Genomic DNA, 282,514 nt, shown 5'->3' with positions numbered 1-282,514 from the left:
TTTTCTATTAAGGTTGCAGTTCATATTTGGCCAAACCATTTATTTTACATAATGTAATTTAATTCTTGAACTAATCAATTCAGAGAATGCTGAGAATTTCTGTTTGATCTTTACCTGTTGGCGCAACAAGTAATTTAAGAATATGTATTTGGCCTTTGATTGGCGACTCAGAATTTTCAATTATTTTTAACATTTTATACTACATATGGTTAATTCGATTATTCAAGACTATTCATTTTACTTTTACTTACAATAAAATGCTGTACTGCAAAGTTTCCAAGAGTTTGTAAAGTTGAATTCCAGATGGATGTACTATAAATATAGATTTTTATAAAGTTATCAAAGCTGTCTATTAGACTGACTCCCAATGGGAACGATTTTGAAATGTTTTGACATTACCTCCATCTACAGTAAAATCCCTCTGCACCCCTGTGGTGTTGACAGGTGGAGTTTACACAAGCATATCAAACATAAAGCTCCTCCACCTGCAAACCAACAGCCAGATGTCCTGAAAGACTTAGAGATTAGCTGGCTCATTTTGTATTTAAAAACATAAACTTCTGATCAGTTAATTAAGCACTTACCAATCAGAGACATTATAATGCAGCCACAAACCACTCTAAAAGAATACTAAATAGAAATATTTGGAAAAGTAACGTAACACTCCCACCACTTCCCTAAAAAAGCCAGTCACTTGCTTAATAATGGTTCAACCAGTAAACATCAAGCCAATCCAGTTGTTGCACTGACACCATAGTTTAGGTTGGCGATAGTTTGATCCTTGTGTTGGCAGGAGCAGACAAACTTTGAACAGTAAGCTTACATTCTGGTCTTAATAGACTTTACCGTATCCACATGGTGAATTAACGTGGCATTTGTTCAAGTGATCTGGTGGAATGAGGTTTTGGTCATGGTCAATCTGGACTGAACCGTAAAAGTTGCACCCTTACCCTTCAGGACACTGTAACATACTGCAGCTTCTAAACCTCTAATAGGTCGTAGTGGATAAATGATTCGTCTGACATGTCGCTCTCATTGGCATAAACGCTCAGGAAACCCTATTTCAATATTATACCCAATATGTCACAGAGGAGGCTGGATGACTATGGGCAGCTTGAGAAGATTTTGCCTTTTTGGTCCAGTTGGCAGTCAGAGTTGAATACCCAGGTGGTGTTTGGTTAGGTTGGTGCCAAAGAACCACAAACCTGTACAAGAGCTCTGCTGTTGAACGTAGACAACATTCAGTTTTGAATTATTAACCTTTTCGACCAACTTCAGCAGTTCTAACAGTTGTTATTATGCAGAGAACTAACTAGGACATGAATACAGAATCAGATCTTGTCCAATCTCATCAGCATGATCTAATCAACATTTCAATGAGTCCAGATTAAAATGTATCATGGGGTTCTTCACAGTTCTTCTCACAACCTAAATTGTGCCATCTTTCGTTGCATTTGTGATTAATTAGCATATTGTTTTGAAAGGAGTTTGAAGGGACTACACAGCTTTAACCCACTTTTACTTAAGACAAGAATTGCCTGCACAGGGCTATTAAACTGATACCATGAGGGATAACTACACGATAAATTACAGTAATTTACCACAGACACACTAATAGTTCCTGTAGGAGTATGACTGCTGTTTTTCATTAAGAACCCTGTGAAACAAAATGAAAAATTATTAAACTGATTGTAACGTGATCGCTCCATTTAACAACAATTTCCAGCAAAAAAATGTAAAATTACTTTGCTGCAAGGGTTACAACAGATCATAGTCACACATAGCCACTGCACTCAGGAGCACATACTACCATGGAGATGAATGAACACTTTCCTTATGTAGTTCTAACAAAAAGAGACGATAATAAGCTTTTTAATCATACTGAAGCATGGACTGAAACAGCATGATACTGCATAATACCTTCACATCAAGATATAAATGGCTTATACGGTAGAATGAGAAGATAAATCAGCTACTGTTTCTTAATTGCATATTTCGATAGAAGAATATGAAATACAGAAAAGCCAAACATACAATATGTTTGAAGTCGATTAGAAACAATGTTCATCTACCAGATGACAACTCTGTGCATATCCAACAGGAATACTGATTATTATCCAGTTTTTAAAACTCTCAATCACTGGCACCAGTACACCACTCTCAAAGATTCAGCACTGGCAAATATTAATGTCAGTACTACAGTAATATTGTATTATTCGAACTCTGAGTCTGACAACGGGAGTTTTTGAAATAAATCCTGGGAAGTCATCTATGGAAGAGCGCCAGAGGGTGCTGGTGGTGCAGCTGCACCCGCACCCTGAACCCCAAGGGGCCCACATGGGCCCTCTACAGATGCTCTGTGTACAGATGAGCTCCACACATATAAGCTGTGCACGTGTGGGCGTGATTGGAGAGGAGAGAGGTGTGCCAGCGTTTGCACCCGGGTATCGGGCATAACCAAGTTCTGCCAAGCAAAGCTACATTTAATACTGCTGTGTGTGCAGCATCCAGAGCTACGCTTTGTTGAGTCCACTGTGAGAGAACTGCCCAAAGGTAATAAATGCAAATTAATTGTGAGGTGTGCCTCTTAGGCACGTAAAAATCTCTGGTCGCAAAGCCTGAATTAAAACACATCAATATCAATTTAACCAGTGTTGATTACCAGTCACTATGCCTCTAGGAACCTTGTAGTCGACTTCCTGATGTTAGCCTGTATGTCTGCTCTGACAGAAGGACCAGCTTCTTCTCTACATCACTTCCAAGTGTGAGAAACCTTTCTCCTTCATTCCCTCAAAAGACTGAAATCCACCTATTCTTCATCTAAAGGGCCCCGAGACTGGCTGCATGTAGGCGGCCCCTGAGCTCCAACAGTCTGCAGGGCTTTGTGTGTGTGTGTGTGTGTGTGTGTGTGTGTGTTTGAGAGTGTGTGTGTGAGAAAGAGAGAGAGTGCACCTGTCACTCTAATGCGCGGTGAGTTGTCTGTAATTGCTGGACCATGGCGACCTGCTGAACCCCTGTAACAGAGCTCAGAGAGCCGCTGTAAAGAGCACCCCGCCACACGCGCGCGCGCGCGCACGCACGCACCCACGCGCGCGCATAGAAAACAACACTGCGCGCAGCCTCGGCGCGGAATGAAGAAGAAGAGGAGGAGGAGGAGGATAGAGCGTGCGCTGGAGGCGACACCTGTCAAGCCTTTACTAAACACAGTTGGTTTGTTTAGAAAGACTGAGGCGCCCTGAAGACTTGGGGCATAAACCGAGGTGGAAATAGAGATTAGTCGCACCTATTGCCGGCGTTTTGCGCTCAGGGAGAGACAGGGAGCCCTCCGAGGAGGAGAGAGGAAAGCCGTGTGTAGCATTAACGACGCTGCTGTGTGTGCAGCCGTTTTGGAGTTGAAGTAGCGAAGTTGACGTAGGTTATAGATGTCGGCAGAGTGGAGCTCACTGACAGCAAGAACCCGGAGCAAAAAGAAGCCGGAGAGGGAAAAAAACGGGACTTTATCCGAGGTTAGCGCGCTCTCTCTCTTTCTCTCTCTCTCTCTCTCACACTCTCTCTCATTCACACACACACACACACCGTCTCCAAACACATTAACCCTCAGTAGAGCCTAGAGTGAAACAACAGGGTGGGAGATAACTGGTGCGCAACGCGGAGCTTCGGTGCGGACAGACGGAAATCCTCTGCGTCCCCGCGCGCCGCCTTCACCCGGACTTAACGGACCCACAGAAATATCTGTTAACTTGAGAGGATGATATGACAAGGATGTCCTGAGGGAGCGAGCAGGAGAGAGGCGGGAAAAAAAAGATAAGAAAGGTATGATCTGGTTGTGTTGATGACTGTGCATTCGCAGGGAAACGGGTAAACGCTTCACTCGGGTTAGACTAATAATGGTTACATGGTGATGCCAACAAGCGTTTGTTGAAAAATGTGTGTGCATGTTTACATGGATGCGTGTCCATTCGTGCAGCTACCTGCTGAACCAGCCTCTGCACAGTAACGGGGAAGGAAAAAAAAAGTCCGATTTAAACAGCAGGGCTTCAGAGAGTTACAAGCAGAGGGAGATTAAAGTGAGAGATTATACTTTGTAAAGAGAAAGAATTCCCACTTGCATGTTATCTCTCATCTCTCCTAGCTGAGGCTCATTTCCGTCTCCCTCCCTCCTCCTTATGTGAGCAGTAGCGTGTGCGTGCGTTTCCCATATGTGTGCAACTGCGCGCAGTCTTTCTCTACATGTGTGTGTTTGGATGCATCAGAAAGCCCAAGTCTCCCAACAGGCTTGCCCTTCTTACATGACAATGTGTGCGCCCCCTCCCCAACCTCTCACACACATAGTGCACAGATAAGGGCCAGTGGGGTTTGATGCTTTGTTGTGCAGGACACCAACCAGACTAAAAAGACACAAACAAAATGTTGCATCATGCTCACTCATTTCAGCATAAACATACACTTGTGCACGTATATATATATATATATATGTACAAGCACAGGATTAGCAGTCATACAAGGCCATATTGAAACCGCAGATTAGAATGAGATTCTCAGGGCCAAAGCAGTACAGAACATGGGATTAAAGAAGAAAGGCAGGGTAGGATGGATGGGTGGATGGATGGAGGGATGCACGGAGAACAAGGGAAGAGTGTGGGAGGCAAAGAGGCCAAAAGAGGGGCAAGAGGGAAAAAGAGAGAGAGCAGCACAGAACATGAGATTAAAGTGTAATGTCCTAGAGAGGCAGAGAGCAAGAGAATCCAGGGCAAGTCATGCAGTTAGAGGGGAACTGCATTGGCAGAATGTGGCGAGAATAAAGACGAGGAGAAGGCAGCAGACACTCGTTCTCTATCGCCTCTCTTTTGATCTCCTCTTATTCACCCATCCAACAGCAAGAGGGGAGAGATGCTTATATAACTCTCCATTTGAAACACAATGAGCCGAAGATGGGTTGGAAAAAAAAAAAAAAAAAGCAACACAACAGGCATCTTGCAGATTGTGAAATTGCTGAAGAAAAAAAAATCTAATCAAATCTGGGAGCAGAGGTGCATGTTCCCAGGTTCATTTCCTGAAATGAAAGGAGCCTGGCTTACACCTCTGAGGCGAACTTGGCTGTTTAAAATCCTCCAGCTTAGCCGAGCCCGTGTTGCGTTTTTAACGGCACACGTGTTAAAGGATATGTTAATGCAGATGTGTTCAGCTCAGCATGCGTCCGCCGCTCACACTTTTGTAGGCACTAATTGAACTCAAAAGAATTAGTCAAGACAGATTAACCACTCCTTTCTTAGCAGACTTTGATCTTGTATTGTTGACTTAGCCGTGCATTCAGGGTGCTGTTGCCAGTGAAAGGCAAATAAAATACAATATTAAAATGTGACAAAACATATTAGATGTTCTTCGCAACGATTGTAACGGATATATTTTAGATTCTCCGGGGACATCCTCTTCTTGACAATGAAAAGAAGTGAAAAAGGAGGAAACTGATGAGATTTACTGATGATTTCTGGTCACATAGGTGCAATGCAACAAGTTGGAAACACTAAACCTGACATGTTTGATAAATATTTTAATATACAGATGCATCATAAACAACCAGCAGATGAAGAATTAGCATCCATTTGGTTTCGGGCCAGTATTAAATCTCCCTCTAGCTGCATTTCAATCCAAACAAAAGGGGAATATCTGTTTAATTCTCCAATATTTTCAACAGTAAAAGAAATACTTTTACAGTCTGCTGCATGGAGCTGATCATGGAGCATACAGGAGCTTTATTCAGAGCCAAAACAAGGGTCTGAAAGAAGCTAAAATGTTTCATAGTGCTGAGTGGAACTGCAGCATTGTACAATCTTTGGCGTTATTCTGCAACTAGCCCCAGTTTTCATCAGTAGCAAGGGCATTTTCCCTGATGGTGGTTTGTTCAGTTTACCAGTGAGTGATTGCATGTTCATGTTCAAGGCACTGGGTCAGTTCCCTTTGGCAAAACTGTGCTTCATGTATCTAAGTAATATGTCTGCTGTCCAGAGGCTGCTTCTTATCTATCACGCCCACGTGAATGATTTCTGACTCAGTCCAGCTATTGATTTATTATTTTACTAAATCTGACCTCCATCATCTTTACAGCTTCATACTGTAGCTTAAGTCTATTAAAAGCAGGGATGGATTCACGTCACTTTCAAAGACTGTCCACCTCTTTGTTCTCGCTCCTATAGTCATGACATTCAGCAGGAACGTCTCACTGCAAAATGTTAATAATCAAGCAGTATGAAACAAGGGCCGGGCTGCTACCAAGCGTCAATGCCTGTCGACTTTCACATGCTGTTAACATTTTGTTTTATTAATGATTCAGTATTGGAACTGGTACGCCGTCCAAATCAATACAAGACTGGAACAAATGTAAGATGTGCATGGCTGTCCTTGAATGGCTGGTGGCCTTTCATGGCTTTTTATTTTATCTAAAAAAAAAATCTTCAAGTGTCTCAAGATGGGAAATGTCTACTGGTCAACCAGATGAAGCGAACTTGATTAAATGGTGCTTTATTGAATAGCAAGAGAGGAAACGGCCTTGGCTTGGAACACAAAATAAAATACATGTACTATAGCAGAGCACAGTAATTGACGAATATACAATATATAGAAGTCTATGTAACGGTGGTTCTGTGACTCGTCTCTTAAAAGTAGAACAAACCAACATAAGAGGCGAAGTTTGGGAACTGTCTGCTATATATGGCTCTCCACATATACCTGCGCATTAGTGTTTCCAAGCACCCCGCCCTGTTAAAGCCCGTGTGTGGGAAATACTGCACTTGTAGCCAGATTTAGAGTTCATCCCGCCCCCGAAACAATGATTTCATAACCATGCCCTGAACAGCTTTACAGAGACTCAGACTCAGACAGCTACCAGGAAAATTTACTAAGGATTAGGGCATACTTTCTCTTCTTTGACATCAGGATGTGAGCACAAAGCTTTAGATGACAACACTCAAGCTGACAGTGATTGATTCTATAATAAGGCAACAACTCCCGTCTGAACTTGTCCTTTGTACATGTCAAGTCATCTAAGCTTATTTTCAGAATCATGCCAGAAACAACATGTTTGTAGATAGTCCCAGGCTGTAGGAAAAAAACTATGTTGATATTAAAATGCAGCTCTACAGTTGATGACAGTGGCCCATTTACACCCGGTCTTAATATGTGATCTGATTTGGTTTAATTATCCAATTTATTAGTCTTTGCATTTACACTTGGTAGGGGTGTAATACACACATCACCTTGGGATCCAAACAATCACTGGCAGAAAACTCTGATTATGTTGACATACTCGTGTTTATGCTCGCAGAACAGATGTTCTAGAGAGCAACATCCACTTGGAAAGTTTTGGCAGTGCATCAGTTGTTGTCAGCTACAGCATGGGGGTAGGGTTCCCCTTTAACACAGTGCATCTTTTATTAATATTATATGTGTTAACTCAAGCTGAACAGAAGCACGGAGGCTGCAGCTGGTTTTATTCAGAGACAATTCCAATAAAGTTTATAAAAACAAGATGCCTGTGTCCTCAGTATTGACAAAAAGAGAAAAAGGAAGTTTGTACTTTGTGTAGCACTGATGCCTCACAGCAAGAAGGTTCCGGGTTTGAATCCATCGGCCGACTGGGGCCTTTCTGTGTGGAGTTTGCATGTTCTCCCTGTGTCTGTGTGGGTTCTCTCTCCGGGTACTCCGGCTTTCTCCCACTGTCCAAAGACATGCTCATTAGCTGTGCATGTGAGTGTGAATGGTTGTCTGTCTCTCTGTGTTAGCCCTGCGATAGACTGGAGACCTGTCCAGAGTGTACCCCGCCTCTCGCCCAATGAGAGCTGGGATAGGCTCCAGTTACTTTATAACTTTATGTAGTTATAAGGCTGGAATCATACTACTTGCTTTTTTGATGGATAATTTAATAATGAACATGTTGCACTTGTTTTCATGGACATTACATCTGTTAAATACTCAGAGAAAATAGTCCAGTGTCTTACAATAGAGAATTACTGACATTTGTGTTGTGTATATTGACATTTGCTCAGTGGAGTGCATTCATTAACAGTTCCAGTAAAAATTATGGTCAGTGATTTTATGCATTTCTTTTTTCTTCTTTCAAAACATACTGAACTGTGCTCCCAAAACGAGGGTTCACACTGAGCTGTTAATTTGTGGACGTTCCAGGGTCTGGTTCCCCGGGTACCCTCTTGTTTAACACCATAAATATGCACAAAACCAGCTGAACATAAAATATTGCCAGTGTATGGACGGAGTTAATGGTCCTTGCTGTCACTGGTCTGTACAACATACTGCCAACAATGCCGCTCCGTCTGGGTTCACTATCAGCGCTCAAAGTCCGCTATCAGAATTTTGTGGTGGGAACCAAAGTCTTGGACGATGTTTCCCAGCAGTAAATCTACGGTGAGCTTTATATTTGCATCATATGTCAACTGCATCAGTCGCTCCTATTGGCCATGGCTCCAATCATGTAGCTTCAGAGTTGATATTGGTAACGCCCCACTTTCCATGTCAAAGTTTTATGTTTTTGCATGTCACAGCTACAGCTTGTTTCTTTTCATTAATATTTCTCAGTCTCTTGTCACCACATCGCTGCTAGTCACTTCTTGTTTTCTTGGTGTTGATCTGAATGCTCGTTGTCTTGGCCACATTCAGACTGAATCTAAATTTGCAAGTACTAAGGAAAGGAATGGTTTGACGGTATAAATCTCCAGCTACCGCTAAGTAATACTGGCACTTGATGGTTGATTAGTTTTTTTCTTCCCAGTAAACTTATTTTATCAATCATCCTACTGTGAGGAGCTATTTTTATCTCAGCTTTCTTTAAAACTTTTTAAAATGGACTCTGTGAGGTCACATAATTTGGCGCACCAATAACGATTTGGCAAGATTTGAATCAAACTCTGCTGATCAGACATCATCCATCACATAGGACCTAACCACACCCATAGAGTCCTGATGAAGAAGTGTTTTACTTTTATTTAATCACACATTTTTAAAGCTGGGGAGAAACACTTCAACTTCAAAGCCAAGTTTTGATATCCCAATTTAGAACATATGTTTATCTAACTGGGGTAACGCAGTCTATGGATAGACTAAAAATATCTAGACTTTGAGAAGAAATCCTTTTCCCTGTTTTGCTTTCCCTCTTTGTTTGACAGCGACCACTTTTACCACTCACTCCGTACAATAAGAAAACCAGAGAATAAACACCATCAAGCAAAATGGTGTCATAGGTCTCGCTATTCTCCTAGTATATTCCTTTTGCAAGCTATAGTAGGATGACGTATGGCACTGGAACAAATTGTGCTTTCAAATAATTGCGGTTGTGCCATGTTTCGGCTGAGACAGTCTCAAAAACACATGATAAATACAATCCGTAGAAAACCTGATAAATATATCCCAAAGTAGATGGCAGATAAGAGTGTTAGAGAGATGCACTACACAAGGGAATGTTTTAACAATTTGGGATGCTTTCAGACGCGGAGATATGAATACACGCACAAAACAAGTACAGCAGCCTTGCATTAGGCTGCGTTATATTGCATTACGGCTTTGAGTCTGAGTATGAGCGTGTCTGAGTGTGTGTGCCAGTCCATTTGCTGGGGGAGAGGGATAGTGTGGGAGATGCAGGCGGGTCAGAGAGTGGAGGAGTCACACAGAGTGAAGTTCATAGATGAGCTTTTGTTAGAGCAGCGGGGATGACTTGAGAGCATCTGTACTTTTCCCCTCACCTAGAGCTCTGGAGCAGCCTCCAGAAATACTGGCACCTCTGATTAAACACTAGAACGTGCTGAACAACTTGAGAAAAACAAAGTTACATTTGGTTTCATTAAATTTGTGAACATATTCATGAAGAGACTCTGAACAGACTTGGCAGGAATACAAAAATAAAACCCTGCTTGTTTGGGAAAAAAAAAGAAAAAAAAAAAGAAAAACATTCAATGAAGTTTTATTTAAGAAATTATGGACGACAGAGAGGAACTGTTCAGAGACTTGACTTTTGTAATCAGAGTTCCCAGACGTGCAGACTGAAGTATCCAAATACAAACCTCTGACACAGGAGCAGTTAGGTTTTTGGTTTTTTTTTGCAATCAACCAGGGTTTTTTTTTTTTTTCTCCTGAAAATGTATTTGTTTTACAAGCTTATAAATCCTTTATATTATACTAGTATGACATCTAACGGATCAAAATCCTGGGACATTTAGTCAACTATCATATATAACAAAAAGTGAATTATTAAATCTCAGAAGCTAGAGACAGAAATTGTTTGGTAATGTAGTTTGAAATATGACTAAAGCTATTGTCACAATAGTTGCCAATAATCTCGTGTGGAAATAAAATGAGCAATAGCCAAGTAACAATTTAACCTCTAAAAAGGACGTGACACACAAAGCTGACGTTTTTCCATTGGGTCCCGCACCGCTGGTTCTAGTTGGAGCCCTGATGGCAGCTTTCTGTCAGATTAAACATATTGAGTTGGTGGCAGAGTGGTTAGGTGGGAGACCACCCCTGAGTGGCTGTTCAGCTGTTCTATAGCTCCCAGCTAATAGTAGCTCCTCTAGTCTCTCTGTTGGATGACAAATACGGACTACAGCCACCCGCTGTTTCCTGTCACGCAATAGCAGAATGTATGTGCCGGCTGGTTTTATAGTTTTTGCGATGTGTCCAAGTGCAACTTTTTAATCCAAACACAGGCAACATGAGGCGACGTCGCAGTCGGGCCTTCGTTGCCAGTAGTTCTTTGATGTCGGTTTTGTGTGTCCGTATTTACAACTCAACTGTTACCCACGTTAAACACCTCTGAGACAGAGTTAGCAGCAGAGGCACAAACAAACAGAACTTCGCTGCAAATTAATTACGGATGATAACAAAAATCAGATGGTATTATTGGTAGCCCAAATTTCTGACTTTTTTTTCCACACCAAACTTGGGGTTGGCATTGTGCCAAAAATGGTTGTGAAAAGAAGATGTTTGTCGAGAAAATAAACCCAGAGGTAAAAGAAAAGCAAAGACCAAAGATGTAATCATCTGGATGAGGAGTTGAACTGATACAAAGAGGGATTTCTTTTGATCCTTCGTGGATGAAAGGCTCAGAAAGCTAATGGACAAGGACAGGTATGAATGTACTAATGAATAAACCAAGAACGTATTGCTAGGGTTTACTGATTACTTGGGGAATAAAGAGACATCATCATCATTTCATTTCTGAATGTGGATTTGTTATAGTGTTATATTTGTCTTTTGCTCTCAGTATATTTGTGTCCTAATTACCCAAAACATAAAAAAAGATTAAGACTTAAAACATTTCATGTTTTCCCCGTCGAGAAGAATTCAGGATTAGAGAAATGGATTTGATAATCAGAGTTAAACAGAACACCAGATAAGTCAGAATTAATTAAGAACAAATGCCCAAGTCTCTTGTATTAGAAAAAAAAATGTAGCACGATTGTATTGGCGTCAATGAACCAAAAACTCTAGATTGTCTGTTTTCCAATTTCATATCAGTTGCACCAGAGTTCACATCTGTTGCAGCAGCAGAGCGGGTCGCCCTCAGCAAAAATTAATGCTGCAATGACATGTGGTGCATGTAATTCGTTTGGGACTTGTATTTTAAAAAGCTTAATTTTAGATTTTGATGCTGGTACCTACTGTGTGCCTTGGCTGGCAGTGGTTTTCTGACATAGCCCGCTGCTTAATGACAGCAGGTGTTTGTATTTAATGTGTCTGGTAAAAAGCAAATGTGTGAGATAGTGTCAGGAAGAGCTTTCATCATATACCATTAAACGTTGACTTCAGATAGGAGAGACATCTTTGAGATTTTCTAACACTATTTTTGTTGTTGCCTGCACTTTCTGGTGTGTTGAAACATCTTTAGAGCCAGTGGAACCCAAATGGCAAGAAAACTGAAAAATATGGAAAACAGCATATCCCAACACCAACAATACAACAGCAATTAAATGTAATAACACAACTGTTGCTTGAAGCTACAACCTACACAAGAGCTGAAATCTCTAAATTTGGACCAAAGCAAGTGGAACTAAATGCCAAATTACCACCAACTGCCATGGCAACAAACGGTGGCAAACAAACACTGCCACGCAATCTGACACATGTGCACAAGTCAATTACAGAGGCATGTTCAGAAAGTGCTGTGCTCCTGCATGAATGCGAGGGTGACCAGCAGGAATTTATATTTGACCCGATCCATTGAATTCCAATAGATCTCTCAAGTATGCAAGGCTTGTCCTTGACTGTGAGCTTGAATAAGCTTTGCTAATTACCCTATAGCTTTTCTGGAGTGTGCTCGTCGTCTCTTTATAACGGGGAACAAAGGTAAACACGGCACAAACAGGACGAGCGTCTGACTGGCAGCGCTTTTACCTCAACCTTCACTTAACTCAGCGGCAGCCCATTTTACACAGAAGTTTCTCTTTTGAAAAACTTTAGCTCCAGAGGAATCGTTTTAAGTTCTCGAGATAACACTGAAATAGAGAGTGACAGGAAAGAATAGAAACAGATATAAAGAGTCGGGGGGTGAAACGTAAGAAAGCCTGTCAGCCGGATTTGAGCTTTCGCCTGTCACCGGGAGGCCACATGTACTTCATATCTTATTGGATTTAAAATGACTTGTTTTGTCTGTCGTGACACACACAGGGCTCCAGGGATTCTTTTACAAAGGCATAAGTGCCGAGTTCAACCTAGGAAGAGTTATAGTGACCTATCTAAGAGTGCCTTCTGGTGGACCGGTGTGTGTGTGTGTGTGTATGTGAAGGTGTCTGTAAATTACCCGTGTGTAGGTAGTTTCTGTGCATACTTCATTCTGAGCGAGAGACACAGAGAACGAGACGGAGAGAGAGCCGGAGAAACCTTCAATCATATTTAATGGGATTATTTATCCACATACTGTCATGAGGCGATGTGTATGCATGCTGGGCTGCGTGTAGAAATGTGGGTGTTTCTGAGAGAAGGGGTATATCATAGCTTCTCCTGGCACATAATATTTGAAGGCAGATGGGTGTGTAGTGTTTTTTTAGCAGATAAATTTGATGCATTCCTCGCGCACCGATAGAGAAGAGTGTTAGGCTGATATAACAGGCCGATATTAAAGCTGCTTATGCTTCTTTCAGACATTGGCCAGGTCACATCATCCACAGCTGATGTGACGGAGGCTCCACTCAGCTACTGAATATGTGTTTTTTTTTTATAAATATTATGGCTCTATCGCATATGGCTGAGTAGAGAAATCATTCCAGCAGTGGTGTGGGAGGATTTTACTCACAGCTTCAGGGGTGTCAGTCTGTAAAACCTGTAATGAAACCTGCCTCACCCTGCCTTAAGGAGCTGCCAACCCACCTAAAAGCTTTCATCTGTGAGGCTTTCACTGGTTTCTCTGTGTCCTGTGGTCTAATTGCCGTCGTGGAAGGTTTTTCAGTCCTGACAAGAATGAAATGCTGGGAGAAACGGTGAATCGTTTTGAAACCGTGATCCTGTTTTGCCATTTAAATAGTTGGATTTTAATTTGGGATTTTGCGGGCAGCAGCAGCAGCAGCAGATCCAGTCAGAAAATAGGGATACTCATCATTAGGCCTGAATATTTGTCTAACCCTAATTGGAGATGAAGCAAGTGGGTGAAGCAGCTTGAGTCAAGCTCACCGCGCTGAATATATTGTCAGCACCCAAGGCTGCAGCCCTCAGAGAGCCCCTGGAGAGATAATACAGTTTATTTACCGCTTATGCATAAAAAAATCTGTATGCTGTCTCTGTAGCCCACAGTGTGAGGTCTGACTGTTTTAATTATTAGCTGCTGTGTTTAAAACGAAGCCGCCAGCATTTTCATTATTTGCGCCGAATTTATGCAAAACACCTTCACTCGGATGTCGAGTTGGTGATTCTGAATGTGTGTTCGGTTGGCCATCTCTGCTCGATCTACCTTTGTTTCTCCTCATGACTACCTCTTTCTCTCATCACCACTACTGTCGTCTCTTTGCACCTCCTCTCCTCCACTCTTTAGTCCATCCCGACCTTTCTTCCTCCTCCTGTTCTCCTCTCCCCTCTCCAGCAGCGCTCTCTCTCAAAGTCTCGTTTACTCCCTCCTCTGCTGCTCATTCCCTCTTTGGAAACCGGCTTCCTCCGGGGCAAAAAACTCTATAGCTCACTTTGTCTCCCTGTCTGCCTCCATCTATGCTCCCCTCCTTCCATCTTTCCTCTTTATCCTCATTCTTTCGCTCCTTTTTCATCTTCTCTCTCCCTCTGACAATAGGTTTCGGGACCTATCTATTGAAATTACCCATTTGCACTGCTTGCCTCTCAGTGGCTTATCACCGCTGGAGTTTTGTCCTGTTCAGAAAAAGAGGGGGCGGTTATGGAGGGAAGGAAAGAAAACACAGCAAGAAACCCTCACACCACACACACACACACACACACACAGGTAGTAAGAAAGGATTTAATATGAAACATTTATCTTTGATTTTCATGCTTTGGCAACTAAAGCTACAGTGAAATAAATTGAACTTGAATGTAAAAGTTAATTTGGGTCATATAAATGAGTCGCATCCTGCAATGAATGCTACATCTAATGAAACAGTCACAACAACCTTAAACGTAAAGAGCTACTGTAGATTAATGAGGTAATAAGACAATAGCTGAAGCTAATGTTACTTGTCAGTCGCACACAAAACATACAACTGATGTATATTATTCACCGGCAGCATAAATAAATAGCATCAAAATAACCTGAACTCCTGCAAAAAAAATGTTTTGTCATTAATAGACAGATTAACAGAGAGGGACAGGAAGTTATGGGCGAGAGAGAGGGGATGACATGCAGGAGATGACACTTCATCTCAAGATGCAATGAGGTCTGTAGCCTCAGTTTGTGCAGCGCCCACTAAACCAGATGAGCTACATCTCTTAGTGTTTGCAGCTAATCTGGACGTTTCCAGATTTGAATCTACTACGGAAATTTAGGGAGCTGAGCATTTCTAATACTGACCTAATTCATAAAAATAAACGTCAGCCAGCGTTAAAAAATAAATACGAGAGAATCTGTAAAAGAAAGAAGAAAGAGAACTAGAAGAAGGAGGGCCGACAAAAAATAAAAATAAAAAATGGTACGGGGAAAAAAAAAAAACGTCCAAGATCCAAATGGAAAAAGAAGAATAGCAATCATGAAGAGACGGCGTTGAAGGCAGACAAAAAAAAGTTTTTGAGAAAAAAATAATTTACAGATGCTACTTAACACCTTCTGAAGGAGGCGGTCGACTGTATAAGCGAATTCAGAGTTAATTGACCTCAACACGATCGTGAGTGAGAGTAGGGAGATGGAGGGAAGCAGGGAGAGATTTCATGGTGTGAACTGCCATAGAGAGTAAGTGGGAGGCAGTGTTGCCACAGTGCATAATGGTGTTGCTATCATTATCGCTGGCTTGAAGAACAAAGAACAGAAGAGGCTGTTGTGTTTGTGTGTCAGCGAGAGAGAGAGAGACAGAGAGAGAGAGAGAGAGAGCAGAGAGACAGAGTGCAGAGAGAGAAACTTCAGTGCAAGGTCACAGGTCAAAAGAGCAAGAAAATGTGCGTGAGGATGTAAGAGAGAGTGTGATTGTGAGTCTTTTTATTTCTGGAAGTGTGAAACAGGTCTGGAGAACTTTCTGGGCGTACGTATTTGCGTTTCAGAGGCGTCCATTTTAGGGGAACAGCTGCTGATCAAGGCTGCCGGCGCACGCAGCGCCCAGGCACTGACAATACTAAAACGTTACTGTGTTAAACACATTTGACATGACATTCATCAGCGCCGCGATGCTTTCTCCTCTCCGTGAGCGCAACAACATAAACACAGGAATTTCAACAGCACTACCTCGCACTGCAGTCATATATTAAGGGATTCGGGGATTATCTTCAAATGGCATCACACAAAACTATATTGCAGCATAGAAATGCATCAAATATGGGCTAAAGGTGAGAGGAACATTAGTGCGTCGCTGTCACATAGAAGCTAGTGTACCACTGGGCTAAAGCACTGCACTTGAATCTCACAAACACATTTGTTCCATTTCTGAGTGACAGGGATAAAGTCACGGGCGGATTAATGCTCGACTTACTAGAGGGATGTTGTAAGGCTTGTTGTGCATCTTTTTTTTATTTATTTTTTTTTTTTGGGGGGGAGATATTATTTTCTGCTCCAAATCTGGATGATGCACTAAGCAGCTCCCGGTTCAGGCAATAGCGAGTCCACGTTTCATTTTATCAGATTGGACAGAATTTGATATGCATGGAGCCTTCAGCAGGGCTTCAATATTAGCAGAGGAAGTATTTGCCGAGCCGATGGGAGATAGATTAAAAGCATTGCAGTGTCAATAGTTTAAGGCGTCGCGTTTTTTTTTTTTTTGTCATTCCGAGACAAGAGGTACATGGAAGGAAACCAAGTACTGCTGAGGGTTGAGGTCCAGTCACAGCAAGAGAATATACATACATGTTTAAATCTAACACAATGTAGCACAATGATGTGGTTGACTATATTCTGTATTGTTAGTTACTGTCAATAGATCCCATTAAAAGACCAATGTTGTAAAAAAGTGAATTTGGACTCTGTAGAAGAAACTAATAGGTTTTAGTTTCCCCACATACACCACCCACCAGCACCCCTCTCTCCCTCTCTCTCTCTCTCTCTCTCTCACTATCAAGTTAAGGAGGTCAGGAACAACACAGAAGCAGAAGGACACATCATTGGATTTCTTTTTCTTTTCTAAAGCACCTGCTTGAACCACTTGCCCCGTTGCTAACTGCAACTAATCGATGTCCGAGTAGAAATTAGCAGCCCAAATAAAGCTAACCCCAGGTGTGCACATTACAACTGAGTGTCAAAGTGACACTAGATCAGAAAAAGACACACCGTATTGAGCCCTTCCCTCCCTCTAGATCTTTGCTGATTATCGCTGCTTTGTCGCTTCTCTCTCTCTCTCTCTCTCTCCTCCTCTGCCCCTCCCTCTCACGCTAAATGGATGCTGTGTGCTGCCGTGTTAGAAAGCTAGTCACATCCCTCTCGCTCTTCTTTTTAGCCCCTCTTAAGAGTGTCTCTCTCTCTTTTTCATTTCCCACCTCTACCTTTCTTTCTCTCCCCATCTATCCTTGACACGCTCTTTCTGTCTTTTTCTCTCCCGCTCTGCTCCCTCCAGCCTTCGCCGCGTCCACGCCGACACCCTCGACTGATTCTGCCGGAGCCATGGCCTTCAGAGCCTGACAAGAATTCAGTGCCCATGTGTGTGGAAGAGTGTGTGTGTGTGTGTGTGTGTATGTGCGTGCGTCTTCAAGCAGAGATGAAATATGAGCTGTTAAATATGAATGCGGGGTTATGTTCTGATGCCATGTAGTCACGTCACTCATGCATGGAGGAGCAGTAAAAATGTGCCCGCACGTACACACTCTGTGTATGACAAGTATCTGCAGAGCTTCTGTGGTATTATTCAGAATCGCATTTGCTATCCATTTGTCTGGGATACCATACAAACACACACAGAGAGGCAGGCCCTGGATTCAGGCTTCACTGACTTTAAACCTTGCTCAGGCTGACAGTAATTTCTGCCTCCAAATTACATTCCAATGGCTTCATAAATCTGCTGCCTCCTCCTCTGCCTCTTTCGGTTTCCCCCGTCCTTCCCCTGCTTCTCCATCTTCCCCTCTTCCCTGCCGACCCTCCTCTCCTCCGCTCTCCCGCCTGCTCCGGCCTCACTTCATTTTTCCTGTATAAACCTCTACCCTCCTCCCTCGCTCTCCCTCCCCGCCTCTATTTCACCGTCTCTCTCTTTCTCCTTCCCCCACTATCACTTGTTTTCTCGTTTCCCCACACTCCTTCTCTCTGGCGCTGGCTCGGTAAATGAGAAACAGGGAGGCAGAGATGGGGAGGTTACGTGTGCGGGGTAGTTAAACAGTCACACTCGCACACATAAATCTATACAGATGCGCGTGTACACACGCACACACACACACACACACACACACACTAGTACCCAAACACAGACATACACACTCAAAGATGTGCTCGCATACGCAGCGAAATGAGTAAGTGCGCGCAGTCAAACATCATAAACAGCACATTACTCTTTGATTGAAAGACAAGCGTTTGTGTTGCCATATATTTGCCGAGCCTCTAAATTGACTTGTGCAGGCGTACATGTGCACACACATTTTAAATGCACGCACATGGGCGTTTTAATGAGAGTGTTCATTTTACAGATAGTGCCTCTAGGTGAAATAATTGCCAATGTTGGGCCCGGATGGCAGGTCCAAGTGCTCTCTGGCCAGTTGTCTTTATGGGCCATGCCGGGCCTCGAACACACCCCTCATCTCCCTCAATGCCGCTTTAACTGCTGCTCTGCTGCAGCCGACACGCACATGCAATGAATACATGGGAATAATATGCATAAGCACACAATGTAGACACCAAGTTACGCATTAATACTAAACACACACATGCGCACACACCGAGAGCAGAGGCCAGCAGAGAACAATAGGCCGTCTGACAATGGGGCTCAGAGGAATTCTCTCCTCCATATTAATATTCAGCAGAGTGGATGTAGAGAGAGTGTGTGTGTCAGCAGGGACGCATGCTCATCAACCTCGCTAACACTGGGGTTAGGCAGCCACATGATTACAAAGTACTCAGACTTTGGTCCCCAGCCCCGTAACTATTAATCCCTAGCTCCTGCTCCCTCACTTCCTATGTCCTAGCTCCCTACAGCGCACAGAGCGACTACACTGCCAAGTATCGCAGCTGTCACTTTTCTTTGCTTTCCATTTTCCAAACTATTCTGATCAGCCTGATGAAGCAGAGGGCGAGTAGAAATGATTGGAGCAAGTCAATTTCCTGCCTTACCTCTCAACAGTGTGTGAAATTTTTGATAATTCTGCTACAAGTTCATCCGGAGGTGAAATCTGAAAACAAAATATTTCATTATTCCCGGTAATTTAAAAAATGAAAAAAGATGGTCTTTGCCACGATCCCATCATTTCCTCTTGCAGAAACTAATGCACGCCAGTAAACACACCTGTAATGCCACGCTTTATAGTTACCATCTGTACATTTTATAAAGTGATGCATATTAATTCTCCAGCCATATTTCTGTACATATGTTACTGTCGTCTGTAACTCTGCAAGGACATGAATCGCTTACGACTCACATTTGCATATCGGCACTTTTCTTGAACAGATTTGCTGCATAAAAACACAGCCAGCATGATTCTGTAGTCCTGATCTCAGATGTGTTGTGTACACGTTCATATTCATTTATTTATTATGATATGCTCAGTTTATTCAGTTCTTACTACCCTTCTTTATCCATCTACACATCAGTCAAAGAGAAATAACATGCTAATATCTGGTCACAGCTGAACAAAAGGAGGAGAAATAAAAAAAAAAACTAAAAAAAAACAGCGAGGGCATGTGAACGGCGGAGAAGCCACAGTGAAAGTCACATACTGTTGCGAGCCTGAAGGCTACACAGTTGTCATTGGCTGGCTCACAAGAGCAGAGTGATTTCTGTCCCCCGGAGGAATGCAACGTTCTCTGTCGTCTCTGTTATGTATTAAAAAAAAATAAAAAGTAATACAGAAAAGACGCACAGCGGATGGTCGGTCAGAAATGTTCACTGCATGGGTCACTGGTGCAAAGCATGGGAACCGCTCTCTTGATTACTGCTTTACTAGTGGTGCAGGGGGTCGTAAAAGAAGAAATCATATAACGGCATCCTTTTTTTTTTAATTCCCTCTTTTCAGGAGAGACCAGGCAGTAGTTTTATTTTGTGAAAAACGTCCTATTATTACACTGATATAGATGGCTGTGAAAAAAACTAAGAATTATGTGTGTGAGATTTAACTGGTTATAGAGATAAATGCGGTAGTGTGCATCGACACTTGGAAATCTTTATTTTTGTTTGGGAAACAGTACTCTGTTATGCCTTATTTATCAATCGTGTCTCATTATTATTAAAATTAAATTAATTTGGTTCAATCACTAGTCCAAACTCAAAGAAACTTAATTTACTATCTTGGAATAGTGAATAATGAACGATGAGTCAAATGAATGAATGAAAGGGATCACTCAGAGCTCTTTGTGATCCAGTGAAAGGCAGCTGCCTCCATGTCAAGGTGGATCCATTCACCTTTGACAGGTCCTGTGTAATCTCTTCCTTGGATGTTAACCACATGAACGCTGGCTATTAATCTGCGACATATTCCCTCTGAAAAGTGCTACAACTGCTACGTTGTTCTGAAATGGTTATGACTGAAAGCTCTGACCTTCCTCAAACTCCGACAAACACTGTTTTTATACAACCATCTCTCCTAAATCAGTAGTGGCTCTTTGCTATGATGTATGCTCCCCATTTCCACCGTCTCCTCCTCGCTCGGCCTGCTTCTGAAAATCCATCACAAAAAGTTTTGAGGACAGCCTCGACATTAAACAGCTTCACGTACTGATGTCTAATGTGCGGTGGCAGTGAGCTGTGGAGATGCTGCTGATGTTCAATAGTCGCTTCTTGTCCCGACGCCGGCGGGCAGTTTGTGTGCAGAAGGCAAAGATCTTAGGTCTTAGGTTGTTGGACCAGACCGTTGCAACCAAATACGAGGAAAATCCCTGTTATTAAAAGTGACATCTGCTGTTGATACGTGACTGATGACATCCCGTTAAAGGTCTTCATTCAAAATGTTGCATTTCAATGTGTAAATTATTAACACAAGAAGATTTTATGTGAAAGACAATCAATGGAGTTACAAAGGACTGGAACAATAATAAGGAGAAAACCAAACATAAAAGTATAAATCTACATTGTCCTTGAAAAGACTATTGTCTTGTGTCTCCTTAAACGCCAATCACACAGTCTGTTTAACATTCACTCCTACATCGAGCAGTTTTCATTACGTGCGTTAGCCTCACTCCACACATATAAATCACTTTATAGCTACAAACTGGACATCAGTCTGGAGCGGTTTTATTAAAAAGGACAATTTATCTCAGCGCACGCTGGCCAACTTCATCCCACACCGACCACTAACTACCGCACTGAACTACAGTTAAACGCATTCCTTTCCATCTGTGGAAACGGTTACATTAAAAAAAAAAAGAGTACACACACTGTGAGTCTAGGCAGTATGCTGCACAGTTTAGACCTTGAGCCCGTTGACCAAGTTCTTCTCAGCTACAGCATATGTCCTTTGAAAAAGAAAATGAGGACAGCTTTATTTGTCTCTATTTGTGTTTAAGCAAACTGCATGATAATTTCCCAGTTGGCTCTGTAGTCTACTTTACTCTGGGATGGAGTGAACAGGCGAATGTGAGCAGCAGAGCAGTTAATGGCCTTGATGAATCTGTCTCTGTACGCTCAGTGTGCCTGATGAAAACCTTATATTTCTAAAGCCAGTGTTCACTGGGGGGTTTGATTCTGCACGTAAGATACAGGCACTTAGCGCGTGGTGGTTAATGAAAGCTCCCAAGCTTTGTGTGAAGAAGAAAAAAAAAACAGACATAAAACATGGAGTTACCTTAATGGGAGGTTTGTGTCCGCTGGGAGCTTAGTGTTGCGCATATGCAGCGTTGACCTTCAGGAAGTATTTTCATGAGGTACTTAATTTTAAAAGGTATAACCGTTCTGATGGGGATAATTATTTAGCCTGTACTTTTTAGTATTCCATATTGTGCCAACGCTGAATCCCAATATTACATCTTGGCACCATTTAGAAAAAGTTTTAAAAATGATAGAACTGAAGGCATTTCATTTACATCACATTAAGGCCTTTTCTTTTTTTTATTTTAGTGATAATGACATGCAAGCTCCTGTGTAAATATTTGAATATTTTTGCCGTAAAACATACGAGCTGTTAGGTCATCATCGTGAAAGATCTGTGAGATAACCGAGATGTTTATTTTATTAGCAAATCTTACATTTCTTTCTGCTAAGTCCTAAAACTAAACTACACGTTGAGTTGAGTCTGATCTTAAACAGAAAAGGGTCTTTACATATTGTGCATGGATGTGCAAATAAGAGCCAGCTTACAAATGTTCACAGCATTAAATATTAATTATGCAGCAGAATGTACAGGCTGTAGTCCAGGTAAAAAAGCATTAATGGAACGCGAAGACAGAAGCTGACATCAAAATTATTTTGCTCAGCTTGTAAAATAAGAAATTACTTAATTTATTGAGATATTTAAAGGAAAGCTCTTCCTTAAACTTTAGTCAAGACCCAGCAATGGACAATTTTAATGCATCGTCACTGTGCGAAACACAAAGACATGCAGGCAGCACTTTCAGTCACTTAAAGAAACTCTTAAAGAGACACTTTTATGAGAAAATAAAAAAACAGCACCAGTCAACCAAAGCTTTTCAATCAGAATTTCAATACAACCCACAAGGTGTTTCCAGTTCCAACAAACTACTGTATACAGTCACACAAAAAACAAAAAAGTTTCATTGCCGTGTTCCAAATAGCACATTACATAAGAAGGATTTTCCACTCGAAAAAAATACCTTGTTACCCCAATTCACCCAAAATGAAAATTCTAAAACTATCCTTTCCTGCCGTCTTTTTTCAGGTTGGGGCTCACTAACACTCGGTCGGCTGTCCTGCTGAAGTCCAACGCCTGGATACGAGAAGGCTGTCCATTTCTACCAACCTGTGGGCGAACTGTTCACACTGAGCCACGTGACAGGCCACTGCAGTGCTGCACAGAGCGGACTACATACAGAACACACTGTCATCTGCTTTGGAGCCTCTGAAGACGATCTGTGTGAACTGGAAAGGAAGTGATCAAACATTTAACAGAGGAGAGTGCGGCTGAAACTGAGAGGAGAAAGAAACTCTTCTCTTGAATCCGGCTCATCCAGCTTGTACTCTCTCTAATGCCCCTCTGTCCATCAGAGCCTCCAAACGTGCTCATTACCATCACCGAACTGTGAAGTTTATGCTGTAATAATTGTTATTGTACAACCAGATCAAATTTGCCATACAGACACTTTGTTGGATTTTTCTGAGCCGTGGAAATTTCTCTCCTCAGCAATTAAAGCAGCCACCTGCCCATTCAAAGCAAGTGTGGCACGGCACAGTACTATATTTGCACGAGCCACTGAGTATCCAGGATTGCTTTTGACTTCGAAAGAGGACCCTTGAGCCCTCAACCATCTTCTGATTGTTTGCCCAACTGTAGAATTTGGGTGCAGAGGGGTGGTTTCAGAATTAGGCCTCTGGACACTTGCTGAAGATGACTTGAGTTGGCAGGCCTAAAAACCCCTTATCCATAGAGACGGAGAGAGAGAGACCGAACTTGGCAGCGGGACACACACACAACACACAAATGTGGGTGCCGAAGCAGCTTTGAGCCATGCTGGTGTTGCTACTCGTGGGTCCCTGGAGTACAGGCTATCATCATCCCTATCATCATTCACCCAAGCTGAGGAAGATTCAACGGCCTGAAGGAAAGAGGCTACACTTCTGAACGATTCAAAGAAGACTCTGAAGCGGCTGCAGCACGCAGAGATCCAGTCCACAGGAAGATACTCAACAGCACATACGACTCGCTAATACTCCTCTCAACAAATCCTTGATACAGGAAAAACAAAGCTTCAGCGGACGTGTAACACACCGAGACCGAGCAGGTTAGCAAGCCTTCCACAATCACACCCTGGGTCAATCAGACCTTTTTGCTGAAACACACACCTTTGAAATGAAGAGCTCTTCGCTCACATCTTGCTTCCAGCTGCATGAGAGGAACAAAATGACACGCACACATGGCTATGTGCTTTGACAAAGACTCATTTCAGAGCATGATTAAAAGAACATGATTAAACATGTGGAGGTGAGAAATCTGAGGGCATGAGGGAGTGAGAAAGAGGAGGGGGGGGGGGGGGGGTCGCTGCAGAATTGAAATGAAAAAGACAAACAAAGTTGACATGAAGGAGAGGAGAGGAGAAAAAGACTAAACCAAAGCTGATTGATCCAATCTCAGTGTGTAGGAATCAACGGACGACTGGAGAGGAAACGATAAAAGAGGATTAGAAAGAAATAGAGACAGGGGAGGAGAGGAGGAGGATCACTGCATGGACACTTTTGTAAACAAACCTGAAAGTGGATATAATGAAAGATTATGAAGGAGAGGTGGGCGGATAGGAGAGGTAGATGGTGTGAAAGATAAAGATGCAGAGAGAAGGGAGCCAGGGAGGGGAGAAGACAGAAGATCTGATGATCATTAAAAGGACGTGTCAATAGGAAATCTTGGCGTGTAGGCAAGACACACATACAAGCTTGTGCCAAGAGGATATTTATGAAAGGGAAGCATGTATAGTGTGGCACTGAGACATATGCTAGTTGATATTCATAGAGCATCCCAATATGGTCTCAGCTCCTACCTTGACACTACCTCTTGTGCGCCTGTGTTCTCTCCTATTTTCTCTGTCTCTAAAATGCTGTGAATGTCAGGAAGTAGTCAGATCCAAGCTAAAAATACTATTAAGAAGAGAGAAAAATCCAAGTCTGGGTCCACAATGAATTGTGTGGCGTACACTCTTTTTCACCCTGACATACGAAGTATTTCTTGTGTCATGCTGAGACAGAAGCTGGTTGTTGTTGATATAGATCTCATTCACATATATACACAGAGAGATGCTCACACAAGCATGTACAGGTACACAAATGAGGCTATATTTGCACCCATCTCAGACAGAAAATAACAACCAACCAATGCTTGGAACCATTTTTCTTTTTGCAGCAAACTCAGCTGATACCGACTTCAGTCTTCACTGCCAGGAACTCATTTCCCTTTTCCCTCTCTGACTGACTGGATGGAGGCGAGGGGACTCCATCTGTCTCCTCGCCTCCACCCCTTCCTCTCTTCCACCACCCTCCCCTCCATCCATCTCTTCTATTGTTGCCATCTCTTGTTTGCTTTGCATGGATTTTGACTGCAGCCAAGGGGCAATTTTGCATGTAGCACAGACACACACATACATGCACAGAAGGGGAGAAAAAAAAAAAATACTTGCCTTCAGAGGATTTGTTTATCAAATGTGCTGTCAAATCATGTCAGGCATTTCATGTCAGGGCACATTTTACTGCCTCAGGCTACCCAAAAGAAAGGATTCAAACTAGAGTGCGCCACAGTGTCATTTCCGCAACTTTCACCACTGTACATTATTCACATTCTATAAATAAAGTCCTGTGAATGTGAGTGTACAGAGATCATTTTATCTGAATTGTAAATTCACGTTATTGATGTTGGTGTAAGGGATTTGCTAGGAGACAAGTCATAAAACATCGACCAAGGAACATATTAATGTTGCAGAAAAATGCTTCTCTGTAAAACATCTCACTAAAACATTTCTGGGGATTTCAGAACCACTATCCTGAATAATTTATAGAAATTTCACGAACAATAACAACGGAGAGAAAATATGCATTATACATGTCAGCTTGTACTGAGAATGTTCTGTATGTGAATGCTTGGTGCTTGGTATGTTTATTTATTTGATAGAGCATTTCTCTATGTGTGTTCTGGTCATAACCTCCAACCGATTCCTTGTGTTTGTGAGAATCCAGCCACAAACTTGTGAAATTCTGCTTTTCTTTAGTATTTTCTTCATAGATTTATTTCAGAGTCAGATATAGTGCAGTCACACAAGTCCAGTGCTTCTCTTGTCTTCAAAACTTAAAGCTGCACTGTCGGCAATTAATCTGATTTGCTTCTCCCAGATCTCTCTCCCATTTTCATGTCACTCACTTCATTTCAGTTAATCTCACTGGGGAAAAAAAATCCTCTTCACTTATTTTCTTTCACTTCAACTGTCACTGTCCAATTTTCCCCATCTCTGTCGTCGTTTTGCTTTCTCCCCATTCTTGTAATTTCCTCGTCCAGTCACTCCACCCCCTCATTGCCCTCACTGTCTCTAAATGTCCATTTGTCTTTTGCTTGGTCGCTCTGACCTATATAATATTGGGCAGCTTCTTTTAAGTGAATCTGACGATCCAATCGCCAAATCTTCTCCGCTTAGGAGAATTTTTGCCAGCCAGTAGAAAATACATAACTTTTGTCAAGCAATTTTAGAGAAAGACGTTAATTGCTGCTCTGTCCTGTTTTTATTATGAGCAACTCGTTCTATTGTTTCATTTGAATGTAACAAGCGACTCTCTCTTTGATTTTTAAATCAGTGAATTATAGTATTTGTACTGTTTTAATCCAATTTCCTATTTTCTTTCTTTCAATCAGGAGCTGTGCACCAACATGGCAACTGAGAGTCTTGCTGAGCTCCGTGATTGGCTCTTTCTGCTCCTCCTGTGCCTCACCTTATTGGCTGAGGTGCTCGAACTGGCAGCAGCGGCAATTGCCATGGAGACGGGCGAGGGAGATGAGGGCATTGTTTGCCCCTCGGTGTGCCGCTGTGATGAAGGGTTTGTCTACTGCAACGACCGTGGCCTCAGCCTAATTCCTCCACTACCACTAACAGCTGCCATCCTCTACTTGCAGAGCAACCGGTTGAGTAACGCCGGGCTGCCTCCGTCACTGGAACGCAGCACTTCCATACGAGTGATTTACCTGTATGCCAATCAGTTGGATGAATTTCCTATACACCTCCCGCCTTCATTACGGGAGCTCCATTTGCAGGATAATAATATACGAACGTTACCGCGATCAGCTCTGGCCAAGTTACCATTACTAGAACGTTTACACCTGGATGATAACTCTATATCCACAGTTAGCATCCAGGAGCGAGCTTTTTCTGGGACTCCACGGCTTCGACTGCTATTTCTTTCTCGGAACCATCTGTCAAGCATCCCTGCGGGCTTGCCAGCATCCTTGGAAGAACTGCGACTCGACGACAACAGAATAAGCACCATCCCCACACATGCCTTCCGTGGGCTCTCCTCCCTGCGACGCTTGGTCCTGGATGGAAACCTGCTGGCCAACACACGCATTGCGGATGACACCTTTTCCCGTCTCTCTAACTTGACTGAGCTGTCACTGGTCAGGAATGCTTTGCAGTCTCCACCTGTCAACCTGCCTTCAACACACCTCGTGCGACTCCATTTGCAAGACAACGGAATGACCCACATACCAAGAGGGGCACTGGATGGGATGCGGCGGCTACAGAAGCTGGACCTTTCAGGAAACAATTTAACCAGTCTCCCTCGAGGACTTCTGAAAGACACAGAAAGCCTGGAGCTGCTACTGGTTCGAGGAAATCCCTGGTACTGCGGCTGCAACCTTCGCTGGCTTCATGCCTGGCTGCATGGACGGGGGGCAGCAGTGACAGTCAGGGGTCTGACCTGTCAAGCGCCTGAGTCTGTAAGGGGCCAGACCCTCAGGGACCTGACTTCTCTGATGGAGCAGTGTGAAGGCCCTCCTGCTGGTCCCAGTACTGGAGTAGGAGTAAACCCAGCAGAAAAAGAGGGAGGAGGTGAAGATGGTGTTGGAGGGGACCCAGCAGTGGCGTCAGTCCCCCATGGAAGCACCACCACAACCTCTTTGTTGGTCCCAACACAAGGTTCCCTCTTTACCCTGCGAGCCAAGCGGCCAGGCCTAGTTATGCCTCTGCCTCCAGGTGAAGGGGGACATGTATCTGCAGAGGCCCTAGAACTGAGTGTAAAACCTCTGTCTTCGGACAGTGTACTGGTGAGTTGGTTGTGCCCAGAACCAGCACCCTCCTTCCGCCTGTCGTGGCTAAGGCTGGGTAGCAGCGCAGCTCTTGGTTCCATCACAGAGACTTTGGTTCCTGGAGAGAGGAGACAGTATCTCCTTACCCAGCTCACCCCACGCTCCCATTACCTCATCTGCCTGCTTCCACTACGACAAGAGCCTTCTTTTGGGGGCTCAAGCATGGGTTCATCTCGAGTTGGCACCATGGACACGGACAGTAAAGACTCAGCCCCGGCCTGTGCTCAGATAGAGACTGGAGAGGCGCTGGTTAACTCCGGTGGGGAGGGGTCAGATAAGGAGGGACAGGACTCAGAGCTAACAGCCCTGCCATTGGCTGGGATTATAGGGGGTGCCACAGCGTTGGTAAGCCTGCTGTTAATCTTTGGTATCTTCTGCTGGTATGGACAGAGAGCAGGTTACATGTCTGGGGACTCAGGCTCATACAGAGGGGGCAGAGGTGGAAAACATTATGATGACTATGTAGAGTCAGGCACCAAGAAAGACACTTCTATCTTAGAGATCAGGGCGCCTCCTGCCGGGTTTCAGATGACAGCTATGGCCCACCAGCCCCTGCAGCCTAAGTTGGAGGATGTCACCTACATCCACACCATTTTCCCCTCCTCCTCCTCTTCCTCCCAGGCTAACGGGACCTACCGGAGCAGCCATGGAACTGGCAGCCTCAATGGCACCATCCTCAGCCAAACCAGCCACCATCACGTCACTTATGGCACCAACCGTGGCTACAGAGAGGGTGGCATCCCCGACATAGATTATGCCTACACGTGATGATACAGGGACACACTCCCTGAGCCACAAAAGCTCACTAGGCTGGTGACCATTTTGTCCTTGGTTTCCAAAGTACCCTCTGTGCCTCTTCTGGTTCAATTCTGATTGGTTTGCTAAGTAGAAAAGACTGATTTCAGCTAGTTGATTGGACATTGCTACAGAAGTAACAGTCCTACTATACTCTACTACTGTATACTACATTATACAGTAGGCCCTTCTTTGAGCGCTACATATAGTTATAAATGGTTACGTTTTCTCTTTTGAATATCTCAGTGTCTTTCAAACCTACTGTTCTTCTCAGCTCATAATAATACACAGTAACTTATTTGAGGTTGATATACTAGGCTTAGCTGATTTAGCTGGAGATATATTTATAATATGAGGAAGAGGCACTTGATGTGTATAGAGATAGCTCTCATATCTTGCTACCAACTGTAAGCTCTGTGCTGTATAGATAAAAGGAATGACAGAGGGAGAAATCAATGGTTGTTATAACCCACAGATGACAATGCATCATGGTTGACATGAAAAGATGTGTTCCTAGCCCCCTCCTTTCCTCTGGTTTACTCCCCTCCTCCTTTTAATTTTTCCTCCTTTCCACCTCTTTTTTTTTTTTGGCTGAGGCTCTTTCCTTTTATTTCTCTCGTGTCTTTTGTGGTGCTGTGAGCAGAGGATGACTTTGTTCTCGCCAAGGGAGCTGACAGCAGTGATAACAGTTCTGACAGAGACGGGAGACTCAAACCACAGCATGGGTAAACTAATGAGAGGGAGAGAGGGAGGGAGAGAGAGAGAGAGAGAGAGAGAGAGTATGTGGAGGGGTGAATAGATGGATGGATGGAAGGAGGGAACATAAAAGAAGACAAGGCGAGAGAGAGAGAAAGGGGGGTGCCGTTTTGGGGATCTAGACACCGAGAGATGTGTGTTGGCTTGAGGCAGACAACAGCGACAAAAAGAAGAGAAAAAACAGGAGCTAAGTGGAAAAAAAGGGCGTGAGACAAATGCATCAACGGGAGGTAGAAAAGCTGACAAAAGGAAAACAAGACGGGGTGTGGTTATGCTCACAATTGAAATGATGTGACATCATCATCTAAAAGGCGATGAAGTTTTGACATTTACCAACTGCACTCAGCAGATACCTGAGTGATAACAGACTGCATGCTTCCTTCAAGGACTGATGTTTGTAGTAGCCTGCGATCAAGTCAAAGATTCATCAGAAACATCAGTAGAACAAAAAGAAGGAAGAGAAGCATGGGAAGACAATCAGAGTGAAAATGTAAATGTAAAATAATTGCTAAGAACATCTATGAAAAACTTCATGTCAGAATTTTACAAAAAGAACTGCATGACTCCAGTTTTTATTGTGGTCTGGTCTCATTGATTATCTTCGCAAATGAAGTGAAAGAAACCTAATCATACATCCTATAATAATAACCCATTATCTTCTTAAGGTTATCTAAACCTTCGTAATTGGACATAAGTTTTAGCAGCTGATAACATTTTGGTGAAGAGTCTCGTTCATTACTCTTTGCAAATTTTTTCTCATGACAACATTTCTGTTCAACTAAATTTTAAAAAAAGTTGGTTGTTCCTGTTTTCATTGGTATTTAAAGAAAACTAAGAGGAGAAAGATCTGAATATGAGACTCATCTATCATGGTAAATGTCATTCTATATTGTGATATTTTTATGTATTGTAAAATACTGATTGGGAAAATGATTATAGTCAGAAATGCCTGCTTTTGGATAACCCAAGAAATAAAGCACCTGACAAATTGTAATATTTCATCACACTAATGACCAGAAATCATAAGAAAATCCACAATTTCATGTAATTTTGGAAACTAATGCTGTTCATACGGCACTGCTGGGCTCAGACTACAGGATTTTTCAGCTGATTTATCACAGATTCACCCGTTCAGTCAAAAGTCATTAATGTGAATGTTTACAGAGGCAGTCTTGAACTTTTCGAACCGCTTGCTGACTCATCAGCCCTGATAATGTCTAACATGTTTGATATTTAGGGGTTAAAAGGAGTTAAAATCTCAACGATTACAGTTTGGAGGAGACACAAATCCCAAAGCAGCTGAGTGTGTTGCCAAGCAACTGTAAACTTTATAGCCCTTGGGGCTAACGTTAGCTAGCATACTGTTGTTGACAGATATTAAAACCGACAGTTAAAATCTCACTTCCATTAAAAAATAGACAGGAGTGTTGACTGATTCCCCTTCACTATTTTCTCTGTTTCCCAACTATGAACTAATAATAGTCAACTCTTTCGGCATCCCCTCTGGATCACACAAGGTCACGTTTTGCTCCCTTCTGGCACATTAATCTTAACATCCTACCTGATTTCAAACCAGATCAGCAATTTAAATCTCTTGTAGTCTGTAGACCAACCAGAGATAACTTCCACATTACATCAGTGAAGTTGTTTTATGAGCAAAAATGCCAAATATGTCCTCATTTCAGCCTCCCATGTGTGAGCACTTGCTGTTTTTCTTACTCTTATGTGACAGGAAAATTAAAATCTTTATCTTTTTTTTACTGTGAGTTGAATGAAACGAGCAAATCAAAAATACTGCCTTTGGCTTTAGGCTTTAGGAATCTGTGATAGACATTTTTCAATATGATTTTATAGACCAAACAATTAATTAGTTAACTGAAATTGAGTTGCTGCCTCACAAAACTGTCTTGTCTCACAGTCTCTGTCATCATACTGCCCCCATCAAAGAAAGCTTTTAGCAAAAGGTCAAACTAAAATGTCAAATTTGATCTGATGCACTCTGGGCAGTAACGTTGACTCAGGTCGTCCATTTTTATAGGCCTTAGCTCAGCATAGACACAGTCCTGTTAACAGGGATCGCAGCCTGACCGCTACACTGTGCATTTCATCACAAACACGGCCACAGGGAAGCGGCACCTGCTTTCTGACTGCCTCTCACTGACCCCACTAAAATACTTAAAGGAAGGAGGAACCGCAAAAAAATATGTTGACAAACAGCCAGAGAATTAAAAAAAAAAAAAGGTAGAGAGCGAAAAATAAAGAGTGAGGATGGAGAGGGGTGATTTAGATAGAGCCTGTAAGTGTTGAAACCTGTTCTTACTCTCAGTAGCTCTCTTTCTCTTTTCCAGCCTGTGTTACTGTGTACCAGTAATATTGGAAGAGCTCCGGTGTGGGTTTTTTGTTTTTTTATGTCCGCATTTGTTTTTGTTTTTTTCTTTTTATAAGTAGAAATCCTTTTCCTTTAAAAATGTCACCCTCAGATGTGTTAATGAAAACACTCTCATGTATAAACATAAAAATGGGTGCAAAATACTATTCCATTTATTGGTCTGTCATCTTTTTTTCTACGCAGATGAATAAAGACTTCTAAAAGGAAAAACAGTTTCATGGGTTCTCTTTGTGTGTGTGTGTGTGAGAGTGTGTGTGCGTGTGGAGTTCATCAAATCGGAAACAAAGGCTGGAGACATCAAATAATGCACTGTGGTGCCTTGGAAAAAAAAACTAAAAATCAATGGGAAGCTCAGATTATTAATATGATTTATGACGAGATGGAGCAGACCTCGTTAAATCACACACAGTGGATGAATACATCAGCCCCTACGCGCTCCGATTCAATCTGAAAGAATCAGCCGACCCAAAGTATACACACATACCCTGAGAAGTTTGTGTTTCAGAAAGCGACATGAGAAAGCGTATGTGTGTATTTGTACGGACTTGTTTGAGCTCCTGCGTTGGGGTGAAGACATGCCTTTCATTCTAAGTGAGTGCTAATGCTTGTGTAAGAATGGATCAATATAACGAACGGGGAGTGTATAAGTGTCCGTCTTCGAGTAACTGCTTGTGATGGGTGTTTGTGAAGGAGGGCGTTCAAAAGAAATATACTGTGTGCAGCTAGAAATGGTTTGTTGCTTGAGATGAAGACAGAGAAGTGACTTCATAAGATTATCTGAAGGATGTGTGATTACACCGATCAGGCATAACATTATGACCACTGACAGGAGAAGTAAATAACATTGAGCGTCTTGTGACAATTCAATGTTCTGCTGGAAAACTTTTGGACTCGGCATTCATGTGGATGTTACTTAGACATGTACCACCCACCTAGACCAGACCAGACACCCCCACCCCATAGCAATGACACTCCTTGATGGCAGCAGCCATCCCCAACAGGATGCAGCCTGACACAGACACACACACAAAAACGGTTTAGGAACAACTCAAAAAACATGAAGAACAGCACAAGGTGTTGACCTGGCCTCCAAATTCACTAGATCCCAAACTGATCAAGTATCTGTGGGATGATCCACAGAGGCCCCTCCCCTCAACCCATAGGACCCAAAGACTCCCACTAACAACATTCTGTTGCCAGATACCACAGGACACCCTCAGAAGGCCCATGTCCATTCTCTGATGAGTCACAACTGTTTTGGAGGCACAAGGGAGACCAACACAATATTAGGCAGGTGTTCATAATGTTATGCCTGATCAGTGTCTATTTGTGAGTGTGTGGCAATGCACACTATAAATGTAATGAAACTGCATCTCCACGTTTCTGCTCTTAACAACAATGCCCTGAGTTCTTATGAGTCATTACAGGGGCCTTGCACTGCCGCAGTCCATCATCATGCGTCATTCCCTGCAGCTTAATTATTCAAACTCACATTACACCCAACCAAAAGATGTATGCTCAGAGACTATGGTACATATCTGTTGAGTCTGAAAACGTATTCTTACGCGGCAACAAATGGAATGAAAGTGGAGGCTTCCATTATGTTACATCTCCTACTATGTCATCAGTGCGAAATCATTACTCTGGGAGAGTTGTGCTTAAATTATTAAACACGTTAGAGATATCAAACTCATTTATGGTTTGCGCATGCAAGAACAACAGTAGTGCGTCGAGTTTCAGTGCCTTCCATTTTAATTCAGTTCGTTTCTAAATGCGTGGCCTCTATTTCTTTAACAAATGAGCTCAACCCACTGATGTGCAATAAAATGGTCGGTTGCATTTTAAAGTCCGTGCTCAGTATTTTCTTCACCACAGTGCTGTTAAGAATGATTTAAAGCTGCATCGCAAGGTAAAAGTGTCTGCCGGTGTTTGCATGCATTATAAGCTTATTTAGTAAAAGGTCAGTGTATTCCTCTTAATGCGCACCTTTTGGGGAAATGAATGTATGCGTGCACAGTCAACCCAATCTATTCCGCACCATAATCTTCTTGCACAGTTAGTTTGGGTACAAATGTCCCTACAAATTGTAGGTATTATTTACAGAAGTGAAAATTAAATACAAAGGCATGTAAGGATTGGTTGAGACTTCGGATAAACCGGATTTGGTTCTCAAATCAGGGTTTTAGGACAGTTTATTTGCAAGCGATCAGATTTAGGTGTCCAGAGATCACAAACTGACCTACATGGGTTGCCTGATAATGACACTGGCATTGCTATCTATGTACCTACACTGGTGACACTGCTTTAAATTGAACAGGAGCCTCCCCTCAAAGTGCCATCAGATTTTTATTTTGGCGTCTTTCCACAGACTGTTTTCCGTATTGTAGTAACAGGTTGGATTGTGTTTAGCGCTTCCATCACTATTGTTTATTGAATGTCATGTTGAGATGAAAAGATGTTTTCAGTTCCGATTTAAGTCTAGACCACGACTGGAATCACATTTCAAGCCACGTCCAAATCTGGCTTGGATATGATTAGCAAAAATTGAATTTGACATGGTTTTTGGTGTCTGGCTGATCTAAAATCAATGTGGATACAGTCTGGACATGCCAAATAAACAGATTTGGTTGCTGATTGAGTTTTCAGTCAACAGCGTAGCACAGAAACACAAACAGATGCAGCATATGAACATGACAGAGGCAGGACTCACAAAAAGAAGGTATACTCTACATCAGGAATCATGTGTGTGTGTGTATATATATATATATATATATATATATACACATACACATACACACACACATTATTATCCAATGGCACACGATCTACCCGTACAATCTTCGCCATCTACCGGTCAATCGCAATCAACATATTGGGCACCCCTGCTCTACATGAACATCCACACACTTGTCTTATAATAACACAAATCAAAACCATTTGAGTTTAATTCCTGCAAAAAAAAAAAAACAAAAAAAAAAAAAAAAAACACGTTGATGTCATGTTATTTGAACGGCTTTTGATTGTTGCCTTTTCCTTGCAGTCGCTGCAGCCCTGGACTCCAAATACCACCTTTCTTCTTACTATTTTTACTTTTTGACACTCTACTTCAGCTGAACTTGAAACTATTTTTCACAGACTTGTATAGATAAACCTAAAACCTCACCCCAGCTGTGGAACCACCTCAAGATGCACGTATGAATTTTCACTCAGTTTTTAGAGGCTGTTATGGTTGGACAACACTTGTATACCTTTGAATGACAGGGGAATGACGATCTCGAAGGACCACAGCCGAGTCGGATAACAAACACTGAAATGTCTGTTCTTATACAGACACACTGCAAGAAACCAATGAAATACCTCAGAGGAATAAAGTGATATAACAGCAACAACAAAACATTAAGCTCCGGTTGTCTGGGTTCTTTTGTTGTAGTGGATGGAGAGGACATCAGTGGAATAAACAAGGCAGAGAGCAAACTAAGGCAGCCTCAGGGGGATTATGACGACACCAACTGTATGAATTAAGCTGTCTATCAGAGAGAGACACTTTGGTGTCACTGCAAAACCCTTCTAGCGGGAAGAAAAAAAAATATTCCCAGAAAAGTTCTGCCATAGCCACGCTGAAAGCATGCACAAAGATAACCAAATTGCTCTCGTACTGCAATTGTCCTATTCAATTTCTCAGTCTTGTGTTTTTTTTTATCTTTTGGTTTCGCTTAATTATGAGCCTGTATACTGCTGGATTTTTCATAACTTTGCTGTTAGAAAAAAAGAGCAACTGAAATTGAAGAGAATTAAAGGCATTTATAACTTTAAGTAGTCTTTGTGTTATGCAGCTCATTATCTGTCCAAGACTGACATTAAGTGAATAATTAATGGATGTCTACTCCTCACATGATAAACCATCAGGCATTCAGTTTCATCTCCAGCCGACATGAGCAAACTGTGAAGAGAAACAACTCTGGCTGTGAAGCGCTCCAGGCGGCCGTCTCCTCCTGGATGCGGTCTTGCAGAGCTCTCAGCCGCCACTCTCGGTCGGCTTAATGCCCACCTCTCCGGGGCTACACCCCGGACCACACAAAGACCTCAGCACTTGTAGTTATGGCAACTTGTGATTTCTCTGGAGCACTGACTCTCAACCTTTCTTCCGCAGCTAGGCAGACACATCTCTCTCTCAAAAAAAAAAAAAAAAGAATTCCAAGAGCACTGTAAATTATTCATTACCTGGTTGAAAATGCCACAGAGTGGATTGCAATCATACCAGAGGTGTAGCACGCACAATCTGCTGCTGAGCTTTACATTCATTTTAAGGTAACTGTCAGGTGCCAGGCTGTGCAATACAAATCCTTTAAAACAGACGTTAAGAAAAACATCAACAGATATTTTGAAAAATAGCGGAATAACAACCATTAACCAGAACTGTTAATCTATCATAAACTAGGGATAATAAGGCATTATAATATGATATTTTAATATTACTCCTTTGGTCAACTATCAGATTAATCAAAGAAATAATCCACATATTAATCGATAACTGAAATAAAAATTTGGTTGCAGCCCCCCTCTGCCAAATAAAAATGATCATAATCCTCCATCTATAAAACAACCCAGGTAATAAAAGCATAAAATGCTTCATGAAAAGAAAATATGCAAACAAACACAATCTGTTGGCTGACGCTAGGTTATTGCAGACATACAGAGTTTCATCGCCGCAGTAAGGAGGTAAGGAGATGAGCTAACAAAGTGGTGGCTTTTCATTGGATTCATAAGCACAAGCAGAATACAATAATGCGCAAAGATTAATAACACGTCCTGCGTGCATGCAGGTAAAAGGTTCGCTCATAAATGTGCAGACCACAAACCCATCACATGATGTTGATCTTCAGAAGACGCCACAAGAAGACGGTGTAATAAATCTTTTCACTGCTTGGCGTTACCATGATTGAGGTGTCCTCTGTTTCCCAATACATCACAGCGTCCTTGATTTTTTTTTTTTTTCTTTTTGAAAAGCAAATTCACCCACGGTTAGCTTTCTGATTACCTGACGTCAGGAACCAAACATGAAATTTAGTTTTACGGATAAACATTCTTTATTTTCAATCATGATGATGATCAAAAAAAAAAATATATGTGTTAAAAGCAAACTGACCAAATAAATATCTGTAGATAGATAGATAGATACTTTATTAATCCCGAGGGAAATTCAAGCATGTACTCATGCACTAAAATTGGGGACAGGGGCTTTACAAAACAAAATGTTAGAACAATTCAAATAAATTAGAACAGTTCAAATAAAATGGTTCAAGATGAAGCTCATTTTATGTGTAGCTTGGATGATATAAGTCTGGTAACGTTTTGATGTGAAAAGTAGTAAATACGCATTTAAAAGCAAGATTTAAGAAATGTTCATGAGCAAAGTCATAAAAGTCAGTACTTAGTATTTCCCCTCTGGCACATATCACATTTTGTAGCAGCTTCTTTTCTTGATTTAGGAATTTTCATCCACTCTTCCTTGCAGAAATCTTCAAGCCCAGAGATATTTTTAGATGGACTTGCACACACAGCATTTTCAAGATCTCCCCACAGATTTTCTGTAATGTTTAGGTCAGGCTCCGCGAGGGCCCCCATCGAAAGCTTTAGCTTGTGTTTCTTTTAAGCGGTTCACAGTGGATTTTGAGGTCTGCTTCAGATCAGTGTCCTGTTATAGAAACCACCCTCTTTCCAATTTAACTTTCTTGACTGACTGCATGACATTTGCACCCAGAGTCTACTAATATTTACTGGCATCTGTCCTATCCTTCTGTGCATGCCATTCTGCCTCCCAAAAAGCTCAAAGAATAAACTGTCCACCCCCGCAGTTAACAGTTAAATGCTGCTCCTTGGTGATTGCAGCCCAATTTTAACTTCATCTGTTCACAGGAGGTTTGCCTTTCTGAGCAGCAGAGGAGCAGTTTTTTTATTGGAAAGTTTCTTGGTGTGCCAGATATTGTCTTGACTTCCGCAGCTCCCCTCAGCTGCCATTTCTTAATTGCATATCAGACAGTAGAATTGCAAGTTTGGATATCTGTGGACTTAACCTGCTCAGTTGACATTAATTGGCTCCATTCTACATTTATCATTCAGTTGCTCAGCAGAGCCAATGGTTATTAAGTGGCAACACTTTTTTCATGGTTTGAAGAGTGAGAGAAGCCCTTATAATTAAATTGCTGCTATCAGCATGGTGAATTTGGTAGTGGGAACCAAAGTCCAAAGACGGTGACTCGTTGCAGTAAGAGTTTGGGGATCTTTATGCTTCTGACATATGTCAATCAACTGTATCAACAAGTCCCATTGGCTGTCACCTCAAAGTTGAGATTATTTTACCTTGGTACCCACCCAGTTCATGCCACTAAAGAGTGTTTAGCATGTCATCCCTACATTCATTCATTCATTCATTCATCTTCTGTAACCGCTTATTCCTGTTAAGGGTCGCTGGGTCTGCTGGAGCCAAAGTTCAAAACCTTTGGCCACAACTGTCCTGCACTAAATGATTGATCAACGTGTCTCTCAGTCCAGCTCTGACCATGTCTGATTGTTCCACCCATGGACAATGGCAACAACAGGATAAGTGGATAAATAGCTCCTATAAATAGTCTTGTCATTTCCTAAGCTCTGATAATGCAGCAGGGCTGACAGCATGTACATCAGGCACCACTTCACAACAACGCCTGATAGATCGCAATTACAAGACAGTAATTGTGTGCGGTGTGTGCCGTGTCTACTCTCTGTACTTTCCACATGTGCGTGTGTAATTATGTGACAAAAGCAGCAGCATCGATGAGGACGTGTGAGCAGACAATGATCCTCCTTATATCTGCTGGTGGAGGGAAAGAGGACTTAGGGTTACTTTAAAGTCCATTTTGGAGGTTACAATGATACATCCTTTGTACTTTGTTCACTAAGCAATAATTACAAAGATGAGAGAAAATAGAGGCTTATTGCAGGGCTGCATTATACTTTATTATTCAAATAACACTGCCTACAATGAGGATAATCTTCCCCCAATGTGTTTTTAATTTCCATATCTAATTTTTCTCATTCACTCTTGTGTGTCTCAGTTTTACTGAGAAGTATTTGCACCGACGGTTCGGTGAAACAGTCCAGAATTCTAATCCAAAAGTATAAATAAAAAACATCAATCATTAAAGGTTGATAAACTCAACAACTTAGGTATTCATCAGGTGATCGGGGCCATAATTGGGTGCATTTTTTAAATTTATTTATTATTTTTTTTTAGAACTGCTCAAGCATTTCGGCTCGAGCAGCCAAGGAGCCAAGAACTCTGGACGCACAGCCAGAGTCTCAATGTCAGCCTGATTACTTGTCTGGCACTAATGCCAATCTTTAAAAAGTCAACACGATTATTGTCATAAAGAGCAGCGAATGCACACAGTTATGGTGTTATGGGAGTGCATTAAGCGAGACAGCACAGAACTCACACAGAGAGACTAACAAGTTTCTCTTGCAAACTAATCGATAGCCCTGCACATATTCAGTTGTCTATTTTGAATGTCAAATAGCCTTCAAATGAGGCGCTCCCTGGATCGCACACAAGCATCTTGAATCCCTTGATTTAAAGACTGACGCAGCATTGACTGACAGCGGTTTGAATCTCTTCTCTATTGATCGTCTCTATTTCACATCTTCTGATCAATTACGCCCGCACTTTTCCACATTTCCAGCCAAGGTTCGAATCGAGCCTTTATCGTTCCCACACTATGGAATAGCTCACCCCTCACTTTCAGGTCTCACTCATCTATCAACCCTTTCTATACTTCCATTTCCTGAGTGGCAGACACTGGATGGATGAAGCCTGACTGGTCATTTATTGTCTGATGGGCTGTTTGAGGGGTCATGATGCCTGCTTAATCGCGTCAGACAATCCCTTTCTTGTAGTTCGAGAAACTCTACAGTCCATTTACCCACATGGATGCTGTCCAAAGATCCATAATAACATGTTGTGAGGTTACCAAGCAAGTATTTCAAATGTTGTAGCGAAAAGTCTTTTCTGAGATATAAACTTACCTCAGAAGTCCATATTAATCATTTTTCTTCTACATTGTTTAATGCTGCATTTCTCCATTTTTCTAAACACTGTTGTGAATAAACAAAACCGAACATGATCAAGGATGTCAGTCCTCGCCGTACAGAAAGTCTAATTAAAACTACTTGAATATGTCATTGTGAAATCTATTGTTTCTCATATGAGATCTGTCATTAAATTGTGGATTATTTGCTGATTTTGTAACTTCATTTTAATTAAACCAAATCTAAACTAATAAAACACACACATATAGTATGTTTTTCTGTTTGTCTGTGGCTTATTTAGTCAACTATTTTATAGTTAAAGAAAAACAATAAAACTATTTATTTTAGCTTTCATTATGTAATTCTAGTTCATACTTCTTTAAAGCGTTATTGTTATTATTCATAAACTGCTGTAACGTGTGGTTGTGGAAGAGGCCTTTGTGTGTCCTTCCCCTGCTTGGGTTGGTTTTGTCCAGATGCTCTGCAAAGTACACCGAACCCTTTATCTCTCAACCACCCTTAAGAAAAAGGTTAAATTCCTGGTGAGCTTTGACACTCACAATTTATCTTTACCGCAGAGAGATCCAGCTGCATTAACAGCTTCCCATTCAGCGCAGGTACCATCTGCACATCAGCCCTGGGCCTACTAGGAGTCAAAACTTCACAGAACAAACAAGACATTTGAACGCAGCACTTGCCTTGATGACAAAAGCTCTGATGGGCCAAGTGCTGATGATCAAGCTGACTCCTTTTCTCTTTTACTCCCTCATACACTCCATCTCCCACATTGGCCCAATCAGGCTAATGAGGCTCGCACTTCCTCCATCCCTTCCTGCTTGCTAAAGTGGCGATTGATTGGAGGGGAGGGAAGGCTTTTAACAAGGGAGGGGTGGGAGAGAAATAATTAGCAGGAATGAGCTTTTCTGCAAACTCTTTCAATTTGGCTTTTCTTTTGCTGTTTATTTACTGACCCGGACAACATTAGGGATTAACTCTCCAAGGGTATGTTAACGTCTCATTGTCAGGGTGCAAATCAATCTGAGGCTGTAAACTGAGGCTCGTTCGTCTCGCTCCTCTCGGGTCACAGCCCTGTGATGGTGTCCAAGTGGAAGCAAGAGATGAGGGGGAGGGAGTAGATGGAAGAAAAAAAAACAAAAAACAGAAAACACAGCAGTGAAGCATTTCTTCCATCTTCTCGCTCAAATTGAGACACAAACTGGACAATGGAGCATCCCGCGGAAACTCGACGCACTGAACCTTGAAAGCTAAAAATTTTCTCTACACAGAGAGCATTAATATCGCTGCTCAAATGACCAGTAAAGTGGTCTTTCTGACAGTTGTACCGTAATTAACTTGGACAGATCTGGACTGGAAAAAGTAGAGCAGCACCGCTGTCTAAATTCACGCTGCAGCCAATTCACAGAGCCACTGAAGCCTCCTAACTTCACCCATGGCAAAGACACAGACACATGAGGACAGAGTGGACATAACAACACAAGACTTAAGTTAGGACAAGACAAGGATTGGGGGTGCGCATGTTAAAAAACGTCAAAAAAAAAGCACGGAGACTAGAAAAGAATAGCAAATATGTCAGTCACAATCACTGTTCTGAAGCTACTTTTAAAAATGAATCTGAATCATACAGAGCCTGATTACTCACAGGGATAAAGCTCAGATCTTTTAAAGCCTAAAGATATCAAACACGCCCACATCCTTTCATTTATTTTACCATAAAAAATGAGCCACTTCAAGAAGGCGTGTAATAGTAATTTTCTATTCATTTGATATGTCTTTTAATCACATGGAGGACTTAGAGAAAATCCTCAAAACAAATACCCGGAGCTTAGATATTAGCTTCCTCCAGAAGGAATATTACTGAACAGGGAGCAGGGTAATTATAGCATGCATCTCTCCTTAGCGACAGGCTACTATGCAAACATTAAAGATTTAAGTTTAGATTAACACAAGTACGTCTATAAAGAAACTTTCTAATATACAGAGCGTCCATAACATCCAGCCTGCAGCCACAGAAGACAAATATATATTAAAGGACATGCATGATTTAGACTGTAGTTGTGAACACACATTAAAGTGTGTAATTTCAGTGTCTTCAGATGTGTTCGTCACTGCTCTCTGTATGATTGTGAATCAAAGATGACACCCAGTGGCTCCGCAGCAGTGCTTTAATGCATCCTAAAGCATTTGCAAGCATCAAAATGTTCCACTCTACCAAACAGACGGTATGATTTGTACCGCTGGCCAGAGCCTGCAGAGCATGTATCAGTCGATTAAACTAAATAATTAATCAGCAAGGATTTTTAATTTACTGAATCAGTTAATCAGTGAAAAAAATCCAACAGTGTACTAGGCCCCGGCTCTAAAACGGAAAGTATTCCTAGCTTTTCTTTGTCTGACATGATTATAAACTCAATATCTTTGGGGTTTGAACTGCTGAGTGGATTAAACAAACATTTTCTTTCTGCCGCAGCATCAACTAATATCCTGCTATCTGTTTCATTACCTTGATCATTTTGCCTTTTTGTCCACCTCTAAACCGCCATCCCTTTGCATCTAAGCAGGTCCTCCATTCTTCGCGTCATTCCCAGACACTTGATCTTTGTCTGGTCCCCTGCTCAGCTCACTCTGGGAATTTATTGGGCTTTAGAGTCCAGATTACCGGTTAATTACTGTTGGTTTCAACTGCTTTAAATTCATCTGAGAACTCGTGTTTCTCTATAAACATGATTTCACCTAAAATATAATTACCTTAAAAAAAGACAAAATAATATATACATTTGTTGTTAAGATAAGTTTCACCTCACTAAGCTCATCATTAGTAGAAGCATAAATCTATTTTTAGATTTTTATTTGATTAATTTATCTGGGAAAGTACTAATCCTTTTTATAATGGCAGCCAGCAAAAGGTTTGCTCCACATTAAAATAACACCATCATAGGGGTCACTCTGCGGTCCTGTTACTTTTTATATTTAAAATACATGTTGCTAGTGCTTTTAGTAGATTAGTCAATAGTGGAAATATCTGTGATTTTTAAGCTGATGAAAAGGTTAACCAAAGTCAATTTGACAGTAATCAAAATCAACATAAACAGAGGATCCATGAGAGGGAAAAAAAAACACAGTAAAATGCAAATGTGCTTGTACGCAATGAAAAGTAGTATTAAAAGTAAACTTTGATATTGTGGTGCACCAGAAGTACTCTGCCCTCCCTTTGACCCTGCCTATCCCATCCCACTGCTTCCTGTTGACCTCGCTGATTAAAATCCATACAGCTCAGTCTTACTCTCATGGATATTCGCTGTGCACTATTTTATTGGCTTTAGCACAGCAAATCCTCTTTACACTAAATAAACTGGTTGTGTCTCCTTTTAGCAGACTCTGCACAACACTCACCACCGTCACTTTGGCCCGGTTTAGTAGCTGGTAGAGGGGAGAGGTGGTCATGGCACCTCTACCACTCTAGTTTGAACAGCACATCATATTTACTCAGAATTTGAAGCTGTATCAGCAATGCCAATTTGCCTGTGTAAGTGCTTGTGTATACAGACAGTTGACAGGCGTATTGTGAGAACGTGTCCATTAGTGCTGCTTCACAAAACACCAAGTCAGCAGCGCAGTGGGGATACTGCTATAGGAACTAGAGCTAAGAAAGTACAGTTACTACGGCAGGGAGAACCAGCGCAGTTCACGAGGGATCAGTACCCTGTTCTGCTCCAGAGGACCAGAATATGAAGCCATTTTCAAGTAAACAATACAACTCTGACTTAATTAATTTTTACACATGCGGAAAGGCCAGCTGAGAGCGAGGGGAAAATTTTGACTGAATATTGTTTTCATCTGAGCACCCTCATGCATCAGAACACACACAATGCATTTATACTTTCATAGCAGCTGTTTTGGGTCTTTCTTAGAGCTCACACATGGAAAGTGTTTGTCTGCAATGGCAAACTTGGTGTGACATTTTGCATCTTGTAACATGAGCTTGTCCTAAGAGGAGCTGACAAGCGCTCTAGGGTAGATGTATGGTAACTGCAGCAAACAGAGAGATAGAGAACATACACTGTGGGGCCTGCAAGCAGCACGAGGAGTCTCTGTTCTGGGATTTCCATCACCTCCTCAGACCCCTGTTACTACCAGAGAGGCTGGGAGGATCACAACAAGCTGCCTCCCCTGATTAAAACCTTAGATCGGTGACTTGGTGACTAACTGGCAGTCAGCTACAGATGAAATACAGTCTTGAAAACATGAACTGCTCAGGCGGCAAAAGTACTACAGCTGGCAACAACTTGATTATCCTTTAATAACAGCTACATAATGTACACGCCTAAAACAAACAGACTATCAAGAGATTAAGTACAAGAAGCTAAACCAGATACGGTGGAATTCGGAGTAGATCTGTGAAAAAAAATCACTTAATCCTTGGCTTGGTGCTAGAAAATCCTTTATGAAGTGTTTAAGCATGCAAAGATTCCCAATCTATATCGTCTAACGCACCAGTCAAATGAGGAAAATGCAGCTCAGGTGAAATCTGAGAAATAATTGTAGATGCTCCGAAGCAATTTAGAACAACAAGTCAGGCCTGACAATCTCCCATACACACTCCAGCAGCGTGGCAAAAGCAGGGACGTCTGCCAGGCTGATTTTGGCGCTAAGCACAGCGCTAAGCCCCATTGACAAAGCCAGCTAAGAATCAGTGAAGCCTTGCAGAAGGAGTGTGACGCTGTGCCACTGTAGGGCAATGCTCTTGTAAGGGGCTCCACCTGCAGAGCCGAGTTTTATCCTCTTAAAATCACCAAACAGGACGCCGAGCATTTCCCTCTCACCTTTCTCCTCCAGCTGTTCTAGTCGACGTCCCGCTGCCTGCCTGTCTGAGTCCACTCATCTGTGACTTCCCAACACCCCACCCGCTACATCATCCACAATCTCCCTCCCAAGCCCCGCAACCAGCCCCACTGCAGCAATCGGCCATCATCATGCAGGGGACTTCTCCGGAATCAATAAAAAATGCTCTGCCGCTGGCTTGATTTTTAATGCTTCACCTGATGGACGCACCCAAGCTCAAAATACACTGATGTTGAATTATTAATACACATCTCATACATACACCCTCAAACAGAGCACTGTGACAATGAAAAGTTTAGTTGATGCAGTTATGTGCTGATATTTTTAGATTTTCCAGATTTGTCTGTCTCTACATTATACACTGTGGGCAGACACCAGAGCTCTGATTACAACATCAGGTCATCCCACAGTGCTGCACAGCAGAGGACCATCTAAGCTAATAGCGTAAAAAAAAAAAAAAAATTAATTAATAAATAAAAAATTAATAAATCTGCAGTAAAATCAGTAAAAAAAAAAATCCTGTCAAAATGCCACAGTTTTTCTCGTTTTGTCCAGAATCAAAATAAATAAATGATTAGTAAAGCTTCACACATAAAAGCTGGAACCAGAGAAAAAAAATACCGGAGCGATTAATGGATTATTAAACTAGTTGCTGATTAATATTCTGGTGGACGTCTAGCGCTAAAATAAGCAACACACTTTTAAGAAATAAAGCAGTTAACCCTCTGGGGAAACGAGCAGATGTAGTATTTCACAGAGCGAGATGCTTTCCGGGAGAAAATTTGCATAATGGCCTGAATAACAATATATATTTTAAAATAACAATCAATTAGTTAATCGGCAGCTATTTTGATCATTTGAGGCATGTTTCCTGAAGATTCTCCCATGTGAGGATTTGTTTTATACTGGTGATAACATGTACGTGTCGATATTATTGTCCTATTATTCTCCACTGAAACAACTTGCTGGGTCTGATTTGTATTTGTGAGAACTGTCTTTTGACTTTGAGCTGAGTCTCCTTGTGACCTGAGCATCGACTGCACATCTAAACTTTTATTATTATTCCTGATGAGTCAAGCTGCAGGTTCGATCAGCATCTCAAGTTAATTCTTTGAATAACACACAGCATGTCAAGTCATAGTGGACTTGTTTTTGCAGCTTATCTGAAGACATCGTCGTCCTTCTTGCCAACCAGGTCGCTTTCTAAAAATAATAATGTTGCTCTGTTGGTAAATGTGGCGTTGCTGCCCTTCACCTGCCTTGTGACTTTCCGACCTTTTCTCCCTCCTTGTCCGTCAACGCGCTGCCCCAGCTGTCCATCACTTTATCCGTGCATCAGTCAGCTTTCTCTCTAGGTTTCTTATCTGTGAAGAGGTTACAGTACAATCTACAAACTCTCTCTCTCCCTGTCTGTCACCTGCAGGCCAGGAAAACTATTGGCTCCAATCTTGTATCTCTCAGCTGTTGCCACAGTGAGCGAGTTACCAGCGCCAACCAACAGCGTTATCTCTGACGAGCAGAGGAAAACCTGGGAGACCCTATCTCATGAACTCACACCTGCACACAAGTGTACACCCCTCATGCACTACCCCGCCAGACGTCACCTCGCACACACATGTCTACAGAGCCAGGTCCATGTGTGCCGTGTGTTTCTGGCACAAGCAGGTGCTGCTGTGCACAGGTGTGCACACACAGACTTACATGTATGTAATCTTCTCTATGCATCTAAACGCATGTGCAAAGGCGTGACACACACAGACTCTCAGCGAGCGGAAACTGTGACGTTCGGCTCTAAAGGCTGAGATAGGACCAGAATATTCTTTATCACTTGACGGTGCATGGCTTAATTTTAGGGACAGTTTTTTATAGTCTTGCCTGAAAGATTTATCAGCCAACCCTGCTGCTGCATTTACTTTAACACACCGAGTTAGCTCCTATGAAAAAAAGGACATTACAGAAAAGTACTGAGAGAACTTATCAGTGAAGTTTTTAAATCTTTTTCAATTTAACATCAGTTCGATGAGAAGAAAAGGAAAGTTAAAAATAGATGACATTTCATGTCAAACACAGTAAACACTACAGCGAGTAAAAGTAAGTGCAGAAATGGAAATGAGGAATAAAACGTTGAATGCGAGTGAAAATTCAGCTCAGTAGAGCTAAGGAAATTTACATTTAATCAGTTTGAAAAAAGGTTTTAATGCAAAGCTAGTTGCAGAGACGTCGTACCCTCGCACACGCGCTTTGCACAAATACCCACACTCTAAGAACTCATCATTCCAACGACATTTCATTGCGCAATCCATCTTAATCAGCTAGCCCATCAGAGACAATATATCCTCCCCTCCATCTCCCTATCCTTCTCCGGACGGAGTGATTGAGGGGTGTAAAGAGGAGGATGTTTCTGCCCACCGTCTCCTCCCCCCCCGTACGCCCCACCACCAGGACGGCTCTTAAGTGCTTGTGGGTTTTTATGTTTGTAGTGTTTTATAGGAGTGGGCAGGAGCCAGGGGCTGTAAAAGTGAGGATGGAGGGGGAGGCGGAGGAAAGCAGGAGGAGGAGAAGGAGGAGTGGAGAGTTACTGTAAATCCAATCTTTATTGAGAGAGACACAAACGACAAACAGCGGCCGTCCAACCTCCCGGCTCACCTGATCAATGAGTGCTGACTGAGGAAAGGAGGAAAGGGAAGGAGGAAGGAAGGAGGAAACAGAATGGAGCAGCATGGATCTCATTTCCCACCTGTTCGTTTACACGTCTTTGGTGCCCTTTTGTTTGAATTTAAATGCATCCATATATACATAAATATTGCTTGTCTTTGTACATACACAAGTGTGAGTGTCTGTAATCAATTGCTCACCGCCAGCCAGGCCTGGAAGCCCCCCCGCTCCCTCACCCCCTCCCAACCGACCTACCAGTCTGTCAGTATAGCGCATAATTGGCCACAGTTGGCTTCAATTGAATGTTTGCTGCCTTAGGGGCTAAATGATGCTTCAAGGCCTTTCAGAGCAGGCAAAGAAAATCCACAACACTCCGCTCTGCATGTCAAAAACCACAGGCTCTAGTTTGTCTGCTTTCTGACGCCGCAGCTTTGCTGTTAGACCCACAACGGGAGTGTATCTAACGGACTGGATGTCTGCTCGCTGCTCTCTTTTATTTTAATGTCATATCTCTTTAACTGCGACTGACATCACTCAAAGCTTCTTAGTCAATCAGTTAGTCATCTAGTGAAAAGGTCAGCCGCTTAGTCAACAAAATGACCGCGGAGACAGCCAGCTGGTCAGCCAGTCAGTCAGACAGAAAAGGATGATCGGACTCTGCTGCCCAAAGCTTCTTTGAGGGTACCCTGTACCTGCTTGTTGCCATGGCAATGCAGTCCGAGATTTAAATACTAGCCTGTGTCCTCTGCCTGCCTCTCTTTTATCTTCTTCTTTTCACTCCTCCAGACTCTTACTTTGTGTCAGTCGGCGTGCTGACTCTCTCTCACTCTCTGTCTCTCAGTCATGTTTCCTCTGGCAGCGTTGAGTTTCTCAGCCTCTCTCCCTCACCTTGCCTCGTCCTCTCTGCTAAATAACACTTTACTGGCCGTTTCCTCTTGTTAATCCCATGCTACTTTGCATCCTGCGACTCTGTAAAAGCCCTAGTAAAACACGCACCCCAACACAAAGTCGCCTCTCCAGACACCCAGAGACAGTTACTCGCTGTATATACACACATAATTACTTCAGCGTTTGCAGGCAGAAGCACAGATGAACGTTTGCGGGCGCGCAAACAAAAGCTGTAAAGCTGTAAACGAGAGTCGGCGATCAACATATTTGCTGGATGTTGGCACAGCACACACCTGCTGACAGTCAGCTGCCAATGAAAATCTATCATTTTCTGCTAAAGCCCCATCATCAAGCATCATTTAGGCGCGCTGGCCTACCTCACTCCACCCTGATGCTCTGCCCGTGCCAAGACGCCGATTAAATTTCCCCCTACAGCCCAGACAGCCTTGTGGGAGACAGTTTTGGATCAATGAACTGGCTTCTGGCTCCATCTAATGGTCACTGTACAGACTCTGATCCTACTGGTTGGAAAGTTAAAAACTGATGGAGGAAAATTAATAATGAGGGTACAACATTGATGTAAAAGCAGGGTTTTAAAAAAAGACAATTTTCATTAAGGTTGTATGAAAATATATTAGAAATAGCCAAATCATTAGTTTTATCTAGAATTGTTATTTACAGCTATGTTGGTTAAAATTACAGTTTATTTAATGTCATCTGGAACTGGTCACACAGCATTAGTCTATAAAAAAGCTGTTTAATAGCACGTTAGCAAAGGGGCTCAATTAACCAGCAAAAATTGATGCATACAATAATAACAGTTGGCTCTGGCTTGGCTCCAGCTTAGGGCATTTGTCGTGTTTCCGTATTTTGTAACTGAATATGTTCAGTGTTTGGAGAAAAACAAGAAGAAACTAGCAGCGGTTCATCAAGTGTGTGGAAATACTTCACTAAAGATGAAGTCCATCCATTCTACCGTGACATGCAAAATATGTAAGTCCTGAAATACAACACATGAACTACAGCAATGCACACTCATCTGATAAGGCATCCGCTAACGTTAACAGAGGAACGGTCCAAATCCTCTCAACAGCAGTCAGTTAACAACTTCACCAAACGTCCTGTGGTAACAGAGAGAAGGAGGCTCCACATCAACAGTTTGTTGGTGAATTTCATTGTCTAAAGTCATTAAACCTTTAGCTGCTATTATCCTATCTTACAACACTGCTGACGGTGCCGATTTATATAGACAATACATATCTGCAGCACTCATGTGTCATGTGGTTGTAGAGCACAGGTGTCAAACTGATCCATGAAAGGGCCGCTGTGGCTGCAGGTTTTCATTCCAACCATGCAGCAGCACACCTGACTTGGCTCAATGAATCAACTGAACTGCCTTCATACAGTCATTTCAGGTGTCCTCTTGCTTGATTGGAACAAAAACTTGCCAGCCACACCCACTGCATGGGTGCTGCATGGTTGGAATGAAAACCTGCAGCCACAGCGGCCCTTTCACGGATCAGTTTGACACCCCTATTGTAGAGCATATTTTTTATATTACAAGTGTCAGACTGATGGTGTTTATGGTATCGGTGTGAGCTACGGCCGACAGTAGTCCCTTTTCAACTTGAATTACCTTGCAGAAAAGCCTCCGTAGTTTCTTTCGTGCGAGACACTACAATATTTATTCAGGTCAAGGATATAGATTACTTTCTACTGTGTTTTGATGTGTGACGTCATTGACTTGTCGACGTTGACTCGACTTCATCACATATTAGTCGACTTTAAAAAAAAATCCGAAGTCATTCTACCCCTACTGCCCACAAATTTTTTATGGTAAAATTTCGGTCTGGGGAAGCACCGTTCAAAATTATTTTATTATGTCTACTGAAGAACTGCCGGGCCAATCAAATAATTTGGGCAAGCGTTAAGACGTTAATGGCCACATACACATCACGCAGCACAGCTGAGCTGATTTTCTTTACAACAAAATGGCTGCTGTCAGAGAAGCAAGACGTTTAGATTCTGCCATCAGGTCTGTTGTAAAAGATATGACAGCGAAATAACTATTAAGGATGAAACAACAGCGATTAAGGCATTTGTCAGGAGGCATATGTCACATAATTAAATACTCTGATTGGTTGTAGGCCTGTCCAGTTGCTCACAGTGGCATTTTTTCTCTGTATCCATTGAAACTCGCCCCATAATGAAATCCAAATGGCGTTACCAGACTCATATTCCCATAAGAATTGAGTCTGCCTACCACATGCTGAAATACGTAACAGACTAAATAATAACCTGAATCATTGAAAAAAAGAATCGACAGGCGAACACATATTGAAAATTATCTATAGATGCAGCAGAAGTCAGTTAATGCAAGAACTGTAAACAATAACAGATGTTTTGTTGCCGAACAAAACGGCTGGGGGATACTACAAAACCAAGACATAAACCCGTATGCAATAACCCGTAACAACGCTAAGTACACACACGGCATTAACAAACCATTTATTTTGTGGTGCCTATATAATGTTGTAAACTACACTTGATGTGGCACCTAATTAAAACTGTGATTAGCTGTCTTGACTGGCAGCTGATTTACTCTAAGGAGTAGGTGGGCTTTTTAAAAGTCACAGGAGTTATTTCACAAAGGTTTTTTTCAAAGAAGTCTTTCCATAACTGCTCAGTACTGAGACCTCACATAAATGCTAGCTCTGCTTTTGTGGGCTTTTGAAGTTTCCAGGGAGCTACTCAGCAGTCCTTCTGATTCTCATCCTTTTATTCTTTTGTACTATACTGGATTAAAGAAAGTTTCACAGCATGTTGGTAACAACATAAAAGCCTGTAGCTGTCCCTCCCACACACTGAGGAAACATAATACCCATAATCACAGCACAAACTTTTCACAGGTGTTGCGTGGTAGATTTATGTGCACGCGCATCGGTGCAGAGACGGGCTGGAGGCCGCTCTCAGTTTAGCACCAAGCTTTTAAATACATAATCCTTTCTCATGTTTCCTTCCGGGTGGCTTTTCTTCATATCGTTCTTGTGCATGCATTTCTTTTATTCTCCACTTTACTTCTGATGCAAATACGTGAAATGACATAACAAAATAAAAGCATGCTTTATCTAATTTTTCATTTTATTTTATCATGTGTAATATCGAAATAATTAGTGACCATGCTGGATGACTGGTCCAGTTTCTCCTGGATGAAATACACACCGGCGCAGCTAAAAACACACGCACACATACCTGCATTGACAATTGCGTCAATCTCCAGCTTGGTGATGTCGCCACTGTAGAGGGAAATCTTCTGGTCCAACTTCTCATTCCTCTGGTAATGACTCGGCTCAGAACCACCTGATAATGAGACACAGACACAGGGCATTAAATCTCAGGGTCGGTTTTATTCACCATGTAAGTCTGCACAAGGAATCTCTGTTGGTAATTATTGAACATTTAATACCACAGTAAATTTCAATTTCAATTACGGTGGAAGAGGGATCTAGTCAGAATGGACAAAGGAAGCTAAACAGCATTTCAAAAAAAGCTGCCATAGTAGTAATATTATTGTGCATTTCTGCTGTAGTCTATTTTGACCTGCAGAGAAAAAATTTTCCCCCCTGAGAAGAGCCTGCTCTACTCTATAGATTCTGGTTCAAAACCAAGATATACATTTACTGAGGTAAAGACAAACCATACTGAATAACTACCAGCAACAAAGGCTGACTGTAACATCACCTCACGTCGTCTGTGTCTGGGCCAAAAAGGTGCACTCGTTGGCTGCAATGGTGGCAGTAGTCATGCTGATCAGTTGTTCCTTAGTGTATTTGTTCTACGTCATCATGCCGTGAAACATTTGTGAACATGAATGTTAAGAGGACATGAAGATTAAAAACAAGAAGAGCCTTCCACAATTATGGAATGATTTACCTCTATACATCAGACAGGCCTGTTCTCTGTCTGTTTCTAAGGGTCACTTCATAAAACCCATCTCTTGTCCTTGGCCTTTGACAGATGTGTACTTTATTTTATTTTGCTATTGTCTTTTTACCCATATATTTTAAGCGCTATAAATAAAGTCGGATTGGATTCTTTGTTTCCATCGTCGTTTTGTTTACTTTTGTCATTTCTGTGTGATCTCTCTAACTGATTTAACGTTCTGAACAGCTGCTGACTCCAGTATAAGAGAGTAAACAATATGTAGTAGATGGAGTCAACTAAATTGTCATAATTGCAATTAATGGACAATGAAAACATTTTAAACTAGTATCCAGCCCTTTGATATGTGCAAAAAGCCCAAAATATTCTTGTTTCCTCACAGTCCTATGTCAAATAAAGGAAAAAGCACCACTGCCACTGAAGATTGAACAAACTGGACAGTGACTGTGACTGATGTTGGGTGTCCGACCTGCAGTGGGAGTCCACACGGGGATGTCATCCAGAGGCACAGAGTTAGTAGTCCTGTAGTACGGACGCCTGTCCTTCACAGACAGAGACAGCAAGAAGTCTGAGGGAGAAGTTGGAGGAAGAGATAAGTTGTTAGCTAGACATAAAAGAAACTTTTTGTTAAATATTTAATGGTTAAGGGACAGGGATTCATACTTCTGGTTGAAGAAAAGATTAATGAATAGATCAAAATAGGTCACATCACGTGGCTTAAATGGTAAATGGTTTGCAGTTACAGCACTTTTCTAATGAAAGCTTTACGAATGTTTACTCATTTAGACTTCAGCATGGATGTTTCTGATGTTTAAAATATAATTTATGGGCCTTTTTATGAACACAGCAGTAGGCTACTATGTGAACATCTCACAGACACACACAAACAGAATATAAGAACAGAACTGATTTGAGGGCTGCAGCACTAAGACAGTTGATAATGATTCAAATTCTGATTATACAGAAGGTTTGACATTTAACTAAGCAACTACTTGATAATTAAAATGATCATCTGGCGGACAAAGTTTATGTTTGTATGTCTAAAAATGACTTATATTGTGTTGTTTATAGGGTTTATAGTAAATAAAACTCTATTTAAATATCACATAAGACAAAATAAATGTTATTTTTATGTTTAGTTTTAACAGTATAGAGGCTTCAGTTTTAAGTCTGACAGCTGGACAGGTGTTGAGGTCACGTGACACCACACATGTTGCTCTTTAGTTTGGTGTCTTAGAAACATCCAGCAGGCTTCAAAGAAAGTTCAGATCTCCTCGGTTTTGGCTGATCATTCTCACCTTTGGTCTCCTTCCAGTCTCCGTCAGCGGAGTTCAGGTTAACTTTGAGGGCCATGGCCGTGAAAGTTCCTGTGTGGAGAGACTGGACCAGCGCGGCTGTGCTCACTCCGAGGGCGGCACCGAGGGCGAATTTGCCCAGCCAGGATCTCCCTCCCTGGGGTAAGAAGGAACCTTTGCCGTGCCTGGATTTCCAAAGCGCCGCTGTCGTTGTTGTAGTTGAGAACTTGTCAGCTCGGAGGGCAGCATTAATATGGCCGCGGACAGGACTTGTCGCTGGCTTTGGTCCCAGCTGGCGGCTCTCAGGAGTTAAAATGTGTTTGAACTTGACACCGGCTGTCTGGAAGTCAGCAGCTCGTACACGGGACAGTCGGCCAGTGGTGCACGGCAGGGTTCTGATATACGAAACCCAAGCTGACATTAGCAGTGCCATGCCTGAGTGACAACGAGGGGCTAGCTGCTCTACAACGACTTAGCAGAGATCTGAAATGGGCCACACCGTCGCTAGGTTTCGGTTTTGACACGGACACTCACTTCCCATGTGCCATTTTTGTTTTGGAAGTTAACATGCGGAATGTACCATCTACAAGGGGTGAAAGCCCAATGTCGCTAAATGACTAACTGCCAGCAGTTTCAAGCGAAATCATAAATGCTGTGCCCGGTGTCGGTATTATATTTTTATCAGTGCTGCTAGTCAATGTAATCTGCTACAACGAGACCAGTATTGATATATTTTTAATTTCACAATGACTCCACACCCTGACTCAGGTGACATGGTAGAGCCGGGACCAACGACTGCTAGTTTAAGCCTCCTTCACGACTGTCGTAATTATTAGTATTAAATGATGAGTGTGTACCGAAAAGGGGGAGGGGGGTCCTAGAATTTCTAGAATTTGTATAAAAAAACATTTTTTTAAAAAACGTGTATGTGGACCTTAAATACTTGCTAAATAAAGGCTTCTCATAACAAATAAATTAAACAAAGCCATCAATTAGCTGTAGTAAAAAAAAAAAAAAAAAGGTATATGTTTTGTGTAAAATAAATTAGACCCTACAAGGCATTTGGTCTCTCTCTGGCCATAATAAACACAGTTGTGGTTCAAGGAAGATTGGATCTTTATTTGACGATATCCATTACTTGAAGATACAATTCATTTTCACAGTTTCACTCGTCCAACCAGGATGACAGCCAGCAGATTTGTATGTTTTGTTTTAAATTAGTCTTATTATTGTTAGTAGTAAAGCATAAAACCAACCCGTCATTGTCTTATTGTGTGACTTTGCTTATAACGCTTCAGCGAAAGCTGTAGTGTTGGACTCATAACCCACACTTTAAAATAGCCAATGGCTGATTTTGCAATAACACAAAATATGACGCTATTCCATTTCTGCATGTGCATTTAAGATCCCATAAAAAGAAAAGAAGAGGAGTGTTAATGTGTGTTTTCTGTCCATTTAACTTCTACTGTCTTCCAGACACACATACATTGCCTAATATGTATCGCTCACACAGCCTGTCAGTCAAAGCTTGAGCCCTTTTCACATTTCCGCCTGGCGGAAACTGACAAAAAAAAAGGAACAAGCCTTCCTTGATAGAAGTGACACAAGCAGCACAGACGCAGCTCCACAGACCACAACCCGCCCAACCCAAGAGAGACGAAACTGCTGCGCATTCTCACACAGTACCTGGGAAACTTCTTCAAAGAGCTGACAACGACACTGGGGTACCCCACTTTCCACTTCTCAAAGCCTTGGACAGAGGAGACTGACGGTACTGTCTTTTAAAGTGTGTGTCTGAAAGTGTGATAGAAAGCAAAGGACAGAGAGAGTGTAACGCAGCGCATGCATATATGTGTGTGTGTATATATATAAATGACACTCCTATATTAATAATATAGCTCTGGGGTAAAGGATACGTCACTCTGTGAAATACAGTGTAAAATATGAACTGGTCACATATTCGAATTTATACTTAGAAACATTTGAATTAAAAGAGTTTCGGCCTCTTTAGGAGCTACAGCGGTGTGTAGGATGTCATCTATGCATTGTCATACCACCGTCTGTGTTTAATAATACAGATATGTGAGACAAACGTACACTTTAATCCTTTCATTTAATATCTTTAGTATTACACTGCATTACGTTGTCACATTAAAGATGGGACTGTATTAGTAATGGATGAACATCTTGCCTTGGGCGGGTCAGAAAGCGGAAGTGTGCGTCCATGGTGATAGTTCATGTTAGAAACAGGAAGTGCTCATCAAACTGGATGTACTATGTGTGTGTGCGTGCTGGTATTGCTCAGTATCATGTGATATCAATCCATGGGTTCATTTTTTTTTCTCACAGCTGATTTGCTGAAGTGTGATTGACAGGTCATGTATTATCTCTTTGTTTCATTTAATGTGAGTACTCAGAAACTGAAGTGGTAAAATCCAGTCTCATATTAAAAATCAAGTGGGTTTTCATCAATTACATTAATTCTACTTTCACAGCAGTTTCATCCTTCTTGAAAATGAATTATAAATGCATGTTTTCATCATTTTAATGCACTCATGTGAAATTAATATACAAAACATGAATATGTAGCAGTAGTGCAATTATCTCTCATATTTTAGGCTGTAATGTTGCTCTGAGATGTGACGCTCTTGTTTCTGAGAGTTTTAAATGTATTTTTTAGACACATTAACAATTTATTCATGTATCAGTGTGTATAATTGCTCACTTGTGACATAAAATAATAATCACCAACATCTGTGCATACAACACACAGACCTGACGAGCTTGGGTTTGTACTTTGTGGAAAAACATATTAAAGAGTAGTCTGAGCTAAGTGATCAGGTTTAAGTTTTGTTCACCTTTTTCTTGTCTTTTTACAAGTTGTCACATAAAAAAGACATTTTTCACACATAATAGAGCTGGTTACTAACGCTGTCACTGTTTCTCTCCGTGTTTCTCTCCTGCTTTCTTGTCGTCTCTTCTCTGTCAGACCTGTCTCCTGCATTTCTCCACCACTCTCTCCTCCTCTCTTCTTCCCAGTATGGCGTCGTGGGATCTGTCAGTCATCGTGGAGGACCTGGGGCCAGATGCCCCACCTGTCACCCTGAGTGTGGCCTCTGAACTCCACGTCGGAGGAGTTATTCTCAAGCTGGTGGAAAAGACACGTGGGTCATTCTACCTGTTTTCATCTGGTGTTGTGTCAGTCACACTGCCCAGACTGAATCAGGGTCACATATAATACAGAGTTGACACGTTCTAGTGCAACGTTATCACAAAGAATATGCTTAACTAAAGCTCGACTTATGATGATTTAATGCATTAATCAGTGCACTATCTGAATTCATTTTATTCCCCCCATTTCTAAGTACTCAGAAACTACCTCTAACAGTAACGTCTATATCCAGTTTGTCACCTGTTAGATGATTTAGGTTCTCATAAAAGCTTGTGATAAAATAAACTAAAAACATATATTTCAGAACAAGTTCAATAGCTCAAAAACAACAGACTTGCTTTCAGAAAGAATAAATATACACTCACAAATGTGTTCTAAAATAATAGTCCTGCCCTAAATCTTAGCATCATGAAGCTTAATATTGTTCAGTTTATGTTGAAACAGAATCAGAAAGGTGTTAATTCAACTGGATTATCATTTCAGGGGATGTAGTTTCTGGTGCTGTTAAATTGGACTGAATTAAACACAAAGGTGTGTCTGTTATTAAGCCTAGTCATAAATGATTCATCATTTAAACACTTCTTTGCTGAGGCACTCGAATAAAGCAGAGTCACTGTTAATATTATCCTCAGCATTTGAGCTGTTCCTACTGTGACAAGTCAAAATATCTGTTTCCAGTGTAACATACTGTACAGACTCCATTCTGCATGGTCAATGTTTCCACTCGGTGGCTCATGGTAGGCAATTTCACCTGACTCTGTGGCGCAACGGTAGCGCGTCTGACTCCAGATCAGAAGGTTGCGTGTTCAAATCACGTCAGGGTCAATTTCTTTATTTTAGTTATGAGGAACATTAGTTAGTAGGTGGCAGTTTCGTCAGAGGGTTAGTGGACCAAATGTAAAATACTTTATGAACAGGAGTTTCACTAGGTCTTATGAAAAAGTTTTCACAAGTTTAGTGTCTTTAATTATCTTCTTTCAAGCTGTGATTTTACCTTAGTATCAAGCAGTAATTAGAGTAAACTGCGAACGTCTTGGCCTCGTCTTATTTTTTGCACACTTAGAATAGAAATTCAGTCTTGTAATGTACAACACAAGCAAATGCATCACACAAATCTACATTTTTAAAAATTACTTACCAAGTAAGTACAGAGTATACATGTGCACATATATCAAACTGTGTCCTGTAGCTAATGCATTTAATCAAGACAAACTGTATTGAGGGGTGAGATGAATAAGGTACAGCTCCTTGATTTTTTTAGCCATCGGGAGCCTAAATCTCGCAACCTTCTGATCAAGGGAACGCAAAAGTTATCGCAAGGTAATACAAAAGTAGTAGCCCTCAAAATAATGATGCTCTTTTGGGACTCTAATGGTTACCACAAATAATTCACTTCCTCCATTGGTCAGTGTCTCCAGACTAGCTGGTGTCATGAAGTTGCATTGAAGTCAAAAGGTCCAGTTCTCAAAAAATCTGACCTTGGTCACGCTGGACTCTGTGGCGCAACGGTAGCGCGTCTGACTCCAGATCAGAAGGTTGTGTGTTCAAATCACGTCAGGGTCAAGTTGTTTGTTAATTTATCAAGAAAAACACCTTTGTCTTTTGCTGTTAGCAGGTGGAAATGTAACACAGTTATAAATGAACTAAATGTTTAGTTCTTCAGGTCGTCATATATCCAAAAACAACAAACTGAAACAAGCAAAGATCAGCAAAAATCATCCTATTCTTCTCTCTTAGGCACAAGTGAAAAGGAGGATTTAGCTGTTGTATTGTGGATTTAATTGCATTTACTGTAAATGCCTGTATTGTATTTGTGAAATCAGAAAACATGTGAGATGTAGACCTTCAAAGCATTGGTAAGACCTGGGCCTGTTACAGAAGCTGTGAACTCATGTCAGGGTCGGTTTGTTTATTCAGCCGTGAGAACCCTCAGTGTGTTCAGCTCTGTGCCGTCAGGATATTATGTTCAAGTGAGAAGGTGGATACTGTTCATTGTTGTTGATACAAGTGAGTCTGATTCCTCCTGTTCAGACACACTAAATACAAGTAAAGCTTGTCACCCTGACGTGAATGGAGCACCCAACCTTCTGATCTGGAGTCAGATGCACCACAGAGTGACAGAACTCTGTAAAAAGATATGTTGTTTCATGCTGGAAAAACATGTGTGACACAGACACTAAACCTGTGAAAACTTTTTCATGAGACCTAGTGAAACTCCTGTTCATAAAGTATTTTACATTTGGTCCACTAATCCACTGACTAAACTGCCACCTACTAACTAATGTTCCTCATAACTAAATAAAGAAACTGACCCTGACGTGATTTGAACACGCAACCTTCTGATCTGGAGTCAGACGCGCTACCGTTGCGCCACAGAGTCAAGTGAAAATGTCTACCATGAGCCCCCGAGTGGAAACATTGACCACTGGTGTGGGTGAATTCACTGCCGTCACCCCCAGAGTCACCAAAGGGCAGAATGTTTTTTTTGCACAGCCTCACTGTATGTTTCACGTTCATTCTGATTCATGTGAACAGTTATGATATGGGTGCATTAGCAGTGTAAGTGAAACCCCTTATTAAGGCACATTATGTGTTAAATAATTAGCATGTTTATGTAATGCCATATGAATAGTTAATTATCAAACAGTAGCTAAGTGAGGTTAGCCCATCTCAGAGTTCCACATTCACTTAACAAAAACAAGACAATATAGTTTAACTGCTTCGGATAGAAATATCAGTTAATTAAATGACTTCCTGAAATTTCAAGAGGTAAATTAAAGGATTCGTTTCATAGCATTCTCACATTGACATTATAAAGAAGACACATCAGTACTTGCAGCTACTGGATGTCCTGCTGACAGATGTTTTGTGTTCTGTGCAGAGATCAAGCGCGATTGGTCGGACCATGCACTGTGGTGGGAGCAGAAGCAGCGGTGGCTGCTGCGCACAACCTGGACTCTGGAGAAATATGGCATCCACGCCGACGCCCGGCTGCTCTTCATGCCCCAACACAAGCCCCTGAAGCTGGGTCTGCCCAACGGCATTACCCTGAGGCTCCGGGCCTGCTTCTCCAGTCCTGCCTTCCAGACCGTGATGGGCATCTGCAGAATGCTCAGTGAGTTTTTTTCTATTCTTCCATTCTTTCTTTTGTTCTTAAAACAACCTATCAGTGTGCAAGCCGATTGTAAGTTCTCATACTGTAATATAGCTTTTCGCAAAACACATGGGTGTGTAAAAGTGTGTCAATAATATATTGGAGTGTAACTGGCTGTAACAACACTCCAAACACCATTGCCAGGAAACAAGACGTTCACCATCTGCTTCATGCTTTCATTTAGTCTAATTTTGGCACTTCTTGGTCTCAATTCCTCACCAGAAATCCCCAGGAGGTGACAGCAGACTGGAAATGTTTTGAAAAGCAGCGGGCAGGGGAAGAATAAAGAGATCAGTGAAATAGTGGCTTAGAGTGTGCAAAGATGCAAATTAAGAGAGCTCACAAACAAGAACATAACTATCTTAACAAAGGATTTACATGCCATGTATTCCTGGAATTTCTCTACCCTAGAATGAGGAAGCCCTTTACTTGCAGCCTCAGCCTTATGCTTATTTTGTGATCCTGCATGCACCACTGTGTAAGACTCCTGTAAAAATAACCAAGTTAATTTGGTCCGTACACAGATAATAATATAGTTTAAACACTGAAGAAAACATCTATAAATCAGGCAGGTACAAAACTAGTACTGATGTTCAAAGCACAGCTGTGTTTGGTTTATTTGACATCTGCTTAGCATACAGTGGCAGCCATTTATGCTGTGCTGGTAGCCTACTCAACATAAGCTCCCTTCTAGTAACAAACAAATTGACCCTGACGTGATTTGAACACGCAACCTTCTGATCTGGAGTCAGACGCGCTACCGTTGCGCCACAGAGTCCTCTGGAAGTTTGGGAAACCGAGAAATTGTCAGTGAGAATTGCACTAATCCAAGTAGAACTTGACAGCAGTGATACTCAGACTTTGGGACCAAGAGTTTGATTGTATGGCTGAAGAACACGCAGTCTTTGATCCTGATGTAGCACGTATTCTACCACTGAGAACCCAGTGAGTGAGCTTTGAGTGGGACGTCACAAAAACAGTGTGGACATTTACAATTCACCTACTAACAAGGTGTTCAGGTCAGGTGTCCATTTAAAGTGGTATAGTTTCCTTTCAGAAACCGGCGTGATATCATGTCAAACTCATTTTAGTTCAGGGGCCACATACAGCTCGATGTGATATGAAATATTATAGTACAATAATCTAAAAATAACGACAACTCCAAATGTTTCCCTTTGTTTTAGTGCAGAGAAGCCATTCCATTACAACACAAGACTATGGTGCGTTCAGGAACCATATTGAACATAGGACATATTTAATGAACCTTCCCAAATACTAGTAGTCTTCTATGCTATTTCCCCGTTTTGCACTTGGCAAATTCATGCCGTATGTTTGACACCACTGCACTAGAGGGTATGGATTAGTTTGTTGATGGTGCAGTAGGACAAAGCTGTATGGAGCAAGAAACTAAAACAACTGACCCTGACGTGATTTGAACACGCAACCTTCTGATCTGGAGTCAGACGCGCTACCGTTGCGCCACAGAGTCTGACGATCCACTCTCCCCCTCTCCGGACTAGTTCTCGGGTGGCTGGGAAATACTGACCACTGGTGGTGGGCAACGTATTTGAACGCTGAATTTTCTGCTTGTGCAAATAAGATGCTAAAAAATAAATTAATAAACAAATAAATAAATATAGAATTCAAGGAAGTACAAGTAAATTTCTGCAGTGCGCACACACAAAAAAGTGACTTCTTCCTGCAACATTTATAGGAAGTATAACAAGCCTTATGGTCTATTAAAAGAACTGTCACAGCATTTTAACTCCACTAAGTAGTTCACATTTGGTTCATTCATCCATTGGTGATATGTATGCTGCCAACTACTGAGTAAATGTGAGACGTACACAGCGAGGCCTCTTGTGACTCTGACGTGATTGGAACATGATACATTATGACCAGGAGTCTGACACCCTAACATTGCACCACGGAGTCACATCCCTATCAAAAGTTTCATGTTGAAAAATAGATAACACAGACACTAAACTCGTGAGAACTGAACAGGAGCCACATTTTCACGACGCCTATTAAAACTCCTGTTCATGACGTTTCAGAGTCTTGCAGAAGCCCGAGCTAAAAAAATGACACCTTCACCACACATAACATAAATGTTAGTGTTGTATTATTGCTGAGGCACACTTTGTTTAATAAAGCTAATTAATTTTACATCCATTCTCTCTCTCTCTCTCTGTCTCTTTCTGTTACCTCCACAGACATCCGTCACCCTGAGGAGCTGTCCCTCCTTCGGCCTGTGGAGGAGAAGAAGAAAAAGAAAGATAAAGATATGGCAGTGGAGATCTATGACCTGACCGAGGTGCCCCTTTCCGCGGGTACACTCATCACATTTTATTTGCACTGCAGGCATGACATGCTCAAGTGATGGCTGATGTGTTTAATATTAATTTGCTTGAAACTGAAATACATTTTAATCAGTTCATAGCACCAGCATCAGTTTACTATGTGTAGTGATAAGAGTCTCCATAATGATTACTGAGTCTAGTCTCAGTGATGATGAGGCCTGAGCAGAGGAGAAGAATTGTTCAAACTGAGCCATCTGTTAGAGATTACAACATTTTCGCAAAGTCTACAGCCTTTTCTCCTTGGAAAATGTAACTGTAACACTCATACTCCCACTTCCTTTACAGTGTCCCGGCCCTGTCTGTATAACGGCATGCCGGCTCACTTTGCTGACTCGGCTCAAATGGAGGAAATCTACAAGATGCTGTCCGTCACTCAGCCTCCCCCCGCCCCCGAGGTCATAGCCAAGCAGTACCGCCCAGCGAGCGTGGTGGACAAGGCTCACATCAACGGCAGGTACGCTGACACACATATTACTACAACAAAGACTCACGAAGATGCTCCCGTTATAATCGCTTATCAAGAAACAGGCTGGATAATGAAACTTAAAGGTGATTTAACACAACTTTCTCCTAAACTAGCCACTATGTGGAGTTAAAGTAATCAGATTTATCTTCAATAAAGTGTGATTCAGATGTTAAAGTAAGCTGGGCCCTAGCTGAGAGGTCAGCAGTTCAAACCTACTTATCTTATGTGGATGTTGGCTGAAAGATACTACTAACACTGCCTATAATTACATTTGAAGTTGTTTGAAGGTCTTTTATGCTCTGTGATGTGCACTGAAGAGCTGTCATTTCAGATAAGGCGAGCACACTCAGATGATCTTAACACAAATTGTTTTTTGATTTTCTTTATTTTTTATTTCTTTGCCTTTCTCTTTCAGCTCAAGTTCAAAGCTACTTTAAACTTGGAGTAGCTAATAACCAGTAGCCACTGTTGCAAAAGCAAACATAAAAAACATCTCCAATAAATAATAATAAAAAAAAAGACATGAAAAGTCAAAACTTACATATAACAAAATAAACCATTGGCCTAAGTACAGTCCATGTCCTCTCAAGGGCAGTCAGTTAACACCTTCACCAAACGTCCTGCAGCTAAACATGCTCACAGTATTGATAAGCTCATGTGTTTATGTTCAGTTCTTATGTGACTTTCACCACATATAAGTTGACTTCAGCCCCTAGTAGTGCATACATGTTATATACAGTTATAAACACAAACATATCTGTTTTCTTTCTCTCTCAGGTGGTTGGACTCATCTCGGTGTCTCATGCAGCAGGGCGTCCAAGAAAATGACCGACTCTGGTTGCGCTTCAAATACTTTACCTTCTACGATATGGACCCCAAGGTGTGTGTGTGTGTTGTTTTTATATATTTTCCATATATTTTTGTGTGTATTTAGCATTACATCCCTTCTCTGATCCCATCCTCCTCATTCCTCCCGCCATACGGCTCTGCAGTACGATGTTGTGCGTCTGACCCAGCTGTATGAGCAGGCACGCTGGGCCATCCTGCTGGAGGACATCGACTGCACCGAGGAGGAGATGATGCTGTTTGGAGCGCTGCAGGTAGGAAATACTGCTGCTGAAGGGGATATATGCGTATGCCATTTACATGTTCTTTTCATTTACATGTTTTTATTTTTTTCTTTTAACACATTTTACGAAGTTTGAAATGTGTCTCTCTCACTTTCACACTCACGCAGTATCATATCAGTAAAGTGTCTCAGTCGGAGCCCCAGACGGTGACCTCGAACGCAGCCATGGACGACCTGGAGTCCGCCTTACAGTCTCTGGAGGTCAAGATGGAGGGAGAGAGCAGCACCGCATCTGAGTTGCTGGTCAGACTTTTGATATGAATTCAAGTTAAAACCTCAACTACAAAGATCATTTTTATGCTGCCAGGAGGACCGAACTGTGAAAGGACTGAAGATGTTCCCTGTGTTACCATTTGAAACATAATGTTGTAGAGGATATTTCCCAATTCAATGAGAATTGTCAATTATGCAACTGAAAAATAAATTCTTTCATCCAGGAAAATATGACGGCACCAGAGCTCAATGACTATCTGAAGATTTTCAGGTGAGATTTATTTTCCAAACACAGTCAAAATGGACAGAACAAAACAGAAATAGTTGATGCATTTCTAATTTTAACTCTTGTGGAAGGGGGAAATGCTGAAAAGAGTGTTTTGTTGAACCGTTTCAGGCCCAAGAGGCTGACTCTGAAGGGATACAAGCAGTACTGGTTCAAGTTCCAGGATACCTCCATCTCTTATTTCAAGAGCAAAGAGGAAAGCATTGGAGAGCCCATTCAACAGATTAACCTCAAAGGTACTGAATTGTATGTTTCAGTTTTGTATTGTCCTGCTTTGTTGGGAGTAATGCATTTGATAACAGTGGGAATAAAAAGTCCATAGACCCTTAAACGTTTGTACCTTTATTTTAAAAATAACAATGTGTATAATGCCACTGAAAACCAATGTGACACATTTCTGAGAAAAAAGATAAAAAATCAAATACTGAGAACACTTGCATACATGGGTATGTGGCTATGTTCAGAATCAAATCTCATCAAGATCATGGTAAGTTCATGGAAATGCTACACACTTGTCTTTATTTGAAGTGAATGTTTTCTAATGGATGCCATATCCAAGCCCAGCTGCAAAAACATAGATCCTGTCACCCAAAATGACTGGATGAATAGAATGAACTTTTGCCCAACATTATAACAAGGTATGTTTGGCATAAATCAGCACATCAGCAAAGGAACATCATAGCCATGATGAAGCATGGGGGTCACAGCATTATGTTTTGGGCTGATTTTCTTTAACTGGGGCTGGGTCTTTAGTGAAGGTACTATGATACTATGAACAATTTCATACTTTTGAATTGAAATGAATTGACTCAGCAGGCTCTGTTGTAGACCATGTCCTCATGGTGTGATTGAAAGTCCAACTCAGTCTTTACCATGTAAGTCTATGTTTTTCATACATTCCCTATAGCTAATTTCAGTACAAAATGCTGCTGTGCTTTTTGTCCTGCATGCAGGATGTGAAGTGGCTCCAGACGTTAATGTGGCAGCACAGAAGTTCCTTATCAGACTCCTGATACCAGCACCTGAAGGCATGAATGAGGTCTATCTGCGCTGTGAGAACGTGAGGCCCCTGTCTTTTCCACCACCTCTATTTCAACACCTCTATCTTTGTCTCCCCATCTCGACTCTGCCCACAGTCACACCTGTCTCTCTCTTTGCTCTGTGTCTTGTGCCCTCCAGGAGCAGCAGTACGCTCAGTGGATGGCTGCATGTCGGCTGGCCTCCAAAGGCAAGAGCCTCGCAGACAGCAGTTTCCAGAGTGAAATCCAGAGCATCCGCTCCTTCCTGGCTATGCAAAGGACCACCTCTGGTTCCCATGGCAATGGACCTGCCAGCGATGAAAGCATCAACACTCACAGTCTGGTATCACCACGCTACCATAAGAAGTACAAACCCAAACAGGTACAGGAAGATGTGGAACTTTTACAAAGAGCCAAAAACATAGCAGATTTGATGTCCTATCAATTCAGTAGGCAGCTACAGCAGCGCATTTATTGATCCTATATACTGAGTATGACATTTAGCAGTGGCCTTAATTACAAACTGAAATGAAAATAATAATTTTTCTGGACAGCAGTACAGGAAAATAATTATTTTTCTGGACAGTACAGTAATTTAGTGCAGCTGAGTTAATGGAACACTTCTGCAACTTGAAACTAGCCGTGGTTTCTGCTCAAGGCAGCAAAAATATAATTACATCTGATCTTTCACTCTGTGTGCCTGCTCTTCTAGCTGACCCCTCGGATCCTGGACGCCTACCAGAACGTGGCTCAGCTCTCACTGACAGATGCAGTGATGCGCTTCCTGCAGATCTGGCAGGCCTTGCCTGACTTTGGGCTCTCATACGTTGTTGTCAGGTTGGGTTTAAATTTTAATTTAAAGAATTTAAGAACTGATCAAGTGCCAGTGAACATATTAAAGACAAAATTCAGTGTAGCTGTGATAATATAAAGCACTGATATTTACTCTTACCCTACTTTTTTTTAAAGTAAATAAATGTCGAAGTTGTAAGTCTTTAATACACTGACATTGACCATCTTGTGACAATCCATTGTTCTGCTGGGAAACGTTTGGACCAGGCATTCATGTGGATGTTACTTAGACATGTACCACCCACCTAGACCAGACCAGGCACCCCCACCCCATAGCAATGACAACTCAAAAAACATGAAGAACAACACAAGGTGTTGACCTGGCCTCCAAATTCACTAGATCCCAAACTGATCAAGTATCACAAGGGAGACCTACACAATATTAGTCATAATGTTATGCTTGATCGATGTATACTGTATAAATCAGCGTAAAAAAACAAAGCATAACTAGTACTTCAGGAAAATACACAATTACAGTGACGCTGAACTGCATTCAGTACCAACATAATAAAGCAACAATCCAGGCAGGAATTAAGATATTTTTACATTCTACAAACAAATGGTAACTGTGCCTGTCACAAGTTACAAGTCATTCACAGGGATAAATCTTACTTAGAAAACCGTAAATTTTTTACCCTTCCCTTACAAATATGACAACGTATTTCGAGCTTGCCTGCTTTTCACATCAAGCACAGTGTTTCAGAAATCTTCCCAAACTTGAATTCATCCCTCAGAATTGACTCTAGCCTCATAGATGACTTGACAATACTAAGGAAGCTAAAAGATATCTTTGCCAAACAGGTTCAAAGGCAGTCGCAAAGACGAGGTGCTGGGCATTGCCCCCAACCGTCTGATCCGCATCGACCTGGGAGTTGGTGATGTGGTCAAAACCTGGCGCTATAACAACATGAAGCAGTGGAATGTCAACTGGGACATACGACAGGTAAGACCATGATCAGGCTTCGCAACAGTTTGCATGATTTCAGACTTTGTGTTTAGACGTATGCAGGTGTTAAGCTACAAACTATAACTCCACCCTGCATACTTGTAGTGTTAATATTTGGCATCCCCAAATTAAGCTGCTTTTCTTAAATCTCTTCTTGCAGGTGGCCATTGAGTTTGAAGGGAACGTGAACATTGCCTTCAGCTGTGTGACAGCTGACTGCAAAATTGTTCATGAGTTTATCGGAGGCTACATTTTCATGTCGACACGCAGCCGTGAAAAGGGCGACACGCTCAATGAGGAGCTCTTCCACAAGCTGACCGGTGGCCACGAAGCTCTCTAAGACTGAAGCACACAGACATTAAAGAAATGGATCCTTGACAGTACATCAGATCACCTGTGTGTCTCTATGGTGGAAAATCAAATAGGATTTTACATTCGGAGGATAAGAACTGTACAAGAAAGGATCAAAATAAGATATTCTGTTAATTGCAAATGTGTTAAAGCCCAGCTTATCTCTCCATCCAAGAACGGACCTAGCGTTTGCTCTCCACACACGAACAGAGTTATTTGTAAGCTGCATCAGTGCATGGCAGACTCATGTTCAGACAGTTCAAGACTTCACTGGTCCTCATGCTGACTTCTCCCTCCCTTCAGGGTGGACTGCTGCTGGGTTAAACCCGGTCTCGGATCAGCGGGATCAACAATCAAACTCACAGAAATGTAAAATCAACATCTGAATCAGCCAGCTGCAGCTTTTCCTTTTCAACTCACTATATCAAGAATATTAATCAGCTCTAGACTAAGTCATGCTTTGTCCAGACCTGCAGACACAAAGTCACTTAGACTTTTATAGTAAATGAATGTCACTTTAGAGCATTCACATTATTACCGCTAAGATATGCAAATAAATGTCAATATGAAATGTTTACCAAAAAAAACATATGAATAGGAAAGCATTTACTAAAATAAATGTAGTGTTTCACTTGTCATTTTTTTCTTGTCTTCACTCCTTATGGTCCTGACATATGGTGTTTGTTTCTGTTGTTTGTTACACAGGAAGCGTCTAACCAATTATCTCCCCTAACATGCTGTGTGTGAGTGTGTCCATATCTTACAAGAAACTGTTAAGACAGTCCGTTAAACCACACTGTCTGCATCCCCTGCTTTCTCATGCTGCTTACTCACGTGACTAACCACGCATACAAGGCGGTTTCAAAAGATCCTTTATTTAAAGGCCTGGCTGGTTTAAGTGCTTTGGTAGGCAATGTGACAGTTTATTTAACACTGAATGCAATGCAGAAAATAACACCTCTATACTAATGAATCAAAAGTGATGTTTGTCAGCATACAGCGGTTGAAGTGTAATAAAAATAAACCATGCTTTTTACGTAGTTCCTTCTCAATAATGAAACAAAAATAGTTTCATTTAGAATGATTCCTCAATGTCAGAATCAAAATCACCTCATTAGGATGCTGTCGTCAAACAAATGTTACCAAGGGAACTAAGATGAGCATCACACCAGTCATGGGACGCTAACATGTTCGGGTTACTCAGTATCCTCTGCTGCTAGTGCAGTGGCAGGGAGCACTCTGAAAAAGAGGACAAAAATTACCTGAATGGTCAAGTAAACGCCGCCCCTCTATTCATATTATACAAGAAATAACTTTTACGGCTGTATGATAGTGTTTCTTACTTGTAGGTCTCAGTCTCAGGGCTCGGCTGAAGTATTTAGGGAGAAGTTTACCCTCAGCATCACCTGCCGTCAGCAACACACCATTCTCTGACCAGAAGAACTCGATACCGTCTGTACAGTCAGATAAACACGTGAAACATGAGTAAGACATTGATTTCTACACAAAAGGTGGATGTAGAAAACTGGACGGCAGCCATCAGTGGTTAATCTTACCAGCAAGGGCTTTTGGGATATCAATAAACACAGCTAGATCACAGTCTTTCCTCATGCCTGATGGGAAAAGAAATAAGACTGTCAGTCAGATTTAACTAAATGTTCAGCAGACAAGCCTCTCTCCGTCAGACTCACACAGAGCATACCGCTGATGACGCCATCGTCCTCCGGCAGGCCGGGAGCCAGATGGATGTGTGTCCTCTTCATGCGGCTCAGGCCCTGCTGCTGGATAGAGCTCCAGTTGCGGAGGTAGGAGCCATGAACAGCCTCAGCAGGGCAGTCTGGAGAACCAGCCATGACCTGTTTCAGCTCCAAATCCGTAACCTGATCACATAAACGCAGACAGGGACAAAGTCTGTCTGATGAGATTAAGGTTTATAGAGGCTTATGAGAGTGAAAATGGTTTTGTTTTGTTACTTCGTTTCAGTGATCAGTCGTGAACATCTGATCAAATCAGTGGAAAATAAAACAAAAAAAAAAAACTAAATCCAAGGTAGGTGAGGGTTTTCATACATCTTATGTTCGGCTGACATGTCAGTCTTTGCAACAAATAGTCCAAATTAGAAAAAAAAAATAACATTCTCAGATATCTTTACCTAACACCAATCACACACAAAGTATTATCATTTTAGACTGACTACAAAAAGACAATAACCTCATCTATTATATTGGTATCTATTATATAACGGAATCAGGCTGGGATTCTGACAACAACATCATCTGCATTTTCTTGCGGTTTGGTGTGAACCTCTCAAAAAACATCTAGATCACATATACTCTTGTTACAGTTTGCAGGTGTCCACATCTGTAACGACACACTGCACTGCTCTTCTTGTACCTGTACTGAATGGCCCTGATTGGCTCGAATCTGCAGCCGCCCGTCCTCTGGGTGGGAACGGAGCTTAAAGCGCTGCTTGTCATTTGTGGCCACGACTCTCTCAACGTCTTCCTGCGAGTATGAGCGAAACTGCTGGTGAGCCAGGAGTTCCTCCACAAACAGGAAGCCATCTAAGGGGGGTGAGAGCTGTTACAGTTATGGTCACGTTTCCACAATGGATGCTGGATTTTTTTGGCTGCCTTCAATCAATAATTCACTGCAAACATTTCAAGCTGTTGTGTGAAGGCACAGAATAACATAATCTGTTTAAATACAGAGGATAAGTACTAAAATATACAATAACTATCACATTTTATTGTTATTTCTATCAGAACTTCATGGAAAGAGAAAATAGCTCCAAAACAGAGATGATCAAAAGATAGGATCTGTTGAATTTCTTTTTTCTACATGAACATGTAAAAATAAATCTACGGACTCTACTTGCTATTAAAGTCGTGTGAGAAGCAATGACAGTGTCAGTAAATGGATAATTGTGTTACCAGGACCAGATTGTGAGCAGCTCACCTGTACCCATTTGAAGACCCATCCGGCTTGCTCCATGGCGCAGTGCGTAAGACATGGATTTAGACAGACAGACATCTCTGTCCTGGTAGTGGAGAAGGCATCACTTAACACACTCAAATCCAGCTCTAATTATAGCTCTGTTTAAATATAGGACCTGGACTCTACCCTAGCAAATTTACAGTCTGAAAGCCCATTCAGTTTTATCTTTATGAGACAGAAAAGTGTAACTAGACTGATAAAGAGAGAACACTATGAATTGCTAATGTTCTTCACAGGGCTGTAACCTCTCACCTCTCCACCACGACTTCCTCTCCCACCTCCTCTTCTTCTTTTACCTCCTCTTCCTGCTCTGGTAGTGTCCATTACATACAGGCCACTCGGTCATTCAGACGGCTGTACATGTTTGTGTCACACAAATTGATTTCATTTCTACGAAACTCTATCTATACTTGTGGTCACTAAACTGTCAACAAACGTGCGGTCTGCTCCCACTTCCTGTCTGTTCCAGTTATCCGCTTGAGGGGGCACTGTGGCAGGCGGTGCCGAGGTAACTTGGCACCACAGAGGAAAAGCTGCATTTTTTTTTTTGTCCTGGAGGTGGAAAACATCACTCAGACAACTGCTGCCTGAGTCGGTGCAGGTAAGAAAATATATCATATTCTTGAAAAAATCTGAGGCAGCATCAGAGCGAGTGGTTGCTGCTTCTCTGCAGTCCACAAGCCTTCCCGACAGAACCTCCACACTGTGGCTGCTGAAGCTCCCGCTGCTGGAATTCAACACACAAGCGGAGCTAACTTGGCTAACAGGTGTTAGCATGTTTGTGTTGGGGATACCTGCTTTTCTTTCTGGAGAACATCGCATTTAAGACATTTGGGGGTTTCTTTCATATGTGCAATGTCGTTTGCCTCCTTTATTTCTCACCTATATGCCCTGTCTTGTTAAAAAAATCATCTCCTGTACGCAGACCCTGCCATTAGACCGAAGATTTCAGACTGGTCACCATGGAAACGTAAGAGACGTTAAAGCATGGTGGCAGTTTGAAGACTCTGGGCTGTCAGTTAACACACCTTCAACAGCGGAAGAGGCGTACTGTCCGTGAGTATTTTATTCTACTATTTCATTTTGTTAAATGATTTAATAACTCATGAAATGTTTTTACAGCTTCTGTTGAAATCTCATTTTAATTTTTTTAGTATTAGTATTAGCATTTCAACCTCAAAACTCACTGAGGTATAATTCAAAAATAAAGATAAATAAAGAAAGCGTTACTATTTTAATCGTAATCTGTTGTGTTGTACAATTTGTTCGTACTTCTATGGTTTTCATCTGTGCTATGCAAACATTTAGCTTTTATATGCAGTAAACAAACAGGCACTAAATGGTTTGTATCACACTTTGTTATATTTGTGGTTATAAGGACATTTTTTAAGCATTTATTTATATGCAGTCGCCTGTTTTTTTACCAGGTATAATGCCTACAGTGAAGACATATTCTGTATTATTACGAATGTTTTTTACTCTATTCTCATACATTGTGTGTTTCTATATATATATCCACACTCAGGTGATGGAGTTTCCCCAGCATTCCCAGCAGCTGCTGTCAGCTCTGCGGTCCCAGCGCCAGCGGGGCTTCCTCTGTGACTGCACCGTCCTGGTGGGATCATCCCGTTTCCTGGCTCACAGGGCTGTTTTGGCCTCCTGTTCTCCTTTCTTCCACATGTTCTACTCTGACTCTCCTGGAGGAAATGGCTCCAGCAGCTCTGTCACACTCGACAGTGACATTGTCACATCTGCTGCCTTTGGCTTGCTCTTGGACTTTGTCTATGAAGGTGTGCTGCAGCTGGAGGAGTCTCCTCCAGTGGAGGACATACTGGCAGCTGCAAGCTTTCTTCACATGAACGAGGTGGTGAGAGTATGCAAGAGGCGACTGCAGAGACGAGGGCCTCTGGCTGAGGCAGACAGCACTCGCTGTGAAGACAGTGCCGGTTTGAAGAAGGCAGCAGAGACAAGGAGGGAAGGTGGCGATGACAATGGAACTGATCTTATGATGGCCTTGGCAGCAGGTCACTCAAATCCAGTCACGATAGCAGCGCCTCTGTTATCACTATCCATAGTGACTGAAAGGGCTCAGTTGGAGTCAGTAAAGTCTGAGCAAAGGACAGGTGCAGGGTCATCAGAGACACGAGTTCAAACTCCTTTGAGCCCTGACCTCGCTGACACCACCCAGCCAGGCATCGACATCCCTCCTCTCCCACCAGGCCGGGAGCAGGTCCACGGTCTCATTACAGGTCAGTCTGCTCCTGCTTCTGGAGGTCACATCAGGTTGGGGACTGGGGGTCATGGAGAGGGATCTACACTCTGCAGTCCTTGTAGCACCACTGAGACTTACAGGTAAGCGTCTGTTTCTGATTTCTACACATTTTTAACCATAGAAAAATAACCAACATTCCATTCACGAAACAATTTACTCTGTACAAAAATTATTTCATAGTACACAGATTTGTGATAATTTTTATTTAAAGCCAGTTGGAAGCCTGAAATATTTAGTCTGATTCAAGAAGAGAACAGCAAGAAGAGAAATGAAATCACTTTGGAGCTCAAAGCTGAGTTTAAGCCAAAGGAGCACTGATGATCAGAATCAGAAGCTTTGTTACAGGGATTTGTTTTGGTACAGGTTTCATTGAAATATAAAACATGAAGATTGCTGCAGGTTAATAGATGAAATCTTGTCAGTAGGAAAATAACATTGTGTCTGTGGATATTTTCAGATAAAACCCAGAAAATACATCATAAATGCGCTCTACATTTTCATTTATTTTATATCTAAGTTCTAAGCTTTATTTTTTTACTTACTGTAATTATAAAATATTTATTTATTTACACTGAGGATCACAATACATGAATTAACAACACGAGACAGTTAATAAGTGAAATGTCCTTAAGGCTGGTTTCTGAAACACTAGAGAACTACTCATGCTTCATTCTTAAACTTGACATGTGATTTCCAAACTTGACCATATTATCATCATGTACACTAATATTAGATGTAATATAATATTACATATTATAAAAGAATGATAGCTATTTTTTTTCCCTTGACTTTTAAGTGAATTCTGTTCTACGACATGTACTGATGAACATTGGTTTTATTTGTTGTTACTAAAATATTCTTTATATCTTTCTCCAGCCACAGCAGCAGCCAGCAGCCCTCTTCCTCGTCTTCCTCATCCCGGGTCCCAGTGAGCCAGGCTGGTGGTCGGTCAGTGGTTGCTATTCCTCAGACAGAATCCCGCGCCTCCCCCAGTGCACATCCTGATCACCACCAACTGTCCCATGAGGAACTCTTGGAGACTGACCACAGAAGTACGTTAGGCAGTGGACAACAGATGGTCATGTTGATCCAAACATCAGCTCTAACGTCGCATTTACAAACAAACCATACACACTCAGCATCCCGCCGTGCGCCTCCCCAAATCCAAATTCAGAGTGCTGTATCCCTCCAACACCAACACAGCACTGGAGCTTCACCCACACTGAGAAATAAGAGATCCCACCCCCTTGTGGGTAGCGCGAGGACATGCAATGATGGAGACAATATGAAGGTCAAAGTGGAGGCCATTGTTATATCTGATGAGGAGCTAGAGGAGGAGACAGAGGAAAGCAGAGAGGAAGAACCAGTGATGGAGGTGGACAATGAGTTTGAAGATGATATCCAGGAAGACGAGTTGAACAGTCCTCAGTTCCTTTCTTCCCATCAACAGGGCCTCTTACAAAGCTCTCACTCAAATGACTACTCCTTCCCTTTGTCTCCCTCCTCCTCGTCCTCCGGTGCTGGACCTTCCTCCCAGGAAACGTCCTCTTACACAGCCTCCCTTATGCCTCCGTCCACATCCCGGCAGAATTCAGACCATCCTGCTTATTTCCAGGACCTACAGGACTCTATGGGGAACTTTGTAGAGGATGTCCCGACGTGTGGGGTCTGCGGAAAGACTTTCTCATGCACATACACTCTAAGGCGCCACGCCATCGTGCATACACGTGAGCGTCCCTATGAATGTCGCTACTGCTATCGGAGCTACACACAATCAGGCGACCTTTACCGGCACATCCGCAAAGCTCACGACCACACCCTGCCCGCCAAACGCAGCAAGGCGGACACTGAGCCCTCCCTGCCGCCACAACCACCACCACCTCTTAGCTAACACACAAAGGGACACTCTTATCACTTATACAGTACATACGCTTTCTGCCGTAACTCTACACCTACACAAGTCCTAAGGGTCCAGCATAATGTTCTCTTTTATAAAATATGTCCAGGGTTATCTACAGGTCTTTAAAACATTTCATTTTCTGAAACTGAATTTTAGAAATATCAAACCTCAATGGATGGTCTTGATTTCTGGCATTTCTAGAGATTTTATTTTATACATTCAGTTACTGAATTTAACACCAAACCAAACCAACCTAACCTTTGCTTAACCTTGCTCCAGGTTCTGTGGCGCTTCTTTAGACTATTGGGATTGTTATTTACACTATATAAATAATATCAAATTGGTATTATCTCAATAGTTGCATACTTAAATTCATATTTTATGTTTACAGACAATACAAGAACCCACACACAGTAAACACCAGCGTTGTGGCGATATTGGCCGTCGTCCATCAAACTAACTTAGTGTTGATCCATGACCGTTGTCTTCTAGAAACCTAAAACTGATCTGATAGCTGTGCTATTGTGTTACTGTTTGAGACATTCTACAGCTTAGGTTTGTAATTTTTAAATATCTTTGTTATTTTTAATACAGGTGGATGGGTGTAATAATGGTCATAAATAGGGATGACTGAAAATGGAACTGATTCGGGAAATGTGAAAGAATCAAATGACATCCTATCCAAAGTATTTGTTGTATTAACTTGAAACATTGATAGAGGAAGACTATTGTGTTTATATATTTTTTTAGGTTATATTCAGTGTAATTTTTATGACCGTGTGACTCTGTGCCAGGCAAATGTTACTGATTGTTATTGTTGTAGCTTTGTATCGTCTCGTGTTTTTTAGGATGAAACCAACAGAGCCGCTCACTTACTTGCACATTATGACATTTATAGTCATGTGGTGCCATTTTATAATTTGAAGTATGAGCTTTTCCTTCCATCACTTTTGATGAAGTCACTTTATCAGTAGCGGATTATCCGAGTACAGTATATTTGATTAGGAAGGAACTCAACTTTGCTAAATAGACTGCCTTGTTTCTTCACATATCTTAATTTCTTCCTTTTATCTCCAGTAAAAGTCTCAGAAGAAAGTAATTGACTATTCTAAATTAAAACATGTTTCACTCAGGCGGCACGAGGTGGTTAGCACTGATGCCTCACAGCGAGGTCGCGGGTTCGAATCCATGGACCGACTGGGCCTTTCTGTGTGGAGTTTGCATGTTCTCCCTGTGTCTGCGTGGGTTCTCTCCGGGTACTCCAACTTCCTCCCACCGTCCAAAGACATGCTCATTAGGTTAATTGGTGATTTTAAATTGGCCTCAGGTGTGAATGTGAGTGTGAATGGTTGTCTGTCTCTCTGTGTTAGCCCTGAGATAGACTGGAGACCTGTCCAGGGTGTACCCCGCCTCTCGCTGGGATAGGCTGCAGCAGACCCCACGACCCTTAACAGGAACAAGCGGTTACAGACGATGAATGAATGAATGAATGAATGAATGACAATCTCTTACCATTAAATTACTGCTAACCAAACAAATCTTTACTTCCAGTGGTCTGAACAAGTATCTTACTTTAAGTGAAGTTGTATTCGTTTATCTTGTCCTAACTTGTGATTTTGCCACATATTTTTTAGACTTTGCTCAACATCCACAGTTCTCAGTTAAAAGTTGCTAGAGGTTGAAACTTGTTTTAATGTTAAACTCGTCCTCATCCTTGGCAGAAGAGCAGATGGAACAAGGAGAGCGTATCAGAACAATATGAGCACACTTCAACACATGCAGTTTTCTCTTTAAGTGTCTGAATTTAAACTTTAAATGTGCCTGAAAGACTGTTTGAAACTTTTTTTGTTCTGCACTATTTCCATGTTCTGGCACACTTTCTGTATAATGACAAATCCGGATAAGCGGGAGAAGGCGAGATGAGACGAGACAAATGATGTTGGTATTTTAAACAAGGGACAGTGAAGTCAGTAATTATTTAGAGGGTGTCATAGAAGGCAGTGTGAACAATCTAAATGTGATTTTTGTGAATAAACACTGTCCCGTTGAAACAATCTGTAATTTTTCAGCGAATCTCACAGTGCACACTTGATCAATGAAATATTTTTATTTATTTCACTACAAAAGAACAGATTATACAAAAATATGCATATTAACTGTGTTGCTCTGCAACTGTAACACTCACTGAACAGGTAGTGTTTTCATTGTTCAGTAACCAGAAAACTGTACATTTCACTGATAACACGCTGAAGAGACACCTTTTATCAGGAGGTTCTGTCAGTCTTCTACTGGTCCATGGATCTGTGAAGAGACAAAATATCAGTATCCATCAGCAAATCTCTCTGCCTTTGTGTCTTGGAATTTGTTGTCTAATTAAATATTGTCAAGTATTTGTTAAGCTAAACAGAAATAAAACAGACAGTGCTACAATAAATGTGCACCCATGATCATTTTTTAAATTAACCTTACTGTATCTGTAATTCAGTACAGGTAATAACACATGGACTCAGCTGTAACTGAAAGACACTGGCTAATTCAAAAGGTTGTCAGACTGTGGAATTAACTTAGCCATGCTTGTGTAAGCACTTATTTTTGAGGTCCCAAGAATAAGACACTGGGGGACTTCTGTAGACATTTCATCAAAACAGTTTCAAGCATGAACCAAAGGACTTCTGGGAAAGGAGAAGAGATTTTGTAGCAGTGCATAGTTGTCAAACAGAATCCTGAGATGACACTCACCGCCTCAGCTACCTCAGGCCAATCCATTGCCATCACAATTGTGTCATCTGAATTTGGAGCCGTCTCCACGTTCCAGTAGGTCAGCTTGTCAAACACAGAGGTTACCCTCACTGTCCTGTCCTGCACAGATACACACACACACATATGATCTAGCAGTCAGACTGGTGTTCAGCATAGACAGTTCTGTGATTACTTCTGGGGTGTGTACCTCTTGGTCAGAGCCAGGCTTGTTGGTCTCTTTCAGCACCAGACCAGTGAATCCCTGTGGACAGCTGAGCTCCTGCCCCTTCAACTCACGCCCTCTGAATGACACAGTCTTCTCTGCAATGAAAAACAAGCACCAAGGATTGTTGTTAGAAAGGATAAATGTCAAATACAACTTGGTGTAGCTTTTTGAAGTGGCTTAATCATAATGATCGTGGTGGAGCACACACCTTTTCTAAACTAAAGAACAAGTCATTATTTTTGCTCCACTGAAGCATTGACATAGATTAGTTTAGTTTGTTTAGGACCAGTTTTCATTATATAAAGCATAAAAAAATTATCAAAACCATGTTGGCCATGCTAACAATTTATCACCACATCTGGTGAACATTTGTGTATAAATATTTGTTCTGGGTTTTATTTCCACCACTGTTTTCTTACAGCTGTAATCTTGTCCAGTAACAGCTTGTTCTCCTGATAGAGAAGCTTTAAAACATGCAGGTCTAAACTATATTCAGTGTACCTGCCTTGTTTGCGGTCTTTAATAGTAGCATCCAAGTATTGTGAGACCTGGGCCGGCCCGTTGTGTTCAATCTCGCAGGGCATTAGGTGGACTGGGGCTCGCTGTGCCTGACCCACGGATGACACATGAAGACAGGTAACACTAGTGTTACAGGACATCCTGCAGCCAGAAGACAGGAGAGGACAGAACAAATTTCTTTTAATAAATGCAGTCACTTTATTCTGTTTCTCCAAATACAGTTATTTTAATAACAGAAGTTTGTGTAATAGTTTTCTCTTCTCTGTGCAACGAAGTGAGGCTCTTGGAAGTTCATATACATTGATCAGCCACAACATTATCACGGGAGAAGTACATAACATTGACCATCTTGTGACAATGCAACGTCCTACTGGAAAACTTTTGGTCCTGGCATTCATGTGGATGCTACACGTATCACTGACCTAGACCAGACCAGGCAATCCACAGGACACCCTTTTGAGGGTGTCCTGTGGATTTTTTATTTGCAAAAGCGAGTTCTGGGAGCAACTAATGCAGAGTTTCCCTGAAATAAAGAGAATGCATCGTCTGTTAAAGATTATGTACAACGTGTTACTAAAAGGCTAATGTGGATATTTAAGAGAAAGTAACTCCAACATTACCTACAAGCAGTTTTCCAAACACAACAGTGAACTGAAATGTAGTATTGGACCTTTTCCGGTTAGCGCCAGACGCAGCCTGTGATTGGACGAAAGCTTCTTCTTCTACACTGAAAGATGTTTTGGCGGTTTTTTTCTTTCCTCCCGGGAGATGTCTCCCCCTCTCGGTGAGGGATTACCTTTTCACTTTGCTTTTTCCTCCTCTCTTGTTGCAACCATTGACTGTACAAAGATTATATTATGTTTGGAACCTCTGTCCCCTTCATTTTTTGTTTTTCCTGAATCGTGTACAAGTTTTGGAGTGGTGTGTGATTTAGGCGCGTTTCATTCAACTTTATTTTGACTTTTTAAAAATCACTTATGCTGCATAATTTAAAGGAAAGCTGTAGGTTAACACAACAATCCTGTGAACAAATCCTTCTGTCAGAGAGGATTTAATGATCAGGGGTTTTGGAGGGTGTAGATTGTGGTTCTGTTGAGCTGTATTGTGATGTTTGTTAGATTTTTTTTTAATATACCTTTAATGATATTAAAAGTGAATAAATAAAAACATTTGTATCTGTGTTTCCTTTCATCTCTTTTGTCTGTGATTCATTAATCCTGATCATGGTCATAAAAATTTCTACGGTTTTAAAGAGAAGTTGTGTGTTTTTTTAATTTATTATCTGTCTAAAGGTTCTTTCCTGAAGAACAGTATGAATTTTAAAATACCATCAATTAACAGGAGATTTTGTGTCGTGTAATGCAGTACCATGACTAACGGGGTGTCAGATATGCAGATCCAGATGTTTTCTATGCGATTACACGTCTTGCAATCGTGCATTTTTTCTTGGTGAGTAAAACATTGCAAGGTCAAGTTAAACACCCACAATAATTCTAATTCTGATGTAAAACATGTGAACTGAGCACTAACCGGTGAATCTTAAGTTAATCTTGAGTTTAAAACATGACTAAACATTTCTGAGCCATAAGCAACATAAGACAGAGAAATCAGGAGCAATATAAAGGGTGGGGAAAATTCAGCCCATTTTGCAGCAAAGGGGTGAACAAGGATCCACATGTATTAACAAACAACACACACAAAAGAGTATTTGAAACTGTAATGAGCCATGACTAATTAGACTTTATATCCAATAATGTTACTAATAGATTCCTATGGCTCACAGTGCAATTTGATATACTTCTGTTTTCAGTGTCACATTCAACTCCAAGAACTCTGTTACAGTTGGCAGCAGCCAACTCTTTATGTGGGACGGACTAAACCTCCTCCAACAGCAGCTTTTGAGGCAACAAGATACTGGTGGGAGTTCTGTCCACATTTCATCAGGACGGTGTCAAGAGCGGACCAAGCAACTTCAGGGAAAGGAGAAGTGATTTCCTAACCGCGCATAGTTGGCCAACAGAAATCAGAGGTAAGTTTTTAGCGCAAGACAGAAGACTGAACTGGAGCAGATATTTTAATTAGACATTTTTTCTTTCAGTTTGGATTTTGAGTTAAAAATACTTCCCGTACTATAATTTCAATGTCAACTTAGTCCTAATTCTGCACTTCAGAATTCATTCACATGTCGAAGTTACAACTTCCTTCCTCTTTTGAAGATTCAATATTAAACTTTATTAATGCAAAATGAAAAAAAATAATCAGCTTAATTTTACTGACACTGAGGACTAGAAATATAATTAATTAAACAGTGTTATTACACAATAAACACATTGTCAAAACCAACAAGTTCTCAGTTTCCTATTAGTTAGAAGGCACATATAGAGTCAGACTGGCAGCTGACTTTTGACACAGTTTGGAGTCATCTGATATGAAAGGATGGTGCTTGTGACTGTGATTGGACTCTGTGGTTTTGCAGATCTCAGTTGTATGAATGTGAACGACTGTGTCTTGCCTTCATAACATCATTGGCCACGCAAAGTTTATTGGACTCTAAACAATCCTAAGTGTGTCCTTATTTTAAGAAAATGTGGGCCAGATAACTTTTCAGACAGGAGCCAACACATTTCAATCAGTTTGTTCCTTTCAGAAATTTTAATTAATTTATCTTTCCACCATTTTTCAAATTGTTTCATTACCTTCATTGTTCACTGGACTTTTAGGTTTCATGGCTCAAGATACTCACCTGCGTTCAGGAGGTGATGATGAAACACCTGTCCTCATTGGTCAGATGCTGCTGAGGCTGCAGGTTGTTGTCTTCATGGCGATGTCACAGCTCCGTCAGAGAGTTGTACAGGGCTTCACTGTCTTCTCTTTTGTCTTTCTTCTCCTCTGGCTCGCCGCCTTTTTATACGGGAGTTTTTACTACTCATTCATGCCCAAGGCGGCCTTTTCTGCATCCGTGCACTATTACTACAGGTGTGTGTGTCAAATTCTGTCCAGCTGCACGAGAAACAACTGTCAGTTCTGTGTGTTTTGCTTTTTCTATGATATATTTATCTTGATTTCTCTGCAGGACAGACTGTGAATCTCCCACCTCTTTTTCATGCTCTTATCCGGTGGCCAACATCTCTCTGATGAGAAATAGGAAACATGTATGTAGGCCTATGTTTATTGTATATATTTATGAACATGTTGCAGACATTAATTAATTCATGCATTCATCTTTGTAAAGTAATATTTTAATATATGTTCAGGTGCTGACATTCGGTCAGGCTTATCAGATATCTTTGCAGCTGGAGATGCCTGATTCCCCAACCAATCAGGAGATGGGGATGTTTATGATCAAGACAACCTGTTTCTCCCAGGATGGAGGGCAAGTTGCCTCCTCTGCTCGCTTTGTAAGACGCGCTAACATTTGTTCAGCACCGTGGTGGCCATGAAAACACATGCAGTCAAATAATGGTTCATAACTATTGCAGAGGCTCACCGACTAACTGATGCTGTGTGTTTCTCAGGCAAGACAACTGCTGTCCGCCTCCAGCTCTCGCTTTGTGAGTACAGCACTGACGCATAATAACCCTTTAATCACACAACCTGGTCAGAGCCAGATTAGAGCTGCTTATGCTTGTGCAGAGCTCAACTGCAGCAGAAGGTGATCTCAGTGCTCAGTAATTGAGATGACAAGACAAATGTGTAAAATAATGACTAATAAAGAGTTATGAGCAAATCAAAGGCGGAATGGAAAGTGTCAATGAGTTCAGTTATTTAAATGCTAAAATGCAAAACCACCCTGGTACTGAAATGCAAGTCCTCTAATAAATAAACCTTTTAAAGTCTGTATACCACGCATAGAAGGGTATCATTTAAATTCCTTTTAAGGTTGTGTTTTGTGTTTCTTTTGTATGGAACTGCATTGAATTGGAATATTTTTACATAGCCACATACACTACATACAGTATATGTCAAGATAATAGCCTATTTGAATTTCAGTCAAATCTACAGATACAAAGAACGGCATCAACGCTGTTTTGGCCAAATGTCCACTGAGATCAGCTTTTGTTAGCGCTGATTAAAAATGTGCACATAACCCAATCAGATTTCTGATAAAGGTACTATAAGAGTTCATTATCAGTCATCTTTTCCTAACTGTTCATCGTGCCATCACATCCTCCGGGGACACAGTGCCATACATTTGTGAGGAAAGGCCAGATCAAATATTCTCCAGGGGTGAACTGTGTAAATGAGACTGTGTTGTTGTGTTGTGGCCAGAGCATGCTGCGATACCGTTCAGACCTGCTGAGGACCCTGGGAACGCTGCTGTTCCTCCCGGCCTTTCTGAGTGGAGCAGCCGAGCAGAAACAGGTGTTGGACGTGGAGCTCTTCTCAGACTACACAGACGACCCTGTGAGTCATGGGTAGATACTAGATATACACCGATCAGCCACAAAATTAAAACCACTGACAGGAGAAGGGAATAACACTGACCTTCTTGTGACAATTCATTGTTCTGCTGGGAAACCTTTGGACCTGGCATTCATGTGGATGTTACTTAGACATGTACCACCCACCTAGATCAGACCAGACACCCCCACCCCATATGACAACTCAAAAAACATGAAGAACAACACAAGGTGTTGACCTGGCCTCCAAATTCACTAGATCCCAAACTGATCAAGTATCTGTGGGATGATCCACAGAGGTCCCTCCCCTCAACCCATAGGACCCACTAGCAACATCCTGTCGCCAGACAGCACAGGACACCCTCAGAAGACCCATATCCATTCTCTGATAAGTCACAACTGTTTTGGAGGCACAAGGGAGACCTACACAAAATGAGGACAACAATGTTATGTCTGATCTGTGTGGTTAGTTCAAATTCAGAAAAGGCGGAGACACATTTAAATAGAATAGAAATAGTGAGAAAATATTTCACTGAAGCCTACATAACAGGTTTTTCTCCCTGTTCAGTATTCCCCTTCGGTCACAGCTGTCATTGAGATCCTGTCCAACAAGGTACAGATCTACTCGTCTCAGCTTTACGTTCACGCTCATTTCACAGGCATAAGGTGAGAGTTATTTACATTTCTCAGCAGTAATTCCTCATCATACCTGGATCAAACAATTTTGCCTTGTTTTTCTCTGTGTCCCCTCTTTAGATATTTTCTGTTCTACTTCCCTGTCTTATCCGCACTGGTGGGAGTGTCCAGTAACTTCATCTTCCTCAGCGTCCTCTTCATCCTGAGCTACGTGAGGCTGCTCTTGAGGAAGAGTTTGGTACCGAAGCGGGTGAGAGAGAACAGCCTTATGTGTAGCCGCGGGCCTGAACGCGTTTTGAGTTTAACTGAGTTTATTAGCCATTCCCCTCCAGGTGACGTAGCTCAGACTCATCCATGTTTGTTGCTCACAGCTCAGAAGAACTGGACAGCTGCAAGAGATGAGGGAGAACATGAACAACCAGCAAGAGGATGACAAAGATGTTGCAGCGGGTACAGAGACTAAGACACGCTAGCACAGGCGCAGTGAATTTTATGTAATGTTATTTGAGGTATTTGCATCAGTCACTACTACTGACAATGTGCTGTAGTGTGTTTGACCATAGAAACAAATTCTTTAACAGGTACCGCAGAGCAGCCGGGTCCCCTCCAGACAAACCCCCCATGTCTGAGCCAGAAGGAGCAACCTTTGCAATTTGGCAGCTGCACAGAGCCGCAGAACATAAATACACTTAGTCGGGATGAAATAAATGAATGAGAGGCAGCCTGAGGAAATTAATAAAGAAGAGGATGAAAGTGCTGGGAGTGATCCTGATAGTAAGGATAAAGATTTAAGACTGATATATGCCTGAAAATGACTGGTGTACTGTGTCCTGTCTCATGTGGTGTCTTAACTTTGACCTTAGGACCGTATCTTCACTGAATAAAGCATTGTGTTAAATGTAATGAAACTGATCATTAATATGATATACAGCACTATAACTAGGAGAAATAAAAAAACAACAAATAAATTCTGTTATAATGAAGAGCAGCAGGGTGAAATAGCTTTTCTTGGAAATATTATATATATATATATTTAACATGATATCATATGAATATTTATGTTATTTATGCAACACTTTGATTCTCAATAAACATCATAATGCTAATTACTGACTGTGTTCCTGTCTTCTTTCAGCTATAGATTTTTGGAGCTGTTTCTTTTGCAAGTTAAAATGTTTTTTGAGCATCCGAGACAAGGTGTGCACCTTATTTATACTACAAAAGTGTCTGAAAGAGTTTTGGTGTGCATTCAGTTTAACGGGTGCAATAAAACATTTTGAAACACGTTTATTATTGGAGGGAGGACACTTTATTCCTCGTTGTTTGACGCCATCATTCCTGGATGTCCTCTTTGCCTGTGGCACTGTTGGCCACGCTCCAGCGGCCAGCCCTGGATGAAGCTTTGGAAACTCAGTAACGTCACTGCATGCAAAAATTTGGCATTTGGAGTGTGAGGTAGCTCACTGATAGGCAAAGACTTCGTATCACTGAATACTAAGAGGTGGAGGACAAAGGTAAGGTAAGTTAAATACACTTGGTCATTTGTCATTATATTTTTCTATTTGTGTCGTTTTAAGACAGGTCAGTAACGTTGTTGATGATTAGAGTGCCGTTTAGACTTGTAAATGCATTTCCTGAAACATATTCAAAACTGTGCATCTCTTGTAAACATTTCCCTGTTGTAGAGGCACATGTTGGGCTCATGGAGCATATTCACCATCTCAGCTCCGCACCGGACACAAAGATGGACACCACAGATGAAAACCACATGGGTGGGATGCAGATGGAGATAGAGATCAAGCAAAGTGTGGAGAATGATTCTCACGTTAGACTATCAGATGAGGCGCACGAGCATCTGTCGGTCAGCGAAGGGCCGTCCAGCAGCTGTCATGATGAGAGACTGAGATCCAGACCCAGACTCCAGTCGACAAAAAGCTTCCCCCCTTACAGTCAGTGTATAGGCGGGCTAGGAGAGGACGACGAGTGGGACAGCGAGCTCAGTTCAGAGCCGATCACCACTTCCCAGCTGAATACAAAGGAAGTCAGGCCGCAAGAAATTCAAGGTGTGGAAAAAAAAGAAGACATAGACCTGACTGCAAGATGTGCAAGAGATGCAATGAAGGCCAAATGGAGGTTGAGGAGGAAGGAGAGGTCAGGGGGAAGCTATGATGCCAACATAGATGGCTGGGAGAGAGGACGATGGAGTGGGAAAAGAAGAGTGGAGGAGACTGGAAAAGAAGGTAAGCATGACGATGAGGGAAGAGAAGGGGGCTCAAACAGTCAGTGGAAACACTGGAGAGGTAGAAACTCCAGTTTTGAGAAAGGGAGAAAAGAAGACGAGGAAGAGGAGAGGAAGTTATCACCTATTACAGCTGTAGAGACAGAGAATAATAGCAGTGGGGAGACAACCCCAGAGGGTAAGGATGAAGACATTGATGAACTGCCCGGGACAACACTTCAGTGGTCCTCCTCACATCCAATCCTCTCCAAGCTTTTGCACTCGTCCTCCACGTCCTCATGTTCCTCCATCAACCTCTCTTCAGCCGAGAGTGACGAGGTCTTCAGTGAAGGAGAGGATGTTGCGTCAAAAAGGAAGACATTTAGAAAGGTGAGTCACAAACACAGGATAGACGGGTACACTTTGAAACTACATTCTCACCCCTGTGTGTCTGGCTGCTCTGGTTTTCCATGGAAGAGAGGTTAAACCATATTTTTCAACTGTTCTTTGCACCTGTGGTCTTGGTGATTTGCATGGGCTTCAAAGAGGACTTTGACAAGGTCAGATTTGAATGCCGTTTGCATGCCTAGCTGCTGCCTCTGTAGATATGAGAGCAGTGGGGAGCTGACAGCGGCGGGAGGACTAGGGAGTACATGTTCATTTTCTAAATAATGTTGTTTGCATTCTCAGACACTGGGTGATAGACAGGTATATTAGTAGGAATAAAGAGGGTTTTACACAAAACATCGAAAACATAACATCTGTTACGAAATAGTGACAAATATTTAAATCTTACATAAGTCAGACATATTCTTCAAAAGGCAAACTAGACATTTAGCGATAGTGTGTCTACTGAGCATGCTCAGCTCTACTCCAGCTCCTCTTGTTTTTAGATTTTTCATCTGGTGGCAGCTGTTTTGTGTATATACAAAGTAGATCATAACTGTTGAGGTACGTTCTGTTGACAACAACTGTGCAGACTCTTCACATTTTTGGTGTACACAGAAGACATGAAGAGGTTTATGCTACCTTTAATGCACATGTTCATAAGATGGTGAGACAGCATGACAAAAACTGATCAGGTGACTCAAAGAGAGAAATCCGAGTCACAATATGTCACTGAATCAAAGACAAATGCTGCCTTTGGCTTTTCACAGGAGATGGTTGAAATAATAATAGAATTAATATTTAAATAATAAAATAAGTTGTGGTTGGATATCGTTGAACCGCTCCAATTTCAAAGACCCAGCATGTCTTACTGGGATGCTTGAATTGTTGCATTGCATTGTTAATGTTAGTAGTAACATTTGTGTTGTTTTCTGCTGTGATGAGAAAGGCATTTTAAAGAGGGCTTAAGAATATAATTTTTTAACTAGAAAAAACACATAAGACTCGCTAAATATGGCCCTTTGCTGTTATTTATATTTCTTTCAGAAATTAAGAAAAATTAGGAGGTGTAATAAACGTACATGTTAAATTCTGCAAAATGATTCAGCACAGTTGCTCGACCCCTCACATTAACAAGGTCCTGGTTGAATCCTGCATGAAGTCTTTTGCACTCACATGCATGAAGATAGTCAGGTTTGGGTCAACTGAACTGGACATGTTTGTCTATATGCTTCACACCTTGTCAGAGAAGTAACTTGCAGGCTCCAAATCCTGAGCTCAATAGGCCATAGAGAAAAATGGATGATGGGTATTATAACTATTATATTATTGGTATACTTTAGACCATCCTGTAGCAGACAGGCACATTATAAAATCTTAATTCACATCCCCTTCTGTTCTTTCTCAGTGTTCTCCTTCCATAAAAACAACAACATGATCTGCTCTTCTCTTATGCCTCAGTGTCGCTCCTGGAAAACCTACCTGACCATGATGCACTGGTCTCTGGGGCGGCAGAGCTCCTGGGTCCAGCTGGCTGGACATCAAGGCACGTGTGTTACAGTTCATCCAAAATAGACCCAGACAGGCAGTCAGATATGTGAAAGATGTAGATGTCAGTCTATTTATTACGCTACACTACACTCTGCAAGTGAACGTAAATGTTACAGCTGCTCTGTTAAATCACTTCATCAACAGAACATCAGCTGTTTGGAAGACAGGAAAAGTCTGATTGTGAAGTTAAAACTGAGAAGACAATTTGAGTTTACACAACCTGTATTGGAGCAATAGAGATCAAGAGTAGAGTCAAGTACAGGATTGTCATCAAACATTGGATTTAAATATGTAGATCGTTACAACTGAACATACAACTGCACAATAAATATCCTCAGTCAGGATTCAGTTGACTTTTGCTCAGTTTAAACACATGAAAAACCTCATCAGTGCCTCATATAGTTTGGTAAATGGAAGTGTAGTGTTCCAGAAACCAGATGCTACCCTCATTCTGCTTTCTTGTTCCACTGAAAAGCATAATAATTTGACTCTTTGTCCCTCCCTGGTGGTTGCTGGTGTCACCAGGTAACTTCCAGCTGAGTAAAGGAGGGGAGGTGCTGAAACGCTTCAGCGAAGTGGAGGCTAAGTGCCTGGAGTGTCTGATGAGGGACCCTCTGAGGCCCTTTGTGCCGCAGTACCACGGCCTGGTAACCAGAGGGGAGCACTGCTACATCCGTCTGGAGGATCTGCTGAGTGGCCTGAGGAGGCCTGTTATCATGGACTGCAAGATGGGCGTCAGGTAGGCTTTCCTCGAGTGCCCAGCATCTCCTGATTGGAGTAACTTTTTAACTAACTGAAATGTTGGATCTGAAAACTTCAGGACTTCTAACTCCAGGCAATATGCTGGGAAATCAGGAGAGTATGTGTTTATTCCGGACTATTTCTATGTAGCTAACAGACTTTTGCTGATAGTTGTTTCATTTATTTTTTGGAACAGAAGTGAGTTTTTTTCCACTTCACTTTTGTCCTCCACTGGAAGATTTTCTACCCTCCACCTGATAATGTGTAGTTTGGAAAGTAGGGACTAGTGTCTATTCCTACATTTATGTACAGTTTTCTTCTTTCTGTTCTACCAAACATATACCTCTTCTTCTTCTGACAGTTCCTAAATAAGTCACAAAACTATTTAACATCAAGCGTTATTTAGCAGCTGGAGCTTTTGATCATACAAAGATCTAAACATGAGACAGTCTTCTCTGTTGCATTGATTACACACTTGTTCTCAAGTTTCAGTCATGATGCTAAATTATGTATTTCACATCGCTACCACATTATTTGTGGTTAAAAAAAAAATGGGTATGGAAAATGATATTGTTTCGATGTATTTCTGATGTACAGTTTGTGGTCTCCTTGTCAGGACGTACCAGGAGGAGGAACTGATCAAAGCTCGTACTAAACCAACCCTCCGTAGCGACATGTACCAGAAGATGATGAAACTAGACCCATCAGCTCCTTCAGCAGAGGAACACGCACAGAAAGGGGTGACCAAATGGCGCTACCTTCAGTGGAGGGATACAACCAGCTCTACAGCCACGCTGGGGTTCAGGATAGAAGGCATCATGGTAGGAGTGACGGCCTCTCATGTCGCTGCACAACTCATGTATAATTCCCTAAATATCTGTTGTGTTTTGGTCTCTGTGAGTCAGATGGAGGACGGCAGTGTTGAGCGGGACTTCAGGAACATTCTGACACTAGCTCAGGTCACGGAGGCGATGCTTTACTTCACCAGGAAACAGCTGGATACTCTGGTCAGCTTTGTCTTTCTAGAAATAATTTACATTTCCTTAGAGAACATTTCCACAATTATATCATGCAAAAAGCAAAATAACTTCTGACTGAACCTAAAGAAAACTGACTAATATAACTGGAACTGATCAGATCACATTTAGCATTTAAAACATGATTAGAGAAGTGATGTCTAATGTGCATATCTAAAGACATACAACAAACAACACAAAAGTTCTTTGTCATTGTGCCAGTTTTCCTCCTTCATGTTTCTCCTCCTGATGTTATTTGCTGCTGCTAAACCACTGCTCTACCCGCTATGTGTCCTCAGAAAGCGTACCACTCCAGACTCCTGGCCCTGAGTGACGCACTGAAGAATTCCACGTTTTTCAGAACCCATGAGGTTAGTTTACATGTAGATAACATTGACCGAAAGAGAAACAAGACAGAATCACGATAGCAGCTGCGGATGCAGTTTATATTTGTGTTTATGCTCATACGCATCCTATATTCTTACAATGAATTTACATACATTTACGTTTTTCACCTGCTCAGGTGATTGGCAGCTCGCTTCTCTTCGTCCACGACCACAGCAAGGCCAGTGTGTGGATGATCGACTTCGGAAAGACGATCCCTCTGCCAGACTCGAGGGAGCTGTGTCACAGCGTCCCGTGGAATGAAGGCAGCAGGGAGGATGGCTACCTCATCGGCCTGACCTCCCTCATCACTTCTCTGAGCCAGGCCATCAGTGTGGCCTCCTGGCAGCAGGGGGACAGCTGTGAGGAGGAAAAGAGTGGTACATAATGCACTCAGGCTGATGTGGACAGAAATGGCTGCTGTTACATTTAAACGGGACAACAGGGAAGGATTTGTTTATGGGGAACCTATCTTCAGAGGAGGAGGAAGAGGAACTTCAGTTTAGCTAAAATCCATAGAAATGTTAAGTGATTGTCTCACAGTTGTACATCTGGCATGTACATACAGTGGAGACAGAGTTTTTGTTACATTCTTTTTCTGCCAATACTAAAGACTTTTTTTCCATTTGGCTGGTCGGAAACACACGATAAGCTAATTTGTTTTGTTTACACCAGCAAAGTTCTCTCATTGTGAATAATACACACAAACGCACATTTGGTTGAACAGCCTCATGTTCAACCTGATTTAAGTCAGTATGGTGTTAAAACGTCTCATAATACTTAGAAAAAGAGACTTTAAAATACGGGTGAAGATATATTGATGAAAGAGATGCAATGTTTTTATCAAACATTTGAATTATTTACACATGATGCAGCTAAAATTTTGTTTTTCCTATTCACACATAAGATGGACCAAGCAAAGTGAAATAAACAATGAATACTTGTGTCTGCTGAATTTATACTTTAACTTAACAAATGTGACTGGTTGGTCATTCGGGGGACATTCTATGTCGGCTAAGTTCATTATTAATTCATCTTCTGTACCCGCTTATTCCTGTTAAGGGTCGCGGGGGTCTGCTGGAGCCTATCCCAGCTGTCATCGGGCGAGAGGCGGGGTACACCCTGGACAGGTCGCCAGTCTATCGCAGGGCCTCATTATTAATTCACTTAGCAAAATATATACTCATTTTTGGTTTGCTTTCCTCTGTTTCATTTTAAGGCAACTTAAGCGTTAAATTTGTTATTTTGAATGATATCACTGGACTCTGCTTTTACCACTAAATAAGGGACTTGTGGAATGAAGCACCACTGACAAAATTATTCACAAAATAACCAACCCTCATTTGAAAGTTGTTAGAGAATAATTTCACTTCCCTATAGATAGTTTGTGTAGTTAATAGTCAATCCATCTGTGTCATAGTGACGTTCTGTTAGATTACTGCTGGGGTCAGTTATCTGCCCTATTTTCTCTCTGAGGAACATGCCAAGGCCATGGTCTCTCTTTGGTGTCTTCAATCTCACTCTCTGGCTGTATACAGACACAGCTGTAGAGTTAGATGATAACGCCCTCCGTCACCGGATGACACTTTATATTTCCTAGCTGGTGTGAATCCTTATCTTCATGTTTATGTACTATAGCCAATTGGATGTTAACACATCTCCCCTTTGCTGCCTCGGCCCACCTTTCTAGTATAAGAATCTGAGCTTTACTGTTTGACCCTTAGAATTGAGGTGGACTCATGCACTTATGTTGTGATGACGAATCTTCTGTTCTCCTCGATCGAGCCTAAATAAACTCCTTCAGCATAAGACATACAGGACTCTGGTACTTCTTCTTTTTCATCGGCATCACCACAAATTCCTCACTAACAAAAGTACATCAAGATAAAATCCCAGAGTAAAGTCCTAGAATAAATACCACATTTGTTACATTACTCCATTTTGGCCCAGTGACAATATTCCACTGTTGAATATGAAAGAATAATTGCATAAGCAGCATTTTACTGCTGTGGCTCGTGGCTAGTTAAGGTGAAACTGCTTTTAATTATTAATTAAGAGAGGAAAGAGGGGAGAAAATAAGATTTCTCCTCAAGTTTGTACTGGTTAAAGGGCTCTTCAAAGAGCCTCAGCTACACTGATCAGACATAACATTATGACCACCTTCCTAATGTTGTGTAGGTCTCCCTTGTGCCTCCAAAACAGTTAGGACTCATCAGAGAATGGACATGGGCCTTCTGAGGGTGTCCTGTGGTGTCTGGCCTTTGAGTCCTATGGGTTGGGGAGGGGGGCCTCTGTGGATCATACCACAGATACTTGATCAGTTTGGGATTTAGTGAATTTGGAGGCCAGGTTAACACCTTGTGCTGTTTTTTATGTTTTGTTGAGTTGTGCCAAAAGCATTCTTGTGTGTGTGTCTGTGTCAGGCTGCATCCTGCTGGGGATGGCAGCTGCCATCTAGGAGTGTCATTGCTATGGGGTGGGGGTGCCTGGTCTGGTCTAGGTGGGTGGTACATGTCTAAGTGAGAGGTGACTGTTACACTACATTTAAAAAGACCACTTTTGGCCAATCAGCATTTTCATATCAAGCAACTAGAAAATGGAACTCAATCCCACTCCATATCAGAGACTCTTCAAGTTTTAAAAGTTTTAAAAAGTTTTTGAAGACATGGCTGAAAGACAATCAAGCTTGTGATCATTGATCTTTGTTTTTCTTTTTGTTTTTCCTTTTAGTTTTTCTTATACTTGTAATGTTAATCCTGTTGTCTTTTCATCTTGTCTGTGTCTGTGTTTTTACTGCGCTTGATCATCCTGCCCAGGGACTACAGGTGTAAATTAGCTATTTAGCTAACCCTGGTATAGAAGCTATTCTATGCATGGTCCCTGTCAAACAAAACCAATAAACTAAACTAAACTAAAGTAACATCCACACTAATGCCAGGTCCAAAGGTTTCCCAGCAAAACATTGTATTGTCACAAGATGGTCAATGTTATTTACTTCTCCTGTCAGTGGTTTTAATGTTGTGGCTGCTCAGTGTACAGTGATTTTATGCAGCAAAATTTTATATAAATTTAAAAAAGTCTTTTAAATGAAGTGAATGTAGAAGTATACTATAAAAATGTAAATATTCTAATAAAATTCAGGTACTCCAAAACAAACATCCTCGCAGACACATAATAATGTAACAGTGTGCAGCGTTGAGGATGTTGGATGTTGGTTGTTCCACCAGGTGGCGCCATATTAACGTTCCTGTTGAAGAGGTGAGCGGGACTGGTTGCCGTCGGTTCGGACAGCAGGCAGGAGTCAAAGTTTCCGCAATATAACAAGAAAATATAACTACGGTAAAGGAAAATATTCGGTAAAATGTGTCTAATTTTCGCTATCAGCGCAGTATTACGCCTTGGAGGATGTTCCGCCGTGCTAATGCTAGCTAGCTAAAACTAACGTCACCGCCACGACTCACATAAATTTCAAATAAAAATAAGTTGAGGCGGTTAAAATAAAAAAAACACTTTTGATTTTGAAGTTTTTATTTTATTTTATTTTTTTAAATCAAGTATACAGCAAGCTGTGGATGCTTCCCTATAGGTTTAAGAAGTGCTGCAGGATGGATCGTGCCGTTTCGTTTCGGGAAAGCTACCCCAACCTATCTGTGACACGTGTGGTCAACGACGGTAAGCTTGACTGATTCATCTTATCCATGTTATTAGCTGATCCAGATTTGACTTATTTAGGAATAACTTCTTATACAGATGCATGTTAAGATACAGAAGGGAAATAGAGTTTAAAGCATAGAGTTTAGAGCATAATTGACTTGATCACTGTGGGGTGCGGCACCTAGCTGCTGATCAGTGGTTGAGCTGCTCTTAACTCGTTGGAGAGAAAATCTTTAGACAAAATCTCGCCTGAATGAAAAAGTACTAATAATGTGAAAGAGAAAACACTTGCATTTGGATCCTGGTTGTGTCAAACTTAATTGTCCTACTGAATATCAATATATTGATCAAAATTAACTTCTACTCTCTTCATAGCACAGGATCAGTAGACAGCACTGCAGACATTTTGGCATGGAAAATTAGTGCCTGCCATTGTTCTTGCTGTTTCAGTGTCACTTCATTAATGTTATTAGTGACACCTGTGCCTCACCTGCCTGGAAAAAAAATGTCTAGGCATGCACTGCAGTTGTGCAGCAGGTTAGGGGGAAGTTAAGAGTAACTGGAGGATTCACATCACCTGGTCACATACAAAAAGGGACATGCTCAACTATCTATTAACAGGAAACGTTTGTATCCAAACTATTTTTCTAGCACTATATGAAACCTCTATAACTACTCGCTTTTTCCTTTTGATTAACATTGTAGGCAGCCGTTAATATGTTACTTAGATTTAGGGGTCTCTTGTCAGTTGATTATGTACACTAATGAAAACAAATGTATAATAGTATAACAGCCCTGCACTAAACCCCCCCTTTGTGACTGTTACAAGGTATTGTTTATGTTGAAACAGCGTCAGAAAGGTGGCAGTTCAATGTATGATCATTCTGGAGGATGTAGTGTACGGTGCCGTTAAACTGGATTTAATTCAACTCAAAAGTGTCTCTGTTATTTAGTCTAGCCCACTGAATAAAATGGGGTTGTCAAAATAATAGAAACATGTGTCAGTGCATAAAAAAAACAAAACTGAAACAGTTCATTAATACAAGGGCAACCTGATTTGTAGAGGTTTTTTTTCGTCACTCTTCCAAGTAGAATAAGATCTCTTAGACAACACAATACAATTCAATAGTACTATAAACTGTAGTCTCCAAAATGAAAACACAGTTGAATCAGCAGTTCTGTGATTTTAAACAAATGCAGAATACCATAACCTTCATGAAGATCAGATTTAGAGCGATATTGTTTTATTAGAATCCCTTTGTTTACACGACTATGTACACTCTGGTATACATGTCTAATTTCAATGTACACTGAGTTTCAGTTCGATTAGGTGACGGGGATAAATTTAATGCAGTTCAACAAACAATCAAGCAATAAATTCTCTCCTCTTGAATAGTTATGTTGTTGTTTTTTTAATTATTAAATGTACATACAAAACGCATCCTCAAAAATAATCATACAGTTGAATTACATTTCTTACACTGTTTCTACATAAATTGAACAACGTCATGAGGGGGATTTTGTTCATGTTATTTGTTTTCACTAGTGTAATAGTGTAGTGTAGGGTAGCGCTCTTCTGTGAAAGTCTAGATGCCTGAAACAGCCTTCTCAAATATAATCAGAGCAGACAAAATAATCACAACACCCATGACCACCAATTTCAATGGTGTTTTTTTTTTTTTTGTGAAACATTTTGCGTGCTTGTTCAGATTAGATGAAAATTTGCCCAGCAGCGTTTTTGTGTTTTAATATGACTTTATCTTTATTTGCACTTCGTAACACCTACAGACAAGTCATTTGGTACATTTTGAGATAACTGTTTTCCTCTCGACCGTGCCTATGTAGACGAGCGTTATTAATGTGAAGCATATTCTTCTGGCTTGGCTGTCGATGTTATGATTGTCCATGGTATAGAAAACCTCCTGGTAGCCTAAGCTAGCACATGCTAACTTTAGCTAACAACTATATGAGCGAACATTAGCAAAACATTCGGGTGTCTTTTTATTTTATTATGTGACGGTTCCTCTTCTTATATTGTATTATTCGAGCACGGGCACAGATTATCTTTTGTTTTTGTATTTAAATACCCGCCTCTTTTTCTTGCCCAGGAAGTGTTAAGTGTGTAAAGGTTAACTTCCGTCGTCTTCTCGTCAACGCGCATTAGGAGGACCAAGCTAAGCTAAAAGCTAGCTATAGAGCTGCTTGCTAGCACGTCGTGGTCGTCTTTGTGTTTCCTCTGGGCCGCTTGGGATGTTGGAGTTTCTTCCACGGCCACGACTTTGTGTTTCGTGAAAGACATAGGAGAAGCCCCCACTCGTACTACTTTTCGTCCAGGGCTGTGTTCTTTTTAACCGACGCTGTTTAAGAAATATGGCGGACGGCGGGCACTACTACAACGGTAAGGAACCATGTTCGCTACTGTATTGATCTCACCATCTGCTCTGCAATTTCCCCACGTTTCTATAGACCACGGGGACGTTATTGTGAAGAGAGTGGTCGTAAGCACTGATCCCGTTGACCAAGGAGGTAAAATTATGTCAGCTCCCTGGAGATACAACCACACTGGACAAGAGTCTTTACTTAATACCCAGTTATGACCATTTCAGTGTTCTTTGTATCGTAAATAAATACACTTGTAGGTTACATTAACTAATGTCAAGGAAGTTCCTTTTTTTTAAAAAAAAAAAAAAAAACCTTATTGGTTAAGAAGTAATAGGAAACGCCCTTGTGGTTAATTCTTTTCAAATGGGTCACCATGAGTGCTGATTTATAAATGGATAGTTTAATATCTGTGTGGATCAAACGTGTTATATTTGGTGTAAGTCATGACCTACCTTTCACCTTCTCTCACAGAGCACGATGATCGAACCGCACCACAGTTTCGCAACCGTAAAGGCAGAGGCTCCCACAAGGGTCGGTCGTACGACAGATCACGCAGAGACCGTCAAAGGGGAAGCCACTCGGGAGGGTTTGGAGGCCCTGGACCACGGTCTAGGCTCGAAGACACAGATGGGGACGTCGCTATGAGTGACAGCTCTCAGGACAACAGCTCTCAGAACAGATAGTAAGTGTTCAAAATTAAGTGCTGATCCTGATATGCTGATTTTATTATGTGCATTTGTGTTTATTTCAAGTGCAATAATGACGACTTCAAAATAACCACAGTTTTGAGTAGTGCATGCAGCAAAGCCTTTTGATGTGCATCTGATGCAAGCATCTGAAGGCGGGAGGCGCAGAAAGTTTACCCTAAACTATAGTTAGCTGCAGGAAGAGAAGGCAGAAAATCTCTGACTCTGAGTTGGTATGCTGAGTATGAAAACCTGTTAATCATCCACCCACACAAGATGTATCTTAGGAAAACCAGACAAAAGTAAAACTGGTAAAGTGAAATTGAATTCAGCATTGTTTGAGCGTACTGTTGACCTGCGCTATACGTAACGGATACAATAAGATAATGCTTTACGGATTAAGCAGAGGTGGCAAAAGTATTCACATTCTGTACTTAAGTAAAAGTATGGATACTTGTGTAAAAGTACTGATTCATCTCCTTTACTCAAGTAAAAGTAAGAAAGTACAGGCTCTGAAATGTACTTAAGTTAAAAGTAAAAATGATTTTGCCATTAATGAAACAATTCATCCGTTGATAATTTTGCAAAATGAAAAAGGTTCCAGCAGAAAAATCTATACTGAACTGACCAGAGGTCCTGCATGAGCATCTGGATCATTTTTAATAATAAATTAAGGGTTATTGGGTTGTTGTTGTTTTGAACCCGAGAGCTAGCTAGCGTTAGCTATATACTATCAAAACGATGTGTTCCCATAGCATTGCTAATGTTCCAGAAAAACGTCAAAAAGCTGATGATAGCAACAGAAACCACACCATAGCAGAATTTGTTCTTTTTTCAGATTAGACCAGTACTTCTCAAATAGTGGGCTCGGGTGGGCATGAGCAGCGACGTTCAGTATTAGTGTCTTTATTGATACTTGAACGATAAACAAGCCTCCAGTCACTAGATGGCAGCAGAGCTCAAACTAATCAACAGGCTGCCTGTTCAACCCAGTAGAAAAAGTACACAGGAACACCGTGTATTTTTCTTTATAACTGTGGGCATGTGCATAAAACCCCTTTTTTTTTTTTCCAAATATGACGCAACTGGTCTAAATCTAGGCTCAGTTTGTTAGTTTGTCAGTCCCCTGTGAATTTCCATCGATTGATAACGGGCACCTTCAGCATCAGGTCAACAGGCATTGCCAGCAGGCCGGTCAATTTACATCTTCAACTTTCCCTCTCTAGTCCGATGCTCTAGTCATGTCCGATCATGTCACGTCTTTTACGTCTTGTCATCCGTGGAGGTAAAAAAAGTAACGAGCCTGTTTTTCCAATGTAAGGAGTAGAAAGTACAGATATTTGTGTGCAAATGTAGGGAGTAAAGGTAAAAAGTTATCAGAAAAAGAAATACTCAAGTAAAGTACAGATACCTGAAAAATCTACTTAAGTACAGTAACAAAGTATTTGTACTTTGTTACTTCCCACCTCAGGGATTAAGTGGAATAAATAACACTGACCAGTTTGTCACAGTTCAATGTTCTGCCAGGAAACATTTGGACCTGGCATTCGTGAGGATGTTACTTAGACATGTACCACCCACTTAGACGAGACGAGGCACCCCCACCCCGTAGCAATGACACTCCTTGATGGCAGCAGCCATCCCCAGCAGGATGCAGCCTGAAGGTTGAATTATGCTTCCGCGTAGTGGTCACGCAATGGTCACGCAATGGCCACGCAGTTGCTTGGACGCAGTGTGAGACCGTGATGGTTCTGCGTGGGGTTTACGTGTCGAAATGCATGCCACACCGGTAGAGGGCGCTATGGTTTTTTGTGACCGACCGACCGACACTCTTGTGACTATCTCGCCTCGTTATTTACCTTCCGGCTTTTGCCGTAGTCACAGTGAACGATGGACACCGAGACAGAGAGACTGGCGTTGGAGCTCCAAATTATTCAAGCAGAGGAAGAAATACTTCTATTGCAAATTAGGGCACGACAAAGGAGACAATTATGTTTATGAGTGGAAACCGGAAAAGCGGTCTCCAGCGGATGTAGTTAGCGGACCAATCACAGCCAATGCCGCTGCGTTGCTGCTGCGTTGCTGTTGCGTCGCCTCGACGCGCGTCGAGGATTTTTGGGAGGTGCGCGTCTGGCCCTTGCGTAGGACGCACGGGGGTCCGCAAGGACGCAATAGGTCCGTAATAGGTCCGTACGCACGGACGCGCTGTGTCAACGCGGAAGCATAATTTCGGCTTGACACAGACACACACACACACACACACACACACACACACACACACACGGTTTAGGAACAACTAAAAAAAAAAACATGAAGAACAGCACAAGGTGTTGACCTGGCCTCCAAATTCCCCAGATCCCAAATTGATCAAGTATCTGTGGTATGCACTGGTACAACCCTCATCCACAGAGGCCCCTCTGCTTTTAGTAGGGGTGTCAAATTTTACTTGAATCTGTCCTTTAACAATTCAGTTTTGTTTCTATCAAAGGAAACACTTGTTTCTGTAGTTTCTTTGACACAATTACACTTTTCTGGATCGAGCACTGGCCGATGAACTTTGTTTAAGTTTCCGCTCCTCTGGAAACATCAAGGAAGTTCCAGAGTTGGTGAATAGGACCTACAATTACTGGAGAATGTCTCAGTATATTGCCTTGTTGTGTCTTCTCAAGCACCCCATATGGAAGACCTTTTCGGAAAGGAGATGGACGGTTTGACAGAGACAGGCGACAGGGCAAAGGGGGAGGCGGTAGAGGCGGTGGAGGAGGAGGAGGTGGCTTCAGAGGAGGAGACCGGGGTGGAGGAGGCGGCTTTGGAGGAGGAGGGAAAAACCGATCAGGCTGGTACAAAGTGACGGTGTGTATCATGACAGTCCCCAAGACATCAATACATCAACCTTCTGTCTTATCAAAGGAACTCACAATTTGGTTTCTTGTCTGTTTGACAGATACCACACGGAAGAAAGTATGAGAAAAAATGGTTATTGACAGCTCTCCAAAACATCTGTACAGTTCCCTACACACCTGTGCAGGTGAGTTTCAGTCTTATGATTACAAATATATAGATATTAGACTATTTTTCTCAAAATAATATAATTGACGAAAAAAGCTTCTGGGCTTTTAGCTGTATTAGTATCATGTGTGGTGCTTTTTAAATGCTTACAAGGTGCTGATGATTCTGCAAAAAAATTAGTTGCTCTTTATTTTTTAACCTAAATCCATTTCCCAGAGGCAAATTAGGAAACAAATTTTAAATAAATTCTAATGTTCTATGTTTCTTTATCCCTGTCTATCCAGTACCATGTTGACCATAACAGGGTCCATTTTTATGTGGATGATTCGTCTGCTGCCAGTGCTTTGCACAAATGTTCTCACAAGATCACAGACACAGACGGTTATAAGGTATGTTGGGGATAAAAATGGAAAACTCACTAACTTGTCCTTGTTTACCTTTACAATTAGATAATTTTACCACGCAGAACTGTTGGTTTCAGCTCAGATAATTGCTACGCTGCACAACGTTTTTTATGTTGTCTTTGAATAATTTTGCAACAACTGCCTTCCTGTAGTGAATAAATCACACTTAATCTAAAATTGAATTATGTGTGGAATATATCAAGGTGTCAATCTGTCTTTTGTTTCTTTAAGGTGGAAGTGCACGTCAACAACAGTGCTCCACCAGCCTTCCTCCAGTCTGACCTGAAGCCTGAACACTTGGTGCACTTGAAGGTATGCTAGAGAAAGCAAGAAGCCATCTAAATCACATACATTTTAAAACAGTGGTTTAAGTGTCAGAAATAATGTAATTCCAGATTAATTTAATGTGACTGATTATACACTGCACATTGACAAGTTAATTTGCAAATGAAATGGTGTGGGCTTTCCTTTCTGAGGTCCTTGATTTAGCAGAAGTGAAGAGAGGAATTGTAAATGTATTAATACAATAAGAATGAAGAGTTCATTAATGAGTTAGGAGGAAATTTCTCTCTCTTGGAAGTTTTGCTGTTCTGATGATGTTTCTCATATTGAATGGATCTCTTTCACAGCAATGCATGGTAAGCCGTTTTGACGCTTCCCAGCAAGCACTGAATTTGGCCGACATCCGAACAGACCCAGGTATTTATGTTTTCATACGTTTTTATTGTTCTAAATATGTGGCTGTGAATTATTTTCCTGTGTGGTATATGTGTGTATTTTATTTATGATTTATCTTATGTGACAGTCCTGGCGTCCCAAAACATTGAACTGATCTTGAATAGGAAGACAAACATGGAAGCTGTCATCAAGATCATTGGAGAAAACATTCCTGAGGTAATATTAATACTTTGATTAATACAGCTGGATTATCTTGAAATAAGCACAGATAATGAACTATAGGGGTGTGAGTGTGATCAGTCTTCTGTCCTTTTACCAGCTTACCTGCTTAAATCTGAGTAACAACCGTATTCACAAACTGGATGAACTCACTGAATTGGTTACCAAGGTGCCTAATCTGAAGGCTCTCAACCTTTCCGGCAATGAGGTGAGTCTGGCTGCTTTCTTGTCAAACATTTTTTTCCCACTCCAATTAGTGTGTATAATTTTTAAATGTTCCTCACACAATCTCGTTCTGTTCTCTACAGCTGAAGTCAGACCGGGAGCTGGACAAGGTGAAAGGCCTGAAGCTGGTGGAGCTGTGGCTGAATGGGAACCCTCTGTCTGACCTCTTCAAGGACCAGGCCTCATACATCAGGTCAGTCAGCAATTCTAGGGGGGTGAGAAGTAAACTTTTTTATGGTGAAAATTCAGTGGTGTGACTGTTTGTATGAGTGTCCAGAAGCCTCTACTGTATAACAGAAGCATGCAGTAGCCTGCTACAAACGAAGATCACACCTACCTTTGTGTTTTCTATGTAAAATGGCTCTGCAATAACTGAAACCATTTCCCCAGTATGATGAACATTGAACCAGTTGACCTTCACTAACAACTTGAGTCCAGGTGTGTGTTTGTGAGAGACAGACGGTGGTGAAAAACACTTTTTGTTGTTAATATTAAGTTATTATTTATTTGGAACTGTGAAAATCACTGATGGATGTATAACCAAAACCATCCCAGCTACCCCATCATCGCACATAAGCTTGAAGATGAAGGAAAAAAATAACCATAATAACATGCATATATTTATACCTACCTGCATACTGATTTAAGTCTGCATATAGTCATGCATGTACAGTGTACTTCAAGTAACCTACACGTGCACTTGCGCACATGTATACTGTACAGTTATGCATTAAGCATCTGGACATTTTAAAAGAACAATTATTTGTTTTTCACATTGCTTCTGTCTTGATGATTAACGTTTCCTTTTCACACTGGAAACTAAACATTTCTTACTTCCAAATGTTGCTGAGAGGACATCCACCTGCAATACAGAACAGTGTTTTCTTTTCAGCTTGCTAAACCCCCTTCCATCTTCTCTGCCAGTTCCAGCTTCTTGTGGGACGTCCTTTTGAGCTTTGGTCTCCTCTTGGTTTCATGGTTCTTGGTGACGCTCTACCCAGCACTCCCCTGCTGACATCCTGATTAGTTGTCCCATAAACCAGTGTGAAACACTGTCACACTGCACATAATTATAAATGAGAAGAAACACTTTTTAAAAAAAGATTTTACAAAGAATATATTTTGCATAACAACTCTAATATACCATGTAATGATTTCAGTAGTATGAATCCAGAATAATCTTGAGCAGTGCTGTGAAGCAGTGTAGGTTCTGTATTGGAGAGAGGGCCATCCATTTTCATCTTCACAGATGTTTGGATGAAACCAAGAGAATCCACAGCCAATGATTCCCCTCACCTCATAGCACCCATGCCCACTCGGCCCCCTGTAACAGGCGAGTATGGAAGGCTGGATAGCCCATGACGGGTAAGATCCCACCTCGAAACCCCGGGACAACCTAAGGCAGGCACAGTCACGATTACTCGGCCTTAGTCCCTGTGAGTTCATACTCATTGAGAGCGTGCTGAAGGAACTGAGAAGACGGGACTCCACAGGTGAAGCCGTTGGGCTGAGGTGGAGGGGGTTTTGTGTCATTATCAATGACCAATCATGAGCCATGGAGAAAAAACACTTGTCTCTTCCACCAAGTCTGATCTTGTTCGCCTAAAACAGGCCCCTGCTGTTCAGTGAATGAAGTGGAGAGTTTGGCAAATACTAACCTCTGAGGGCAATACGTTCTGAACTGGAGATTGACAGTTCAGTTTTGCCTGAAAATGTCAAATGAATAAAAAGGTGAAAACATTTCCTCTTCCAGTTTCTGATGGCTGTGACCAGTACAGAGAAGCTCGGTGAATAATCTCAGTAAGCAGAGAGGATAATTATCAATCTAGTTGAATGTATAATGGTTTTCAAGTCCCTCTGTAACCAGAAGCTTGGACACAAATTAGTCAGGAAAATGAAATACCCATAGTAACTTTAGTGATGCTGGTTTAGGAAGAGATGGGACAATCTCTTCGAGGTGAGATACTTAACATGTAACTACTTTGTTTGTGCATCAAGGGAGACTATGGGATGAGTGGTGGGACTGCTGGGTCCAGCTCACTTTGAGGCCTGCTGTCCTGTTTGTTCAACTCTGTTCTCAGGTTCTTTCTTTGGTGATAATCAAGGGTGAGGACAAAGGCGGAATCGCTCAAACGATGATTAATGATTGGCATGTCATCTAAATATTAGGCTACTTGTGCCATTGTATCTGTGAAGATTGCGTTTTGCCCCCCAGACCTTGTGTTTGGTGACATCAACTCCTCTGTTCCCCAACATCTTGGCCAGTGTGTGGGAGGGAAGTTAACCCAAGACTGGCGGTAACCACCTCTCTCCCAGAAAAGCATAACCTTTTTATTTTTCCTAACTCAAGATGGATGTGCTTGCTGGTTTCCAGTACAGTCTGGTAGATCGTGGAACTCTGCATGTTGGTGTGTGTGTGTGTGTTCCTAGAAAAGTGTGGTTGTTTTTCTTCTCCATGTCAGATCTGTGTATATCAACATATTGGGGGAGAGGGTGAGTATACCTGCTGGTAAGTACACTCTGGGTGGGAGAAGTCAAAAGGCACCGCATGAAACTAAGAGCGTTTATGTCAATTTGTGGATTTGCGTGTATACAGAGAACATTAAATCCCTTGTGGCCATGGTTGTAGTTACTTTTTCGCCCACCTGTACATGCATATATTCTCCCAAATGTTTTTCAAAGTATAGCAGCTTAAAATCTCAACTGAAAGGCATAAAGCGATGCTAAATGGATCAACTGGTATGACTGACAGTCATAATAAGTCTTATTTATTTGTGTGTGGGGGGGTTGGTTTCTTGTGCTAACTTTGCTGTTCTTGGTTTTTGTTCCCGTACCAGTGCCGTGCGGGAGAGGTTTCCCCGGCTTCTCAAACTGGTAAGTTCACATGTTTTAATTGTAAATTTTCTTTGGTCTTGAATTTAGTATTCACCATCTGTACAGTGAAGCAAAGACTACAAAGTGATAGAAAGGACCACCAGTGTTTATTTATCTCTCATTTATCTTTCTTCGTGTGTGATTTCCTTCAGGATGGTCATGATCTCCCTCCACCCATTGGATTCGATGTGGACACGCCTACTACTATCCCTCCATGCAAGGTGAGTGTATTAATGGTGTAATTTACCTTCAGGTGTGTACCAGATGTTCAGTATACCCACTCCATTAATGTTAATTTCAATAATAATGCTTTAAACTACTTTGTACTCCTACTGGTTAAAAGCCTCAATACAATCCTTGTCTCCTTCATGTGCCTGACAAAAGCTTCTTGTTTGATAATTCAGGGTAGCTGCTTTGGCTCTGATGAAATCAAGGCTCACATCCTTCGGTTCTTGCAACAGTAAGTTTCTACTTCTTTATATAGAAAATTGTCTCGCAACAGTCAAAGATAATGGCGATAATAACGAAGCAAACGTAAGGAAACTAACTGTACGACTGTGTTGCAGGTACTACAGTATATACGACTCTGGGGACAGACAGCCACTCCTGGATGCTTACCATGATGGAGCCTCTTTTTCCCTCACGACACCGTACTCCACCCAGAACCCCTCCAGGTAAGAACATACACTATATAGCACTGTATTTGATCCTGAATATTATTGAGAATCGGCCAAGTAGTAGTAGTATTTTTGCCTTTTGGCAAAAATGGCCTTCTGTTGATTAAATAAAATCTTTTCTCTTACTTGTTGTCTTCCAGAATTCTGCAATGCATTACAAAAAATACCCTTCTCCAAACTATTACTACTACTTTTCATTTTATTTTACCACACTAGTACCTTCTTCATTGAGCAAAATACATGACACCAAAGAACCTATTTGGCTCTTATCATGCAACATTTGGATATGAATGATTTTAACAAAATAACCAGCTAACAAATTTAATTTGTTAGTTTAACAGTCACAACAAATGCTAAATCATAGTTCTACTTAGACCAGCATTATAAAACTATGCAATGTACAACAGAAATCTTTCCTCCTTAACATTGAATTCTTCTCCTTACTTCCTCAAAGTAGACGTTCACATTCTTTAACATTTGGATTTTGTACACAGCAGTTGTAAAACAAATGCGAAAGATCAGGCTTAGCTTGGTCTGCCCTGATGCCAATCAGGACATCCAGTGCCTTTATTAGATCATTTTCAGTAAAGTTCAACCCATCACTGGCTGCCTTTAGCCCTGAACTCTCTCCTGCGCTGTAGTTACATTGATTGTCCCTCTCCTGGTGTTTAGGAGCAGTCTGGGAGAGTATCACAAAGACAGTCGAAACTTGAAGAGGCTCAAAGACTCAAGTGAGTTTCTGTGTTGAGCTGTTCACCCGTCGTGTCTCTGTTGTACAGACTGAATATATTTGTGATTCTTCCTAACATTTCTCTCTCTGAATCCTGTGTCCTTCAGCAATGCGGTTTCGACTGCTGAAGCACACACGGCTGAACGTGGTGGCTTTCCTCAATGAGCTGCCAAAGACTCAGCACGACATCGCCTCCTTTACGATTGACGTAAACACTTGGACGGTGAGTTGATGTTTATCTTTTGACCACCTCCTTCTTCTCTCACTATGAATTATTTCCCTGTTCTAACTCCGCTAAATGGTTTCTGTTCACAGAGCACACTACTGTCATTCACAGTGAGCGGAGTCTTTAAAGAAGGTGAGTGGTTTAGTCACAAGGATCTAAGATTCTTATTTCTTATCCAGTACAATATAAAAAGTGTTGATTTTGTTGCTTATGTATCGTTTGTGTGTTTTTCAGTTGTTGTTGATGGTAAATCCCGAGAATCCACAATGGCCTTCTCTCGAGTCTTTGTTACAGTCCCAGCAGGAACTTCTGGGTAAGTTTACATGGCTCCCAGTGGTTTGTATCATCTTCCTGTTGTCTTTCATATTATGCCTGAAGAAAATTATTGCCTTCATGTTACTAAGTTAAGAACAATGATGACAATACGGTTAACTAGATAAAACAAACGTCTCAGTCCTGTCTTCTGTAAAAAGAAATTAACTAAATTATTAGACAAATAGACATTTTAACACCAGTCATTGGACTTGTTATGTCATGTTAAGCTCAGATGCAATGAATTTCATCAAACCCTGGAACCATGTTGGCTAAATGGACTGTACTTTTCTTCAACATATGAGGTGCCAAAATGTGCAAAGAAAGTATTGACCCTGACTGAAAATACGTAGCAAACGTTGAAGAAGAGGAAGTTGATCATCTCCTGATATAAGCAAAATGTTCACACCTCATCTTTCTGTGTTCCTCCTGTGACAGTTTGTGCATCGTCAACGACCAGCTTTTTATCCGAATGGCCACAACAGAAGAGATCCGCCGAGCTTTTGTGGCTCCTGCCCCAACTCCATCTTCCAGTCCCGTCCCGACCCTCACAGCACCACAGCAAGAGATGCTCACAGCCTTCTCACTGGAGTCAGGCATGAACCTGGAATGGTCCCAAAAGTAGGTCTAGGTTTTTGTTCATGTGGTGTTGATGGTGCAAGATGATGGTGTTGCAAGATATCATGTATTAAATTAATTTAAGTGGTCTAATCGCTCATTTGCTGCAGGTGCCTGCAAGATAATGAGTGGGACTTCAACAGAGCAGCACAGATCTTCACTCAGTTAAAGGTAAAATGATTCTATTGTCATCATCTCTTTATTTTTACCACATTAGGGACATAATTGTTGTTGTGCCAAGGCCCTAATATGCCTCTTATTCCTTTTCAGTCTGAAGGCAAGATCCCTGATGTTGCGTTCATAAAATGAAGAGCTGAATCAAAATTTGAAATAAAATCTTAAGTAATTTTATTTTTGCCTTTTTGTTTTATTTTTATTCTTTTTTGTTTAGAATAAAAACGATATAGATGAGTTATGTTAACTGTTTTAACAGCCAGACTTCTGATGTTATGATGCTGTTTTTGGTCTCGTTGTAACCTGAGTTTTTGGTCATTTGTATAGAAATCACTACACATTTATATAATAAAGAAACTCGACCAGTGATGTTCATCTTGAGTTGTTTTGCTTTCAACAATAAAATATATTTTGTCACACAACTGAAACATTTCACTTCAGTATAAAACTTGAATATAAAGTTGCTGTCTGGAGCTTTCAGTCACTTCTCAAGGTCAGTTGGAAATGTATGAGGTTGGACACATGTCCTCATGATGACTGTGCAAACCCCAGCTGCTGAGGAAGACTGACATGATTGTAAGCGGACAACTGAACAACAAAAAATATCTCTATCCTGTAAACTACGCAGGTGCCTTAGCATTATTTGGATTTCATCAGGTAAATGAAAACCGTACAAGTGTATAGCTTTTTCCTGTTATAGTACACAAATCTAGTGGGGTTTGTGTTAAGTATTTAAATGTGTATATTTTTATGGACATTATTTGCTCTTGTGGATATTTTCATTGATTTTATGTGGATCAATGAAATCTGCCTTGAGTATGATACCAAAAGTCTAATTAACTAGTTTTCATAATGCAGAAGTATGAGATTTCTGATTTAGATAAACATTTCTAATTACACAGTAGCAGAAAGTTATTAAATGGATACAGCAGAAAACAACTGAAATTCTCAATAGAGTGTTTTGAACATGGCACTGAACTATTAGGACATATTTAAAAAAAAAAAAAAAAAAAAACTGGTTCTAGTTTATGGCATGTACATATTCATTGAAAATTGTAAGAAAAAGACCTGGTTGCTTTGAGAGTGCTAAATTTCTTGTTATTACATGGTGATATATATATATATATATATAAAGTAAGAAAATAGTCATCTTCAGAAAAGTGTCTAGTCACATTTTTCTTTACATTTTTTGAAATGAGCAAATTAAGGCATGTCGAACATTCATCAAGAATAAATGGATTGCAATCACATAACAATGTCTGGAAACGTTTTAAAATTTAAGAATTGCTTAAAACTAAATAAAACTGAGTGAATATACAACTTAAAACGTTACACTAGAGAAATAAACTATTATAAAGACTGGTACATTCAATAAAAGACTCTTCAAGCAGATTGTGCGAATTTGTAATCTGATTTTATCACTCACTTATATGTTATTATTCTACAGTATGGTAAATAAAATTCTTCAAGAACAGTGCCAGTAATCTGTCTTAAATGCTCAAGACTTTCATGTGACTATAACATATAAGTCCAGTTTATTTTCACTTTTTTCTTGTCATTGTTCATCCTATGTATATATATGTTCAAATGTAAATTTTTAATATGAATTCTAGATATTTATAATTTTAATATACATGTGTATACTTGATATTATTTCTCTACATTTTTTTATAATTAGTCATTTTCATTATTGGTTAAAAAAAAACCAAAACATTTTGACCTTATTAAGATGGCGGCTGGATAGGCCCGTCCCTTTTCCGGGTTTTGAATACGTTGCAGTGACGCGTTACGCACGTACGTTCACCATACCATCAGTTGGCGTATGATAACAATAAACAACCCTGAAACAAGAGATACGCACCAAGAGGACCTGTCGCTCCGATTCGACACAAACGCACCGAAAATATGAGCCGAGACAGCCGCAGTTAGTCGGAGTAACGTCTCGTCAAGTAGCGTAGGAGTCTCTTCGGTCCTGACACAAAGGATTTTCTAGTTTTGTGTCAATCCAAGGGGAGAACTAGAGTTACGGTTTACCCCTTCCTTAGCCCCCTGTAGCTAGCTGTGGCTCATTCCTTGTTTTTGCACACTTTGTTTTAGTCTGTTATGCAGTTGCCAGAGGACTGTACTCTTACTCGTTCTCCTCCGCCACCTCTTCGCTCCCTCTCCCCGCTCTCTCTGGCCCTATGTCTCGCTGGCTTTTCCCCTGGTCTGGCTCAATCAAGAAGCGGGCCTGTCGGTACCTCTTACAGCACTACCTCGGTCACTTTTTACAGGAGCGGCTGAGCCTGGACCAGCTGGGCTTGGACCTGTACAACGGCAGCGGTGTCATCAAGGAGATCAACCTCGATGTGTGGGTGAGTTTGTTAAAAGACAGGAGATGGTGGCTGTCAACTTTGCAGCACCGCAGCAGCCATCGTGTGTTTTCGTTGAACTCATGCACCCTCACAGTTTCGCAACTGCACTCGACTTCAACAACAATCTCCAACGTCATGCTCTCAGCCTGGCTCGCATTTCTTCGAGGAAATGTATTTATGAGAAACACATCACCACCCCATCAGATTTGGTGTATCTCTTACTAGAGTAAAAACACCCTGGATAGATAGATTTACCCCTGCCATGCCAACTCAGCTCTTCCTTTACTCAGAGTGATGAGACAAATATGAAAGCAAACATTTCTTTCACTTTTTATTTCCTTCACGCTTTATACTGACTGCTTGCTCTTTTCTTCAGGCGGTCAATGAGCTTTTGGAGTCCCTCGGGGCTCCTCTGGAGATAGTGGATGGCTTCGTGAGCACCATAACGGTGACCATCCCCTGGCAGGCTCTCCTGACCGATCACTGCACCTTAGAGGTGACCGGTCTTCAGATAACATGTCGACCCAAGTACCGGACCAGTGAGTTCATTTCATTTGCTCTCCTCTCCTTTCCTCTCCTTTCTCTGGTTTTATTTCTCTACCTGACTGGCCTCAAGCAGATGGGCTTGAGGCCTACACTGATCAGGCATAACATTATGACAGGGTAAGTGAATAACATTGTATGACCATCTTGTGACAATACAATGTTCTGCAGAGAAACTTTTGGACCTGGCATTCATGTGGATGTCACTTAGACATGTACCACCCACCTAGACCAGACCAGGCACCCCCACCCATAGCAATTACACTCCTTGATGTTAGAAGCCGTCCCCAGCAGGATGCAGCCTGACACAGGCACATATACAAAAACGGTTTAGGCACAACTCAAAAAACATGAAAAACAGCACAAAGTGTTGACCCGGCCTCCAAATTCACTAGATCCCAAACTGATCAAGTATTTGTGGGATGCACTGGTACAAGCCTGATCCACAGAGGCCCCTCCCCTCAACCCACAGGACCCAAAAGCTCCCACTACCAACATTCTCATATCAGACACAACAGGACACCCTCAGAAGGCCCATGTCCATTCTCTGATGAATCACAACTGTTTTGGAGGCACAAGGGAGACCTACACAATATTAGGAAGGTGGTCATAATGTTATGCCTGATGGTGTGTATATGAGCTGGGTTCTCCTCAAGGTTTCTATCTGTTAAATAGAACAGCCACTGTCACCTTAATGCTATGAGGGTTTCTAGCTCTGGGTTCTGTAAAGAGTCTTGAGACAATCTGATTTGTAATTAACACTGTCTGTATAAATCAAATTCCACTTGGGACATGCATCAGTCACACTGTGTTTATGAGATTTATCCCAGTGCGGTCCAAAATCACGATGACCATAAAGGCACATTTGTAACCAATTTATCACACTTAAGATTTATTATTTACTTGCATTAAAAGATGGTGTATATCTTAGGGTGTATAAAAGGATGTCAGTGTCATATCATGCAGCCAAGATCCTTTTTCATTTAAGAAAACATTTCGGTGCTTTTTAAGTCAAAACACTGGTCTAGAACTGCAACCATTCACTTCATCGGCCATTTGCTTTCTCAATGAGCTCATTATGTCTTAGGCTGACATGTTCAAAGTAACTACTTTGTCAGAAAAACAGTCTAAACACCACAAAATTAAATCAGCTGCATCTTCTCGTGTTTGAGTAACGAGAATAGAGGTTTTTGGTTTTTTTTCTTATAAAACTTATACTATTTCGAAACCGATTAAGTGGGGTTATCAACTCTACATTGGTCTACAGAAAGGTCCAGTTGTGCAGTCCAAATATGTAAATTGTTAATTTGATGTTCCACACTAAGAAGTTCACCCAGAATTACAGAAATCACTGAATCCAATGTGGTTTTGTTTGTCCCCAGGTGGGGGTTGGGACTCCCAAGGCTGGTCATCCAGCATGACCTCCAGTATGCAGCTGGCTCAGGAGTGCCTGAAGGACCCCCCAGAGGCGTCCGAGGAGCCGCCTGCCCCACTGGAGGGACTTGAGATGTTTGCACAGACTATTGAGACGGGTGAGTCAAAGCACTTTGTAAACAGGTGACAGTGTTGACATACAGGCAGTAGACTTTCCTACAGTAATAATGTGTACTCAGTATGGTGTTACATCGCTGCTGCACAAGGCTTTGCACTGTCTTAAATTAAATTAAATTTAAAACTGAACAATGGACAAATTCAAGAGTGTGTTTCCTGTTTCATTGTAATGTTTCGCCAGGTCAGAGTTCACTTTTATTCAGCTTTGACTCGACTGACATCTTGATCAAAATTATTTCTTAATGTAGTTATTACCTTAGCTTACCACTAACATTATTCCTCTGGCCGACAACACATTGAACTGTAACAATTTTTATTTGTTATTTATCTGAGCTGTATGACTTCACATCCTGTTTAAAAGCCAAGTGGGTGCAGTGAGCAGTCAGTGGCAATGAACTTTTTCATGTCTCTCATCTGTGTTTGCAGTCCTCCGTCGCATTAAAGTCACCTTTCTAGACACTATCGTCCGCATCGAGCACCAGCCCCTCGACCTGGAAACAGGCGTTGCCTTAGAAGTGCACATCAAACGGTAGGTCAGAGCCTCCTTTTCAAGATTCACTGCAGAGTGGAAAATAGGGCTGATTGTTTCCTATTGAGCACAATTATTTTGTATTTTTACAGTTATCTCTGTTAAATGAAGGGTGTATTTTAAAATACTAATGAGGAAACACCCTTGGAAAGTAAACGCACTAGTTTTAGTTGCTGAATTATGCAGGTACATTGCACTTTTAGAATAGGAACTTTTAAAAAGGTCACTTTTACAGTTCACTTGACAATAATATATTTTTAGAGAATCTTACTTGAGTTGGCTTTTAATTAATTACACTCCTCTAGAAATATAAGGAGAATCAGCACAGAAGACATTTGTTCTACAAAGCTTGTAGTTAATGCAAAGCTACTAAACACGTACACAGCCACAATATCTTTATTATAACATAAAATATACTTTCTTTTACATTTTATTTTTTTGTAGGTATTTTACACTACTCTGAAATGCTGCAAGTGTTTGTGTTTCTGCGTCTTTGATTCTCACTTCGCAAAATGTGCACAAACAGATGCTTGTTTCACTGCTCCTGCAAGTGGGTGACACAATAATGCCAAAGTACATATGTGAACAAACGAGCCGCAGTCATAAAAACATGAATGTACTCTGCAGTCCTTGTTATTGGGTGACACTGAAAGACTAACTGGATGTGAAGCACCGTATTTCACTTTTTATCACTCACACCACAGAGTGTGCAGAAATTTGACTTCTTATGAACTTTAATACCGTAACACTCCCACATCAGCACTTTCTGTCGGGGTAGAAGGAAAGCATAATGGAATCCAATAATTAGGTTTCGTCTCTCTCTGTTATGAACTTGGCCTTGTTTTGACAGACAACCTCACTGTGGAGCTCGTTTTAAACGGGGTCAGTATTGATGAGTTCGCTCTCCTGAGCAGGTTTTCATCAGTGGCTGCAGGCTACTCTTAAGGTGTTGTCAGTGTGGGTGTGTGTGACCATGACTGTAGTGACTGTGGACGGCACAACAGAGAGAAAGAGATTATTGTTTTTAATGATTGGATGTTAACTGCACTTTTCACAACATCTGTGTCCAGCTATAGCGGTCAAATAAAATGTACTAATTATTAATGACACTAAATTAGCAGAGTGAAGGCTTAAAAATGTAGAGTTATTGTTGTTCCAAAAAGACACTTAAACCCCATCAGAGTAAAGAAAGGTGTGCCCCTGTAGCTAACCCGGTTTAGCCAGGGCCTCATAGCCAGCGTCCTTTGCTGCACGTTGTCCCTGCTTTCCTCTCCTCTGATGCATTTCTTATCAAGGCATAAAAAGGCCAAAAAAAAGAATTAAGCCCAGTATTTGTTCAAGTAAACACAGTGCCTACTCAACATTATACATCTGTAAAGAAATGAATCCTAGGTAGGGTCATAACACAATAGCAACTTCTTTTCTTCATTTCTCTCCACACATTTATGAAACCGGACCTGTAGTATTTGTATGTCCCACGTGTGCCATGACTCTGCTGGCATTTCACTGTGACTCGGTTGAACTCTTTCTGTTTTCCTGGCTTATTGACAAAGCTGTAAAGGTTGGCTGTGTTGATCTGTGGTCAGTGACCAGACGGCCTCTCGGCAGCATGATTTTAGCAGGACTAATTCAGTGAGACACGTTACAGATGTAGCGTTTATTAAGCAGAAAGCTTCTGCTCCAGTAGTCGGATCATCTCTCCTCATGACATCAAGGCCTTGACTGTATTTCAGTGATACAGTCCTTGACCAGTGAGAGTAAACTGTCTAAACAATAGGTGCCACATGTACTAAAGGAGGAGTCTCTTTCCAATTAAGCTGGTTTTCTTACTGTTGCAAAGCAGGTAGACTATTTCTTTAATTTTTTTCTTTTATGTAGTGAATTCAGTTTTGTCATTCCACTAAATAATGTGTGTATTTTTGTGTGGTGTCGCTCCAGGCTGGAGTATTTTGATGAGGCAGTACGAGATCCAGCCAGCCAGACTGCCGTGCCTGTCGACATCCACCAGCCGCCTGCCTTCCTGCACAAGATCCTCCAGCTGAGTGCTGTTCAGCTGTTCTATGACAGCACTGGGATAGTACAGGTGATACGCTCCACGCTGTCTCCATAAGAATATGTAACCTTTATATCCAGTTTAGTTTATTGTGTGTTTTAATATGTATAAATAGCAACTAAGACAGTTAAGGTCTGTCTTTAGTCTCTGTTCTATTTACTTTGTTATTCTATTTATTTGGTTATTTAACATATTTAGATGTTGCATATAATTTGGCTTTGGTTATATTACCTGCCTCATTGTTGATTTATTTGAAGTGGCTGCTGTAACACTGAAAGGTTGCAGAAAACAAACAACACAGACCCTATTTAGTGTCTGAATTAAGACTAATTATCCCACAGAGTCACGTCACCTGACTGGTGGAAGTCACTGGCAAGCCATACTTTTATTTTCTTAATCCTACAGTGATGGTCAGACAAGATGATTTGTTGCCTTTCATATTAATTAATGTCACTGCAAAGTTTAAATTAAATTTCTAATTTGTGCCTGCAATTCCTTTTTTTTTTTCAATGTGGCAACTGAGATTATATAAAAAATCAATTCAGAGCTTGATTTTAATTTCATTGGCATGTATCTGGAAAAATGTGCAGGACATATAATTTTTACAAATACTATTAGAAGGTAGGAAAAAGCAATAGCCAGGAAATGGAAAAGGAAACGAGTAAAACAAGTAAACTCCCAAATTTTTGAGTGGATATAAATAACTTAAATAACCCTTTCTTTCCTGATAGAATCCTGTGTCTGTGTAAATCAAAGTCATGAGGACACTTACAAATCATACAGTGTATTTTCCCTTTTTCTGTTTTCCAATATGACAGTAGTTTCAGTTTAGATATGACTGCTTATTCTGGTGTCTGTTGGCCTACTTGACTGCTTCGTTATATAAAAACACTAATATGTTATGTCTTTGGAGAATCAAATTAACCTACTCTTTGGGTGCGGACATTTATTTTTGTACAGATGTAAACTGGCAGCAAATGGCACCTTGTAAAGGAGGAAATGTGTCACGCTAACAAAAGTGCTCAAAGATTTGTCTTTGTTTTTCAGGATCCTCCTGAGGAGGAACACCCAGATTCACCCACAGCTAGTGAAGGAGACGATGAAGATGAAGATGAAGATGAAGATGAAGATGAAGAAGAGGAGGAGATGGAGGAAAAGGCTAAGCCACTGTCAGCAACTCCCTGTCCTCCATCTCAGCCATTGCTCATAGGAAGCTGCTCCGGTTTCATTGAAACCACCGTCAAGATCAAACAGAATGACATGCTGCCCGGACCAAAGGTGTGTGGAGCTCTCTCACTTCAACTGGGTGACAATAAAATACAATTTCTCTCTCATAATATAATTCTCTCTTCTCTCTGAACATCAGTTGGAGTTGGATGGGAAGGTGGGCTGTGTCCACATGCTGCTGTCTCCAGATCAAATCACCCATTTGACAGACCTGCTGGCAGCACTCTGCATAGACACTGGTACAGCCAAACAGAGAGCTTGATGAACTTACAACAACACCTGTTGACTTTTGAACGGTCCAGATATGAACACGGTTTAATATTTGAATGAGAAGTTAAATCTGTGGTTGCCTCTGTTTCTTTTGATCCAAAGTAATACATCATGATGACTGTGTCATAATTTAAAATAGTTTACATACCATATTTGTTCAGCTGATGGTTTGTTTCTCTTCCACGCTCAAACTGATCCATTTTTCTGTCCTGACTCCTACAGAGCCAGAGTCTAAGTGTGGTGGAGTTCATAGTCGTCCGTTAGACTCAGACGACCTGCGTATGATTGAGGAGGACCTCAGTAAGCAGCTGGGCTCCAGTCCCAGAGACAGGGACTGGGAAATGGAGTCTGACTTGGAGCCCTATGTCACCACCCTGGAGAACGGAGGTACACATATCAGCCACTAAATAATCTGTCTGCCTGACATGCAGCATAACCTGCATGCTTCTACCGGCATGTAGTTTGTAACCATGTCAGACTCACATTCTTTGTCCTTTTGAAGTCATTGGCTTGGGTTTATTAATAGCATTAACGATTTTAAAAAATACTCTTGGAAGAAACATTTTTACAAGTTGGTAAAAACTTTAATGGCTAAACTGAATCTTTATAGTCTGAGTCTTGGATGAACAAAATAAATACAGTATACACCAACTTACTGACAGAGTTACATTTAGTATTCTCACTTACACAAGGTGCAGGACATCAGTCAGTTGGTTGCCTGTGCAGACATAATAATAATTTCTATGGAAAACCTTCCTGGAGTTGTGAAGAAGCTCCTGCTGCTCCTTTTCTTACAGAAGTGTGTCATGATGAGGTGTTTATGTGTTCATTGTTGTATTTAACTTGTCTATTTATGTGTGTGTGTGTTCATTCCTGAAGAAATGTTTTACTCCATGGGTCCTGCTGGGATGAACAGTAGTGTAACATCTGTCCGGTCTGGCAGTGAGATGTCAGACAGTGACATGGAGTCGTCCACACACAGTCTAGCTGGCTTCACGCAGCCAGCCGCACTGTCTGGACAGGTATAGACTATGTTTGTGTGTTCACGCTTTATATTTTTATGATATTTATCTGTTGTATGGCAAAAAAAGAAAAGAAAATGCTATTAGTCAATTCCATGTTCTCTTGTATTTCTATGTACCTTCCTTTACTTGAACTGGAACTTGTAAATATTCATATCAAATCACAAGCAACCTTTGATTTTCCTTGACAGGGCATGATGAACTGTCCTAGGAGATATCCTGTAGCTGGCTGCCTGTCGAGTCTCCCACAGAGCAGCAGCCGGACTAGAGGTATAAACTGCAGTTTGCAGTGCTGAGCGAAGGCTTTACGTTTGTGAAGGTCTAACCTGTCAAGTGGTGGTTAATTCTCTTTGAACTTCATCCTGTCCTTTGCCAGGGCGTTCGCACAGCGGCCAGGCGGAGCAGCTGAAGCCCGACGCGTTGCTGCGACTGACCATTGGTGGACTTACTCTAACCCTGCTGCAGGAGGACCCGCCCACGGGGGCAGACAGAGCCTTGTCATTGGCTCAGGTGTCTCAGGTGTTCTTCCGGGAGCTGGTCTTCTTCAAGGACAGCATGTTTAGCGAGAGAGACTTCCAACATTTGAGAGGTGGCTTCGCCAAGGCCTGCCCACACTCCCATCTCAGGTAGATAAACACACACACACTTTGTCTTTGGTGAGTTATAATTTATGTGTTCAGAGCTTTTTTTTAATAAATTCATAAATTCCCTTTCTCAAATATTACAAATTGTGGTATAGTTGTTCATAAATATAAAAAGAGGCTGATGTAAACTTCACAAAGGTGATAAGTTTCTTTAATGACAAGATGCTGCCTAGTGAGCAAATGACATGAGGCTATTCTTCAAGTACTACCAACCGTAATCAAGCTGTATAGTCCGTAGATATCGAGGAATGTTTTAAAAATTTGCATCTTTTTTTGCATTATGTAAACTACAGTGCACCATATAGCAAATGTGTTACTCCTTCCTTCTGGCTTTTCATTTATCGGGCTTCCACCCTGGCAATTAATGACATCGGTACACGTTAACACGTGCACACATTGTTGTTGAGGCCTTCCACAAACTTATACAACTGAGTCTGACTGACTGACTGACTGTCTTCCTCGTGTTATGTTTCGTCTTCTCTCCCAGACTGACAGGAGCAGCAGTGCAGGTTGCTTGTGAGATGCGGAGTGGGAGGCGACACTGTCGGGCCGTGACCTCTGACCTTTCCTTCAGCAGACTGGAACTGTTAGAGTGCCTCTGGGAGGACGGAAAGCCTCAGTACTGTGAGGTAGAAAATCTCTTTGTCTGTGTTTGGCTGTGCTCCAACTGTAACAAATTTTTGATAAGGGTGTCACATAAGATCAATACTGTGGCCAGTTTTTATTGCAAAGACAACGGTAAACAATCGCACATGATTATTAAAAGATTCCTCAGCGTGTGTGAACAACTCTGCTAGAGATCTTCATCTTTCATTTGTTATTACTGTCTTTTAGTTTTATGATGCACGAAATAACAGTTTAGTCTGAAAACCCAATGAAATGTGACTCAAATCAGAGCAAAAATGTTACATTTAAGGTAACCTTTACCTGTTGTCTGAAGGCTTTATGTTTGTCATTCTCTATCTGAGCTCATAAGGAACCGTTTGAGAGTACACTGTTTCTCTCTCTCTGTGTCTCTTTCCAGTTGCTTCAGTTCCACAAAGCTGGTCTGTTCACTGTTGGAGCTGCAGCCAGACCCTGCGCCCAGCTACACTACAGCCTCACCGAAAGACACCTGCGTAAGGTACGAGATGAGCATTTATACTCACAAATCCTGACTTAATATCTGAAAAAGCGTTCTTATCTCAAAAAATGCCTGTTAGTTTTCACGTTCAGTTTGTTATTGCATTGTAAATGGGGTTTTATTGTTAACTGTTCAGGACACATAATGGATGTCCCTGAGGTCTAACAAGTGTAATGAATGCATTCTCTGCTTAAAAAAAAAAAAAAAAGCAAGTCACTGAGGAAAAAATACTTAAATTAAACACACTGAATGGAAGTTATCTAGGTTATTATTATAGTTATATTATTATTATCTAAGTTATTTGAAGTTATCATTGTTTATGTCATGTTTAATGAAAACCCTGCTGTGATGAAGTTTCCTTATATGTTGATTTGATCATTTGCACGTGAAAATATAATTAAAATTTTTTCATAACCTTCAAAAACAACTGTAATGCAAATGTGATTCTGCTCTGTGACAGTAATCGTAAAACAAGGAGATCCATTAGAAAGGTTTGCCACTGAAAGGCTATTGATTAGTTAACCAAAAACATACACCGTAATCAGTCAAGCTGAATCATACTGAAGGACAACACTGACTGAAGACAGGATAACATATGAGTTCATCCATTAATATTTTGTATGAATATATTTATGCGTCTGTTGTCTGTTGACAGGGTAAGCAGCGGGTGGTGCGGCGGGACAGCGTAGTGCGGGTGGAGCTGGCAGAGCTTAGCGCCGAGCTGGACCTGGACATCCTCAGCCGACTGGGGAACCTTAGCAAAGCCTTCAGCCACTGTCCCACACAGACTGCTGGATCAGGACCCATGCAGGTTTGAAACCCTCATGCATCGTTCCATAAAAGAGGCAGAGAGGCATGAGGCATGGGAGCTTTTATCAAATCTAATAAAAAGATACAGATTACGTCACAGAGAAAATGGAGTTCATTGAAAAACCAGCGTACATGAATGCACCTAATACAAATATACAACAAATATATAGTCATATGCACCAGAAGAGACGATATCTGATGTCAGTAAATTTTGGATAACAATCAGTTATAGTTTTGATGATAGCTTTGAGCATTTTTCTGCACACCAGCCCTTCTTTATTATAAACCAGACGGCCACCATGGTCGTGCACAGTCATTCACTTTTACATCAGCACCACAATGAAACCACAAATAGCCAAAGCTTTTTGGAAAAGGCTTTAAGAGATAGTCCTAACTTGTCTAAGGGGTCATATTTCTGCGGGCATAAGCATGAACATAATTGCCAGGTGTAAGATTAAATAAACACGTCTCCAGTTTCCAGGTTGCAGTTAAGCAGCCCAGCTCTCTAATACAGCGTTACAGCGGTCAACACTAAATGCAGGGGTGATTCTCTGTAACTCTTAAGATTGAAACACTTCCTACAATCCATGTTGAGCTGATGTTTTTGGGTGGATATGTAAACTAAAAACGTTCTTCTTTTCTTTCACAGACACAGAGCAGCGAGCTTTACTCCTCTTTCAGCCTCCTCTCCCCACACGCCGTCCTCAGGCTTCGTTTCCCCATACCCGACTTGCGCCCTCTCCCTAAGCGTCGACCGCCGACCCAGAGGGCTGTGCGGCAGGAGACCTTGGTGTTGGAGCTGACCGAGCTAGAGCTCAAGCACCAGGAGGCCCCGGACCTCCAGAGCGAGCAGGCCACCTCAGGACAGCCATGGGCGGCTTGCCTCACCCAGTTACTGGAGGCCTCCTTCACCGACCTGCACGGTGGGAGCACATACAAACCAGTGCAGTAGATGTTGGTACCCATGAAAGGAGTAACCATCATTTATAATTATGTAACTGGACAAAATGTGTGTGTCTGGTTGTGGCTCTGTTAGTCTTTGCTGATTCATGGTTTCCTGTATTGCTTTATTAGAACAATTAATTTATGTGTCATCTCATCAGGGTCATATGAGGGCTGGGAGGGAGGCTCCTTCCCCTGTATCAGAGTGAGGAAGAACCGTGACTCTCTGCCCAGGTCAGTCCTTGTTTGAGATCAATTGTTCTAATTGCATGAACATAGGGTGACGCATAGGTTTATCTCAGATGCAAGAAGATTTTCTCTTGTGAAAGTGAAATAGAGTAAAACCTAAAACCAGTCACAGATTCAGTGTCAGACTCATAAAGCTGTTACGAGGCATTTTCTCTTTCAGTTTTCACGAGACACTATGAATTTGTTTTTCCAAAACTCAGCTAAAGAACCTCTTCTGGGCCTGAATGACTCTAAAAAACCTCTCAACACATGGACACAAAACACTCACTAACCCATAATGCATAATACTCTCTGTTAGGATGTCGTGGAGATGTAATCATTTACATCCATTCCCACTTTTTCAAACACAATTTCCATAAAAATATCATCAGGCCAGTGTGGAAGCTACATAATTCCTCCAGTTGTGCTGTTGAGGTACGTGCTGTAATCTGTTTCTGTGAACAGGATATCAGTGCGTGTGCGTGGAGCTGAGGCTCAGGGCCCGGCAGCAGGTCTGAGTGGGATGAACATGGGCCTCATCAGGGATCTGGGGGCTGCCTTCTTTGAAAGTCACTGTGAATTCAACGACAAAACCAGCTCCCCGTTTTCTTCCAACCGCACCATGTTTGAGACTGAGGAGGTGTGCCGGCGCAGAAATCAAATTACCTATCTCAGCTTATCAGCCGTCTTATCAGGATTACAGGCTTAACTCGTCCTCCTCACCTCTCCTCCTTTCTGCTTGTTTTAGATGGTGATTCCAGCCGACCCAGAGGAGATGCGTCAGTTTCAGGACCAGTGTGTCGCTCAGTGTCAGTGTGCTGTGGACATCAGCCTGCCACTGGCCTACATCCTCCTCCCCAGCAAACAAGCCTTCCAGAGCATCTACAACAGGCATGTCAAGATTATTTTTGTCCTCTCCCAAAGAATCTTTCTCTTTGCAAGATTTTACTTTACTACAAATTCAGTTTAGAGACCTACATTTTTCTCCACTTCTTGTATTACTGGTGTTTTTAAGTTATTAATAGCATCCTCTCCCAATCTTGTTTCTATTTTTGGTCTTTTTATTGGTCTTAAATCCTGCCTCTGAAATAACTGTAATTTTCCCTCACCCACCCATTTGTCTAAAAGGATCAATAATGATCTTTTGATGTGGGAGCCACCTCCCCCTCCTCCCTCTTCAGCCCGCAGCCCCGACCACAGCCGCCATCACCGCGACGAGTTCCAGCTCTGCAAGTCTGCCTTTAGACTGGGTGGGTTTCACTGCTTTGATGGAAAGGTTTAAAAGGTTTCCTATTAATTCCTCATAGAAACACTCAACTAACCTGCCAAACTAAATATCTTATATCAGACTTTGCATTTTATTTGAATCAACCATCGATGCATTTAATTAAACGGATGAAGTATGTTTTCCTCCGTCGTCTCTTGTTGTCACAGACTCTGATTCAGAAGAGGACGAGCCTCACTTCTACTTGGCCAGTGAATCGGATGGAAAATCTCATCAGTCAGCTCCTCAGGCCAACCACAACCTCAGCCTCCTCTCCCTCACTGTGATTATCGGGAAGGGTCGCCTCCAAGCCAGAACAGACAGGAAGGTGAGCCAGCTGGCTGCTAACTACTCATTTAATGAGTTTAACTGAATCAGATATTTAAAATGAAAGCATATTGTGATCTTTATGTAAATGTACACAATATTTTTACTCTCCCCACTTAGGACTGGTTTACATAAATGTGATTAATGTTTAAATGGGACTATATTGTAGTGGTAAGAACTTAAAATGTTCTTATAGCTGCTTTCAAGTACACTCAAGTGTGTTTATCTTAAAGTATGTTTCTTACCGTGTTTGTTAAATCATGTATTGATTTGCTTCAACTATTTAACTTTTTAAATTGACATGTTTGTATCCATTAATCTGTCAAGTAATTCATGTGTTTCATAACTACATCAACTATGCATTATTGATTCAGGAGGACCAGAGTCATGGGGAGCTTGTCCTTGATCTGGAAGGGGGGAAGATGTTCAGTGTGGCGCAACATCAAAATGACCCCAATCTCAATTTCCTGTGTCTGGAGAGCAAACGAGTGGAGCTCTACCATCGAGGTGCACATAGTGTTTTTTTTTAATTTTTTTTTTTAAATTAAGGTTTTCCTCGTTCAAATATGTAATAAAGTAGAAATGTCAAAATAAAATCTGATTTATCTCTTTTTTTCATCCCACACCGACGTAGCTGTGGTGAAAGACACCCCCATCCCGCAGCGGTTGGAAATGCCCAGCTTCACTCCCCCGAAGCACTTGGACCCTACCATCTACCCCACAGAGGTGGGAGTGAGCAGTGTGAGCGGCAGGGAGCTGGAGCCCCAGATGTTATCCACAGCCATCAAAATCACACTGGACCTCCAGAGGAATGTCAAGGTTTGTCCTGTTCACACACCTGATTCATCGGGTCGTGCAAGTTTGATGCTAAACATAGTTTGTTCCTGTGTTTGTTTGTAGGAGTTTCTTGTTGCCCTTCGACTTCAAGGTGCCACTATGCGACATTACATGACGCAGACCAACCAGAGCTGGCATGAGCAGGTGAGAAGCTAAATCAATCGAGGCCTCTTTTTTTGTCAAATAGTCGCCTCATTTGTGTAAAGTTCGTGAAAGGGCAGGTCCCGCCACTACATTTTATTTCCATGTAGTTTGTTGGCATTTTGAGGTGTTTTTCTTTCATGCTTGACTTGCCCCTTGGAATAAAACATGAGGAGAAACTATTCTCAGATGTCTTATTTAATGTTATGGCTTCTTCTTCCTTCTGTAGACCAACATTTTTGACATTCCACATTCCATCTGAAATAGAAATGTATGAATGTCAAGTAGAAGAGATGCCAGTTTCTCTGGCAGCAGTGAACCTCGCTGAATTCACTGAGGAAGAGTTGCAGCTGTTGCTTTTCCAAACGAAACTCACTTTTCATTTTCCTGTTGCTTTAAGATGTTATCTCTTATTCTAAGTTAAACTTCCCAAACTTCATATTACCGGCAGCTGCTTCCTTCGGGTGCTTACTTCTGGGGAGTCGAAGCTGATTTGTGTAGAGATAGAAATCACAGATGTACAGTAGATGTGTCTTAAGTGCAGTTAGACATTACAAATTGATTTTACAGACAATGCGGTTCTGAGAGTCTTTCCATACAAAGAATCTAAGACATAACAGAAAAAGCCAGACAGCTGACACACAAATGATCATTGGCTTGTGTTATTAGCGTCTCCTCTCGGTGCTCCTCAGAGCTAAAAAAAACATCCCTGGCAAACACAACGTCCCTGCCCCTCAGATAACAAGTATACACTATTACATTGTATCTGGTTAAGTATGACTTAGTATGACAAAATGCTTAAACGGATATATTGTTTCCCTGTGTTGTACAAATTGTGTTGATTCATACATTTGTATTGTGTATAAAAAATGAAACCGCACTCAAATCAGATTAAGTAATTTGATTTTGCTGTCTGCCAGCTGAGTCTGTTTGAAATTGTTTGTTACAGCTGGTTGACTTCCTGGATGTCATTGACGATCCCATTCTGGGATACACTGCACCGGCCGTCATCACTGTCCTTCACACGCACCTCGCTACCTGTGCTGTTGACTACAGGTATATGCCTACCTTCAAATGTACTCCTTCCGATATTATTCTCCCTCTTCTGTGTTTTCATCTCCAGTTTTTCTGTTTTCCAGACCCCTGTATCTGCCCCTGCGAGTGTTGTTCACAGCGGAGTCCTTCTCTCTGTCCAGTAATATCATCGTAGACACTGCCACCTTCCACCTCAGGTAAAGTTCACCACAGACTGAACATGAAGCTTGTACATAAATTCCCCTGCATCAAAATATTTCAGGTCTTTGGAGTAAAGGTCAACTTTAAACATTGCTGCTTTTTGTGACATTACATGGACATTACATATTTGTGTAACTTTATATGTTCTATTGTGGTCAGATTCATCCTGGATGACTCTGCTCTCTACCTCTCTGACAAATGTGAGTCCGACACCGTGGACTTGAGGAGAGGTAAGACACACAGTACACCTCACAGAAGAGTTGGACTTTCTTTTTACTTGTAGTAGGAGACCTTTTTGCCCTGATGTTTCTCATTTAAAGGCTTTCTTTATGTCTATTTACACTCACTTGCCGGTTCAATAGGTACACTAGTGGGGAAAAAAGCTGCATTCTATTGTAATAGTCCTCCACTAAATCTTTCCTTCATGAAGGTTGTGGTATTTGGTTTTTGTTAAAAACAGCAGAGAGAACTGTTGATTCAACAGTGTTTTGATTTTGGAGCCTGTGGTTTGTAGTAGTATTGATTGTGTTGTACCGACACATGTTTCTAGTATTTTGACAACCCCAGTTTAGTCAGTGGCGTAGGCTAAATAACAATATATAGTTTGACAGCACCACAAACCATGTCCTCCAAAATGATCATCCAGTTGAATTGCCACCGTTCTGATGCAGTTTTAACATGAACTGAACATTATAACATCATCATCGGTCATGAGGGAGGACTTAGTGCAAGACTATTAAATTAAAATACATTCGCTTTCACTAGTGTACCTAATAAACTGTCTAGTGAGTGTATGTTGAGAGTTACTCAGCACTAAAAATGCTTAGAAAGTCCAGTAAGGACTTATAATGTTCTGTCACGAATAAACTGCTCAGGAGTGAAAAGGAGGCAGCGTAATCCACAGGACACCATCTTGCCTGTCGAACTGCCAAAAATCAGATTGAGCTGTCCATTGTTTTGGTGGTCTTTTGAGTTTAAGTAGAAGAGTGCAATCCCCTAGTTGTTGCTGATACTCTTTAAACTGAAACAGAAATGACAAAAATCTCCTTCTCGTCCAAAGCCAGTTGATAGCTCATCAGGCCAAACATTAACGTCATAACATGACATAAACAGGAGTCGGTGTCAACATGACCTCTCAAAACAAGTTGTGCTCTAACAAAAACCAACACGTGTGTTTGCGTCCCACAGATTACGTGTGTGTACTGGACATTGACCTGCTGGAGCTCGCCATCACCACATGGAAGGGCAGTGATACGGGAAAGCTGGTGAGAGCTGGCCATCTGGTTTTAAACATTCTGCAGCAAACAAAAACATAATTTAGTTCAGTTTTTCTTGTGAAAAACCCCTAACAAGTTCAGGGTTTGTGTTTCTAAATATTTTCTTTAGAAACACAAGGAAATAGTAAACATGTCGTCCCTGTGATTTGGCTTTCCAGCCAAATGTCTCTTTCAGTGTTTTTTTGGCGTAATCAATTCTTAACTTGACATTGACTTGATTCATTCCATGTGGATTTTTATTCCAGTGTTGTTTTGTTTCTGACCTTTGAGTGTTTAAATAGTACACATATTTTTAAATTCTAAAGCACTGAAGCTTTAAATCTGATTTAACATTTAAAATGTAAAATTGTGTGAAAGATGCATAAAGGTGTGTGTCGGGGGAAACGCTGCAGCTTTGAGACTGAATGCTCCACAGCATAAGGGGTTTATTGATGACGCCTGTTGCATCGTTACCTTCTTCTTGCTCCTTGTACCACCTTTACTGATTCTTATTTCAATAACTTGAATGTTTCCTCTGTCTCCTCTCTTTGTTCTGCAGTCCCAGCCTCTCTTTGAGCTCCGTTGCTCCAACAACGTGGTCCACCTCCATACCTGTGCAGATTCCTGCGCCGCCCTCGTCAATCTGCTGCAGTACCTGGTCTCCCAGGGTGACCTGCACCCCCCGCCACGACACACCTCACCCACTGAAATCGCTGGCCAAAAATTACTGGTAAGATCTGTGTATTCACTGGAAACTACAAGTTATTTGTTAATATCACTTAAATAGTCATTTTGCATGTGTATTGACAAAGTTATAGTCAGTTTATCTCATCCTTAGAGCTTCTCTTTGGGTAAATAAAAAAACTGTAGAAAGCAATAGATGAGGAGGTTATAAAATGCATTGTAACACATTAAGCTATAGATATATTCAGATTCTATGCATGTAGCTATACCAGACTAACTTTATGAAAAGGATGTTATGTGTTGATTTTTTCGACTCAAAGTGGTCCCGTAAATCTTAAGAAGTGGTATAAAGATGGGATAATACTGTCTAATGTATAATATTCTTTCCTGTCAGCTGTCAGAAAGTCCAGCGTCTCTGCCCCCCTGCCCTCCAGCTGAAACTGCTGAGATCAATCAGTATGATCTGGCTGATGCCTTAATAGACACGGAGAAGAGCCATCGAGATGAGGGTTTAGACCCAGGTACCGCAGAGTTTATTTCCTAACAGGATATGGTTTGGCAGAATTCAACAGTGAGCTGTGTGTCCTTGTGTTTAGAAGACGATTATTTATACATGATTCACATATTAACCAATCAGTCTTATATTACACACTGTATCTTAAGGTGTTTTAAATATTCCCTTTAATACCTTATTGTACCAAAGTCTGTACCCTTTACATATATGGTCAATTTTGCCTGGTGGACATGTGCTCAGGTGGATTTTAGTTGCCATCTTAAGGGTGGAGGGTTAATAGTAGGACTGAATCTAAACGTCTTGTTTTTTTCTTGGCGTTTGTCCAGGTTCACCGTCTGTACCGAGGGGCTCTCCCGTCTCCGTCTACTTGTTCCCTGGTGAAGCCTCAAAGCAAGGCCCCTCTGTTATGCAGCGGGAGGACTCTGATCTTGACGGACTTGTTGCCACGGCAACAGAGGCACAGGCAGACATGCTGTCAGACGATGGCTCAGAGGGCTCCACCGACAATGACGACTTCTGCATCCTGGAGGCTCCGGGCATGGGCATTCCTGTGAGTCCACGTCCTTGATTTATGCTCCAGCTTTTTCTTTTCCTGGCAACATGAGTCCTCTCCAGAATCTGTATGCACACGCACAAAATATCCACACATGGATTTGTTTTAGCCCAGGGACGGGGAGCCCGTGGTGACGGTGCTGTCTCAGGGGCCCATCAAGGTGAAGGACAGTCACTTCTCCAGGCCACGAGGCAGCTCAGACCTGCTCCGAGCCCCGAGTCGCTTCCCAGTGCCTCAAAGCAGGGTGGTGCTGCGGGAGATCTCTGTGGTCTGGCATCTCTACGGAGGCAAGGACTTCGGTGGCAAACCTATGTCAATTCATGCCCAAAACACCAACAGGTAATACCGATTCCCCAGTGCACAGAGGTTTGATTTATCATACAACATGTTCATAAAAAGACGCTCAGAGTGTGTGTGTGTTTTTTTTTTGTCAAATTGATCTCCCTCTCTGCTTCCTTGCAGGGGTCGATCAGTCCCTGCCGGGGTTCGTGGGTCACCGTCTCGTTCCGTCGGTTCCTCTCGTCCCCAGAACTCCTGGCGCTGGGCAGGAGGCAGTGGCCGTCAGCACACCTTACTGATGGAGATCCAGCTCACCAAGGTACACCGCTGCACTGTAACTAAGTACATTTACTTAGGTAGTAGACTTATTGTAAGTTACATTTGACTTCTATTCCACTTTTTAACTTTTATGTAACAGCTGCTTCCCCGACACATTCTTCCTATTTTGTCCTCCAGGTGTCCTTCCAGCACGAGTCCTACTCTGTGCCAGTACCAGGCCAGGATGGGGATGGGTCAGTGGCGGTCGGGGTGGGTCCCGGTGGCGAGCAGCCCCTCTCCAGGCAGGTGTTCATCGTCCAAGAGTTGGAGGTCCGAGACCGACTGGCCTCTTCACAAATCAACAAATTCCTCTACCTCTACACCAGCGAGAGCATGCCCCGCCGAGCCCACTCCAACATGGTGAGACATTTTAATTTATTAACTAATGGTAGTGCAATCGCTGTTTGGCACAGCTATAATACAGTCCAGATCATGTTCAGTGAGGCAGGAAGAATTAGGTAGAGATGTATGAGAGACATTCTTGACAAAATGTTGACCGGGTGTGTCCATGTTGTAGCTGACTGTGAAGGCGCTGCAAGTGTGTCCAGAGTCTGGCCTGGGTGGTCCAGAGTGCTGTCTTCGAATCAGCCTGCTGCCACTACGACTTAACATCGACCAGGTAACACCTACATCTGAGTACTGTGAATTACCACTCTCATTGCAAGCACCTAATAACAAACACTGCAGTGTCGTCAGATCTGCAGTAAAATGTAGTGTTGCTCACTGTGTAGGTAATAAAAAAAAATATGTATGTGTTTTGAGTTTTAGGTTTTAGTCAAAGCTGTTCTGTGAATGCTTTATGAGAAACATAAAAAGCCAGACAAAATACATGTTGATAGTTTGTACTGCTCCTGTGAACTCTCCACGTCTAATCAGCCTTTTTTTCCGTTTCCTCATCAGGACGCATTGTTTTTCCTGAAGGATTTCTTTAGTAATCTAGCATCCTTTGTTAACCCTTACTTGCCTGTGGACCCGGCAGCTGAAGGTGAGAGATGATGTTTTTTGTATTATTTTCTGCATCAGTTAATGTTGAGGGATGTTAATACTTTAAACCAGATCCACCATGCAGTCATCTTGTATTTACCAAGTTGCTTTTTGCAGAGTTATGTCTATGGATGGTATCAACACTGTGGCGTCATTAGTTTTACTGCTGCAGGCTGCAAATCATTTAGATTATGAATTAAATCGTTTATTTATCTCTATTTATTTTCAGTGAAGGCAGATGCCTCTCAGAAGGTGTCTGAGGAGCTGGAGGCAGCTGCTGGTCTGGGACCTGATCTCTCAGCTTCTGTGGAAACTACCTACAGCGAGCAGAGCTCCTCCTCAGCCGGCTCCAACTCCTCCTCTGAACAGCCAATCTACTTCCGGTACGTCGACATCAGTTCACCGTTAGGGTTCATGGGTTTCAAAAGAGAAAGAGGTTTTTCTGTTTTATGAACACATCTGTTTTTAAGAGAGATGGCAGAACAGCTTAAAGAGAGAGTTTAAATGATACGTTTTCCCTCTTTCCTGATCAGGGAGTTTCGTTTCACCTCTGAAGTGCCTATCTGGCTGGACTATCATGGCAAACATGTCGTTATTGAACAGGTGAGAAGTAATTTAAACTTTCTCCTGGCCTGAACAAAAGTTCATAATAAAAACATCTGTAGGATTTCAGTGTGTTTGAAATTATTTTGTATTTTCTCACTCTGTCCTGGTCTTTGTGTCTCAGGGGACATTTGCAGGGATTCTGATCGGTCTGGCCCAGTTAAACTGTTCTGAGCTGAAGCTGAAGAGGCTGTGCTGCCGACATGGGTAGAAACACACAACACTCAGAAAAAACAAACATCAGTTATTGCATGAAACATTTTTTCTCTTTAATTTGTCAGTTGACCAAAATATCTTGTTAGTATTTTGTGATATTCTGACAGTAGATATGAAGCCGGTCAAGTTTTCTTGAGTATTTCTTCTGCGATGCTTTCCAGTCTCCTTGGTGTCGACAAAGTGATCCAGTACGCCGTCACTGAGTGGCTGACAGACATCAGGAAGAATCAGTTACCAGGCATCCTGGGAGGTGTCGGTCCGATGCACTCTGTCGTCCAGTTGTGTATGTTACCTGTGCCTGCTCCAAACAACCTGCGGTTCACAGGGTCATCTATCCATTTGCATGTTCTTTATTCTGTTTTATTCATTTTCTTTTCCACCTCTGTGCCCATGTCCAGTCCACGGAGTGAGGGATCTGTTCTGGTTGCCCATAGAGCAGTACAGGAAGGATGGACGCATTATTCGAGGTCTCCAGCGGGGGGCAGCATCCTTTGGCACCTCCACAGCATCCGCAGCTCTGGAGCTTAGCAACAGGCTGGTGCAGGCCATTCAGGTACTCTGTCTTTGAGTGCAGCAGAATAAACACGGTCTCAGATATTTTATGCATATTGCTTTACTGTATATCTCTGTTACAGGCTACAGCAGAGACTGTGTACGACATCTTGTCTCCAACACCCCCCCTAAATCGCTTTGCCATCACTGAAGGCCGGGCTCCCACCAGTCGACCTCGCAGAGCCGCTCAGCCTGCAGACCTCCGAGAGGGAGTCGCCAAGGCCTACGACACCGTCAGAGAGGTGCTTTCCCAAACTTACCCCCTAACCTTATCATGAGAGCAGCCAGTCCAGAATAAGTAGTCACAGGCCTTTCACCTCAAATTGTATTTTGCGTACTTTTAATTATACTGAAACAATAAATAAGTTGATCATCTCTCTCTTTGCTCTCCAGGGAGTGATTGACACGGCCCAGACCTTGTGTGATGTAGCATCCCGTGGCCATGAACAGAAGGGTCTCCCTGGTGCGGTGGGAGGCGTCCTGCGGCAGATCCCACCCACCGTCGTCCGCCCCTTAATTGTGGCCTCTGAAGCCACCTCCAATCTGCTCGGTGGCATGCGGAACCAGATCAAACCGGACGCCCGGAAAGAAGACTTCCTCAAGTGGCGCACAGAGGACACCCAAGAATGAGGACGACTATTTGTGTCTGTGTGAGAGAGAGAATGAGTGTGTGTGCGTGTGTGTGGTTATAATGTGGGAAGGTCTCAACTGTGGGAATCCAGGGATTGAATGTCCATTTGCGCGTGTGTGTGTGGGTGGGTGGGTGTTAGTGTGTGTGTGTGTGTGTGTGTGTGTGTGTGTGGACTAATAAGAGTCAGTGCGCGCTCTGATGCAAAAACAAAGCAACAGCTAACTACTACTGCAGTCTCTGACACCCAGTGTTTAATGTGGCTCTGTCACGCTTGGATGTCCCAGATTTCATTTTTGTGTTTTTCATTCAACAAGAGCTCTCCTCATATTCGTCTCCTCAGTAATACACTAGTCTGCGGATTCTCCTAACGGTCTGTGCAAACACATTGCCGTCACTCTCATCTAGCTTTGTTTTCAGTCCATCTAGGCACAGGTAGGAGCTTCACTCTCGAGGTTTCCTTGCTCACAGGGGAGAGGCAGGTGGGCACTTCATCTACTTTTAATTGTGCTATTTCAAACTGTTTGTAGCGGTGGTTCCTTTATTAAATTGTTCTGAATCTTGGAAGTAGGTGAACTTATGCCATGACAAGCCTCATCAGAAAGTCTGCAGCAGATGAATGAAGAAATTTGTTTGTTGGGGATCATGTGTGACCAGTGAACGAACTTTGGTCTTCTTCCAAACAATTTAATGAAGAGTCTTTTTACAAACGCAGATGTGGGCAGATGTTTTTATCCCAGCTTCACAACACAACGCCGTGTGACTGGTTTCATTTTATGGCCCCACTATGCACCTGCTTCCTTCAGTGCTGTTATTTGTGCCATAAACCTTGCAGAGTGTTTGTGTTGCCTTCCTCTAACATGTTCCCCCTCTACTAACACATTCTGGCTCATACTAATACATGACTGAATAGATTTAACAGATCACATGAAGCCTCTAAGTCCTGTAGCGTATTGCTGAAGCTTCACAAAGTTAAATGTTTTGCAAATGGATGTCAGTTCAACTCATCTCTGCTTCTGTTTCCATGGAGAGTTAAAAGATCCTTGGATCTGAATTAACCTGCTTTCTCTTCAAATTTACATGCCCCCATCTTTAGTTGCCTTCCTGCATTTTTTTATGTTTCTTTATTTGTTTTAGTTTTTTTTTTTAATTCTGTTAAAGCATAAGTATTGTCATACTCATTTTCAAATTAAGAGTTGGGAGGATGTGAATCTGGTGAAAATGGAGGATGGAAAGTTAGGGGTTTTGTGGTTTTAAAAATGTTTTACATTTGTATCTTTTTTTTGTTTAAAATGTGTAAGGGATAGGTTTCCCTCTGTGTGTGTGTATGCGTGAATGAACGTGCGTGTGTTTGTGTGTGCGCATGATGCATGTCTGTGAAGTCGCAAGGTTGATGCTTGTTACACCACTCGTGTGTAATTACTATTTACTATATCATAAACTGTATGAATGACCTGTATAATACAAAGACAAGGAATAAACAAAATTAATACAAAAATAAAAATTTGAATACAAAAACTGAACACATGTCGTGACTTTTGCTGTTGATTTAAATCTCAATCAGTACTATCTAGTAGTGGTTAGTCTATTAACTGGTGTATTTAATTCGTGTGTTGTGTCACTTCAGACTTCCACTTTATTATATTATGAAGTTATATTATAGAGGCAAATATTGTACTTTCTACTTTACAACCTAAAAAGACATCCTTACTAAAATATCAACAAGTTTGCAAAGTTTGATCAAAGACCAAGATAAAATCGATTAATATATGATATTTACAAACTTTGAACCTAAAGTTACCTTACTCAGAGAAAAGTCGTGTTTTATAAGTCATTTTTGAATGCAGGATTTTACTTTTATTTCAATGCTTTTAATTTGACATTCCTAATGTATTTCCGCTACATATTATTGTAAATATTAAAAAAGAAAAAGCTCTTACTGTCTAACCGATTGCCGTTCAATAGATGGGATGCACTAAATAGATTATTTATTTTGAAACGATTTTTTAGAAAAATTATAAAATAAGACAGAGACCCGGAAATAACAAGTGGAGTAAAATGTTCGGGGGCCTTTTAAGCGTTGCACCAGTGACATTTCCGGTCCACATGTAAACGTTGCAGCGTGTTGCATGTAGATGACAGACTAACGTGCTGTTTATCGTTGAAGCACTGGCCGTTATTTGTTGACATCTCAACGTCTGTTTGTAAACATGAAGCTGCTGACGCACAACATGTTGACGTCTCACGTGAAGGGAGTCGTCAAAGGATACCCGCTGCTCATCAAGGTAAACGGTCAACACCTGGTTAGCAGTGTGGCTAATGCTAACTCCGGTTTAAATCATCTCGTAGTCCGAATTTCCTGTGTTTTATTTAAGGACTCTAAGAAGGCGAACAAGTACTTCCATGTCGATGTGTAGGTTCGTCTAAGAAAAATAAATTAAGCTTTCAAGTGTCTGTCATGTGTTTACAAAGCTAATGTTTACAGATTAGCTAGCATTAGCTTAACATTTCCTCAAGTTTGACTGCAGCAGTGACACTTAATAGTTGTATATATGGAATATTTTTACAGCTCGTGACAGCATGTTGGTTTCTGATACGTAAATATAATGTGGTGTAACGTTCAATAGTGTTATATTGTATCTTGAATCTTTAAGGTCATGGTAATGGTTTTGCACTGGACTGTATTATATTACGCTGTCTCCCTAATTGTCCAGTCTAGCCCAACAGCACATTGAAATAAAAAAAAAAAACAACTAAATGTATATATGGTTGTTTTTTTTTACAGATCTTCAGTAATGTCACAACAAGTAACTAGGAGTACACATTGACAATAAACTTGACTGGTCAAAGAACACTGAGGCGCTCTATAGAAGGGGCCAGAGTCGACTCTACTTTCTAAGGAGACTAAGGTCCTACAACATCTGCCAGGCAATGTTGAGGATGTTCTCTAAGTCTGTGGTGGCCAGTGCGCTCCTGTACACGAGTGTTGGTCACTCTTAACATTTCAGACTCTTTTTAATTTATTTGTAACCACTTACCTCTGTATATTGGGAATACTGCAATATTTGTTTTCTTTGTGCATCTTACTTTTATTTGTTTATATGTTTTTATATTACTTTTTATTCTATTTGAATTTGACTCTGTCACGTTGCAACTGTCGCTTTATGGGAGCAACAGCAACAAAACAATTTCCTTGAATGATTAATAAAGTGTTCTGATTCTGATTCTGACCACACAACATTAGGAATTTCACAAAGAAAAAGTTGTTGTATTGATTAAGTAACTAATTTTGTTCCACCTCATGTACCAACATGTGTGTAATGACAATAAAACTCCTTGAATGAGCATGAACACTACACTAAAGACTTTACAAACATCCTAAAATGTGTCACTTGAAATTTATATGACACTGTATTTGGGATGAGTGGCAGAAGAGGTTATATTAAACACAGTCGTAATTTCCGGGCAAATAAAAACTTCCTGTTGATGAGGCACCTTCATTGTTTGCACTAATAAGTTGTGTCGCTAATGTTGTCTTTGTTCAGGCAACTGAGGTGAAGGTGAATGAGGTGGAATTCAACCCTCAGTTCGTCAGCCGGATGATCCCCAAGCTGGAGTGGAGCGCTCTGGTCCAGGCTGCAGACGGGGTGAGTCAGAAGATATAACTCCCTTTATAAGACTGAATACCGTTCCAGAAATGCATAGACAGCATTAGAAAATGTGAGATACGATCTCTTTTCCCTCTACAGCTGGGTCATCGACAAGACCTGCCAAGTGAGCTGGTGCCAGAGTACGAGAAAAACGAAGACTTCCTGAAAAAAGTGCACCGAGCACTACTAGAGGTAAAGAGTTCACAGATCTTTCTGTCAGTCCTGACACCAGCAGTACTTATTACTATAATATGAAACTGTATTTCTGTTAATAATGTGAATGCAGTTGAATTTGTTCTGAAAATAACAATTTATCTACTAAACCGCTCAATTGATTGATTACTCTGATATTTAAAATCTGAAAACATTTTGTTTTGTTTGACCAACCGTCTAAAACCCAGAGATATTTAGGTTATCTTTGGAAGGAATAAAGCTGTGAAACATCCTTTTGGAAACTTGTTTTTTGTCTAAAAATGACTTTAATCTTTAAATTGGTGATCAAGTATCTAAACAATCAAAGGACTAATCAGTTAACTAATAAACTAATAGATGCAGCTCTGGTACCTTTCCTCAGGCTTGTATACGTTTTGTTCTGGGGATGTTTCTAATTTAATATGGCTTATCTTAGCTCTTTGCTTTTTTTTTTCAATCAGACACATCTTAAAAGAAGAAATGTCTCTGTGCTTTTTTACACTTACTTGGACTCTTTATAAACAGAGCTGTAGGATCTTAATTATCATGTGGATCACTGCAGAGTTTTCTGTTTTTGTTTCACTTAATGGAGCAAACTGCCCTGATTGTCAGATGTGTGTGTATGAGAGAAACCTTTTGTGTATATTCACTCTCTGTCACATACAAAGGTACAGCTTGTACTTGGCATCCCGTTTCTATTACTGGCAACAGCAATTAGCTGCAATGCTCTCATGTGGTTGTTTTCCTACTCAGTGTTTTTGTTTTTCATGACTGCAGCCATTTATGTAGGGATCAAACACAGGGACTGAAATACTCGTCATGAACGCTGCATGGGCAGAAGTATGTCAACTACCAAACGTTAGACACAGATGTGCAAACCTTTCACAAGCTGCAGATTTAGACTTTTTTCTGTACTGCAGGTTGCTGTGCTCTGAAAGGTTTTGAATGTTGAAGTGATTTTATGTAGAGCTTTACTTCTTTTCTAAAGACTGTGATATTCTTCTGGCAGCATGTCACTGAACATCTGATGTGCTGAACATCTGATTCCAAACCAGTGCTGCTTATAGCATCCTCCACAAGGTGGAAGATAACCACAAGGAAGCAGAGTTTGCTCCCAAAATGGTGAAGACAAAGTTGGAGGCATTTTTTTCCCAGGCCTTTATTTTGCACCGCAGACAGTTTTTATATTGACAAAGCCTTTCCAGGCTGGCCTAGAAGCCGAGAAGGAACGTAACCGAGACAAAGAAAAGAACAAAAACCAGAAAGTATTTGAGTAGAAAAATGCAGCTAAACAGACATTTAATGGCCGTTTTCTTGTAAACAAAGAAAGGTTGTGTTTTTTTATACTATAATGTGTTGTGTCCTTGAGGTTTAACACATTTGTTAAATCCATTTTCTTTCTCATAAACAATTCACCAAACCAAGGTTTGAGAACATAATCAGTGTTTACTGTTTAGTAGTTTTCTCCTTTGTTGTCTAGCACAGTGTTACATTTCTTGGCTGCTTAGTTTTCCACCTGCAGGTCACCGAAGAGTTTGAAGTTATTGGCTTTAATGCTTTAGATTCTGACCCTCTGATAAGATTATTAAATATGTATATTACATATTTTAAGGTCACTGCTCTGTTTATAAGATTTGAAAGCTTAAGGCCATTACACTCCATTTACCGTCAGTCGTGAGCCCCCCTACGAGTCGGTCAGAGAGATTTCTCTGATTGATTGTTCAGCGTAGCAATTAGAAGAGGAATGAAAGTGTTACAAGTAAACAAAATAACGTTTTTAGTCCGTATCTAGCCTGGGATCAGCATGGTTCAGGAGCTTCCCAGCTAATAGTGGCTGGTTTCCCCTTTTGAATATTACAGACTACTGCCACCTGCTGGTATGAAGAGTTATTTCCTGTCACGCAGGTGCAGAGTGTATGTGCCAGCTGGCCGATGGCCGTTGTTGTATTCTAGCGCAGCTTTTTGACTCAGAGACAGACAACGTGAGGTGAAGTCACAGTATTCCACTTCTGTTGTCTGTGGTTCTTTAATGCTGGTTTAGTGTGTGTACCTTTGGAAAAGGCTGTAATTTATGTTTTCCCTGCTGCTCTGTTCAGCTCCTGAACTCATCCAGTCTCTGACTTTTCTTATCTTTAAACACAAAACTGTGATAATTCTCCAGACACAGTGGGGCATCCATCTTTACATGTGGTCTGGTCTAAAATATCTTTGGATGCTGCAGAGTTAAGGTTTTCCTGAACTGGACCTCTGAAGCTTAGGGCAAAGTGACAATGCTTTTACTTTCACATAATCACACTTTTTGTCATCTTGCTGTTGTTGCAGGTTGAGGTGATCGAGGGCTGCCTGCAGTGCCCTGAATCAGGACGAGAGTTCCCGATCTCCAAAGGAATCCCCAACATGCTGCTGAGCGAAGACGAGGTGTAGACCTCAAATGGGACTGTGCGTTTTCAGAGAGAAGCTGGACGCTGGTTTGAGTTGGTGCCATGAGAGGATAGGCCACGCTGTTTGTAGTTATGATGTCTAAGTGGCTGATGCTTCCAGCAGAGGGAAAAGATTTGAAGGATAACAGATGGAAATGTTCCCCCAGTTTAACCCCCAGTGGTTTTATCTGTATTTATTTTTGTAACTGTTTGGGCTCTTTATTTCTTTTTTTTTTTTTCAATAAAACTGTCCAGATTTTCATGAACAGAGAAAATCATTAGGTTTTTGTGGAAAATATGTATTCTTTTCTATTACAGACATGCTGAAGTATAACCCCATCTCGCCCTCTCTCAGGGTTTCAGAAAGTGCTGAGGGCCAGATGACGTGGCAGTGGCTTGTCTATATTTGGCTTTGAGGAAAAAGGAGGCAGAAAAAGCTGGCCGGCTAGAAGTTGTTTTTGTGGAAGTCTTTTTTTTTTTTTTTTTCTTCTTAAAGTTGCACATTACAGCTCATACACAAAACACTCCACCTGGGCGGGCTCTTGTGAGCTGAGATGCCCAACAGTATGCCTGATGCTGTTACACTAACAAAAAGAAAGATTTGAGGTCCACATAGATAAGTGTCTTTCAGTCGTTTCAGGCTGTCTGAGATGAAGCAGGAGCTGACAAGTTGGAGCAGGAACCTGTTTGTTCGCAGGCTGTTATCATTTTTATAGAAACCTCTCCAGAACAGACGATGAAGGGTGGGTTGCCCTGACCAGAAGCCTAAAGGCAGCCTGAGTCTCTCCTACCTTTTCCTTCTACTTACAGCAATTACAGGCCTCCACCCGCAACTGTAATAACGGTATAATGGGATGGCAGCAGAGCAGCAATAAAAGCCACCCCTGACAGATTAACAGTCCTCTCCAAGTACTGAGCTGTAATTAACAATGAGACCGAAGAGGAATAGAGAGAAAAGAAAGGAGTTGGATTGAAAGCATGAAAAGATAAAGACAAAAAAAAGGGATGGGCTGTCTTTTGAGTGATTTATTAAAATGAGGATAAGCCTTTCCAAAGATGGAGATCCACGCTAAAGCTGCACTTTGAAATCTCTGGGACAGATTAATACTTCTCTCTCTAGCAGCTTCCCTTTAATCATTTTGTTCCTGTGTAAATATTTTAATAGAGTTTCAGGTGATTAAGCCTTTTGGCAGAGATTGATAACGCTCGTCTGTGCGTCTGTTAGAGCGGATAGATCAGTCTAGTCGCTGATCAAACAAAAATCCAGACACAAACAGTTTTCAGTTTTACTGGGGATAATGCATCAGACTGTATCTTGACTGGGACCAGTAGCTTCCTGCAGTCTGGGCTGGACTGCCAAGAAAATATCTGGTATTAAGCAATATTCTGTGACCGCAACATTTACTGTAATAGTTCATCATTTTTGCTCAGTGTCAATGAGCAGTAGGGTGTCTCGTCTCTTTAAGTGACAGAATAACACCAGAAATACCTATTAGAGAGCAAAATAAATCACGATTTCAGACACAGGGATTAAGTAACTGACTTACTGCGTCTTAACGTTGAACATCAATGTGCTGCATCTAAATCAAGTCAGGTGTTTATCCTCTGTTTGACCTGTGAGTACAGAAGAGGCCCCTGTGGTCACAGGTTATGTTGGTCACAGACTATAGTGTGTAACAATGGGGCACATAACTCCCCTTAAGTGGCAAATTAACCCCCAAACTCCAAAGTGCTCCTTTCAGCCTGCTGGGCCCCCTGGGAGATGTTTACCTGCAGAGAGAGGGCGGTGAGGGCATTTTTGTGGAGAAAATAATTGCAAAATGCGCAGCTGTGTGTGTGCCTCGTCTGGTGAGACGAAGATGGCTTTTGCCTACATAATCACACACTCCCTTCACTCTGGTGGCATCCCGCCCCAGCACCACCACACAGGGCCGCCCCTGGCCAAACTGGGGCCCTAAGCAGAAATGTCTTTTGGGGCCCCCCCACCAGACACGCGCACACACACGCGCACACACACACACGTGTAAAGAAATGACGAGCACAAAATGCCATTTAGGTTTACAACCTTCATTTGGGGTAACAAAACAAAGAATTTTCAACTATGTACATGTATTTACAAGCATTTACAAGTTAACCCGTCTGCATTTTTTTGAAGCAAAGTCATCAATGAGGTCATCGTATGACAGCTGCTGTGCCAGTTCAGAGTTTATGCTTATCACAGACTCTTTATGGTACTCACGGTTGCCAGATTGGGCGGTTTTTCCACAAAATTGGGCTACTTGGTTTATGTCCGGCGGGGGAGTGTGACAGGTTTCCATAGGTGGCAACTTCGTGGTTTGGGCTGTTTTTATTGGATTGGGAGGACCAGCGGAGCGCTCGCGCTGGTCTCTCCGCCGCCGGAGCGCTGCGCGTCCTTTGCGCATTTTTAGAAAATGCGTCATCTTGTGCGACATGGGGCCCCCCATGGATCGCGGGGCCCCACGCGCTGCGCGTGTTCTGCGTATAGGGCGGGGCGGCTCTGCCACCACATCTCCACCTCCTCCCTCCATCCCTCCCACCCTCCCACCCAGACTCTCTCTCTCTCTCCTCTCTCTCTCTCTGTGTGTGTCTGGAGCGCTTCTCTCAGAGGATCTGCAGAATAATGGAGGCGCATCATGCAGCAGGTCTCCGTGTTTGCTGCAGAGCTTTCAGCCCAGCCCACACCAAGCTGGAGCTCATTTAAACCAGGGATCTGTTACTCACTGTAAAGTTTCTTCTGCGTGAAAATCCGCAGCACAAGGACTTCTTTCATATATTTCCTGCGTCATGTCGTTTTACGTCGTCTGACTTTTTCCGTGTTTTGATGTTTATATGAGGGGGACTACCAGGCCCACCATGGTTTTTCCAACATAAATCATTTTTTCCCTACGTTTCAGTGCAGCCTGCTTTCTGTTTACCTATAACGGGGAATGGGAGGACCTCATTTGTTTTTTTTTGTTTTTTGAAAAGCTGTAGCTAGATTTTCTGGAAGCGGCCATGGGCCAGTTTTTTGCTCCACAGATGGGTCCCTCGGAGGTGAAATCATGGGAGCCGTGCTGTCTTGGATGAAGTGCGCCGCTCAGGTTTTTGTTTGGAGGATTTGCGACATGGGCTGAGCTCCTGTGATGACTCTTTTCTCCTGAGAGATGTTATCTGAAGATGGACGACGGGAATCAGAGACGGATTAAGCTTTAACTTTTCGGTCAGACTGTCGCTGAATATCACGGGAGACCCGAGATCTGTGCGCATCAAATTTCCAGTCACTTAATTTGAGGGGCTTTGAAGAAGAGTTTGGTAATTGGCTAGTATATAATATAATATTTTTCTCGTAGGCTTTCAAGTTTTAATAGCTTTTTTTTTTAGATTTAGTCATTTTAATGTAAAGTAAAGCGTAAATGACAATGCGTCACTGTGTGTCTAGGGTTAAAACAGACGATAACAAGTATGAAAATGTAATAAATCCACTATAGTGGAGGCGAGAAGTCAGCAGATGTGGTTTTCTTTTTCCTCATAACAGGGGTTTGACCTAAATAACCGCAGATTTGGGTTTTGAAGTAGGACCTTTTTACGCACGACTTTTTTTTTTTTGCTCTTTTGGAGACGCAACTTTAGTTAAGAGTGAAACACAGTGACTTTGCGTCGGCTGGATTTCTCCGTCCCTCCTCACCGGACAATGTGGCTCCCCCGCCTCGCGCTGCTGCTGCTGCTCCGGTTCTCCGGTGTGTTCCTGGTGGAGGGGTTCAACACGTGTCAGTCCATCAACCTGGACGCGCAGAAGTCCCGGCGCATCGAGGCGGTCCGCGGCCAGATTCTCAGCAAGCTCCGCATCCGCAGCCCGCCGGACGACGACGACGAGGAGACTTCGCAAGGCTCGGTGCCTCCGGAGGTCATGCTGCTCTACAACAGCACGCGGGAGCTGATGAAGGAGCGCGCGCGTCTGGCCGACTCCGCGTGCGAGCGCGAAAGCAGCGAGGAGGACTACTATGCCAAAGAGGTGCAGAGGATTGACATGCTGACCCCCCGCACCGACACCAGTGAGTCCATGTGTATGGCGGGGTCTCAGTGTGTCCTCAGGGGACACTTAGGAGAGAAGGTCCTGGACAAAATGAGCCAAATTATATAATACTTCCTAAAGTTTCTGGTCTTTAAACATCTGTGAGCAACTAAACTCTGTAGTTCCAACATTTTATTTTACACTGAGAGGGTTAAAGTAATCAGTTAATAATTAACAAGAAAATAGCAGCAGCTTTCAATTTTCTATAGCCTGCTTTAACTTTGCTTTATTGTTCTTCCTGTGTAGTTTGCTAGATCATAGTCTTGGCCGCTAGCTGTCCTACTTTCTTACTTTTCATACTCTGCTGATAATATGTAAACATCCCTCCTAATGGTCATCTATACAACAATACATGAAGCTGCACTGACCTGTCCAATAGTTCTAACTCTGTCTGTCCAAATCTACTGTAAATAATAAGTCACACATTTAGCATTTAGTTTATACAATTATAAAATGTTAAATACAATTCTAACTTTCACTCTATTGGAGCTGTAAGCAGCAAGAATTACATTCAGGAAATAAGCGCAAAAGTGTGTAACTGTGATTTACCCTAACCCACGACTGGAATGGTGTTGCCAAAATAATTGAAACATGTACAGATACAGTACAATTCAATAGTACAACAAACAACAGCCTCCAAAATGAGAACACAGTTGAATCAACAGCTCTAAACAAATGCTAAATACCAAAGACTTCATTGAAGCTAAGCTTTAATACGGGACTGTATACAAATGCATCCATTTCCACTAGTGTATGAACTGGCACGTGAGTGTAATTTGACATTTACAATTTATAATAATAATTTTCACATACATAGTTGTAGTTTGTTGTAGTTTGTCATAATTATATCTGTATTCTACTGTGTTATAATTTAACCACCAACATCCAGTGAAGAGTGTCCACTATATACACCTGTAATATGATCATAATAAAATTCTTCATGTTTAGTTTTTATTCAGTAGTGGAACTTATATTGAGACCATTTCAGATGCTATAAATAGAGCGAAAATAGAATATTTCTCTCAGAAGTGGAAAATCTTCGCAAACAACAAAGGCCTACTTTTCTTCCCTAACTACAGCATTAGTTATTTGATCCAGGAAGAGTGTGAGCTACTGTTCATAAAACTGTAAAAACTACAGTAGATCTACACCTGGCCAAGGCTCTCACTTCTCAGAGTCCTTCATAGCAGCTTTATAGAGTCAGACTTCCAGCTGTGGTTGGCAGCTGTCACGTTAAGAGACATTAATCCTAAAAGGTCCATCAACACCAGGTTTTGATGCTGGATGCTACATGGTGTATAATTACACATCTGTCTGGGCGGTAGGTGAAGTTTTATCCAGTAAAACCCACGTACACAACAATATATTAAACATGAGACTAACACATTTAGTCACTTTGTACCAACCTATAATTTAGTTTCAAGACACTCATCAGCAGTAATTATGTCCGAGACAATGCATCAGTCCCACAGCACTGTTTTAACCAATAGTATAAATACAACATTGTCTAAAGCCACTGGATGTCGTCGGAGCGTTAGTCATCCTTTGTTTTCTTCCATCCAGATGCGTTGCAGCCCGTCACACCCAATCCCCATTACAGAGTCGTCCACTTCGACGTCAGCGGAGTCGATCTGACCAACAGCACCTTGGTCAAGGCTGAGTTCAGGATCTTCAGAGCTCCCAACCCGCAGGCCCGGGCCTCGGAGCAGAGGGTGGAGATTTATCAGGTAACTTCCAGAGAGACACGACTAGAAGAGAGAGCACATTTCACAGTTTATCGCTTTGACTGCAGCGCAATCATACATGCATGTAGTTGAACTACATTATTAATGGAGACGCTGAAATCTCTTAAAAATCACTTTAGAATAGTTTCCTGGCTTTTTGGGCCTCATGCCAACAACACCATTATGACACTGAAGCTTCACCCAGAGCCATTTATATGTTGGCTCGGGGACGATTCTTTATGCCTTACAGAAAATTCTAGCTGCAGGACACATCATAATTTACAATCGTGCTGACAGATTATTATCTATTATTCAAGCTTCATCTTTACGAGTGAAAAAGTAAACATATATCTTCACTTTATTGTCCTGCTTCTGTTGTGTCAGTTGCTACGGCCAGAGGAAGAGAGCACCTCCACTCAACGTTATATCGACTCCCGCACCGTTCAGCCGAGGGCCAAGGGAGCCTGGATCTCTGTGGAGGTCACTGAAACCATAAAAGACTGGGTGTCAGATCCAGGTCAGCTTCTGCACCAGCAACCCATTTCCCTTCCATACCACAGTGTTTGTGTAGTTCATCCCAACATATTCTGCTTCCTATTCCAGAGAATAATCTTGGCTTGAAGTTGGGCGTCCACTGTCCCTGCTGCACCTTTGTCCCGTCCACCAACAACATTGTTCCCAACAAGAGTGAGGAGCTGGAGGCCCTGTTTGCTGGTTTGTTGCAGTTGTTTTTGTTTTCACTGTATACCATCGTAGCCAAGTCTGTGCAAAGTACACAACAATCAACTCCAAACCAACTGTTTTACGTTGTAACCTTTTATCAAAAGACAGAGATTACAAATTCTCAGAGGCCTGATTATGCTGATTTTAGACTTTTGTGAGGACTGCGGCCACATAATGTAAATGCTGGCTTTTTAAAATAAATAAACATGACAACCAGTGTTTCAGAGATTTGACCGATTTAAACAGCAGAGGCAGTTTTTTCCCTGTGGCCATAGAGGTGAAAAATGTAGATTTAACAGACTGGAAGATTTATTGGCACAGAAAAGATCCCGCAGGTCACAAAATGTGAACATAAAAGCAGAGTGTCTTCTGCATGGCGCCTCCAAAGTGATTCATTAATCACTTTCGCACCGTTGTACAGGAATAATGGAGAAGCTGTGATACTGCTGAATACCAGACTGTCTGCGTTACTTCATCTAGGCCCCAAATTGTGGCACTTTAATCACAAGTCACTCTCAGCTGAGCCAAGTCTTTTTTTCCTTCGCACTTTCAAGAGAAAATTTGAACTTAAGATACTAATGTAAGACAAGCAGGGGCTTGTTTTGAGCTCTTGTGCTCCTGTTGCTCAGAAAGAGCCAAAAAAATATGAAATCAGACAGTGAGGCCATCAATCCTGGTCTGGGAAACATCTGTATCAGATATTATTGCTGCCATATTTGTTCATTCAAAACACTTGGAACAGAACTAGTTCTACTGCCGTCTGAGGAAAACTCAGTCTTTGTAATTACAACATGCATGAACAGACTTTGTGGTTATTACTGTTTATGAACTACTGCAGTTTTCAACTTCAGATTGCGCAAACTGTAGAAAATTAAAGGTATTAGTTCAACAGCTGTCGATTTTGGCCAGCGCCTCTTTAAAACGAAGCCGAGATTGCACAAATGTTGTTGTTGTGAGCAATTCCCATCACAGACTTTTCATGTGAATCATTTTTACGAGTCTGAAGAGGGAAACTATCCTGTGTTTCACAATAAAAGCAGAAAACTTAAACAGAATTCGTGTCACACAGTTTGTCTTATTTACTTCCTTGGTCCTTGGACCCCGAGACTGAAAAGCAACTGTGTCGCTGCTTTCTGTAGGTTTGGATGACGAGCAGCTTCGTCAGATGAGAAAGCCCGGTCAGGTTAAAGGTCAGGCGGACTTCAGCACCAAGACGCCGCACCTCATCCTCACGCTGCTGCCCAGCGACAGAGTGGACAACCCGGCCAAGAAGCACCGCAAGAAGAGGGCGGCTGCCACAGACACCACAACCTGCTCCCGGTAGGCCACCAACCATCCGCCCTTATGTGGTTTTGTGTGACTGAATGACAGCGCTGACAGGATTTGCAGTTTCATAATTCTGAAATCTAGTCGTGGTGGGCACAAGAATTAATTTTTTCCCTCTTGACCCACTTTGCGACTATTGTGTGGCAAAACTAATAGTAGTGACGCTGTGTTTAGACTGCAGGCCAAAAGGCGTGCAGTGTCTTATTTAGACTACCTTACGCAGCAAGGGAAAACTCTGGGAAAACTTGCATACTCATTAGTTTGTGATGGCTGGTTCTTCTGTTAATGTTCCCATGACCCAGCATTGACCATTAAGAGCAGGATGGGATCTGAAATGCCTATGGCATATGTCTGTCCTTGTGTGTCTCAGTGGTTCAGACCAGGGCTGCTGCCTGCGCTCGCTCTACATCGACTTCAGGCGTGACCTCAACTGGAAGTGGATCCATGAGCCAAAAGGTTACAAAGCCAACTTCTGTGCCGGCAACTGCCCGTACCTCTGGAGTGCCAACAACCACTACAACATGGTGAGCTTCAGGGGTCATCTATTTCTGTAAGATGACACATCACCATAGCTGGCTGCTGAACCTTAATACTGAATAGTGAAGGCTGTGCATCGAGGGCCTTGTTAAATAACTGTTTGATCAGAAAGTTCCTGATGTAAATCAACATTTTGGAACAAAAGAAATTGAGGGTTTAAAGAAATATTTTTATGTTTGTTAAAGAAAGGTGTCATTCTGGTGTGGTTACCAGTGCACTGACACTAGTATCAAAAAATACCACGTTTCCTTCAGATGAGCTGTTCACTTTGTACCTTCTGACATCTCATCTAAGCTCATAAGATCACAACACAGACTAATAACTTAAACTGCCCTCTCAAGTAAAGTCGGACTAAGACTAATGCGTCCTTTTTTTCCAAATTGTATTTTGCTCCAATCTGGAGATTCATGACCTTTTGTGCTGAATAATTTTACTGGAAACAGTGACAGACTTCCCAGTGCAGGGACACCGCCAAATTAAACAGAAAACATCTGTGATTGTCAGAAAACTCCAAGGAGCTCCTCTGCCTTTCTGGTAAAACTCTCTGGTTTCCAATCAACTTTCAGCCTGTCTTAAATGCGCTGAAGGTTTGACACTCAGGCGACACTTTCCCTTAAATGAGCTTAAAGTGTATTGTTTGTGGCGACTAAACACCACGGTTAGCTGAGATTGGTTAACCCCAGCGTCATAAATGGGCTGTCACCTCACAAGAAGCCTGTGAATGAACATATAGGCTTATGCAACACAGCGTGTCTGTCCCATTCAGCTTATGGCTTGGCCTGAACCTCAACTACTCCTACACCCATCACTCTAATAAACACGTGGAAGACTTTCATCTTTATTTGACACCTAAATCAGCTACAATGAGACATTTCGCTGCTGTCAAAATGTGATTTTAGTTCAACAGAGTTTGGCGAGTTTTGTTGTTCACGCTGATGTATTTGACAGAGGAGACATTGTGACAGACAGGAGAAATGTGATATAGTGCCCGTGGTTAAACTTGATTTTACAGTAATTGATCAAATCAAACAATGTTCATGTGAAAGCCACAAAGAAACTAAATAGTTATGTCTAAATAGTTGAGAATTGTTTTTTTAGGTAATTCTGTCCGTGTGGGTGTAATTTAGGTCAGATTTGATTAAAGAAATAAACGTTTTTAAAATTTCTTGGATAAGAAAATCAACTCATGCACTTATGACTGCATGTAACACAGGAAGAAACTGCTTAATGAAAACAATAAAGGTGACAGTTTGGTGATTAACCACTCAGTGAACAGCTTTTGTTATCTTTGACCAGAGCCACGCTACCGGCTAGTACTTGTTTCCAGTCTTTATGTTAAGCTAAGCTAACAGGCAGCTTGATATTTACAGTGCAGACGTGGCATCAAATTTCTTACATAACTCTTAATAACTCTGTGGGAAACCCTATTTCCCACAACATCAAACTATTATATAACAAGTATCTGGCAATGTTAAGACTATTCCTCATGTGAAATCAGCTAAAACCCAGGAAAAGAGGTGGAAATGTCAATTTTATCAGGCAAAAAAAAAGTATTTTTTCTTGCTAAAGTTTATTTCCACAGGGTTTGAATGAGGATTTCTCAGCTAAGAGTTTCAAATAGGATCTTCTGCTTATACAAAGTCTTACTTTTAAATATAGTTTTGTTGTTTTTATGATGTGTCTTGTTTTTGCCCAAGTCCTTTGCTGAACATTGCCCCTCATCCTTTTTTTAGGTGCCTCTTTGCTGGTATGTATGTGTGGGTGTACATGATGGGTATGAAGCCCAGGCAACAGAAACATGTCAGTCTAATAAATGTGTTGCTTGTACTATAAGTGTTTGTGCAGTTTTGATCACTTAATATTTATTCCTCTTTCCCTTGCACCTTGAGGATAGATTAAACACAGCTACACTTCTACAAAAACAGTTTTAATCCATCATGGTATAATTCTCAATGACAAACCAGTTGATAAAGTTTATTATCAAGTTCTTTAACTTCTGTTTATTTCTGGTCCCGGCTCAGATCCTGCCCCTCTACAACAAGCTGAACCCTGAGGCCTCTGCGTCACCATGCTGTGTTCCCCAGGACCTGGAGCCCCTCACCATCATGTACTTCATAGGCCGCACACCACGTGTTGAGCAACTCTCCAACATGGTCGTCAAATCTTGCAAGTGTCGCTGAAGGAAGCGAGTTCAGACGAAGAGGTGAGGGAAGAAGGCGGAGAGGAAAAGAATGATTACAGGACCAAAACTACGAACAGTTTCTTTCATGGCAGAATAAAGTCGTGAGGACACATGGATCCTTTGTTCATTAAGCTTCGCTGTCTGATTACCTTTAGCAGACTTTTGAGATGTTATTTTTTTACACCACCTGATTCAAACATCAGGGTTTTGCTTTCATTCTTCCAGGCATGAAAACTTCCCAGATCCTTTTTCTTTATTCTCTGGAACTTTCTGTTTGATGTAGGACACTGTAAATACGATCACGTTGCTCTATTAAACCTGTATATTAAAGTTAAAAAGGGGGTGTTGTGTGATTTGGCCACGTTTGGTCTGCCTGCTCCAGAAAAAGGATTCTTTTTATCAGGATCTTGATTCCACCTCCGTCGTATTCCTGCGGCTGTGGGCAGCACAGCGAGTCAGAGGTGTGCCTGTTTGCTTTAGGTTTGAAGGTGTTGATAGGAAGGGGGCGGTGTGGAAAGGTTTGCAGACGCAGATCTTTAGGACGAAGGAGGCAGGGAACACATAGAAAAGAGAGAGAGAGCGAGAGAGAGAGAGAGAGAGAGAGAGAGAGAGAGAGAGAGAGAGAGAGAGAGAGAGAGAGAGGAGCTGTGTCCAGGCAGAGGCCCTGCCAGCTCTTTGCGGTCCCGGGCTGAAATCTGCCCGGCGTAAACAGGATGTGAAAGATTTCCAGACACCGACCCGACCACTCACGGAACGCCAGATTTAAATGCTCCCCTCATCTTCTCTGTCTCTCTGTCTCTCTCTCTCTCTCTCTCTCTGTTGCTCGAGGTTCTGGGATTTGTGGTGGGAGGAGAGAGGGAGAAAAGAGAGGCTTTGAAAATGAGACGTGGGATGATAGGGCTGTGTTTGGAACGGCTACAAGTTTGGAAGGTGGTATTTTGCAGCCTTAGCAAATTTGTAACTATTTGGGTCGGGCTCAAACATTCCATAATCAGACTCTCGTGCCCATTTTCTCAAAGTACAATCATTATCTAATTGTAAAAAAGCTGTTGACTCATCGCTCATCCTGTGACGTTGTTTGACTTTGTCATACCTATGTTTACCATCAGCCTCACTGATTGACTCAGTCTCTCTCTACACCCAAGTATCCACATTGACCACTTTTGATAGAACGTCTAAAAGCTGAAAATAAAAAACATCCCCAGGGCTCATTTTAAATATAGGCTCTCTGGTATGCCAGTGGTTTGTGTGTGAGAGGGAGACAGAGAGTGGCTGGGTGTGTGTGTGTGTGTGCAGCATGTGTGTGTGTGCAGCATGTGTGTGTGTGGCTGGTGAGGTCATGCGTGATAACACAAAAATAATTCCTTGGCATCATTGTGAATTTTATTGTGACTAAATATGAAAAACATCTGCAGCAGATGTTTTCTTTGTGACCCCGCTAAAATTGAGATGTGTGTGTGTGTGTGTGTGTGTGTGTGTTTTGAAAACCCGACTGACAATAAAGTTTTAGTTGAATAGGAAGCGGTCCAGTCCAACAAATACAAGGCTGTCACAACAACTTCCAGTTATAGATGTATTAAGCGAGCCAGTGGTTTTCATGAATTTATATACCAGTTATGCCATGACCACAGGAAATATTCATTTTGAATTGGCTGGCAATAAAATTGTGTAACTGGATCCCTCAGACATTATTCTGGTCGACACTTTATGTAACGGCTGTTTTAAAAGAGTGTGGAGGACAGATTAAAAGGTTCAGCTAAATAAATTAAAAAAAAGTTTTTTAAATTACCTTAAGTGATTTCTAGACACATTGTCTCAGCTTTTAGAGTCAGTTCAGATGAATTAAACTTGTGTTTTTTGTCTAAATGCTGTTTCCTCTCACTGCTCTTTATGTAGTCATATTTCAGGATAGTCATTTTTTTTTTTGTCATTTTACTTTAATTTTCATTCCAATAAAAATGTTGAGCAAGTGAGCATCAGTCAACAATTTCAACTAAAATATCAGAACACACCTTTAAAAGTCCAGCATGTGTCATAATCATCTTTTAGACACGACATAATCTCCTCTCATATCATTAAATCAACACGGATTGCCTCAAAAAATGATTTACTACATCAGACATAACTTTCATGTCATCAGTGACAGACATGGGCCTGTTCAGAGCACATCTGTCAACCAGCAGTGGAAGAAGCACACAGTTATATTAAAAGTCAAAGTGCCAATAGCCCTATAAACTATATATAGTTTATGAAGTCAATTTCCTGCATTCAAAATTTACTAAAGGTAAAGTATGAACTCCCAGCTCAACTCACACAAACACTTAATGATGTCAGAAATTAAGGGCTAGCTCCTACCAAACAATAGTATAATTAAATAATACAAATTAAATTCCTCTCACAATTAACTCTGGCAACACATTTCACTTTGTCCAAAAATAATAACATTGCAGCTATTCTCAGCCTTCTGTTAAACTGTGTTTAGAACTAATTAGTATGTGTGTTAATTAGCATTTGTTTGCATGCATTAGTAAATGTTACCATGTTAGCAGTAGTGGTTAGTGTTAGCAGTTAGAAAGATGTTTTGTTTTTTTCGATGTTTTGATGTTAGGAGGTTTGTAGCCTTTTTTAAGGATGCTGTTATCACACAGTAGCGTGTTAGCTTGTTCATGAGAGGTCCATACAAACAGAGCCCTTTTGTGATATTTACGACGTTGTAAATAAAATTCATGTAGCATAATCCCAAGTTTAGCAGACAGTTATGTTTGAACCCACAGAAGACGAAATGTAAGGAAAGGCAAAGGTACTGCGAAAAGAAAGGGTTTTGGAAATATCATTTTCTCAGACATATGACACAAGTATGAAGAAAAACTTAACAAAACTAAATTAAAATACTTTAACTTATCATCTACAAGAAAAATGTACTACCATGGCCCCTGTCACTTCTGAAATATGTCACATCTTGTGTTAAATTTTCCACTTCCAAGATCGTAAACACAGTAAGCTGGCTCTGGGGGATTTCATGCGGACTGTTCTCATGAACACGTGCTGCCTTGTGGAACTTGGGAAGTACCTGAATACAAAATGTTTTGGGCTCAACTCAGTTCTCTGTGTCTTGAATCCACAAGGCTAACAGTTTAGCAAGCTAACGACAAAGTAACTTAATGTAGAAAATTTAAAGGGTTAATGAAAGGATAACTTGTCTCTTGTTGTGACGTTTTCAGAAATGACAAGTTTATAAATGTAATTTAGTTGTGTAGAGGTTCCTTTGTAGTTTTATATCATTTCCATTATTCCCTTACATTTCCTACAGTTGTTAGCTCGCTAGCTGTTAGCCTCGGTGCCAACAGTTGCCTAGCAGCGGTGTTATGACTTATTGATGACGTTTCCAATTAAATGTCAAATATTTTGTGTACATGACTTTCCATATTGTAACTACAAGTTTCATTTGAAGGCAGCTTTAGTCTTTTGTAAATATCGTTTTTAAAGCTTCAAGCACCACAAACAAACTTCTGTTGAGCTCCAATCTAAACTATCTGCTTGGTTAGATACTGCAACACAGAATGTTTTTTATTCATAATTTTGTTTCAATAATGTTCTTTAATATTCTAAAGTTAAATTCAATATGTTTGTCCTTACTGAAAGGAGCCAAGTTTGCATCCAAGCTGCCTCTGCTGTTAAAATAGCTTAAAAAGATACAAAGTGTTCTGCAGCCGTCGCAGTAAAATTGTTTTTCTAAGCGGCACTGAGAATGCAGCCTCGCTGTTTGTGTGCTGGGGTGTCAGTGCTCGAGCTGTGGTGAGGCTCCCTCCCCCTGAGTAAACTAGCCCCAGCATCTGTTAGTCTTTTCCACTTAACTACCCCTTGCTATATCCAACCTGTACTTATCCCACGGTAAAGCGCCTTGCTCCATCTCACACTGGGTCCCTCTGTCCTTGGGATGGAGGGAGGGACGTGGATATGGACCCCTGCTCTGTCTCACACACAAACGTCTTTCTTCAGAAACCATGTCTGCGCCTTTGACCTCGAGATGGCGTGCGTTGACCCTCAGGGCATCGACAGCACACCCATACACACATATATCAAGCTTGTTTAGCCCCCATATATGATTCATGGCTCTGCTTCTGGACACGCTCACCCACCCCTCCCCACGCTGACTGAAAATGTAAAGAGAGCCTTTGATAAAATCTGTAAAATGTTTCCAAGGATAACAGAAGGCGAGTCGCTCTCTCACATGCACCTTGTGCTTTCAGGTCAGACTTTAGGCTGAAGTCATTGCTTTTTATTTCTGGCAGTTAAATTAAAACACAGCTCTCAGGCCAACAGGAGTCCATAAACACAAAATATAAAGTTATACAAGCAGCAGATCGGCAATAAGACACATGAGTAAATAGGAGATACCGATGTGTGGCCTCAGCATTATTGAAGCCATATTCTTTGAGCAGTCAGACTTGGAGACCAGAGCTGTACTTGAGGCCCTACTGGGACAAAACAGCTGGGAGGCCAAACCCACAGAGGACCGGCTGTTCCCTTTTTAAACAGATGAGGGCGTCATTTCTGTGTTTTCGGACAGGCTGATTCAGTTTGAGGTAAGGCTTGAGGTTTGGGTGCGTTTATTGATAGTTGTCAATCTGTGGGTGACAGTGAAAGTTATGCATTATCATTTATCAAGTGAAATTTGTTCAGATTAGATTAGCCATAATTAGCAATAACACTAAAACTTAAAAAGTTAAACATTTTAGAACGTTTAAAGTGACATTTGGGAACTTCTTCATTTATTTTCTTGTAAAACACAATTTGTAAACCGGTAATTGATTATGAAACATTGAACTTTACGAGGGAAAAAGAAAACACATTACGCACATTTTCCTCGTCATACAGCATAAAAACCCGTTGAGATCCGAGGCTCCATTTAGTAAACTGTTATTTAGAGCGAAGGTGCAGATTTACTATTAACATTTAAATGTAATACATCTAAAAAATCTAAAAAAAAAAAGACAAAACGCATTTAGTGATGTTTTTCATGAGTCAGTAGATCTTGAAATCTTGTAAAATAATAACCTATAATAAATTTCCGAGTCTGTTAATTTGAGCATGTTACACTTCACCACCTGTGTCCCATATCATGAAGTAAAACAGAAACTTAAATTTCAGTTTAAGGCCACGTACTGAGTCTTGAACAGAAAATATTCTGGCACTCTGTTGTACATAAAGAAGGAAAAGAAATTGCCCTTCATTGGTCAGGACTCATATTGACAGTATTGCTGATGGATCATGGGCAGCAAACCACCATGAGCCGTCTGCTTCTCCTTCCAGACTTCTGTCAACAAGTGACAAAATATGTGGGAGCTTGAATCTATGTGGATTCAGTCAGTTACTTATTTTGGCCCTGGTGGAGGGCACGATGCCACAATAGCCTCGTGTAGTATTTCCTGATTCTGAGTAATGCATTTATCCCACAGGAGCCGAGTTCACTCAGGACTTTCAGGGTTCAGGTCACATTTACTGCTCTACAGTGGCTTTGTACTGTAGAAAACAGGTACTGTAAGCTACATACTTAATACCCTTTATGAGGAACTCTAAAGCACTGCTATTTTGGTTATTTACTATTTGTTTTGTTGAGCTGTTTTGCCAAAGTTAAATGTTTTTGCAGGATTTTTACTATTTAAAGGCACAGTGTAAAGCTTTCCTCTTTTCACTATCAGACACCAAATTAGATTCTATGTATGTCTGAGGTCTAACAAATGTGCTGAATGCACGTTCTTTTCCCTCATAACATTTGAAAAGTTTGAGACCTACATTGCTTAAGTCTGTGTTTACCAGCCTTCTGTCTTCTTCACTGCCCTTGTGTTTCCTGGCACATCGCTGCCACCTGTTGATCAGTGGGTTAGTGTGAAACCACTGGCTGGAATAATATGTTTGCCCCAGTGTATGTCCTGATAACAAGCAAGACGTTAAATGAACCCTTTAAGAAAACGTCCACAGTTATATAAAAACAATATATCAAATGACTGTGTGAGTTAAGCGAGGTCAGATAACCATCACTTTAATGGATAACTTTAAGGCGTTATGGGACATGTAACAGAGATCAACTGAGTACAGGTTGCACACAAAAGGAGTGCAAACGGATTTAAAAAATTGCGCAATTATTTAGTAAAAATAATAAAAAATTTAAAAAACTTTCAGCCAAGAGGAAAAGTGCCTACAAGCAGAATCAAGCCAAAGGTGACTTAAGGTTAAGGACACTTGATAGTATAGTTGGTACACACTTCAAACTTAAGAATAAGCTTTAAGAACTTTTTTTTATCCATTTGTACTAAAGACAAAAGTACAAAGATGTTCGACAGATAAAAACCCTTTGTAACCTTTGAAAATATTTAAGAGCAGTTTAATGAGCTAGCGGATGAAAGAACCAGGAAGTAGCAGTCACCTCCTTTCATCCCTCAAACAACTGGATGACTTCAGTCTTGAAGGTTTCCCGTTGTCGGGCCCTGTATGACGACATTACATGGAAGACCGTCACTGGTCCTACAGTGAGTTATGGCCCTGTCGTGCTTTGAAGCTGATGTTCTGTTGTTGTGGTTCAGCTTCTCCACCCACTGCTGGGTTTTCCCCGGGGAATTTTATTTTAGCCAAGGTGGTAAGCCACCCAGATCTTGACAGAAAGCCATCTTGTGATTAATTTAGTTAGTTCATAACAACCTCAACATACTTTAATACATATCATTTACTCCTTCCTTGTTGTTCCTCCCTTTTAATGTCATATTTTGTAAAAGTGCATTAGTTCTTATGTTAGCGGAAGTGGTCTTGTTTCAAGCGAGGTGGCCGACTCCTGCTGTGAAGTGCTGTGGGAAACCCTGCACTGAATTTAAAGCTCATAGTCAGTCCCCAAAGGCTTCACAAAGTCAAATTCAATTTGAGATTTAGTGTTTAGTCTGCTGACAATTTACTAAGATCAGCGGCTGAAAGCAAGTAATTATGTGTAATGATATCTGGATAATGATGTGACTCATCGCCTCCTCAAACCTGTGACTAGCTGTTTACTTCAGGTGTGGTCCATTTTAAAGTTAAGGCAGATTTATCTCTTCTGTGTTTTGAGAACAATGCATGAACAATAATTCCAAACCAGAAGATACAGTTTTAGTCACACCAGCAGTGAATGCGAAAGTCAGTAAGTAACAGTGCAACATTTGTGAGACTTACCATAAATACTAAACCATCCTGGACAACTGATACATTCATCATGGTGAGATTTTCACAAGGTGTGTGTCTTCTAAATGCTACAATTGTCAGGTCTGCTGTAAACCCACAGCTTTGATTCTGATGTTCTGTCACATCTGGACTTTGGCACCATGCTGTGAGTGTGGTGGTCGTCAGAGAGCACAGGCTGAATCTGTCTGGTCGTCTGATTGAGTCAGGTCTGACGGAGAGGCGTCTGGAGGTGGTGTTGGGGGATTCGATGGCGGCTGCATGTCGCAGCTGAGCTTCCTCACCTGCAGGGGACTCCACCTGTGTGGCAGCTGCCTCCTCATGCTCCTCCTCTTGGGCTTTCGTGGCCGCTTCTTCTTCTCCTCGGGGGCTGCAGACTGGGTGCGGTCGCTCAGCGTGTCTGAGGACTCATCGATGTACGCCAGGTTCTCTCCAAAGAAATCCAGCAGCTGGCAGCCTGGTGAGGGGGCTGTGTCGGCGTGAGGGGAGGGAGGTGAGGGAGGGGATGTAGGCAAGGGAGGCGGGGGAGGGAGGACTGGGCGGAAGGAAAGGTGATGCGAGGAAGAGTGAGAGGGAAATCTAGGGGATGCAGGTTTGTGGCTATTGTTTGTGGCTATTGTTTCCCAGTTTTCTGCTGGACTCCGTTTGCCTTTCCCTTGTGTTGCCTTGTTGTCCGTGGGCCTCACTTCTCCCTCCTTCACGTTGCTGACGATGTGGCGGGGCTGGAACTTGTGGAGTGCCGAAAATGACGAGGAGACAGAAGAGCCGTCTGATCTGGACTCAAACGGGGATTCTGATCCAGAGAGGGATTCTTCCTGCATGGCTGCACCTGCTGAGTCCAGCTCTGAGGTGGAGTGAGCCACGGGGAGGGAAAATGAGCGGGCCAGCAGGTGATGAAACGACTGGCCCTGTCCCTGCAGAACCACAGCAGGGTCAACCCTCAATCCCACCACAGCTCTTGGCACTGTTCCCCCTGCAACAGCACTAGCCCGTGGCCTGGGTTTGGCGACCCCGGCCCTCTCTAGTGACGGATGGGCCTCCAGCTGACTCAAAGAGCTGGAGAGACCAACCCAGCTGTTCGGCAGGTGTCCGTTCTCAGATCCCCCTCGAACCCAGTATCCCAGAGTGCCCTGGGCTCCTCGGCGAATGCGACGCCGCTCGCTACGTTTCCAGCGCCGGCGCTGCAGGAGGAAAGGGTCGTTGAATTCCAGAGGGTTTGGGATGCGGAAGTCCATGGACATGTTCTGTGTCCAGTCTGTAGCGTGGGCCCTCAACTCCTCCATCTGAGTGGGAGAGAGGGAAACATTAGTTTTCCAACAGAGGAGATACTGTATTTAACAAGTCTAAGTGCAGCTCTTCATCTCATTGTTTACATTTTTACCACTGTAAATCTCTCACCTCAGCACGGGTCCTCTTAGACAGCACCCTCAGCCAGTTGCCTATCATGGTGAGGATGGAGGCAAAATAGGCGAGACCAAACACTATCCACAGCAACACCAGAATCTTGAAGAACTTGCGGTCCTCATGGCCACCGCCTGGACGCAGAGAAAGTGGATTTTACTATGCTGTGATGTTTAGGCGATCCTAACAGGCACACAGTATTTTTATTTTATTACACAGACAGTCCTGGACCAGGCTGGGAGCTCATTTCTTAATCAATTAAACCTTAGCAGGGACAAGGCTGCAGATGTGACTCCCAACCTTTTGTACTCAAGAGACTTGTTCACATCATTGGAAACAGTTTTTGCTCATCCTCCTGCAAATATTATTTTCATTGTGGAAAATTCTGCAGATTATTTTTGGATTAAAAGCCCTAGGGCACAAGTTGATGACGTCAAATCATTTGCTTTGTCTGACCAACAAACCTCAACAACCCAAATATAGTCACTATTTGCAAGAAATAGGAAATTTTGCAGTATTTTTGCGTGGAGACTGAACAGTTAATCAATTATTACCAAGCTGATTAATCAACTAATGGTTCCATGCTTCCTTCATCAACATCTGAAAGTTGAAGTTGAACTTAGATCACAGACTGTTGCAATTAATTATGTGTAATGATATCTGGATAATGATGTGACTCATCGCCTCCTCAAACCTGTGACTAGCTGTTTACTCCAGGTGTGGTCCATTTTAAAGTTAAGGCAGATTTATCTCTTCTGTCTCATCTGAAAGTTGAAGTTGAACTTAGATCACAGACTGTTGCAATTAAAGATGAATTTTTGCAGATCCAGCTGTAATTAACTCAGACACAGTAACATAAATAAAAGTTGATGAAATATTAGCCTTCAGCTTCTTGGTTTGGCTGTTTGTTTTCCCCTCTGATGTGAGAACAGCTTAAAAATCTTTTCCCAGTCTTTACTAGCAACCTCTCATCCCAGAGCGAGATGGTATGAGCTATTAAATTGATGAGTAATTTTAAGTTTTGACAACGTTTAATATGAATGCATTTTAAAAGGCCCCAAAAGACAAAGTCATACTTAATTTCTACAATTCATCGAAGCAGAATTTAGACTTTCTTATCTTATACCCTGTCAATTATCATAAGCCTGATGTCCTAGCAGAGTGAAAAGAGACAGCGAGACATAACCTGGTACAAAGTCTCCGAAGCCCACTGTGGTGAGGGTGATGACCACAAAGTAGAGGGACTGCAGAAAGGACCACTCCTCCACTTCCTGAAACACGACAGTCGGCACGGCGAGGAAGATCAGGCAGCCAATCAGGATGGAGAGAACGGCAGAGATCACACGCACGGTCGTGGGCCTGACCTTACGTTTCTACGTGAGAATAACAGCAGAAGATGAGGAAGGAGAATCCATCACGATCAGTGGGTGGTTAAACATTGCAAAACACAAGTGAACAACATGAATTTTAATTACATGAAACAAGGTTAAAAATCTTTAGGATTCAATCTAAATGTTTAGATTTATGAGTTCATGCTGACATCCACATCACACGTCTGCATTTCATCCTTTAAATAAGAAATCCAGGGTGAGGTGTAATGTTTTTTCATTATATTCAAGTCAATAGGTGGACGATCTCACAATAGGGAATTACATTTGTGACCTTGAAGATAATATTTTGAATTTAAATATGTCCTCTTACTCAGCTGCAGTTACCAGTCATCATTACCAGCTTGTTCCACTGACCAGTTACAGTGACCACAGGCCCAGGCCTCCTTTTCTCAAAGCTGTGATTCAGTCAGGTGCTAATCTAATGGAGGTTTTGTTTCTTGGTCAGGACAGGCCATTCTCACCAGAAAGAGGGTCTCAATCTTGGCCACGGCTCTCCGCAGCACCGTGCCCATGTGGTCGCCCACTCCAGCGAGCAGTATGCCGAACATAGGGATGCCCACCAGGGCGTAGCACACGCAGAACAACTGGCCGTACCATGTCCGCGGCGACAGATTCCCAAAACCTGTACAAAAAAAAAATCTGAATATTTATACACAATAAACACAAGCTGTGCCCCTATAGGGAACAGATAAGTATCATCAGTCAATGGAGACCCAAAATAGATTGGGAGAAATGAAAACAACAAAACAGCTGACACTGAAATATGATGGATAAAAGTGCAAACTTCTTATTTAAAAACTTTAACATTAAAATTTTAACTATCACGTGTATGTAGTTTGTTTTCAGATCAGCATTAAACATCTGTGTAACTACAGTCTGCAGTTTCATTTCAAAAGCACATGACTTTGTCTCCAGAGGACTTGAGACAGCATTTTAAAGGATCTCCAGCGTTTCCCCTGCAGGTGTAGTGCTGCCACCTACCTATGGTGGTGATGATGGTACCACAGAAGAATAAGGCGGAGGCCATGTCCCAGCGAGTGGTTAGGTTGGCAGGAAGGCTGTTCACGTCCAGGCCAGCCTCGACTGCAGACACCACTTCCTGCAGGTGTGGGATGTACTTTAACTGTAAATCCATGCTTTAACACCCATCTGTGTTTGTGGCGTTACAAAAATTTGGATTTTTAGAGACTTCTGTTCTGTTGAGTTTAAGTACCAATACAACAAAGAAAGTTACTCCATTACTCCACGACAAGGAAAAGTTAAACATTTGAAATCTTTCTCAAGTAAAAGCCTTCATGACTCTAAATAAGCGTACCTCTGATGTGAAGATATAACACAAACTACATTATTATGTTGTTAATACTACATTAGTACAAGAAGAGTCATTACTGTTTTTACTAGTTTGAAGATGTCCATTAGCTTTCTCTATGTTTTAGTTACATATTTTAGAATTTGGACCTTCTTTGCACCTCAAGCACTAAAAACATCTCATGGGAATAAACTCTCAGTGGAGCTGCTTGTCTTAAACTTGTGACTGAGAGCCTCAACAAGACACTGCTTTTTTGTACAGGGATATTGGCCAAGAAATACCACTTTCATCCTTATTTACGCATGTAAAATGTGTATTTGGAAAATTGTGACCGTAAACTACCAACATAAATTAACTAAATGCTAATATTATGCCTCTGAAAACAGTGTACTCTGGTGTATACAGTGGCAGAAAATGGAAATCTTCAAGTAAAGTACAAGTATGTGCAGTAGATTAGAACTAGTAAATGTACATATTTATCTGCTACATAGTAACTCCATATGCAGAAATTAAATGGTGGTCTTGATTTTTATATAGATCTTTTTTGTCTGTTCACATAGCTGACATTCAAAGAAAACAAATACTGAAATACTTAGGTGGCAATAAAGCTTACGGGATTGTCTGGCAGACTGACTGACTGATTATAACACTGGTTCAGTCTGAGGGGAGACTAAAGTCTCTAAAACTAAGCTGAGCAGAACTGGGCTAGTCTGGAGGAATACGTTCCTATGGTAAACGAGGTCTCATTTATTTAAACATCCTATTCATTTTATTTATATTTTACAATAAATTAGTTAAATTTAACAAAGTAAGTCTAAAAGCATTTGCTTACTTGTAGATTAAACAGATTTTATTATGTGTCAAAGTTAGATATGAACTTTAGCCATTCTGATACTTCTAAATATTTACTAATGTCAAAGAGATATTGGACCAAAAGTTTATGTTCCTGTCTGCTGTATATTCCAAACGTCTGCTCTGCACCATGTCAGAGTTAAGAATCACATGATGCAGTACATACAGTATGTGTGTTGTGACCTCTGTAAAGTTAAATCAGTAATATATCTGTGGGAAAATACATACAGGATAAATAAATGATTATAAAATAATAAACAATAATAAATAAAATAATGTCTAGTATGTCCAGCGGTACCTTTACTAGGTTGCGAAAGTCCAACTCTGTGACACAGGAGTTATTGATGAGGAAGTTATCCCTGGTTTTAAGCACTTTTTCATGTGTCGAGATCTCATCAGGGGACTCCAGGGTCATGAAAACAAGCGCTCCCATTGCCAGGTACAACATGACCCCCGCCAGTAGGGTGGTGAGGGTGGCGCACCGCATTTTCTCCCGGTCGACCCCCCACGCCCCTCCAGGTTTAGGGATCGACGCTCAGAGGCCTGGGTCCTCCGGTCGGGCTCTCAGTCAGGATACACTGGGACACAGCTGGTCATAAACAGGAAGTTCCTTTAGAGACACACTGCATGTATGAGCACGGAAACGTACAGACCGGAGACAAAAGTGTTCTTGGAAGTCTTTAACAGAGTAAATGCATCAGCGGAAGCGAAGACAGTCACTGGCATGTTGTGAAATAACAACACTTTGACGTCCATTTAGTGACACCTGTAATTGTTATTCTGCTAATCTGGTGTGATATCTACAGTGGCCAAGCATTAGAGATGATAGATTTAAATCAAATTAGGTCATAACATGTTTACATAGGCAAGTATAAATTAGCTTGAGAGCTCCTGTTATGGTATTATGCACTACAGGATCAAATGTACAATATATGTACACCGAAAGAAGAACCATATGGAACCATGTAGACAGCCTTCAACATGCCGCCGGCAGGTTAACAGCTGGACAAACAGGCATTTATGGTCTTTGACTTGGTTGACCACCAACAATATTCTTATGTTGAGAATTTGCACACAACATGTTGCGGACCAGCAGAGATTTGGGATACTTTGTCTTCATCAGCACTAATTTGAGACCACAGGTTGAGCAGGATGGTTCGTGACGATTCAGCTAAAAGTGATACGTAAAAATCTGCCCCTTTAAGTTTCCAGGTAAACAAATCTGTCTGTGCAGATAAAGATTGTTTCCTCTGTGTCACACTGACGCAAGTTAGGCTCCATTTAACTTGGAGTGTGCCAGGAAGTTTTCTGCAAACAAACCATATCAAAAAGTTAACGCTGTGCTTCTTCCAGCTGGGAAAGAAGTGCAAGTCTGTCAAGAAATGAGGCAATACTTTAACACTGAAGGGAACCATTCTTCACTTCCACATGCTTTCTTTCATCATTCTTCTGTAGTGTTTTGTAACAGAAAATAATAAAGAGAGTACCTTCAGTCACTGATGTCAGGAGCTCATCCCATGTTAAAATTCCACAAATCAGGTGACAGAGAAATACTAGACTCCTTTTCTGTTTGCTCTCTGATCGACTGTATCTTTATGCTTCAGGAGTGGAGGATTGTGGGTCCATTTCGTTCCCCTTCTGGACCACTTTTAGGCACAAGAAAGTACAATTAGCTTAAAAACGAGCAGGCATTATCATGTATGTATATGTATTAGACCAGCTCTAAGCTGGCACATTTCCTCTTTTCTCGCTCTGTGTTTCAGCAGGGTACAAGCGGCATTAAATAAGTGTTCACATTGCAGGGAGTTTGTCATAATAACCTGGGTAAAGCTGACACACACCAGGCCACCCTGCCAGTGGTCTCACAAATGATTAGACTCTGCCAAACTCCAAACATACATCTTGACATTAATCGAAAACGTGTTTATCGCTTATCTTCATTTGGCTTCTAATGTTTTCTTTGAACCGTGTTTACCTTTGAGGCAGACACCAGACAAACAGGACTGGGATTTAGGAGCTTCTTGCTCTGGGTCGCCTGGCCCTGGTCGTCTCCGCATGGACCTTGACAGTGTTCTGAGATTTCCCAGAGTCTGGCCAGTCTGTTAGCATTCTGCGCTAATGGACTGCTGGCTTTGGTTTGCGTGGACAGGTCCGCTCTCTGCCCTTGGCTTCGACACTAACAGATATTATTAGTTATCACTGTCTAAACCTACGCTGGCATATTTTGATATTTTGCTAAGATATTGAGAGAAGGGATGTGTCTGACAGACTGTGATCTAATCTTAAATTAAACAGTGGGGCAGGTGGGGTAATAAATCATGAGGTGAGCTGTTTGGAAAGAAGCACGGGGCAAGGACAAGATGTATACTGGCTATTCTGAGGTTCACATTTAAGGCAGGTGTGTGAGACAAATCCAACCAACCTGAGATAGGCTGCAAAAACTTGAAAGGCTAAAACCTGCTGCAAACTTATCTCTACACGTCAATCAGTTCAGACTGTGTTCCTGCAGCAAAAGCCGTCCTCAGAGTCGTCCTTTATTGTCGCTTCTTGTTACTGAACTTGGATGTCTGAGCTTCACCGTGTGTCCAAGGCGATTTAAAACCAGAGGACTGTTTACATCTTATCTCACACGTGTGAATGCGAGCAGGATTTTGTGATGTGCTTGGAGTCCGATCAAAACCTCCAGAGACGACTGTGTTTAATAGTTAAACTTTAAAAATGAATGATGTTCTACACTTTATTAAAGAGCTAAAAAAAAAAAATCACTTTCATTTTTTCATACTTTTTATTTTGCCTTATTCTATTTTAAAACAAACTGGTGCAATCTTAAACATGATTTTATCACTTATTAATCCATCAGCTGATTTAACTACAATCAATTTAAATAAACTTTAGATTGCTCATGCGACTACCACTGACAGTATTTTTCCACACAGCACTACTAATCCCAAAATAAGTCTGTTTGGATTTCTGTTATTAAAGTTTGTTCACATGGAGTCAGACCGCTTTGGGGTCTAAGATACAAAACATTAATAACATCACTTTGTAGAAGAACATACTGTACTTCTCTTTGTCTGAATAGTTTTTGGCAAACAAGAGGAATTTGTCTATGCACAGCCTGTACGACATAAAACATGAATTACTTCTTTATCTTAACGTTGTCATTGATGTCGTCCGTGCCAAAGGGTTCCCACTTACAAAGCAAACAAAACAACTGATTTTAGTGACTGTGACCAAATGAGGCCTATTTGAGAATGCGCCTGAAACAAATAATTTCTCCCACCACAAACCTCCAGAGATGAACATGAAGACCGACTCAACAATTCACAGCAAAGGGTGAGAAAATAAAACTCCTTTAAATGCAGTTACCCCCCTAAAGTATTTGGCTCTTTATCAGAGAGCCCACACTGACGTCAGAAGGAGATCACAGGTTACGACTCTGGATCTCTGGTTTCATGCTCTGGGAAAATATTATGCTCTAAAATAATGACGGGACTGTTTAAGGCCAGAGAAGTAGCGTAGAGAACGGTTCGCCTCGAGGCTACAAAACCAAAAAACAGTTTTCAATGAAACGGTCAAACGCAGCAGCTGCACTAGCAGGAATGCAATCAAATAAATCTTGAAAATTAAGTTTCGGAGCGAGTTCTTTCTAAACCTCGGCCTTTACAGATCCGACGCTGACAGAACTCATATGGGCAGGAATGTTAAGAGTCCACAGAGCATCCCTTTGTAAGTCAGGGTGACACTCTGCTACTGTACTTGGTAACTTCTAATTAAAAAAGGGTAAAGACTGACTGATTAGAGAAAAGGCCTCAGAGCGACACGTGCATCCAAATCCGAGCAGCATGCAAGATAAAAAAAAATAAAAAAATATTTCTGCTTATCTGGAGACATTAAAACAACAGATCTCCTCAAAAGTAGCCTTTCAGCTCCTCGAAAGACCTTCGTCTTACCTTCCGTTTGGAGAAATCCTGCCGTCCACCTCCTGCAGCATGTGCCGTTCTCTCACTATTCAGCACTGAAGCAGCTTTGTGTGTGTGTTGTAAGAGTGCAAGTGTGCTTTCTCCTTGGAAGGTGTTTCCCCATTCTCGTGACCCTACATCACTATGACAGAGGAGAGCAGATCCTCTGAGGAGGAGGAGATGAAGAAAGGGACGAGGCAGAGGCGTGCGAGTACATGTGAAGTCCATTACAGCACTGTGAGTGTGATTAAGTGCCGTCACTGCAGAGGAAGAGCAGAGGACCCGGAGTTTCCTGAGCAGGACATGGGGGGGCTTAGCTCTCTAAATCCTTCGTCTTTCAAACCTCTGTCTTTTTGGGAAGTAAAAAGAGACACTTGTTTCTTCAAAGTCAAGAGTTATGGTCCACACAATTTTTCTAGCACTTAAGAGAATTGCATCGTGAAATAAAACAGGCTCTAAAGTTGGAAAGCCAAACTCTTCCATTGACTCTTTCATTTCTTTGATCTAGATCTGCCCCTTGAAAGCTTTCGGCACCTTCTCAACAATGTGTTTGTGACTGAGAGGCAAAGGGAGAGGACTCTGCGTAATTGCGGAAATAGTTCTGTGATTTAACCAAGATATTCCACCTAAAAACACTTTGAGGCTCTCTTCATTGGACCATGCAGCTCATTTGGACTTAATTGCACGCCAGCAGTAAAAGAAACAAATCACAAATTCACGGCCTGACTTTTCAGACACAACAGTTAAATTAAGAGCAAGCCTTTTATTCTAGCCGCAAACACAACACAGATACATTCACATAAAAGTGTCCAAAAGAAGGCAAAAAAATAATTACACAGTGACTTTCCCTCCTCGGGTTTAGACTGCCCAAAGACTACAGATCCCAGAGATATGAAGGCAGCTGAGAGGGAGGTGAGGCGTGTGTTTGTTTGTGTCTGTGCAGAAGATGAATGGCATCGGCACTGATTCAGAGCAGCAACAGTCCTCTGTGTCCTGACTGAGTCAACAAGCCACAATCTGGAGACGACTTCTAATAATATAAATAAAATGTACACACAAAAAAAAAAACCAAATCACTCCAATCTGAACACGAATACGTTTCAAATCTTCAGCACAAGTTTCTGAAGGAAAGATTCACATTGTTTTCAAGAAGGACACAAATAATGCTCACACGCATTATTTATTAATATTAAAAAAAGTTGATGGTCAGTTTAATCATTCCCCTGTTAATTCAGGCTGAAAATAACTTTTCTAAAACAGTGTAACTTTTGTGTTTTTAGAGCTGTGACTTCGGAAGATTGGTCTCATTTGATTTGGCTGAAGGGCTGGTCACACCATCGTTAATGTGTTCACTTTATTCCAGTGGAATCACAGCAGTGGTTTTGCTCCCAGGCTTTGTAAATAAACATAAAATTCCATCTTAAGTCAATTTTGACGCCAAATCAAGACATCTTAACAGCACTGACATTTTAAGGATGCAGAATGCAGTGTAGCTTATTAACTGTGTTGCACTATTCCCTTTTTTATTTAACCTCTTCTATCAGAGCATAGACAGCATTTAAATATCATTACATACCGTCTACGTGTCAGTGCTAACTGACTCTCCAAGTGTTGCTGACAACGTCATTAATAACTCTGCGAGTATGTTTAAGTTCCCAGAGGACATATTTCACAGAGACAGAGATTAAGTTTGCTGTTCCACCTTCTGGTGTGACCGTGTTCAAATGTCAAATTAGCTTTGGTTTTTGCAGATTTTGAGATTAACTCCCAGTAACTCTTTCCATGAACATGAGTAAATGTGAACATACACTCACTTGCCAGTTCATTAGGTACACCAGTTAAAACAAATTTGTTCTTATATAACAGTCCTGCACTGAATCTTATCCTGATAAAGGTTATGGCATTTAGAATTTGTTTAAAAACAGAGAGAGCGGTTGATTTAACTGTTTGTTCTACTATTGAACTGCATTGTGTTGTACTGAAACATGTTTCTATTACTTTGACAACCCCATTTTAGTCAGTGCTCTAAATACCAGAAACACTTCAGTGTTTAATTCAGTCCAGTTTAACTGCACCACAAACACCGTCCTCTAAAATGATCATACGGTGAATTACCACTTTTCATGCACCGTTTCAGCATAAACTGAACAATATCACTTATGAAGCTTAGATTTAGTGCAGGACTGTTATATTAGAATACAATCATTTTAACTAGTGCACCTAATGGAAGTGGCAATTGAGTGTAGTTTTAGTAGACTTGAAAAATGTGAACTTATCCTGTGAACTAATCTTGCAAATGGTACGACTTTTAACTGGACATCAAATCCAAACTCATCTACTAAATTTACAGTGTACATACACATAAGAGAGTGTCGTCTGTGGAGCAGGAAGAAAATGAGCAAGACAAAACTCTTACATCAATCAAATAAATTACATCCCATCCTTTATAAGACACCACCTCAGTTTATCTGTATTCTAACAAAATAAAGCTTCACGGGTTTTTGGTAAATTCATTGTTACACCAACACCGACTGCTTGTTAATGTAGGACAGAGAAGCAGAGCTGGAGGAGAGAGGGAGCTCAGTGCGTATCACCATACATGGATTGGAAACCAATGGAGGTTAGACTGAGTCATAGACATGTCCTCACCACACTCCCTCCCACACACACACACACACATATACAAACAGTAACATCAGGATGAGGACACACATGTTCATATTCACAGCTAACGTGTCACACACACTATATGCTTTCACACATTTGTTGTAAACACCTGCCGTTTACTGAAACACATTCAAGTGTCCATAAATAAGCCACCTCAAGAAGAAAATATACATCGTGTTTTCACAACAGGCCTCTCTTGGCTTCGCCCTTTTGAAAAACAAGTCAAACTTATCTTGACAAGTGCTTGTTTAGAAAAACACCAAGTAGGCACTGTTTCATTCAAAGTAAGCCGAGGCTTGGCTCGTAGGTTCGTTCTGAGTTACTAAAAACTAAACAATCCCTTTGGAAAAGTGAAGAAACATCAACAAGCATCACTTAATCACCACTTCTCTAACTAAATATACAGGTGGGCGTACAGTGAAGGCAGTGTGATGAACAGATACGTCTCCACATAGCAATTTGAGGATGAACTAGTGACCATCAAAAGACTGCTGGTGTTTATTATGTCAGTGCAGGCCCAGTTACCTGCACTCACATGTACAGAGGTCCATGGCTGATTGCAGCTTTTTCAAACCGGTCCCTTTATTTGGTCTGAAGGTCCTGAGGTGCGTCGAGTTGTTGGGCCGTCCGTCTCTGAGCAGCTGCTTTCGTCCATCACTCAGAGGTCACGTCTTTCCACCACATCTGTAAACAAGGCAGAGCGTGCAAATAAAAGAACGTCTTTTAGACTCGGACAGAATCAAAATCTTAATCAAAAGACCAAAATTAAATTAATATGATTACATAACTGTTATACAACTTATTTTCATTCACTAATATGTTGAAAAGCGATCTCTTCTTTGGAGGTTTCAGTCCAAAATTCAAAGATATGTTATTTATGATGCTAAGAAAATGCAGCAAATCTCACTCTGTAGAAACTGTGACTGAATGATGAACATTTGTTTTTGCATTAAAAATCACTGTACAGTGCACAAATGATCATTGCATTTGTCTTCTTTACCAGCAATGCTACATCTATGAAACGTTAGCTCATTGTTTTTTATTTTCCTGCTGTCGTGTTGTCCAATCATCTTCAGTTATTTGAAGGTTGGTGTTGAAAACAAACCCCACATAGGAGTCCCCACGCATTTACTTCAAGATGGAAAAGAAAAGTACATTTTATGAGGTACAATTTATATTTATTTTATATTTATAAAAGTTCTAACTACTCCTCTATAACCCACTGTTTATTCATATTAGGCTTATCCCTATCCTAGCCCTAGCCCTATCATGAACTCTCCATTCGTCAATAATGATGAACCTACATATTAATTAAACTCAGGCTAACGTATCCTTGATATTATTTTATGATATCTTTGAATTACTGGGGACATGAATATCTAAACCGGTGTTTCTTAGTGTTTATGTTACAGTCTCCGGAAGTTACCTGATGCTGTGTTTTAATCAGTCTCCTCCTCCTCCTCCACCTTGTTTGTGTTTTTCTGAGAGACGGGAACAACTGTTGTCCCCAGCAAACCTCTTCTCACAATGTAGGGACATGAGGGACCACTGGGGATGTCAGCAAAGCCTGAGTGATGGAAAGACAGGGAGACAGAAGAATAAATATGAGGATTAGTAGAAAGCAGATAAAGGACAGAGAGTGAAAGCACATATAAAGAGAACATAAACAGAGGTGCCTGCAAAAAGGGATTTCCTTGGCATACTGAAGATAGTTACTTATCTTATCACCTTGTTTTTATAATGCTGCAACTCCAGAGAAACATAATGTAATGTCTACTATGCTCTCTCTTTTAGCTCCATTTTTGGGCTCTGCCGACTCCTGGAGGGAACATCTGGCTTATTTTTATAACTAATATTATTCAACACCCAAACCTACGGCTAACAAAGTCACCTTTCATGACGACTTCCGGCAGACCATAGGGTTCATACTCTGTGTCGTCAAAGGCGGCTGACAGCTGCGTCCTGTTGCGGCGGATTCTTTCAGCCAGGCGGGCCGGGTCAGCCGGGATGGGGAAAGTACCTGAAAGTAACAATTTATCTCCAGACTTCGCCACCTCAGATAGTGGGATGGGGGAGACCGGAGGAGAATCCACCACCTCTTCTTCATCTTCCTCCTCCTCCTCCTCCACAGTCTGTGTGTTCACACATACTGTTGGAACGGCACGAGGATACAGGCTGTCCTCTGTTTGACTGCTGACACTTTTCATTTCTATCCTGACATCTGAGGTTGTGTTTAATTCGCCGGTGGCTCTGGAGGAGTTTGGTTTGGCCTCAAGTTTCTCTGCGTGACACTGATTTGATTTCTGAGGATCTTTGGCTGCGTGTAGTGGCGCCGTTTTCTCCGGTGACATTTGGATGAGCTCAGTGTCTGTCTTCATTTTGTATTGTGTTGGACAAGTGTCTGACCATCGTATGAAGTTAATCCCCTGGTTTTCTTTTTCAGATTCCTGAGTCAAGAGAAATAAAAAACACAGTCATTAAAGGTTTAATGTTTAATTCTGATATGAAAAATAACTGCATATTTTTACAGGTGTTCAACATCTATGAAAACAATAAGTACTGTTTGGTTTAGTACGAAAATAGCTTCATATAAACCTTTATTCCACATATATGTTGAACTGTATCCTTCCCCAGAAACAGATTTCGGCTTGTTCGTATTTTGGCTGTACACTGATATTTTCTGGATAGCACTGATTTGGAGTTATTTAATTTGAAAACAACAAATTCCAACCATTCTTCTCTTTGCTTTTCCTGTTATTTTCACTTTATCACATACGCCACATCTTCCTCGAAGATTCTCTGGAAACTGACCCGTAAGCATCACGGAAAAATGCATTGTTATCATTCTTTCTAAATGTGTTTCACTGACTTAGCACAAAGGGATTTTTTGCTGAAATATTCCTAAAACAAGAACATTTGGTGTAGAAGCGAATGATGGTTTGAATAAAATCACCTGGTCAATCATGGCGGTGTCCTGATTATAATCCTGAAGTGCGGTCATCTTTTTAGAGGGATGGACGGTCTTTGGTTCAGGATGGATGCTGTTCTGGAGTCTTGTGGCAAAACAAGAAAAAATATTAATTCTAGTAGTCACACATAAAACTCTGTTAAATATATATGTGTGTAATCAACTTAGATATACATGTTTAACTCAATAATGACTGATCAAATGCACTACCACCCTGTCACCACTATATTTACACATGTATTGAGCCTTGTTGTGAGTTACCTTGAAAACAACAAGCGACCTTGCAGCTTGCTGGAGGAGCAGTTAAGGAATAACTCATCTTCTCTGATGATTGTGATGTTATCCTGGCACTTCTGAGGATCCAGACTGTGTGCCTGAACCTGAGCCTCAACAGTTAGAGGCTGGCTCTGGACGAGCTCATCTGTCTGCTGCTGGTTTGGACTGATAGCAGAGATCTGATCGTCTGCGCTGGCACTGAACTGGTCAAACGCTGGGGGTGGTTGGGAGGACAGTCTCCACATGGCAAGCTCCTCGGTCTGCTGCTGGGTCTCCACAGAGAGTGCCCGAATCTTCATCTGCAGCGCCTCCACCTGGACAGGAGGGAAATATTAAATTCACTGAAGAAAAGTACGAGAATAATGAGTTTTCAGATAACTTGTGCAACTGTGTTAATGTAAGAGAAGGACTTGAAGTCAGTTTCCTTGTGGAGATTACCAACGTCTCCACTGTAAACCTGTTTATATGTTTAATTTTCCATCTTTTGTTAATAAAACAGAGATTTACATCAGTCACATCCTTGTGTGAGATAATTCACGGTCATTACCTGTTGCTGTAGCTGGTCAATGCAGACCTCAGACACTTCATTACTCTCTTCTTCAGCTCTTGTGGTTCCCGTATCGTCCATTTCTAAATCTTGTCCTTCATCTTCAATCCGCTTCACATTCTTTAGTAGCGACTCAGGTCCCTCAATCATGATTTGTGCACTACGTGTAGTCGGCTCTGGCGAGCAGGACACTTTCATGGTGCTTTGGCCTTGTTTGACTTGGTCTTCTTGGTTTTCACTGTCAGACTGTAATGTTGGGTTTGTGGTTTCTGAGACAGTCCAGCCCTCTGGTCTTTGTTTCAGCTGCTGATTTTCCCGTTGGAGAGCGAGCAGTTCTGTGACCATGTCTGCTGTTCCTTCCTGTTGACTGCATTGATCCTCTGCCATCACACAAGCAGAGTCATGGTGATTCTGAGGCTTGTTTGAGTCTACGGAGCCTGGATTTTCTCCTGGCCACATCGCTTCATCATCTTTACTGCCACGAGATGAAGGCTTTACAGTAGCCAATGTCCCCATCTTTGGTTGACTTGCATCTTTTGGTGCAGTGAAGTCATGTGCCGGTGAATTTGGAGAGTGAAACGTGACAGTACTTTCCCTCTCCTGACTCAGCTGCTTTGAGACCTCCGCCAACTTTTCATCTCGTCGTTCCCCTCTTTCTCCCCCTTCACCCGACTCTTTGACTGTCAACGTCACCTCTTCCTCTTCATTATTCTTGAGGCCGTCCAGCTCTTGCTTGCATCGAACCAGTTCCTCTCCTTGGCTGAGGAGGGCGCTCTCCTTCTCTTGTAGCTCAGAAAGAAGACCTGAGATGTGCAGAGTCTGCTTCTCAAAGGCCATTGTTAGCTGCTGGGTCTGACGTGTCACCTGAGAACAAAATCAGATTGCAGGAGAAAGAGGAACGGAGAAAATGTTTGAACAGAAAAATGTAATAAGCCGCTTCAGTTTGTGCAGCCTGTGTTTCATAACAGTTTACAGTGCACATTTTAAAAAGGTCAAAGGTTATTCTACTGCACAGTGTACTTCAGTCAGCTCAAACATTTGCATTTATCTGCAAACTAGGTACCTACAGGCTGAAAGGGTGAGTACACGCAGTGAAGTTAGTGAGGTAAATGTAAATGATCTTAACCACTTGTAAATGAGGAACACAGAGAGAGCTCGGATCATCTTACTGGACACACAGAGTCTAATACATAATTTGCATCAGTACCGAGGTTTTGCCTCCTGTTACCAGATTTATGGTTCTGTGTCAAATCTAGCTCAGTGCCCTACACCGTGCCCTGACGTGCACCTCTGTAGAAACCTAACAACACGACACAAACAGAACAGAACAGCTGTGATTGGTCTGATCTGCTGTTCCTCATTCACGTCACTCAGCGACCGGACAAGTACAGAAAATCCTGTCTACTTCTGCCTCCTAAACACTGTCTAATGAGACGTCTTCTGTCTGTGGTGAGGAGCAGGCATTTCAGTAAATGCAGCTGTTCAACATTTATTAAGTTCAACTCCAGTACGAGCATCTTTGTTTCATTTTGACTCATGAGTGCTAACTGGACACAGATGACAAGCCGCAGACGAGCCATTTACAGCGTAATCACAGAGCAATGCCGACACACCAGCACACAAATATGAATATTCACAACAGTGTATAAACCAAGCTTTAGATCAGGCACCCAACAGATACAGAGGTCTATGATTGAACCTGCTGTGGGAGTTATAGTTTCGGTGATAATTACAGAAACATCTTTCATCTTTCAGTAGCTGCTCTTTGTAAGAACATTAGGTACATTAAAACTTTACTTGTTAGCAGATTTTAGTAGTCAACTTCAGTTATATTGTTCCTAACTATTCTTCCATCTATCCGCAATTATTTACCTGGCTTTGCAGGGCCTCCAGTTTAACCTGGTACTGGTTAGCACGTGCCTTCTCCGTTGCATACTCCTTTCGAAGGCGCTCCACCTCTTTTGCCAAATCTGAGGCAACAAGCTCACCGCCTCCGATTGGTCTGGTGTCTTCCAGGTCAGTGACCACTTTACCTGTTTGAACATCACCTGACGGAGGTAAGGGCTCAGGATCTATCACGTTTTGGTCTTCCTGAATCAGGTCTGCCTGAGACACATGCATGTTGCGTTGGTTGGTGGACTGGCAGAAACGGTGGTGCTGCTCTGGTGAAGGGAGGAGTTTGTTGTCGCAGAAGACAATGTTGGAGTTGAGCTCGTCATCATGGAGAGTCAGGTACGTCAGAGGGCTGTTGGCAACTGAGTGTTTCTCCTCTTCTTGTGAGTTTTCTTTTAATACGTTTCTTAGTTCTTCCACTTCAGCTGTAAGTTCTGCCACTTTTGTGCTCAGCTCCTTCTTTTCATCAGCGTCTGAGTTTGATATTTGGTTCCTCTCCTCACGTTCTAAAGCCAGCTGTGCTTTCACCTCCGCTAGCTGCTTCTTCAGCTGGATATTAAGCTCTATCATTTCACTCTCCCTGTCTTCTTGTTCTTTAGTTTTCTCCTCGTTCTGCTCCTCTCCCCCCTCCTGGTCTCTTTCATCACTTCTTCTCTTTATCTCGACCTCCAAAGCAGACACGGCCTTCCTCAGTCTTTCTGTCTCAGCCCTTTCACTCTCGAGTTGTGTCTTCCATTCCTTGTCTTTCTCCTCCCTCTCCACAGCCTGGCTGGCTTGTTTGCGGCTGAGCTGTTTCAGACGAGCTCTGGCTTCTGCCTCGGCACGTCGCTGGGATTCAAGGTCTTCTAGTCGTTTCTGGAGCTCGTCACGTACGTCGTGAAGCTCAGAACGCAACACGGCATTCTCCCTCTTGAGGTCTTCAGGAGGGGTGGTCTGCTTGGATGTGAGAGAAGGTGTCTTTTCAGCAGTTTGCGACAGGGTGTGGTCGGGATCTGTCACTCGATCACCATCTTTAGAGGGTTTGATGGGGAAATCGGCAGCAGAGTAAGAGGAACCACTGTTGTTTGGACCAGAGATGTCACTTTTTATCATCTTATTATTACTGTTGTTCTCCTCCTCATTACTCTTTCTTCTGTGCCCTGTGCTTTGTAAACACTCTGTGTCTGGGGAGATAATGACACTGATGTGTTCAGAGTCTATTCCTTCTCCTGGCTCTCTGTCAGGAGGGTATGGTGTCGTAACCTCTGCTCTTCTTTCATCTTTATCTTCTTCTTCTCTCTTCTGGTCAGTTCGTGTGGCAGCAGGCCTCTTGGTTTGGGCTGACAGTCGAGGTGGTTGAGAAAATGAAGACTGCGGTGAAAAACTTTGTACAACAGGGCAAAACTGGCCGGGCTGTGGAGGAGGTGGTGGGGCAGATTTTTGTTCTGGATTGAAAAGGAAAGAGAAACAAATAAAAGAATAAAAAAACATATATTTTTAATCTACAGATCCCACATGCACTAAAAAGAGGGTATTTGTTTGAATGTTAAGTGTATTTTAATGAGAATGACAGATTGACCAGCAGGGGGCAGCACTGGGATAACAGTCTTTCAGAGTTCAGGGAAATTATGATGACATGCTCTGAAAGGCACATTAAAGCCAAACAGTCATCATTTTAACTTTAAAACATGACAATTAACCCAGAGAGCAACGAGTCCCTCAGATGAAACACACTAAACCCCAAGATAATCACTTGTCTCTGGTTTAGTGTCTATAATCAGACACCACATGCCTTCTAATTCCTCACCTTTGACCTTCTCTCTACAAGAATTCCAGTTTAATAACATATCATATGGTTCATATGTTATAATATACGGTATCTTATGGATTCGTCCTCCCACACACAGCAGCCTCCTCACCTTGCAGTTCTTTGAGGAGACGCAGGGCGTCGGCTCGCTCTTCCACCAGCCTCCTCCCCTCCTCCTCCAGAGCTCGCTCCCTCTTCCTGCTCTGCTCCAGATTCACTGCCACACCCTCCGCCTCACGCACCGCTTCCTAATGTGAGGGGGAAAAAAAAAATCAAATTAGGTGGATTAGACCCAGTCAAATCTAATTGAGCTGTGGATCCCACAGCAGTAAGAACTGATTGCATTTAGCTAATTAAATGCTAAATCCAACCTCAGCTTCATTGGAGTCAGCATTTATCAACAAAGCTCTGTTTAAAGAGAAATCTGTTTAAATCTAAGTCAGTAATAACTTTAAGGAGGGAAGCATTTTGTCATTTTTACATGAAATGTTTGTGTTTGTGCAAATCCAACATATTGAGAGCTACATATAAAGAGACATACATACAGATTCGGTATTTTATAAAAATAAAAATTACACAAGTATTTTTTAGCTTTATGAAATTCTTTCTGTTGCTATGAATGATTGAAGACGCCACAATTCATTTATTATTTATTTAAATATCACACATTATCAAAATATTTGGCTAACATATGGCACATTAAGATGTTTAAAAATTCATGGAGCCCATTTTCCACCTGCTGCTCATCTACTGAATAATTGACGAATGTAGACTCTGTGTCTGTGTGTACGTGTGTGCATTACCGCCAGTTTGGCTTGTGTCTGAGTCTCTTTCTTCTGGCTTTCCTTCAGCTGTCCCTCCGTCCACTTCAGTTTCTCTTTCAGAGCGTCCAGCTCTTTGTCCAACGCTTGCTTCTGTAGAGACAGCTGAGGAAATTATTACTCGTTAGCTGCTGGATAACAGAGGCAGTGGATTTAAAGAAGGTTGGAGGGAAAGGATTAAAGAAAGAAATGAGGGGAAGAGGTAAGAACAACAAAGCAGAAACGAATGGCTGTTGTTCCAAGTACAGGAATTGGGACAGGAAGCAGGACAGCAACCAGTGATCAATAGAGAGCCTTGGCGTTGTGTAATAGATTGTCTACCACTGAAGGAAAACTAACAAAGACTCAAGCTGATCGGCTTCCCACCAGTTCTGCACATTATTAAATTATTGTAAACACAATCAGTCCGGAAATGATCATTTTTCCTGTTGAGATAATTTATAAAATGCAAATTCCACAAAAGCTTGTATAAACTGCTCACTGTTCAAAGTTCAATGTCCAATGTCACTGACTTTGTGTGAAACTGTGCCTCTATTGTGCGACTCTCTTGAGCCTTATCAGATAAAACAAGATAAAAATCTGTGTGGTTTACAAAAAGCCTGCAGGAAAATTATAGGGGACACTGAATATAATAAACAGACCTTGTGAGCAAGTTTTACACCATGTCGAGAGGCACAGGAATTAAGATTGAAGATATATTATTTTTTTGGACGAGAGATTAACTTTTGTTCTGCTGATAAACAGCATTCTTTCGTGTTAAAACAAAACACGTCATGCAACATGCCTCAAACACATTAAACAAATCTTCACCCTCATCCTGCAGCCATTCCTTCACGCTTCTCTTTCTGACTTTTTCTCACACACAAGTTACACTTTATAAGTTTGTTTCATGCTCCTATAGCCAAAGCACTCAGCAACATCAAACTCACTCACACCGTCTTTACCTTTACTGCTCAACCTTTCCACTGGGGAGAAACCGAGAGGAGGAGAGGAGGACGGAGCAGAAAGGAGAGCAGGTGGGGGAGGAGAGAAAACAGAAACACAGAGAGCAAGAGAGTGAAACAGAGAGAGAGAGAACAACAAGGGCAAGAAGCAAGTATGGGAGAAAATGTGAGATAAGTTTATTGATCTTTGGTACACATGAGAAAAATAGTCCCAGGAGAAAGAGAGATGGGAAAGCAGGAAATAGAAATAGGAAACAGCTGAGAAAACAGGACAGACGTATCAACCGAAGCGTAAAAAATATTTATCACAGTTTCCAGAGTTGATACAGACCATATCTTGAGAAATGCAGTATGCATATTAGAAGACCTGTTGGCCTACTTGTGTGTACCTTGTCAGCCTGGGCCTGCAGGGCATTGTGCAGCGTCCTGGCCTGCTGGAGCTCCTGGTTGACCTTATTCACCTCCTGCTGATGCTGCTTCTCCAGACTCTGCCGCTCCCTCTGGAGCTCTGTCAAATCCTGGAAACAACAAAACATCATCTTCAGCTGTTAATGTGGAGGAGAGAGAATAAAATAAAAGCAAACCCAGATCTGAATCTTTTCTGTTGTTTCTGTGTCTGTCTCACCCTCTGATGTTGTTTCTCCAGCTCCTTGGTGCGTTGTAGGTGCTGCAGTCGGCTGCTCTCTGCATTTTGCCTCTGACACTTCAGCTCCTCTTGTAGCTGCTTCAGCTTCTGCTCAGCTCCTGATGCCTGCAGCGTAAGAACACACATGTGCTCTTAAACCGTTTTTACTTTAAATTACTTCCTTAATGTTACATAATACAGAACAAACGGTCTCCCTACACAGAGAGCACGGGTTTATGTTTTCACCAATCATTTTTCCTGCTAACTTTGACTTTTTATGCACAGAAACTACTTAATTCAGTTGTTTGCCATTTGAACATATGATTTAATCAGTACAATATCACACCAGTCCAATCACAGACGGTCTCCAACAACAGGCACAAAGAAAAATTTGACTTTTACTCCCACTTCACAACTCCATAACAACAGAATACCTTTAAGTCTATATAACATCATGGGTTTTGAATGTGTCACACCCATATTGTTATGTTTTGACAAAAAAACAAAAACAATAATATGTTTGCTGTGCATTTGAACACACATTTGTTGTCTTGTTTTAATCATTTAATGCTGACTAATGACATTCTAACATCAGGAAAGCGTTAATTAATGGGAGATTTGTCAGTCTATCGTTTGTGTTACACATGCATGCCAGATGGTTGTGTTGTTTTACAGCACTAAGGGGGAAAAAATGACGCTGATTTTTCTGGTTTAGGTTTTGAAAGTTCCAGATATTTTCTCAGGGAAGAGAAATATTGTGATAAATGAGGACAACACCCATTGTGTGTTAAAAAAAAACACAGCAGGGCTTCAAAGAAATATTTGTTTTCAGCAGTAGCACCACCACCAGTCGTACCATTAGTATCAGCAGCAGTGTGAGTTTTTACCCGTTCACTGTCCTGTGCCATGCGTGTGCGCGCCAGACTAAGCTCGTCTCGGGCTCTCTGCAGGTTGAGCTCCTTGGCATCGAGCTCCTTCTTGCTCTGCGTCATTTCATTTTGAAAGGCCTTCAACGTTCCCGTCTTCTTCGTCAGCTCCTCCTCCAGAGCAGAGATACAACTCCGCATTTCTGATAAGGATCCTGGTGGATGGACAGAAGCACAAAGACACAGTTCCATCATAGACAGTTACAGTTTTGAAAAAAATAACTAATTGAAGAAATATAAAAATAACATCTGGAAACCATAACAGGAAGTGCATGTAAACGATGCTTGGAACCATACTGCAACTCACTTTTTTTTTATATCTATGCTGTATTAATCTGGTATCGTAGACATGTATCTGAAAATATTACTCTAATAACATAATTTTCATATTTTTTCAGGACTTATTTACAAAAAATCCCTGTTTGCTGACAGATAACGGTTATTGAGTAAGTAGAGGGTGAGTTTTTACATGATCAGCAGCAATACCTTGATGTCTGACAACTGACCACCAACAGCCAACAGCACAGTGGACAACACACGGCTAGAGTCGACGCAAATGGGTCAATCCATAGAGACTGGATCAATGACCACCACAGCTGTTGTCACTTCCTGTCATAAACTCTGACCAACCCCATGATTTCTAAAGCCAGAGTGAAAGTCAACACTTTGCCTACCCCTAATTACACGATCTTGTCAGTTTATTAGGTAGACTAGTGAAATTATAACCGTCCTGCATTTTGTTTTTCTGTGACTGACACAAATTAGAATAAAATCCTGGCAGGTGTATGTGATTTACATAGTTACAGTGAACAGGAGTATAATAAAATACACAGCAGCAAAAACACAGTATGGCCAAAGTGAACAATGCAGCGCCCCTCCCCTCCAGTGTCCCTAAAGCTTAAAGTCAACATTTATTGTTTCACATTGACCAGTCCTCGGCGTCCTCTGAACAAAAAACAAACATCTGTTGTAGAGCAGAGGGAAAGAGAAGTGCTACGTCAGAATGATAAAATGCAGTAAGAGATATTCCTGTAGCTGGAATGGGAGCAGCCAGACGAATCTCCAACTGAGCCAGTGATTTCTACACAACCTCTTATGTAACAGCGGTGGCTGAGGTTATACAGTGCATGACGACTGAATTTCTTCACTAATGCTCAGTTTGCTAGGTTATCATCAGTGGCAAAAACTAGGGTGACCAGATGTCCCGCTTTGTGCGGGACAGTCATGCATTTTCATTACTTTTCACACGTCCCGCAAATTGAGACGTTGTCCCGCATTGTTATTGACAGTCAGACTCCAGTTTCGAAATGCATGTTTTACAATCTGGCATTTATCAAATAGCTGTTTGGAGAAAGCAGTGAGGGCTGTCATCAGGGGTCGGGGCGGGCTGTTTGATCATGTCAATCAAACTGGGACGCGGACGCAGGTTAACGGCGCGCCCACCAACAACAAACAATGCGAATCAGATCAGAACGGCATGCAGCGCGAGACATGGAGGGAAGCACAACCCGTACGACTGAGAAGAGGAAATGCAGCTATAATAAAGACTGGGAAACTATCTATCCAATGCAAGGCGAGTCTGGTAAAGTTTGCTGTGAAGTTTGCTTGAGTCATTTTTCCGTTTCACACGGAGGTGAATACGACGTGAAACGACACAGACAATGCGAGACAAAACGTGTTGCTCACCTTGTGAACTTGGGAAATTTGCATTTAAGCAAGTTTTTATATATATTTATATTGTAAAATATATTTGTTAAGTTTTTATTTGCAGGCTGTTATGTGCTACTGAATCAATCAGATGGCAAAGTAATGCCGTAAGCAAAGGGGCAGAATAGAAATGTTTATTTTTTCTCATAGTTCTTTTAGACTACCTTGATGCATTGGTATCTCACATTGTCCCACATTGTCCCACACAAACGTAGTCTTTGTCCCACGTCTGGCGAATTGGGATCTGGTCACCCTAGGTAAAACTCATTTGGCTTTATTGCTCAGACAAAGGTAAAAATAACTACAGCTCCAGTGAAGTGGGTCAAATAAATTTTAAACTAACTATGTATGGGTACAGTGTTGGCAGCTGATTCTGAATTAGTTTTAGACTTTTCACATTATGTTTTAATCCAAATGTTAGCACTTTGATTTGTTATTAAAAAAAATTGAAACATTTGTCTAGTTTTCATTAATCATTTTAGTGTTTTTATTTCTTCTCAGCTCTTTAGGGCTACAGTGGTTGCCATCTTTGCGTACAGTTAAAATGGTTGCAGGTGTGATGTGTAAGTCCCTCTGCTCTGCAGTGATACAACAGGCTCTTCTCAATTAATCTAGTCAACGTTATCATTTCCATGGCTGTTTGAACAGACCCACTCTCTCTGTCAGACCTGCTCACCTAAAATAGCTTTACCGAGTGGAGAGTCGCTACAGAGCAGCAACATCTCATAAAAATACTAAACACTAACACTTCTTTTCACTGATTGATAAATATACTGTACAGATACATCAGCATGGGACCTTTTACTAATCAGGAACACCAACATGTCCATAAATAGTTGTTTTTTTTTTAAACATAATTGTTACTTTTTACTTTTCACAATTTATATTTGCAGTCTATTTTTAAGTCTCATTATTTTTGAAGGTACACTAATGATCTATAGTCTGCAGCAACCTATTCTGACCAGAGTCTGCTGGTCTCCGATTTCTGTTGACATTATCTGTTGACATTAAGGTGGTTAATGTTGACTATTGTGAGTACCACCTTGAAATGTATTTGCGCTGCTGTTAAGAGTTTCACTGATCATTTTAGAAGCTTGTCTCAGTTAAATGGATGCCAGCATGTCCATTGGCTTGTTCTTTAGGATAAAACTTGCTGGGCTGAGTTGCATGTGTGTATGTTTTCAAACTGGAAGCTTCATGTTACCAGGGTGACCAACGAACATCCCCACTCACTTTCTGTATCCGCCTTTTGCTCCTTGCCCTTCCCACAAACCCCTTGCTCTGGTAGGGCTTGATTTGTGCCATCAGTGCAGGGCGTCTGGGGAGAGGGCGGCTGTCGCCTCCTGGCTGCTGGCCGCGAGTCATCCCGTTCCCATGGAAACGCTGCCAAGGGAGTGGAGAAGACATCCGATTGGTCGGAAGGGTGGCGGTGTGGAGTGGTCTTTTGCTGTTGTGGCAACGGAGCTGTGGGCTTGTCCGAGAACTGGAGCCGCTGCTGAAGGGAGGAGAGATAAAAAAAAGACACAAGCTGAGCTGAGCAGGAACAGGACGTGAAACTAGAAAGAACATTTAGCAGAGTTTTTAGACGACAGTGCTCTAGGGTTTGAGCTCCTTCAGTATAAAATAAACAAGATTTGACTAATTATGACTCACTGCTCTTCATGAAACTTCTTAAGTACATATTTCACTCTGTACAACATCTCCTGCATATTTATGATTATGACAAACACTGAGGAAAGAGTGGGGAAGCTGAGAGAAAAGTCAACACATTATTTTTTGATCTGTAAATAAATGTCCCACATGATGAGGAACTTAAGCAAAGAGTAGAAAGTAGCACAAGAGACCAAGTCTGGTGATATTTTAGCTTTCTCTCATTGTAAAAATGAAAGACTAAAACCAGCAACAATAACCAGCAGTATATATGGATAACATATTCCTCCGTTAGTTTCCATGTCTAAAAACATTTCAAATCAATATGTCACATCACTGCTTTGGTCATACATGTTCAATCATGGGCAGTGTAGTTTAGATGTAAAACTCTTTACTTAGTCCCAAACAAACAATTCACTCACGTTTGGTTAACTCTATCTAAAAACTGTTGTTTCCAATTATTTTAGTAAAAAACTTAAAGTTTTTTTAAACTAAAGTTAGAGCTCGGTCTGGATTTTCATAAAAATTTTGAACAATAATGCCAGCCTTATCATTTTTAACCTGACTGCACTTTGCTTTTAAAAAGGGAGCCATGATAACAATACAGTTGTTAAACTCTGTGAGCTTTTCTGCAAATATGCACACCTCGTCACATGAGCTCTAGTGTAAGGATAAAGTTAACAACCTTGGCTATTGAGTTTTGAAACATAAAAAGTCTCCCTGTCCCCATCACTAAGCCAGGTTGAAAACATTTACATAAAGTAGAACAATTGTCACATCTATCTCAACCACATTTTAAACAACAGCATAAATAACACCATGATAAAATTGAGACGGTCTCTTCGTTTTAGCTATTTAGAGATTTTGCTTAGAAAGCCTTCTCAGTCTTCTCGTCTGTAGAGGGTCATCGTTTTAATTAACAGATTTGCCCACCCCAACTACTTAGAGTTTTTAAGCCGTTAAGACTGTTAGTAGAAGACAGAAAAAAATAAAGATACAAAGTGAGACAAATCCTCCAAGCAGGGAACAACAGCTTTGAGATAAAATCCCCATCATCTTGGATTAGCCTACACATACCTCTGTAATAACAAACATGCTGGTACTTACCCGAATGTGAAGCGCCCGGGTCTGTCCTTCATCTTGCTGCCCTGTCCTCTCTTGTCTGCTCCCTACAGGACAAAAACACAGCATCTGGACTGAACGTAGCACCTACAACCAATCACCAGAGTTGAACAGGAATTGTGGACAGCCAAGTGGTTTGTTGACAAAAGAGGAAAGACAAACTCAACAATCCCCAGAGAGTGAAGGGCTGGGAAAGTATAAGGACTGAGGGAGGTTATTTATTACCTCCCTTCTCTTTTGGGAATGGTTTTTCCATTCAATTTTTCAAACTATATAGCAGGGGTCTTCAACGTTTTCCAGGCCAAGGACCCCCAAACTGATGGAGAGACGGAGCGAAGACCCCCTACTTATGTATATTTGTACTTAAAGACATTTTTAAAAAATTGCGGGGGGAATATAAAAAAAAAGTCTAATCAACCAAAACTTTCGCAACCCCCCTGCAGTACCTCCGCGGACCCCATAGGGCTCTATATAGTGCACTAATGAAAAAACTGAAGAAACTGCCACAGAGAATAAACAGAAGAGTCATAAATGTATAAAATTGTACCATTGTTTTCCCAGGGCGGGGTTGTATTCCAGCACGGTGTAGAAAACAGAGTTGTATCTGCTGGCCTGCTGTTTTGAAGCTTCTCCAACTCGGCCTCCAGTCTGCCACAAAGAAAGGGACGAAGGAGAAACAAGTCAGCGTGGACAGGCAAACAGAGGAAGCTTAGACGGCAGCACTGTTAAGAAGTTAATTTAATTTTAATATTAATTTTTCCCTTTTTATTGCACCCTCATGAAGAAATTCTTTCTCTGTATTTAATCCAATTGTTCACATAGGAGGGTGTACACTCGAAGCAGTGAGCTGCCCAGAGAGGCAACCAAGCCATAGACGTAGGGTGATGTGATGTTTGGTCCCAAAGCTGCTTCTTTAACGACTACTCTGGTCTTGATGGCACCATTATGTTGTGACACATCAACCAATCATATGTGTTTGTTTAACTTTTAACTTCTTTAACTTTTAAAAGGATGACGCCATTGACAATACCAATGAATGCTTATGCAACACTTCAACAGCAATGACATCATCTGGGTTTTGGTGTAGTTTTAAGAATCAGTTTTCAAACGTCCACTGTTCATAACAATACAATACAGCATACAATCCAACATACAAACTGTCGAAACAAAACCAATAATAAAAGAGCCAGCTGTCCCTGATGATTTCTTCTTGCACTGACCTTTTCACTTCCTGGGTCAGCTTGTTGTTGAGGCTACGAGCAGAATCCAGCTGGCCCTCCAAAGAGCATACTTGGGCCTGCTTGGTCTGAAGATCCTGGGTCAGTCGCTCCCTGCTGGTCACGGCCGCCTTGGCCTCCTCCCGAACACTCTGGAGCTCTCTCTGGACAGACTGCAGCTCCCCACGCACCTCCTCATACTTATGAGGCAGAGGGAAAGAAACATGTTTACGAATATTAATAGTGTTGTAGTAAGACTGTATACACTATACTTATTTAATGGAAGAACGTAACCTTTTAATAGGCAGCAGAATCAAGTCCAACTCTGACCAAACTACGTGCTCGATATCAGCAGTACCAATTATGATATTGCTAATAGTATGCTTCGCAGTCATATGTCATATGGAATAATAGCACATAAAAGATAGATATTAATTTATTTGGCTGCTCATACCTTCACAGTTTGTTTTTCAAGGCTGGTATGGATGTTGTCCAGCTGCAGCTGCTTCTGCTTGTTCTCTCTGGACAGCCGCTCCTGATGGATCTGCAGCTCCTTCACCTTCTGCAGGACTCGTCCAGAGAGCCCCACCGTCCAGTCGTCCTCAGCCCAGCTCATCTCTATCTGCCTGGGCCTGAACAGGATAAAGGAATAAGATTAGAACAAGCACTCTAATACAAGTTAATGTTTACTTCTGGATTCGTTCACAAGCGTTCCCTATCTATTCAAAATAGAGAGAGGACTTCTGAGAAATCAAGGTGACTTATTGTGTTTGGCATCCATGATATAATCTGCAGATAACCTGTCCTACGTCTACTTGGCAGATCCAGGAACCAAAGAGTTCCTGGAGGCATGGGATTCACCAGTAGGACTGAAACTCTCACAGTCTGAACCAAGAAGGAAGTACAGGCCTCTTGAGTAAGGTCTCAGTAGCGCTACGTCTGCTTGTGTAGTTAAATAGGATCCAATCCATAACACATGTATCTAAACATGCCATCTAAACATCGACCGTCCCTCCGGCTCTGTCATGTCTTGAATATATTATGTTGCTAAGGCTTTTATCCTCTCAGGGAGACGTCGGTTGTCACTGTTGGGCAGCTGTGACTCAGTGTTTTCCAACACAGCCCGACTGCAATGTTCCACCAGCACTCCATGCTCAAAATAAAACTATTCCATCTCAAACATCTGCAAGAGCACATGTTTTGCACCACGTACAGTCAAATCTATAAACACTGCTTTTACTGGGATTTTTTTTTTATGGGTAAACTTTGCATACAAACACACTTTTAAGCCGCATGAAAAGTAAGGAATGAAGAAAAGCCCGATTGAAAATGATGACCTGGCCAAACCTGTAGAGTTTTCACATGCTTTACAGCCCCAAAGCTGTCACTGCATGGCTTTAAACAAATAGTTTCACACATAGCACACGCGTTGTGTCATTTGTTTTCCTGCTTTCCCGCACTGTACAGTGACTTGAGTTTGCATTCAGCTTAATCAAGATGACACTTTCATCCATGCATTAATAAGAACAAGTGTCTGGTTAACAAGTTCAGAGTAGAAGAAATATACTGACTCATCCATTAAATATTAAAAATAATTCCAAAGTGAAGTTGTCAATAGCAGTCCATAACATAGGTAACAAGATATAATCAAGAGAAAAGCAGAAAATGTTTACAAAACCATGGCTAGAGAATTAATCTTCTGTTATCAACACTAATCTAGTTTAAGGATAGCATTTTAATGTACTGATAATCATAGTTATGGTGCTATGATAAACTTTATCATAGCACCTGTCAGTGGGTGGGATATATTGGGCAGAAAGTAAAAATATTGTCCTCAGAGCTTATGTTTTAAAAGCAGAAAAAATGGGAAAACACTGATCTCCAAAACTATAACTCTTGCGTGGCGTTCATGGTCTGCAGCGGTCTAGTGAAGTGAAGGTTGACCTGTGTAGTCTGATCCAAAAGTTCTTGCGGGTTCTGATTGAAAAAGGTCAGAACACAGCGCATCACTTTGTTTTGTATAAGGCTGTGTGGCTGCAAACCAGTTGGGGTGTCCATCCTGCCTAGTCTGATGCATCACCTTTTCTTTTACATCGATGGCCGGATTCATGTGCATGACTTATCTGGGGAATGCCAGGACCCAGGTTTCAGCAGAGAACTTCACATGATCAGTGTTATTTACTTCACTGGTGGTTTTAATGTTGTGGCTGGCTGGTGTGAATATAATGAATGAAGCAAACACTCAAAATATAATCCCTATAAGAAAGCAGCTTTATGTTGTCAAGAAAGCAGACACCAGTGGATTAAAATATAAAAAAGTGGTAATATAAGAACTGAATTTAGGTGCACTTGCCCGCTTCATAAATAAATAAAGAAACTTATTTTTTTTAAAAATGACACCAACAAAGAAAAAGTAATTATGCCCCATCTTAGTCTTGGATCTATAAGTCTCTGTGACTCTGTTTGCTTAAGTTGAGGCAAACAAAATGAGTAAAGTGGTCATGACGTGGAAACAGGTTTGTTAGGATGTGGACGGAGGAGGCAGAGATCCAGAAGCTGGACCCTGGCCTGTTCTGATCACGAGGTTCAAACAGATCAAGACACAACTTCAAAAAACGAAAGCCTGGATGACAGTTCAAATTCAATCACAAACAGCCCAAAAGATCCGCACAGTGACCAGACGTGACACATCCTTGTACCTGTTGTTAGTGTTTGGTCCATTAGCGGTCAGTAACTGACAACTAACCTAGCAGTGATGCTACAAGCTAACCACACAGCAGAGCTACTTACCATTCACTTCACAGGGTTACAAAGGGCGCCAGTCGCCGGGGAGCCTCACACAGCTGTGACGGTCCTCTGACACCGCTGTTTAAAGTACCCCCAATCTGTAGTTCTTCCGTATTCAGAAGGTCAAACGGGTTTTTAAATAGAATCGACGCTAACTGCTAACTGACAGCTTTAATATCTGAGACAAGATGCCGCGCGTCTCGTGCAGCTGACAAGCCAACAGAAACAGACTCGTTGAGGCACGAGGCGGGCGGGGAGGGGGTTAGTGACGTAGCGAGGGTACTGTTTGGGAAAACTCCTCGCGGTGATGTGAACCTCTGATGACCTCTAGCGACGCTCAGTGTCAATGTAACGTGTCAGCAAACACTTACACTAATACAAAAAATATATTAGATAAGATGAGACAAATAAAATCTTATCTAATATTTTTTAATTATTATTATTTTGTTTGTTTGAACATAAAAAAAAACCCATTATTAGGTATAGGATGTGTTCACTTACTACATATTAACCTACACATAAACAGTACATGCAAATGTGCATAAATACAAAATAATTACGCAAAGTAACCAAACATCGTTGCAAATTACTTTTCATACTAACATTTTACACATCATTATTTAATAAATGTATTAAATTCAACAAATTAGTATAGATTACTGTAGTAATCAGCTTATATGAATCAGTGCCCAAGGCCACAATTAGTAGTTATACAACGCCAGCCAAAAAAAGTAAACACTGGAGCAGTCACAGCCATTACATTTGTAGAATGAGTTCTTTGACTTTTGACAATTAAGTGCATTTTACTAATAATAAAAATAATAATTAAAAAAAGTCGAATTTTGAATGCACAACTTTTACTTATTTCAAAAGAGCTGGATTTATTTATTTTTGGTGCCAAAACCTATAATGTCATTGGAGAAAATTATAAATTCTGAAAATAACATTTCACACTTATTTTCTCATTAGGACCATAACATTCCTCCTATTATTTCACTGCATCTCACTACTCAAACAAAGACTCAAACTTTGCAGGACAGCATCATTCATGACTGGCTAATGAATAATTATTTTTTAAATAATTATATTAATCTGCTCCACCTCTATTAACTTCCACAGACACTTGATACTGTATCAGAGTGGCCCAAGCTACCTGTCAATCCACTGAATCATACTGCATGGAGATAGTGAAAAGATTTCTGTTTGATAGAAGCACTTCTGAAGTTTGTCTTGGTTGGATGCACACACTCAGAAATGAGAGATGTCACACTGCGTAGTTACATTATTATGATGACATTACAGGCTTACCTCTGTGTGATTAATTTACTGTAAACTATTAGTATAGATATTAATTGTGCAGTCTGGAAATGAGAAAGCATACAGTCCAGCTGGAAGCCATGTAGTAGAAACTGATGCGAACAGAATTATGTGAATTTACAACTACTGGATTGATATCCCACATGGTAGTGTTTCAGGTCCTCTGCTCTTTGTAATGTACAGTATGTGCACTGTATATGATTTTCTACTGATATTTTCCCACATGATTGTGTTTTTGTGTCTCATGGTGAAATAAGTCAAGTCTTACGGTTTTACAGTGGGGCCCTTTAAGATTTGAATATATATATTTAATGTACACATATGTATATATATAGTTACATTTCAAATGGAAATAAAGCAACAATTCACTCCTGTTGTAAAAGGAACCTCAGACAGATGTTAGAGTTTACTTCAAAGCCTAGACATCTAGGCAACCAATACTTCCGTCAATTTCTGTGAGGTTAATCAGTCCTTTCTATGATGAACACAGGGGTTATGTTTTTATTTTTTATTTAAAGACGGCATTCTTAAAAAGGTCAACTGTATACCAAGGTATTTTATTTTAAAAGTACTAATACCACAGTGTAGAAATACTGTACACAGGTAAAGTCAGTGTACAATATTGTTATAGTTAGTATACTTACTTTCTAAAGTACTAAAGTATTAAAATTAAAGTTAGGTTTATCCCTAATTAATCCCTATTTCTAATATATATGGATGTATATATGGATGAATAAATGGACCAACCTTGGACGTCCCATGAGTGACCGATTGAAATGACCTGATAGATGTTTTCTCTGTATTATGTTTGAAACATATAACCTTCCACTATATGATTGCGTTATGGTTTAATGCTTTTTGATACATATTGAGGCAGCAATAGAAGTAAACTTTTAAACTGTGTTGTGTTTTAATAGTATTTTTAAATTTAATTTACCAACATTTATCCATGACATGTTCCCTTTTAGTTACAACAACAACGGCGTCGAGGTAGATAACTGTAATTAGATTATAATGGGCGTTGCAACTGCTCATTCTTCCAGGTAGGCTCTGGATTTGAATGTAATCTGGGATTTGGTGGCTCAGTGCTGAGTGGTGTGGAAACCTAGCAACGGGCCTGCAGTTAAATTACATACATTGCCGTGTTCTGTCTGGTGGGGCAGACATGCTTTCACCTGAGAGTTAATAGGTGTAAAACAGAGGGATTGTGTGAGTAGTTACGTATTCTTAGCGTAATACTGGGAAATAACAGGCTGGTAATTACAGGTGTGCTTGAAAGATTATTGTGTGCCCAGTAGGAGACCATTTCTCAGAGGTCTTGTATGTTATTTCAAGGACTGTGTTGGATGTAATGGAATGCCTAGCAGTTTGAAACCACAAAGTATGCTAGTTAAAATTTCATGACTGCCAGGAATAACTCTGTCAGACAAAATGGTTGGAAGAACATTTGAGAAAATCCACTGCAATGTATGAGCCGAAACCTTCAACTGTACATAAAAGGGGAGCTAAAAGTCCTTTGCAAAAGAAAAGTTGTTAAAATGAAATATAAATAGCTTAATTAACCAACAGTCTGAAACTGTTGTGTAATTCTAAACACAGTGCTGTCCCGGACTGACACTCATGTCATGGGGTAAGCTCATCTTGTCACTCATTCTTTATTAATACAGGATTACATTTATTCTCAATCCCAAACTCACACGCTCCTCGTATAAGTACACACACGGTCTGCCAGGGGCCGCTAAAGGTAGCAAAGCAGGCAGGGGTAGCTGTGTGGAGCCACAGGAGATACATCCACTCTGATGGAGGCCTGCTGCACACTGGGCTGCTGACAGAGGCTTCACTAAACAACAGGAGGATTTCTGTCAGATGAGAATACGCTGCAACTTGGTAACGCAAGAAGGTAAGACTAAAAACCTCTGATAACAACCAAAAGAATACACACATACATTTGCATTCACACATACAATATTATACCTATTAGGAGTAACATTATATATACACACAATGAAATATAGTTTTACAGTATTTCAAATGTGACTGTCTGAGGATTTTAAAGTCATTTGCATCCAAAATGTTTAAAAATCTAGCACTCATTGACAGTTGAGGTGATTTCTAATTGTCTCTTTTGCTTCATACACTAAACGCTAAATATGAATGTGCTTAAAGTTAGATGTGACTCGTGTTATATCTACTGTTTAGTTGCATTACTCTGAATCAACCCTGTCCTTCTTTACCAGATGTTTCCTTGGTCTGCTGTTTTTACCCTTGAGCCCAAAGTGCCGGGCCATCGCACTGCAGATGAGCTGGTAACCAACACTCTCATGCTGGAGCTGGGGGCCATGGTGAAGCGCACTGAGCGCATCCGCTTGGAGAGGGCCACAGAGGGTCGGCGCCGCCGTCGCAGCTCTTCCTCCGCAGCCGACTACAGCTGGCTGGCCAATCCGCCGGCGCCACAGCCCTACGAGCTCACTCCCAATGACCTCCTGGAGCTACAGGACCTCTGTGCCAAGATCCCTCCTGCACAGTGTGGCCCAGTCATCGTCAGGTAAGAAAGATATGGAGACACAGGGAGAAATCATGTAGATGGAAACTGGTAGGACTTGGAGGAAAAGGGCTGAAATGTAACTGAAACAGAAAGTATGATTCAGACAAAAAGAGAGTGAGAACTAGAGCCAGGGAGACAGGATGCAGACAGTAAAAAAGAGAAAGAGATAAAGCCAGTTGTGAGAGGAACCTGAAATGGAGGGAGAGCGTAGAATTTAGAGAAGAAACGAAAGAAGTGAGAGCTTGGGATTCAGTCAAACCCATAACAGATTACCACAAGTTTAATTCTGCATTACAGAAGGCTAAAGCTAAACGGATCTGCTGGTGAATCAATTAGTTGAACTGTTCAACTTCAATTTTGACAACTTTTATCAAAGTTTATAACAAAAAGTGACTAAATAAAATGAACAAGAACCAGTTCTTCAGTGTGACTATTTGCTGTTTTTGTCATTTCTCGGGTTAAAAATATCATGGGTAATTACTGAAGTTCCACCAATCACAGTCACATCTGCAGAAATGTTATTAAATAATGTGTTTTAAAGGCTATTCAACTTCTAGCATACTGCGTAATCAGGGTTTTTACTTTAGCAGGGGTGTAGAAAGGGACTCTGGACCCCCTTAAACAGACTGCACTGCCCCTTTGGTGATAGTGGCACCTCACCCTTTATTTTTACCTGTCTACCTTTGCCTTCTTTGTTACTTTGTCTTTCTCTTGACTGTAAAAACCCTTGATCCGAGTCCACCCAGGTCACACTTATTCCTCTCACTGTAGATTCAGGAAGATGGTGTCGCAGATGGTGCCAGAGGTCCACGAGGTTCCCCGGCTATTTCGCTCTGTGCTGCGCGACTGCGTAGAAGAGATAAATGGAAACGAAGACATTCAGATGCAGGACGCGGTGCTGGGGAAGCAGCAGCGCAGCAAGAGCCTCTCCTTCGTTACCTTCCGCTCAAAGTTCCGCACGGGGCAGTTCTTCAAGAGCAGCGGCATGAGAGGCTCCAGGGGGAATCTGCAGCAGCAGGTGGATTGGTCCGACGAGGAGGAGGATGGAGAAGGGGAGGAGGAAGCCATCAAGGCCAGGGCGAGGAAGGGAAGGAGCAGGAGCATGCCAGAAATCACCCCAATGGAGCAGAGCGCTCAGGGGTGAGAGAAAGGAGGGAATTTGAGGAGAGGAGCTGGAACAAGGGAAGGGAAGAGGACCTGTAGAGGAGTTTGGCAATGGGGGGAAAAAGTCACTGAGCGGAGTAAGCTAGGGAGGGTGAGGCTAAATTATAGAGGGTAGGAATAAATTTAGGGAGGAAAGAGGGAAGGCAGCAATTAGGGGAAACGAGGGATATAGATTTGAACATTTTCTTTCATAACTATTTGGATGGAAAAAAGAGAGGACTTAATTGTTTTTTTGCTGATGAACATGAAGTTTTTTGGGAAAGAATTGTTGTTGTGGTTTTAGGATATCTGAAGCATTTTGTTGTTCCGATGGCTCCTCTTTGACACTGTTAACGTCATGCTAACAATGACAAGATTAACACGCAGATGTTTAGTAGATGCAATTTTTTTTCACCACCGTCACCACCCTAGATGTAAATAACAGGATCACGACAGTATTGGACAAACTTACTCTTATGTGCTAAATGAAACGCTTGTGCATCAACAGAGTTAGTACAATTTATCCTGAGGGAAAACAATATTTGAATTAAATTTAGCTTCTGTGCAGCAGGAAGTCCATCCAATAACTATTTCAGTCGGTCACAAATTGATGGAGGCACCTATGGACAGTGTCCTCCTTAGTCATGCCGCTAGTTCAGATAAAAATTGTGTCATTTTGTTGAGTAAAAAGCTTCAGGCATTGCTAAAATAATGTTCTCTGAGCTCTTGATAAATCATACCATCTCTCATTAAGTGTTTCTTTAAAATCATGTTGTTATGCAACAGTTGTAGAAAGCTAAGTTCAGCTCAAACAGCCACAGTTTGGCTCCATATCACCAGCCCCGTCAGTGGTGCTCTCCCATCAAGAAAATCCTTTCAAGCCAGAACAAAGTAGAATCATGTCTAATGTTATTTTTTTTTTTATTTACTGTGGAAATAACATGTACTTAAGGGAATAAATATACAGTATGCTGATTTCTTCCGTGATTAAAACATTGCTTTTTTTACAAACATGTCCTGGTTTTGTTTCAAATATAGCTGAGACTAAATGTGAGTGGTATCTGTGGTTATTCTGTAGGTCTGGCACCCTTTCTTTAAAAGGCTGTCTGTTTTTCTTTCATTTGTCGTAATGCAGACGGCAAAGACATACGTCTTTAGAATGAGAATAGAAACTGCTCTGCATAACCTGTCAGGGCTAATTATATCCCTGCTCACTAATCCTCTTATCCAGAGAAAATCTCACGACACGAATGCCAGCACCCCATTATTATTTTATTAATGCGCACTTTCTTATCAATACATCCTTATAACTATTTGCACTTTTTACACTGAAGTCAAGGCATTTGGCTAAAAAATGGGAAAAATAGGAACAATGTTTTCTGTCTCCTTAAAAAGCTGTGGTCATTTAAATAACATCCTGTACATTAGATAAAGTGGGGGAGCACAGACTGAATGTCACCAGACACTTCCAGGGAATCTGGATGATTGAGTCACTTCATTAGTGGACCTTCACAGCCAGCGTTACCCCTTCATAAGCACTGATCCTCTCTGCAGCACTGAATGAGTGAGGTTTACATCCTTTCCAACCTTAAACCTCTCATTTAAAACAGTGCTGTCACACAACTCAACAATATTTCGTGCAGTTTGTGCATCAATAACACTTCAAACATCCCTTCAGTTGGCTGTAACTGACTTCTTGAGTGTCTGCATGTTGTGTCACAGTTCAATAAGAGTACCCATTTGGCAAATAAACTTTGAAAACAGAATATTACTGAATAAAAAAATATTTCACATCATATCTGAATGGTGCTGGGTAAAGAATTACTGATAAATGAGATATGGTCATGCTTTTTCACTAAAACGTAGATGAACTAGGAAGCAGAAACATCAGTGGATAAACTATTGTTTTGGCTTTGAAATAATAAAGAATGGCTAAAGAGGGAAAACAAGAAAAAAAATCTTAATCATACGACAGTTTGCAGAATCAAACCATTAAATTATAGCCATCTGGATTAAATGTTCATGAACAGTTGGTCAATTATAATACAGAGCAGTTTTCTGCTCTCTCTCTATACAAAGTGGGGATTTTAGACAATTTATTCATTTTATTTGGACAGAGTTCAACATCCTCATTCTTCACTGAATTGTTGAACTTAGATCAGGAGTCTGTGGCTTGAGAATAACCGTAAAGTCTGTATTTGAGTCAATCCCAAGCCTCCATGAAACCGCGACAACCTTGTCCTCCATATACGTCATCTGGACACGTCATCTTGGTCCAGATTTAGCTTCACTTACTCTCATCTGATGTGCTCTTGCCCCTCCCCTCGGCCGCTCCTCTTTCCGTTAAGCAAAGAAGACGACAAAGACGATGAAGAAGACGATGAGAACGAGAAAGATCTTGATCATCAGCCATCGGTTGGAGGAGACCGACTGGAAGTACTTGAGGATCTCTGTGTGGGCGCCCTCCACGTTCAGCTGGGTGTCCTCCACGTTAGCGTCGATCCTAGGAGAAGGGCACAACAAGCAGAGTAGCCATGGATCGTTATTACCTTTCATTATCTCACTGTCAATGTTATGTTTCGACATTTTAGAGACGAAGTCACAAGTGGAAGCCTGGGATTTCATTCTGTTTTAACTGATGCAGACAAAATAATAACCTCTGCACGCAAGTGGATACAAACAAACAGAGTCATTTTGCTGTGAATAAAATCAACCCAAAGGCACCCAATGGAGGAATGTATTGCTTTGAGCACTAATCTTATTACTGTCAAGGCAGGTGTCATCATTGCAGCTCTAAATAATTTATGTAATGTTTTCGTTTTATTTTGAAAGGGTCCGTTTGACTTCCTGTCTTGTTATTCACGGCAGTTGTTTTCATGTTTCGACAGAAGCACACAACCCATTGGTAAGCTGCATTTAGCTAAAAATAGATTGATTATAATGTATGTCTTATTAGTATAATGTGTTGCACTGTTGAAACATCTTCAAAGCGTGATGTTAAAATGTGTGTGAGCACTCATAATTAGCGCTAGCTCGCGGTTAGCGCTAGCTCGCGTTAGCATCGCCGCTAGCTCCCATTAGCATACTTGGTTAATTTCATTAGCTTTGGGAGGCTAGCGCTGGGATAGGCCTTGCTTGTGTGTAGCTGTTGTGAGTTGCTGTGTTTGCTGCAATTTATCACTTTAAATTCATAAGAAAACTTCAATATGTTTAAAAGAGTTAATGTTTATTTATTGTGAAAAAGATAATAGTTATTTTATAATTCACAATTTTATTAATAGTTTTGTAAGTAACCTATTATATTTGGTTTACTCGTTTCAGGTTTATGACCTGTGGTCACCTGTGGTCATTTAATATAAAAGAAAATAAAAAGAAGACCAAGGATAAACACGAGTCATTGCTTCAGTGTGTTTCCTGTTAAGCCTTTTCGGAGGGCTGAATTTAAAAATCCGAACAGTCATAAACCAAGGTTCCAGCTCTACAGAAAAATAGACTGGATAACCTTGAAGCACGGACAAAGAACCAAGACCAGAAGAAAGTGAAAGACTGTTGAACCAATCTGATTGTAAGCTAATAGCCCTTCATAATACTGTCTGCTCATCTGCTAACTTGCTAGCCGAGAAACTAAATAAGCTAAAGCCAGAAGGAAGGGAAAACGTCTACAAGTCCAGGAAAACCAAGAGACTACTTAAGCCCAAGAGGCATAAAAGCTTTCTGTCAACGCTAGAAAAGTTGGTAACATGGCAGCATCGAAGGAAGAACTCGAGAGGCTTAAGCAAAGGCGTTCAGCAGCTCAAGCCGCTTTCACCAGAAGAGCCAACCATCTCACTTCCAGGGTAAATGCACTGGGAGAAAGTGAAATGATAAGTGAGTGGAGAAGCTTTAAATCGGAGCACTCAAAAGTAAGAGATGCAGGTTTTGAGTATGCGACAGCTCTGAGAGAAGCAGATGAACACGGCGAAGAGGTGGCGGAGCACATCGACGCAAAAACGGAAGAGTGCAGCCACAAGTTTGATGAAACTGAACAAATCGTCCTAAAGAGCTTCTGGACCAGGTTTGCTGAGGAGGCAATCACCACCATTGCCACCGAGGCTGCATCAGCCATGGACCAGGGTGAGACAACCGATTATCATAAGATAACTGGGAAACAACGCGACCTGATGAATAGAAACCTGGAGCGGGAGATCTTCGAACTTGAAAAAGAGGTTAATAAATGGATGAATTTGATTCCTAGACCCAGGGTAACAGAGTCAAAAGAATGTATTAGAAAGCTAAAGAAACGTCGTGAAAAACTTTGGGATGAGTGGACGTGGCAAGGTAACACTCAAGACTGGGTCCTACCTGGTATTGAAGAGAAAGAGCCAGGTGAAGCAAAAGAACAAAACCAAGAAAGACAGCAAAGCAAGCCTGGTCAGCAAGCAACGTCTCTTGGTGCTCAACCCAGCCCTGACCTATTCAACCCTGGGAACATTCAACTTCCTGTAGGGGGCATCCAGCCTAGCTTACTGAGCGCTTTCCCAAATATCAGCTATGGTTCATTTCCAGATGCTGCAAGCATGCAAGATGGAATGTTCAGAGCACCGCAAAGTGGTTCTGGCATGATCCCAGGACCTTACAATGTCAAGCCTCTGATTAGCCTGGAGAGGGCACGCTTGCCTACATTTTCCGGCGACATGAGGGATTATTACCGTTGGAAAGCTGAATGGGAAGACTTGCAAAGGCTAGGAAACCCACATGGATTGGAGAATGTGAGGAAATTCCACCTTTTAGGCAGTTTAGACGACAAAGTCAAAAGGGACCTTGTGTTGTCCAGTTGTGCATCCACCGCCGACGTATTCAGAGTCCTGGACAATAAATATGGAAACAAGCCAAAAATAGTGCTGCTGATCTCAAAGGAAGTGCAAGAGCTCCCCCCAATAAGGGGAAACCAGCCCAGAAAGACAATTGAACTGATTCAGGCTGTGGAGAGAGCACTTCATGACCTTCAGATCCTGGGGGAGGAAGATGCTGTAAAAAATCGGATAGTAGCTCAGTCGATTGAGAGCAAGTTGCCCGATTCCCTGAAAGAAAAGTGGCTAACACACAAAAACGACCCTGCAAGCGGATTTTCATCACGCAATCACTTTGACTGTTTACTGCAGTACCTGAAAAGGCAAGAAGGCATTCTTGAAGAACTAGATCAGCTGCAGTCACAGCCCAGCCCAGTGAACAAACCTGAGCGGTTTAGAGAAAAGAAAGCATTCACTAAGGCTACATCGGGAAACTCTCAAAAGACCTCTCCATCAGATTTATGTGTCGTGTGTGGAGATGATGTGCATGCAGGCAGACTGTTTGCTTGCAAAGTCTTCAAAAGGCTCAATTTGCCTAGTAAAAAGACTTACCTGAAGAAAATAGGAGCATGCTTCAAGTGCTTGCGCCATCATGGGGAAGATGGCAATTGCACCCTGAAGTATCTTTGCTCAAAAGAAGACTGCCGAGGAGAAGGGTCCTCAGATCACAACTACCTGCTCTGTCCGAAGCCACCAATCAAGAAAAGGGATAAAACAAGGGGAGAGCAGAGTGGTCTAAAAGTGGAAAAAAGAGGATTCGGCCTAACTGACAAACAAGAGGAGCTTCTTGCTAAACTCTCCCCAGAGCTGAAAGAAGAGTTTAAGGAAGCTTTCTCAAACAAAGTTTCAACGACAGTATGCGCCAGCAGCAATGATAAACCGAAAGAGTACCCAGTCATAATGATGCTACTGGAAGTGACTACAAACTCAGGCCACCTGGTTGGCACTTTAATCGATCTTGCATCAGATACAAATTACATTTCAATTGAAGCTGCTGAGCGTCTCAAGTTAAACGGCGAGAACATCAAAATGATTGTCCAAGGAGTTGGAGGAATGGAAAAGACAGTCACTTCTAAAAGGTATACTTTGAGGCTTAGAATAAGAAGCCCCAAGGGTACAGTGACAGAGCACAAACTCCTCTGCTACGGCTTGAAGAACATTGCAAAAGTAAATCAAGCAGTCACGCCGAAGCAACTACAAAAATTCTTCCCTGATGTTGCAGCAAAGGATTTAATCCGACCTGAAAAGATTGATCTTTTGATAAGTCATAGGGAAGGTCGTCTGGTCCCACAGCCAATCAAAGTGGTGGGAGACCTTGTCCTTTGGGATGGGCCCCTGGGCAAGACTGTTGGTGGAACTCACCCTGAGCTTTTTGAAGAAGTGGACCTCGCAGTGCACAGGTCTGACACACACTTTGCGAGGTCAATGAGAACAGCTTCAAGGGTGTACAGAGAGATCCTTGTGGACCCAGCAGGATCTGGCGAAGCTCAGGTGGAGAAAGAAGAAACAATCATCCGGAGTGCTGCTGCTACAAACAAAGACATTTTTGAGTGGTTCAAATGGGACAGTGTTGGTGCTGCCTGTAATCCCCAATGTGGTGGCTGCAAATGTGGGAGATGTCCCCCTGGAGGTAAAGAAATGACGCTAGGGGAGGAAAGGGATCTAGAGAAAATCAAAGAGTGCCTCACCTATGTGCAAGCGGACAAGCATTGTGAAACCCCTCATTGGGATGCTGCTTACCCATGGAAAGGAGACCCCTCGACACTTCCCGACAACCGACGTGCAGTGGAGGCAACCTTTCTAAATACGGAGAAACGCCTTGAAAGGGAGCCAAAATGGAAAGCTGCCTATAGAGAGCAAATCCATGAGATGGTTTCAAGAGAAGCTGCCACTAAACTCACTAAAGGCGAAATTGATAGATGGAAAGGACCGACGTGGTACATCAGTCATCTAGTCGCTCCAAATCCTCACTCAACCACTACTCCTGTAAGAATTGTTTGGAACAGCAGCCAAGAGTTCTTGGGGGTAAGTTTGAACGACCTCCTTCACAAGGGTCCAGATGTACTCAATCCAATCAGAGGAGTTCTTCTGAGGTTCAGGAGTCGATTGCATGCCGCCCTTGGCGATGTAAAGAAAATGTACAACTCTGTTTGGCTAAAGGACAAAGAAGTGCACCTTCACCGTTTCCTCTGGAGAGACTGCCCGGAAGATGATATAGGGGTCTTTGCCGTCGTCAGGGTCAACATCGGTGACAAACCCGCAGGCTGCATAGCTCAAGTTGCTATGAGGGAAACGGCAAACCTGCCCCAGTTCACTGCTATGGTTGAGGAACGCCGAGTTTTGGTAGAAGACAGTTATGTCGATGACATTTTGACATCCCACGATGACATCAAGAAGCTGGAACAAATTACCAAAGGGGTAGAAAAGATCTTAATGGCTGGAGGCTTCTCCCTTAAACCATGGATATTCTCTGGCCAAAGTGGGAGGTCAGGAGCCGCTGCCAACTCCAGCAAAGATAAGGCAGCTATTTCTGCAACTAACACTCTGGTATTGCCTAACCAAATGCAGGATGAAGAAAGCAAGGCGTTAGGAGTCGGTTACGAACCAGAGACCGACAAACTTCGCATTATGACTTCCATTAACTTCTCGAAGAAGCGGGGCAAAATGAGGACGGGACTCGACCTGCGTGAGGATGAAGTCAGAAGTAACACTCCAAATCCCTTGACACGCCGAGTGTTGTTAAGTCAGATTGCTGCGCTCTACGATCCCATTGGCCTAGCCACACCAGCTAAGCAGAGAGGGGTGATACTTGTGAGAGAATCTTATCAAGAAGCTGGGAAGGACAACATAACCAAAGATACTTGGGATGATCCTCTCTCTGCAAGACTCCGGGAGGCGTCTATAAGACTCTTTGAGGAGTATGTGAGACTTGGTCACGTCAGGTTCGAGAGAAGCCTTACACCACCAGGAGCCATAGGCCGCCCAGTGGGGGTCACGTTTTCAGATGGAAGTGAGGCCTCCTACGGTGCGGTCCTTTACCTCCGGTGGGAAACACAGAACGGAGTCATCGTAAGATTGGTTGAGTCAAAGGCCAAGCTTACCCCCCTTAACCAGAAAGGGGATGTGATTAAGGCTGAGTTATGTGGAGCTGTCTTCGCAAGCCGTCTTAGAAGGTACTTCGAAAAACACTGCCGCATCGAGGTTGCACACTGGATTCACTTTGTAGACAGCCAAACAATCCTGGGAGCGATCCAGAAGGATAGTTACGGCTATCAAACCTTCTTTGCGAATCGCATTGGGGAAATCCAGAAGGTAGGACCAGTAGAAGACTGGAGGTGGGTTGAGGGCAGTCTCAACATATCGGACATCATGACAAGGGGAGCATCTCCTGAGGAGCTTGATGAAGAGTCAGAGTGGCAAAAGGGTCCTGAGTTCCTAAGACGGCCAGAAACTGAGTGGCCAGTGAAGACAGCCAGCGAGGTGGTGACCACCGTTGCTGATGACGTTAAGAAGCTTAAGAGAAAAGCTTTCTCAGCTGCAGTAACCAGGGCTCAGTCAAAGAAAATATCTGACCCCAGCGAAGCTGATATTAGCGTAAACTTGGAAGACTCATCAAATAAAAGTCAGGGTCCATTTCCAGCAGCAGAGAAACCAAAGAGAAAACCCTGGGGTATAGATCTTGTGCGCCTTGTGGAACCCAAGCGCTTTAGTACCCTGTCAAAGCTGTGTGGTACTGTTGCCTGGACTCGACGAGCTGCAGAATCCTGGTTATGGAAGAAATGGCAGATCTCAGATCCAGCAAAGTGGGAGGCAGAGTTTTCAAGGCTGTCTGCAGAAGAAAGAGTAACAGCCTTTCAAGACCTGGTCCTCGCAGCCCAGGATGGTGTGGAATTTCATGACACGACTCTAAACCGCCTGGTTGTGTTCAAGGATGTCAATACAGGACTATTACTGTGCGGTGGGAGAGTCCAGTCTTGGAACGAAGACGGATCAGCAATACCGTTGATCCCTTTCCATTCGTGGCTGGGGACTTTGCTGGCAAGAGAAGCTCATGAGTCAAATCATGAAGGTGTTGCTGCCACACTTCTGCGTACAAGAAGAAAAGCTTGGATAGTGCAAGGTCGGAGAACAGTCAAGAAGGTGATCAATGAGTGTCTCACTTGTAAGAAGCAGAGAGCTAGATTGTGTCAGCAAGTGATGAGTGACCTCCCCCTGGAACGAACCAGCAGAGCAAACCCATTTGAGTACACCACACTGGACCTCTTTGGCCCCTTTGAGGTGAGAGATGCTGTAAAGAAGAGAGTCAAGAAAAAGGTCTGGGGAGTAGTGTACTGTTGCATGGCTTCTAGAGCCGTCCATGCCGATCTTGTCGATGACCAGTCTTCTGAAAGCTTTCTTCAGGCTTACTCTCGATTTGCTGCTCTAAGGGGGCATCCAAAGAAACTATGGTCGGACAGAGGCTCAAACTTCGTGGGTGCTAGGCCTGCACTGAGAGAGCTACACAGACATCTCGCCTGTTTGCAGAAGGCATCTGTTGAGGATATGGTTGCCAAAAATGGCACACAATGGCAGTGGGACTTCCATCCTGCGGACGCCCCTCATAGAAATGGAGCAGCTGAGGCAGCAGTTAAGCTTATTAAGAGAGCTCTTCACAGCCTTTGTGGATCAACCAGCTACTACACCTGGGGAGAGTTCCAAACCCTTCTTTACTCAGCAGCTAACTTGACAAACGATCGTCCCATTGATGCCAAAGCACAGGAGCAAGAAGACGCAGTGGAGTATTTGACTCCTAACTCCCTTATCCTGGGACGCACTGGACTGGGAGGAGATATGCATGGAATCAACATGGAAATTCACCCTTGGCGGAGGCTGAAGGCGGTCCAGACTGGAATAGACAAATTCTGGTCAAAGTGGAGTGAGCTGGCAGGTCCAAACCTGTTCATTCGGCACAAGTGGCACAGAGTGGAGAGGTGCGTCAAGGTTGGAGATATTGTCTGGTTAGCAGACCAAAATGCTTTGAGAGGACAGTTCCGGCTTGGTCGAGTCGTCGCTACACATCCTGATAAGAAAGGGATCGTCCGGGACGTGGACTTGAAGATCTGCATGGGATTTCCCAGCCCCCATGTATCCAGGGTTCGGAGAGAAAACTCTAATTTGCCTACGACCATCGTCCTTCGCAGGGATGTGCGGAGGCTGGTGATCCTGATTCCAGCTGAGAGCCAACAAAAGTAAGATAAGTCCTTGCTAAGGGTTACCTGAGAGACTTTATTGTTTAGTTAATAGGTAACCTTGGAAGGCAACTGAGTGATTAGAGGGCAAACCTACACTCAGTAGGAGGAAAGGTGGTGGTGCCTCCCTCCTTAGTTAGCTTTGTGTTCGCATTAATCTATGAGGAGCTCCAATCTACGAGATACCTACTGAGGGACTCTAATGACTGTTAACTGTGGCCTTTTTGGATCTTTGATCAATCGGCCAAGTGGGAGGTGTCAAGGCAGGTGTCATCATTGCAGCTCTAAATAATTTATGTAATGTTTTCGTTTTATTTTGAAAGGGTCCGTTTGACTTCCTGTCTTGTTATTCACGGCAGTTGTTTTCATGTTTCGACAGAAGCACACAACCCATTGGTAAGCTGCATTTAGCTAAAAATAGATTGATTATAATGTATGTCTTATTAGTATAATGTGTTGCACTGTTGAAACATCTTCAAAGCGTGATGTTAAAATGTGTGTGAGCACTCATAATTAGCGCTAGCTCGCGGTTAGCGCTAGCTCGCGTTAGCATCGCCGCTAGCTCCCATTAGCATACTTGGTTAATTTCATTAGCTTTGGGAGGCTAGCGCTGGGATAGGCCTTGCTTGTGTGTAGCTGTTGTGAGTTGCTGTGTTTGCTGCAATTTATCACTTTAAATTCATAAGAAAACTTCAATATGTTTAAAAGAGTTAATGTTTATTTATTGTGAAAAAGATAATAGTTATTTTATAATTCACAATTTTATTAATAGTTTTGTAAGTAACCTATTATATTTGGTTTACTCGTTTCAGGTTTATGACCTGTGGTCACCTGTGGTCATTTAATATAAAAGAAAATAAAAAGAAGACCAAGGATAAACACGAGTCATTGCTTCAGTGTGTTTCCTGTTAAGCCTTTTCGGAGGGCTGAATTTAAAAATCCGAACAATTACTGTGTGCTTTTACTTATATTTCCCACAAGTTTTCTAATACTGGAAAATATCCTCACTATTAATATGATGTTTTCAAACAAATCAGTGATTTCAGTCTCCGTCTCACCTCTGGATAGTCTCCTCTTGCTCCTTGACCATGTGAGCCAGCTGCTGGAATATAGAGCCCAGTTCCACGATGGTGCTCTCAATGTTCTGCATGGTGTCTGCACGGCTCTGGATGTATGAGTCCTGTAACCAGAAAGAGTTAAAAAAGGGGACACAACAGAATGTTTTAGTGCAATATTTTCATAAATTTAACAGACTTAAAAACGACTAATTTCTATTTGTGTGATTTTGATACCATACAACAACATCCCACCTGTTCATCAATAAGCTGGAGTTGCAGGGGATTGTTCTGAGAGTCCATATCGATGGCCACATCCCCCATGCTCCTGGACTCATCCTGCATCAGGACCGAGCTCTCTGAAAGGAGACAACAAGCAAAAACAAATACAACGTGATCAGACAGAAATCCTCAGTGGTAGAGGGGAAAAGCAGAAAGAACAGCGGGCACATACAGTAGCTAGTTATACCCGCTGGGAGAGTCAAACGTTCCAGGGAAATACCTTTTAAATTTGCGGTTGTATAGCCCTGGTAGTCATTGCGCGGCTCGCGACCTGCATGCGGCTCCTGGGCCCCTTTTTTGCGGCTCCCTAAAATATTTTTTAATGATAATCATTCACAAGGACTTTGTGCAGTTCCCTATTACAACAGCTGCTGTTTTGAAAGGTACACCGGCGGTCAAAACTTCACAACCTGGGCCATTTTTGAAAAAAACTCTTCAAGCAACATGCTCAATGTAAAGACCCTAAAATAAGAAAATATAAAGGTACGGGTACAAGTGCATTAATATGCACATATATACACATATAGTGGCAATTATCATTCTCATGTGTAGATATTTGGCTATCTATTATACTATTCAATACTTTTTGCTGACCATCAATTGGAAAGGGATGATAACGGGGCAATTATTACACTATTTAAAATAAGATTAAGTAAATGGGTCAAGAAAGATAAGTTTTCACATTTCTACCATTACCTGTCAAGGGAAAGAAAATTTAAGTGCCTATTAACAGACATTACAATCAAACCAGTAATGTCCAGTTAGATTAATTGTTACAAACACTCTTTACTTCCCATCTTATCCTCGTCCAAAGGTTTTTACAATGAGCACTTTGCTTGAGATTCAGACAGAAATCCTGAAATGCATGCTGTTCATCCATGTTTTACTGGCAGTGTGTTTGCATGCACAGGAAGCATCTGATCTCCCTGCACTCATTAGAGGGTCTTTGGTAAGAGGCCTGCGTAGCAAACCGTTTAGCTGATTGTTTGGTAAAATGATGAAGTGAGCAGGAGCCAGACATGTCGCATATTGCCTTTAAGCCAGTCCAAAGAAACTATAAAGGTGTGTTCACTCTGTTACACTCACTGAAAGAGCCGGCAAAATTTTGGATGAGAATGTTATATTCTAGGATTGATTTCGTCATACTAAAGGAATGCAGTTGGTCGAGCATACAAAGGTACACGGGTCAAAATGAAACCAGAATAAAACTTAATTTTTCCCCGTAACATTTTAGCCTCGTCTGCTATTAAGGGTTTCGGGGTTTGGTTTTGATTTTAGTGCATAACTGCTGCTTGTTTGTACTGACGAAGTTAAAACTTTACCCTCAAACGATGTCAGTGTAGAGTGAACACGCCATTATACAGCTACAAAAACATGCTTTGTTTACCTTTTGCTGCCATTACTTTAACATGAGACCCTTGCAAAGAAAACAACAGTTAAGATGTGGATAGACTTACTGAAGTTGTTGGCCATCATAGGAGAAGACGACACAGGAGGCTGGGAGAACTGCTCTCTCCTGCTGCGCTGCTGCTTCAGGTTCTACAGAAGAAGAATCAAAAGATCAAGAGTTAAACTGAAGAAAGCTCTGTCCGATTGAAAACTAGTTTTAAGTATTTCCTGTCTTTAAATAACACAGTATACAAAATGCTTCTCACCTCTGTTCTGACCTCGAGGACTGATTTGAAGTCATTGGACATTGAAGCCAGTTTGGACTGAAGACAACAATGAGAAAAACAAAGGGTGACTTCATTTAATTGCGTAGTTTCATCTACGCTCTACAAACATATTCTGAAGACATCATTTGGACAAAATATTACAATATTACAATTTTACACATTTTTAATTTTCCTCTATTTTACTAAATAAATGAATTAGGCCTTCATTAATATACCTGTAATGACACCACTATAGTGTTAGAGTGGGTTTGGATGTGTCGTCCACCAGGAGCTCCACGGGATCTCACCAAGTCCTGCAGCTGTGCTATCTGTTTGTTTAGACTGTTTATGTCCTAAAAATATAAAGCACAGGAGACGGACAAATCAGTATTTAAAGTTCGAACTAATATTTAGAGGACCACCACAATTCATGGGACGTTACACAACTCACTTGTTTAATGATGTACGTTAGCTCCTCGATCTCCACTGCCTTGTCGTCAAATAGAGATTTTCTTTTAGCCACTAAAGACACCAAAACGACACAATGTACAATCAGCACTTTGGATAATATCAAACATTTTAAATAATACTGGAATAAAATTAAATTAACACTTACAAATTGTGAGCTTTTCCAGTTTGGCAAATGTATTGCTCAAGTCTTTCCCAATTCTCCTGCAAGGACACAAACAAAAAGATATGTAACATCTTTGTCATGAACATACTTCAACTTTTTGCTTGTTTACGTTCTTAACACAAGTTAAATAAGAACATCTGCTGCCTTTAAGGTAGTCCTATTTACTGTGTCCATGAGAAAAGTCCATATGGACAGCTCCCTCGTGTGGTTTTTAAAACATTGTACTTGTAACTGGAAATTTTTAGCAAGTACCAAGTTCACAAGTTGAAAAGGTGATCAAATCATTAATTGTGATATTTGTGATCTTTTAAGTGGAAATTTTCACTTCAAAGTTCACGAGTAGCGCCGCGTTTGTTGACATTTTCAGAAATGGCAGGAAGATGACAAGTTAATATATATTAATTTAGTTGTATGGAGTTTTTTTGTTGGTAATGTTTGAGAAAAATGGTCACGTTCAGCCTCATCTGTTCATTATGGCTTTACCTTTTGTTCATTAATTTACCCAGACATTAGCTAGCTAAGCTGTTAGCTTATGTGGCTAGTAGATGCTAACAGTTCCCTACAGCTGACGTTTCTGCATGAGCTCCAAGAATTTTATTTACACAGCACCGCATGTGGTATCCCTGAGCTCACAAGTTTCATTTTACGACAGGAATTACAATTAAAAATCCATATCTATACACTTATTTAACTCATAGTAAAACGATTTACATATTGGGCACAACTCAAGAGCAGTGTTTACGAGCTGTTAAAACGCATAAGACAACAGACCGTGAGGGACTTACTTGGCCATAACTGTAAAGTCACTGCGCTGCCTGAGAGCGCTAAGAGCTGGTTTACTGGGCTGGACGCCATTCTGCCAGGAGAGAAACAAAGTAGAGAGTGTGAGACAGTGTGATGAAATAAAGCTAAAGAATGACTCTAGATGTGACGAGAGCTTCTCAAAACAACTTAGAAATAATCAACAGGTCATATGGGAATGTATTGATTCCAGTTTGGCTATACAGTGTCTCCAAACTATTTCAAACCTATCTATGAATTTCTGTCCAGCAGTTATTACATCAGTCAACATGAACACTGATACCATTATCTCAGTGATACGGACATGGGACACTTGATAGACATAGCCAAGTTGGCACTTTATCAGTATTTGTGAGAAGAGAAATCATACTTCATCACTAGAGGGGGATTTATGTTAAATAAGAGTTTGCCATGGTTGTCGTAGATGTTTTTTGTTTTCACGGCTTGAGTACAATGCCACCGAGACAGAGAATAAAAGAAGGAAGCAAAACCAAAAGTAACCAAGAGCTACCAAAAGTACCCAGAAAACACATCCGTGTGCTTGAGCTGTAAATGTTGAAGACGTGTTCAACAATTTTACATAAGCTGACCCCATTATTATTGATGTGGTGACTGGTGTTTATACCCATCATACCTGTCTGCCCTGGAGAGATTTACAGGCTGACTGGAACTCGAGGGTCCGGTCACGGCACGTCATCTTGCCGCCGATAAAAGGTCAGCAGCCCGTTGTTGCCAGAAACCACCTGAGACTCCCGGGTCCTCCTCCGTTGGTCCGTTTGATGAGTGTGGGCAAAATCACATCCAAGGTGGGATATCCTTCATGGACATATGTACAAATATGTCTGCGGTAACAAGGGTGAAGACAAGCGTTAGCCTCACAGGATGACATCTTAAAATTTAAGAGACAGAACAAATATTTCATCAGGCAATAACAAGACACTCGGTAGCGTTAGCATCAACAGCACGACCAAGAGATTAAACCCTGACAACGTGGCAGTAAATCGAAAATAAACAGAGTAGATAAATCTACAGGTGAGCTAAATATACATATCATTAGGTAACATCTGATAATCTGAAGTCTGGACCGTATGTCTGTCTGAGTGAAGGCCGCCCATAACGACACACAGCTGATCACGGCCTGACCGGCTAACCACACAGGCTAACGTTAGCTACACGGAGCTAGTCGGGCTTAATGTAGGCTCCCTCCCGTTTTACCTTGGTAAAATCCAACCTAAACCAACCGTGTGAGATTTGTTCGTTTTTTGTCGCCTCGGAGACAAAAAAAAAATCGACTGTTTCCAGCTTACCTGAATTGATATCACATCATTTTCGGGAGCCCTCGACGGTTTCTGTTCAAAAAAACTAATCAACCCAGGAGTTAAAGTTCCGATCCGGGTCATTTCCGGCATCGACGTCACTGCCACGTCTACTTTACTGGGGCCGGAAAATCCTTGCAGGTCCAAAGATTCACCACCAGGGGTCGACATGTCCCCTGTTTAAAGCGCCCCAGAGGAAGAGACATTAACATAGACATGGTTCAGTTTGTTAATAAGAGGAGTAATGTCTAAAAGTCTACAAAGGTCTTCATCAAGATGATCACTCCATCTCAAGTCCAGCAGTAAAACATAAGGACGTACTTCAAACATCTCACGAACCTTCATTTGTTTTTCATTAAAGTTGGGATAGTGGCTTTTTATAAAACGTGCAAAAGTACTGTCAATAAAATGCACTGGAGTGTTAATCTGGGAGGTCTCAGGGCAAATTTGAGCAGCTGGCATCAGTTATGTTGTCATAAGATTGATCCCCACTAAAGTTAATTCATCACAAGTCAAATCACACCCACTAAATGTTTGTACAGTGAATACTTTGAGGCCATTATCAGTCTCCCGTGCATCATGCGTCACCTAGTATCACATACTCTTTTTTGTGTCATGTATATATACTGCATATAAATTATATCTAGATGAATGAATTTATCTGCTTCTCTCTCTCTTCCTCCTCCTATTTTGTCTCTCTGTCCTGTTGACCTCAAGCAGATGGATGCCCCATATGAGCTGGGTTCTGCTCATGGTTTCTTCCTGTTCAAAGTTTTCCCTTGCCATCATCACCTTAGTGCTAGCTCTGGTGGTTTTAGGCTTTGGGTTCTGTAAAGCTTCTTGAAACAATTACGATTGTTATTGACACTATTTTAAAAAAAAATGTAATAGATTTTTCTCTGCTGCTGTTGTGTGGATGAGAATTCACATAATGAACGTTTGTTACTTGTCACTAAAAACATGGATGTGAAGTATTAGAAGTAGGACAAATAGCTGCCTCTTTCATGGTATGACATTAGAAGTACTCTATTACAATAGGGTTTTCTCAAAAATCGTAACATATTTCAAATAGTTACAATGGCTGTGTTTAACAATAGTGTTATAAGGGATTCTGAACCTTGTATTATTTGGTATACAGAACATGTCGATAGTGTCAATGTAAAATTGGCTGGGTTATATTATGGTGGCCAATTTTACGATTCATTTTACTCAGATGATGCATTTAAGTTTCACATAAAACAGGGTACTTTTGAGCGTGTACTGTATGAGACTTGTTACAGAAGAGAAGAGAAGAAGAATATGTTGAGGCATTTTTTAAGAAGACACAATCTCTGATATACATACCAACACAAACAGGATGTCCTATGACTGACATTTTACCCTAAAAGGAAAAATTAACCTTTAACATCCTGCACAGAGGGCAGCAGACAGACAGAAATGATTGGCTGCTGTCTCAGGTGAGTCGACCTGCAGGTATGGTATGGAGAGAGCGAGATAACATCCAGCAGCCTCTCTGATCTCCTCTCACTCCTACTGGTACCCGCATCCTTCGCCTGACAGGATCAAGCATGCCCAGACCACAACTATGTCCTCACCCATTTACCTGTTAGACCCTCAACCGCAGAAAAAAAAAAAAAAGCCCCAGCCCTGATCCCTACCACCACCCCTCATGTACTTCAGCTACACTCCCTTCACCTTTTTGTACCTCACTTTAATCCACCAAACCTATCTCTCCGTCTGAAACACCACCTTTGTGCTTTCAAACATTATTTGATGTTTTAATCTCTTTTGCTGAACAAAACAACCCATACCAGGACAAAAAAAGAGAAGAGTTTCTTCTTCAAATGCCCCCTTGTCTTTGTGGTTTGATCTCTTTTCTACCATTCAAATTCTAAATTATATTTCATTTCATAATATATATTTTTATTTATGTTTGTGGGTTTAACTTTGGTCCTGATTGAATATCAAATATCTTTGGCTGGAGGTGTGAGAGATTATTTCTGCCTTCAGATTGGATTGGGTTTATTGTGTTCACAAGAAAAGTCCTTATGAATGGCCACCCCTTGTGTTATTCACCAATTTATTTGGTAAGGTCAGAATTCATGTGTTCAAAAAAGGTGGAGGTGGATGTTAAGTTTAAATGGGCCTATTGTAATTTATCTTTATCCTTTCAGTATGCCTTTGCATTTTGTATATTAAGCTTGTTAAGCTGTTTGCCTCTGTGGCTTCTAGCCAACAGTTGTCTGGTCGGGGTGTCCTCATCACTTTCAGCTGATGTTATCGCTTGAACGACAACCATTTTGTGCCGGTGACTTCACATGTCGTAACCGCAGGCTGACAAGTTCGATTTGAAGGCAGCATTTGCACAGATGTTCATGATACCCAGAAGATGAACCTTTTAGGTGCTCTTCTGACATTTCAGGTTGTCATTTGTAGTTTTGAATCAAACACCTCATGTTGGAAGGATTGCTGGGACATTTTCTTTCCACATTCATGTTACGCTCATGATGAATTGTAATAGCCTCAGTTTAACCTCAGACTGATTTCTCTAATAAAACTAAAGACCTTCGCATCACGTCAAGCTGTACTTTGTGTTTTGTGCTAAAGAGCCAATTAGCAAATATTAGCATGTTGACAGGTTTGACTGTTAACATTAGCTGCATGAATGCTAACATGTTTGCATTTTGGCCTTTTGGATGGCTGGAATCTAATTAGCTTGAAAACATGTAGCATAATGTGTGTAAGTGTAGTAATATTTATTTTCCCACTTTACTACATTATGAATATTACAGTTATATTGCTGACATGCTCAGTTAAAATGAATTACACTTATTACGTATGAATTACGCTTTCATCTTCACGTTGAAGTCTAAACCTGTTGACCGAGCACATACTGTTTCCCATGTAGTAACAAGAACCATAAATCTTTTATCAAGGTTGATGTCCTCCAGTGGAGTGAGACAGACAAGGTCTGTGGATCCATGTTTCTGTTGAAGATAACGCAGTTTGTTTGTTCTCTAAAATGAAATAAATGTTCTTTGTGTTCATGAGAGACTTTAAAAAAACACTCACTTTCCTGCAGGTTTAACAGAAACCAGCGATGAATCTTCTATACGCTGCAAAACACGCTCTTTCTCTCTCTCATTCTTTTTTATCTGTGTTTCTCTCACACACACAGGAGCGGCGATACCATCTAACAACACACAGCTCGCAGGACAGATAGCGTCCAGTACCTGCTTCAACACAGCTGCTGCTACAAAAGCAGGGAGGAAACCGTGGCTGGAGCTATTAGAAAAACAGTGACTCTGAATACGGAGAAAAGCAAGGTGGAAAAATACAGGAAGTCCCGATACAAGTGCAAAGACTGAGAGAGACAATGAACAATGATGTGAGGTGTGCAGAGGCCGACAGGGTGGTAGACATGGTAGAAGACATATAGGAAGTCAAATGAATGTATAAAATCTTTGAGAACTAACAGAGAAACAGTATTTTTGCTTTCTCCAGTATATTCTGTAGCATTTTGGGGTGGTGGTGTCTGGTTCTGAGGAAGCAGAGCTTTAAAAAGCAGATTTTGGGGGAAAGGCATCTTTTCTGCATCGAGATATATGACTCACTCTGTCCTGTTCTCTCTCTGTCTCCCTAATCTTGCAGCTATATTTAGTACTGGCATGATGCCCTTCGACAGACAGGTTGGCAGCAGCACTTCGCTTCTCGGTTCTACTCTCCTCTCCAGCATTTCTTATCCAAATCCTTCGTCTGACTTTCCTTTCCTCTTCCTTGAAAGAAACACTCAAAGATCCAGCTGTCACTCACACAGTACTGAAGCTACAGCCCATCGATCATCACTAATAAGTCTGTCAAAGGTTTACAGCCAGTCACTGTGATTCAAATGCCATTAACATCATCATCTGCTCTCTAATATTAAATGCTAATGAGGACTGAACATCATTTTGCAGGCAGCTTTCATTAACGTTATCATTAATGGCAGTGGAATAGAAGTGATGCTGTAGACAGGTACGTACGCAGAAAAATAAAATTCATCCCTCACACTTGTGCAACAACAAATCTTTTATGCCCACAAGTAAACAGACTCAACTAAGAAGCTTCATAAAATGGATATACTCAAGTCCTCAGGTGTACATGAGTAAATCCACCCTGATTATCCACACACACACATATATATACAGTGTGGAGCTTTACACATTTGTACTTGACCAGTTTCTGACTCAGCAGTACAAACGAGAGGAGGAGAGGGAACAATATTATGTCTGATAACACCACATCACATCACATACGCACTGTGCCCAACTCCCAGGGTGGCACCGTAATCAAAAATGCGTGTTTACCTTTCATTACCGTCAAATGAGAGATTTAAACAAACAAAACGTGGAGGGGCAGAGAGGTCAAAGCAGAGGGACGTCAGCCGGGGACAGGGACAAAAAAGGAGAGGTTTGTACGAAAAATAAGACATTTCCTTTAATAACATCTGTAACATCACGGTTGTATCCTGGTATCAGTTTGAGTATATTTGACGATGCAGTATACACTTTGATGTGGACATCGAATTGATTAATTGGCATGTACTTTATATACTAATACAACAACAAAAAAACTGCATTTGTTTTCTACAATGACATCATAAAAGGGCACAAATGGTGTAGCAGCAAAAAAAGAGTGTCAGTTTTCTCTACACATAGGCTACAGTAGTACAGTGTGTTTGCAGAGAGAGAGAGAGAGAGATTTGTTGGCAAGGTACAGCTAAAATGAATACAAATACATTTCTTAAGTATGCACTACGTCATACACAAAGTCATGACAGGATATTAGAGATTATAAAATGTTATATAGTTTAGTAAGTGGTATCTATAGGCTACTAAGACACTGGAGGCTAGAACAGGGCTACCTTAACAGTACAATGTAGACTGTGCAGATACAAAGCACACTGATGTTTGATGCTCACACAGGATTGGCTATTTGACTAGAATATCAGTATTGTTTACATCTTTAAGAGCTGTGAAGTGGGAATGACTCAAGGTGCTTTCATTGATCAGAATTGGTGCTTTGAAATAATTTGGTCACATTAAGTAACAATGAGGCAGCCAAAAACCTATCGCAGCACCACAACTCTATTAGGTGGAATGTCACTGATACACGTCTGTATGAGTGGAGTCCTCTTGCTCCTTCAGCTCTGCATTTTTTTTTTTTTCCCCCCCAGTAGACTGATCTGCAGTATGTGCAATCTCAAACACAAGGGTACTTAGGTTCAGGGACTTGTTGGTTTCCCAAAACATTTGCTTGTTTGCTCAAAAGAAATGATTTGTTCCCTATTATTAATAAATGATGTCAATTCATGCAAATACTAAACACATGAACAGAAATAGCTGCATGTGAGTAAAAAACTTGTCGGAATAGTTAAAAAAATTGGGAAGTTTGCTTTTTTTGCCAAGAGACAGTCAATACCACCTCCATGTCTGTAGAGTATATATGAAGCCAGCCCATCACTCAGGTGGATTGGCTTAGTATAAAAACGAAAAACAAAGACTAAACTGCTAGCATAGCTCTGTCCAAAAGCAACAAACTCTGCCTACAGACTCATTTGAAGCTGGCACAGCTCTCTAAATGCCAGAGTTTGTTGTTTCTGCATGTATTTAGTCACCTACTGACAGAACTACATCAGCTGTTCCCCTTTATTTACAGTCTTTATGCTAAGCTAAGCTAACCAACAGGTTCATATTTACCACACAGATATCAGAGTGGCATCTTTCTTCTAATCTAAATGCGTTCCCAATGTGTAAAACTACACCTATAAAGCTAAGAATGTACATCAATAGTCTGAAGCTACAAACTCTTTGGGAAACCATCTCCTGTTCCACATTATCACACAGTGTCTGGTCAGTACTCAGAGGACCAGCTCAGCTCTCCTCTCATTAAAAGCGCTTCCCTTCAGAAACGTCCTATAGGTTCCTCTAAACCAGTGATGATCACTACAGATGAGACTGTGCTTATTGCTAAACGTGTCATTATCTAAAAAGAGGTCTGAAATAACACAGAGAAAGTAACAAATATGCTCTAATACTTGGTCATTAATATATCATGATATAGAGGTAGTGATTGAAGCATTGATTGACAGTAATAAACACTGAACGACAAGCATGGAAAACTTAATCTCATCTCAGGAGAGTATAAATACAGAGCTTATCACAGCAGCCACTGAAACAAAGTTCTGTTGCTCCAAGGCTGGCACATAAATAATTCAGACTGCACGCTGTTTCTGGGAGACTATTCTTCAATCAGCAGGTTCATATGAATTCAGGGGAGGAGTACGGACTCGAACCATGGTGTTTCAAAGCTACCGTTTCCCTTGGAGCCAAGACATCACTGTTAAAATGTTCTCAGTGACATTTAGCAGAGGCTCAGCGTGAGTGTCAGAAAAGGTTTTAAACTCCACAACCTGCCGCTTTGGGTCCTTCGAGCTCCGGCTTTAGCTCGTCACACTGACTGACAAGCTGCTCAAGACCTCATCCTTTCTGAAACAGCCACAGTTCAAATCCCCGTTCCCACCCAGCAGCCAAGCAGTCATGAACCAACATGGAGTTAAACCGTGAGATTCAGTCAGAATATAAACAAGTTATGTTCCGAGTGAATAAAACTATTTCCGTCCTGGGTCTAGCATGCAACAACAGCAGCCGTGTTTTCCTTTCACTGCGCTGGGGACGGCTGTTTGCTTGGTCTCTGTGTGCTGCTGACAACACTGCCCCACTGATTGTTTGAATTACACATTATGATGTATAGAGTCTCCCGTTTGTGGCCCATGTGAGCCGTCTCTGTTTAAATTCAATACATTAGGGTCACATCGGTTTAGCCGGCCACCCAGCGCGACTCTTTATGCAGACGGATTACAGATGAACAAAAAAAACAAAAAACAAAGACACAATATAGAATATCTTTCCAATCATCTTGACAGAATTATAATAAAATATAAAACAGAGGCATGTTATACAATACTTAATGAAGACTTTGCAGTAAATTGCAAATAAACAACAACTGACATATATCTGCACACTCGGTGTGGCACAAACAAAAGCTTATGGCTACCTGCATTCGTTTCACATTGTGTGTGTAAATATGGATGTATGTGTGGCCGAGTGTGTCTGGCTGCATTTGTAGTGTCGTCTGTGTTCCTGGTATTATGTGAAGTGTGAATGTTTGTGTGTGAAGCAGTGGACAGCCGCCAGGCCTCATTATTGTCATTCTCCTCACTGCCTGAAAGAGAGGCAAAGAGAGGCAAAGCGGCTCCTTTCAAACGAGGAGCCGAGGAAAGATGGAGACAAAAGGCCCAAATTAAACTAATGCTGGAAAGCGGCTTGGAGAGCCAGCCCGTGGTCATATGCTTTGAATAAGAGAGAACGGCTGCAGGGATAACCCATCTGGGTCTTTCAGTGGGGAGACCACACAGATACACTCCATCCCAGCATTCAGCTCAACTATAGGTCCACACACACTGGGGTGCCAGTTCATGTGCATGTCCTATGTTCTCCTGGTATGTCTCAGTGTGCAATAATCTGATGTCTCTCAAATCCTCTGCACAAAGATTGGTCTCAGTTTAACCCTGGAATCTGTCTCCATGTGCAGTTTCCCTTGAGCAAATGATCCACCGAGGCGCCAGACAGGACACCTGTGATTGGTCCTCTTCATCCACATTGTTCATTATGATTACAGGTGAAAGGATCTTCTTGTAGTCAGAAACCTCTGTCTACCTGCTGGCTCATGACCACCAAGAAAGATTTTGTCTGTTTATTCCCATGTCCCTCAAAGTTGCCATTTTTCCACCACTGCCATCCTCCACCCATCGGATGTGTTCTGTGACGCTACGTGTCTGCACGCATGTGCATGAAAGCAAGAAGGTAGACGCATGTTTGCACCCACATGTAGATCTACTGTATATTTAGGCTGTAATGATGCATGTGTTGCTTTGCTGCTGCAGGGTCTTGTGTGTGCTTACACTAATATTTCCTTCAGTTTGAGAAAACTAGATGTCCAAGCGTCTGTATGGTCCATGGCACTGATACTGAGAGTGGGCGATGAATCGACAGGAATTTGGTGGTGAGAGGGAGGTGAGAAGAAGGTGGGCATACACATCAAGTCCTCATGGCCTCACACCTGGAAAAATGAACAATAAAGAGAGGAAGATTTAGCATGAAAGCTTTTTGTTAAGGGACTTATTCTCGCACACGTTGAATTCAACACTTGTGCACACTATGAATCTGGTAATAAAACATCTACAGTATATATATCATTTCATGGGCTGATGCTCTTGTTCAAGGAAAGATTTTAACTTGAAAATATATCCACATCAGGAGCTAATAGTCACTCCATTGGTATAACAGGAGAATAATGGGAGCATGCTCTAGATTAAGAATTTACGGCTTTGATACACACTAAAGAAAATCTGCACTATCCATGCATTGTGCTTAAGTTGCACACTTGTCTGTTCCAAATGAAATAAAAACAAGTTCAAGCAGCACAGATGTGTTTTCAGACTGACTTGCAGCGACGAGGGTTGAGTCTCCGGCCCTTCTGGCTGCAGCTCTCAGCTCTGACGGTGCAGTGGCACTGACACGACGTCGCATCCAGGGTCCACTTCCTCCCTCTGCAGGGGCGGCAGCGAGGCGTCGGGGAGGTCGAGTTAAAGGCAGAGGGTGAGGGAGGGGAAGAGGGTGAGGGAAGGAGGCTGGTGGGAGGACGTGATGGAGGAGGAGGACGAGGAGAGGACGTGGCAGAAAGAGTTGGGGGAGCCAGGGTTCTGGATGGAAGAACAGAGTTGTTAGCTGCAGAAGTTTGTCTGTTTGATGGGAATGTTTTTATTTTTGCTTTTTGGTTTGACCTGATGGAGGAACTAGATTAAAATGAAAGAAATCATTTAAGTATTTAACTGATCACAGCAGGTACTCATCACACAATTATTAAGGTTTCATTTGAAAACCACAAACGTCCTCTACACATACAACAGGACACATCAGGGATCCTCAAACATCAGTGGGCTTTAACCTCTGGCATCATAACTGTCTGTACAAGACGTGATGGCAATCCATCTAACAGTTTAGCTATTTTAGGTTTTTTAAATATTAAGTCTGGACCCACTGGCTAAAAATGAAATGCAAGGCTTGTTTGAACACGTACAGTCTGAAACAAACCCACACAATGTAGTGAGTAGGCGACGTGTGACTAATGTGGGATACCGCTTCCTAAGCTGCTGACAAACTTTCTCCTCTTTCTGTCCATCTGTCTCTCTCTCTGTTACCAAGGCTTTGTTCAAATACTTCCTATGACGCCTTCATTTTCTGCTCTAGACGCCCTGCACTTCCCTTCTCTGAGCTCTGAGTCTGAGAAAGCTGTCTGCATCAGTTGGTCCATTAAACGGAGCTGGTTCTGCCCCAGTCTTCCCGGGAGGACGGCGTCTTTAATGAAGTTACTTAATGAGGCAAAGAGGGGCCATCTTTGTTCATGTCCCGATGACCACGCCTGCCGCTGGCATGGACGGAGATGGTGGCATTTGGGAGCAGATTACACAGATTTCACCCCTGCCAGAGTCTGAATAAAGCCTGTTGTGAGTGATGGATGGGTGCTGAGGGACGTCACACCCAAACTGAGCCACCTCTGGCCCCCAGGGGCCCGGAAATGACTGACAGCAAACAGAAGGGGAAGCAGATGAAAAAGACTAAAGAGGAAAAGAGTGCTAATTCTTTTATCCGCCACTGCTCAGGACTCACAGAGATCGTGGTACATGTAGCTCCATGTTTTTATTGTCCTTGAATATTTATAGTGAGATTATATAATACAGCATGTCACACCTCTAATGACAGTAAATAATAATTAACTACTAGTTAAATACTGTTTTGATTACTGAGATATGGAGTTTGCCACTGCGTGTGTAGGTGTGTGGGTGTGTGTGTGTGGGTGTGTGTGTGTGTGTGTGTGTGTCTGTGAGAGACCTTGACTCATGCAGCTGTAAAACAAACTGTCCTTCAGTAATAATGTAGACTAGATAACCCAGCTTTCCCCTAATCCAAACATTCACATTGAGGCTGAAATATGTGGGCTGGAAAATACTGACTAACACAAGCATCACCGTCATCTTAAGGGTTGGAACTGATTTTTTAAAAAAATGCAATGTGTGAACTGAATATTAAACATACACGGCTCTGGCGTCTCCAGTTGTCTTCAGTCTGGGCTTCGCCCTCTCCTTTTTCTTGCCTTTTCTCGCTGGCTTCAGATAGGGCCTGAGAATATCCAACAGATAAAATGTTATACTCTTTAAACGCTCAAGAGTTCATGCCAAAGAAGCTGGAACAGCAAACACTAAACACACTAAAATCAGTTTACTTTCAACTACAGTCTGTCTTTAATTTAAGATTCAAGAGGATTGGCTTCTTTTAATCAAATAAAAAGGGAGTTGTGTACTGGAGCTGAAACATTTCAAATCAATCTCCAATACACTCTTACTTACCAGTTCATTAGGTACACTAGTGAAACAGTTCAACACTAAATCTTATCTTCAAAGTTATGGTATCAAGCATTTGTTAACATAACTGAGAGAGCTGTTAGCTGAACTGTGATTTCATTTTGGAGGCAGTGATTTGTTTTGCCATTGAATTGTATTGTGATGGACCAACACATGTTTTTGTTATTTTGGAAATCCCATTTAAGTCTAGGTTGGCTAGACTAAATAACCGACACACTCTAGAGTTTAATTCAACCCAGTTTAACAGCACCACAAAGTACATCCTCCAAAATGATCATACACCTGATTTATCACCTTTCTGACACGGTTTCAACACAAACTAAACTTTATAACACTCATGAAGTTAACCTATTACTGTACCTATGTTCACTTCATAGTTTGACATACTGTACGTCATCTTATATCTAATTTCTTACGTCACCATCAGAAATACTGCAGATCATTGTATTTCATTTTGTAGATTAATTCACCTTTATTTTTCATGACTTATATGTTTATGTAAAATTTTGTTATATTAGCGGTGGAAATTTAATATTATATACATTTATTCAAGGAAATGATGCAAAACAAACTTATTTACTTCTACTGCATTTCAGAGGGAAATATTTTACTTTTCACTCCACCAGATTTATCTGACGGCTTGAGTTAGTTACTTTCCATCCTGACACTAACACTGAAGGGCACCAGCACAATGATCCAGTGATATAATGTAAAGCATTATAAGCCTGGCAGGGAACATGCTATTTCATAATACTTCACTTCAGTACAGTTTTGATAGTGTTATTACTTAACTCAGGTAAAAGAAAACTAGAGGAAGCAAGTACAGATATCTCCATAGGACACTCGATAATGATTGACTATTTAGTAAATTTCAGGAACAAAATGGAAACACAGATATACAGTGGGTGCAGACTATGAGGCTCCCCTGAGTCAGACAAAACATGGAACTGTTTGAAGAATAATAGACCTTTTTTGCTTTGACTTTTAGGGCCTTTGTTTTTTTAAGCTCTTTTGGTGATAACTGTTGTCTGTCTCAATTTGAGTGCCAGCCTTCACTGATCTGTTTAACTTTAACATGTGCCGTGCCCTCAGCAGCAAAGTGCACACCCAGCTCTGGTTTTATTTTTTCAGCTTTAATTGTCCTTCTCCGTTCTGATCCCATCTGCTGTATTAAACTATATCCAATTACGGGGACAGTGTTTACCAGTGAAGCCCTGACGTTATTAACAGATTGCTGTACTGCTGCTGCTGCTGTTGTTTTTGGAGCTCTAATTTACTATTAGGGATGCGTGACTCTGCTCCGTCAGTCTGGGAGAGAGCACATGGCAGGGGAGATAAAAATCATCACTATGGTGACAACAGGATGCGGGCTGTCCCACGGGATGATGGGAGAGAGTCACACAGATGCTAACTCGCTGAGGCACAAACACACTCACACAGAAACAAACTTGCACACACACGAAAACTCTCATTTGTATTAACACAAAATGTAAGCCAAGAAAAAAAACGTTAGAAAGCCACATGCAGCCATAAAGATCCACAGCATTTAACTGAAGGTAGATAAGTGTATACAGACGCATACATTGGAATCCTTTATTTATGTCCACATCCTAACAGGAAGCATGGGGACATAAACATTAAAGATGCAATCATATGATTGGGACACACAAACAAACACCAGGGACCCGACAGAAAGGTTCCTTTCACAGAGTTCAGCTGTCAGTCCCAGATGACGCTCTCTAAAACATGAACAGAAGGTTTTCTTCATGCTGAACACAATGGCTTCTTTTGCATTTACATGTTCACCTAGGAACATTTTTCTCTTACGTTTCCGTCCACTGTGAACAAATCTTTTTTTAGAACCATAGCTATAACCTTATGGAGAGCCATCCTAGTGATCCATACGCATACAATGTAGCCACAACATTATCTGTCTGTGTAGACAACATTACAGACTTTACAGCCATTAAACATTTCAAATAACTCACTGAAAATAAGTTTTGTTTGTTGAAAGAGAACTCAACAAGGCAGCTGTTTTTAATTGCGGCAGTTAGGGCACAACACCAAGCTGACAGTCGTCCATTTTCCAGTGACTCAGCATGTTCAAGCAGAGAGGAGCAGGTCAGTGAGAGCGTATACTCTGATTGGCTTACAAAAACAAGTGCACGAGGAGATAAACTAAAACGAAGCGACCAAGTTTAATGAGCACAGAGAAGGCTCTTCACGTTGGACAGCTTCATCTGACTGTACAAAAGAACTGACCAGCATGATACAGGAGAGGTCAGCTCTGTACGACAGTTTGGAGCTCTTCCTAGCTTCCCAGCTAATAGTAGCTATTCTCGTTTCCCCCTTTTAATGATGAACACATCATATTAAAATTGCCTGCTGCTGGTTCACCTGCTTCACACAGGTTCAGATCACACAGGTTCAACTTCTTGTTGTCGGTAGCTATTTCATATCTGTTTGGTTTGTCCATACCTTTAAACAGACGTGAGTATGCAGTGTCTTCTCTATATTTAATTGTAAGTGTGCCTGGAAAGCATACACTGATGTGATTTATTGCTGGACATGACACTGATGATGTCCATTTGGTCACTTGTTGAATCATAAAACTACATTTTTGCCAAAGACGTTGGGCTTTGTCCTTTATAGAGAGTTTTCAAATAAACCCAAATAACAAACTCAAAGCTCATTGTTGGACTCATAGGTGACTAATAAGTGTAACTTCTTTTAAATACTATTAATCCACATAAGTGTACTTGGGTTTTATCATTAAAAAACTATAAGAGTACTAGAAGTTTGAACATGAGATGATAAAGAGGGTTTGATGACGCCATTAGAAAATGGTTGAAAAGAAGCACACACCAACAGTATCAGGAAACAGAAAACCCAGAAATACAGAAAGAAAGGGAACGATGAGTGTTTTACCTTGTAGTAGGTATTGGCTGGAACTGTTCTTTTAATCTGCACACAGATAAAGCAGAGGGTGTTTGTTGTACACATGACGTCAAAGAAGAACAGGTACACCATGAATCTCTACCTCTATGCACAGACATAGGAGTGTGTTTTTATTACCTGCACTCACACTGGCTGTGCTCGATGAAGGGCAGCTCGATGAGCTCGTGTTTCATGAAGGACGTTCTCATCAGCTGCACACGGATTAAAAAAAAATCATTTAACATTTATCATCTCCTGTAGCAGACAGGATTGTGCATCTGAGTGCGTACCTCCATGGTGAGTGTATTCGTGAGTGTGGGCACACACTCCAAGGCCTCGTCAGCACAGCAGCCGCCACATCGCCTCACTGACACGCAGGACGGGACGAAGAGATGGTGCGTCTCCTCCGGCAACTCCCGCCAAACCTCCACCAGAGTGTCCCGAGGCTCGCAGCCGCTCCGGGAATAAACCTCCAACCACCGTCGCACTGGCAGAGAGGCAAAGGCAAATAATGTGTTAAATTTTTTCTCTTTCAGGTCCTCAAAGAAATAGGAACAAGAAGCGTACCTTCTCTGGCTTCCCTGGATTTGGGGGAGTCTGATGGCCGCCAGTGAGCAAGCTGGAAATTATAAAAAAATAGTGATTAGCATTGAATTTTGGAGCCATGATGCAAAAAACAAAAAACAAAAAACAAACACATAAAACAATAAGAGATTCAGATTAACTGCGGATGCTAAAGATGATTAGCTCCCCTATGTATATTTTGTTCATATATACAAAGTCAACACAGATAATACAACATTCATCAATTCACTCTTACTGAGTAATAATCAGCATTTATTTCTGCAACAGGCCATTATATGCCTCTAATTACTTCTCAACTATTGCCTTCAACTTCCTGTGTGACACTGCTGCCCCAGCAGATCTGCAGAGTAAAGTATTTCCTGTTAATGAACACCACAATATTTCACACCTGGCTCAATAAAGCTTGGTGGTAAATGACAGGAAGAAAAGGAAAACTCTGAACTTTGACACTGCTGCCGAGGCCAAAATAAAGCCTATAGCGTGACAGATAAATTAAACAGGCCCGCTTTGTTATGAAACATTTCCTGCACAGATGAGGTCCATTTGAGTAAAAATGTCAAAAATGTCCACGATCACATTTCAACCACATCTTCACCTCCACGACAGCCTGAGGAGGGAGCTGATGTATCTTTGAATGTGTTGTACCTGCTACCTTTGCCCTGAACCCTCTCAACTGATTATGGAAAACTTTCAGGAGAGTGAGAGCGTCTGATACTGGATTTCTTTCTTTTTAAGAAAACGATTAGTCTAAATGTTTGTTTGACAAATATATTGATCCAGTATTTCACTATTTTTTATCATTTCTTACTGTTTCACCTTATTTCTTATAAAACACACATTTATTTGAGTGTTTCTGATCTCTTATACTACACTCGGGGAGGCAGGTAATTACTTTTCAAATTAGAATTTTTTATTCAAAAACATATGACATCGTTATAAAATACCATGCATTATTAAACATTACACTAGAGCTCCCTGAACTGTTTGACCAAAATGAGCAGTTCCATCAATTCCCCCTTTAAAGATCTCACACAGTTCACATCCTTCACAAATAACAACAAACCATATCTCAACCTCTAAGATTCATCTCATGACCTTTTTAAGGAGCCCAGTGTCTTGGTTGGGAACCACTGTATGGAGCAGCTACAACAGCATAATGGTCCCTTACACATATTCATAACCTACTAATGTTATATATGATAATATATTGCATTTTTTTCATTACGTAAAGGATATGAATTTGGTAATGAAAAACACACAGAAAGAGAAACTGAATTTTATTGCCCTCTGTTTGGGCCTATGTGTGTGTGAAGACCAAGGCCACTTGTAAGGGAATGTAGACTTTGTCCAGTTGCCCCCTTTTAACTGCTCCACCCCCTGCTACACACACACACACACTGGTTTGGCCCACATTGATTCAACAATATTCAGTTAAGCTGAGACTGAGGCCATTTTGTGACTGCAATGAGCTGAAGTAAGAATCTGTATCAGTCTCTGAGACAAGTCTAAGATTAACTTCTTTTGGCAGCCATATTTGAGCTGGCACACACACACACACACACAGATACACACAGATACACACTCCTGAGTACCAGCCCAAAGCCATCTGCACTGCCATGACTGTCTGTCTAAGCAACCTAACTCAATGCAACTCCCAGAGCACACTGTACAGATGGGCCATGTATGTGTGTGTTAGCTACAGACCGTCTCTCCCAAACCAAGATTTATCTTTACAGACAGAGAAGGATGACCCCTTTTTTGAAAAAAAAATAAGCTGTCAGAGAAGCAGACAGCATGAAAGCAGAGACTCAGACATGAGGCCAGCTGTGAGCAGGTGAAGAGGCTTTCTGGTGCACGCTGCTGTGCGCCATGTAGTGTCTAGGATGATGAATCACTAAAACCTACAGTATACAGCAGCACAGAGTCAGAGCTGCATCCTACACCACTTCTGAGCACTGCTTGTTCCTGATAGGAGCCTCCAGACATAAATAAAGAAGAAGCACATGCAGGTCTCTCCAAATATCTGTGTGGAGCATGAGCCTATATGTCATATCAAGGACAATGTCAGCACAATCAATATTCAACACTTATTGTGAAAGATAACTAAAATGACCCCACTGTAAATTACAGATCCATCTATCTATCTATCTATCTATCTATCTATCTATCTATCTATCTATCTATCTATCTAAATGACGAATAATAGTAGAATTGAACCCACCTATTAATCAAAATAATAATACATTACATTCACAATAATTTTTAACACATAATGAAAATAACGTTTAGATTCTTCTGTAAACAGCTGTATTATGGTTTTACTAATGCTTTATATATTATAATGTATTCATAACAATTTTGGGGCTATCCAGCTTGCTATCTCTAGGATATACTAAATGGATTGATAGTACATGTGAAAGACTACTTGATATTTTGGTTAGAAATGTGTTTATTTACTTTCTTACTCATAGCTGGATGAGAAAATCGATACCACCACCTTAATGTCAGTAGCCTATGTAAATATGAAGATAGCTTGTTAGCTAGCAAAGACTGGAAACAACCGCTTGGGCTTTGATAAACCATAGAAATTTCAGCAACCAGCAACCTAATTAATTATTAAATGTTACTATTTATAATAAGTTAAATCTGTAATAAATAATAAAAAATACTTCCCTATGTATGTGTCAGACTATTGACTGGACTAACTGCTAGGTAATTAGCAGAGATATCAGAAAGTTAATGGCCCTAGTCAGAAACAATATGGGATCAAATAAGTTAATTAGCTAACTTTGATAACTTAGATTAAGTCAGCCTAATTTAGCTGTGCACTCTGTTCCCAGTCTTCAATCTAAGATTATTCAGCTAAAGTAAGCTAATTAAGCTAAACCAAACAACATAAGAACAATGACTAAACCAAGCAAGTGTATCTAAACTAAAGTAATAACAGGAAAGAAGCAAATATCAAAACAAGTATGATACACTGATAATAAACGTTTTTCTGGTCCACATGCACTGCTAAAAAAGTAAGGAGCCTGACAGTTAATTTAACTAAACTAAGGTAGTTTAGCATAAAGCTGCTTAAATGCTAACCTAAGGTGACCAGAGTTGTAGCTATTTTCTCACCTAAACCTCACTAAAACACATTGAGAAGCAAATATCCAACTAAATGGGTTTCTAGTCATGTAGTGAAAAGGGTAGAGAGAAGAACAACTGACTTAGCTGATTGAGCTGGGTTAGCATATAGCAGCCTTAATGCTAGCCTTGGGTAATCTGAGTAGTATCTTCTCATTTAAACCCCAGAAGCATATATACATAAAGCATACAACAAAGATAAATCCAACAATTCCTAACATCATTAATGCATGTTTTTCTAATACTAACAAATTGCAAAAAGGTGAAAAGTCTGACAGCTAATTTGGGTAAACTAAGTTAATGTCCCTTATCCTTTCCCTCCAAAAAGGTATGTTTGGTAAACAATGAGCTAGCTAAAAGAGATAAAGTGCCATGAAGGAGGAATTTACACAGCCAGCTAAATACAACTCAATACTTGTTCTGCTAAATTGGTTTTATAATAGCTACCTTATATATATCTAAATATGCCTACTGAATTATAGGGGTGAGAGATGCCAATAAACCATAATGCAACCGCTGCAGGGTTATGGTTGTGTTTTTCTGTCACAGAGTTGACAGGTGTCATTGACCTGGAGGATACCCTGCACAAAGCTATAACTTTCCTTCTGAATGAATTCATACCCAAGGGTTCTTACCCTAGTTTATCCTACTAAGGCCACCGTTCAAATAAGATGGAGACTGGTCTGGACTAGTCTCCAGGCTGGTGGCAGTCTGACCACCCCAGACATGCAGTCTTTTGAGGTCAAATGGTCTATACATACCTTGGCATGGGACGTCGGTATTCTGGTGAGCAGCAGGAATTGAAACATTCCTAGAATAACTTGAAGCATAATCCCCATTGTGTGTAGGAGTCCAAGGGGCACGCAAAAAATATTTTTGGACCAATCCAAAAAAGAAAAAGAAAAAGGAGGGGACTTGTCCTCCTGCCTTCGCCTCTGTGTCCGATTAGAGACGCAGATATCCCGCTTTCATTCTCCAGTCTCCCTTCCTTGAAAGGACCCCCAGGGTGGCATCCTCATTGCTGCAACTTTATTCGGTTGCATTTGATCAATTTATGATAAAAAATTATATCAGATCCCAACGTAAACTATGGACTCTGAAAGATTTGTTCGCTTATTAATGGGTGTGCTATTTAAATGACCCTCCCTACTTTAAGATATATAAAAATCTTAGGCTAATTTATTGACTGTAAAACCACAGCCTGGATAAATCCTGGTCTTTTCCCTGAAACTTATCTTAACTTTAAAGTGAAGCCTCCTTGTATTTATTTTGGGTACCGTCAGTCTGTGGGTCCTGATCCCGTGAAACCGGTCTCCGTGGGGTCCTGGGTGGCGTGACAAGGGGAGCAGCGCTAAAACGTGGTTCGCTCATTAAATCCTCCGTGTGGATGGGGATAAAAAAATATATGAAAAAATAAATCACGCCATCCCAGCTATAGGACGCTTATCCGGTAGAGATCCAACGCTTTGGTGCGACGTGCAGAGGGACCAGTGCCGCATATTCCTCTCCCCCGGCTCGGTCACAGTCTCTCCACTCTGCCGCTCTCTCTGAAAATGTGACGTTACTCCTCCAGGCGCATCTCCTCGGTTTTATTTATTTATTTTATTTATTATCCCCTTATGAATAAACCTAGAATAACGTCCTCCGCTGACATGGAGGTGTAGCTACAGCAGAGCAGTCCGCACTCAGACACACAGAGAGGTCTGGAAAGGTAGGAGTCTTCATTTGTTGTTGTGATCGGTTTCCTCATTTCCTTTTTGCCCTTGAGACGCACGCAGCGTAACCATTGCGCTGCCAACTTTTTCCAAACGGGACAGGCGCACTGGATTACAGGTGCAGCATGTCTATTGGTCCCGCAGTGGGGGGTCAGGAGAGCCCCCACGGGTCCCTTGCTTGCAGGGAGCTTGGCTACACCTCCAATTGAGGACATCCAGATCATGTCACCGGTGTATTTCTTTAAATTTGTCCGGTTTTAGTTACAGAAAATTGCATTTAAATATGAATTTAAATATGATACGGAAACAATAACTGGATTCAATGAATAGTTATTAGTAACTACTCTGACCAATGACTCTAGATACATTTGGATTGGCTGTAGATGTTTTACATGGACAAAACAATCAAAGTGAACATGTCTACTTGAAAACTGAGATAGAGGTTCTTCTGTTTTATGCAACAATGAGCAGATTAATCAACAAAGAAGATACTAACAGTCCTGTAATTGGGAACACATGAGTTATTTTAGCTGAATAAATAGTTTTTAGCCTTTTAAACAGCGGACGTACATTGGGACATACAACTGGAGTTAAAACTTATTAATTGCACTACATCATTAGACGATCATTTCCTGTCAGTTTCAGGTAATTATAGGAAACATATAGAGTTGAGTCGGCAGACTTTGAAACAATGAATGATAATTGTCTTTTACTTGGTGCAAGGTATGTCTGCATCAAAAAGCTGAAAGAAAAATAAAATCTTCCTGTAATGAATTGGTGATGAATTCAGTTTAAACTGAGTAATCATTTAAAAGAGATTCTTCTGTGGTTATAACAACATACTGATTATGAAAGGAGTCACTAACATTATTATGGGTCTGTTTTGTTAATCTGTCACAGTAGGTCATGACAGAGTGGCCAATAAAGTGGATTCAGTCATGATTAATTTTATTGGTGACATCTTTTCTGCATAAATATGTATTGTGAAGAAGGATCTTGACCTCAGGAAACTTCCAAATTAATAGATCCTTGAAAGAAAACAGGAAATATATTTGGGAAGCAAAGAAATTGAATAATGAAAACATTAATCTTTAGATTCCAGTCGGTGGGCTGTTGTCATTATTGTGGCGTCTTTCTAACATCCTGGCTACACACTAGGATCTGATTTATATTAATTGCTTTATTCTTCGACATTTTTAAGGTGAACACATCCAGGTTGTGTAGGTAGGACTGTTTCACTGCCTCCTATCAAGAATTAAAATGCGTTTTCTTTTTGGGACATTTTCAAGTCAAGTACAGCAGTATTGTGTAAAAGTCTAAGGGTCAATTTGTCACTGGACAAGTCAATGATTTATTTTTATTTTCCATATTACTTTCAATTGTTTTTAAAGTAATACATCAGAGAACATGCGTGTCAGAGTGCTATTTCAGAGCAGTGATTTGACACAGTTTCCCCCCACAGCTCATTAAACTGAAGATAAAAGTCAATTAAAACTGTATTCATAGCTGGTTTTCCTGTGTAGCAGTTAACTCTCCCATGAGCCTCATCTTCCATCAGTGTGTGTGTGCGTAAGCACGCCGACACCAGAATATCAGTCATTATGCTGTGTTTGGGTTATGACAGGGCACTCACACGCCACATGAGGGTGAGGGTGTCTGTGAGCTATGCGGGGACACAGTTTGTTATCTCCCGCTGATGTCTCAGGGCAGGGGCCACTGGTGACAAGACGACAGAGAGGGAAAGGGGTAATATCATATTCACACGTTAGTTCTGCCACTCCCCCCCCCCCCCCCCCCCCACACTTGTGCAATATTATTTTAAACCAAGTCTCTATTATCGCAGGAAAACAGTTGTTGTGTATCCTGGAGGATCTTTAGAAACGTTTCATAACCAAAACTCACAGCAAACATGTGACAGTGCTACAACTGTAGAAACAGATTTAAAAGCTCAGATTCTGACCACTGACATAATGGAAAGTAAAGGTCTGAATTCTGAAGCAAAGAAGATAAATAATTATCCAATTACAACAATACTGACTCCTCTGTGCGGTTGCTCATTAAAATGCAGACCGACGTCTCCGCCAATAAGAGCATAACGATTTCAGTCTGGGAAGGCATCTCTGAAATGGTTACTAAGTCAGATAGGTCTTAAAATCAAAACGAAAACATTCACAGTGTGAATGAGAGACAAAGCAAACAGGAAGTAATGATTGATAAGACAGATGATCTTTTAATCGTTCCTCTCCGGGGAAAAGATAAGGCAGCCAGAAAACACATGAGCAACAATCCCTAATATCTAAAAACTGGGAGGCAGAATGATAAATGTTGGCTGTGGAGGTTGAAGTAACAACTGGTAGTATACTCTTCTGTGCTGGAGCTTTCAGTTAAATTTATACATTTTTACTGTCTCAAGATTATCACATTAGTTTGACCATAAATAAATTATTCCTCCTAAAATCATTTTCAAGTCTTTACATTGAGAATTCATAGGTTCTGTTTTAAACAGATGCTTTAAAAAGTGGTGGGACATGCAGGGTATTTCTACACGGGGGGCTGAAAACTAAATTAGAGATCTGGGCTAGACGCATCTTTCAACCACTTTACCTTTAAAGTGTTACACTGCAGTCTCCTCCAAACAGCATGAGGCTCACCAAGGCTACGAGGACACTATGGAGTCTTGTGCAACCCAAGACATGAATAAAGAAAATGAGGCTGAGGAAATAAACAAAATGTTCCCGTGTGTTAATTAGTGGCAGTAATACAGTCCTCATCATGGTTCCCGGGGACAAAATAGTAGAGAGGATGGATGTCCTATTGGTGGTCACATCACTTCATATGAAGCACCAGCTTTAAGTGGTTCAACACACAAGTCCATTGATGTATAACTCAGCGTGGTCGTGTGGAAACATCTCTTTGAAACCCTCCCTCATCACACCCATGCTCTGCAGTTTTCAGAAAAAACATTTAAGGAAAAATAAGGTGCAGAAACATGTTTTAAACCTGTCAGAGAATAATTTTACTAAAACTAATCCAGCCTTCCACCTGCTGGCAGTTCAAACACCATAATCACAGAGCACAGCTGGAGACTCTCCTACTTGTCCGCTCCGCCAGTAGGGATTTTGTATTTCTCCACATACTCAGCATGTTTCTGCCGTAGGATTTCCGTCTGCTTCTTAAAACCGTTGACCCTGAGGAACAGCAAACAAAATGCCATCAGACTCAAATAAAATAAATTTACCATTGCCATGCTGTCAAAGAAAAGGAATAAACTAGTGCGAAGGAGCTCTTGCACTCACCTCGCCCTCTCTTTGGCTTCATTGTAAATTTCCGTGATTACTCTATCTTTCTCATCCATGAAGTTGTTGTGGACTTCTTCCAGTTTCCTGTAAGAGTTGGAGAAACACTTGAGTCAGGACGCCATTTAGAGTCTTTGCTTAACCTAAAAACTCCACACTCAGCTGGCTCTCTGTGTGCTCAGGAGTATTTATGAGTTTGTACAGCTGTTATGGCAGCTCCTCAGATCACAAAGAAGTGAATCTCAGCAAACACAAGTGGCACTGAGTCAGCGTGTGAAAACAGTTACAAGGCCACAAGTCGTGAGGTTGCGCCAAAACACACGACACGGAGACGTGTCCACAAATACCTCATTCATCTGGATGTGAATGAGCAGGAAGGAAAACTTGTGAGTCTAACAAGAGAATTAAGGAAACATGGACACTAGCAGATTGAAAAGTTTACCACGTTCATACTTCTTTGTGAGTAGATTTTTTTTTTTATCTTTCTAAAGCCATAATTGCACGGGATTAGTTTTACCTGGGGACACCATGTGATTTAGAAATTACCACCCCTCCCCCCCCCCATCTGTGTTTTGTGTGGCGCATTTGCAAGGGATAAACTGTGTTTTACTCAGATTTACTATCCATCCTGTCTGCTTCACCCCACTAAATGTCAGAGGTAATATCATACAATTTCTCAATACTTTTTGACAGCTTAAGTTACTGGAGATGAACACTCATGTGTAGAGTTTACCTGAAGAAGACGGCGTGGGCGCCAACGCTGAGCATCATAGTGATGACACAGTAGGCCACCAGGCGGAAGTTCCTCCTTCTCCTCTTCTGCTGCTCTTCTGCCGTTGTCTCCTGAGCATGAGACTGACGAAACTGCTCCCAGTAGCGATTGCTGTCCTGAGTCTCCGTACTGATGGAAAAATGTTCAAAGATGGATAACAATGGGAGACATTAGTCAGTCAGAAAATACAGACTGAATGAACCGTAATTAGAGTCTGGGGATGTGATAGATCAAATCCATGTCCAGAAGTAAATCTTAATAAAATTGTGATGGATGAGAAAGTAATCTGTAATTGTGAGAAGTTTCAACAACAACTATGTAAAAAAAAAGAAAAAAGGCTCATACATTCATTGTAGCCCTTTTAACTAATTGGTGAGGGCTGCATTCCACTTTAGGGAGATTCTGCATTGGTCATGGTTTACTGGGACACTTAATGGAACTAAATCATCATCATCTTTCTCTACTACACAAAGCAATCTCGTGTGCACAATGCTGAGTGAAACCTCAAACATCTGAAAGATTAAATAAAAAATTCCAAAAACAGGACAATAAATTGCCGGAGCTGTTTTCCTTCTTTGTGAAAGGACAGAGATGAATTCTTCGTTCAGCATTACAGCAGCACTTGAGGTTTAACTTGTTTAGGCGTCACAAGCATGATAGCATGACTGTTACAGCACACAAACACTGTACCCCAAGGCCAGAGATTTTAATTTGTCCTTTTGCTGCATGAGAACAGCAGACAGTTGTCATTTCACCCACGCTAACCATGTTAAAGAGGAAGGTCAGGTTATGTAAAACGAATAATCACACATTACATACAAGTGTATGTTGCACATTGAGCATACACGTTCATTTGTGTGAATAATCACACACAAATTAGCAGATTGTGTGAACCGTCACCTGGCTCTGTATATGGTACTGGAGGTAGATCTGAAGGCGTGACCTCCGCTGTATGGGTGTTGGATTTTGAAGTCGTACTCCTTCCTGCTCAGCTCTTTGCTCAGCACTCGGTAGGCCTCATTCAGCTCCACGAACCTGGTATGCAGCTCTGGGTTTGATGGATCGCTGTCTGGGTGAAGCTGCATGATGAGTGGACCAGAGTCAGTAATATAGTCTGGAGACCAAAGCAGCCAATGAAGCAATAGATATTCTGGTGCAAGCATGTAAATATCTGGACATGTGTAGTTTCATCAACAACACAAAAAATATTCTCAATATACTAAACAAATTCTTGCATATGTATGGTTTGCACTTATTACCATTCTGTAAAGGGTGAGTGTCCCACTTCTCATTTATGTCTAGAACCACATTGTAAATACACATGTCCATCCTTATTAACACTGGGGACCACAACATAAGAACAGTCAGGAAGTCCACTGTGGGAACAGTTAGCAAGAACAAACTAGGTTGTGAAAGGCTGCCCCCGTGTGGCCAGACATTTTCAAAACACAATAATACCTTTTTAGATTTGTCAAAAAACGCATTTTTTATTTCATCCACCGAGGCATCAGATTTGACTCCCAGGAGGTCGTAGTAGTTCACAGCTTTCCTGTGGTGAGAAAGAAAAGAATTCAAAACAAGGCAGGCACAGAACACATGAATAAGTTGTTTTCAACAATACTGACTGAACTCAACACACAAAGTCTACCTATGTGCATAGCTCTGGGAGAGCAGCCGCAGTCCATTCTTGCAGCACCACAGACAACTCTGACATAGACGCAGCTGAGCCTCCAACTGCATGATGGGAAAATAAAAAGGCTGCACAAGGAGGGCCAGTGCAGGGACGACAAATGTTAACATCAGCAATGCTACAAAGACGGACGGACTGTTACAGACAGAGCAGATGGATGTCTAAAACTGAAATATTCCAGACACAAATGAAGCAACAATTTAAATGTATAAAAGTGTTAAAGTGTATGTTGCACACTGAGTGTACACATGTTACAGATCTATTAGTAGTGAAAGAACATAATGTTTTTCTAATGGCTTGATATTTCTTTATTCATTTCTACTTGTTTATCAACTTGATCGGAAATTGCCAATGACTTTTTTCAGTTATTTTTTAAAGACCGTCCTTTAGTCATATTATAGTTGGGTAAAATCCAGGATTATTGTACTTTATGAATGCTTCTGAACATGGAAAACAGCTGCAGGTTGATCCCAGAGCTACTGATGACTGGTCTGTAATTGTCTATGAAATAAATGATGTGGACTGTTTGATTTAAGACTATCATATGAGCAGCTGGTTTCAGCTGATCGCCTGGAAATAATACAGCGTTTGTTAAACTAATGTATAAATGCAGTCTTTACCTTTCACTGCGTTTCCACTGAAAAAGCTGGTGTCAGCAAAGGTCCCCCATCTGTGGACATGCAAATGAGGACCACAACAAAGGACGGGGTGAATGAAATATTTTGGAGGGACTAACCAAAACACAAATACCAGCTGGTCAATCATCTGCTGAATCTTTTAACACAGGCTGTAATTCACTCTGACTCCATCTAGCTTTGTTTTTGGGGGGTCTGTTTGACCCATTGTGATTTCTTTTGGTTATTTTGTCATGTGTTGAATTTACGTGAATTGCTTTCAGACTTTGCATGTAACATGTGTGAAATAAATGAAATAAATACATCTGTCCAATAAAAACATGCAGACCTCGTGAGTTTCCATTGGGGGAACACTTTGTTTTGTTGTCTGAGCACAGAAGCTAATGCTAGCAGGGGCTAGCTTTAAGAGTCAAACAACGTCCCCTGCTAACGTTTTCTTTCTAAAATGGTTACATTTAGTTGGTAGCGTTTGGTCGGTTACATACCATATATGAGAACATATTTTAAAATTGTAACACGTTTAAAACCTGGGCTTAAGTAAAGGAAGGTGACATACCACAGGAACTCTGTTTCGTAAGTCAGTAGCTGTACAGAGAGTCGCGCTAGCTAGACCTAAACCGGAAACAGATACATTTTACTTTCAAAATAAAAGATGTTTCAGCTCTACTAGCCGCATGTGTGGTATTTCTAAAGCAGGAGGAATATGTCTACCAGACACTCATAAAATGATATTATTTCTTCTGCTGTTTAAAATAGAATTATTATGTGTGTGTTGACATTTCTTTTGTCTCAGTCTTACAGATGAAGACAAGGATCAAGCCCATCACATAAAACCTCTGAAGTTTCATCCTCTGTGGGTTGGAATGGTTTGAAGGAAGAAAGTGGCAAACCCTCTGTCCTGGTTTGGCAGTGTAGTGCAGATGTCTTTGGGTGGTCACCTGTGGAGGTGTAGATACAAGGTCTGCCTGGAGAGGCCCGCAGAAGTCACCACTCTTTTGCTGAAACTCAACACTTGTTTTTTTGTGATCACCAGCCCTTACTCTGTTCAGTAACAGGATGAAATGTAATAGTTCCTTGTGCAAACATGTCCTCTCCATTTTCTGTTATCCACAAACAGATGAAGGACACTTTCATCAGAAAGGAAACTGTGTTCAACTTCTTTATGTTGTGAGTACAACAATGCCAAGTCCATTAAACACCTCAGAGACTGTGCATGTATCTTCAAATTGAGGCACTGTGTGACAAGACTGTACAGAATCTGACATATATATGCTTGAGATATGTTTTTATGAAACAAGCATGTAACATAATGCATTTATGTACTGTACAGACTATATGTCAGACAAATCTATTCCAAATATATACCAAGGTTAATAAAAGCTCTGGCAGTGACCTAATGTTTGTGGCTTGAAGTTGAAGGGACCGGCTATATGGCTCGTCCTGTGTGTGTCACCATCTTGGATCATTATTTTGTCATGTTGAGTCAAGTGACCGAAAACTATGACGTGAAGTTGTCAGTGATACTTGGCAGCTTGACAACACGCCTCCAAGTGTGTTTTTACCGGATATGATCACGAGACTGTACCAAAACTTACCAATGACTTCCTGCACAGACACATAGTCAGTTTAAATATAGTCAGTAGTTTAAATATTCAGTTCTCCAGCTGTCAGTAAAATATTTCAGACAATACGGGTTTGTATTGCCTGCAGTTCGGATCTTTGACCACTTGTTGGTGATAGTGAGCTCATTTTGCCACCGGTAAAAAAAGGAGGAAGAAACTACTTAGTTGTTTTCATTCGCGATTCCACGTTCATGCTTTCACATCTGAAAGGTAAGATAAACACAGCATGTACAAGTTTAGACTTTCAGACTTAATAGATTATTGTCCAGGCCGTGTTAGCTAAAAAAAATAAAATAAAAAATAAAATACAGCAAAACGGGGACCGTGTGTTATTTTATCAGGGCATTTGAGACCAGTTCTCAGTTCTGGTTCATTGAAAGTAGTTAGTTATTTTAACACACTTACAACATGTATGCCAGTTAAAGTCAATTGAGAATATCTTAAATTGTATAACGTATTTCATCCTGGGCTAAACATATTGACAGGTGTCTCTCATTTGATGTTTCTTTTTTCTTTTGATTCATGCACTTTCCATAGGAAGTGATTCAAGCCTCTGTTTTAATACCTAACTTTTTCAGTATTTATAAGATGTTTAAAAGGTAAATCCACACTAAACCACACAGGATTTAAGACAGTTGCTCCACGTGTCAAAACTTACGAGAACAAGAAGTTGTTTTGGTCACACCTCAGTCGGTGATGACATTGCAGATGTTTTCCATATGTTACGATTAAAGACGACATATTCTTATTTACAGTCTAGATGTAAAGCCTCCGCCATGATATCTCAGATTAGGATGTGGCCAGAAGCAACTTTCTATAAAAATTTAACCGATGCAGTTATGAGTTCAGCTGCAGTTTTCTGAGTGGGTGTCAGTTTATTTTTATGTTACCTGATTTCAACAACACAAGTGATTCACCACAGGAGATTTTACGGTGTTGTTCAGCATATAAGACCCTTGGTCAAATGAGATGAAAAAAACATCATCTAGAACCATTTTTAACAGAGGATGGCTCCCTTTACTTGAACAGACAGGCATGCAGAAGAATAGATAAATATTAGAGTATGAACAACAAAGATGACAAAATTATAGGTATATTTTAAATGGATATTAATACCCTATCCCGTACACCTGGAAGACAAAAGAGAATTACATGAATATTCACTTAAATATAATCATTATTTAAAAGTTTTGTGTATTCGGCAGCTCTCTGTGTGAGCCATATGGTCACTTTGTGTAGGAGGCAGATGTCAGATTATACAGTATGTACTTAGAAACCTGTATGTTGCGCTTGCAATATTACTTTCTACAAGAGATTTACAGACTCAGATATGCATTCATGTTTTTTTCCATAAAGACACATACGGATCAAGTAATTAAGTCCTAATCTGCATTGGGGAATAATGGACCCTGAGGTGTCTGTGCTGCTGCACTGTGCACACTGGGGAGGGCTGCTGGAGTCTCAAGTACAAGTGGAGCTTTCTGAAAGGTATTCATGTGTTCAGATACATATACATGATAAAGTGTAACTGAAAAGGTCATCTTGAAAGTGTTGTTTTACGTCCTCTTCCCTCAGATTTAACAGGCAGACAGATCCGGCTCTGGAGGGTCACATAGAGGAGATGTGGAGGGAGCGTGTGTCCAAGGAGCCGTGGCTTTTCAATGGGGCCAAATTCAGGCTTCACTCTTTCTGCTTGGCCTCTACAAAACAACCACTCTCTGCTAACTCACCTCATGTCCCTTTTTTGGACTGTGCAGAGGACCAGGACTCACGAAGACAAAAGGATTTGTGTGACACCAAAAGGTGTACAAATCAGACAGAAAATGCTGTTTTTAGTAAAATGTCACGAGCTTCGTCCAATAAAGGCTCTACATCTAAACTGCCTTCAAACTCTGGGCCGCTCCTCACTCTGAGACTAGGCCTCACCTGCTACAAGGACTACCTGGGAACAAACTGGTCGTGGCGAGTGGCTGAGCTCCGTCAGCGAGGTGAGGCAGAGTTTGGTGATACTCTGGCACTGCTGGCGCAGCCTCTGGGCGTGGGTGCTGTTCTGTGTACAGAAGACAAACAAGTGGTGTTGATCAGGAGGAGCCAGAGGGTTGCAGAGGCAGGTGGGCTTATTGACATTCCGGGCGGCCACCCAGAGCCCAAGGTGACGTACAGTAAACAAAGTTAAGTGTCAGTTATGTGCTTGATGTATTACTCATGTTGTTACTCTGTCCCAAGGTGGTGTGTGAGCGTCTGGGCCAGGCAGTGTGTGAGGAGCAGATCAGTGTGACCATGATGCAGCAGAGGAAGGAGGCTGTCGTCTCTGAACTGTTCTCCTCTGTCTGTGCAGAGATCAGAGATGAGGTGGGCTTCTCTAGTTACGCCTCTAAAGTCATTTTAGACTTTAGACTTGTTTCTTTATGAGGCTCTTAACACCACAGCAAATAGTGATTAAGTAGAAACACATATTTAAGCAAAAGTAACTAAAGCAAATCTCTAATCATATGCACATGCGCTGATCAAGCATAACATTATGACCACCTTCCTAATATTGTGTAGGTCTCCCTTGTGCCTCCAAAACAGCTGTGACTCATCAGAGAATGAACATGGGCCTTCTGAGGGTGTCCTGTGGTGTCTGGGAACAGAATGTTGTTAGTGGGTCCTATGGGTTGACGGGAGGGGCCTCTGTGGATCATCCCACAGATACTTGATCAGTTTGGGATCTAGTGAATTTGGAGGCCAGGTCAACACCTTGTCCTGTTTTTCATGTTTTTTGAGTTGTTCCTAAACTGCATTGTGTGTGTGTCTGTGTCCGGCTGCATCCTGCTGGGGATGGCTGCTGCCATCAAGGAGTGTCATTGCTGTGGGGTGGGGGTGCCTGGTCTGGTCTAGGTGGGTGGTACATGTCTAAGTAACATCCACATGAGTGCCAGGTCCAAAGGTTTCCCAGCAGAACATTGGATTGTCACAAGATGGTGAATGTTATTTACTTCTCCTGTCAGTGGTCATAATGTTATGCCCGACTGGTGTATATGCATGACAATGGTGTGTAAGGTCCAGAAAACAGGACTAATACCAAATCTTAGATGAACAAATGAAGAGTATACTCACATACTGGTAAGCATCAACCCTTCTCACAAGTAATCCTGATCTCAAAGAACATAGAAAACTGTTCTCTTTTTATTCTATTTCCTTTTCACTTGATACATTCTTTATAAAGTAAAGCTTTTCTGTCTCCAGGTGAATATTCCTCTGACCTCCCTCGGAGCACCGATCCTGATGGGCGTCGCTCTGAATCACACCAGCGCTGAAAGGCCGAGTGCGGAGTTCTACGTCAGGTACTCATTTATTTTAATACTAGTTTTATCCCTGAACTTTATGCAGCTTTCCAGAAGACGAGTCAGTGACAGTAACAAAATTGTAGAATAACAAGACTTAATCCCAAATCTGGGAGGTAATCTCACAGTCCCAGACCCTTTTATTTGTTGTGTTGTATTCATTTATTTGTTTTGACCTGAATTAAAAACCCCAGACATTTTTTGGGAATTCAGTCTGGTTTGAGGTAAAACTATACAAATATTTTATAATATACCAATCTTTAAATTAAATGGTGTGCTAATATCAGAAAATGTCACTCTCTTTCTTTATGTAAACTGTCCATTGTGATTCAACATATTACTTTATCCATTTAACTAGGTTTGGTTAAACTGGCTAAACAAGTACATTAAAATTAGATCCCTTAGGACAGCCAGCAGATATATGGTAGAAATAGTGAGCGACATCTGGAGTAAATTTACCTTGAATGTCTTAAGACGTTATATCTGTGCATCCTCAGCTGCTCACTGACTTCTGACGAAGTAAGAAGGTTGTACTGGAAAGGAGGAGCAGAGGCCCATGAGTCCACAGACGTCGTCTTCCTCAGCAGAACGGTCAGTAGTCTGAAGTTGCAGGTGGTTAACCGTCTGCAGCTTTCTTGTTTTAGTAGTTGTTTTGGAAGCAAATTAAGACGTAAAGTTGGGTTTTAAATAACACGATTCAAGCACCGTCTCTTCTGAAATATTGAATATTGTAGGAGGTGTTGCAGCTGGACAGAAGCAGCCCTCTGTGGTCGGAGCTGTGTCCTTCAGCTAAAGGAGCCGTGCTCCTTTATCAGACAGTGAAACCTGACGGAGAACCAGACCAGGGCGGACGAGCTGACACCGAGTCGAGCATATCACAAAATAGGTCCAGATGATCTGATGCTAACAAAGGAAAGTGATCGATTAAAGTTTGAGTATTTATTTACTTGAAACACTCACTTAACGACACTGGTTTTAAAACTGCGAAAATCGCTGTATGTTTCTCACCATGGGTCAACTGTATATAAAGGTTAAAGTATCGTCAAATATTTTGAATAAAAATTCTAAAAAGTGACCAAAACCAGATTATCTTTTGTTAGTCCCAACAGGGAGTGCAGCATATTCTATAGTTTGTTTAAATCTTGCTGACGCAGCACACAGTTAAAAAAAAAATGTCACCAGTTTTCACAGATTGTGCAGCAGCATGTGTTTCTTCAGCTTCAGGTTTATTCACCAGTAACTCTCATATCCACTGGAACCAAAGTCTCTGTTGTAGTAGTAGCTCTGGTCCTGATAAGGTGCGTTCCGCTGAAATGTAAAGGAAAAATGACATTGTGAAATTAAATAAACGGTCACGATGGTCAGTCAAAAAGACAACATGCTTGTTGTAGAACTGTGACTCTACAATAATAACTCCAATGCTGAGCAGGAATTTATCTTAAGAAACCTTGAATTTGTGTGATATCTCTTGATAGTTTACTGTTGTCTTGATCTGTCTATTTTGATTGTGTATCCTCTTGTAAAGCACTTTGTACTTCGTTTAGAAAGGTGCTAGACAACCCCTTTTCCAAAAAATAAAAAAACACAAGGGTGGAACAAGGGTGAAATGTAAAACTAAAAACAGTGGCAACTAGGAAATATTTAGTCTAAAGAGTTTTATGATTTATATTTATATTTAGGGGGAGTCAAACTAATTCTTCATGGATTCTTTCATGGATGCAAATAAATTATGTGATTTATGTTTTTTGTTTTCATGAGCATTAAACAGGGTGGAAAAAGGCCCAAAACAGGCTGTGTGATTTTTATGAAGACAACTAACACGAAACTAACAACAAAACACCAAAGAGAATAATTTTAAGTGGCACAACCACTCACCAGTTTTTAACAATTATTCACTTTTTATTGACAATACACCCGTCTCATCACCACAAAGGAAGAACAAGGGAGTTTGTGTTTTAAAAGACCTGTATGGTGATGGTGGCCTTTAAAGACTTTAGTAACTGTTATAATTTACCAGGAAGATCCTTTTTCTTTTACCTTCAGTTAAGTTTAGGGCTTATGGTGTTCCATGGGGATCAGGGCTCCGTATGAATTAGTTTTAGCTGGATCAACACAAGGAGTTATTTCTAAACTTTGCTAATTTGGAAAGTGCCTTATATACGGGAGTGTACTGTATTATTTTTTTCCTAGGACCTAGGAGACTACAGAAAATATTGTGCATGTATGTTGTACTTTCTCTGTTGTTTCAAGTGAATAAAAATGGACCTAAAATAACAGTTTGTTACAGTGGAGTTTGTTTTCTATGTTGTACAGATTTTTTCAGCTGCATGGCACTCACATATGTTGGCTGTTGGTTCCATGACTGCGTCTCGAGTCTTGTGTTGTTCCACCCTAAAAAAAGACAAAACCAAATTTAACAACATAAAACGTAATAAAATATTATCCACCACTGTTTCTCGTGCTGACCTTTAGAGCCAGCCCATTGGTGCCTGTGTGAAGGCAGAGGGCCGTGGGGATGGGGTCTTTTCTTGTAAAGTCTGGGTTTCTTCTCCTGTTTGGGGACGGGGGGCAACAGTCTCCGAGCCTCGTCCTTGTACTCCTGCAGGAGCATTTGAGCCTCTTCCTGCTGCAGGTCAACATACAGTAACTCCTCCAGCAGGTCAGCCTGTTGCTCTGGAAGACTGCAGCTCACTGGAAAGAAGAAAGGAAAGTTGTAGAAGCTTGTTGAACATGTCAGCATCACTGCAGCCTCCAAAAGTTTCTGCATCTTCACCAATAAATCCGATTTAATGCATTTTTCATGAAAATGAAAAAAATGGCCATAAATTTTTATTGAAATGATATTTAGTACATAAAACAACTGGATAAATCAGCCTAATAGGACTTTAATACATTTTTTGAAACAACACTTCGCTGTGCTTCAGAAAGATGACAGATGTGTCCTGGCGTCCCACAACCAGACACAAACATTTTATAACTAACTTTATAACTTCTTAGATGAAAATAGACATTTTAACTGAAAGACTTGTTGTGTGAACGTAATTCAATTGAGACTTTTCAAGACGTGCAGATACTCTGGAAAACAAAATGGCTTTTTAGTCTGATTGTCTGGTAAAAGCTAAATTGCACAGGATGACTTGATCTAAGTACATTAAATCTCTCTTGGAGAAAGCATTGTCCAGTCATTCAGTTTGATCATGTGCTTTCTATAAAGCATCTTACCCTGGAGTTTGAGCAGGGAGGTCTCAGGTATTTTGTCCCCATCAGTCATCTGGTTCTGTGTCAGTCGTCTTTTCCACTCGTCAGCTGAGGGAAAGACCACCACCACCTGTCGTCTGAAGCCTGTGAACAGCTGCAGCTTGTAACGGCGTGCAGAGAAGAGGATGTTGCACTGGAAACAAGAAGAGATATGATAAGATAACTGGACTCTTGTGAACCTCAATTGTCCCACATACAAAGTTCTGGAGTGAATGATTATGAAAATAATACTGTGACGATGTATATAAATAAATATGATATAGTTGCAGATAATAAACTTATATAAATATATATAGGTGAGTTTTAAATGTTCGTGTCTCTTAACGCTGTCCTGTAGAGAAATTATTTAAATACTTAGTTGTGAAGTTACCTGGTCAAGGATGTAGTTGCCAGGAGTCTCAGCAGCTATCTTGAGCAAGTCAGTCAGACACTGAGAGGCCTGCCGCAGCCTGCTGTCCCTCTGTCCACCACTCTACATACAGACACGTCAAACACTTTAGATCACAAGACGATCGTCATCGTTGAATGTAAATTTAAGAAACTTGAGAGTGAAGGTGAAGGTTTGACTGACAATCATACATGCGAGCAGCTCCTCTGTTCCCAGTAGCCTGTACTGCTTCTCTGGATGCTGCTTCATGTGAGTCCTGGCCCAGAGACTCTTCCCACAACCAGGAAGACCCACCATCATGACCACCTTGTGTGATGGGGAGAAATCTTTACAATCAAACAATGGGTGTCTTTTTTTTTTTTTTATAGCCACATTGCTGCAGGCGATCAACCATTTTGGATCCAGACTGAATTATCTCAACAACTAGACACAAAACTGCCATGACATTTTAGACAGAAGTTCATTCAAACATTCAGACATGGTTTATGATCAAAATGAAAGGAAATAGCTTCAGCCTCGGCTGTACTTTACAAAAGAAACATGTTGTATGTGGTAAACACTATACTTGCTTAACATCAAATCTGTGAAGATTGTGAGTATATTTACAGAATAAAATGAATTCACCCAGCTGCTGCCTCACCTCACACTGTGCTCTAGAGGTAGGAGCTGACGGAGAGCGCACCCTCTGCTGGGCAGGGAGGGCTGCTAGTGTCGTGAACCCTGGAGGGCCGGGGTACCAGGGAGGAGCTGTAGGATCCAGGAGGAGTCCGACCGAACAGCTTTTACAGAGGATGTGAGGGAACAGGGGCCGACCCAGCAACACGGAGGAGTCCAGGGAAAAGGCCACACCCATTAAACGGCCGTTCTTGTGGAAAGAGAGCTCAACAGCACCGTCTGTGAAAAAAGACTGCGGGTGTGCAGGTGCAAACATGACACACACATACACAGTGAACATTGGAGAAAGCTCACTCCAGCTCCAGAACAATATAAAGTAAAACATTTAACTCACAGCATAACAGCCGATGATGTCGCCCTCAAAGAAAGGTTCTCCAAACTGCTCTTGTTTTCCACCGGACACTTTTTTACCGTTTCCATCATAAGCAAAGGACAGTTCATTCTCACCTGGTACAAAAATCGGATGGAAATGAAAGCATAATACAATTAAAGGTCTTTTAACACCAATAAAAACACTCCTAGTGTTCATTATCTTATCCTGAAAAGAAGGATTAAATAAGCGTATCCTTACCCAGCAGCAGAGAGGTGTCAGCCACCGACCACCCGACTCTCAGACCATAGGGCTCTTTTATTTCTTGGTCTCCTGGCTGTGGAGTCAACAGTTTCCTCTCCAGCCTCACCTCAAAGCCCACCCTGCCCTGTTGCACCCCGTGGGTGAGCCTGCCGCCTGACCACAGAAGGGGGAACTGAGCCCAGAACCGGGCCTGCCCGGAGGCTCCGTCAGCACCCACCTCAAAGTGGAGGTGACAGTCATCTGTGAAAGAAACAAGTGAAGTCAGGCATTAAAAAATCCTCTGCACTACTATTACAGATATTTTAGAAGTGGAAATTTAATCTACTGGCCTATTCTCCAGACAAAATTAGCCAAAAACAGACTGAAACCACAGATGTAATTAAATGTGTCCTCCAGTAAGGGCTGGATCCTCCCAGTGTGACTCACCTGTGACTAATTCCTGCTTCATCTTCAACAATGGCGGCTAAAACTTAAGTCGAAATTTCACAAAATACAAGTCATACAAATAGCAAAGTGAAAACAAGCTACTACCAAGTGGCCCAATCACAGCTCTTGTAGTCTACGTCGCAGTGGCGCGTAGGTGCATAGATCTCTGGGGAGGTGCAAGTCAGGCTACGGCGTTAGGGTCTGTGTAGGGTCTGGGCTGACGGCATAGCTATGGCGCCAAACTGACACAGAATTATAAACCACGCATCAGTGTGTACCACAGTACGTGCCACATTGAGAGCCACAGAGGACTCACAGTGCGCCAGCGCTACTGAGAGGATCCAGCTGTCTCTCGTGTTTCTTGTGCTTAGAAAATCTGTGAGAAAAATACTCACATGGATTTAATCTGACTTTATCTTCCTCTTGCTCCTCTGCCTCCGCCCTCTCCAGTGGTGGCTGTGGCGATTTTGCTCTGGTTGAGAAAACAGACGCTTGCTTAAACCCAATAGAGGCCAAGTTTACTGTTTTTAAATTAAACCATTTTAAAATGTTGCTTTTCCATTTTTAACCCTAGTCAGAGATTCAGAAGTCTCTTCTCTCTATAAAACATAGGATTTAGCTATGGGAAGTCAATCTAATACACCTCTGCTGTTGTTTCAAGCAATTACATGTCAAGAAACCAATACACTGTAATTGTGTTTATTATTAAGTGTTATAAAGTAGTATTTCATCATGATATACAGGAACAGTAATCCCATCTCAGTGCACGGGAAAGAGTTAAATGGGTTTCCCTCTTTGTACGATTCTGAGATATTAATGAAGACCTGAAGACTGTGAAACAAATATCAACATTATGTTATAATATCTCAGCTTCACACAGTAACTAACTACACCATAACAGATGTCTGAAAAATCTCAGTATTAGTGATAACCACTACTACTTGTGATTTACTTATTTACACTGGTTTGAAGGATATGATTTAAAAAGCAAGTGCCCCATGAGGCTGCAACTACAGCTTACCTCTTGTACCGTATCTCCTCCTTGAACTCATAGAAAGCTCGTCCTCTTATGTCCTCTGATGATAGAGTCTTGTCCTCTCCACGATCCTCTGCATGTCTCTGTTGGATCTCCAGCTGTCCTCCCTCAGCCTGACAGTCCACCACTCCCCCTGAGACACACTCATATCCTGACTGTAGTGCTGGTGGGCCTGGATCAGTCTCTGTCTGAGTGGCGGTGTCTGCGTACTCCCTGTGGTCTATTTCACTCCGCGTAGTAACGCACTCTTCCGTAGTAGGCGGTGATGGGGACAGAGAGTGGACCTCAGCTGTCTCTGCTGGTGTTAAAGGCATCGGTGAGCTGTCATTTTGTACTTGTACCTCTTCTTCGCAGACTGTCCCACTCTGTGCTGCCTCTGAAGCGGACCACAGCCTAACGACCAGCTCAGCTTTCAATCCTTTACTGTCCAAACCAAGTTCTTTAAGTCGCGACCGCAACTCTGTCACTTTTAACTTTTTAATGTCCGTTAGCTTCATTGTTATCGCGCGATGATAAATTCCGCTGTCTTCTTAGTGTAAAAGTTGCTTTCTGAGTCAACACAAAGTAAAATTAAAACACACTAAACCACACCAAAACAACAGTTCAATATGGAGCCCTGGATTGTGATTGGCTGTTTGCTTCTTCGTCATACTTTATGGCAGATTTGACACGAGTACGTATCACTACTGCCACGACAGACGACTAATGGTACTACACTTGGTGTTCACAAACGGAAATCAACCTTTTCACACGCCTGACATAAAGGTAAGGGTTTGGTCCCTCTGACTGGTATACAGGAGGCTGCTGTGTGATTACTGCTATTACTAAACTTTAACATCATTAGGAGATTACCACTAAGCCAACATGTTAGTACTGTAGCTTTTATATGTACAAAATAAAGTTCTGATAAATAAATCTTAACTAAGCTATTGATACCATCGCAACCTAAACCCTGATTTAAAAAAAAAAAAAATTTCATGTGTGAGAAAAGAAAAATTTTAATCAGAATTATGGCAGGCTAGTACCAGAGTAGTATTTCAAAGAGTAAATTAACTTCCACCTGTAGTATAAATCAAGTGTATTTCTGTCCCAGTCTTTTATTTATGGGGTCACTTTCCCCTGCCCCTCACCATTTGTTCACCCTGCCCCCACACAAACACACTCTTCTTCCTGACCTCTCCTGAAATTCAAAGGGCAGATATGAATCACTTGTGTCAAAAACAATAGTGTAGTTGACCTTTTGAACTATTTCATTGAAGCTGAGAAATCAGAAAAGACATTAAATTCTATTTGAGTTGGGTTATTATCAGATAGGATGTGAAAATCACTAGAAACATCAGTATTTGTTTCACATGTGTATTCTTAAACTAAAGCTAAATGCCTGCTCTTTTTTGCTGCAGGTCAAGATGTACAAAAAAACTACATTTTTTCCTGTTAAAACCTCAGTAGTATTCCTCTAGGGACCCCTCGGATATCTCCTTCAGGGGCCATCTGAAGAGGCTAGGTGGATTAAGGATGATCCCACTCTGCAGGATAAATCTGCACCAGTGAAGGAGGGCCTTGTGTGGCAGCAAGCTATAGCTGTTGTTCGGCAGAGAGTTATTTTGTTAATATTTGCATTTTTTAAATAGAAAATATAGAACCTATGTATGATGAGAAATCATCTTTAAAATCTCCGTGTGCAGAGCAGTAAGTAGTTATTGTACTGGCCAAATATTATAACTGATGGTGGCTGTCTGCATTATTTTTGATGTCTCCCCTACTTATTTGTTTGTGTAACCAGTTGCTGTGCCAGCACCAACAGCCACACCTGGAGTGTCACAAGGAGCAAAGACAGATTTTACAATGAAAAGTTTCAGAACTGGAGAACAATTCTCTTACATGATGAATTGTCCTCCAAAACTGAACATTGACGTTGACTTTTGTTTGTATGTGTGTATGAGTGCGTGTGCGAGTTCTGATCATGTTCTGGTCATGTTCCTCTAACAGTATAGTTTTTTGCTTGCGTTATACTAACTGTCGTAAGGACGATGAATTGATCTCTGCTGTGATGAATTGATTCCAGCCCCAATGAGGGTACGTATGCATTTCTTGTTATATCAAAAATAAATTAAGTAGTGTAGCAAACTAACACTTGAATACATGCTTGTTTGTTGAGTCGACTAACTTTGGTGTTAGGACATTTTGGCATGTCCGAGGAATTGCACATTTCAATTTTAAAGCTATGAGAAGCAGGATAAGTAAAATTATGCCTTTAATAGTTCTTACTAACACCAGCACTTCTGTAAATGATAAATTCTGAAATAACTAATTTTATTTTATTTTTTTCTGTTGTAGGCCCATCTGCAACGACGAACGTCCTCTCCCTCATACAACTGCTGAACTGAAGGTGTCATCAGTTGCCAGTAAAGACATTTTAATCCTTTCCTTTTTTGAAATTCCAAACAAGCAGCCCAATTATTACATTCTCTGTACAGGGAACAAGGACACAAACAATATTAAATATCTGGAAGAAGGAATAGGGAGATGGAAAATATATGCATAACCCACACATTTATTAACATACCAGAAAACACCACAAGGCAATAGAAAAGCTTCCAGTTATGTTAAAATGCACTTCTTAAAAATGTATGTAAACAGTAAATAATATCTGTCATTTGAATAGCTACCACATTAGCCAGGTAGCAAACCATCCTCCTTCCCACAGAAGGAAATAATCCAAAATACACAGCATGAACAAATGGCCTGCTAGTAGAGGCAGGAGCTCTCCCTCCTGGGGTCGGGTACGCACAATCACCTGCAATACCTGAAAGAACATACGAGAGGAGGAGTGCACAACATAATGCAACACACTGCTTTTGGACATAACACAGTCATCAAATGTTCAGTTCAGTTGCATCCAAATAATACTTAGTTTATTTAGGACCAACCCTCCATGTCTGACCACGTAATTTCGTTATATGATACTTGTATAATATAATGACAAATAGAAGCTCTTTATCTTTATCTTTATCTTTATCTTATTGAAGATCCATCTTCAACAGTGGTGAAGAGGAAGACACCTGTGCCACTTCCACCAGAGTTGGCATCCCTAGTAAAAGAGACAGAAGTTTCCATAAAAGCAGAGAGGCCTGAGTCAACTGCAGGTATGATTCTAATTTAGGTTCAAGCTGATGCTCATTACGGGAAGACTGTACTAGGATTTGTTTGAGCTGTGCTTCAGTTTTATTCATTCAAAATATTTCCATAGTTAAAGTGTAATTTTCATAATTACCAGGACGTATGTCTCGTCTGAATTGTTTCAGGCCCAGGGCATGACAGGGGTGGCACGATGGAATTTCCAGAGCTGCTGAGATGACACCCACCTGTCACTCATAGGAGCCATGCCCTTAATTCTGCAGAACTTCAATCCTTGATATAATATACAGGTTTATAATTAACAGGTGACTTATATATTGGTCAGGTTCATGTTGATGTGTTTGGCAGTTATTTCATTTGTTTTGATGGTAAATTGGGTAAGCATACAGGGTATTCAATAAATTATTGCAATCATTTGTGTGGTATATTCATAATGCGCTTGTGGCTGACTGGTACCGTCCGAACACTGGTTATAAAAACACAGAAAAACGTTGTCATTTGTGATTCATTTCAGTTTACCTGTCGACAGTCTGAACTTTCAATAATGGTGACATCAGCCTTCAGTTCAGCAACACTCCACTATTATTATATTTACTAATTTTGAGAAATAACCTCTAGAGACCAAAACTGTTTTGGTACCAGGTTGGAAACATTTTAGTTTATTTCTGTAGTTGGACGTTACTCCCACATAGAGGTTAACTTGGAGGCTACAGTTTGAGTCTGGTATATTCATCAGTGAACAGTTACCCTCCATGCTATCACATGAGATGTAGTAGCTGTCTGTTGTTCTGCTTAAATTAAACATATGCTTTCTACATGATCATTTGGCATCATGAGAATATATCTGACTATGGTTAATTTTGGCCTTATCAGCGACAATTGCAGTTTAATCACACTACTGAATTACATGCATCTGTTGTAGTGTTTTACTACATTCAAAGTAGCATTTATGAATTTGTTATAAACTATAAACTTTACATTTACACCAATTCATTTTTAAACACAAGTGTTTTCAATACTTGCACAGCTCATATTTGTCCCACGGGGGATTTGAACCCCGTCTTTTGGGGAATATAAAAAAATAATTAAATGGGAGGAGTCCCGGGAAGAGCTTTAATCCTATTGGCTGGTTTTCCGTTAATTCTTTATCATTGTTGTTTTCAGGCAAAACTGCCAAACTGTTACTGGTTTCAGACAGGAAAATTAAATAATGTGCAGATTTACAGTTTTGTAAATCATTCTAATCTAGATATCTTTATGTTTTAGGCTGTTTGACTAAATGATTACTCAATCGGCCATGCAAAAATACATGAATAATAAAATAAAAAGATATTAATTTACACCAGACATTTTGGACATTTGAAACTAAACCATGAATCTTAGAAATACTATATTCACTCAAAATTTATAAATATATACTACATGTGACAACAACATTCTTTCATAATGGGAAGTGTTTTATTTTAAAACGAGACAAATCCCAAAACATGAATATGGTACAAGAGGTAAAAAGCAGAGCAATGGTTAACATACAAAATCATTTCATTTATTACAGTTAGTTTCAACGCTGTCTTGTCTCTCTTTACTTCAGATTTCCTGCTCCACTGTGTGTGTGTCATTACAGCTGCTTGGGTTAATGATAGCAGGAAAAAGTTTAATTACTACTCTGATTCATTTGCTTTAAAAGCTCAGCAAAGTTAGTAGCCTCTTCCCTCTTCATTGACCCTGTTGGGCTCCACACAAATCTTTCTCAATATAAAAACCATCACAAATTAATGAAAGTTTTCCTCCTCATTAAATTCTCTACATAATTTGAGAAGATATGACTGCTTCATCGACGCCCTGAGAGCAGCTGCGTTCGCACAAACAGTATCATAATAAAAATCATCACAATAAGAGAGACAGTCAGTTGTGATTTTTTGTTTTCCGTTACACACAACAGAACATTCGAGTCATGCTCACACAGTGAGCCTGTTTCATGAACATGGTGGCTCAGTCACACTCTCACCACATGCTTCACAATAAAAGCATCTCAGTGCTACATCTGAATATTACACTCAGAACAAAAACATATTCTCCCTGATGAAGACAACAATTGTGCAAAAATGTCAGACGCCAGTGAAAATGTAAACAACCATGCATCTTAAATGTACTGAGTAAACTATAAAGCACAAATCCACAAAATCATAGGGACTAAAAGAAGCAACCTATAATATCACTGCGATTATTAGATCACTGAATACTTCGGTTTATGCTATTCTTATCTGTGTTTCCGTTTTTATTCTATAAAATCCCTTCGAACCATACAGAGAGTTGAGTTTAGATCTGAGTTGGAGTTTTCATTATTAAAGGCTGACTGCCTCCGTCAGTCCACTTATTTAGACAACTTGTTACACACAAATGTCTACAAATGTTTGACTCTTTTTATCACGGTGCATTTAGGTTTGAGACCAACTAAAAACACTTCTGGGCAAACTCCCCTCAGGTCTTTGCAAAAAGAGTTAAGTTCAAAAAGCCCTTCTTTCAACCTTCATGTTAAATCACAAGACACGTTCATTCACCTGCCAGTTCATCCTGCACTAAATCTTAACTTCAGGAAGGTTATAGTATTCACATTTAGAGAGCTGTTGTTTTAACTGTGTTTTCATTTTGGAGGTTGTGGTTTTAGTACTATTTAATTGGGTTGTACCAAGACAGGTTTCTGTTATTTTAACAACCCCTGTTTAGTCAGTGTGAAAAAAAATCTTTGTTTTTAATTAAATACGGTTTAACAGCACCACAAACTACATTTTCCAAAATGATCATCCAATTGAACTGTTCACTGTTTCAACATAAACTGAACATTATAACCTTCATGAAGCTAAGATTTAGTGCAGGACTGTATTACTATACATTCATGTTCTCTAGTGTACCTACTTTTTTGGCAAGGAGTGTGTTTAGATGCACTTGCCAGTGATGACTGTCTGTAATGGGAAATATGTCACTGTCAGAATTTCTCCTGCTGCGATTTACAGCTTGGACGCTGACATGGACTTGTTTGTCCATAATCAATGATTTGAAGGTGGTATACTTTACGTCTGTACAGGAACTCAAGTCACAACCAGGAAAACATTAGACATGTTTTTAATTGGGCGGTGGTCTAAATACTTTCTCCTCAAAATGGTTCGAAGAGACTTCAAGGATTGTGGATTTCTGGGATTTTTAAAGACAGATGACAGTGTAACATGAAGTTAGTGATTCTGGCCCTGCTCATTCATCAGTCGTTATGTAACACTGCCTTGCTGATAATGAATATTTTAAGATAATACTTTAGAATAATTCAAGATTCAACAGATCAAGCAGTAGAAAATATGTACCTTAAATATGGCTATCAAAGAACTGTGACCTGTTTTACATTTTCCAGTTAAAACTTTTCTGTCTTTAGGCCAAGCTTTCTAATAAAGACTAAACTAACTCCTGTCTATCTTTGGCATTTCTGTATCTTCTTGTTGCTTATTGGCTGATAAACAGTGCATCCATGTTGTTCATTTATGAGGCTCTGTTATATAAGATGGAGAATTATATCAAAATAAAATGAAGAGCTGCAGAGGGGACATTATTGGTCGTGATGAGGAACAAAATGAGTAGTTAAATATCACTACCTTGCACACTCTCTGTTAGACTAAAATGGTGGGGGTCGCAGGAGGATGTGGGGGTGATGGGGAGCCACTGTCGGAGGGGCTGTGTCCCAGCAGCAGCTCCTTCTCTCGGGGAAGACAAGGACCGCTGATGTGCTGGCTGTGAGAGTGGTAGAGCCGCAGGAAAGCCAGGATGGACTGAGCCAGCCACAGAGCCGTCACGCACCACAGAGACGCCTGAGCACACAGAGCAACGAAGCTTACAGTCACATGAAAACTTATGTAATCTATATATAATTATATAATAAACACACAGCCACTGTATAGGACATTAATGCTAAAAAAAAACATTTCAAGTCTCGCTGATATCTGTAAGTAATAACTTGAAAACCAGCCTTGGATCACAGCTCGTTTTATATAAAGTAAGCGCCAGGCATTTATTATCCTTCTTCTAAATGTTTTTGTTGGACCATTATGTTTGATTCTCACTTTGTTACAGCTGTTTTCTCTCTGCTGTATGTATCACAGAAACAGCTAATATACTGTTTGGCTAAACTGTTTTTTTTCTTGTACTCACATGTTTTACTTATTTATAATCACTATCTATAGATTAGTTTATACTACAGTGCTTTCACTGTTTCACAATTGCTTCCAGCAAAATCTTAAAATGATCAAGTTTTTGCATCAAAACCTCATATTATAAGTTTGCATCATCTGTCTTTAAAGTCTGTTTAGCTTACAACACTCTGAATTTCTGTGGTTTTCAACTTTGATTTTATTTATGGTTATCATGCAGATTATCAGTTGCGTGTTTATTTCAGCGCTCTCACCTGTGCCAGACTAAGCTCTGTGTAGAAAGAGGAAGTGTCCACATCCAAGTAAAGCGAAACAGACTGGGACTCCGCACAGCTGGACACGAACAAAAACAAGGGGGTGAGAAAGGAGTTCTCCAACCACACATGCAGATATTTTAAAAAAGGGACCAAGGTCGTCTGTCTGTGATGGCATTTTAAAAATAACAGAAATCAACACTGAATCAGAAGTTCAATAGATGTATCAATAAAGTTGAGAGATATGAAGACACAGACCATGAGATGATATAAACTTCACATTAAGATACATATCCGTTGAAGACAGCTTTGTCTTAAAATATTAGTGCCCATGCGTGCTAACTCTTGCTAGCTGACATTTTTACATTTACATTTGGTACAAACGTCCCTCTTTCTGTTACGCTGGAAAGACAATCAATCACCACCTCCTAAACCAAATATCAGCATGCAGGACGCTCCGCCACAAATGTACCTGTACGGCCGTGTGTTGTCATCCGTCACGATGTCGCACCAGGAACTGAATCCCAGAGACAAGATAACGCTGGCTCCTCCAGACAAGAAGAGCACACACACACTCAGCAGGACCGTGAGGAAGGACGAAAACAGGGTGCTAGGCAGAAAAAAAAAACACATCACAGACGGTCATCACTTACATAGCACGTACATAAAAACACACACTTAAACCAATACCACTTAAGTGGCTTAAAAGTAAATTAAGAGATTCGTTTATGCTGTTAAAAAGCAGATATTTGATGATCATCTTTCGAGTTGAACACATTTCAAAATCTCATGATAATAATAACAATAAGGCATCTCTGGTTAAGTTATAAATAAAATAAGACCTGGTAAAATGCAGCTATGAAAAATATATTTATGTGCACTCAACTTTATCATGGTTTATTTTTATTTCCTGCACAAAATTAATGACTGGAGCTCTAATACCAAAATCTAACTTTAATTTCAGATTGGTATTTAAGTAAACTTTAGATATAATCTATTATAGAAATATTCATATTTTTTTTTGCATGTACACTACCGGTCAAACGTTTTAAAACACCTTAATTTTTCCAGTTAATTTATTGCAATTCAAGTTGTGCAAGTCTAAGGAATAGCTTGAAACGGTACAAAGGTAAGTACTGAACAGCCAGAGGTTAAAAAAAAAGGTTTGGTTACCCAAAATTATACAAAAAGGCCTCTTCCCGGGAACACGAAGTGGGTTAACAATTTAAAGCTGTTCTGCAGCAATGAAGGTTGAATCAGCCTTGAAAGCTGGTGGTACTAATTCCTACAGGTGTTCCAAGTTTTCTTACTTACAACCCTCTCTGTCTGCATAACAGCAGTGTTGGAACACACTGTGGTACCAGACCCTCATGAGCATCAGGTGAACAGTATTGTACTGCAGAAAGTAGTGTGTTGCTACAAAAATGGTGAGAAAAAGGCAATTACCAACGGAATAGAGACAGACCATCATAACACTTAAAAATGTAGGTCTTTCCTACAGGAAAATTGCAAAGAAAGTCAAGGTGTCAGTGAGTACAGTTTCCTTCACCATCAAAAGGCACTCAGTAACTGGGGGAAACTCTGACAGGAAGAGGTCTGGCAGACCCAATGACACAACTGAATCAGAGGACAAGTTTCTGAGAGTTAACAGCTTGCGTGATAGGCGGCTCACAGGACAACAGCTTCAAGCACAGCTTAATAGTGGTCGTAGTAAGAAAGTCTCAGTTTCACCTGTGAAGAGAAGACTTTGAGCTGCAGGTTTGACAGGACGAGTTGCAGCAAGAAAGCCATTGCTAAGATGTCAGAATAAGACAAAGAGGCTCGCCTGGGCCATGAAACACCGCCATTGGACTACTGAAGACTGGAAGAAGGTATTATGGACTGATGAATCAAAATTTCAAATCTTCGTTTCATCACGCAGGATCTTTGTACGCCGTCGAGTAGGCGAGAGGATGGTTCCACAGTGTGTGACATCAACTGTCAAACATGGAGGAGGAAGTGTGATGGTCTGGGGCTGTTTTACTGGATCCAGGGTTGATGACTTGTACAGAGTGAGAGGCACCCTGAACCAAAACGGCTACCACAGCACTCTGCAGCGCCATGCACTACCCTCTGGTATGAGCCTAGTTGGTCAGAGGTTCATCCTACAGCAAGATAACGACCCAAAACACAAGTCCAAGCTATGCCAGAACTACCTCAGGAAAAAAAGAACAAGATGATTGAAAACATGGAGTGGCCAGCACAGTCTCCAGACTTAAACCCCATCGAGCCGGTTTGGGATGAACTGGACAGAAGAGTGAAAGCCAAGCAACCTACAAGTGATACACATTTATGGGAACTTCTGCAACAGACTTGGGAAGAACTTTCTGAAGAATATTTGATTTCTATTGTAGAAAGAATGCCACGAGTGTGTTCAGTTGTTATATCTGCCAAAGGTGGCTACTCAAATTGCTTATTTGTTCTATGCTTTCGTTTCAGAGTGCAATGAGACACTGAACTGAATAATTTCCAGTAAAAAAATGGAAAAAGTGTGGTTTTCTAAAACTTTTGACCGGTAGTATATATTCATTAGAAGCAAAGATGATTTGGGTAAATATACAGTATATTAGCAAAACATGTCCCATTAAAATACAATCATGCATCATCCTTGTTGCCACCATAACGATAACCGTGTGTGTGTGTGTGTGTGTGTGTTTCTCACTCGTCATGTCGTCCGTGCAGATAGAACAGACACCTCCAGCCCTGAGCAGCTCCGTACAGCACCGTGAAAATACCCACAAAAGTGGCGAACTGGCAGGCGGCCGGTGGGCCCCACTGCTGCACCACCAGGTGAGACACTTCCCCGGGCTGTCCCGTCAGCTCGGCCCGGTCCTCGGTCCTCCAGTAGCCGGTGGAGAAGAGGGCGCAGCGGCCTTTGAAGGCGGAGCCGTTGAGAGCCATCGGGACGACCACCAACAAACCCGCCACTACCGACAGGGCGTGAGCCGCACAGTGAGCCAGCAACAGCCGCCGGTCCAGCTCCATGTTTCAGGTCAAACAGTGGGAGTATTCAAGCTTTAGAAGAATAAATATTGATTGATCAGCTCATCCCCGGGTGTCTCCCATGTAACGACCCCGTGGTGGTGGGTATTTAAAGAAGTAGGGCGGGGACCGGGTCGTTGCTCCGCAGTAAGGACCGTTACACAACCAGAGAGGAGGAGGAGTCACAGAGGTCTCACTCTGCGGGAAAAACACAGGAAACCAGACTGGACGAACGTTCCGTAGTTTTTAAACATATTATTATTATTTATTTATTTTTAAGTAAAGCTAGCTACACTGCATATTTACAACACAAATTCTGTGTCACTGTAAACAAGCAGAGAGTAAGTCATGGCCGAATTTACTAAAGTACTGTATATAAGTACAATTTGAAAATAGAATGTTTGTAATATATGTAAATATTCTTAAATATTAGTCTTTACTTTGCATATTCTGATTAATTGTCCGAAATATATTCCAAATTAAAAAAATAAATCTATTATTTGATTAATGATAGTAGGAACACGTGAGAGGGACACTCCCTTTGTGTAGACTGCAAATATCTTAGTGGAGTGATACATCGACTTCACAGGCGATCATTTCATGTGTGACGTGACTGCGGCGACGTCACGTCTGTTTACGCTTTTAATCAGCTCATGCAGACGAGAGCAGGATGTAATCAGGCTGGAGACAGATCAATAGTCATCCATGAAGCGGCTGATCAACGCCGCCCATCGGCATTTATCTCTTCTAATTTTAGTTTAGTGTACATTCAACAATGGGATGCTCCTTTATATAACTGAATTAAATCCTAATTTTCTTAAGAAGTCATATTATTACACTTTTACAATTGTGTTTAAAAGCACACTTAGAAAACCAACATTTACAACTATGGGATTAGGAAGAAATTAGGCTCTGCATTTTAAGTATATCCTTTCTATTGCCCCACAGGCCTCTGAATTGGGTGTCACAGTTTGGTAGAAAGGAATGTGGGGTGGGGCCGGGTGAAATTCCTATCTTCTCTGTACCCCCTGCCCCCCAACTTGATAAAGTTTCTAATCCACTAAGAGAGAGTAACAGATTAGAGAAGTAAAACTAAAACAACAGAGAAACTGAAAATTACCACTGTCAGAGGGACCTATAGTTTGCTTATTGGATGCAGGACAAAAACATATGACATAGATGACAGTTAAAATTTATTTTTTGAAAGTTAATTCAATTTAAAAGAATTCTGACATGAAGCATAAAACGATCTGCAAAATGACTAACACAAAACAAGAACAAAGAGACCCAACACTATAACAAAGATATATCAAAATGAACACAAAGTAGAGCCATGGTTACATATTGTAACCCCATGTTCTATGATTGATGCTGCAACCCTATATCTTACAGAGCATAGCCTATAAAAAAATAAGACACAAAATAAGTGTCCATTAAATGAAGAGGGGAGACACAAAACAACTATAGACAGTGCAGCTTGTTGTGGTACATATTGTCCACAATAAACAATATTTGTAATGCATCCTTTTCTCTCTGTTGTGACCTTCTATCTGGATTAAAGTTGTGTTTTTCTCCTCTGAAAAAAGGCACCTTTATAATTCAGTCTGCAGTGTTTGATTAATAAAACACATGCTTGGTGTTTTATTATTTACTGAGGATGCAGCTTTGTATAATTTCTGTGAGGAGTAAAAACCATGACCACATAAATCATGAAATATGCAAAAATAGGGACGATTGAAGAAGCAACAAGTGGAGGGTCATCTTCTGGTCAGTGAGCATTTAATGAAGTACATCCTGGAAGGCGAATATTCCTGAACAAATTACCACATAACTGATTGAACATGACAACGGTGACACTTAACAAAAATGGAACATTATGAGTCTCATAAGGTTTCTATTTAGAACTGGCTGCATTTCTGGAAACAAAGCCGATATTCATACAGATTTGCTCAATGACTGATTTCATTTTAAATGGTCTATCCATATCTTCTAACATAAGAGTTAGTCTTCAGCCTACCCGTATGAACATTGAAACAGGTTTGTTTGCTGTGACAACTGAGGAGTCCTAATTACAGTGAGAGTGAATTAGGAATCAATGTTTTCATAAACAAGAGTAATTATAGCAATATAGCAAGCGAAAAAAAGTTTCATTGTTCATACTGTCACCTGATTATTGTTGTCAGACACGTTAAATAAACTCGTAACCTAGCATTAAAGGTTTGACAAGACCTTTAATGTTGCTACTGGTTCGTGTTTTGATCTATTGTGTTAACAGAGACAGGATTTAATACTGAGGTCATACACTGCCTGGCCAAAAAAAGTCACACACTAATATTTTGTTGGACTGCCTTTAGCTTTGATTACAGCACGCATTCGCTGTGGCATTGTTTCGATAAGTCACAAGATTTATTTCCATCCAGTGTTGCATTCATTTTTCACCAAGATCTTGTATTGATGATGAGAGAGTCTGACCACTGCACAAAGCCTCCCCAGCACATCCCTAAAATTCTCAATGGGGTTAAGGTCTGGACTCTGTGGTGGCCAATCCATGTGTGAAAATGATGTCTCATGCTCCCTGAATCACTCTTTCACAATTTGAGCCCGATGAATCCTGTCATTGTCATCTTGGAATATGCCTGTGCAATCAGAGAAGAAAAAACCCATTGATGGAATAACCTGGTCATTCAGTATACTCAGGTAGTCAGCTGACCTCATTCTTTGGACACATAATGTTGCTGAACCTAGGCCTGACCAACTGCAGCAACCCCAGAACATAGCACTGCCCCCACAGGCTTGTACAGTAGACACTAGGCATGATGGATGCATCACTTCATCTGCCTCTCTTCTTACCCTGATGCCCCCATCACTCTGGAACAGGGTAAATCTGGACTCATCAGACCACATGACCTTCTCCCATTGCTCCAGAGTCCAATCTTTATGCTCCCTAGAAAATTTAAGCATTTTTTCCCAGTTAGCCTCACTGATTAGTGGTTTTCTTAAGGTTATACAGCTGTTCAGTCCCAATTCCTTGAGATCCCTTTGCATATATGTGTGGAAATGCAAAGACCACAGGATGTGTCTTTCAACTTGGTTGTTTAAGAAATGAGAAGCTACTCATTGCATCAGTTGGGGTTAAATAACTTGTTGCCAGCTGAAAGATAATCACCATGCAGTAATTATCCAACAGGAGACTCGTACCTATTTGCTTAGTTAAATCCAGGTGGCGACTATTTGTTTGGCCAGGCAGTGTATATCTATTCATCAGTTTAGTAAGTTTTTCTATTATTTGCATTTCAGCTACTCTGCTTTTTAAAATGGTCCAATGAAAAAAAAATTAGGCTTATTTGTGCCTAATGTAGGAAGTGGGTGGGATCATATTTACAGTTTAGTGGAATATGATATATTTCATATTCACTTCCATGAGAGTATGGAGGTTTCTGATCATCATTGGACACTAGGGTCTTGTTTTGTGTGTGTGTGTGTGTGTGTGTGTGTGTGTGTGCTTTGCAGCCATGCCCAGAAACATGACATGATTACATGAAAGAGTGTCCTGTTTTTTACTCTGAGGTTTCTCAAAACCAGTTTGCATGAACACTGGCCTATGTAAGTCGTACATTTTACAACACCGGTATTTGCACTTACGCTTAACCTCACTTGTGGCCACCAGGACAGGTTACTTCCCAAACGTCCCAAAATGCCGAAACCGGGAATTGAACCAGGGGCCTTCAGTGTGACGCTCTGCCAACTGAGCTGTTTCAGCAATGAAGCAAATTAACAGGACATAAAACGACAACAGTTAAAAGGCACATACGTCGTTACAAGACAACACCATGACGTTCAGTCTCCTCTCCGTCTCCACGGCTCCAGATCTCGACGTTTCGCGGTGACGTACGTTTGACGCCTACACTGAGCGCGGTGGATTCTGGGTAGAAAGGTCAAGAATCGATGGCCGCGGAAGACGAGGATTTAATGCCGTAAGAAAGATTAGCGATTTACTGAGCTAACGAACACCGCCGATGAAAACTACTCCGCTGTTTTAAATGAAACCTTTACCCGTTGGTGTTGACGATACAGGAAAATATTCTAACGCTCTATCATCTGGTTTCTGGTACTCTGGTGAGCTAACGTTGGCTGGCTAACAGCCGCATTGTTATTGTTTCCGCATTAGAGATACACTCCGAGGTCCCCCAGCCGAGGCAGGGGTCCGGACTGCCTGAGTGATGTTTTTCTGTCCGTCCCGGGAAGATGGATGAGAAATCCAACCACCACCGACTCCTGATCGTCCTCCTCATGGTGTTGCTCTTTGGCGTCATTATGATCCAGTATGTGTGCCCGAGCAGGTCCGAGTGCCAGATGCTCCACCAGCTGGGATCCTGGTTTAACGTCGGCAGCGCAACTAGTTCCAGGCGAGCTGGCAGTGACATCCAAGACGGGCTCCAAAAAGATCCGTACATCGCAGAAGACGGCGCTCTGGCCCGTTTTGTCCCTCGCTTCAACTTCACCAAAGCAGATTTAAATCGCGTTGTAGACTTTAAGATCAAAGGGGATGATGTTATAGTTTTTCTGCACATTCAAAAGACAGGCGGCACGACGTTTGGTCGACACCTGGTGAGGAATATCCAATTAGAGAGGCCATGCGAATGCCACGCAGGTCAGAAGAAATGTACCTGCTTCCGGCCAGGCAAAAAGGAAACCTGGCTCTTTTCTCGATTCTCCACCGGCTGGAGCTGCGGGCTGCATGCTGACTGGACTGAACTGACCAGCTGTGTCCCTTCACGGATGGACTCCCCAGATGCTCCCAAGAACCTGCCCAGGTATGATAAGAGGCTGATGCCATACATTTTATTATACACTACCACTAATTATGATTCACTACAAAGCATCAACAATACACTTAGAACTGAAGAAGTTCTCTCCTTAGCTTTGTTTTTGGATGCAGGATCACTGCTTTAATTTTGCCAAAGCAGGACTTGCTCAGATTAAAGAAACGGGATAGTTTCTTGCATTTTACACCGTCTCCTTCACCTGTTTTTGCTTTTAATATCCAAACATTATTAATGGTACTTTTGTAGTTTTTCACATTGAAATAGAAATTAGCCGATATGAATGACCTAACTTGTCGCCTTTTTTTTTTCTCCAGTAGGAACTATTATTATATAACCATCTTAAGAGACCCTGTATCACGCTACCTTAGTGAGTGGCGTCATGTCCAACGTGGCGCTACATGGAAGGCTTCTTTACATGTGTGTGACGGACGTTCACCAACGCTAACAGAGCTGCCAAGCTGCTATTCAGGAGACGACTGGTCAGGTTGCACCCTGCAGGAATTCATGGACTGCCCGTACAACCTGGCCAACAACCGGCAGACCCGCATGCTGGCCGACCTCAGCCTAGTGGGTTGCTACAATGTCTCCGCCATGAGCGAGGAGGAGCGCTGGGCAGTGCTTCTGGAGAGTGCAAAACGCAACCTACGTGGCATGGCCTTCTTTGGCCTGACTGAGTATCAGCGTAAGACCCAGTATCTGTTTGAGCGAACCTTCAACTTGGAGTTCATCGCACCCTTCACACAACTCAATGGTACACGGGCATCCAGTGTTGAGGTGCCTTCTGAGACGCAACACAGAATTCGCCAACTGAACCGATGGGACGTAGAACTGTATGAGTACGCCCGCGACCTTTTCCTGCAGCGTTTCCAGGTGGCGAGGCAGCAGGAGCGCAGGCAAGCCAGGGAGAGGCGGCAACAGGAGAGGAGGCGGCTCCGTGGAAGGCTCACAACAAAGCAAGGGAGGCAGCTGAAGCCCACTGAAATACCACGACTGACCAACAGCCATTCTGTCAAAATTGAGGAGCAGCGGAGAGAGGATGCTGCTGAAGACGGTGTGGAGTCTGAAGTGCTGCTCCCGGACTGGTGGGATCTGGATGAGAATAGCACTATGGAGGACTATCTGGACAATGTGGAGCAATGGTAGTGATTGAGGCGAGCAGTAGGTTGTCTTATTACTAAATGTGCCAACTTCTGCCTTGTCTGTTTTCATGAATCCAAGTTTAGTAAATGCCTTCCATATTCTTTTTTTTGCCATGAATTGTTTCAACATCACTTTAATTTATTGATACTGATTGTATTTCTTTGCCACAACTGACATTCAAGTCTAGCTATCTGCAATCCTACCTAATCCTGTATACCTGAAGAGAGTAGCCTTCTACACAGATCTCATAGACTTTAAACACTTCTGAAATCTTGTGATGTAGCTTGGAACGAGGGGGTGTTTTTCTTTGGTACAAGGAACAATGTGATAAATTTTTCTATTTAATAAACACTACTGTTTGTGATTAACAATCTGTATATTTGCCAAATTGTTGTCTTGTCTGAAATGCATACATTTTCAAATGTACCTGTTTTTAAGTGTTTTTTTCAGTATCAGAAAAAGGAGAATGGAATTTTTTATAGATACCTCAATGTGTAGCATTAACTGTTATTGTAAACATTACTGAATGTATCTGTTTTTATATATAAAATAATTATTTTACATTTATTGAACTCCTGCTCTTTTTTTCATACGAAGGATTTGTCTTTCTGTGTCTGATGTCCTTCGTCTGATTGTGCACAAAAGAAAAAGCTTCAAGCTTTTGTGTTGTACTTGCAAACCTCTGGGACACCAGCAGGGAGCGCTGGAGCGATTATAATAAAATCAAAACTTCCTGATTTTACATGCCGAGGTGATATTTGACATCACAGTTTATTCTTAAATTTGGTTAGGCAGGATTAGGATCATTTGTCAGTCTGATCCTCACAGGATTTAATAAAGGGACCTTTATTCCTGTCTCTAAATTTATTAGTATTACACAGCAATATACAGAAAATATTCAAGGTTTTAGAGGTAATTAAGCTTTTAAAACCATATATGTATACATTATACAAATATTTTATAATTAAAAAAATAAGATTAGACCCAAGTTCTGTATTTCAGGACCTTTGCGAGGAGAATGTTATTATGGTCAATAAATTTCCTGTTTTGGCTCAGGTATGGTTTACTAATTTGAAAATCTTATATATAAAATAGTAAACTATAAATTTAGCCAGCTTAGTTACTTTCATTACAGTAATAATTTTAAATAAGCCTCTCACTGATAATATTATAGGCTTAAATCCTCTTTTATTTCAGTTTGGTTTTATTATGAAAAACCACAGACCGGAACTCGGTCAAACTGCCGAGCATCAGGTAGATGCTGCTAACATCTGCATGATTGGCTGACACCTGAATGTAAGAAGTAAATATTTACTGTATACAGTAAAAATGTTTCTACTGTATAAATGTGTTGCCTTAAACAGTAAAACAAACATTAATATACAATGAATTTTGTTTAAATGCGTTATATTACTAGACTTCGGAATTTCCGTTTTGACCGTTAATTAACGTTAGCTAGCTAATAGCCAAATGCTAGCACTTAACAAGTCAATTAGCCCAACTGAGTTCGCATTTAAATTATATCCTTAAATTAAATTATCCTCATCTGCTATACTAAGAAGGTTAATATGGTGGCACATCTTGAATATAATGGTTATGATTTTGTACTTTCTCGTCTTTTAGCCACACACACACCTATCTTCCTGGTTTAACCTACCTGCCAGGTGTTAAGTACTTTCATACCTGTCGTGCCTTAGTCGTGACTCTGATCTAACAACGAAGCAAACACATACACACACTCCCTCTCGTCCAACTCCTCCCTCTGCATATTGCCCTCCCTCAGATTTTTTTTTTCCAAATCTGTTATCCGTTCAGTCTGTAGCAGCTAACACTTCAGCTGCCGTCCAGCCAGACCCCGCTTCTTCTTTCTTTCACTTCGCGGCGGCAACACGTTTTTTTTTTTTTTTTCCTTTGCTTATTTCTAGCTAGGTTATTTCCTCTCTTCCTCTCGGCAGTGCACAGCGTATTGCAGGTCAAAAGGACGTTTATGTGGGGGAGAATAGGAGAAGACGTTTGTATCCGTTTGGATTGTGAACAGGTAAGAGGCTGAGGACGTCTGGCGCAGTTGACTGTGCAGCGATATCAATGCAGCCGTGCGCATTTAAATAACTAGCTGAGGTGTTTTATACAAAATATACATTGCAGCTATTTAAAATGCTGCCTCCACTCTCGCCTGTTGCGTGTACGCTTACGGCTTGCTTTGTTATTATTAAATAAGGGTTGTAATTTCGGTGTTATGCACATGCACAGTAGTAATGTACATGTACATTTCACATGCTTCAGGTCTGATTTCTTACTGTCTGGAGACAAACTATGCTGTCATAGTTTAGCCAGAGATCTGCACAGAGTGGTTTGGTTTAATAGTATTCTATTGCATATATTTAGGGCTAGTGTCGGTGTTTCTAGTACAAATTCTTCTGTCTTGCCAAAGAGTGAGAAATATCAGTGTCAAATAACTCCCTGTGTCACTTTGTTCGTATTAATACCGAGTTTAAATCAGTTACAGCTTTAGAACACCTGGAGGTCGACCCTGTTTGTCTGTCTGCAGGATTTTGCATGCACACATGCAGTCAGTGCAGGACGTTTAGTCTTGTCCTTGTTTGTCCTATAAGGGGTCAAACATTCAGGCCACCATTGCATACTGTATTATTACTACTTTCCCACACATAAAACACTGTATACACTCCTGGCGAATGTATTGCCATCATCTCGACCCACTTGAACAATACAGCCAGTCAAGACAAGTTCACGCGCTCTCCGGGCTGTGGACTATGTACCAGTCTAGCTAGTTTTTCTTTACTTAATATAAACACAGATAAACTGACAAACACACACACACACACACACACACAAGGGCATACGGCAGCACATTTCCCACATAACCTGTTTTCATTTCCCCTCTCACACAGACACACATTAACCGCCTGGCATCTTTTATGGTGCAAATAAAACCAGTCACCAATGTTGTAGCAGCACTAACAAATCAAAAATATAACTTACTGGCTCAGCTGCAGTATCAACAGTTTTTCCCACTTAGTTAACTTAATTCATTTTCTCACAAAGTTGATGTGAAACATCCAACTCAAACTGTGTGGCAAAGTGAAATCAAATCTCCAGGACCTACGCAGTTTTTATGAATGAAATAGGAAAGTTAAATTTAAGATGAATTGTGTTCAGGATATGTTCCTCCTGTATGATGAAATAGCCTTGTTGTAAGTCTGTGAAGGCTCTCAGTCATCCAGGTCATGGTATATTAAAACAAAGGTTCAAAAAAGACAACTGGACTTGTAGAGTTTTTTGAGAAGACGTTCCACCGCTCATCCGAGTGGCGGTGGAACTGAAGAAGCCACTCGGATGAGCGGTGAAACGTCTTCTCAAAAAACTCTACAAGTCCAGTTGAACCTTTGTTGGATATAGCCTTGTTGTATGTTAGCATCAGTGGGAGCTGTGGTGCTTTAATGAGCTGAAAGGATTACTAATACTTAACCTAATTACATCTCTCCCTCCCTTCAGACTGCTGGCTTTCACTCTCATTGTGATTTATGCTTTGCTCACCTTACGCTTTTGGATCAATCACCTGATCATTGATGTTTGCACGCATCCTTGTCACCACTCTTGAAATAATTGTCTGTTTACTGATTGATCATTTAGATCCATGTTTTTAGAGCTTACACAAACACATGAGCTCTCAAAATGGAATTTACCGTACTTTTAGATTTGGGGAAACTCCAAATTAAACTCCAGAAACTCCCAGATTCTCGTGTGAAAATAAAACAACACACAGATCCAGTCTGAAGGGTTTTCTCCAGTGTACGACTAGAGGGGGAACTTAACTATTCAATAATCATGTAAAAGAAAAGAGAACAGGAAAGAAGAGAGAGGGCATGTTCATTTCCAGTGTTAATCTGATAGTTTTAGTGGTGTGAGGCAGCAAGATGCAGGGTGGCACACGGCCTGTTCATCAGCCATAATGCGTACGTCAGAGCTCTGGTGAAGGTTACGCTGTCGGTAGTCCTTTGGCGCACTGTGTTTGATGAGGGACGCAGTGCGCTGGAGTCAACAGCAGCCGCTCTCATCTGTCCTCCTTATGCTTCCTCCAGCCGAGTTCCACCTACACGTTAACCCATCGCCCCGGTGCAGACACCTGGAGGACAGGCAGCAATATGATGACTTTTAATAACTAGGGGAATCTGTATTTATTCACCATGCTGCGTCCCCGCATACAACTGCTTTTTGCTGCATTGTACAGGTCGGACAAGTTCAATGGACCAAGATTATTTCAGTACAAAATGTACACTCTTTAATACAGCTGGCTTTGTCATTAAGTGGTGAGACAGTTCAGCATTTTAGTGGCATATCTAAGAGGATCTGTGCATCAGAGCTGAAACTGCTCTTCAATAAGTTGATTGACAGAAAATGGTTTCGATCCATTTGCAACCAACAAAAGGCCAACAATGGTCAGGTGCTAGCTTTGTTGTTTCTTTTTATAATTTTGAGAGTTCCTCAAGTTTGTTTTCATCCTTTCTTGAATATAGTTTCATTTTACTTTAATTAACTTATTATTGGACAACACTGAGACAGCTGTGTGGGCTGCGACTGCAGAGTAATGTAGCATCAAGTCCTTGTCTCTTGATCAGTATTTAGCTAAAAGAGTAAACACATCCAACTTCTCTTTATGTTTTTCCCTACTCCGTCCTTTTTCTTCATCTACCTCCCATCTACCCATTTCCTCCTTGGCTATTTGTTCTGCACGTATATCATCTGGCCTCCTCGTGTTTGATCTCTGTTGTTGTGTTGTGCAATAGAGCAACTTGGCAATAGATACTTCCAACTGATACTGTCTTCATGCTCAGCTTCTAAATGTTGGAAAGATCTGGTTGCATTAAGGAATTCAGTTATGGATGGCTGCGGCCCAGGTGGTAGAGAGGGGTTGGTTGCTAATTGCAGGGTTGGTAGTTCAGACTCTGGCCAACAAAAGGCCGGTTCAGTGTCCCCGACCAAGACGTTGAACCTAAAGTTTCACCCAGTAGCAGGCGCACTGGTTTATGAATAGGTGATGGGGAGTTCTATAATTGTACTATAAGTTTTCTGAGGAACTTAATGTACTTTGGCTTTTATTGGTGCTATGAACATGTGTAGACTACTTACACTACGAAAGTCCGTCATTAACCCATGCTGTTTTGTACAGAACTGATAATGCCAAAATGAGGTTGCCATTTTTGGTTAGTAGTGGCATGTCAAGTGTTGAATAGTAAATATACTACAGACGTTTACATTTCCTTCAGAATGGATTGTGATCTGTTGAGTCTTCATGAGTATTTTATTTACTTCATGAGTAACATATTTTTATTAAATTTGAAAACCAGATACCTGCAAAATTGCTGACATTTGTGTTAAGGGCTAATTAACATACTAAACTAAAAGGCTGACGATGGTAAACATATATCTGCTTTACATGTGCTTGTTGTGTTATTGTACAGATTCTGCCATCCTGGTGCGTTTGGCTCCATGCACTGCTGTCTCAGTAAAGCCTCACAGAGCCATGAGTTTGGCTGTAGACCTGGTTTTGATAATCATTTCTGCATTCAGGCATAAAGTGGCAACACCCTCTTATGAGTAACTAATTAATAAAATGACTTCCTGAACTGAAGTGTCAGGGCTACTATCTCACAAATTGTTCTGTCTGAACAGGTTGCAACAAATACAACCCTAAAGTGGGCACGTCACTTTTAATCTACTTACATATTACTGCCTGGAATGATTTCTCTATTTTAAACCATCCCTCTTGTCTTCCAGTATCTCTAAAGGCCTTGATAGAGGCAAAGGCAAAGCTAAACAATTGGTGAAATTTTTGGCAGGGTGAAACTCCTGAAGTTTTACTGCGGCTTTTATCAGCAAATGAAAGGTCATCGCTATATATATTCAGAAGATACCAGGTGCAGTATAACCTGGGATGGCTCTGAAGGAGAGCCAGAATTGCAGCGAAGCTGTCCAGTCCAGGAACGGTTGTAATGGCAACTGTGCACCATTTGGTGTCTGCTGTGGCGGGAGTGAGGAGAGGAAGTGAGGAGCATTTTGATGATGTGGGTTGCATACTGTTGAGCTGCATCGTCAGGGCGTGCGTAAGCAAAGCCTCTCGACACTGACGTGGACCTGAATGCAGGACAGGCAAAGCTGCAGGAGGAATGCTTGTCTCGTCCCCCTTGAGAAAAGTTTCTATTGATCTGTTGGTAGGCTGGGAGGAGGAGGAGGAACAGACAAGCATAATGGTTAAGCAAGCAAAGCAATTGCTGTACCTGCTCATCTCTCATCCCTACCTGTTTTGTTTTTTTTTGTTGTTTTTTTGGCTGGGATGTGTCTTTGTTCTTGTGTATGAAGGTGGGTGTATCAAATCAGTTCCCACCTCCCCCTTATCCCTCCTTCTCCCACTCCACTGCGGTGTTCTCCTTCTGGGCTATGTATCTGCATGCACTCGTACACTCACACACACTCGTTCACTCACACTCTCCCCCCCGCTGCTTCCTCCGTCTGTGTCTGCCGCCATCAGACGCAGGGACTGATAATATCTGCTCCAACGCCCTCTCCTCCTCCTATTTTTTGCACTCCTCCTCTCCTGAATCTTGCCTATTGTTTGTTCACTTTGTGAATAAATGTGCAACTATAGCCTCAGGTTTATGCAGGATAGTGTTCCTTTATCTTTCATTTTCAAAGTCCAAAATGCAGTTTGGACTTTACCCTGCTGTGTCGAGCTAAATTGTAGTTTCATCTCTGTGTGTCATCTCACTGATTATTATCTGTATTCACTTAGTGTCCAGACACGTCACTCTACTCCCTGAGAGCTGCACAGCAGGCTGCATGCATCATCCTTACATCATACTGCAGTGTTGTCCTCTGTTTGAAAAAGACACAACGTGTACTCCTCCATGTCTGTGAGAAGAAACAGCTGTTTGGAGACCGCTCAGAGCAGTTGTACAGTTTGAATATTAGCATGTGGCTCAACCATGACTACCATGACTGTGCTTGTAGCCACGAAAAAAGCCAGAGGAACAAGGACAGGCTCTGTGAAGGGAGGAGCTGAGTTTTAAAATGCTCCGTCATTGGTCAGTGACGTACCCTGCCTGTTTGTAAAAGTCCGTCTGATTGGCTGTTGGTTTGCATCAAACAAAGCGGCTGCAGTTGTGAAGAATTACCCCTTCCCTTTGCTGCCCTGTCTCTCCTTTTCCTACTTCTTTCCTCCACATTAATAACTGTCTGGAAATCATCTGTTTCAACCACACGTGCCAGCTTTCACCACTTCAAGGACACCGTATATTGCAAGGTGATTTACGTTAAGTTAGTCAATTACTTTCTGCTCCGAGGAGCTCACGGGAGTTGAAGTGACGTCTCTGTCCTGCCTACAATCTCCCTCCATCCTCCCTCTCTCCCTCTCCCTCTCCCTCTCTCTCTCTCTCTCTCTTTTGTATCACTTAATCAAGACATAGCTTGCCCTTTCCTGTTCGTTGCTGCCTCCCTTCCTCCTGTGTGCTCTGCTGCCCTATTTGTTTGTCCTCGCTTTCTTCTCTTTGGCTCTTTTGCTTCCACCCTCCTGCCTCGTGGTCCTCGTCAGGCTCCGTTCAAACAAGCTCTGCACAAGGTTGTCGCTTTCCATTAACATTGTCTCCTCAACAGGCTGCTGTTTTCTTAAAGCTTTAAATTAATGTTTCTGTGTTTGCAATCCACAGCAAGGCAACAAGCAAGGACGTGCAGCAGAGACGCCAGTGAGGAAGATGACAACGGAAGAATAGAGGGAACGGGAAGGAGGGATGAGACGGAGACTGAAGTGAGAGGAGGAAGTTGAACTCCAAAGTGCCTACTGCAAGGATTCGTTGCGGGATTACAGCAGCCCAGGGCTCAGTGTATGTTTGGCCTTGAATGGAGGCTATATTTTATCCTGACAGCCCCAGAGCCATACATCCCACGTTGCTGAGCTGCAGTCTCGATATACTCTGAGCTGAGCAGCCGCCTCGTTTCATTACTGCAAGGACATTACCGCGTAAGGCTCTGATTCTTTTTTTTTTTTGCTCTACAGAAATCTTTTTAGTTTCTCTGCCACACAGATATAACTACAGTAGAGCAGTGACTGCCCCGGCCTTGGCCATGTTGACGTGACTGTACCAGTGACTTACTGTGGGTGTCATTTGGTACAGGTGAATGCACAGACACTCAGCGACACATCCAAGCATGCCAGAGTGATGTCCTCAGAGTAGTTTCCCTCTTTTTTCTTTCTTCTTCTGAGACAGAGCTGGTCTCTGCTCACAGTCAGCCCCCTCCATCTCACCCCAGTGAAACTTCAGCTGCCACTTTTCCCAGGAAAAACTAATAAACATCCCCCACAATACACCAGCCAAAGGGACTCGCGCCACTAAGGAAAAAACCTAAAATATTTTTGCTTCTGTTTCCTCTGTGCTTTGCTGGGGATTTTTTTTTTTCTTGAATCACTATTAGTCACCCTTGCTCTCATCAGACAGTTTTCCGTCCATCTGCCGGCACCGCTGCTCAGTGTTTGTGAGCATCTCTGATGGCTGTCAGCATGACCATGGGACGGGATACCAAATGGCTGACCTTGGAAGTGTGTCGTGAGTTTCAGAGAGGCACCTGCTCGCGATCTGACGCCGAGTGTAAGTTTGCACATCCCTCCCGGAGCTGTCATGTGGAGAATGGCCGAGTCATCGCCTGCTTTGATTCACTCAAGGTAACAGTCCCTGCCATTTTACAGCTTGTTTGTTTCTGTTTAGCCTGTGTCAGGTTTGTTGATGCCTTTTGGCTCTGCGTAGTATTATATGAGGTTGTGCTAATGGACATTTACACACAAACTCATCCACACATACAATCCAGGGTTTTCTAGAGTTTCAGATCTGTTGGTCCACCTTTAGGGAAACAGGAGAAGAGGCTACAGTACAATATATCATTTAAAGATTCATTGGGGTGAATGATTCAGAATATAGGTGATGTACGCCCTAAACAATATGTTGGTGGAAACCTTGTTAACTCTGTCAGTTATTGCTTCCCTTTCCCCCTGCGTAGAGTTTTCAACGCTTCATTCATGAACCAGCTGAAAATGACATATTTGTCCTGTCACCATACAGTCTAGATCAGTGAGTTTCAACTAATGTCATTCCATGATAGTTATATGTTGTAAGCTATGATACAGTGCATTTCAAAATTTCAAACTAGATATTTATTTTGCTGCATTAGATACCCTGCTATTTGTTTTAAATGATTCTAATGGAGTAATGGAAATATCTTTGTCTATGGAATTGGGAACATGTGTACCAGAAGTACCATCCTACAGTCCATATCATCAATCATTTGCATTAAAATCAGAAAATCATATTTAAAAAGCAACTTCATCTTGAAATGTTTGCATTAAAATACAAAAAAATGGGTTTATTAACCCCATGTGTTTGACAAAACAAGGATTTTTTTTCTTATTTTGTAGAATATTTATATATATTTATTTTTTTATAAAATTAGTGTTTGAGATCCAGAGAGTTGAGTTTCATTAGTCTTATTGCTCTGTCATTTCTCCGTCGTCAAATGGAAATTGCTGGAACAAATGTGGTTGCGTGGCTTAGGATTTTCACAATAAAATCTGTGTGTCATGATTGATGCTCAAGTGGCAACCCAATATTATAAACAGAAAATTTACAAAGTGATTATTTCTTGTTTTGAGTGAATATGGACTGACGGGAGGGTAAACAGATTCTTGACAAGAAATATCAGATTTGTCTTAAGTTAATATTGGACTCTCACTGTGCCAATGCAGATATATATTTCTATTGCTTACTCTAACAGCACTAACTAACACTAGCCCAGTTATTTAGCTAAGCTGCATTGTTGCTTTCTTTACCTGTAGTTTTAAAATCTTGCATTCATTTAAAGCTGAACTCAAACATATATTTCACAGGTGTCTGATTACTGATTACTGTCTGGTTACTAAGCATTAATCATCACCTTTGAGTTAGTCAGAATCAATTATTTTCATGCTAATGCTCTACTGTGCTTTAAACCAGTCAAGCTGACATTTGATTTTCTATAACTAACACAACATCAGAAGAATGTCTTGTGGTTATCAGGATATTTATTGCTTCATTCGGCCCAGGCGTAGTTCCTCATAAAGCTGCTCTGCTGATGGTCTGTTCCTCCCCCACCACTGATGTGGGCTAGTCGGTCGTGCTGCTTCAACATCACTGCAGCTGCTGTCCTGACTCTCATCCTTTCTTCACCACCACAGAGCACTACTCAAAGATCGTGAAAAAAACTGTTTGAGTAGTGATGACGCGTTACTGTATGTTTGAGAAGTTTCAACCATCAGTGGCCGATTATGCTAAAATCAAGAATGGACCGTTGCTATGTGTGCGTGTGTGTGCATGCCTCTGGATGCATGTGTGTTTGTTGGAGGTTTTGCAGTGAGAGAGTGAGATCCAGACAAGGGGCTTTCTGTCTGAGTGCAGCTGCTGTCTCCTCGTTTATTGAGTTAGAATTTATTATTCAGCCATTTTTCTGTGTTATGTCCTCCAGAGCATGGAGAGAGAGAGAGAGAGAGAGAGAGAGAGAGAGAGGGGGCCTAGCAACAGCACAGGAGTGCATACCCATTGGATAGTTTGATCTTCCTGAGTGGCACGGCTGTTTTTAGCACAAAGCAACAGCCTGGCTCTGTACTGGTTACATTGACGGAAGAAAGAGGCGAGCTGCTTTGTACCAAAGTCACTGAAAGCGCATTAAAGGCCATGTTTGGTTGTTTGAAGCACTGGGGTCATGTTGTTAGTTTGACAGAGATCTGAAGTTGTTGGCAGTTGAAGGTCAAACCAGTTTCTTCATCAGGGGTTGCAGCAGAGCTGTAGTGCCAGCACATTATGTCCACAGCCACCTCGGTGCTTCTGCCCTCATTGTTGTACAGGATTATACTCAGCTGACAATTGTTGTTTTCGGTCAACTGACTAGAATAAAAAAAAACAAAGACACACCATGCTCTGTACCTAACACGGCTGCTCTACAGCATCACTCCTTCCTCCTGCTCTCCACCCACCACTCCCTGCATTGTTAATTTTTATGGATTTATCTGCTAATGGCTTCCCTCCTCACTGTCCCTCCCATATCTGGCATCTCCAGGCTGGTCCAAGCCGACCACTGTCATTCACTGTTGCTCCTCCATTAGCTCTGTCTAGTCGCTCTGAACCTGCTGCAGGGGAGGGAGGGAGGGAGGGGGGGAGGGAGGAGCTCGTTGCTTAGTTCCCTTTACCTTGTTAACCAGAGTGCAGTTGTCATTTCAAATGATTAGTGTGGACATCACATCTGCCCAGCATCAACACACAGTAGGTACAATAGCCGTGCTGCCTATGAATGACACCACTATTGGGTTTCTGCTGGACATATTGTAAGCATGGATGAATCCACAGAATACTTTTGCACATAATACATTTTTTTGTTCTATAAAATAATAGATACGAATCCAACACAAGTTCTCTTCGGTACAATTAGACACCGAGTTTACTATCATATAAGATGATGATCGGTTGCTATGGCTACCAAAATATAGAAATCCTAATATTCGAGAGACTGGAATCAGAACATTTATATACGTTTTGTGTGATCATGCTAACATTTGCTAATTAAAACTCAAACATAGAGCTCACCTGAGGCTCGTAGGCGGTTTTGCAGATGTTTTGTCACGATTACAGAACAAGTGAAAATTCATACCTGAATGCCAAAGTGTGGTTTTGATAGTGTGACCTGCAGGGATGTCCGTCCTTCAAACGATTGAGATATGTCCTAAAAAAAGATAGCAAGTCTAAAATTAAAGATGTCTGTTGATCAGCTAATTGATTATTTGACAAAGTCTTCATCGCTACATGGCTGACATGTAGACTGAGCCCAGACTTTGGTGAGCTGCACTTTTAACTAAAGAAAACCATAAAGTGTGTCTCATTTTAATGTGGGGCTTAATACGGCTTTAAAAATATGTCTGCAGAGGACATATTTATTTATGTCCCTACTCTCTCTTCTTGCTGAATGCATCAACAGCACACTACTGTATGAACAGAGACTTTCTCTGTATTGCATAGTATGTTGCTATGGTTACCCAAAGGAGATTCCTGACCCAATACTCTCCTCAGCACCGCTTATTGTTGGCCTCCTTTGCTGCCCCGGTGATTATATATTTGTATCTGTATCCATGTTCATGCTGCCAGAGCTCAAAGTCAAACATTAGTTTAGTCCAAGTTTTGTTTTTTGAAGCACGCATTGCATGAAGTGCACCATTTGGCTCATTAATGGGTGCTCTTTCTTTCCCTCTGAGGTGGAGCGGTCATGTTGGGCTCTTGGGACTCACTCTTCATTACAGACTCATCCCTAAACACACAGGGCACTGACGCAAAGCTTGTTTGCATCTCCAATGTAGGTGGGAGTGTTTGTGTAAACGTGTATACCATCCTGACCGGTTTTCAGCCGGCTGTGTGTGAGGCTGTGTGAATGGATGCTGCTGTAAGAAACACTGCGGTTTCCTCTTGTCTTATACGTGTCCTCCTCATCTGAGAGCGACATCATCCATCGTCGTCAGAGTCTCTGCGTCATGACGTCAGTTTGTCCTCAGACTCTGTCAGTTGTACAGCTTTGGCCACGATCACCTAATAGGAGCTGGTTTGTGTGGGTGTGGTTTGGTGACGAGGCCTGTGGCTGACACTCGGTGGAGGTAGTTTAGCAGGTTAACAGCTCATCTGCAGGGGGGGACTGCTGCCGTCGACCCAGGGGGTTTAATGTAGACTGCAGTTTCTCCTCTGAGTGCGCGATGACCTGCAGTGTTCCTGCAGCACCATCTTCACCTTCCCCAGTCTGAGGGAAGGACACTGCTGAGACAAATGAATTACCTTAAGAAAAAATCTGATTTAATATTTGTCAAAAGGCCAAAATGATAAATATGAAGGTTTGCATGTATTCATTAATGTGGCGTGTAGCCATGGCTGCTGATGTGGGATAGCTTTTCATCTAAAACTGAAATAAAATAAATCAAAGCAGTTTGATACGTTCAGTCCTGTGAGGACTTGAAACATTTTACAGAAATATTAAAACTTAAAATTAATTAAATTAGATTTCAAATGTTACGAGACAATTAATTAAAGTAAATCCACATATTATTTACTAGTAATATTAGCATAATTTGCATTAAATTGTTCAGCTGACTCATCATCAGTTAATTTATAATCTAAAACACTGCTGATCCCATTGCGCTCTCTCTCTCTCTCTATTTCATGTAAATGGCAACAACTTGCTTCAAAATGTGTAAGATTTTATGAGGTTATGTCATCGTTTACATCTGCATTTGCTGAATGAACCTTTGCGCTCATTTTCAAATTGAAAACCCAGCAGCTGCACTCTGGCTGCTCGACCAACACGTTCCAAGCTGCTTTGTTAATGAATAGTAATGAATAGTGCTCTGTGTTCATTACATTATCATTTCTAACAAAGTCTCGTTGGGCCAGGTGTGTTTCGTAATGAACTGTAGGTATCTGAACACATTGTTCCAGCAGAAACGTGTGCTTGTTTGATTTATTCAAAAAGCTTCGTGTCGGATAAAACCCTCCACATGCTTGTAAAATTTAGCAAGACACTTCTTCACAGCTTCAGGTGTGCCGTTTAACTTCTGACGTTTGGAGGTGAGAATAGAGAAATTATAATCAGGCAATTTCCCAACTATGCTTTTTAAAGCTGGTGTGGAAATGAAGGCATGTGTTATACATTTTAGTCAAGTGCTTCTGAACTATTACACATTATACATATTGGACCTTTTACAACATTGCATCTGTTGGAGACTCCTAGCTGTTTGTTCTGTTGCTTATTAAGATAAGATCTGGTGAGTTTATAAATGATTATTTCTGTAATGTAAAGATTTGTTAAAACTAATTCAGGTAGCTCATACTGATCTAACACTGGCAGGGACCATTTTTCTACTGCAATACTTGAATAACTATCGATGTGGGACTACTGTATTGTGCTTTTTAGTTTTATATTAACTAGATACTTTCAGTCCTGTAACCACTATTATTTTTAAATACTATATTAACATAAAGAAATTAAAAGTTTCTATTTTCCATTTGGCTCTTCTTTAAGCAACACTTTTGGATACATACTTTTTACTCTCTCTTGAAACAAGGTTATTTTCGCACTGATATCTTCCAGGTGGAGGTACAGAATCTCTCGTACAGGACAGTGAGAGTTGAGCATATGTTTTCACTCCAGTTTTATCTGTTGTCTCAGTGTTTCTGCTTTGCTACCGTGGAAAAGTCCAAAGCTGGCTCCAATGCCACACCTGTCGTTTCACACAAAGCGTAAGGGCCCAAAATGTCCAATTTTGCAATTAATTTTGACTATACATACATTTTATATTATATAGTTCAATAGAAAATAGAAATTACTTAAATGAGTGCCAGTTAAGCTTTCAGATCTCTGTTCCTCTCAGATCAGCTGCACATTTCTCATGAATTATGCAACGTAAGCTCTTCAGGGGCTTCATTAGTACTTCATTTCACCAAAATTTACAAGACATGGTTCTTAGTCTGCTCTGAAAATGCACTTGATCCTTTATGTTTAGTTTAACAAATTGTATTTGATTATATGCATCAAGACATGCCCTTGGTTGATTTAGTTTCTCAATCACATTATTCTCAAGACCCTGCTAAGTGTCAGACTGTCTGCACGCTTTTACCCTCACCTTTCTTATCTCTTTTCAGGGGCGCTGCACGCGAGAGAACTGTAAATACTTGCACCCACCGCCGCACCTGAAAACCCAGCTGGAGATTAACGGGAGGAACAACCTAATCCAGCAGAAGGCCGCAGCAGCCATGTTGGCTCAACAGATGCAGTTCATGTTGCCTGGAGCACAGCTGCAGCCCATAGTGAGCGCAGCCCGTCCGAAAAACCTTTCCCTTGATGCAGCGTGTTTGAAATGATTTGTCAATATACTAATGCTGTACTGTGTGTAAATGTGAGTGATGCAATAATCCAGCAATAAGGAGGCTCCGATATTTCTGTTATCAAGTGGTTATGCCTGCAGTTAATCCTTTCTTCTTCTGTCCACTTATTAAGGCAAATTAGACAGAAAAATACAGCATACATATATTATTTAAATTTTAAGCCAATGTTTCCTGCTTAGATTTTGATACTATGCAGTTATATTCAGGAATAGTGATGGTGGATTTAGAAGGCAAAGTGAATAAAAGGGAATTTGCTGAATATATAATAATACACAGAATATATTACATATTATCCATGCTCAAGTTTTTGTCAGGTATAGTAGCACAGCTGTAGATTTGTTCCTGTCCCTGTAAACACACACAGCACTTGTTATGTTACCACCAAATCCCCTAAAGCCAGAGAAAGCTCTGCCATAAATTGTCTTCCTTTTGTTTCTGCGGTTCTCTCAGACAACATTCCCAGTGACACATTCCCTGGCAACAAATCCAAGTATGGCATTTAGTCCATATCTCAGCCACATGGGCCCAGCCATGGGCTTGATGCCTGAGCTGCTTCCCAGCACTCCCCTTCTGGTCCCTGGGAGTCCCACCAGCCTGGCAGCCATGGGGAATGGAACCTCAGCACAAAAACATGTGCGCACAGACAAGCTGGAGGTATGCAGCCTGCATGCAGTTGTTGTGTTTCTATGTTTGGCAAAAGTATGATGAAAGGTAAATGTTGACCGGTGCTCCCGCTGGCCCTGCCAGGTTTGTCGGGAATTCCAGCGGGGTAACTGCACACGTGGTGAGAGTGACTGTCGCTATGCTCACCCCCTGGAGGCTGGCATGGTGGACTGCAGCGAAAACTCCGTCATTGTCTGCATGGATTACATTAAAGGCCGCTGCAGCCGAGACAAGTGCAAGTACTTCCATCCTCCGGCTCACTTGCAGGCCAGGATCAAGGCTACACAACACCAAGCTAGTCAAAACACGACGTCTGCGCCCTTGGTGAGTCCTTCCCAACTCTGTGACAGAGACAAATACTGAAATCCCTTTGTTATTTTTACCAAAAAGTAAATATTAGTGAAGACTCTGATCATGTGAAACCTGTTGTAAGCCAAGTCAACCTTCGCCAAATATGTTTCACACAACGGTGCCCCTGAAACAGCAGCAGATTTTCTTATTTTATATTTGCATTTTGTTTCCTTATGCAATAAAGGACCAAGGTATCAAAGTATCCTGCTACGGACATTTTCAAATTAGATAGTGACGGTTTTCATCCATGTCTGTTACCGTATCTGAGTCTGGATCTATAATGAAGCCGCCGTCGAGGCCTAACGTTAGCAGTCACCTTTAACGTAATAAAGGCAGAAATGATGCAGAAAAAAAACAAGGAGTCAAAAAAGTGGATGTTAAAAATTGTAAAAAGAAAATAATTATAAACATTATGTTCAGTGTTAATACATACTACCATTTATTTCGTTTCATTTTTGTTACACAGATCCGAGATAAATCAGATGGTATAATTAAAATGTATTCATGGAACAGCCTGGCATAACATCCATCAACAATGTGCTGTGTGTCTTAAGTTTTATATCTACGGTGTATTTTACTAATATGAGTAATGCTGGATATCCATATCTTCTGCTGCAGTTTAATGTTTCAGCACCAGCCCGTTAGAGCAGGGGTCTTCAACGTTTTCCAGGCCAAGGACCCCCAATCTGATGGAGAGATGGAGCGGGGACCCCCTACTTATATATATATATTGTATAAAATTGTGTTTTATATTAAACCGGTCCTATAGTGCCTTGTAGAAATGTACCTTGTTGTTCTGCATTCAATACTAAGATATTAAAATAATAAACAGGTTAATATATTCATGTTTTTATTTTGAACATGCAAGGTACAGTGGTATGGGTGGCCGTGCCACTGCCATTTATAAACATACCTCAAACTGATACCTACCAAGATTATCAATGTCAGTCAATTGCATGTAACCATGCACAAAAAATATTGAAATTGACATTTTTAAAACATGTGCATATGCATACAATACTTAACTATAGCCTAACATTGACAGATTCATGTCTTAATTTTAAAGATACATGTAGTATGGGCAGTGAATCCTGTTTTGGCGTGTTAAAAATCGATCCATTTTTTCATTTCTCTCTTCAAAACAGCTGCCAGCTACTAGCATGAATGAGCTCACGGGGAACCTGACAGAGTGTGTCACATACGGCCTCGTGAGTGGCACAGCAGCATAGATCGTTTATTTACATCAAGATGGTTGACTCTGTTGCCGTTTATGATCACTACTATCAGGAAATCGCCCATAAATATATGTTATATAATAGTTAGAGCCTTGATTCTTTTCCCCATAATCCCCAAGCTGTATAACATTTAAAAAGAACTTCATGTGTGTTTAAAAAAAATTGTGGAGGTGAATATAAAAAAATGTCTAATCAATCAAAACATTTTCGCGACCCCCCTGCAGTACCTCCGCGGACCCCCTAGGGGTCGCGGACCCCCTGTTGAAGACCTCTGCGTTAGAGAATGAAAGCATAGCAATCCCATTTTGCTCTTGGCCTGACCTCTGGGCCTACGTCATTCCAGCTGGTCCTATAGACTACACTGCCCTCCTGTGGTGGTAGGAAACATCCACACCAGCTGGATGATTAGTCTGAAAAACACTGACACCAGATAATGGGGTTTCAAGTGCCTGAGCTGTTATTAAAGATAAAAATTTCTTTTCTTTATCTGGCCAGGCTCTTCCTCCAGGGGCCGTGCAGTCTCTACCAAAGCGGCAAATCTTAGAGAAGAGCAACGGAGCTGCTGCCCATGTCTTTAACCCCAGCATGTTCCACTACCAGCAAGCCCTGGCTAACATGCAGCTTCAGCAACCAGCCTTTATCCCCACTGGTGAGTTTCTGGACAGACACCAGTGTTTACCTGTCACACATTTAGGAGTTACCCTTGATTCACAAATCCTTGAAACTTTATCCAGAAATAATCTGTGCAGACAAATGCAGTGGTAGGGAACTGGGTAACAATGTGGGATACAAGGAATTACAGGTGTATTGGAATCAGGATACATGCTGCGTCCATTTCTTCTCTGGAGTCTAACCGCTTGCTTTTACCTCTGCTATTACGTTACGCTTCTCTTCCTTCCACTGTCCCCTGTGATGCTTTCATGTGATTCACTCTTGTTTGATGTGTAATAAGAGCAGTTGAGGCCTCAAACGAGGTTTGAATAAATATATTACAGTAAGTAGTACAAACAAATAGCTGACAAAATATGCATCAGAATGCCTTTATGTGGGAATACTGTTATATGGACGGGTGAGTGTTCTTATAATCAGTCATATCGGACGATGAAGATGTTGGAGGTCCTTTGATTTTGGTTGGAATTAGAAGTTGGTAGAAGAAAGTGGCAGCGTACAGTGTCATCAAAGAACAGACAACACTGAAAACGTCACCCTTCAGTTTAAACTGTATTAAATGTCCCATGAAATGGTTTGGAGTCTTCATTGATATGCGTTTCTGCATTCATTAAACTGTTGAGTTATTATTTAACAACAAAGGTATATCATTTAGGTTATTACATTAAGGTTTAATGTGATTATATTTCATTTCACAGTATTTATGTATTGTACTATACATTTCACTAAAAGCAATTAGAAAAGAAAAAAGAAGGTATCAACACAAAGAAAAATATTTTTGTTTCATGGGAAATATAAAGAAACTGTGACAAGTGAAAGGCTTGATGGCTGCCAGGCATGAATTAATGATAAGCCAGAGTTATGCAGCCAAAACACCCACACTGTACCTGTGCTCAACAGAAAGTATATCTGCCCATTCTTTCTTTCTTGGTTTTTGAGTGGCCATTACTGCATTATAAAAATACCAATCAGCGCTGTCATATCTTTTCCCTGTCTTAACAACTTGTATCCGTGTGTCTTAATGGCACTCTGGCACGAGTTTGCAATAACTGCAGCAGTGTTGATGTTGCTTGTGTTGCCTGCACTAACCTGAAACCTTCAGACTTGCCTTGATCTGCTGTTGTCAATTATACCTTCTTCTTACTAATTTTCCTTCTTGTTGTCCTCTTGCTGAACATCTCTTCTGCTCTCATCTGAAACTTGTTTTGTGTTTCATGGCAGGGTTAAAGTACCAGGATTAAATATTGCAGATGATATTAAATTGCAGGTGCAGATGTTATTGCTTCATTTCTGTTTGCTTTCATATCTTTGATGTCAGTGGTCAACATGGAGCGTTGGAACCTTTAAGGCACACCTAGCCAACGGCCAGTGAGTTTATGGCTGTAGTTTTGGCGGTGTGTCCTGTTGGCACTAGTTGGACCAATTCAGCAGGTTGAGTCAGAGTTGGAACGAGTTGAAGAGAGAGATCATCTGACTGGCTGATCATCACCAGAGCTCGCAAGAAAAGTTTAAAGTGCACGCAGAAGGCTTTTCTAGTTTTACATCTTCTTCTTATTTGAACAACTGATTATCTAAAATGAATAAACTGCAGCTCAACTGATCATCATGATTCAGGAAAATCCAGCTCTGTAACAATGGTTTGCTCCTCCTAGCTTCTTGGCCTCCCAGCTAATAGTACCTATTCAAGTTTTCCCCTTTGAATGATGAATACTGACTACTGCCACCAGCACATGCTTGTAGTGTATGTACCAACAGGCCTTTAGCTGTAGTCTTTGCAGTGTGTTCAAGTGCTGTATGTGTACATGCAGGTGAAGCCAGCTCAGGTAGCTCAGGGAGGGCTACTGGCAGCAGAGGGCCGTTGGGAAAAAGAGGAAGTGGAGTCACTGTAGGCAAAACCCAAGCAGCCTCCCGTCAGTGCCTGGACCTAGTGGGGAGGGGACTAGCTATAGTCTATCCCTGCACAGACCTCACATGTACCAGCCCCCTTAGACCTCCCAGAAGCTAAGCTTAACAGGTCTCAACTAAGATGTGTAGCACTGGATTGAAAGGGAGTTTTAAAGAGGTTTTGGTAGATGTGTGATCCAGATATCTACAAAAGATACCAGAATATTCTAGTTTAATCGTTGAAAATGAGATCACGTCTGAGACAGCTGCTAGCCTTGCTAATGTTTTCATACAACAACAGTATGATGAGTCTGTCTGTTGCTGTTAAATGGAAAATAGATTATTTACAACTGTTGTTATTGTTGTCCACCTCTCTGTTTTGTTTCTTTTGGTCCAATTGTGAGTTGTCCATCCTACAGCAGGTCTCCAGTGATTTAATATTACACTTCAATAATGTTGAGTCACTCAGATGGATTCAAGTAAAATGGTCTAGTCTGAAGAAGGAATGGTCGACATTGTCTGACTTCTTTGCTGTCTAGCAACATTAGATGAAAAATCACGTAATACAACCAAACGTCTTTTCATTTGACCTTGCACACCTGGAAAATGTGAAATCCTTGGTTTCAGTGTATAATACAACTTTTCTGTTAAACAGGTGACCTATAGTCAGATGTGAGTTGGGTGTGGCAGTGTTGGAATTAAATTCACCAAACTAATAAAAATGTTGTTCCAAAATGGTGTTCCTCCTCAACATATGGCAGAAGTGTGACAGAGATGTCCATTAAACATGGTGTATATTTCCACACAGTTCATCAAAGGCAGCAGAAATGAAAACCCCTGTAGGGATGGACAAAGATTGTGTTTCAATGTCACAAAAAATCCCAGGACACTTAACTGGTTCACCGTACTCTACTCCATGACACCAGTCTGGTGTAGTGAGCCTTCAAGCTGGATGTTAAGACCAACAATGATCAATGCACATACTGACGTGTTTGACTCAGAGTGAATATTATTAATCATGTCCAAACAAAACATAGTAAGTCAGGGAACCTTACCAATACCACACATTTTATACTAAAATTAAAAATTAAATATCATGTCCTTTTCTCAAAGAGTTTTTAGAAATATTTTGCATCATTAAACATTTTATTAGAGAGAAATCATTTAGGTCTATTTTATGTACAATAAAATCTTCACACTTCTGCATAACCTATACGCTAACTCCCAATGCTCCTAAATGTGCTTTTATTTAACTGTCATCATTTGTTCCAACAAATAATTTGAAAGTGAAACTGTGCCATGTCACGTGCAGTATTTGTTGTGTTGTGCGACTGGATGTCCATGTTGATCAAGCTTGTCCCAGTGAGATAGATAAATATTCCCCCTGTTTACCAGAATACGTGGGTACTGGGAGGAAAACATTGTCTTTCTACTGTTACTATTTTCTCAAACTTAAAACAACTCCTCCACAAACGGACATTATATAGTTGTTTTCAGATTTAGCATTAGTCCGTGACTACTGAACGAACTATAATTTGTCCCAAAACATTACTTTTGGTTTTAGTTTGTAATAAATATGCTGATAGAAAGTAAATTTAAAACGACGAGACCAACTGGAATTTTTCACTAAATTAATGTCAAATTACAAGTACATGAAAATAGACATTTTCTCTGCTGATTTTAAATAGAAATAGTCGTGTATTCACCTTACAGGACTATTTCTGAAAAGAAATTTCTGTCACATTATAAACAGTATATGTTACTGTAAAATACTTTTTTCTTATGGTTCATTTGCTCCCTCCATACACATGCTCCGCCCATTGAATACAATTATCAGATACTCCCGTCTGATTAGATTGTATGACTGTGTATTGCCTTATTTGTTTAACTACCATTTGTTGGTGAACAAAGCTTTTTCTTTTATTTTGTAACCGGTTGGCTAATTAAATATGTAATTTTCTTTACGTCTTGTTTTTGCATGTGTCCTGATACTTGTTCAAATTCATCCTGGCAATATCACTTGACTTGTGCCATGACTTTTGATCCGACACATTTTGCCATGGTAACCATATCATTCCTGTCCCCCCCCCCCCTTCCTCCTCCTCCTCCTCCTCCTCCTCCTCCTCCTCCTCCTCCTCCCCCTCCCCGCCCACATCCTCGTCTTCTGTCTTTCGTCTGACTCGCCTGAATAAAAGTTCCCATGATGCACGGTGCCACCACCTCCACTGTTTCGTCGGCCTCGACCCCAGTCACCAATGTTCCTTTCGCTGAATCTGCCGCCTCGAATCAGGTTTGCTCCTTCGTTTCAGTTCTCTATTATTTTAGCTCTGTAGGTCTTGATCAGTCTTTTTTTTTTTCATCGAGCTAAAGAAACATCTGCTTGTGTCTCATGTTTTACGTTGACATTTCATGTGTCTTTGTTTTTCAGTCTGTTGTCATGTGAGCAAATGAAAACTATTGGTTTGAGAGGAACCTTTAAATAAGCAACTGTTTTGTCTAAATGTCTTAGTCTGATGTTGAACCATTTCATCTCTGTCTTTATGGTTGCTCTGTTCGATCTATTGACACACAGTATGTGGTCTTGCAAACCTTCACTAATGGAAATTGCAGTTTCAAAAATACTAACAGCATTGTTAAAAACATCAACTGACATCATTTGATACTCTATTAAGTCTCTTTTAGCAAAGATAGCTTTTCTCAACAAATGGTCACAACTTTTGTTTCATCTTCTTCCCATGTTCCTGAAATAGATTGCAGTAATCCAGAACAGATGCCTGTTACTGTCGTTCGATCTGGTCTGAGTATAATTGGGAACATTATGATCAAGCGGAATAAATGTGTGTTCAAACTCTGGCAACCTAAATTTCAATGTATGCATTTAGATTTCAGTGAAGAAGAGATAAAATGCTCAGTTTTACAATGTAGCTTCATGAAGCCATAAAGACTGAGATTACTGAGGAGTTAAGGATGTAGTATGTTTATAATAACATCAGCCCCTAATAGGATTAGTATTAGTTTGCCACAATTGACTTTCATGATTTTAAAAAATGGCTTCAACGCTTTTTTTAAACAGCTTTAGAAGAAAAACTTAACATTATCATACTTGTTTCTGTTTCTGCCCTTATTTTTCCAATGATCCAGCTCAGAAAAGGAACCATCTTTTCCTCCATAAATTTACTGCTGTTCATTTTTGTGCATCACGAGAACTTAAACATCGACGAACATAAAGCATCACTTGTTTTTGTTGATGTACCTGTTGTCATATAATTTTATAAGACACTCACTGACTTCAAATGACGTGAGAACCATAAGAGAAAAAAATAAAACTTTACTATATTTACTATAAAGATCAGGTGACTTTTAATCCAGTATCAGGTCAAAGATGCTTTCCGTTTTTTCCTCTGTCTGATAAAGACCTGAAAAATCTTCAGCCTGAATAAAGACGTTTATGACATTTAGTTGAAACTCTCAAAATATTGTCCTTTTAACACTGACAGTACCTGTATCCATGAAAACAACCTCAGCACTAGCTTGACCATCTTCCTTGGTCGCAATCAAAATGCTAAACATGCTAACTAACAACATTAGCCTTCTTGTGAAGGTTATAAACATACATTTAATACCCCCCACTCTCTCTCTCTCTCTCTCTCTCTCTCTCTCTCCAGTAGACCCCTCGGAGCTTTTGACCTCTGATCCATTGGAGCTCCAGTGCGTTCCCATGGAAACCCATTACTGTCCTGTTCCCAAACTGCTGGTGGCGGCTCCAGTGGCACTAAACTCAGTAAGCCTTTCCCGAAACCCCAGTTAAAGTCCCTGAAACCTGCGCACTGCAGCATGTGCCTCACCTACAGCGCACACCAACTGATTGACAATGTGAAACTTCTTATACGACAATATGAAACTAAGAAAGCTGCGACGGTTCATGCAATACAAGCCTGGACGTGTTACTGTTGCTTTACAGCAGCCACCCTGATGCATACTGACTCGATCAGGCTGAGCAATAGAGCTCCCTA

The 282,514-nt window shown here is 41.4% G+C and overlaps 23 protein-coding genes across 32 annotated transcripts in view; 13 read left to right on the top strand and 10 right to left on the bottom strand.

Moving 5' to 3' along the window:
* Positions 1-54,190, bottom strand: part of macrod1 (mono-ADP ribosylhydrolase 1) — a 109,730-nt gene extending 55,540 nt beyond the window's left edge. The window contains exons 1-3 of one of the 2 annotated variants that reach the window (XM_084550302.1): positions 53,356-54,190; positions 52,527-52,625; positions 51,368-51,475 (exon numbers count right to left, since the gene is read on the bottom strand). In XM_084550302.1, the coding sequence (XP_084406428.1) occupies positions 51,368-51,475; positions 52,527-52,625; positions 53,356-53,785 (637 nt within the window). In that variant the 5' untranslated portion in view covers positions 53,786-54,190. The remainder of the gene's footprint in view (positions 1-51,367; positions 51,476-52,526; positions 52,626-53,355) is intronic. The other variant, XM_084550301.1, reaches the window with a different exon arrangement.
* On the top strand, positions 25,542-30,076 carry flrt1b (fibronectin leucine rich transmembrane protein 1b). The gene has a single exon (XM_084550300.1). The coding sequence runs from the start codon at positions 26,278-26,280 to the stop codon at positions 28,474-28,476; it is 2,199 nt and encodes a 732-aa protein (XP_084406426.1). The 5' UTR covers positions 25,542-26,277; the 3' UTR covers positions 28,477-30,076.
* A 571-nt stretch (positions 54,191-54,761) lies between the features above and the next one.
* fermt3b (FERM domain containing kindlin 3b) lies at positions 54,762-67,926 on the top strand. The gene is made up of 15 exons (XM_084549979.1): positions 54,762-55,123; positions 56,342-56,516; positions 59,406-59,639; positions 61,892-62,008; positions 62,324-62,492; positions 63,282-63,384; positions 63,497-63,604; positions 63,742-63,876; positions 64,071-64,117; positions 64,244-64,368; positions 65,086-65,192; positions 65,312-65,533; positions 65,864-65,988; positions 66,805-66,946; positions 67,110-67,926. The coding sequence occupies exons 2-15, from the start codon at positions 56,393-56,395 to the stop codon at positions 67,287-67,289; spliced, it is 1,938 nt and encodes a 645-aa protein (XP_084406105.1). The 5' UTR covers positions 54,762-55,123; positions 56,342-56,392; the 3' UTR covers positions 67,290-67,926.
* Positions 67,927-68,004: 78 nt separating this feature from the next.
* Positions 68,005-71,355, bottom strand: trpt1 (tRNA phosphotransferase 1). Its single transcript, XM_084549980.1, has 7 exons — positions 70,550-71,355; positions 70,259-70,340; positions 69,695-69,864; positions 69,003-69,180; positions 68,857-68,913; positions 68,644-68,754; positions 68,005-68,539 (listed from the first exon to the last, which is right to left on the bottom strand). Exons 1-7 carry the CDS (start codon positions 70,619-70,621, stop codon positions 68,517-68,519), a joined length of 693 nt encoding a protein of 230 aa, XP_084406106.1. The 5' UTR covers positions 70,622-71,355; the 3' UTR covers positions 68,005-68,516.
* Positions 71,356-71,825: 470 nt separating this feature from the next.
* On the top strand, positions 71,826-74,885 carry zbtb3 (zinc finger and BTB domain containing 3; the record flags this gene model as incomplete). The annotated part of the gene is made up of 2 exons (XM_084549690.1): positions 71,826-72,649; positions 73,446-74,885. 2 exons carry the CDS (start codon positions 71,826-71,828, stop codon positions 74,458-74,460), a joined length of 1,839 nt encoding a protein of 612 aa, XP_084405816.1. The 3' UTR covers positions 74,461-74,885.
* rnaseh2c (ribonuclease H2, subunit C) lies at positions 74,882-78,648 on the bottom strand. 2 transcript variants are annotated; one of them, XM_084549691.1, is made up of 5 exons: positions 78,574-78,648; positions 77,940-78,094; positions 77,417-77,529; positions 77,209-77,328; positions 74,882-76,770 (listed from the first exon to the last, which is right to left on the bottom strand). In XM_084549691.1, exons 2-5 carry the CDS (start codon positions 78,091-78,093, stop codon positions 76,747-76,749), a joined length of 411 nt encoding a protein of 136 aa, XP_084405817.1. In that variant the 5' UTR covers position 78,094; positions 78,574-78,648; the 3' UTR covers positions 74,882-76,746. The 2 variants fall into 2 exon arrangements, with proteins under 2 accessions (XP_084405817.1, XP_084405818.1); XM_084549692.1 differs by having other exon boundaries at positions 78,578-78,594.
* A 1,914-nt stretch (positions 78,649-80,562) lies between these two features.
* LOC311492219 (seipin-like) lies at positions 80,563-84,042 on the top strand. Its single transcript, XM_084550436.1, has 9 exons — positions 80,563-80,929; positions 81,027-81,105; positions 81,208-81,351; positions 81,469-81,504; positions 82,223-82,357; positions 82,922-83,019; positions 83,110-83,239; positions 83,361-83,439; positions 83,571-84,042. The coding sequence occupies exons 1-9, from the start codon at positions 80,679-80,681 to the stop codon at positions 83,702-83,704; spliced, it is 1,086 nt and encodes a 361-aa protein (XP_084406562.1). The 5' UTR covers positions 80,563-80,678; the 3' UTR covers positions 83,705-84,042.
* A 2,389-nt stretch (positions 84,043-86,431) lies between these two features.
* LOC311491345 (inositol-trisphosphate 3-kinase B-like) lies at positions 86,432-89,784 on the top strand. Its single transcript, XM_084549250.1, has 4 exons — positions 86,432-87,884; positions 88,503-88,974; positions 89,202-89,273; positions 89,408-89,784. Exons 1-4 carry the CDS (start codon positions 87,748-87,750, stop codon positions 89,672-89,674), a joined length of 948 nt encoding a protein of 315 aa, XP_084405376.1. The 5' UTR covers positions 86,432-87,747; the 3' UTR covers positions 89,675-89,784.
* Positions 89,785-95,089: 5,305 nt separating this feature from the next.
* On the top strand, positions 95,090-106,523 carry nxf1a (nuclear RNA export factor 1a). Its single transcript, XM_084550395.1, has 21 exons — positions 95,090-95,338; positions 95,794-96,004; positions 98,678-98,861; positions 98,953-99,036; positions 99,302-99,406; positions 99,653-99,733; positions 100,051-100,120; positions 100,227-100,315; positions 100,419-100,526; positions 100,627-100,736; positions 103,381-103,417; positions 103,570-103,638; positions 103,822-103,877; positions 103,984-104,091; positions 104,767-104,825; positions 104,932-105,047; positions 105,140-105,182; positions 105,285-105,363; positions 105,801-105,983; positions 106,091-106,151; positions 106,251-106,523. The coding sequence occupies exons 1-21, from the start codon at positions 95,311-95,313 to the stop codon at positions 106,287-106,289; spliced, it is 1,920 nt and encodes a 639-aa protein (XP_084406521.1). The 5' UTR covers positions 95,090-95,310; the 3' UTR covers positions 106,290-106,523.
* Positions 106,524-107,989: 1,466 nt separating this feature from the next.
* atg2a (autophagy related 2A) lies at positions 107,990-131,365 on the top strand. The gene is made up of 42 exons (XM_084549926.1): positions 107,990-108,508; positions 108,885-109,047; positions 110,434-110,583; positions 111,029-111,131; positions 113,070-113,214; positions 114,232-114,462; positions 114,551-114,650; positions 114,904-115,068; positions 115,561-115,703; positions 115,895-115,973; positions 116,080-116,329; positions 116,835-116,976; positions 117,372-117,470; positions 118,126-118,281; positions 118,930-119,203; positions 119,384-119,456; positions 119,916-120,090; positions 120,199-120,341; positions 120,579-120,700; positions 120,885-121,042; positions 121,416-121,548; positions 121,676-121,860; positions 121,942-122,022; positions 122,969-123,075; positions 123,159-123,251; positions 123,415-123,485; positions 124,444-124,520; positions 125,071-125,241; positions 125,590-125,716; positions 126,036-126,259; positions 126,372-126,601; positions 126,725-126,860; positions 126,998-127,219; positions 127,377-127,478; positions 127,760-127,844; positions 128,073-128,226; positions 128,377-128,446; positions 128,571-128,653; positions 128,824-128,945; positions 129,061-129,215; positions 129,298-129,456; positions 129,608-131,365. Exons 1-42 carry the CDS (start codon positions 108,338-108,340, stop codon positions 129,842-129,844), a joined length of 6,066 nt encoding a protein of 2,021 aa, XP_084406052.1. The 5' UTR covers positions 107,990-108,337; the 3' UTR covers positions 129,845-131,365.
* A 521-nt stretch (positions 131,366-131,886) lies between these two features.
* Positions 131,887-136,427, top strand: trmt112 (tRNA methyltransferase activator subunit 11-2). The gene is made up of 4 exons (XM_084549180.1): positions 131,887-132,127; positions 133,388-133,489; positions 133,592-133,684; positions 136,007-136,427. Exons 1-4 carry the CDS (start codon positions 132,053-132,055, stop codon positions 136,106-136,108), a joined length of 372 nt encoding a protein of 123 aa, XP_084405306.1. The 5' UTR covers positions 131,887-132,052; the 3' UTR covers positions 136,109-136,427.
* Positions 136,428-138,753: 2,326 nt separating this feature from the next.
* On the top strand, positions 138,754-148,681 carry tgfb5 (transforming growth factor, beta 5). 2 transcript variants are annotated; one of them, XM_084550040.1, is made up of 8 exons: positions 138,754-139,416; positions 139,640-140,156; positions 141,740-141,903; positions 142,285-142,417; positions 142,504-142,614; positions 143,763-143,943; positions 144,320-144,473; positions 146,508-148,681. In XM_084550040.1, the coding sequence occupies exons 2-8, from the start codon at positions 139,796-139,798 to the stop codon at positions 146,664-146,666; spliced, it is 1,263 nt and encodes a 420-aa protein (XP_084406166.1). In that variant the 5' UTR covers positions 138,754-139,416; positions 139,640-139,795; the 3' UTR covers positions 146,667-148,681. The 2 variants fall into 2 exon arrangements, with proteins under 2 accessions (XP_084406166.1, XP_084406165.1); XM_084550039.1 differs by having other exon boundaries at positions 138,754-140,156.
* A 5,357-nt stretch (positions 148,682-154,038) lies between these two features.
* On the bottom strand, positions 154,039-158,681 carry kcnk4a (potassium channel, subfamily K, member 4a; the record flags this gene model as incomplete). Its single annotated transcript, XM_084549249.1, has 5 exons — positions 157,648-158,681; positions 157,128-157,288; positions 156,462-156,648; positions 155,273-155,409; positions 154,039-155,157 (listed from the first exon to the last, which is right to left on the bottom strand). The coding sequence occupies exons 1-5, from the start codon at positions 157,799-157,801 to the stop codon at positions 154,039-154,041; spliced, it is 1,758 nt and encodes a 585-aa protein (XP_084405375.1). The 5' UTR covers positions 157,802-158,681.
* A 4,816-nt stretch (positions 158,682-163,497) lies between these two features.
* On the bottom strand, positions 163,498-182,608 carry LOC311491343 (uncharacterized protein). Its single transcript, XM_084549248.1, has 17 exons — positions 182,393-182,608; positions 181,857-182,138; positions 181,269-181,443; positions 180,707-180,768; positions 179,183-179,444; positions 176,204-176,397; positions 175,317-175,442; positions 175,081-175,209; positions 173,730-173,852; positions 173,039-173,174; positions 171,120-172,564; positions 169,248-170,111; positions 168,686-169,014; positions 168,410-168,509; positions 167,348-167,903; positions 166,883-167,023; positions 163,498-166,140 (listed from the first exon to the last, which is right to left on the bottom strand). The coding sequence occupies exons 1-16, from the start codon at positions 182,552-182,554 to the stop codon at positions 166,896-166,898; spliced, it is 5,073 nt and encodes a 1,690-aa protein (XP_084405374.1). The 5' UTR covers positions 182,555-182,608; the 3' UTR covers positions 163,498-166,140; positions 166,883-166,895.
* A 3,874-nt stretch (positions 182,609-186,482) lies between these two features.
* On the top strand, positions 186,483-189,826 carry LOC311491501 (protein RD3). The gene is made up of 2 exons (XM_084549436.1): positions 186,483-188,587; positions 189,359-189,826. Exons 1-2 carry the CDS (start codon positions 188,280-188,282, stop codon positions 189,729-189,731), a joined length of 681 nt encoding a protein of 226 aa, XP_084405562.1. The 5' UTR covers positions 186,483-188,279; the 3' UTR covers positions 189,732-189,826.
* A 1,155-nt stretch (positions 189,827-190,981) lies between these two features.
* On the bottom strand, positions 190,982-205,867 carry stx5a (syntaxin 5A). 3 transcript variants are annotated; one of them, XM_084549811.1, is made up of 12 exons: positions 205,522-205,867; positions 204,849-205,056; positions 204,199-204,269; positions 203,396-203,451; positions 203,231-203,301; positions 203,016-203,132; positions 202,780-202,836; positions 202,582-202,663; positions 201,345-201,431; positions 201,098-201,201; positions 200,846-200,967; positions 190,982-192,233 (listed from the first exon to the last, which is right to left on the bottom strand). In XM_084549811.1, the coding sequence occupies exons 2-12, from the start codon at positions 204,909-204,911 to the stop codon at positions 192,074-192,076; spliced, it is 990 nt and encodes a 329-aa protein (XP_084405937.1). In that variant the 5' UTR covers positions 204,912-205,056; positions 205,522-205,867; the 3' UTR covers positions 190,982-192,073. The 3 variants fall into 3 exon arrangements, with proteins under 3 accessions (XP_084405937.1, XP_084405938.1, XP_084405939.1); XM_084549812.1 differs by having other exon boundaries at positions 204,849-205,103; positions 205,522-205,549; XM_084549813.1 differs by lacking the exon at positions 201,345-201,431 and having other exon boundaries at positions 205,522-205,856.
* A 3,167-nt stretch (positions 205,868-209,034) lies between these two features.
* vegfba (vascular endothelial growth factor Ba) lies at positions 209,035-223,862 on the bottom strand. Its single transcript, XM_084549497.1, has 8 exons — positions 223,468-223,862; positions 219,557-219,608; positions 219,280-219,476; positions 219,128-219,201; positions 218,981-219,016; positions 215,727-215,810; positions 214,076-214,333; positions 209,035-213,690 (listed from the first exon to the last, which is right to left on the bottom strand). Exons 1-8 carry the CDS (start codon positions 223,543-223,545, stop codon positions 213,669-213,671), a joined length of 801 nt encoding a protein of 266 aa, XP_084405623.1. The 5' UTR covers positions 223,546-223,862; the 3' UTR covers positions 209,035-213,668.
* Positions 223,863-226,625: 2,763 nt separating this feature from the next.
* Positions 226,626-232,329, bottom strand: dnajc4 (DnaJ (Hsp40) homolog, subfamily C, member 4). Of its 3 annotated transcripts, none has more exons than XM_084550389.1 (8): positions 231,614-232,329; positions 230,800-230,849; positions 230,138-230,247; positions 229,948-230,038; positions 229,390-229,568; positions 228,451-228,618; positions 227,718-227,804; positions 226,626-227,609 (listed from the first exon to the last, which is right to left on the bottom strand). In XM_084550389.1, exons 3-8 carry the CDS (start codon positions 230,227-230,229, stop codon positions 227,513-227,515), a joined length of 714 nt encoding a protein of 237 aa, XP_084406515.1. In that variant the 5' UTR covers positions 230,230-230,247; positions 230,800-230,849; positions 231,614-232,329; the 3' UTR covers positions 226,626-227,512. The 3 variants fall into 3 exon arrangements, with proteins under 3 accessions (XP_084406515.1, XP_084406514.1, XP_084406516.1); XM_084550388.1 differs by lacking the exon at positions 231,614-232,329 and adding an exon at positions 231,371-231,507; XM_084550390.1 differs by lacking the exon at positions 231,614-232,329 and adding an exon at positions 231,143-231,356.
* Positions 232,330-232,651: 322 nt separating this feature from the next.
* On the top strand, positions 232,652-236,660 carry nudt22 (nudix (nucleoside diphosphate linked moiety X)-type motif 22). The gene is made up of 6 exons (XM_084550387.1): positions 232,652-233,924; positions 234,012-234,588; positions 234,663-234,788; positions 235,665-235,762; positions 236,260-236,353; positions 236,497-236,660. The coding sequence occupies exons 1-6, from the start codon at positions 233,839-233,841 to the stop codon at positions 236,656-236,658; spliced, it is 1,143 nt and encodes a 380-aa protein (XP_084406513.1). The 5' UTR covers positions 232,652-233,838; the 3' UTR covers positions 236,659-236,660.
* On the bottom strand, positions 234,365-242,929 carry LOC311492185 (heterogeneous nuclear ribonucleoprotein U-like protein 2). 2 transcript variants are annotated; one of them, XM_084550385.1, is made up of 14 exons: positions 242,105-242,929; positions 241,479-241,555; positions 240,655-240,897; positions 240,418-240,530; positions 240,049-240,315; positions 239,592-239,714; positions 239,391-239,492; positions 238,985-239,153; positions 238,229-238,453; positions 238,101-238,153; positions 236,997-237,070; positions 236,222-236,295; positions 234,640-234,766; positions 234,365-234,486 (listed from the first exon to the last, which is right to left on the bottom strand). In XM_084550385.1, exons 1-12 carry the CDS (start codon positions 242,614-242,616, stop codon positions 236,256-236,258), a joined length of 1,998 nt encoding a protein of 665 aa, XP_084406511.1. In that variant the 5' UTR covers positions 242,617-242,929; the 3' UTR covers positions 234,365-234,486; positions 234,640-234,766; positions 236,222-236,255. The 2 variants fall into 2 exon arrangements, with proteins under 2 accessions (XP_084406511.1, XP_084406512.1); XM_084550386.1 differs by lacking the exons at positions 234,365-234,486; positions 234,640-234,766; positions 236,222-236,295 and having other exon boundaries at positions 236,936-237,070.
* A 3,764-nt stretch (positions 242,930-246,693) lies between these two features.
* On the bottom strand, positions 246,694-252,876 carry LOC311491784 (transmembrane protein 179). The gene is made up of 4 exons (XM_084549810.1): positions 252,406-252,876; positions 250,177-250,314; positions 249,705-249,783; positions 246,694-249,111 (listed from the first exon to the last, which is right to left on the bottom strand). Exons 1-4 carry the CDS (start codon positions 252,726-252,728, stop codon positions 248,914-248,916), a joined length of 738 nt encoding a protein of 245 aa, XP_084405936.1. The 5' UTR covers positions 252,729-252,876; the 3' UTR covers positions 246,694-248,913.
* A 3,778-nt stretch (positions 252,877-256,654) lies between these two features.
* On the top strand, positions 256,655-259,254 carry hs6st2 (heparan sulfate 6-O-sulfotransferase 2). The gene is made up of 2 exons (XM_084549496.1): positions 256,655-257,539; positions 257,866-259,254. Exons 1-2 carry the CDS (start codon positions 256,971-256,973, stop codon positions 258,692-258,694), a joined length of 1,398 nt encoding a protein of 465 aa, XP_084405622.1. The 5' UTR covers positions 256,655-256,970; the 3' UTR covers positions 258,695-259,254.
* Positions 259,255-260,502: 1,248 nt separating this feature from the next.
* On the top strand, positions 260,503-282,302 carry mbnl3 (muscleblind-like splicing regulator 3). 2 transcript variants are annotated; one of them, XM_084549343.1, is made up of 8 exons: positions 260,503-260,729; positions 266,413-267,422; positions 273,457-273,621; positions 274,150-274,353; positions 274,447-274,686; positions 276,444-276,597; positions 280,697-280,791; positions 282,167-282,302. In XM_084549343.1, exons 2-8 carry the CDS (start codon positions 267,249-267,251, stop codon positions 282,167-282,169), a joined length of 1,035 nt encoding a protein of 344 aa, XP_084405469.1. In that variant the 5' UTR covers positions 260,503-260,729; positions 266,413-267,248; the 3' UTR covers positions 282,170-282,302. The 2 variants fall into 2 exon arrangements, with proteins under 2 accessions (XP_084405469.1, XP_084405468.1); XM_084549342.1 differs by having other exon boundaries at positions 282,170-282,296.
* Positions 282,303-282,514: the final 212 nt, after the last annotated feature.

Source organism: Chelon labrosus (assembly GCF_963514085.1).
Source record: "Chelon labrosus genome assembly, chromosome: 8".
Lineage (NCBI taxonomy): Eukaryota > Metazoa > Chordata > Actinopteri > Mugiliformes > Mugilidae > Chelon > Chelon labrosus.
This window is presented reverse-complemented; position numbering and strand designations above follow the sequence as displayed.

Bases quoted from the DNA above. Each gene is read 5' to 3' on its own strand.
- nxf1a (XM_084550395.1), top strand. From the start codon at position 95,311: ATGGCGGACGGCGGGCACTACTACAACG. The intron at 103,878-103,983 runs GTAAGTTTCTAC...ACTGTGTTGCAG, and splicing joins ATCCTTCGGTTCTTGCAACA to GTACTACAGTATATACGACT. The intron at 105,183-105,284 runs GTGAGTGGTTTA...TGTGTTTTTCAG, and splicing joins GAGCGGAGTCTTTAAAGAAG to TTGTTGTTGATGGTAAATCC.
- flrt1b (XM_084550300.1), top strand. From the start codon at position 26,278: ATGGCAACTGAGAGTCTTGCTGAGCTCCGTGATTGGCTCTTTCTGCTC.
- vegfba (XM_084549497.1), bottom strand. From the start codon at position 223,545: ATGGGGATTATGCTTCAAGTTATTCTAGGAATGTTTCAATTCCTGCTG. The intron at 219,202-219,279 runs GTACGCACTCAG...ATCCGTGTGCAG, and splicing joins CGAATACACTCACCATGGAG to CTGATGAGAACGTCCTTCAT. The intron at 215,811-218,980 runs GTAAAACACTCA...GGATATTCTCAG, and splicing joins CAGCCAATACCTACTACAAG to GCCCTATCTGAAGCCAGCGA.
- tgfb5 (XM_084550040.1), top strand. From the start codon at position 139,796: ATGTGGCTCCCCCGCCTCGCGCTGCTGCTGCTGCTCCGGTTCTCCGGT. The intron at 142,615-143,762 runs GTTTGTTGCAGT...TGCTTTCTGTAG, and splicing joins GCTGGAGGCCCTGTTTGCTG to GTTTGGATGACGAGCAGCTT. The intron at 144,474-146,507 runs GTGAGCTTCAGG...GTCCCGGCTCAG, and splicing joins CCAACAACCACTACAACATG to ATCCTGCCCCTCTACAACAA.
- trmt112 (XM_084549180.1), top strand. From the start codon at position 132,053: ATGAAGCTGCTGACGCACAACATGTTGACGTCTCACGTGAAGGGAGTC. The intron at 132,128-133,387 runs GTAAACGGTCAA...GTCTTTGTTCAG, and splicing joins GATACCCGCTGCTCATCAAG to GCAACTGAGGTGAAGGTGAA. The intron at 133,490-133,591 runs GTGAGTCAGAAG...TTCCCTCTACAG, and splicing joins TGGTCCAGGCTGCAGACGGG to CTGGGTCATCGACAAGACCT.
- LOC311492219 (XM_084550436.1), top strand. From the start codon at position 80,679: ATGGCTCAAGATACTCACCTGCGTTCAGGAGGTGATGATGAAACACCT. The intron at 82,358-82,921 runs GTGAGTCATGGG...CTCCCTGTTCAG, and splicing joins CAGACTACACAGACGACCCT to TATTCCCCTTCGGTCACAGC. The intron at 83,020-83,109 runs GTGAGAGTTATT...TCCCCTCTTTAG, and splicing joins GCTCATTTCACAGGCATAAG to ATATTTTCTGTTCTACTTCC.
- rnaseh2c (XM_084549691.1), bottom strand. From the start codon at position 78,093: ATGTCCTGTAACACTAGTGTTACCTGTCTTCATGTGTCATCCGTGGGT. The intron at 77,530-77,939 runs GCAGGTACACTG...TTTTCATTGCAG, and splicing joins TATTAAAGACCGCAAACAAG to AGAAGACTGTGTCATTCAGA. The intron at 76,771-77,208 runs GTGAGTGTCATC...GTCTCTTCACAG, and splicing joins GGCCTGAGGTAGCTGAGGCG to ATCCATGGACCAGTAGAAGA.
- trpt1 (XM_084549980.1), bottom strand. From the start codon at position 70,621: ATGGACACTACCAGAGCAGGAAGAGGAGGTAAAAGAAGAAGAGGAGGT. The intron at 69,181-69,694 runs GTACAAGAAGAG...TTATGTGATCAG, and splicing joins ATCAGGGCCATTCAGTACAG to GTTACGGATTTGGAGCTGAA. The intron at 68,914-69,002 runs GTATGCTCTGTG...TTTTCCCATCAG, and splicing joins GGACGATGGCGTCATCAGCG to GCATGAGGAAAGACTGTGAT.
- hs6st2 (XM_084549496.1), top strand. From the start codon at position 256,971: ATGGATGAGAAATCCAACCACCACCGACTCCTGATCGTCCTCCTCATG. The intron at 257,540-257,865 runs GTATGATAAGAG...TTTTTTCTCCAG, and splicing joins GCTCCCAAGAACCTGCCCAG to TAGGAACTATTATTATATAA.
- nudt22 (XM_084550387.1), top strand. From the start codon at position 233,839: ATGGACCCTGAGGTGTCTGTGCTGCTGCACTGTGCACACTGGGGAGGG. The intron at 233,925-234,011 runs GTATTCATGTGT...CTCTTCCCTCAG, and splicing joins CAAGTGGAGCTTTCTGAAAG to ATTTAACAGGCAGACAGATC. The intron at 234,589-234,662 runs GTGACGTACAGT...CTCTGTCCCAAG, and splicing joins GCGGCCACCCAGAGCCCAAG to GTGGTGTGTGAGCGTCTGGG.
- LOC311491343 (XM_084549248.1), bottom strand. From the start codon at position 182,554: ATGAGCTGGGCTGAGGACGACTGGACGGTGGGGCTCTCTGGACGAGTC. The intron at 182,139-182,392 runs GTATGAGCAGCC...CTGCCTCATAAG, and splicing joins TTGAAAAACAAACTGTGAAG to TATGAGGAGGTGCGTGGGGA. The intron at 173,853-175,080 runs GTACACACAAGT...TAATTTCCTCAG, and splicing joins TGCAGGCCCAGGCTGACAAG to CTGTCTCTACAGAAGCAAGC.
- stx5a (XM_084549811.1), bottom strand. From the start codon at position 204,911: ATGACGTGCCGTGACCGGACCCTCGAGTTCCAGTCAGCCTGTAAATCT. The intron at 203,133-203,230 runs GTGAGTTGTGTA...TTATATTTTTAG, and splicing joins TAACGTACATCATTAAACAA to GACATAAACAGTCTAAACAA. The intron at 202,837-203,015 runs GTATATTAATGA...TGTTGTCTTCAG, and splicing joins CTATAGTGGTGTCATTACAG to TCCAAACTGGCTTCAATGTC.
- LOC311492185 (XM_084550385.1), bottom strand. From the start codon at position 242,616: ATGAAGCTAACGGACATTAAAAAGTTAAAAGTGACAGAGTTGCGGTCG. The intron at 240,531-240,654 runs GTAAGGATACGC...TTTTTGTACCAG, and splicing joins TGACACCTCTCTGCTGCTGG to GTGAGAATGAACTGTCCTTT. The intron at 238,454-238,984 runs GTAAGATGCTTT...TCTTCTTTCCAG, and splicing joins CTCCCTGCTCAAACTCCAGG to TGAGCTGCAGTCTTCCAGAG.
- LOC311491501 (XM_084549436.1), top strand. From the start codon at position 188,280: ATGTTTCCTTGGTCTGCTGTTTTTACCCTTGAGCCCAAAGTGCCGGGC. The intron at 188,588-189,358 runs GTAAGAAAGATA...CTCTCACTGTAG, and splicing joins TGTGGCCCAGTCATCGTCAG to ATTCAGGAAGATGGTGTCGC.
- LOC311491784 (XM_084549810.1), bottom strand. From the start codon at position 252,728: ATGGAGCTGGACCGGCGGCTGTTGCTGGCTCACTGTGCGGCTCACGCC. The intron at 249,784-250,176 runs GTACATTTGTGG...GTTCGTGTCCAG, and splicing joins GACAACACACGGCCGTACAG to CTGTGCGGAGTCCCAGTCTG. The intron at 249,112-249,704 runs GTGAGAGCGCTG...CTGTGTGCTCAG, and splicing joins CAGAGCTTAGTCTGGCACAG to GCGTCTCTGTGGTGCGTGAC.
- fermt3b (XM_084549979.1), top strand. From the start codon at position 56,393: ATGGCGTCGTGGGATCTGTCAGTCATCGTGGAGGACCTGGGGCCAGAT. The intron at 63,385-63,496 runs GTGTGTGTGTGT...ACGGCTCTGCAG, and splicing joins TCTACGATATGGACCCCAAG to TACGATGTTGTGCGTCTGAC. The intron at 64,369-65,085 runs GTACTGAATTGT...TCCTGCATGCAG, and splicing joins TCAACAGATTAACCTCAAAG to GATGTGAAGTGGCTCCAGAC.
- LOC311491345 (XM_084549250.1), top strand. From the start codon at position 87,748: ATGAGGGACCCTCTGAGGCCCTTTGTGCCGCAGTACCACGGCCTGGTA. The intron at 87,885-88,502 runs GTAGGCTTTCCT...TCTCCTTGTCAG, and splicing joins GACTGCAAGATGGGCGTCAG to GACGTACCAGGAGGAGGAAC. The intron at 89,274-89,407 runs GTTAGTTTACAT...TACATACATTTA, and splicing joins CGTTTTTCAGAACCCATGAG to CGTTTTTCACCTGCTCAGGT.
- atg2a (XM_084549926.1), top strand. From the start codon at position 108,338: ATGTCTCGCTGGCTTTTCCCCTGGTCTGGCTCAATCAAGAAGCGGGCC. The intron at 109,048-110,433 runs GTGAGTTCATTT...GTTTGTCCCCAG, and splicing joins TCGACCCAAGTACCGGACCA to GTGGGGGTTGGGACTCCCAA. The intron at 126,260-126,371 runs GTGAGTCCACGT...GATTTGTTTTAG, and splicing joins CTCCGGGCATGGGCATTCCT to CCCAGGGACGGGGAGCCCGT.
- dnajc4 (XM_084550389.1), bottom strand. From the start codon at position 230,229: ATGCAGTTGGAGGCTCAGCTGCGTCTATGTCAGAGTTGTCTGTGGTGC. The intron at 227,805-228,450 runs GTAAACTCTACA...CAACTCTTACAG, and splicing joins GCCCACGCCGTCTTCTTCAG to GAAACTGGAAGAAGTCCACA. The intron at 227,610-227,717 runs GTGAGTGCAAGA...GCTGTTCCTCAG, and splicing joins GAAGCCAAAGAGAGGGCGAG to GGTCAACGGTTTTAAGAAGC.
- mbnl3 (XM_084549342.1), top strand. From the start codon at position 267,249: ATGGCTGTCAGCATGACCATGGGACGGGATACCAAATGGCTGACCTTG. The intron at 267,423-273,456 runs GTAACAGTCCCT...ATCTCTTTTCAG, and splicing joins CCTGCTTTGATTCACTCAAG to GGGCGCTGCACGCGAGAGAA. The intron at 274,687-276,443 runs GTGAGTCCTTCC...TTATCTGGCCAG, and splicing joins ACACGACGTCTGCGCCCTTG to GCTCTTCCTCCAGGGGCCGT.